The 212,970-nt window shown below is 44.2% G+C and overlaps 3 protein-coding genes across 4 annotated transcripts; 1 reads left to right on the top strand and 2 right to left on the bottom strand.

The window, feature by feature from the left end:
- Positions 1-80,480: 80,480 nt before the first annotated feature.
- Positions 80,481-128,231, bottom strand: LSM4 (LSM4 homolog, U6 small nuclear RNA and mRNA degradation associated). Of its 2 annotated transcripts, none has more exons than XM_075611040.1 (5): positions 127,148-128,231; positions 94,100-94,141; positions 91,576-91,674; positions 86,212-86,395; positions 80,481-81,985 (listed from the first exon to the last, which is right to left on the bottom strand). In XM_075611040.1, exons 1-5 carry the CDS (start codon positions 127,148-127,150, stop codon positions 81,897-81,899), a joined length of 417 nt encoding a protein of 138 aa, XP_075467155.1. In that variant the 5' UTR covers positions 127,151-128,231; the 3' UTR covers positions 80,481-81,896. The 2 variants fall into 2 exon arrangements, with proteins under 2 accessions (XP_075467155.1, XP_075467154.1); XM_075611039.1 differs by lacking the exon at positions 127,148-128,231 and adding an exon at positions 96,852-96,987.
- LOC142501001 (uncharacterized) lies at positions 96,939-115,664 on the top strand. The gene is made up of 3 exons (XM_075610242.1): positions 96,939-97,477; positions 106,613-106,741; positions 109,933-115,664. Exon 3 carries the CDS (start codon positions 114,969-114,971, stop codon positions 115,662-115,664), a length of 696 nt encoding a protein of 231 aa, XP_075466357.1. The 5' UTR covers positions 96,939-97,477; positions 106,613-106,741; positions 109,933-114,968.
- A 2,603-nt stretch (positions 128,232-130,834) lies between the features above and the next one.
- LOC142501298 (beta-1,4-galactosyltransferase 1-like) lies at positions 130,835-208,524 on the bottom strand. Its single transcript, XM_075611037.1, has 8 exons — positions 208,395-208,524; positions 208,100-208,313; positions 146,521-146,631; positions 144,608-144,840; positions 138,554-138,741; positions 136,216-136,338; positions 134,417-134,521; positions 130,835-132,614 (listed from the first exon to the last, which is right to left on the bottom strand). Exons 2-8 carry the CDS (start codon positions 208,236-208,238, stop codon positions 132,476-132,478), a joined length of 1,038 nt encoding a protein of 345 aa, XP_075467152.1. The 5' UTR covers positions 208,239-208,313; positions 208,395-208,524; the 3' UTR covers positions 130,835-132,475.
- Positions 208,525-212,970: the final 4,446 nt, after the last annotated feature.

Below are 212,970 nucleotides of genomic sequence, written 5' to 3'. Positions count from 1 at the left end.
ATGACTGCCTGTTGCAGCATAAGGCCGCCACGTCAGGGGCCCCCAGGTGACGTCATGGTAGAGATTCTTATTTTTCTAGGCTAGGGGTGGGCAACTCCAGTTCTCAAGGGCCACCAACAGGTCAGGTTTTCATGAAATCCCTGCTTCAGCCAGGTGGCTCAATCAGTAGCTCAGTTAAAGACTGAGCCACTTGTGCTGCAGCAGGGATATCCTAAAAACCTGACCTGTTGGTAGCTCTTGAGGACTGGGGTTGCCCACCCGTTCTAGGAGATGATCCAACGGAAAGGTCAGGACGATCTAAATGGGCGGTGTCAGGGGGGCGGGGGGGGGGAGGTTTGGTCATGTGACCACTGCTAAAGCGATCACATGACAGCAAATGCTGGAAATTCAGTAATATTGATTACAATTTCTCTTAAGGGTGCAGTCCCACTTAGTACCAAAGTAAACTTATTGGTGGGTTTAGTGGTTGAAATCTTACCGTGGTAGAAGAAGTCTGAACGCTTTAAAAGGTTACGTTATGTTATCAACACATTGATTATAGGGCTGGAGGAGCAGTTTCAGGCGCCAAAATGAGAGACGCATTGCCCCTCTAGCAGCAAAAGGGGTTCATAAAAATGGTCCGTGAAAAGCACATTTATGATAAATTAAAGGGGAAAGAGTTGAAGAGGCAGTTTTCTATTTTTTTTAATTTGTATTGTATTTTCATCCCCATATTGTGCTTTATTTATCCTTATTTGCATACCATCCTGTTTATGTACCCCTGCTGTGGAATATATTGGCACTTTACAAATAAACAACAATAATAATAGTAGTAATAATCTTATGCCTAAAAATTAGCATACAACTTACATTATTGTCGCTGCCCTGCCCCTCTCACTTAGTGACATTAATATAGCTCCTCAAAGAGCCTTATCTGTGATTAGGCTAAGCCATTTTCTCTGATAAGATGCTTTGGGCCTCATGCAGAGAGCAGCGCTATTTACAATCTCGCCATTTTCCGGCGAAAATCGCGCAAAAAACAGTTGAAAATGGCGAGGTAGGAAAAAAGCGCCATTTTTTTTTTCTATTTGAAAATCTCGCCGCGCGGCTGGCGAGAAACTACATCTCGCCAGTCTGAAAAATATCCAAATTCAGAAAGGCGCGCTCGCCATCTAGCGGCTGTTTTTGGCGCGATTTTCTTCAGTTTTCCCCGCCAACTAAAGTTGGCAAGAAGCAGGAGCTCGCCGGCTATAGGAAAAAAAAAAAAATGCGCGATTTTTTTTTCTCCCTTTCAGCTGCGCGCATCTCCTCATTTACAATTCTCCACATGCAGTAATGCTAAAAATAGCGGATTTCGCCCATTTCTGCATATGGAGAATAAAACTCTCCATTAAAGCTACTTTTTCTTAAACTCTCCAATTTATTCTAGCGCTGCTCTCTGCATAGGCCCCTTTGTACTCTGCATGAAAAACAGCTCTGTGCTGCCTGGGGGATTGGAGAAAGTTGCCATGAACACACTTTACTGCAGGGATTTGGGCCTTTTAAAATAAAATACGGCTAGAAAAAAAAACGAAGAAAGAAGGCTGCTTAATCTGCTTTAATGAGCCTCACGTGGAACTCACTTTCAAAATTGGAATTGCACCTTTAAGGCAGGTTTGAACGTCACTACTAGGACAGCAGGGCAGGACTGCAGGCGGCTGAGGGGGAGGACAGCATCTGCAGCTCTGCTGACGTCAAGCTGGAGGCCCCACACAGCCTGCTAGATGTGGCTGGAAACACCAGCTTGACAATAGTGCTTTTAGAATCCCCCATGAAAAACGTAACCCTTTCACTGCCAGAAAATCCCAGTTGTCTCCCGGAGGCTTGAAGCTGCGCTGTGTTATCGTAGTGGTGCTAGGGAAAAGACGGTAGTGAATGGGGAATAAGGGACAGGCAGTGTGACAAGGAGCAGAAGGGACAGTGTCAGGGGGAAAGGACAGGCAGTGTGACAAGGAGCACAGAGGAAAGGGACAGGCAGTGTGACAAGGTTGGAGCAGAGAGCGCAGTGACAGGGGGAAGGGACAGGCAGTGTGACAAGGAGCAGGGGGGACAGTGACAGCGGAAAGGGACATGCAGTGTGACCAGGAGCAGAGGAGACAGTCTCAGTGGGAAGGGACAGGCCGTGTGACAAGGAGCAGAGGGGAAAGGGACAGGCAATGTGACCAGGAGCAGGGGGGACAGTGACAGAGGAAAGGGACAGGCAATGTGACCAGGAGCAGGGGGGACAGTGACAGAGGAAAGGGACAGGCAGTGTGACCAGGAGCAGGGGGGACAGTGACAGAGGAAAGGGACAGGCAGTGTGACCAGGAGCAGAGGAGACAGTGTCAGGGGGAAGGGACAGGCAGTGTGACAAGGAGCAGAGGGCATAGTGACAGGGGAAAGGAACAGGCAGTGACAGGGGAAAGGGACATGCAGTGTGACAAGCAGCAGGGGGACAGTGACCGAGGAAAGGGACAGTCAGTGTGACAAGGAGCAGAAGGGACAGCAAGGCCCTGGGCAAAGGGCAACATGACTGCTTGTTGAGGGAGGGTGAGAAGCCTATGGCCAGGTCCATAGTGCCTTCGCCCGTGCGGAGGCTTGCGCGGCGTGACGTCACCTGAATGAAGCTGTTGCGTTTTTTGGCCATGCTACGCGCACCGTCCGTGGACGTGTCTAGGGGCGTGCCAGTGACGTCACGGAGCTGGTTTGCCCTCATTGGGCGTCACGCTCACGTGACCGGCCTGTCGCGCCAAGAAATCAGTTTGAACTGATTTCTTGCACAACGCGCGCCGCTTCCACGCACACGTGCCCGCACGCTGTATGGACGCGAACACTGCCTTAAGGCGGTCTGTTTGCTCCTGCACGGTCTGTGGTACCATGGCCCCAGCCTAATGTTGCAAGTTGGCAAAAAAATGGGGGGGGAGGCGTATGGAGAGGTGTAGGTTATATTAGTGCTGGGGAGAGAATTTGCATCTCTCTTCAAATCCGGACCTGTAAGAAGCCCCACCCTTCCTCCCTGTTTGAATATGTTATTTTTGGGATTGCTGCATTTTAACTGTTTGTTTTATCTCTTGTTGCAAACAAAAATTGGCAACCAAATGAGCAAAAATGGATAATGAAAAAAAGATTGCAATAGAAAGTAAGATCAACCTTAAAAAGTTGTTTAAGTACCTTAATAACCAAAAAATTAGGGGGGAAAATATAGGACCCTTTCTGTGTGAGATGGGCAGGCAGATTATTGGAGATAAGGAAAAAAGCTGAGGTATTAAACAAATTCTTTGCCTCTGTGTTTACCAGGGAAGAATCAAGTTCAATAGTAGTGCCGCAGGAGGAAGCCACAACCTCCATATTAACGAACAATTGGTTAACTGAGGAAGAAGTTCATAGGCGGCTTGAAAAAAATTAAAGTAAATAAAGCACCTGGCCCCGATGGCATACATCCAAGAGTTCTTAAGGAGCTTAGTTCAGTAATAGCCAAATCATTACATTTAATATTTCAAGAACTCCATTTCCACAGGCCCAATACCACATGATTGGCGTAAAGCAGATGTGGTGATTATATTTAAAAAGGGAGCTAGATCACAACCGGGAATTACAGATCTGTAAGCCAATCAATAGTGGGGAAGCTACTTGAAGGTTTAGTACAGGATAATATTCAGGAATACCTAATGGAAAACAAAATTATTAGTAATAGTCAGCATGGATTTAAGAAGGATAGATCATGCCAGACTAACCTTATTAGTTTCTTTGAGAAAGTAAGTAGGAATTTAGACCAGGGTAATACAGTTGATGTGGTCTACTTAGATTTTGCAAACGCTTTTGATACGGTTCACAAGAGGTTATTGTACAAAATAAAGCATATTGGACTCTAAAAATATTTGCACCTTGATTGAAAACTGGTTGAAGGATAGACAACAGAGAGTTCTAATAAATTGAACTTTTTTAGGTTGGACTAAAGTCGTGAGTGGAGTACCTCAAGAATCGATACTGGGACCCCTGCTTTTTAACTTATTATTGACCTTAAGATCACCTTGAGAACTTAAATCTAATTAACAACTACCAGGTATGAGCTGAATAGGCAGACCCCTCCCTTAATTGTTAGTCAAGTGACTGTTTTAGAGTATTTAAGGCAGTCTATCTTGGATGTGAGCCATATGGCTGTGTGTAACATCAAAGTGTCACATTTTAAGTGTCTGTAGAGTTAATTTTGGAGGTCAAATTTGAGGTGAAGATTAGAGGAATATCTGGACTCTGAACAACAACAACAATTTTGCAACTGTGAGAACTTTACTTTCTAAAAGCTGTGATTATTTGTACTCTTCTTATCCTCCAATAACTGGGAAGTCTCTACTCCTGCATCTCACTATGCCCTCCCTATTGCTTTTTCTGTTTACGGTTTCCTCACTCCTTTGTGAACATCTCTGTTCTCTCCAACTTCCCCACTCCCCACTGCACCATTATTTATACACCTCTCTCCCAACAATTTCTTTACCCCTCAATAAAAAACCACCCACACAAATCCTCGATTCACACCCTCTATCTACTCATTCCTGCAGCTGGCGATCTTCCCTAAGCCTGAACCCAGACGTACACGCCTGATATCACCCATGCCTCCCTGCCATCTCTTTCCCTGTAAATTGTGTTAACCTTCTGATTTAATACTGACTAACCTTAAAACTCGCCCCACAAATCAAGAATCCCAATAGCCTACCCTCATGGCTATTGTCCCACACCCTCAGTCACTCCTACCACCCATTGTGGCCAAGCGCTGCTATCTACAGCATTTATACCCTCACCTGCTGTCTCTGTAAGTCTCCCATCATACCACTTAGAGCAGCCTGCACAACATATATGGCCCCCTCCCCACTTCACCCCCCCTTCCCTGGTAGAGAAGGAAGTGTGTGACAGTGCGCTCCCCCCCCCCTCTCCCGCTCTAGCAGTGTAGAGCGACCCGGAACTTCTGGGGTCTGCTGCTAGAGCGCGCATCCCTCGTGCGTCTCCCTGCCGCCATCTCTGTTGCCTCCGCCGCTGCTGCTGCTGCCGCCATCAGGTAACATGGAGGGGGGGGTAGTTCATCCATGAGGGGTTGGGGGGGCTGCTGAAATGGGTGGAGGGCTGCTGAAATGGGCGGGGGGGCTGCTGAAATGGACTGGGGGGCTGCTGAAATGGGTTGAGGGGCTGCTGAAATGGGCGGGGGCGCTGCTGAAATGGACTGGGGGGCTGCTGAAATGTGTTGGGGGGCTGCTAAAATGGGTTGGGGGAGAGAGATGTGAGGTGCAGGGGGGGAAGAGAGATGTGAGGTGCAGGGGGGAGAGAGATGTGAGGTGCAGGGGGGGAGAGAGATGTGAGGTGCAGGGGGGAGAGAGATGTGAGGTGCAGGGGGGAGAGAGATGTGAGGTGCAGGGGGGAGAGAGATGTGAGGTGCAGGGGGGGAGAGAGATGTGAGGTGCAGGGGGGAGAGAGATGTGAGGTGCAGGGGATGGAGAGAGATGTGAGGTGCAGGGGTGGAGAGAGATGTGAGGTGCAGGGGCGGAGAGAGATGTGAGGTGCAGGGGGGAGAGAGATGTGAGGTGCAGGGGGTGGGATGTGTGTGGTGTGCAGGGGGGTATTATGTGTATGGGTGAGGGGGAGAGATGGGGGTATGAGAGATTGATGGGGAGTCTCGCAAAGGTTGATGATGAGGGTTTTTGGGGGAGATATGAGGATGATGATGAAGGGTTCTGGGGTAGATATGATGATGATGATGATGATGATGATGGGTGATGGGGTAGATATGAGGAGGATGATGATGATGGGTGCTGGGGTAGATATGAGGAGGATGATGATGATGATTTTACCCGTGCGGCCCAAAACTTTTTTCCTTGGAGCAGTTCGCCCCTTCTCACTGTACAAGTTGTGCAGGCCTGACTTAGAGTGTAAGCTCTTCATGGCAGGGATTTCCTTTCCTATTGTCTGATTTTGCTGCGCTTATTGTATTATTATAATTCCCCGTACTGTATTCTTTGTTAAGCGCTCAGTACACTTTTGGCGCTATATAAATAAAGACATACAATACAATACCTTGAGGTTGGCATAGAGAGCAAAGTCTCAATTTTTGCTGATGACACAAAATTGTGTACGGTAGTAGAATCAGAGCAACATGTCATTTCTCTCAAAGAAGGACTTGGATAGACTGGAAACTTGGGCAGGTAAATGCCCGATGAGGTTTAATACAGATAAATGTAAGGTTATGCATTTGGAAAACTAGAATAAACAGGCAACTTACACATTAAATGGAGATAAATTAGGAGAATCCTAATTTATTAGGATTTAGAAGTGCTTGTAGACAGCAGGCTTAGCAATAGTGCCCAAAGTCATGCAGTAGCTGCAAAGGCAAACAAGATCTTATCTTGCATTAAACAGGTAATGTATGGAAGGGAAGTAAACATAATGATGCCCCTTTACAAAGCATTAGTAAGACCACACCATGAATATGGAGTACAATTTTGGGCACCACTCCATAGAAAATACATTATGGAACTAGAAAAAGTGGAATGCATATTCTGACTTGAGGAGAGGCTAGCTAAATTAGATTTGTCTACTTTAGAAAAGAGGCGTCTAAGAGGGGGTATGATAACTCTATACAAATATATTGGGGAACAATACAAAAAGCTTTCAAAATAACTTTTCATTCCAAGGGCAGAACAAATGACACGGGGGCATCCTCTAAAGTTGGAGGAAAGGAGATTTCACCAGCAACAAAGGAAAGGCTTCTTTATAGCAGGGGCGTGCAAACTTTTTTTGCGGTGCACCCCCTGCCTTATCTCCTCTGTTGGCCGCCGCCCTCCTTACCTAGCGCGGCATCAAATGACACAGCGGGGTCGTGTGGCGTCACATCACGTGATCTGTGGTGTCATTTGACGTCACGTTATCAGGGCAACTGTGACGTCACATGAACCCCCAGCGTCATTTGATGCCGCGTTGCCATGGTCACGCGTCCTGAAGCCGGCTGAATCCCGGTAAGTAGAGGTTGCGAATGCCTCGCGCAGTCCCTCGGCATTTAATTTAAATGCCTTGGGGAAGTGCGCAAGACCTCTGCAACCGCCGCGCCCCCCCCAAAAAAATCTTGTGTCCCCCAGTTTGCGCACCGCTGCTTTACAGTAAGGGTAGTTAAAATGTGGAATTCATTACCCATGGAGACAGTGATGGCAGATGCAATAGATATTTAAAAAAACTAAATTGGACATCTTTAGAAAGGAAAGGAAATACAGGATATACCAAATAAGTAAACATGGGAAGGGTATTGATCCAGGGATTAATCCGATTTAGAATATTTGGAGTCAGGAAGGAATTTATTTTTCCCACTTATGAGATATCATTGGATAATGTTTCACTGAGTTTTTAGTTTGCCTTCCTCTGGATCAATATACTGTGAATACAAATATAGGATAAAATGTCTGTAGTTTAAATTTATCATAGGTTTAACTTAATGGATGTATCTCTTTTTTCAACCTCATCTACTATGCAACTATATAACTCTGACACTGATGTAAACTCCGTAGGAGCCCTGTATCGAGGGTAACATCTGTATATAGTATATGTAATAAAGCTGCAACCTCTTTCCCCCAGCCACGTCATGCAGCGTCATTTGGCGCCGAAGACAAGGTATGGAGGAGACACGAGGGTGGAACAGGCAGGGGGGCGCAGCGTGGAAAGGCGCAGGGGGGACTGTGACAGGGGAAAGGGACAGGCAATGTGGCAAGCAGCAGGCGGGACAGTGACAGGGGAAAGAGACAGGCTGTGTGATAAGGAGCAGAGGGGACAGTGACAGGGGAAAGAGACAGGCTGTGTGATAAGGAGCAGAGGGGACAGTGACAAGCAGTGGAACAAGAAGCAGAGGTGACACAGACAGGGATAAAATGGCATTTATTGTTAGAAGAAGCTTAAGGGATTGGTGTCTGATTTTCATAAAAGGGTCAATCACCCAGAGTAGCACAGGGACAAGTAAACAAGAATCAGTGACACTGTGACAAGGAGACAGAAATACAACTCAAGAGATAGAGATAAAAGAGACGGTCACTTTGACAGGGAGCATTGGGGACAGAGAAAAAGAACAGTCCCTGTGATGGAGAGTGAAAAGGAAAAAAGTCAAGAAAAATGTCACTGAGAACACGAGAGGGGACGGAAGTAAAAATACAGACACAGGGCAGTGGCAGAGAAAGGGGACAGACAGTATGAGAGGGTTTGGGGAGAGAAGAACAGAATCAAGGTTCAAGGACAGAGAGAAATGTGATAAGGGAAAGAGAATTACCTATTCAATTCAGTAGAAGCCTAGTAATGCACAGTTAGCAATGCACCCACCTCCATCCAAGTGAAGGCAATACATGCATCATCCCATCAACTACATGTAAGGGCCAGATATACAAACATGGAGGATATGGTGAGAAGGGGGCACGTGACAGACACACTGTATTGCTGGGCTCTTTGACAATCAAAGGGTTAAAGCGGCAAATACACTGTCACTTTACTGAGTGTATTTAACTCCAATTTCAGGACTTCTCTCTATGTGTGATTGTACTCAGGTTGAAGGGGGCTGTGCAGGATATCTTGGTTCCTGCCCAGCTAGGTTGATAAGAGGGAGTCTGCTATATACTAAATACACAATGCTAATCAGAACATGCACTGAAGGTTAACCAGGGTCAGTCATTTATAGGGAAGTGAAATGGAGGTTTGTTTCTATATATCAGTTCAGCAAATTCCAGGAGGGGGTAGGGATTGTTTTTTTTAAAGAGTCAATCCCTCCTAGAACCAAAGTACAGCCTACAAGTATTTTTAAATCATTCTTAAAGTTACTTTGTAAACATGATGAGCTGAGACTTGGGAGGGGTTTGATTTCCCTTCTGTCTGATGTCACCATGTGTTCAACAAGAGTGTGCAGAGGCTGTATGGGATTGCATCTTTAAGAACTTCAAGGGGAAGTAGAGAGGTTTATTAGTAGGGGGACTGAAGGGGTTTTCCTCACTGTTGTGGGAGGCTCTGGGGGGAAAAAAATTTAGAAATATTTTTGTTAAACATTTATTTTATTTTTATTTATAAAATATTTTACCAGGAAGTAATACATTGAGAGTTACCTCTCGTTTTCAAGTATGTCCTGGGCACAGAGTTAAGACAAATAATACATGGTTACAAATAGTTACACAAATAATACATGGTTACAAATAGTTAAACAAAAGGCTTTATTCTCCAAATGTGACTGTGACGGTAGGGGGTAACCAGGCTCTTTAATAAAGGCCAAGTCCGTTTTGGTTATCCCTGATCTGTGTATAAGGGTCCAAGATAGTTAGCTCTTGGGCTCAGTAACAATGTACCATTCTGTTATACTGTATGTAATAAAAGTATTTTTTGTGTTTTTCCCTTTCCGGGCATGACAGTAAGCAGGGATTGCTAGGGTTTGAGTTTCAAGGGAGGTTTTGTGGAGGAACCGTTAACAGAATGTGCCTAGGAGGTTGGGGTCTGGAGTTGTCGGTTCCCCTATAAATGTACCCGGGAATCATGCCTGATTGTCGGATACATGTAGGACATTGTCCCGGCAATACCTTCCCTTGAAAACGCAAGCGCGACTCACCACTAGGGTACCCTGCTTCTGCATAGTCCAGAAAGGAGAATGGGGCACAGGGATAAATATGTATTCCTGTAGTTGAGGGAATCCCTAGGTTAAGGGGGTACCCCAGCTAGTGCCAAGGTGACCCACAACCAATATAGTGTTTGTGGGTGCCCCAACCATATACAAGGTTGAGGGGGGACTCTGAGAGTCCAGACTGAGTCCAAGGGAAAGTGTGTGGGGAATAAGGCAGATAGAATTAAAACTACAATATTTTTCGTCTTCTGTCCCCTGTACCCAGAGACTCAGAAGTATATTAAAATATACCTTAATGTATTAAAATATGCTTTAATGTAATGTAAGGTGCTTTTACATTCGGAACTGATGTCCAAACAGGCTACCCGAGCTAACCCAGAGGCGCCGGTAAGACTGCTGAACATTGGAGTTCAAAGGAACCATAGGAATACCAGGTCCCGAGTTCAATGGCAGTCCTTCGAGATGCCACTTGCTCTGCCAGACCTGGTGGAGCTTGCCCAGAGGGTGGCATTGAGAGCCAGGGAGAGAGGTAGCAGGCTTGCGCATGTCTCTTGGCTATTTCGGATTTCCCGCTGACCCGGCTTCTCTAGCCGGCTTGGCTCTGATTGGCTGCTTGGGAAAGTTCCCACGCATTGATTGGCTGCTGAGTTTTGTGAATGAAACTCAGAATACTAAAAGTATCTGTGAGCCAATCAGATTTTCTCTCTCTCCGGTAGTAAGAGCGTGGGCAGGCTTTTCAAAATAGCTTCTGTACCCGCCAGAGTCTAAATCCCGACTTTTGCGCCCAAGTTCTCAGAAATAATCATAGCGTACACTGCTGGGATTTTATGCCGATTTGAGTTCCAGGAGATTTGGACTAACTCGCAGTCAGGAGGGACCAAGTTCTCAGAAGAGAACGTAGTGGTGGCGTATGTAACTTTATGCCGATTTGGGTTCCAGGACATTCCGGGCTAAGTCCCAGTCAAGGTAAAACTCTCCCATAGAGTTCCCTGCACCTAGGAAAGTCTAGTTTTTGACCCCAGTCCAAAAGTAAATATGTCTTTTTGGGTGTATTTTGCGTATCGTGTGTAAGCGAATTTATGCCAAATAAACTTCAATTTATTTCATTACCTTGTTTTGCTCAATGAATGATCCCGGTAAAAAGGTGTAAATAACCTGGTCTCCCGTGACAGGCTATTATTTACTAGTGGCAGGAGTGGGATCATTGAGCTTTATGTTATAAAGTCCGGCTGGGATTTATAGCATAAAGTCGAAATCATAGGTTACGAGCTCTCAAAACAAGTAGTGACTTACACACGTTACACAAAGCAGGAAAAGCACAGGTTCTCTCTTGTCACTTTAAGTTTAGTGCCACCAGGCAAAGATGGACAGATGGTCAGGTCATTACCGGACCTGGAACCGTCCCAAATCGTAACCTGGTGTGAGGTATATGGACTACTGACCGCCGGTGGGGCAAAAACTCTGCTGGAGGAGGATCTCGAGCGACACGTAGCGGGCATAGCTTCACCTGCTGATGCAACCATTCCGGCCAGGATCATCTTCCAGCCCTGGAGGAAGTGAGGCAGAGGAGGACGGTAGTAAGAAGAGGACCCAGAGGGTGAGCATGAACCATGGAGCCATAGCCCCAATTGCTACCGGTCTCCCTGCCACACGACTTACCTCTCTCCTCGCCATTTGGGGATAGGGGGTCACCTTCGAACAGAGGTTGCAGTTGATTGCAGCTTCTCAAGGTGTGCAGCCCCCAAAACCCCAGCGGGACCCTGCCAACGGTGTCACACTACAGCTTTATCAAGTTTGTAGATGGCACGGATGACATTGATGGATTTCTCAAGGTGGTTGAGGATCAGTGTGTTCAGTTCAGTGTGCCAGAACAGGACTGGGTATTGTGGTTGTCACCACTATTGACGGGGTTAGCTCTGAAGACCTTCCAGGGGATCCTGTCAATGGACAGCAACGACTATCAACATGTGAAGGCTTTGTTGCTGTGCCAGTATGCCCTCACTCCAGAGGCGTACCGGGGCATGTTCAGGTCTGGGGACAAGACCGGCCGGGAAACTCACATGTTATTGCCTCCCGACTCACCCAGCAGGACACTCAGTGGGTGGAAAGCCACCAAGAACCACAGCTTACTGGATTTAATGTTCAAGGAGCAGTTTTTACAGCGGTGCCAACCTGAGGTGAGGGATTGGGTGTTTGATCGCAAGCCCATCACTTGCCAGGATGCAGCCAGCCTGGTTGATGAGTATGTCACCAAACGTGCGCTGTCGGGCAGGAAGGTGTCTGCCCAGAATGGAGCCAATCTGGCTCAGGCACTCAAAGGCACTAAATCCAACAATGGCACGCCACACTGGAAGCCGAAAACAGCTGCAGAGGGGAGTACACCCAAGACTGCAGAATTCAGGAGAGGCGGTGACAGAATGTGCCTAGGAGGGTGAGGTCCAGAGTTGTTGGTTCCTCTATAAATGTACCCAGGAATGTAAATGTAACCTGGTCTCCCATGACAGTGACCCCCTTAAACATGTCACTGCCTCTGGTATGTTCTGGTCCTAGGACGGACTGACCCTTTAAATGTGTAGTCCCAGACAAGACGATTGTCCTGTTTACCAAGCATTGATGATTATTTATAGAAAGTCTAAATATAGCTGCTACATATACATTATATTATTTAATCAAATGTGATATATTTTGCTTTGATTTATTTGAAGACCTGCCAGGTGCCTCTGTGACGTAATCTCCCCTTCGCTCTCTTCTCATCACCTTTTTTGCTTTCTGTACTCCCACCACCTTATTTTTAAAAAAAAATAAAGTTTAATAAAGAGAAAGTTAAAAAATAATAATAATAATTGTAGTCCCCACGTCGCAGCCCAAAAAAACATTAAAAAAAAAAAAATGTTTTATCAATGTAATCTTTCTCTCCAGAAAGAATCAACCACCCTTAAAGTAAATATTTTGCTTATTTGTTTCCTGTAAAAATTTAACGCAATGATTTTGTTTCTGGGTCCTCTGTATTTGTAATCTTACCTGGTATTTATTGTCCCCATTTATCTACTGTATTTGGTTAATGATGGCAGAATTAGTATATACACAAGTCAACAATCAAACAGAGCACAGAATAACTTTGTACATAAAAGTTTACAAACAGTTTGATCACAAAAGAGATCAGGTGAAGATTATAAAAACCTCCAAATCATCCATGTGCTATGGCAACATTAAAGGTATAAAAATATATTAAATACTTATTCTTGACAGGCTTGTCAAAAATGGTGTCCGTCGGCTAAATTTAACCTATTAAACACGTCACTGTTGTTAGTTTATTTGGGTCCAGCTACGAGAGATTGTCCTATTATCCCCGATCCTACAGTGTGTGTATATAAATATATACAAAGTAATACATATTTGACAAAGGTTATATATGTTAAAATGCCTACACAGGAGGTTTTCATTTGCTTAGAAGCTCCTCTCTCCTGCATCGATGGAAGAACTAAATTGTACCTATTTTGAAGTGCCAGATGTGGGATGGTCTTAACCCCAACAATGCCTTGCTGGACCCCTCTGGCAGTTAAGCTTTGCAACAATAACAGTTCTGGACAATGTAAGATATGACAGCCCCTCCTCCCCCCCCTTTCTCTATGTCCACATGGGGTCTGTGCAGTATCCTAGCTGGACATTGTAATAACAAATCAGTTATTACTTTCATGTGCCAAATCTCTGTCTTTTCATCTTGGAAGGAGAGGGATATAAACCCCCCACCCCATCTTAAGGGGCGGTCACACATAGGCAGCCAAACCAAAAAAATTAAACAACTCAGTGTAATCCGCTTCTATAGAAAGAGTCAATTCAACATTATGTATTTGTTTTACTTATTTGTGTAGCCGAGTCCCCTACCCTGCCTCTGGTGCGGGGATCTGCTGTGCTGTCCGGCAGGACCCCGCGCGATCAGTGGGAACAGCACGGCGGCCATTTTGGAGCTTGGCACATGCGCAGTGGCAATCGGCGCAGTGGCAATCGGCGCGGTGGCCATTTTGGATAGGCTCCGCAAGGACTACAGCGGGACTACAAGTCCTAGAATCCTCGGGGGGAGGGATATCACATGGGCTGAGGCAGCCAATGGACTGTCTGCAGCCTGGAGTAACAGGATATCCTCCGTGACTAAGAGCCCGCAAACCAGAGGAGACGGAGGTGGCGACCTGGAAGGTAGCATCCAGGGAGCAGTGCTTCCATGGATTAGGCCTAGATCGTGCCCCCAAGACCCCAGCTAGGCTCTGAGCCACTTCAGAGGAGTATTGTAGGAAAGGCCTCAGATAGGCAACCTTCCCCTTTAGTACTACTGCGGCCTGGGACCAGGCCACAGTATTCTGGGACATTGTGTGAGACCCTCCGGCTGGAGCTTATACCACGAGGAGAATCTGGACCCTGAGGCGAGAGGGGAATTACTGTCGGAGGCCCCGCTGCGGGGGACCTTCTTCAGTCCAGGTCTGCAAGCTGCACCTGGGTACCAAACGTGCACCAACATTTACAGGGGTTAGGGCTACCTCACATTTGGGTGGGATTGCTGGGACAGACACCAGGGGGTTATTGGTGCCACGGCCCCCTCAGTACTTTGGGGGAACCACTCAGTGTTGGGGTCACTGCACTATACTGTTGTTACCTAGTATTGTGTGTTATATGTGTTTCGTATTGTGTACAGTAAAGATCAGTTAAATACATTGTGTGGTGTTATTGCTTACTACTGTTGTATTGGTTCCTGTGAGGGGTTATCTCGCCAATGCTGGGATCCCTCATAGGTGGAGGCGCTGCACGCAAGGGGATAGAGCTCACCCCAGGCTCCTAGAGGCGGAGGCTTAGGCCTCCTGTGAGCAGACAGGTACAGCAGCACGCGTAGTCGCCCGCGTAGTTCCCATAGGCATAGGGAAAGGGGGCTACATTTGCATATTGTGAAAAATGACAACGTGTGTTATGAGTATATGATCCCTGTCTATATCAAATAAAATTGTACATACAGATAGCGGTTTGATTGATAAGGGTAAAAATACAAAGACTATTGATCAGGGAGCAGTCTGATTGATCAGGATAAAAAACAAGCAGAGTATTGATCAGGGAGCCATTTGATTGATCGGGATAAGACATAGACAGAGCATTCATTAGGGAGCAATCTGATTGATTAAGATAAAAACATAAACACAGTATTCATCCAGGAAGCGATCTGATCGGTTACTATTCATCCAGGGAGCGATTTGATTGATCAGAATTAAACATAAACAGAGACTTGAGAAAGAGCATGAGTTTAGCAGGTATTTATTTGGACTCGTACAACTCGTTCAACAACATGCACATACAGTAAATATCACGATCACCTGTATGAATTAGGAGCAATAGCACCATCGGATTACATCCTTAGGGTGAGATTGACCCATATGAGAGATTTACCAACATTACCCAGTATATATACACAACATAAAACAAACAAAGATGCCAAAAGCTACTTCCAATGTGACAAAAATACACAGTGCAATACCTTTTCTTGAAAAAGGGTAATTTAGTGGCCAAAGTGTCTTAAGCCTGCTGCCACTTCAAGGCATGACCGTTAGCAGGTCCTAACACTACCTGAGTTAAAATTCTTATTTACCTGCATAATTACAGGAAGAATGATCTGCATTGGATCTGTCGTAACCCAGCAAAATTAAACTTAACTGCCAACTTGGAAAGTGGGGAGGGGTGAGCTTAAACCTTAGGGGGAGGGACCACTAACCTCCCAAAAACAGGCGAGACCAGCTGCACAAAGTTAATAAACACACAAATACCCAACAAGCTCTGAGAAACTCCAAACATTACCACATAATATATAGGTGTATATAAGTGTCAAAAGGAGTGCTAGTGGGCATGGCTAAATGTATACAACAAATAACAAACAAAGATGTATATGTATGTATCAGTGCTGGAGGACATACATGTGTTTGGCTATCTATTTTTAAAGGACTTGGGGGGGGGGGGGGCTTTTTCTCTTGGCAACCGTCATTTTATTGTATGACATATATATTTTTAACATTTCTATATGTGGAAATGTAATCTGTATGCTGTCCTAATATTATCATTAAAACTACTGACAGCATTGATCCACCAAGATCTGGCTGCCATTTACGTAGTCAAGAATTAATATTTTAGATTTATTTTAGTATAGCTCCACTAGGGTAGTAGTACATTTATTTGTTTGGATTTTAAGGTGATATATACACAGGGTGTAGCGCGCCTTTAAGAAACATCTGTTATCCCAGCTTGATTATCCCTTAGATCTGCAGATTCATAGCACTACCGGAGGAAGCAGCAAGGAAGGAAAAATATGTAAGCATATGGGAATATCCTTCCAGGATAGTGATCTAGAAGCGCACACACCATGTAACATGCATTGCAGTGACTGGATTGTGGTAGTACCACTGCTTTTTAATTCACAGAAGCAGTCTAACTTCCTGATGAACAAATGAGTCCTTTAGTGAAAAAGACTCTCGTCCTATATGCTTGTGCAACATAGCACCTGCATAACTCTGTCCGTTGTTTAAACGGCAGAACCACAGTGACCCAACAACAGCAATACTGGGACTTTAAATGACAAAATATAGCAATTTATGACATTTAATAAATTGTTATATTTTTTCACTTAGACCCCACAAGTACCAGCACTTTTATTTATTTTTGTTTATATACGGATTCCTCCTGTACTTGGTTGGTTATGCACCCGTGGCAGTGTAAACAACAGTACAGTGAGCGCTCCTATCCAGGGGGCATTATGGCAATATATTTAACCCATTCGCTGCTAATACATTGCACTCCCCTGAGCAGCAAATGGGTTAAAAAGTAAAATCTTGCTGCCTGGTGCTGTTTTGACTTTTGAAGTATGTAGCCCTGTTTCCCTTAGAAATACAGTAACTACTAATGCTGTTGTCACCTGTCGGCTCACAGGAGCCTGAGCCTCTGCCACAGAGAGCCCTGGGGTGTCACACTTACGAATATGGTGCAGCGCCTCCACCTGCGAGGGATCCCAATGGAGTGGTAGGAGGCCCTCACAGGAAACAATCACGATAAGCACACTTGTGTAAAACAGGACTGGCTTTACTAAACATGTGCACATAACTTATACTCTATACATATCATATTCAATACTAGCACTGGGGTAAAGTATAACATAACCCCGCTCCCACCACGTGTACCCCCACACCGTGTCCACAGTATAACCCCCCTTGTCCCGTGGTCAGAGCTGCCACTATGTGCGAGTACTCGTGTGGTGCACGTGCGTAACAATACCTGCCCAGTGCGACGGCACATGGGCGTTCAAAGATCTTCACAAAGGATCCGACGACGACCTTCTGGCGACGTCCGGTTCCAATACGACGGTGTTCCGTCAGGGCAGTCCACCCAGAGTTCAGTCCTGCTCCCTCAGGGGTGTAGGCCTGATCGCAAGCCTCTGCACGTGAAGCGCAGCGTCCGCTGTGTCCCTCACTATCACTGTGCAACACTAAAGGGGCAGAGTCCCTAACCTGGGGCCTGACCCTGAAGCACAACAACCTATATGGTGGCTCAGGGCCTAACTCGGGCCTAGGGGCTGCTGGCCTAATGCAGTGGGTCACGGGCCCCTGTACTCACCTCCTACCCTAGCTCTTCCTGGTCCTAACTCCCAACATGTTGCCAGTGACTCACATCCCTATCCTGTTAGCAGGTAACACTCCAGCCCTATTGGCTATCTACTGTCATGTGACTCAGCTAAGGCTCATGGGAATTGTAGTTCCCTCCTAGAGCCTCTGCCTGATAGGCTGGCGTTCGCGCGCTTGCTTCTGCGTATGCGCGACTTCTCTGAGGGCCTCCGCATCGTCTGACACACCGCATGCGTGCGCAATTCCAAGATGGCGGTCCCCGCTATTAGAGTGCGCCTCTAGCAGCCGCCACCGGCTTGCCTGCTCCTGACCACCGCAAGGTGAGCGCGGAAGGGCAAAGACCAACCGGGGACCTGGCTACAAGTACAACAGTTATTTATTCGTGTCTCCCTGGATAAGGACCACTCTTCCACATATTAATAACGTTGTACTGTTTTTTATAACATACATACATGTACACAGTTCTTCCATCAGTGCCCAATCTTAACACTCCAATGAAGGTACTTTGACTTAGTTGCGCTGAGTAAAATGTGGGACCCGCCCCCCCTTGTTACTTCGGAACCATGAACGGTATTAATCCTATTACTCGGGGGCCCCACGGGAATCCTGACGGGTCTTTTCTTACTTGACCGAATACCTTTTGCCTGTTTGGGAACTGCCACTTCCATACAGACGGATGAAGAATATTAGCGCCGATCCACGGTTAGAGCTGATCTGCCGGCACCCAGGAGTCCTCTTTTCTGAGACCCTCTATGGCGTGCCGTATTCCTTTTTATTTCATATTCAGGACTCCATCACTTCTTTTGGGGATCCTAACTTAACATGTACTTTCCCTATCATACAACATAATAAACAGGGGGGCCTGATCTATACTATTATTTTAGAAAAACATTACCTATTTACTGTCCCTCAGGCTCCTCTCCTCATCTCCTCCTGGAACCTAACCTTCTAGAATAGTTCTTCGTCTTTAAATACCCCTGAATGATGTCTGAATCCCCATAGCAACGCTGGCTGTGGCCCAGCATACAATAGCCAGGTTAGTAACCCTTTAGGAGGGAGTTTACACATTTATATCTCCATAACGAAGCATTGGATTGTCAAAATAACTGCGTTGGAAATGGCAGGACACAATCTTAGGTACAACACAAGATGCCAAACAAAAAGGCAGATCAGCTGCTTTAAAGTATTTTCTTCATAACATACTGCCAAAAAAGCTCAGATTTGAATTAAAACTTTATATCAAATTCCCACTTTTTTTTCAAACACGCCCTCATTCTGTCCCAGGCAGAGCCATCAATGACATCACAGGAGGTGACAGCAGAGAGGCGCAGAACCCTGAACACGGCGGCACACAGAAGGAAACCCTGAAGCCCTTTGCTTGGGATGATTTAGCTTAGTTATTTTATCGATGTTTAGTCTTCTCTTGACATTTTAAACACACGTAATTAACACCGTACACAAAAAGATTGAGATTAGAGTTGTTCTTAATTGTGCAGAGACTGCCTTTCTAAGAAGAAAGTAATTAATATCCCATATCTGGAGATATCTAGAACAGGCTTCCTTTTTGTCTGGGTAGAAAACATTGACGCTTTCACTGGGACAGATGCTCTCAGCCACAGTATGTCTAAAAGCGGACGGATATGGGACAGATAAAAACCTGGGGTGATAACTCGTCTCAACCACTTCCACCCTACAGGCTTATCTCCTCGTAGCAGAGACGGAATGGCCCATCGTATCTTCCCTTCCCACTGCCATAATAAAAAGGATGGTGCTAAGAGGTTGAATGAATATATACATTGAAAGGTTCAGTGCCACTTACAGCCAAAAAAATATTCATGTTGAATTCCAACTTACCAGACAAAATAATTAATGGAATCAGCTTCTTTACAGTTGAATTCCTACTATAGACAGACACAAAGATCGATAGTGTGTATGTTATTTATGCTTCTGTCTGTGTGTGTGTGTCTGCCTCTGTGTCTATAACTGTGTGTGTGTGTGTGTGTGTCTGTAATGGGTTGCACTTAGGGTTGTCAGGTGGCTTCTCCAAAAATACTGGACACAATGGTGAAAGGTGCAATGCCCTCGAGACACACACGCTCACCTCTCTCAACTCCATGCTGTTTCCTCCTCTACTTGGCCCCACCTCCAGACTCCTGATACTGCCTCCTGATTGGCTGCATTAGGCCGCGTGATCCGGTGACGTCATCCTCGCGATGCCGCCGAGCGGCATGTGAACTGCAGGCAGGAGACCAGCAGAGGAGACAGGGAGGCGTGGCGGAAGCATGGCCATGAGCGGTTCGCCCTCATTGGCTGAACCGCTCACGTGACGCGACCGTCGCCTGCCGAGAACAAATTCTCAAGTCTGCTCTCCAGTCTGCCTCCCTGCAGTTCCAGGCAGCGCGCACATCGCACGAGGTATGTTTGCTTTGGAGGTATTTTTGCTGCAGTTTGTTTTTGAGCCGTGCGGCGTTGCGCCATGCAACACCGCCGTCCGATTTTGGTATATTCACGGCCTTACCTAGCAGCAATCAGGATGGAGGAAGCTGCCCAGCACCCTAGGAACAGCCCTGCTCTCTCCCTGCTCCGGGAAATCCTGTGTCCTCCCCAAGTCGGTCAGGTCACTATGTCCAGAGAGGTAATACACATACATGTCCAGTATTACCTCTAATTTTGTACTGGAGAGAGTGTCCAAATACAGGACAGCCCAGTTCAATACTGGACGCCTGGCAACCCTAGCCACTGCACTTGCAAACGCATTTGGCTGCAAAAGGGTTAAAAAAAAAAAAATCCGTCCCTGGAAGAGTTGAGGTGAAAATCTTTAAAGTCTAAAATCAGTGAAATGCACAGAAAATCAGTGACATGTCTGCAGAGAACTGACCAATAGAAGGGTGGGCACTTTGCCTGTGGAAGGGGAGGGCATGGTCATCATACAAATGGAAGCATCTTGAAACTATTATTTATACTTATAGGTGTGTGATCTTGTGTTTTTTTTTTTTGTGTGCAAAAGGTGTTAAATCACTTAGATTACAAAATATCATCAGCCTTTCATTTATTTTGGTCTTAGGAGGGACCACAGCTCTAAAATAAAACTCCTTACTTACATTTAAATGAACCCCTTATCTAGCAGGAAAGTCTACACACCTTCATTCCACTAACACAGTTTGCCTTTCTTGTGTTTGTAACCTACACATACACAATATAAGTGTAACGGGTTTCCCCCCCCCCAATCGCAGATATGGTGTGGGTGCGGAGAACATACGTGTTACCAGGTGTGTGTGGTGCGTTACCTGTTGGCTCACAGGAGGGCTGAGCTTCCGCCACAGGGAACCTGGGGCAATTACAATACTATGGACAACCACTTACAATAGGTGCAGCGCCTCCACCTGCGATGGCTCCCCGCAGAGGGGGAGTGGTTCCTCGCAGGACAACACAATAATCACATACACGGGGAGATATATTAACGAGTGACTTTACTAACAAGCAATATAACATATCACGTTCATAACATAACCTGTGTCCCTCTCAGGAGGAGACACTAACCGTGACGTCTCGCAGGACGCTTCCCCAACACCAGGTGATCCCACCCAGTGTCCAAAGAACCACACCCAATGTCCCGCACTCTTGCAGAGAGTCAATGGGTGACTGCGCAGTCACTATTAAGCTAAGGGCCCGGTGGTGCACTTATGTATCAGATACCTGCCGAGCACTCCGGTGCTCGGATCAGCAACGCTTCACAAAGGGTCAGACGCGTGATGAATCCGTCTGATCCTCCAACCGAACTCCTGGCGATATTCTCTGTGACCCCAACGTGGGTCCGAACTCCGTCACTGGAACCGCAGCATCCGCTGAGTCCCTAACTGACGGTATAGCAACGTGACACACACTGCACTATAGGCCGTCCCTATAACACAGCATCCTTAAGTGGCTTAAGGGTCAATCTCCTAGGGCATTCGGGGTTGCCTATCCTATATAGGTAGGTCTTGTACCCACCCTACTCATAATACGGGCCCTGGGCCATGGCTCCCCGGATTGGTTACCGCTATGAACCCCCCCAGTTGCCTCGTACTACGCGCAACGCCGCCCTGGGCAATGGCTCCCCGGATTGGTTACCGCTATGAACCCCCCCAGCGCCTCGCCACTCGCAACACGGACCCTGGGCTATGGCTGCCCGGACTGGTTACCGCTATGAACCCCCCAGCTGTCTCGTGCCACTAATTCACCTAAACGCCTGCCGCAACGCTCTGCAGACTAACCTCAGCCCCCTTCATCCCTGGCTATTCCCCAGCTCTGACTACCATGAGTGACAGGGTCCCTCTCAGAGACTATCCCTGGCAACACTCACTAACCTGAGGGATAAGGGCTAACTTGGACCTTAGGCCCGCTGGCCTAGTGCAGGGAGTCCCCGGCTCCTGCACCCTACCTCCTTCCTTGGGCTCCTGACTCTGACTGCACGTAGCTCCAGCCCGCCAAATGTATCCATTCCTGTCCAGGGCAGTCCTACAGCCCTATTGGCTGCTATCAGGCACCTGGTGCCTGTCTCCCTATGCCTCCTGGGAGTTGTAGTTCCCAGGAGGCTGCTACAGCATTGGGGCCGCGTGCGCACTTGCCCTGCGCATGCGCGAACTCTCAATCGCCGCCGCAACCTCTCTCTTCCCTGTCCTGCCCTTGCGCGATTCCTCCTTGACCCTAAAGCTCCCGCCGTGCATGCGCGAGCTGCTCGGGGGCCTCTGGCTCTTAATGTCCCTTGCGTATGCGCAACGCGCAGAGCAATGGCGCCGCCAGGATTACCGAGCCGCCGGGACCTTAGCGACGCGACCGCGGCCATAGCAACGGCCTGATCGCGTCCCCGGCAACCGGCAACCTGTAGGGGAAGACGCGCTGCTCCCTCCTCGGCCCCCACCCTCCGGAATGGCCGTCGGGTCTGCCGTTTGCCTCCGGCAGCACCCCACATCGCTCTGGGCCACGGAGGTTCCCTGGGGGGTCGCAGGGGGAAAAAGGTGACCTGGCTACACTCTCCCCCTGGTGAAACACCCAACGCCCTCGCTTGGGGAACGACATCACATGGCACAATTTTATACAATGAAAATGCAGTGCATATGTACAACTTATCAATTGTGACTTTAAACCTCAGGTTACAATGCACTCCACATACGATACCCAAAGCGAGCTGAGACCATTTGTGGGGTGCCCCTAACTCATCATATGGGGGTACCTCACTTTTGCGTCCGTGAGCCTCCCCCAGAAAAATCTCCTGTTGAGCACGCTCTGGGGGAACAGTCACTGGCTCTTCGCTACTTCCTCCCCCTGGTGGAAGGAGTAGCACAACGTCTTTTAAGCAGGCCTTTACCCGGTCATCCGCGGCTTGGATGCGGTAGACCAGGAGGCCAGGACCCTTCCCGCGGTCCACTACCTGAGGAATGGGGCGCTCCTTTTTGGGCTTAAAGGAGGCCAGTCTCCCTGGATCTCTCTCCACACAGTCTTTGTCCCCATATTTTTGTGAGGCTTCCTCTGAGAAGCGAGCACGGGACAATGTCTCGGTTTCACCTGGCAGGGGGAAAAGAGTAGACACCTTACCCCTGCGGTGATTCACGGTGGCCAACAGGTCCTCGGTAACGCTGTCAGTTCCCACCTTGGCGGTATCAGGACCTGTCCCCAATTCTTCTGGGACAGTCCACTCACTGACTCGAACTTCGGGAGCGTTGGATCCCAGTCCTGGGACCACTTGCATCGGAGCACACGGGCTCACACTCCGCTCAGGAACCGTAGCTTTGGCCTTCTTCACGGCCACCTCCATCGGAGTCGGTGGGGAACAAGGGGGTTCCTTACCACTCTGCTGGCTGACGATGGGCTTCCCTTCTTCCGGAAGGATCGACGGTAGACACTGGTCCACTCTCTTCTCTGGACAGCTACCTTCCAATGAGGACACCTCCACCAGGACGCGATGCAGAGGGGAGCCCTTTGCCCGGGTGACCAGACTTAAGGAGCCATCGTGCTCCGCGGTCACCTGGAGGCTCACCCCCAACACCCCTGGGGCAGTCGACTCACCCTTGTCGTCTGTAGGTACTAGTCCCAAGCCTAGGACCGATGGTACCTCTGTAGTAGGCCGGACTGACCATTGTAGGGCACACGGGCCCACAGCAGGGTCCGCAACATCGGGACACACTTTCTCTAGGGCACACGGGCCCACAGCAGGCTCTGCATTCGCCGAGATAGTGTGTTCATTGGTGTCACTAAAGTGGTCCGCCGGCAGGCGCATCACCACAAGTGACGGGTCGCTGGATTCACTAGAAGAAGGTGGGGGTATAGACACCTTACCCTGTGATTCCTCTGTCTCCTCTGTATCATCGTTGGGGTGGTTCGCCGGTAGGCGCATCGCCACCGATGGAACTTCAACCTCTTCACTGGAAACTTCTGCATGCTGGGGCACAATAGACCTCAGTAACCGCACACCGCAACATTCACAGTAGGACCACCATGTCAATGTCTCTCTAGAACAGCCGCACGTGGGGCTAAAACACTGTATGCCTATTTCTCCTTCCACCTCGATGGTCCTGAAGTCGAGGGGTCCCTGAGCCACGTTGGCTCCCTGAGCGTGGGCTTCTTGCAGGCAGGAGCATATGAAGAGAAGAGAATCTACTCCGGGCGCACGCCAGGCCACATACACACTAGGGTGTATCCCTTGACAGTCTATCTCGGTTTCCTGCTCAGAAAGAAAATATTCCATGTCTACGACAATGCCTTCCTCCTCCTCCTGGTGAACAGACGGGTCTAATGGCTGTTCACTGTGCTCACTCCCCCTGGTGGAATTTAAAGGAGGGGTGTGTTCTATCACTGAGTGGCTCTGGCTCTGCACTGAGTCACTCACATTACGGGGGCGGGGCTCTGGTTTTCCCGCCAATCCCAGATGGTTTTCTGCAAAATCATTCTGCGCCTTGGGAGCGGTATCACGTGCACGCATTTCACTTGGAGGAAGTTGCCATGGCGCGGGGTCAGCGTATACTAAAGGGTAACCCTCAGGGGGACACCCGGGCATAAATAACGTGGACGGTGACTCGGACGGGCATATATCCCTTGATGATGACACGACAAAAAACCGCGATCTCCACGAGAATGTGGAAGCTAGCTCTAGGTCTATAAGAAGAGCGTGCTGCCATCCGGGGATTTTACGCATATGCTCATAGATCTCATCTTCAGATATATTGGCGGGAACGTCTTCTAAAGCCACCACACGGCGGGGACTAAGATTATTTATCCTCAAGGCCCAGGCGAGGACCTCGTGTCCGGACTTGACAACCATGGTGGACAAAAAAAAATAGGACTTGGACAATTTGAAAAAAATGAAACAGGGCAACCCAGGTCTATCTCAGCAGCGCCTCCAAATGTAACGGGTTTTCCCCCCCCCAATCGCAGATATGGTGTGGGTGCGGAGAACATACGTGTTACCAGGTGTGTGTGGTGCATTACCTGTTGGCTCACAGGAGGGCTGAGCTTCCGCCACGGGGAACCTGGGGCAATTACAATACTATGGACAACCACTTACAATAGGTGCAGCGCCTCCACCTGCGATGGATCCCCGCAGAGGGGGAGTGGTTCCTCGCAGGACAACACAATAATCACATACACGGGGAGATATATTAACGAGTGACTTTACTAACAAGCAATATAACATATCACATTCATAACATAACCTGTGTCCCTCTCAGGAGGAGACACTAACCGTGACGTCTCGCAGGACGCTTCCCCAACACCAGGTGATCCCACCCAGTGTCCAAAGAACCCCACCCAATGTCCCGCACTCTTGCAGAGAGTCAATGGGTGACTGCGCAGTCACTATTAAGCTAAGGGCCCGGTGGTGCACTTATGTATCAGATACCTGCCGAGCACTCCGGTGCTCGGATCAGCAACGCTTCACAAAGGGTCAGACGCGTGATGAATCCGTCTGATCCTCCAACCGAACTCCTGGCGATATTCTCTGTGACCCCAACGTGGGTCCGAACTCCGTCACTGGAACCGCAGCATCCGCTGAGTCCCTAACTGACGGTATAGCAACGTGACACACACTGCACTATAGGCCGTCCCTATAACACAGCATCCTTAAGTGGCTTAAGGGTCAATCTCCTAGGGCATTCTGGGTTGCCTATCCTATATAGGTAGGTCTTGTACCCACCCTACTCATAATACGGGCCCTGGGCCATGGCTCCCCGGATTGGTTACCGCTATGAACCCCCCCAGTTGCCTCGTACTACGCGCAACGCCGCCCTGGGCAATGGCTCCCCGGATTGGTTACCACTATGAACCCCCCCAGCGCCTCGCCACTCGCAACACGGACCCTGGGCTATGGCTGCCCGGACTGGTTACCGCTATGAACCCCCCAGCTGTCTCGTGCCACTAATTCACCTAAACGCCTGCCGCAACGCTCTGCAGACTAACCTCAGCCCCCTTCATCCCTGGCTATTCCCCAGCTCTGACTACCATGAGTGACAGGGTCCCTCTCAGAGACTATCCCTGGCAACACTCACTAACCTGAGGGATAAGGGCTAACTTGGACCTTAGGCCCGCTGGCCTAGTGCAGGGAGTCCCCGGCTCCTGCACCCTACCTCCTTCCTTGGGCTCCTGACTCTGACTGCACGTAGCTCCAGCCCGCCAAATGTATCCATTCCTGTCCAGGGCAGTCCTACAGCCCTATTGGCTGCTATCAGGCACCTGGTGCCTGTCTCCCTATGCCTCCTGGGAGTTGTAGTTCCCAGGAGGCTGCTACAGCATTGGGGCCGCGTGCGCACTTGCCCTGCGCATGCGCGAACTCTCAATGGCCGCCGCAACCTCTCTCTTCCCTGTCCTGCCCTCGCGCGATTCCTCCTTGCCCCTAAAGCTCCCGCCGCGCATGAGCGAGCTGCTCGGGGGCCTCTGGCTCTTAATGTCCCTTGCGCATGCGCAACGCGCAGAGCAATGGCGCCGCCAGGATTACCGAGCCGCTGGGACCTTAGCGACGCGACCGCGGCCATAGCAACGGCCCGATCGCGTCCCCGGCAACCGGCAACCTGTAGGGGAAGACGCGCTGCTCCCTCCTCGGCCCCCACCCTCCGGAATGGCCGTCGGGTCTGCCGCTTGCCTCCGGCAGCACCCCACATCGCTCTGGGCCACGGAGGTTCCCTGGGGGGTCGCAGGGGGAAAAAGGTGACCTGGCTACATAAGTATAGTGTGTACTTATAGGTAATGGTATAAATACTTCATGTTTATATAGCGCTGGCAGTGTACTGTACGTACGGTAGAATAAGTCACTTTTATGCAATGGGGTTTCCCCCACCCAATCGCATATAGTGTGCATGTGAAGGGGAACCTATATGTTACCAGGTGTTGTGCTATACCTGCAGGTTCACAAGAGGCCTGAGCCTCCGCTTGCTGGGAACCTGGGGTGCTCTCTGGAACGTTTCTTCAATCAGCGCCTCCACCTATGTGAGATTCTAGGAGTGTAGAATGGCCCTCACATAGGAACATCCATAAAGTAACCAGCCCACACCAAAGGTTATGGCTAAAAGGGTTTACTATAGGGATCAGTAACATAACACACACAGTATCATAATATAGAGAATCAACAGCTCTATGCATAACAAAACATACATTGGGTGCAAGGGCACCAATATCCCCTTGGTTAAGGCCCTTGGCCTCTCCGCCCAATAATAACCCAGCCATACAGTGCCCACAATAATCGGGTGCATGGCACCAGTGTCCCAGTGTCCTGGACCCCCACCCAGATGTGTGGCAACGCTGCTCACGTGTGTATAGTTGGTGCACGTATAGATACCTGCCCGGGCACACGTCCGTGCCCGGGTATAAATCTCTTCAAAAAGGGTCTGACGCAGGAACGGGAATCCGCCTCCGCATGAGGTGTCTCCCTCGTGGAGTGTCTCACCCACAGAATGTCTCTTGTAGTAGAGCCTGGCCAGACGCAGGCCACGATCACCATGTGCAACTGGCACCGGTGATATCACATAACACTGTACTGTAGAAAGCAACCCCCCCCTTGCACTGAAGAGGCCTTTCCTGAAACTGCTAAACTAACTGCTGTGGCTGCACTGCCAAGCCACACTGTCTCTTCTTGTCAGAGCACACAGCACGGCAGCTGTGTCACTGACTGGACTTACACTCACCTAAGGGCAGGGTCCCTACCTAAGGGGCCTTCCCTATGAACTTACCCACTAACCTAGTGGGGAGTGGGGCCTACCTGGGGCCTGGGATTTCTCTGGCCTAGTACAGCAGAGCCCTGCTCTCTGTACACTAACTTCCCCAATCTCTTCCTGGATCCAACTGACTAGCGTGGTCTCTGTGCAACATTGTATCCTTCTCCAACAGGAGAAGCTGCAAACTCTATTTGCTGTCTGGCTGCACGTGATGTGGGTGAAAGGGCAGTCCCCAGAGGCTGCTGGGAGTTGTAGTCCGTTATGGCCCTCTTTAACATTAGGGCCGCGTGCGCTATGTCTGCGTGCCTGTGCAACCCTGTAATGGCCGCCACTGCTCTCTTCTGCGCCTGCGCCACCTTGGGGAGTCCCTGCACTACGGAGCCCCATCGCGCTCACTATATTGGCTGCCGCGTCACGTCTGCGCATGCGCGAGCCTTCTCGCCCACGCGGACATAACAAAGATGGCGGTGCCGTGCCTCTGACGCCACCGAGAGACGTGCTCACCCCCGCAACTGCCTTCTCACTAGTGAAGGTAAGGGGAAGAGGAACGGTGAACCGGGGAGCCAAAGGGGACCTGGCTACAGTTATGAAAAGCCCCACAATCTAATGTTGGAGGCTGAAGCACAGGGAGTGACATTAACACTAAGCTATTCCTTCATGTAGACCAGTGTTTTTCAACCAGGGTTCTTAGGAACCTTCATTAAAGGTTCCCTGCAATGTCCAGGTCACTTGAAAATTGTACCAAATACAAAAGAAATTACAATGCATCCGATCTCAGACATGCTACTAGAGAAGGTTGGGGTTCCTTACAATGCATCTGATCTCAGACGTGCTACTAGAGAGGGTTGGGGTTCCTTACAATGCATCTGATGTCAGACTCGCTATTAGAGATGGTTGGGGTTCCTTACAATGCACCTGATCTCAGACGCGCTATTAGAGAAGGTTGAGGTTACTTACAAGGCATCTGATCTCAGACACGGTATTAGAGAGGGTTGGGGTTCTTTACAATATATGTGATCTTAGACTGACTTTTAGAGTGGGATAGGGTTCCTTACAATGCATCTGGTTCCAGACGCGCTATTGGAGAGGGTTGGGGTTCATTACAATGCATCTGATCTCAGACATGCTATTAGAGACGGTTGGGGTTCCTTACAATGCATCTGATCTCAGACGCGCTATTAGATATGGTTGGGGTTCCTTACAATGCATCTGATGTCAGACGCGCTATTAGAAAGAGTTGGGGTTCCTTACAATGCATCTGATCTCAGACACGCTATTAGTAAGGTTTGGGGGTTCCTTACAATACCGGAATATGTGATCTTAGACTCGCTTTTAGAGTGGGACGAGGCTCCTTACAATGCATCTGATCTCAGACGCTATTAGAGACGGTTGGGGTTCCTTACAATGCATCTGATCTCAGACGCGCTATTAGAGAGGGTTGTGGTTCCTTACAATGCATCTGATCTCAGACGTGCTATTAGAGAGCGTTGGGGTTCCTTACAATGCATCTGATCTCAGACGCGCTATTACAGAGGGTTGGGGTTCCTTACAATGCATCTGATCTCAGACGCGCTATTACAGAGGTTTGGGGTTCCTTACAATGCATCTGATCTCAGACATGCTATTAGAGAGGGTTGTGCTTTCTTACAATGCATCTGATCTCAGACGCGCTATTAGAGAGGGTTGGGATTCCTTAGAATGTCACAATATAATTGTAGGGTTTCTTAACCAAAAAAAGGTTAAAAACTACTGATGTACACATTAATTCCTCTGTGCGGGAAGCATTTTGTCATGTAACTTTTACACTTTCATTTATTTATGTATATATTTAATTACACACAATCGATACTATCATACAGATATTATCAAACAGAGCGATAATAAACACTCTGTGACCTTCCCTTATCTATGTTCAATTTCCAGCAAAGGTTTGGAAATTTTTCTAACCAACTTATCAGTGTAATTGGGTTCCTTGAATAGACCAAAAAATTGCAAGTATTTATAACACTGGTACCATATATATTTCTGTTATCTTAGCTTACAAGTGAATTGTAGTGTGAAAAATTGCACTTAGCTGCCTGTGCAATGAAAATTAAATCAGCGTAAGCAGACATTCTGAGTGTAACGGATCGGGGGACTCGCGCTTCTCAGCGTGTCCCTGTCACCGTAGTTCCTCCAGCTAGCCCTTCCCTTCCTCTACCTCCTCTATCCCTGCCTCACTCCCTTGCGGCGCGTTCCCGTTTGTGGTCCGCGCACTCGCGCAGTTCTGGCATTAGGTGCGTGCGTTCCCGCTCTCGGGTCTCCCGTCAGGGGACTCGCGCCCCTCGGCGTGCCTCCGTTCCCTCACCTGTTTCCTCCGCTCCTTCCCCCGCTCCTGCCCTTCAGCCGAGTACCTTCTCCGCGATGCTTCCCCCACGCTCTGGCACTCGCGTGTTACACGCACGTGATCGCGTTACAGAGGGCGCGCACGCTCGCTCTATTTACCAGTCCTACCCTGATACTGGTTCCGCCCCGTGCTTACAGGCCATTACCATAGATCACCTCCCTGTCTCCTCCCCCACTCTCACACACTTATCAATGAAAGCTCCCAGACAAACCCCTGTTCCTCCCCTTCCTGCTATTTGTCCTCCCTCCTTTATAACCCCAGTCTGCCCCTTGCTTCCTCGCTCTGCATAGCTTTCCTGTAGCTCCTGTGTGTGCAGTGTCTATGCCCAGCTCCCTTGTCTATTTCAGCTCTAGTTCCTGTCCCTGCCTTTCTTTGGATTCCCTTGGTTTGAACTTGAACTCTGCTTTGGACTTTGACAACGCTGCATTCTCCTGCCCTTGCACCTTGCTTACAGAACTTACGACGCTGCTCTCTCCTGCCCTTGGACTCTGGCTTTCGGACAACTACCTTCCTACCTCTGGCGCCCAGGACTTTGCAAGTATACATGTTAACCCTTTATTACCAGGCCCGGCAACGCAATTGCCACACTCCGGGCACGCCCTCACTGCTGTGGGTGCGTGTTAAACCCTTACCCACCTCAGTACTGGAGACTGGCCAGGTCTGCGGGCATACAGGCGTTACACTGAGGCTGCCAGTTTACAATATTCAGAAACAAAACGTTCCAAATGCCCCGAAATCTGAACTTATAGCAGCTGCTAACATTAAATTAATGTTATACTTTACATTAATTATACATGGTGAGAAAATGTTTGCGAACCCTAATGATAATTACGTAACTTCTATAGTTTTCCCACGATAACCTTCTTGAATCAAAATGAGTATTTTATTAAATATCCAATAGGATTTATATTAAACAATTCCATGTCTTTTGAAACAAAATGATGTATGAATTAGACAAACAATGATTAATTAAGAGTCAGGGTATGTGAAGTAGTAAGTAAAACCCTGGTTTTATCAGCTAAATTAAAGGGGATAATTAGAATCGAGTGTTTACATAATTAGGTAGATCTTCAGGTGTGTGTTTGGGAGGCCCCACTCTATATATATATATATATAAAGATCAGAAACTTTGTGAGTTTGGTATTCACCATACAGGTGTGTGGAAACACGTCATGCCACAATCAAAAGAAATCCCTGAGGACTGCAGAAAAGCAGTTATTGATGGTCATCAGTCTAGAAAGGATTACAAAAATCAGACAAATGCAGAAAGTTCAAGACCACATTCACTCTACCCATGAGCGGTCATTCTAGTAAAATCTCTCAAAGAACGAACCAGCAAATCATCCAGGCAGTCACAAAGAACCATCTAGAAAGGGTTACAAAACTATTTCTAATCTACTGCCAAACTACAAATGGAGCCAGACTACAAGGCCATAGTTACTCTACTATGAAGCGGTCATCCTACCAACATCTCTCCAAAAACAAACCGACAAATCATCCAGGAAGTCACAAAGAACCCCAGAGTAACATCCAAGGATCTGCAGGCCACTCTTGCCTTGGCTAATGTGAGTGGTCATGACTCAACTATCAAAAAAAGAACGAACAAGAATGGTGTTACATAGTTCATGAAAGGATAGCCAGGAGGAAACCACAGCTCTCTAAAAAGAACTTTGCTGCCCGTCTTAAGTTCGTCAAAGAGCACATAGATGATCCACAAGACTTCTCGAACAATGTTCTTGGACAGACAAGTCAAAGGTTAAATTTTTTGGGAGTGTGATGGTTTGGGGTTGCTTTGCTGCCTGAGGACCTGGAAGGCTTGCCATCATTGACACAACCATAAATTCTGCATTGTATCAGAAGATTCTAGAGGAGAAATGTCAGTCCATCCGCCCTTGAGCTTAAGCTGAACCGAAAGTGGGTCATGAAGCAAGACAATGATCCTAAACATAGGAGCATATCTATAAAAGAATGGCTGCAGAAGAAGAAATATCGCATTTTAGAATGGCCTAGTTAAAGTCCGGACCTAAACCATTGCAACGCTGTGGCAGGACCTGAAGCAAGTTGTCCATGCAAGAAAGCCCTAAAATGTCACTGAGTTGAAGCAGTTCTGTAATGAGCAATGGGCCAAAATTCCTAAAAACTGATGTGAGAGACTGACCAGCAGTTACAGGAAATGCTTAGTTTCTTAGCTGTTCAAGGGGGCGCCACCAGGTACTGAATCTAAAGGTTCACATACTTTTTAACACATGGATATTGAATGTTGAATAATTTGTGGATAAATAAATGTTGAAAAAGTATCATGTTTTTGTGTAATTTGTTTGATCAGGTTATTTTGACACCCTATAACTATTTAAAAAGACTTTATATTTTAAATCATTTTTATGGTTACTTTGTAAATATGCTATACTGAGATTTGGTAGGGGTTTGATTTCCTCTGGCTGCTCCCTTTTGCCTGATGTCACAATATGTTCACCCCCACCCCCACCCCCTTTAGGATTGGTTGTATCATAAAAAGGACCGGCTGGAATAAAGGTTAACACTTGATTGAAAAATACTTCACCATTCAGAGCCCCCTAAGAAATATAACATGTAATTAATTTTTCAGAGAAACCAAATCTTTTCTTTTAGTATGCTTTTATTTCTTTGTGGAAGAAAATTAAGATGTAACATTGTTTGCAAGAGATTATTTGGGATTGAAAGGGTTGTTCATAGTTGTATAACTTTGCCAAGCAATGAGTTGCAGGCCGGATGGCAGCAGAAGGGTTAAGGCTCACTGGCAAACGTGGCATTTTCATAGTGCCCACATCTCTCTTCCCTTTTCTACTGATTGATTCTGTTACAGGAAGGTAGAGAGAGAGTGAGGAGGGAGGGAGAGAGTGAGAGAGTGGAGAGTGAGACGAGGATAGAGAGAGTGTGGAGCACAAGGAGAGAGATGTAACAGAGAGAGAGAGGTTGGGAGGTGAGAGAAAAACAAAAGAGAGAGGGGGGAGATAGGTAAGTGTGGGAGAGGGTGAGGGTGAGGGAGAAGAAAGAGAGATGGGAGTAAGAATGAGAGTGGAAGGGGTGGGGGTGAGAGAGGTGGGACATAGAGAGGAGACAGAAAGGAAATAGAGTGAGAGAAGGGGGAAAGGTGAGGGAGAAAAATAGAGTGGAGAAGAGAGAATAAGGAGCAGAAGGAGAGAGCATGAGTGAGAGGGCAGGGAGAGAGAGAAAAGGAAAGAGTGAGGGAGAGATAGAAAGAGAGACAGACTGAGGGGGTTATTCATTAAACCAGGGGTGCGCAAACTGGGGGGCGTGGCGGTTATGGAGGCCTCGTGCTCCTCCCCAAAGCATTTAAATGAAATGCTGGGGAGCGCGTGAGGCCTCTGTAACTTACTTACCTTGGCTTCAGGCGACGCGGCGTCAAAGGATGCAGCGGGGTCACGTGGCATGACGTCACATGACCGTGCGGCATCATTTGATGCTGGTTCCTAGGTAAGGGGGGTCGCGAGCACTGGGGTTGAGCAGGTAGGGGGGCGCAGAAAGTTTGCGCACCCCTGCATTAAACTGTGATAGTGCCGATCGGGGCACCATCACACAAAACTCCCTTTGAAGTCAATACTATCAATATCATAGTTTAATGCAAGAGTGCTCAACTCCAGTCCTCAAACCCCCCCAACAGGTCAGGTTTTCAGGATATCTCTGCCTCAGCACAGGTGGCTCAATCAGTCCCTGCTTCAGCACAGGTGGTTCAAATGAGAGGCTCAGTCTTTGACACATGTTGCCGTCGCTATGGCGAAAGTTGCACTCTAGTATGCAATGTCGCTGGCAGCAAGGGGCTATGTGATTGGCTGCTGCCAGTCACGTGCTGCGGTTGTCTCTGGAAATCTCAAAATCTTTTGACTACAGCGATTTTGGTCGCTATGACATCACACGTCACCGTTGCGCCCACTATGGGCGGTCGCTTCGGACTACATTGAGTTGCGGCTGCACGCCGTCGCCAGGGCTATAAGCGCAGCCTTAGAAGGGGCATGTGAGACACAGAGGTTAGTGACATAGAAAAGGGGCAGTCATTATGAGAAGGAGCAGAGGAAACAGAAACAAGATATGGGGACAGAAGCAGGGACTGGGTCACAGAGACGGAGAAGTCATTATGAGAAGGGGCATATGGGGACAGAAGCGGGGGCTAGGGACAGAGAGATGAGACAATCATAATGAGAAGCGTTCTTGAATGGGACAAGGGAATAAACACAGCCCTGTGATGGGAGAGCAGAGACTACAGTACATTGTTTTTAGTGCAGTTCCAGAGTGACGAGTAAAAATCTGACAAATTGCCTGGAAAGAGTTTTGTATTGATCAGTGGGAGCAAAAAGGTTGTAGGAGTTAAAGCCTAACAGACAGACACTTGAAAATAATTATGCGTGTATTTATCTATGTATGTATGTGTATGTATGTATAAACAGAAACAAAAAGTAGCGCTAGCAGTGTGGGAATAAAGTGCGTTCTATAAAAGTGAATGTGACAATTGTGATGTGAATTTGAAAGGTGAATGCAAAAATCAAAAATAAAAATAATGATATATATGTAACCACAATAAAAACAAAAAAGGAAAAAAGAAAAATATTGTTTAACCTTTAAAGTTCAGTGTCCAATAAAAAAATATATAGAACAAGCTGTAAGTCCAAGATAGAAAAAAATGAAATCAAGTCCAGGTGTAAATGTTCCAGTCACAGTATGGCGTAGGCAGCTTCTAGAATGATCTAGCCAGATCATGGAAATCTAAGAAAAAAGAGAAGAAGAAGCGCCAGCTCCATAGCATAATACTGTATAAAAATCAAATTTATTAAAAAAACAACAAGAGAGGCCGCCAGGACATGCACTCACTTCAATGTGTAAAAAACAATCATGGGAGACAATCTGTTTGGCCTTCAGGAATCAGGGAGAGAAACTGCAGCCAGAATATATTGCAATGGTGTGCAATGGAGTGGGTGTAGGAGCCGATACTTATCCACCTGAGAGGAAGGGGGGGGGGGGTGCTCTCCACAGCAGTGTAGGTGGAAGCAGCCTGAAGACGACCAGCACTCACACGAAGCTGTGGTATCCAGTCCAGGTATGACTAGGAACTGCGCCTTCTCTCTGTGCCTCCTGTATAGCAGCACAAGCCGTCAGTGCTGCACATTTGCCCTCTCTCCTCTCAGTACAATCGGCAGCATTCAACTCCAAACCCTCACACAGCTGCTACAGGTTCCTCCACACGATTTCCTGATCAGCCGATGATGTCAGTGCGTCATGCGTCACGACGTCCGACGCGTTTCGTCACGTGAGTGACTTCTACAAGTATGTGTATGTATGTATATATTTATATCAGGGGGCGCAACTTTTTTCCTTGCGCCCCCCTGCCGGCAGTTTCCCTTTCTCCGCGCCCCCACCCCCTCTTACTTCGGCGACATAACGTAACGTTGCCATAGCAACGTGACGTCACATGACCATGCCATGGCAACGCGTCTAAGAAGCTGCCGGAGCCAAGGTAAGTCAGGTTACCAGAGGCCATGCAGCTCCCCCGGCACTTAATTTAAATGCCTTCGGGAAGCGCGCAAAGCCTCTGTAAACCCCGCTCCCCCCCCCCCCCCGCAGTCAGTCTAGCACCCCCAAGTAGCTGCTTGTTGGCGCATGGGTTTACCCATACAATGCTTAATATGCATTGACAAATTGTGAGTGTGCATTTGTCTTGTGATTTTTTATTAAAATTTTGTTACCAGATTTTACACATGGATCGGGCGCTTTTTCTCTTGTTTCTCCAATAGAATTTGCTGGGAGGTTGCTGACCCCAAAGAAGAAGCAGCCCGGACGTTGTAATCTCCATACAAAATCATCAACTTTTTTTGTGGAAAACACATATATATTTTTTTAGTTAATTTTTTACATGGTTTTTTTAAATTGTTTTTTTTAATTTTTTATTTTACATTTTTTAACAATTTCATTTTTTGGTTAATACATTTCACCTAATCATATTATATTTTGATAATCATATTTTTTAGTGTTTTTTGCAATAATAGTTCATCATTCATCATTTTTTATTCAATATTTTTTAACACACAACAATTATACATATACAATTTTTACATTTTTTATATTTTACACACACTCACCATCAATACTTATGACCACCATCTGAGTTCCTATATATATTTTATAATAATACATTTTTACAATTGTTTTATACGGGTCATCTGTGCTAACATTTGTTGTGGTTTGTTTGTTGTCAGGAGTCTACTGTGGGGCTAGTATACACCCAGGCGCTGTTGAATCTTTCAATTAATATATATATATATATATATATATATATATATATATATATATATATATATATATACACAAACAAATAGTGTCACTAACTTCGTATGTTTATATAGTGATTAGGGATGAAGATAAGATATGTGTAGCTAATAGAAAGTTCAAACAGATTTAGAAATGTGGAAAGACACGAAGACGGACAAATACACTGACGCACACCTTGGAGGCGTGGACGCAGTGCCGAGAGGTTGCTCTGTTTGTACACTGACCACAGTGCGTCTGGGACGCCGGTCGGAGAGGATTGTCATCGGCAGTATGGGGGAGAAGTGTAGGAGCCAGGGAGAACTGGGAGCATTACCGAGGACTCTCCTACCCCAGAGGAGTATCCCCTAAAGTCTTAGCAACTCGGCATCTGTCATCTGTGCACTATCATCAGATTCGTCCTCCAGTTGTTCGTGTCAGCACACAGATTGTCTCAAGTGATTGGTTTTTAACCCACTATGTGAGTGCAAGTCCTGGTGACTTCTCTATGTTATTATAATACATTTTTGATATGCAGTATTATGCTATGGAGCTGGCATTATACACACACACACACACACACACACACACACACACACACACAGTGAAATAAGTAAGATTACACACACAGTGAAATAAGTAAGATTACCTTTTTTTGGTAAAATGGACAATAAAAAAAACAGGAAAACAGATTTACGTGATAGGGGGGATGCACAAACCTTGGTTACGGGTTAGCGCACTGGGATCCCGCGTTACCGGTCATTGACATGGTGCTTTATCCCAAACCGGAGTTTAGTGAATCTCCCTCAAGGTTTGAAGTGTGATAATTGTTGGGGTATATTGTACCACTACTTTTAATAAACAAACTCACAGTTGTACTTTCTATATGTAACCCATATTCCCCCCCCCCCCCCCAGACACAGATGCTATATCTAGGGTGTGTGAGGGCTGGTTACACGTGCTTGAGTGGTGCGTACCTGCAGGTAACAGGAGGGCCTGAGCTTCCCGCGATGATGTTGGGGACACAGGACCAGGCTTCTGGGGTAGCTGCCTCATTCTTTAGTGGTGGTGCAGCGCCTCCATCCTCTATACCTTCCTAGGGATATGGGGTAGGACCCATATAGAAGAAATGACCCGGGTCCCAGGGTGGATGCTCCAGAATCACACACAGTCTCGAGTATAATCAGCAATGTCTCTTTATTGTCTCTAGCTCGCACACAGCAGCCTTGGCAGCACACAGCAGCAACAATAGCAGCAACAACAACAGTACACCAGGAGATCCCAAGGTGTACAGCTGTTCTCCTCTCCTTTCCTCCAAGAGGTACTCCGACAGGATGGTCTGTGAGGGGCCTCAATACCCCAATGCCCACCTCAGAGGGTATCCTCTGGGTGGGGGTAGATTCTCCCCATCACCCCCTCATCGAGGTGTGGGGCATTGGTCCACCGGAGCTCTGCTCACTCTCCAAATGTATTAGGCCAGAGTTCTCTCTCTCTCTTGCTTGCTCCCAAGACGGAGCTTGATCTACTCCTCTCCTCCAACTCCCAGGACAGACAGACTAGACTCACTGTCACTCACAGGAACTGGCTGCTAAATAGAGTCAGCCCCACCCCTCATGATGTCAGCAGAACCTCCCCTCTGTCTCTTGCCGGCAGCAGAGTCAGGGGCCTGCATCTATCACTCAGGGCAGGGCGTGAAGGGGGAAAACCCATGATTACTACTGGCACCTGCCCTTAACAGGACTTACCACAGTAGGAGAAAGATATGTATAGCCCGTGCTGTTTACAGGGGGCTACATTTATTTCAAAATAGATTCCCCCGTAGGGGTGGGAAACGGGATCTCCGGAGCGCACCCGGGTTAATTTCAGCATGAGGCGGAGGACCCCCACACGCTGATCCCAGAGATACTTACATCTGAAGGTGGTGCCGGGAACTGAAATCTGTTTAAAGGTCCCAGGCCAATAGGAAGTCGGGAGGGATGACATCGCCACTTCCTATTGGTGTCGGGACATTTAAAGAGACATTTTCCGTGCCGATCCGGGGCTGTTACCGGCAGCGCCTGCAGAGGCAAATGTCTTGGCATTGGAAGCTAAAATTATGGTGGTTCAGCTCCAAACACCCCCCAAAAGGTAATCCCACTTAAGAACTGTATCCCAAGGCTTTTTCCCTCTCGAGTATAAATACAGTGCTAACGTTTCTAAGATGATGTTCAACAAGGTTTTCCCTACTATCGTAAGTCACTTCCTTCTAGTATAAACATGAACTATGGACTGTGACATATTTAACACCTTTAAAAAAAAATATTAAGTAGGACAAATAAATATATTTTAAAATAATTTGTTACACTTATAACATTTCCATAGTAAACTAAATTTTGACATGTTTTTTATTTTTTTATTTTACAATCTTTATCTAATATCTTTTGGTGATAAGACGGTTTGTCAGCTCTCAATGTCCCAGCTAAAATGTGTTGTGCTCTGTCTAGGTTTGCAAAGTAATTGTGATGCCATTAATAGTCAAACAGATAAACATAAGTAGCTGATATGCAGAATTCAGTGGTCCCGGAGAAAAGCAAAACATATTAATGTTTTCACAAAATACACACAAGTAAAATGGAGTTCTATTAATGGGGATGAAATCTTTCTATTGAGCCGATTACACTGAGAAGTTGTTTTGAACAAAATGTTCGACCCTCGTCGTTAGATTGGCCGTGAGTATGTCTCAAATACAGGAACAGTAATAGTAGTTCATTTGAACATGTTGGCCCCTCTTCAATATGCTGTGAAGCTGCTTATTCCCCGCACTGGAGAAGATTTCAGCCCCATTGCCTATGACCAGAGAAGATTACTTCCCCAGCACTCTAAAGGGTCTCTGCAGTTTATTGAATATAGAGACACTGGCAGAATCCTGTGCTAAAAGTATAATTATTTTTTTTAATACCTTGCGGCCTGGAAGGAGAAGTGTAGAATACTTTGCGTGTTCCACTTCCTACCGGCCGAGCTATCTCTTTCTTTTGAAATCAGGAAGTTGTAGGGTGCGGATCCCACTACGAATGTGAGAACGAGATTAGAAAATCCTTCTCGCAGCAAAGTTTTTTTTTTTTTTACGGTTTGAGAGCAGCGGCCGTTACCACCACTGTGACTCACTTATCCCCCGCGCCCACCTTGTTTTTGCAACTATTTGAAACCCGACGCTCTCACGGTGTTAAACGTGCTCATGACCAAATGGTAGTTATACAGTAATTTAAAGCAGGGATCTTCAACTAGTTTGTATATATAAATATCTTTATTTATATGGCGAGAGCCATGTACATAGCGCGTCTCAGCAGTAATACACGTGACATAAATACATAACACACAGTGGGAATAATCGCTTCAGACATATAATAACAATAAGAAAAGGAGTCTCTGCCCCGAAGAGCTTACAATCTAAGAAGTTCTTCTCCAAAGGGGCTGGATCAATATAAGTAGAAGGCTACAAGCTTATTGTAGGTTAAGTTTTGATGCATTGAAAGATTGGAAAATGTCAACATTTTACAAGCATTTCTAACATCTGCCTTGTATACATTTTCATTACCAAGTCGGGAGTGTGCAAACTGGGGGGCACAACATTTTTTATTTGGGGGGTGGGGGGCGCAGCATTTACTGAGGCCCTGCGCTCTTCCCCACAAAATTTAAATGAAATGGCGGGGGAGCGCGCCATGTCTCCGGCGGCCTCTGGCTATGCGTCGCCATGGCAACGCGACATCAAATGACGTCACGTTGTCACATCAACATTGCAACATGATGTCAGAAAATGCTGGAGAAAAGGTATGGGGGCGGGGGGGGGGGAGGGGACGCGAGCAGGGGGGAAAGCAGGCAGCGGGGCGCAGACAAAAAAAGTTTGCGCATCCCTGCCTTAAGTGATAGAAAACAATTGTTCCCAGCACACAAAAAAGGAAGAGAGGGGAGCAGTGAACCTAAAGGTTTAATGAACAAAACACAAAGTGAATGAAAAACACAATGCAACAACAAGGGAGGAGGGAGGGAAGGGATGGGGTGGGGTATGAACAAACGTAAAAAGACCTAATACAGTACAGGGGAAGGGGGGCGGCAACGTTTCGGGGTGTTAAAGTGAGTTTCATTGTGAAAAATTGCACTTCGCTGCTTAAGCAACTAGTATGTAATTAGCAGCATCAGGCAGTACAAGGGCCCCATCAAGGCCTTCCGACCCGCAGGCCGCCAGTTGAAGAGCCCTGGTTTTAACCCTTCGAGTGCCCCTACATTATGGGGTCTGGCGCCCCAGAGGTCCCATGACGTAGTGGGAACGTCATGCTCGCAGAGTTCTCCCCCCACCCCCCACCACCACCACAAGCCTAGATTTTAGGAATATTCCGTTGCCGGGGTGGCCGCGGTCCTGTGACCACACTGAGCCGGAGGGGTCGGGGCACTCTAGTGCTCGTAGCCCCGCCGGCGCTCAAAGGGTTAAAGGGTCAGCCCGGTGTAGCGGCTCAAAACATTTCTCAGTGTAACCTGTTTAGTTAGAATGATTCAATCCCGGTGAAGGTAACGGTTTTACTTATATATGTAGCTTTTCTCCGGGAACACTGAATGCCAGCAGATGACTTACTTATGGTTATCTGTTTGACTAATGGCCGCTTCATAATGACTTTCTAAACAAAGCAAAAAGTGCAATCTATCAGTGGCTTTGAGACCTGGAAGTCTTATCGGTCAAAGACGTTTGATAAAGATTCTAAAAAAAACTCCACAAAACCCCAAAGCTTTTGCTTAGTGTAGAAATGTTAAAAGTTTAAAAATGTATTTTAAAAATGCAACCAGCTCTATTTAAACTATTAACCAAGTCACTGTCCTTAGTGCATATAAATGCACTTCAGATGTTATTGATGCATTTAGCCCTTGAGCGCAAGAAGGGCCAGCAAACATGCGTTGCTGTCCTCTGGTAGTCAAAGGGTTAAACAACACCTGATCTACAAGTCAGTTCCCTTAGTGCTCAGAATTAACTCACATTGGATCTCGTTTTCAGCGCGGCAACAGTTGAGTTGCCGGTAACCTAGTGAAACTATGCAGATGAATGAAGGGGAATTGAAACCACAGGGAAATAACATAGAGCTTCTCAGTAAGTCTGCTCAGTCAGTTTCAGGGAGGAGTGTGCGTGTGTTTGTGTGAGTACAAGAGACGCTGCCTATTATTAGTAGCCTTCCAGGATAGGCTAATTATAAATGGTACGGGAGGGCCAGTCATTTGGTTTCTAGATTGAGAAAACAGGGACGTCTCTGATTTTTGGGCTAGGTCCACAGATGTCTCTTAACTCAGGGCTCACAATGTCATGTTATCAAAATCAGTAACGCAGTTATTTTCCCTGAGGTTAATGCACATCCACAAAACGAATTATTTGCGAAAACAACGGTTGTTGGGTATCTGATTAGCATAGTCTTAACGCCATGGTAAATTAGCACAACATTGCGTTAGTTTCAAATAGCATAGTATATTGCCTAAAGGGTAGTGTTTCTCCATCCACACCCTGCAATATAGGTCTTTCTGGGGAGTGAGAGAGTACTAAGTGACTTCTAAACCCCTACAAACACTCCTTTATGCAACACGTGAACATGCCTCAGAAACATGCTAATTTAAATATACTAATTTAAATAATTTGAATAGATTTTGCATATCCCAATTAGCATATTTCCCAGGTATCTCAGATGTGTTCATGACTTAACCCAATGTTACCGAGTTTTGAAGACACACGTTAGGGCATAAATGGACGTTAACTTTGGTTAGCGTCTTGTTATGTCACTTAACGGACCTCTGGGAACCTGGGGCTATAAGAGATCTTTCGACTTCGGCGTGTGGTTAGAAGCTGGTAGGATGAGACCAGTTCTACTATTTTTCCGTACCGAGCTACGGTACAGAATGTATGAAGAAGAGACTAAGGGCCATATCTACTAAGCAGTCTTCTGCCATAAAGGCACCTTCCAGGGCTGGAAGACACCTTACAGTCCATTCAAGTCATGAGGCATGGTGGTGAAGATTTCTTAGTAAATATGATCCTCATTATATCTATCAATATGCCACATATTAATCTATTAACCCCTTCTTTGCCAGAGGAACATCCAACACTTGTATCCCAAGCAGCAGGGATTCTACATTGTAACCACAAACCGCAAAAACTGGGCACAGGAATATTTTCCAACCTGCTGTGAAGCCTCAAATCTTGTTTGATCTCTTGCTGTTTTCAGTATTTAGGACCCCTTGTGTCTACCCAAGCAGTTTTGCATTCCATCACTGTATTAGATTATGCCGGCTGGCTGTTGCATGCATCCATTACCCCTTTTGTTAAAGAAGCACCCGATCACGTTTCCCCTTGAACCTCCCTCCTGATTCAGAGCATGACCTCTTGTTCTATTAAATATGCCTCCCTCCTACACCTTTGAAAATGTATATCATAACCCACCTCATTCTCCTCTCTTCTAGGCTGTACAACAGGACTCGTCAACCAGTTCTCCAATGGGGCCAAATCAGAAGTAGAAGGGCCACTTGTTGTAATGTAATTGTAGATACATTGAAAGGCTTACAAATGACTATATTTCAACATTTTGCAAGTACTGGATGTATAACACCTGTACAATATATATTTACATTATCGTAACTTACAGGTGAGTTTCAGTATGAAAAGCTGCACTTGGCAACTAGTGAGCAAAGAAGGGTGGGGAGCCGTGTTGCTCCTTTCTTCCATGTAGTAGCAACGGTGGGAGAGGGAGTAGGGGGTATAGTACCTTTTATTGTACCATACAAGCAGTTGATATGCTACAAGCTTTCAAACCTCTCTTAGTTCTTCATTGGGTAAACCTGAGAGGTTGGAAAGCTTGTAACATATCAACTACTTGTTGGTCCAATAAAAGGTATCATACTGTACCCCCTACTCCCTCTCCCTCCTTTATTACTACTGTCTTAGCAACCAGTGTGAAACTAGCAGGAGCAAAGAGTTCAAGGGCCACATCAAGGCCAAATACGGCCCCGTGGGGCCACCAGATGGAGAGCCCGCTGCCCATTTTAAGGAACTTTAGTGTTTCCTGATGTCTTTCACGATGCAGACCATGCAGGTTATTCAAATGGTTATTCCTGACCAGCCTTTATTTGGTACGATCTGTGGTATTTTTATTTAAAAAAATGGTGGCGGATACCTGAGCAGAGAGAAATACATTTATATCTCAACTACAATAAATAATTCAACAACTTGTTTCGTTTAAAAAACCAACTGTGCTAGAAGAAAACGCGTTTGTCTTTTTCTTCTAATTCGTATTCCAGCCCCATTTATTAATCACTATTGGAAATATCTTGTTGATCCTTAAAAGAGGGGGACTCATTGCCTCTGAATTTCCCCACAAACAAAGCCCCGGTTCTGGCCTACTGAAAGTTACAGTCTGCATGCAGGGATCCAGAGGTCTCACCCTTTATTAATCACCTGTAAATCATTTGTAATTCAAATGTAAACACAGATAAAGCTCCCGTCAAAACAGCTCATTGTGCTTCTCTGGAAGTTCCGTGGGATATTGCACTCTCAGTATTTTGGGGGTTCTTTACTGGTCTCCGGGCTGCAAACCTGGGGGAAAACAAGAGCCCCAAAACAGCACCAGATCTACCAAGGAATCATCTGGGGAACCATGGGATCCCCGAAGCTGAAAATAGCACGGTTCATCTCTGGGGTACCCCTTGATTCCCATCCTGGTAAAAATGGGAAGGTGGTTAAATAAACACACAATTTTCTTTTAAGTCAGGCACAGTATCACTACTTTCTTTCTAAATAACTTGGACCACTGCTTTTGGCAGGGGCAGGAAACTCCAGTCCTCAAGGGCCACCAACAGGTCAGGTTTATCCCTGCTTCAGCAGCGGTGGCTCAATCAGGGGCTTAGTTGACACCTGAGCCACTAATTGAGCCACCTGTGCTGCAGCAGGGATATCCTAAAAACCTGACCTGTTGCTGGCCCTTGATTGGAGTTGCCCGCCACTGGCTTATGGCCTTACAATGTGTTTCGGCTTGACACCCCAGTCCGACACTGGAATGGGTTAAAGACGGCAGATAAATAACGTGACAGCGCTGGAAAAAGATTTGCAGAAGAGGATTTTTTTTTTTTAGCAAGTTGTTAATGGTTAGTAATGGGTTTTTTTTTTTAGCAAGAAACGTGGCTTCCTACGGTTGGCCTGAGAAAAAGCACCACAAGAAAATCACATTTTAGGCTGCTCGGTTTTCTGTTTGACTATTACAGTAAATGTCGTATGAAATAAAAATAGCTTGAATCTGATTCAAAAATAGAAATTCAGCCAGACTGCAAAAGTCCTACGATCTCACACAAAACACGGTTATTTCCACCATCTAATATTTTTTCAAAACATAAAAAGGTGCAAGTTTATTATTTTGATAGATATTTCCACAATACATCAGGGTTGTGCAAAAAAGGGGGGGGCGCTGCGAGATTTTCCAGTGGGGGGCGCTGCGAGATTTTCCAGTGGGGGGCGCGGCGGTTAAAGAGGTCCCACACTCTCCCCCAAGGCATTTCAATTAAATGTCGAGGGACCCCGCGAGGCCTCTGTATCTTCTCCTACCCGGTGTTCGGCGACGTGTTGCCATGGTAACCCGGTGTCAAAAGACGACGCCGGGTCACCTGACGTCACTTTGCCATGGCAACGACATTTGACGCCGGAGCCGAGAAGGGGGGGGGGGCGGGCAGGGGAGGAGAGCCGGCAGGGGGGTGCAGGGAGAAAACATTGCGCACCCCCGCTCTACTTCCCGGGTTCTGCTTTCACTTCTCTAGTTTTTTCGCTACTCATTAATTTTTATTCTTACTGTAACCCTTCCCTTTTACCTTAGACTGACACCCGCTGCTGAGGTGGGGCCCTGAGTCCTGCTCCCTAATACGTCACCCAACACACCGCTGTAGGTCAGAGAAAGCGGAACGTAACACAGTGATGTTTCTAACATAAGAATATTTATAAGGTAATTATTGTTAGACATATAGGGTGGCCAGGTGGCTTCTCCAAAAATACTGGACACAATGGTGAAAAGTGCGACGCGCTCGACACACACACCTCTCTCCATTCCATGCTGTTTCCTCCTTTACTTGGCTCCACCCCAGGATTCCTGACACCTCTACCTGATCAGCTGCTGCTGGGTAATGCCGTCAATCAGGATGGAGGAAGCTGCCCAGCCCCCTAGCAGCAGCCCTGCTCTCGTCCTGTGGCCCCCCAAGCCGGTCAGGACACTATGTCCAGAGAGGTAATACCGTACACATAAATGTCCAGTATTACCTCTCATTTTTACTGGACAGAGGGTCCACATACAGGACAGTTCGGTTTAATACAGGACACCTGGCAACCCTATCGACATCAAGATAAACAATATGATTCCCCAAACGGGAGGATCATGCAACACATATACATAAAGTGGAAAAAAAGGTGATAGTGCGCAGCTAATAACTAGTGAACAACAAATATCAAGTGAACAGTGCACCGTGATTAAACAAACAATATTGTGGACCTTAGATGTGGGTCTTGCACTAATCGTGGGTCTGCAGCCTTTCTTGGGGGTGGCTCGACACCCCAGACACTAGACAAAAAACAAAAGAACAAGGCGCACATCGCACATAGTGTATTAAAGTATAAAATGTGACTTTATGGTTAAAAAATAAATAGTTCTGCGAACGAGGAGTGGCGGCAAATGCTGCAGTGTTCCATGGATGCTGAATCCTACGGCGTCTTTACTTGCCTGTGAGCTGTATGCTGTGGGGCTCTCTCTGCAAGGGACTCGTCTACCTACCATCCCCTAACAGAGGACGCTGGAAGGGACTGATGAGGCGGCTGCTGACCCGGTGCATGCTGGGATCCATCTGAGGGTGTCGCACAGTGTCATCTCCTGGTGTGGTAAACCTATATACCAACTGCTTGTTTATTCCCTACTTGATGTACGCAGAACTATTTATTTTTTAACCATAAAGTCACATTTTATACTTTAATACACTATGTGCGTTGTGCGCCTTGTTCTTTTGTTTTTTGACATATACGTAAACACTTCTCATAAGATGCTAACGAGGGCCTCCCCGTGACCCCCCAACCATGGGTATAAGAGCCTGTGTAAAGGACCAGCTGCTAATTTGAAGACTTGCTCAAGCAGTTAAATGCATTTTTTTTGAAAGCTATAAGAATAAAAAATATTTGATGCAAATGTTAAAAATGTTTGCAATGTTAAACTTTTAACGAAGTATCATCTTTTTTTTTTTTAAGTCTCGTTGTATATATCTATGACTACATTGCACCGCCCTTCCGACCCTCCCATTCAGATCCAGCCCTTTTGGGAAAAGTAGTTGAAGAGCCCTAACGCCCATAGGGCACACGAGGGGTTAAATTAAACGTACGTGCTGACTGTAGGAAGCCTGCTTCCCTTTGTATGTGCATGCAGAACGCGAATGGTACATATTTGATTTCTTAGGAGATTAAATTAAGGAACAATGTCTTTCCTAGAAAGGAATGCTTGTTTAATCAAACCCAGCCTATTGGGCACAAGTAAGAGTTTACATGGGTGTAACTGCATTGTATATTTGTGATGCACTTCTGCGCACTCCGTTAAAAGCACCCACATCTCTAAATGATGCACCAACCCCTTCGCTGCCCGAGAGGCCTTCAGCACCCCTTCTATGGCAGCCGCAGGTTAAGCATCCAGGACATTTATGCACTAAGCGCAGCGGTGCGCAAACGGGTGGGCGCGCAAGATTTTTCAGGGGGGGAGTGGCGGTTGCAGAGGCCCCGCGCTCTTCCCCAAGGCATTTAAATTAAATGCCAGGGGATCGCGTGAGGCCTCAGCAACTTACCTTACCTTCGGCAACGTCAAATGACGCTGCGGTGTTACGTGATGTCACGCTGCCATGGCAATGTGACCCCGCAGCGGTCATTTGATGCTGAGCACAAGGTAAGGAAGGGCGGTGCAAGCAGGGAAGGAGAGCAGGCAGGGGCGCGCAGGCTGAAAAGTTTGCGCACCCCTGCACTAAGGGACAGTGTTCGGACCCTTATAGAAAAACCCATGTAGGCTAAAAAAAAAATCCTGCTCAGTTCGCAGAAATGTATACACATCTGTGATTTAAAAAATAAATCAGTTCTGTAGTATTAGATAATACTTTTTTTTAAATTCAACTCTTCATGCCATTTTTAATATACTGATAATCCTTTGCTTTCTATATATTTTAAACACTTTCCCAACAGGGCAAGATCTTTGTAACACTTTCCTGTTTGTGATAATTTGTTACCAATATTCTCAGCAATTTGAGCTGCAAACTGTAATAGAAAACGTTACCTTAGTAATATAAGGATAGTAAGTGAAAAAACTAACAATAGCGCTCTAAACACACCCTAAATGTGACAATATACAATTCAACCACATATGTGTAAATAATAAAGCAGTGTGATAATAACAATCAAGTGATCTAAAGAAAAAATTAAGAAACTTAGAAACAAACTGCAACCCTTGATAAGGACTGTTCCACTCGTCTTGCACCAGGTGATCCTCCAACAAATCAGGGGAGCTTGTCTCGTAGTTATGAAATAAAGAAACACTACATAGTGTAATACTGTTGTGAATAAATTTGTGCAAACAAAGCTCAAAAATGACTACTCACAATAAAGCAGTCAAATTCAGGCAGTCATCCAACTTAAGGGGTGGATGTTCCCTGTGTATACAGCAGCCACCAGCCCCCAACCTCCAAGGAGAAAAAAAGAAGAAAAGAGACCATATAGTGCAGATGGTATTTAGTATTAAAAGGGATTAAAAAAATGCAGGCTTACACTTCATATGATCGAGGTAGGCAGTATGATATTATAGGTAATGGGTGCTCATCTGGTCGCGATCCTTTTGAGTTCCTCACTATCCTCTGCTCCACCGCAATACTCTCTCTCAGTTATTCTTCCTCTTCGGTATGGGTGGAACACTCTACATGTTTCGCCGTTTTTACGGCTTCATCAGGAGTTGGATGACTGCCTGAATTTGACTGCTTTATTGTGAGTAGTCATTTTTGAGCTTTGTTTGCACAAATTTATTCACAACAGTATTACACTATGTAGTGTTTCTTTATTTCATAACTACGAGATGAGCTCCCCTGATTTGTTGGAGGATAATATAAGGATACATTGTAGCCACTGAGTTACACTGACTGAAGGATTGCTTTGAAACTGAATGGCAGTCATTTAGAGAACTTTGGGAAGCAGGATTTTGCTGATCGGTTACGGTACAACGAAACAATCAGCAGCTTAAGCAATTCGCTTTCGATAAAAGTAATCAACGGCTGCACATATTAAAACAAAAATGTTATATATATGTAATTTTTTTTTTTTAGCTGCTTGGATTGCCTCTGTAAGAGTGCCCTGTCCCTGTTGATTATATTTTCAGTTAAGGAACGTGCCCTATATGGTTAGAGCCTATAATAATGGCCCAAGATTGTTCTCGTGCAGGGAGACGAGTAAGCATGTGTTCTCAGTGTAGTATCTCTGGAGCATAATCGGATTGGCTCCACCGGAAGATAGTTGGTAAACTCCCAATCCAATATGCATGGACGAGGTATGCAGTACACAGAGTGACGCAATATTGATCCCAGAGAGCAGAGTGTATTCCCAACGGAGGTACAGTTGAGATGGGGCATTATGGACGCTAAGCAGGAGATTGCCCATCTAAAAAATAATAAGGGAAACAAGCATAAGTACCTCCCCAGCGGAGGAGTGAAAACTACCAGGGGAAGAAACACAGAGTAACTTTATTATTTGCCATCAGTTCACATGTCTAGTGTATGTCCTATTATGGTGAGCCTTATAAATGGCTGTGAATAAAGCTCCTTTTTGTACTATAAAAGTTCCTGGCGCCCGTCCTTATGCTATTGGCTTATCCACACCCAGCCTGCACTGACCCAGCAAACTGAACAGTTATAAGAGACTGAGCACTGCCATTTATATAGTCTATTTGATGTAAACTCCTTTAGAAAGGAGCAAGGAGGGTTTCAAGGTGCAAGCCCACATAGCTAACCAGAAAACAACATTTTGTAAATAATTTAACTGACGAATTGACTTCCAGAAATAAATCCAATTGTGCAAGATATTGGCGGCTTTCCGTTTTGTGGAAACGAATTAATAGTCTAATTTTTTTCTGGGTCTCTGAATGGGGGAGGGTTTGTCAATCTGTTAATCAAGTGTTTTCTTTATCCTTATCCCACCCTATCCTTATCAGAGAACCAATAAAGATAAGGAGAGGGGGTGGTAGGCGAGGTGGGGCTTTGCTTGTACAAACTCTTGTTGAACGTGCTGTCAAAGGGAGCAGCCAGAGGAAATCAACCCCCTCTCAAGTCTCTGCTCACTGTGTTCACACACTAACTTTTAAAATGACTTAAATATAATTATAGGTGTCAGATCTAGTTAACAAATGCATGTCACCCAGATGTGACCCCTAAAACATGTCACTGTCATTAGTATGTTTGGAACTTAGGAGGGACTGTACCTTTAATCACAGCGGCTAACAGTGTTCGGGAGGTTTGTGGTGATAAATAATTTTGCCTGCGGATAATGAGGGAAGGTTCTGCTGCTACATTTTATGTCACATTAATCTGTGTAAATGGTTGTCTTTTTTTTTTTTTATGGGCGGATCCGAGCTGTCTGGCAAAAAAGCCTCCGGCAAGAGCAAAAAAGGTAATTCACCCTTACAGAAGACAGTGCCTGAAACCATCGGCATGCTGTGATTCCCACCAAGTGGAAAGGGGTATTATGTTTCAAACTGGTTTAACCCAGGAGAGGCGGCAGAAACCAATATCTGCCGATGTTCATTAACCCCCAGATAAAAGTCACATGCCTTTAAAGTGGGGGAAGCCAGTATCAATGCCAGTGAGCACTCTCCTTGATTGTTACTTTATCTCCCTGTGCCTCAGGCACCAACATTAGATTGAGTCCCTGTCTCGCAGAGCGTACGTTGTACCTGCAAAGTTCCAGGTACAGCACAGTGTGTCAGTAATAATGTTTCAAGGGGGATTGGCAAGGTTTTAAAAATGCAATGTGTTGCAGTCTCCTCTGGCAAATAAAGGGGTTACATTTTGCTTTTTCACTGGCAACACTGTAATTCTCTATCTTATCAGTCACATCTATATTTAATTCACAATTGATTGGTTCTCAAAGAGAAGCCACATTCGGGGGTGGGGGGGGGGAGCTGCAGGGGGCTTTGCAAGTGGAAGAGGGGATTATACAAACAGCCTTATAGCCTCAGAGATTAGATAAGTATTGTACATAACTCGGGGCCGCCGAAGGTGAGTTTGGCCCCGGTGAAGAAAAAATGCCGGGCCCCCAGCAGCTCTCTTCTCTCCCACACTTAGCTCTGGCGGCCGCCACTTTGCTCCCGCTCTCTTTTTCCTTCTGAACCGCGGCATCATTGTCATCAACGTGATGTCGCATTGCCATGGTAACGCGATGTCATTACGTCATTTGACGCTGCGGTGTTGCCATGGCAACGAGAGGCCATGTGACATCACATTGGTGACGTCCGCGGCACCATTTGACGCTGCAGTTCAGAAGTAGAAGGGGGGCGGCAGCAAGGAGTGACATATAATGATACTACCAAGAAAGATAAAAACATATGCAACATAGTCGGGCCTTGGGCCCCCTTCCGGACTGCCGGCCCCGGCTCCTCCCCCCTCTCGTCAGCCCTGACATAACCACTAAAATTGCAGCGGCTACCGACTCCAGTCCTCAAGTACTACTAGCAGTCCAGATACTAAGGATAGTCCTGCTTAAGCACAGGTGTTTCAGTCAAATGATTTAAACACTTATTGAGCCAGCGGATCTTAAATGTACACAACCAAAAACAAACAAAGATGCCCAAAGCTACTTCCAATGTTTTAAAAATACACAGTGCAATACCTATATATTCTCTTGAAAAATGGTCATGTATGTGTATTTTTGTCACATTGGAAGTAGCTTTGGGCATCTTTGTTTGTTTTTTTGTTGTGTACATTTAGCCACGCCCACTAGCACTCCTTTGACACATATACATATATATATATTATGTGGTAATGTTTGGGGTTTCTCAGAGCTTGTTGGGTATCTGTGTGTTTATCAGCTGATCTTTAAACCTGAACTATTAGTAGTAGTTGAGGCCTGGAGTCGGGAATTCTTGACAGATCCGGGCACCAACAGGCCATAAAACATTACTGCGGACTATTCTAACTAAGAATGACTTCCGGTTCAAAGATGTGCTCTTTTTATGTTACAAAGACAGGATACTCTGATGGGGTTCAATGTGGCCCCAGAGAACAACAATATTTTTATGTAATTTCTGTTGTTTGCAGTGATTATGACTTGAAGCTGCACTGTTTATTGTGTAGGAGATACACAGATGATGTGTTCCTCATCTGGTAGGGCAGCATGGCATCCCCTGTCAGTTTTGTCAACAGACTCAACACCCAACATCTAACTATTAGATTCACTTTGTCAGTTGACAGTTCTATAAATTTCCTGGACGTGTTAGTTTTGAAACATGATGGTGAACTTATCATGGACATGCACACCAAACCCCCAGATAAAAATAATCTGCTCTTGGCAAGCAGTTTGCATCCACACACACTAGTTGACATTTTAACCTTGAGTCAACTGCTCAGGATTAAATTAAGTCAGTGATAGTGATCCCATTCTCACTCGAGATTGTACCAAACGAAAAATAACCTTGCCAAGTTTCTGTTGACAAGACCAATAGGATTCCATTCGTATGCAGATTTACTGCTGCATCTACATAAATAAAAAAACAGGGACACTGAAAAATATTTCAAAGTGATCTAAAACTCAGTCAGATCTTTCGGTCTCCACCTCTCGTTTCTTATAGATGTAGCCAGGTACCCCCTGGGCTACTAATCTGCCCTGCCTAACACATAAGCCACCAGTGCAAGCAGTGTTAGAGGTAAATCCATGCTCCTTGCTGCTGCAGTATACAACTCCCTTGAGTGACAGGGGGGTGGGCCTAAGGCCTGGGTACTGCCCTATCAGAGGGCTCAGACCTAGGACTCTCCCCTGGGTACAAAAGGGGCTGCAGCCTAAATGTAGTCGGGTCTGTGCTGAGTTGGACGTGTGGAGCCCGGGATCTGGTTCACCTTAATTTCCCTCCCTCATGGGAGTGGGAACACCTATCCCATACTCCACCAGGGAGTATGGGAGTCAAGGATAGACCTTTGGGGCCTCAAGCCCTGGGAGTTGTGTCCAGGGATAATTCCTGTGAGCTAGGCTCTGATCCAGACAGATACATGAAGCTGCAAGGGATAGGAGCAAGTACTGCCTATGATAGTCATCTCATCTCCCATGCAAGAGCGGTACAATCTGCTGCAATAAAGAACCAGTTATACCATCGCTACTGTGTGTTCTATGAAGGAAGAATTGTCTGTGGGGATTTACCCATTTCTAATAGGGTCCCTGCAGGATGGAGGCGCTGCACGGAGAAGACAAGGTACTAAGCACAAAAGCCTGTCCTGATAATCCCCACTACCACCGGCAGATGCTTAGAGCCTCCTGTGAGTCAGACAGGTAGCACCAACACAAGGTAACTGCAGGAAATCTCCCTTAGGGTGGGGAAGATGGGTTACATAGACTAGATTCATAATGCAAAGCCAGTAAAACAGCCTCACACTGATGAGACACACAAGGTCGAAATAGCTGTCTGTGAGTAGGTTTTACTGGCTCTGCACTTCTTTAACCCAGGCTGTGCTGAAAAAGCTGTGTAAGGGCTGGGACCCGCTGCGGGCGGCTGCACGGGCTTTCCCCACCAGCAGGGGAATCCTCCCGAGCCGGTCCCGGTCCCCCCTGGCTGCACAGCTCACTACACGCTGCGACGCATCAGCCGCTACGGGATACAAGAGAATTGTGATCCCTAGCGTTGACGCGTCACCTGGTGTGGCTGTGAGACAATGAGGAGGGGAGGCTTCGGGAGGAGGAGAGGCTTTGGGGAGCGGGGAGGAGTGTGGAGGGACAGCAGCGTGAGTGCCTGTCTGTGTGTGTGTGTGTATGTGTGTGTCTGAGTGCCTGTCTGTGTTTGTGTCTGTGTGTGTGTATGTGTGTGTCTGAGTGCCTATCTGTGTTTGTGTATGTGTGTGCCTGAGTGCGTGAGTGCCTGCCTCTGTCTGTGTGTGTGTGTGTTGCTTGTGATTACTTACATCAGCAGCTCCAGCCCGAGCCCACGGAGGGAGGGGGGGGAGAGTAGCGGGTCCCTCCGCTCAAGCCACGCCCCCCCTCTCACTCAAGCCTCCCACTCCCGCCCACCTCCCGCTCCGGCTCCGGCTCCCTACAGACAGCATATCGCGGTCTGTGTCTGTCAGCGCCCCGCCTGTCTGCAGTGTGGGCGCGCTGACTGAGGGAGCGGGGCCTTAGCCTTAGGCTGGGGCCAGCGTGCGGAGGCTGGGAAGTGACCAGTGTAAAGCGGGACCTTTCCCTGGCCATGGTGGAAGGGCCGTGGGGGGTGTGCCTAGGGGCGTCACGGAGCTGGTTCGCCCTCATAGGGCGAACTGCTCACGTGACCAGCCTGTCGCGCCAACAAATCAGTTTCAACTGATTTCTTGCGCAACGCGCGCCCCCTTCCGCCCATACGGACGCGATCACTGCCTTAAGGCAGTCTGATTACTCAGCCCGCATGGTCTGCGTCACCATGGCCCCAGCCTAATGTGGCAAGCATAAGCAGGGCAGACGAGATGGGGATGGGGTCTGTCGGTCCGGAAGGGAGCCCGGGGCCCGACTATGTTGCATATGTTTTTGTCTCTCGGTAGTATCATTATTTGTCACTCCTCCTTCTGAACCGCAGCGTCAAATGACGTCACAACATTGCATTACCATGGCAACGCGATGCCGTGTGACGTTACGTTTGTGATGTCGCTGCGGTTCAAAAGAGAATGAGGGACGCAGCAAGGAGGCGGCCGCCACAGCTAACTGCGGGAGAGAAAACAGCTGCTGGGGGGCCCAAACCCGCTCTTAGTGGTCCTGGGCATAAGCTTATAGGGGTCCATGCTAAGATGGAAAAGAAAGCAAAAGGTGACACTGTGTGCTCATTTGCATTTCATTACCCAGAATCCCTCGTTGCAGTAGAACATCGTGTGCCAAGAGATAATGGGGAAAGGCAGGGTTGCAGACCTGACCGAGACGTGAATGTGCTCACAAGGGATATTTTTATTTACATATAGATGGGGAAAGAATATAAAAGAATAGCTGGTCAAAACAAATGAATCTTGAGTCGCAGACTCAAATGATTTGGTACGTACCTTTGTCTTTGATGCACGCACTGTAATACAGTGATGAAGTCTAACACAAGATTTAGAATGAAGGCATTTCACTCTTGTAACTCTGATCACATGATTCTTTGGTGCCCCTGTGCTATGATTTATGGTAATATGACCAGGCACACACATAGTATTCGTGAGACCTCACGGCAACTGGACACCATTCCTTCTGACTTTCCTGTCCACAAACATTCTGGCACGCTAAGGGAAAAAGTTAGCCAATTCAAATACCAGGTCACTCATGGGGTCACCAGATTGAGGAGAGGGGTGTGTGGGTGGGGAGACCTTACTGCTTGGGAAGGAATGTTATTGGATCCACAAATTAGATTGCCTGTCACCATTCACCTAAGTATCTTCTTTTAACATATGATGTCTAAGTAATAATGTATCTCCCTAGGCTACAAGGGGGTCATGATGGAACTTCAATTGATTTTTGGAGATTATTTCCTTATACAGTAAATCACTTATCTAAGTTGTCCTTTCTGATTCTTAGGGTGCTTAGAAACTCACTGCTATTTGGAAATCAGGAATTGTTATATTTTGCTGTAATTTTTATTATGTTCCTGATTTTATTGATAACGGTGACATTCAATTTTGACTATAATTGTTAGTGAGATGTTCAGTATTATTATAGTCTTTATGTCTTGGGCAACCGGCGGGTTGCATTTTCTGTTGGTGTTCCAGATGAGACTTGTCTCTGACTGTAAGAGACGTGTTCAGAGGTATGCAATGGAGACTGTTTTAAGGTGAAATTAAAATAAGGCTTTATTGCGCCTGTTGCTTTAAGCACAGCAAACATGTAAATCAGCAAACAAAATCCGCTTCACTCTGGAGTATATATACACTTGTGATCCAGTTCTCTTTAACTGCGTGGTTAGCCCAGCGATTCACCAGCCCAAATCATAGAGACATTCATATATATAGATAGACATAGTCTTATAAGAAAAGTTTTATCTGTTAGCTGGGTTGCTGTAGGGGAAGCTTCTCTGCTCACTTGCATCCGCACCCTTGTGTGCTAAGGCAATGTCAGGCTCCAAGTTTAGAATCTTGTCCCCTTTGTCTTGTTGTCAGCTTGCCGCTCAAGACATCTGTCCTTCCTTGGTTCAGCCCAGTTGTGGACTAAGGAAGCTCCCATCCTGTCTCAGAGGCAGGCTTTTTCTAACACCTGTAATCAGCCAGGTGGTGTTAGTTAATTGCCTACCAGCAATTAACCACCACACTGCTGGATTAGAGGCACATTTGTGAACAGGGATAAGTCCCCCGTTACACTGACCAATTCGATTGTAAGCTCTTTGGGGCCAGGATTCCTTTTCCTAAATGTTACTTTTATGTCTGAAGCGCTTCTTCCCATTATGTGTTATTTATATTATTATATCATGTGTATTATTGCTGTGAAATGCTATGTACATCAATGGCGCTATATAAATAAAGCTAAACATGCATCCACTCATTATGTTAGCGGCGTATGCCATGACCAGAGTCTGACTAAGCAACGCCTTTGAGAACGTACAGAGGTTCGTTCGTCCGGAGATCCAAAACAATTACCTAACTTGTCGTTTTGGCGCCGTTTGTTTCATTTAAATAGTGTTGTTTTCCTTTTGTTTCCTGAAGTTCCTCACTTACCTGCACGAACAGAAACATTGTAAGTAGCATACGCCGGCAAATAAAGGTAATACGTGATTAAACATATCTTCTTGCGGATGTAGCACTTGGTGCTTCCTGTTCGATTTATTTATTTATAAAAATGTTTTTCCAGGAAGTATTACATTGAGAGTTACCTCTCGTTTTCAAGTATGTCCTGGGCATAGAGTTATAACAATACATGGTTACATTAAAAGAACCGGGTTATACAGTCAATTCACAGACATTTCATGGACAGAGAGTTGAAAAATTGGGTACAGGGGATACAGGGCTGATGAGTTTCAGATTGAAATAGAGCAGCTTTAACATCACCAAACGGCTCACACCATTGGCTGCCCTTCGGCTGCGCCAAAGGCTGTCCACCTTTTGGGCAAAGCCTTGGTGTGCTACCCCAAATGTATGACTTTTTATGATTGCTATCAGTGTCCTGCTTGGGACTCAGCACTTATTGGAACGTACTTGTTGCCATGAAATATTTACAACATTTATAATAAAATACATACAGTATAACAAATAAAAAGCGCCATAGACAGATCACGGCCATTACCCTGCTTTAGTAATAGGTGGACTCCCTCTTTAATGCTTTCTCAGCAAGCAATGGATAACCCGTATTGCACTGAAGGAACATGTAACAGGCGGTCTTGCTCCATCCCCATAGTTAAAGAGTTAACTGGCAAGATGTAACATGTTGCTTAGCAACACCACACGGACGTATGATAAGGAAATTCCTTATAAGTACAATCTGCTTCTAAAACATTTATTGCACAGATTATATTTAGCCTGGAATCGGAGCAGGCCAGGAGCCAGAGTGGGCTTTGTGTTATATGCAGACCATTCTAGTAATTGAAGGGTTAAAAGCAAAAGAAGCATGGACTCAGTGTCGATGTTCCACTGTAGGTGTAATAAATTATATATATATATATATATATATATATATATATATATATATACATACATACAGTGTGTGTATATATATACACAACTTATATAAACTTGTTGTTTAGTGTACTGTACTGCTTGTACCACCCACCAATAAAGCAATGCAAAAATTATTTATAACTTGGGAGGTGTTGTGTGTCTATAATTATACACTATTAACTGTATTACTTGGAAATAACTAGCAGGTCACATTCTACTGAATATAGCTACACCCTTCTAAAATATACTGTGCATTATGGTAATATACCCAAAGATGTAAACATCACAGGCCTGGAATTGGTGATACTATATATGAAGGTTTTGGATCGACATGGGGCATTTTAATGTAAAGTTGTTTTTTTTTGTTCCATCATTGAAACTCTATTGAAGTCTGTGAGGCACTGATACTAAAAATCAGTGGGACCGACTCCACGCCAGTGACTGAAAATCAATGAGAGTTGACATCTGAACAACTTTTTAAAAAAACACCCCCTTCCCTTTAGAAATTGCATTTGCTTTTCCTCTTTTATCCTGATACACACTTCGCGGTCAGTTCCCCCCAGTAACAAATATTGATGTAATATAATTTTTCCTGTCTTCATAAAAGCTATAGTGTTAGTAAATGATCCCACAGACACAAGAGCAGTGTAGCCGGTATTCTTCTACAATGCATTCAGGCTCTCCAACATCGTGCCCATAAAAGAATAGGTCCCGCTCTAGTTCCTCTATTAGTGCTGGATGGAGGTACTGTACTTCCAAGCAATTCTTATGGAGATTCCCTAATCTATGGATCTTACCGTTCAAAAAAACCCTAAAACGCTGTCATTGGTACAGCCGGTATTGCAGGACCCAAAAACATGTAGCCAGACCCGCCGACAGCTTTTTGGGGGGGCCCACAACGGATATCTTGGGCTGAGTGAGGTAGGGATGACAGGATGTTATTGAGCGTGGGGAGTGTTTGCGGGTTGATGAGTGCGGGGGAGGGTGCTGTTAGCCTGTCCAGAGAGAGGACGGCGGCCTTAGGCCGAGTCTATAGAAGGACAGGCCGTGCGGACGCCCCGCGCTGAGCCCCTGCATCCTCAATGAGGATGCCTTGAGAGGGGGCTCACGCGAGCGTCCGCAGGCGTGCTGAGGCGCTGGATTTTTCAGCCGACAGCCAAGCTGTTTTTCAGAGCGCTGTCGGCTGAAAACATCCAATCAGCACGGAGCAGCGTCAACATCACGGCGCCGTGACGTCGGCGCCGTGACGTTGGTGCGTCGTGGGCGATTGGCCCAGCGACGTCACTGCCCCGCCTCCCCCAGTCTCCCCCCACCTCCGATCGCGCCTGCATGGGCATGAAATCGCGCAGATTTCAGCAGGCGAGCCTCAGCGTCAGCACGGTCCAGCACTGACAACCCCTCTATGGCCCCAGCCTTAGTGTTGAGCGGAGAGGAGGGTTCTGTGTTTACCTGGCAGAGATTCTGTCGTGCTTAGTATGTACAGTTGGAGGGCATGTGCATTCTGTCCAGTCTTATACACAGTCTGCTGTATAATTATCACAGGCCGTCTGTGAACGTACAGCAGCTTCCACACTGAAAGCACCCATCATAAAAAGCACTTACAGAAATGCCATCGGGGGTAATGTTTATTATTGCTGCACTCCGCTGCTGCATTATTCATGTGTACCAGAATATAAAGGCTATTCATCACAAAGTAGAATTGTGTTGACAAGCCGTGGACACAACAACAGAACTTTTATGGCTTCCTGTCATTAAAGCAGCATTATTATAAGCCCAATCTACCTTCTCCTTTCAACATGTTTGCTCTTAACAGATGCTGAAGTGCCATTGAAAAGTAGCGATGCCAATTATGACTTAATGAGGCTGTTGGGACACAAACTACAAGTATAATATTGATGTTATAAATTTTAGGAGCTTTAGTGCTTGAATGCAGAAGAGCCCCTTTAAAAAGACAGTCAGTCAAAGTGAACTAATGGCCATCATATGTTTAAAGCAGCATTCCCCCCAAGAAGCCTATAAATCATGTATGTATCTTACCCCCTGAGCATGTCCTGCCCTTTAAAAGCAGCAGCGCTTGTGCTTTTTTTTTTTTAAATAGGTACGAAGCATGGATTCTCTATAGCTGGACCACATTAAAGGAGCAATCCATGCAATATTCTACGTGTGTTTAAAAATAATAAACCAGTTCTGTAGTATTAGATAATACTTACTACCCTTTTATTTTTTTCAAATCAATGCCATTTTTAATGAGCTTTAATATACTGAGCATCCATTGCTTTCTTTAGCAGATTTTATCACACCTCTCCAAGCAGTGTTAGGCTGCGACCCCGCTCTCTACGATGCACATGCGCCTGCCTGGCTGGCGGCGTGTGCAGCCGAATTCCCCGGTCTGCAGAGAGCTGCAGGGGGAAACACAGGGGGGCGTGACAGGGGAGTGACAGTGGCGCGGCCGTGACGTCACCTGGCAGGTTCTACCTCATTGGCTGTACCGCCGGGGGGCGTGGCCTAGCACTCCGCCGTGACTCCTGATCTCAATTTTCTTGAGAGCAGGAGTTTGTCTGCGCAGCGCGGCGCCCCCCCCCCCCTCGCAGCGGGCCCGGCCCCATTGTGGGGCGGCTCTTGTCCCTGCAGCGTCCGCCACAGCGGGCGCTGCAGTAGCCAGCGGGGCCGCAGCCTTAGTTTACGGCCCCAGTCCTCCCTGCTCGATTGGCGGTCTGTAGGGGAGATCTAGGAAGAGCGCGGGGCAGGGCCATGACGGGGCATATCTGCTCTGCCATTGGCCTAGGCTCCGGGGACTCTCTCCTTCAAACCTAAAACTCTTTTAAAAAAATAAATAAATAAAGGAACGCAGGATTGATGCTTTAAAAAGCTAAAATGATTGTTTGTGTTTTCTTAATCTCTACTGTCAGAGGTTACCATGGTCAGCTCAGACTGCAGAACGTTCCAGGGAGAGCTCCATTTTGATCTCCCGTATACTTAATATTTCAAACGCTTATGTCTCCTGAATTGAGCAGAGAATTGAAAAATAAAAAAAATGGAGGGGGCGACTTATTTGGGTGTCAAATGCCCAATATATACTTTTGGTAAAAGTTATTTAAGTTACTTTGTAGACATGGTGACCCGAGATGTGGGAGGGGTTTGATTTGCTCTGATGTCAAATCTGTTCAACAAGAGTTTGCACAGGCAAAGCCTGCTCTCTTCATTACCTTTATTTTCTCTCTATAAAGGAGAGAGTGGAATAAAGGTAAAGAAAACACTTGATTGACAAATACTCGCTATTCACACACCCAAGAAAAGGAATCTGGACGGAATTTGCAAAGCAATAAAAAGCAGTCAAAAGTCTTTTGCTTTAACCCATTGAATGCCCTATTGATGTGCAATGTACATCACGAGGTTTGGCACCCTGGAGGCCCTTGTATGGTACAGCGTATGTCATGCCTTTTCATTATCTAGGGCAGCGGTGCGCAAACTGTGGGGCACGACCCCCAGGGGGGGCGCGACACTGCCGACGGGGGGCGCGGGGTTTACAGAGGCCCCGCGCGCTTCCCGAAGGCACTTAAATTAAGTGCCGGGGGAGCTGCAGGGCCTCTGTAAACCATACTTACCGTGGCTCCGGCGGCTTCCTCCCTGCGGCGCCATGGCAACGCGGCGTCAAAATGACGCTGCGAGGTCATGTGATGTCACGTTGCTATGGCAACGTGACGTCATTACGCCGGAGCGCGGGTAAGTTGGGGTTGGGGGGGGCGCGGGAGTGAGGGGACAGCCGTCAGGGGGGCGCAGGGAAAAAAGTTTGCGCCCCCCTGATCTAGGGCATGGGAACGCAAACTTTTGGAGCTGCGCCCCCCTGCGTGCTCGCGCCCCCCTTACTTTTTTTTACCGGTGTCAAATGACACCGCGGTTGATGTCACATGATCCCCGTTGCCATGGCAACGGGCGTCAAATGATGCCGCGATGTCACGTTACATGGCCCAGCTGCGTCATTTGATGCCGCGTTGCCATGGTGACGTGGCACAACAAGGCTTCTGAATCCTGATAAGTAGGTTACAGAGGCCTCACGCGATCCCCCGGCATTTCATTTAAATTACTTGGGGAAGAGCGCGGGGCCTTCTGCAACCGCCGCGCCTCCCAGTTTGCGCACCCGTGATCTAGGGGAGACTGTATTCAGCGCTGTTCAGGGGTAATCATGATTGCAACTTTCCCAGCGGGTTTATCGTAACCTCAATGGCGCGCACATCGCGAACAACAAACCTCAATCCTATGATGCCAATCATTGTGCGCGCGACTGGGCGCACCCGCGTTTTGGAAAGACAAAAAATGTATTTTCAAGCGGCGACCACGTCCCCACCGCCTGAACCACTGTTTAGCAATCGCTCTAGCCTGTCGCGCCAAGGGCTCCGTTGCGCGTGCGGCTACTATAAACAAGGCTAAGGCTCCACAGACAACCCAGCACTCGAGGGGTTAAGCATGGTTACATTTTTTGCCAGCTACCAGGGATTGCACCTTCAATGCCCAATACTACTTAACTACCAGATTTGCAGTTAAGTAAAAGCATGTAGGGATGTAAGACAAAGCCATTTTTATGCCCTAACTCTAATTTAAGATAATGCCTTTTCAATTTTAGACTCTATTTTCAATTTTATGGGGTATTACAGGTTACCAACTCGGCTTTTTCTGCAAGAATATTAAAGCCTCAGATGTGGCAGTAACGCACAGCACCTTTCTTGCTTCATACTTTGAAAGGACACAGAACTAAGGTGTATTGTGTGTCCACAGCTCACGATAACGCAGGCAATTAGCTTAAACAATTGCTAATGCGTCTCTTGAGACGGCAGCGGAAAAAAAAAAAAAGAAGTTAACTTGTACAAAATTTCAATCCGAGTGCAAGGAATTTTACAGACACATTGTGAACCCAGAAGCAGCAACCTGCAATTTGATGTATTTTAAGGCTCAGGTCTAAATTTAGAGGCAAGTAGGAGGATTCAGACAGAAATAGCCGTATCCCTTGAGAGATAAATGCGTGTGTATGGCAGCGCCTGCATCAGCAGCAGAGAATAGACAAAGATTTTCTGGTTGCTATGGGAGACCGTGACATCACCCGAACGCAGGACCAGGTACCAACAATGCACTCGGAAGCTCCATCTCGCTGCAAGCCCTTGTATAGGAACCTTGATGTTTACTTGTGCAATGTAAGAAGCAGCTGGAGAGTTACATGCGTGCGCGCAGTTAATATGTCAGCGTCTCGGGACTGGGTGGGTTTGAGATTTTATCGGTCATTTACAAGGTTGCTCCCTCCCTATGAGGCTCATCAGTGCTCTGCAAAATCCTGAACAGATTAGAAAAACATCCTACGCCCCCTTTTTCTACTAGAGGGGCCCGCTTTGCAATGAGCAAAAGGTTTTTTTTACATACCTGAGCTTGCTGAGAAAGAGCCCCTGTCCCTTTGGCGGAAATTATATTAGTCTTAGGGGCCTATGCAGAGAGCAGCGCTTTTAAAAATTGGCGAGGGTAATAAAAAGTAGCTTTAATGGAGAGTTTTATTCTCCATATGCAGAAATGTGCGAAATCTGCAATTTATAGCATGAATGCGTGTGGCGAGTTTAAAATGGAGAGATGCGCGCTGCTGAAATGTGTAAAAAAAATCGCGCATTGTTTTTTTTTTTCCTATGGCCGGCGAGCTCCAGCTTCTTGCCAACTTTTGTTGGCGGAGCTAATTGTAGAAAATCGCGCCATTTTATTGGCACGAACAGCCGCTAGATGGCGTTCGCGCCTTTCTGAATTCGGATATTTTTAAAACTGGCGAGATGTAGGTTCTCGCCAGCCGCGCGGCGAGATTTACAAATAGAAAAAAAAAATGGCGCGTTTTTCGTAACTCGCCATTTTCTGCTGTTTTCTAAGCAAATTTCGCCAAAAAATGGCGATATTTACTATAGCGCTGCTCTCTGCATAGGCCCCTTATTCTTTTGTGAAGAGTCTGATCAGCTTGGGGAGATCCTAGAATATGCTGTTTAGCAATGCAGAGCAAAATTATTTCTGCCTATGAGAGATACCAGATGTGATCTACTGTAGCCTATGCTTGCAAACATCTTGGAGTCTTGGGGTTTATTTAATACAGGCTCCCAACCGCAAAACTGCATTGCAAAGGCAGCCCCGCATAGCTGACCCAAATAGTTTTTGATAAAGAATGTAACAATCTTGTTGGTGTCCTTAAACAAATGTATCCATCTTTACTGCAAAGATGTTGTTGCTTTTGTTGTTCTTGACATTTAGCACAAATCCACGTTCTTTGGGAGCCTCTGAATGGGGGAGTGTTTATCAATCAATTGCTTCTTTTACCGTTATGCCACCCTGTCCTAATCAGAGAGCCAATAGCAGTAAGGAGAGGCAGGGCTTTGCCTGTGCAAACTCTTATTGATCACACAGAAGGAGCAGCAAGCGGAGATGAAACTCCCCTCCCAAGTCCCAGCTCATCATGTATACAAACTAAAATTTGCAAGATACTTATACGTAGGTGTTGGATTTTGGTAAAGAAGGCATCAATCACCCAGATGTGACACCTTAGGCCATGATTATATCAACCGCGACAGCGTACACGCGTCGCGAACCAGAAAGCTCAATCCTATGATGCCGCCTATAGTGCGCGCGACTGGGTTTTGTAAAGACAAAAAAAATGTTTAAGCGACGGCCGCATCACGTGAGCAGTTCAGCCAATGAGGGTGAACCGTTCACGTGATGTCACGGCGACACCTCCCCGTCGCTCGCATCCCACGGATCACCTCTACAGCAGGCGCGCGTGACGCCATGAGCTACGTCACGCGCAAATGCACTATAATATCAGCCTTAAACATGTCACTGGCATAAGTACACTTTTATCCTAAGAGGGGCTGACCCATTAACTCTTTGGGTGTCCCACGACATTATTAGCTCTGGCATGCCAGGGGTCCCACCATGTAGCTACCTTGCTACGTCATGGGCTTTTCGCTTGTTTGCTGGGGGACGACGCGTTCTGCTCTCCACTGAACACAATCTGACCTGCCGAGGAACCGAAGAGAAGATTCCTTTCCTTCCGTTTGCATCATCACGAGCCCATCAGGAGCAATCCCATGATCGCAATGTGCCGGAGGGGCTGTAGCACCCTGACACTAAAAGGGTTAAACTGCCTCCCTACTAAATATTAGAAAGTGGGTGTGGATAAGAGGGGCGTTGTAGGCTTGTGTGCGCTGCTGAGCAAAGAGCAGAAGGCCTATAGTGGGGGGAGAGAAAACGGTCCTTTCAAAATTCTAAATGTTCTCCTCTGGCAATGCTGTGTAAAAATAGAATATATGGCCTTCACAGGCCCTCCAATACCTCAAAATAGACCCACTTTTAGTTCTCCTGTCAATGCGGGATACAGGAGCTTACAAGCAAGTGAGCACCTGTTCTGAATGCCCCATAACCCATGCAGTGTTTTATAGGCAAAGAATTTACACTTGTATTTCTGGATTTATTTGTATGCACTAATATTTACATAAGAGAGGTGGTGATAAATCCCCTATAACACACTGACCATTTACCAAATCAGTCATTGATCTTCAAGCTGCAGTAACAACTTTAGAAACTTCAACTAATGGGGCAGACACAGGAGCACTCCGAAAGACAGTAGGTACAATATGTACACCTCATTTTAATAGGTACAGCATATAAAACATTGGTACAGTACCTGCTATATATGTACAATTAAAGGGTATGCCTTCTGACACCTCCCAGCAATGAAGATGTTAAAAGTGTACAATCCTAATCAGAATATATTTTTGTTAAATAAATCATGATACGGTGTAATGTCATGTGTTGTTGTTCATATGAGGTTGTATGTACCTAATTTTTAGACGTGCTAGGGAATGATTGTTATTATGTCCTCATATGTAAAACCATGGAATTCAAAGAGGGTGTACTTTCTTTTTCACACAACTGTACACACACACAAAAAAAAAAAAATCTTGGAAGAACCGGTTCAAAGGAGTATATAGTTGGAGAAATAATAACACAGTAACATGGAGAAGCATTTACGTGGATTAAGAGCAATTATTCCCTGTTATTATGTACGCACTGCTGTCTGGAAAGGAGACCGGAGCTGTAATCCTGGTTCAAACAGTAGCTCTTAGCATGATCTGTGGGCTTAACCCATTGACTGCCAGAAGGGCCAGTAACGCATTGCTCTGGGTAATAGCAACAGTCTGTGATACCCCTCCCCATCTCAACTGCACCAGCAAGAGGGGGGTCCTTCAGAGCTAATGTAGACCCCCTGAGCGACGGGAGCGTTACATTTGTGAGCCTGACCCCGTGGCCATTTTGTGATGAAAATAAAAAAAATGCCCCGCCACTCAGAAAACTGGGGGTTCACGGCTGTGGGGGGGCTCCACGGATCAGCGAAGTAAATAAAATATAATCATAAAAAATAAACAGTGCAGCTGACTGATTTAATTATATCTGTGCTGCATTGTATAGTGGTGTTGAGTATCCTCCACACACTCCTTCCACCCACAGTGTTGCTTCTGCTTTGTACAGGCAGGCCATGTTACCGAGGGAGGCCACAGAGAGAGAACTCTGCTTGTATACGCACTGACGCAGGTCAAGATGTTCCCTGGTGTCTGTTTGTTCTGGCATCAAGTGGATGAAACGTGTTATTTCAGTTTCTTCCATCTGATACCCGGGTCCCTTGTGGATTAATAGTGCAATCCCTGTTTGCAGAAAAAAAAAAGAAACCCCAAATACAAAAATAGTCACTTCAGTGCAATCGCCTTAAACAAATGTATTCATACTTTAAGCCAACTCGGAATGTAAGAACAATTTTCTTTTTACCTGGGCATCTGAAATGGTCAGGGGGTGCTTGTGCTTGTCAATCAAGTGTTGAATCAAACTTTAGCCCACCCTGTATCAGTTAAAGGGAAGGGACGGGGGGGGGGGGGGGGGGGGAGATGTGACTTTGCCTGTGCAATTATTTTTCATTTCAAATGAATCGCGAGCAGCCAAATATTCCCCGCGGGTAGGATTTCATTTGTTTAAGAAAGACAGTTGTACTGTTTTTCTTCTTTTTTTTGTAGGCCAGCAGGCATTGCATCTTTAACCATTAATATGCCGGGTGTGCAGCAGCACCAGAGTGCCACTGGGTCATGGGCGATCACGTGGCTGTGGCCAGGCCCCTGGATGCCAGACATGGAGGAGGAGGAGGGGGGAGGGGGGGCTTATATAAAAGGAGTGGCCAACTCCAGTCCTCAAGGGCCACCAACAGGTCAGGTTTTCAGGATATCCCTGCTGCAGCACAAATGGCATTCTCACTGAGCCACAGATTGAGACACCTGTGCTGAAGCAGGGACATCCCTAATATCTGGCCTGTTGGTAGTCCTTGAGCCACCTTTGGCATGTGTCATAAAGGCCCCTGGCGTCCCAGGTACGTCAGACACTGTAGCTCAAATGGCATCACATCTTACAAGAAGTCTACCCCACTCCTGCAGAAGGATTATTACGTATATCAGAGCTTTCAATTCAAACAAATAAGTAACAAACGCATCTATGTCGTTCAATCTGGCTCTGCCAGACTGCTCCTTTTAAGGTGGGGAGTGGAACTGCTGTTTTTTTCCTTAAATCTGTTTTATGTGCAGGGCTCATCAAGGTTTTCTGGAAAAGTACTCAATATGCCAAAAATATTTCTCTAGTGACATTAATTAGGGAGTGTTGTGATGGATGGACAGCGTAAAAACATGAAGGGGGAAAAAAAAATAAAAAAACGTTAAGCCCTAGAAGTCAGTGGGTTTGGATCAGTTATGATGGGAATCATTATGCATTAATCTCTCTTAAGGTGTGCCTTAAAAATGTAATCCTACACGCTTTAAAAAGCCCTACTATTAATCTAGTGCTCTGAAAGAAGGGAACATTACCTTTTGCTGCCATAGATTTAACAGGGCGTGTACATGTGCGCGGAATAATATATCACTGGTGAGCATACCTAATGATAGCATCTACTCTGCATAATTAAAACAGCAAATCCCCCTCGCCCACCCGTTCAAGAGATTCATTTTAATTTTTGTAGATGAATAAAGGGATCTTCCTGAACAGCACAGCAATCCCTGCAAGGTCCAACACAAATGAACTTTCTATATTGCTTATATATTTCTCTCACTATATGAAATAATGAGGCTGTATACACAGTGTGTATATGGAATAAAGGAAGAGTTATTTGTCACAATAAAATAAACGGATGTATCAAAGTTTGCTGCTATTATTGCCTTTAGTATTCCCTGTCTTTGCCAGTAATAAATATACCCAGTCTTAGGGGGCAACTTTTTTTTTATTTTTTAATCTGTTTATTAGGGGGAAAAAAATCAAATCACATTTACAGTAAAATTTGTCCTCTGCTCTTCGCACTAAGCATGGAGCCATTAGCAGCTCAAATAAGGAGCAGCCCAGATATCTCTGGATTTCAAGTTCATTCGCAGGCCCATAAAGTAGCTTTATACGCGGACAATGTAATGTTGACATTGTCAAAACCTCTCACCTCCCTGCCCAACCTATTCAATCTCCTAGGGAAATGCAATAGAATTTCTGGATTCAAAATTAACCAATCAAAATCTGAAGCCCCAAATCTAAATTTATCCAAAGAAGCAGAGAAATTGTTAGGATTAAACTTTATTTTTAATTGGAAACCAACAGCAATTAGGTACCTGGGAGTTACATCACAAAAAATGATAAATCTCTATATAAAGCCAACTATCCCAAACTCCTTCAAGCCCTCAGAGGCGACGTAGGTCTGTGGTCCACATACAATAAATCTTCCCAATCCAAGAAATATTGTATTAAAATGAACCTTCTGCCTCGTAAATTATATTTGTTTCAGGCACTTCCATTACCGGTGGTTCGGAAGGACTTTCTATCCATGCAGTCATTGATTTCAAAGTTTATATGGAGACATAAGTGTCCTAGAATTAAGGCGACTGTACTAAAAAGACAAACAGCGGATGGGGGGTTAGCGGTACCTTACTTGATGTCATATGTCAAGGGAATTATGAAAATGTAGAGACCTTGTGGATAGAAATAAGCAGTGGCTGCTACTGGGGGGGGGGGGGGGGCGGTGGCTGCTACTGGGAGGGGGGGGGGGCGTGGCTGCTACTGGGAGGGGGGGTGTGGCTGCTACTGGGGGTGCAGTGACTGCTATTGTGGGGGCCGGTGGCTGCGAAGGGGGTGCCGTTGCTACGGGGAGAGGGGGGGTGGCCGGTGGCTGCAGGATAGCGGCTAGGGTTGCTAGGTGGCGTGTCCAAAAATACTGGACACAATGCATATAAAAAATACCCCCACGTCCTCCCAAAACATATAAAAATACCCCCCCAATACATACAAATAAATATACCCCAACCAACCCAATACATATAAAAAATACCCCAACCCCCAATACATATATAAAATACCCCAACCCCCCCCAATACAAAAGATTGTAGTGGTGCATGGGGGGGGGGGGGGGGCTGGCGGTGGTGCGGGGTTGTTGGCAGTACTGCGGGGGGCCCGGCGGTGCTGCAGGGGGGACTGGCCGCGCAGGGTGGCAGTGTTGCGGGCGGGGGTCGGTAGCTGGCAGTACTGCAGGGGGCCCGGCAGCAGGTCACAGCAGTTGCTGCCGGCCCTTCCCCGCTGCAAGCACCTGTCTGGCTCCCGCGCACGTTCCGGGCCTCCCTTTCATGCTGGCGCGCCGAAAGCTTAGCCTAGCTGACTTCCAGTGCTGCCGTCAGAGAGACTTGGCACCGGGTGCAGCCACACTGCGTGTTTTTTATTTTAACGGCCACGCAGGGGGCCCGGGACGCCAACACCGGCAGTCCCCCCCTGTTGGGGGCCCCGAGTCCTGGAACATTTGGGTAACAATGATCATAACATGGTCTCATTTGAAATAAATGATCAAAAAACAGATTACTTGGGTTCAACAAAGACCTTAAACTTTAGAAAGGCAGATTTTAATAAACTGAGGTCTAATCTACAAGTAATACACTGGGATGATGTTTTTGCAGGGAAACATTTAGAAGATAAATGGGCAGTCTTTAAAACATTGTTAGAAAAGCACACTTATCAGTGTATACCATTGGGAAAGAAGTATAAAAGAAATAAGTCCAAACAAATGTGGCTAAATAAACAGGTAGGGGAGGAAATGGACAAGAAGAGGAAGGCGTTTAGATTCTTTAAGTGAGAAGGGACGGAGACATTGTATCAGAATTATAAGCAATGTAACAAAAATTGCAAAAGGGCAATCAAATGAGCAAAAATGGATAATGAAAAAAGGATTGCAATAGAAAGTAAGGTCAACCCTAAAAAGTTCTTTAAGTACCTTAATGACAAAAAATGAGAAAAGAAAACATAGGACCCTTTCAGTGTGAGATAGGTAGGCAGATTATTGGAGATAAGGAAGGATCTGGAGGGTAGAAATACCATTAAGACATTCGAACAAATTAAGTCGGATAAGGACATCCCTAACACTGAATTTTTTAGATACCTCCAGATTCGGGCATTTTATATCAACACACTTCCTGTCCATCATTGACAAATTTTGAAACGCTCTGTGTATTGAGGAATGACACATGGGGATGAACCTCTCGGATGTACAGAGAAGTGATCTGTTCTGGGGCAAACTACCCTAGGAAACCATGCTACATGTCTCAGTGGGAATGGGACCTAGGGTCCAGTTTGGACGAGGAAGAATGGGAGAAGATAGTCCTAGCAGCAGCCAAAAGCTCTTATTTGTACGACGTTAAAGGAGAACGCATATATGGTAATGATGAGGTGGTACCTCACCCCGTTAAAACTCTGAAAATGTATCCCGGGTTACTCCACGTTGTGCCTCAAACAATGTGGAGAACCGGCAGATCTGACTGTTACACATGCTGTGGTCTTGCCCTCAGATAGCCCCAATTTGGGAGCAAATTCGAGATTGGCTAGAGAGGATATTGGGCCTCGAAAATTCCCTGGGACCCCTGGCAACGAGGTGCGAGATCGCAGCATTGTGTAAACAAAATGAAATTCCATCTATTGATAAAATTAGAAACCGAATTTGGTTTGTTTGCCAGATGGAGAAATTAATGAGTTTAGTTAATGACACTGGCACGAAATTTCAAAACGTCTGTCTGGCTTGGTTGGCCCAGACAGATATCCCAGGGGTGAGCAAAGCCACCGCTTGGCTATGATTAGGGTTGCCAGATGGCTGCTCCAAAAATACTGGACTCAATGGTGAAAAGTGCGTCAGGTCACTATGTCCAGGGAGGAAAATACCGGACACATACATGTCCAGTATTACAGTGACCAAGGAGGCGCGAGCTTCCCCCCCCTCTCTTATTACCCCTCTACATAAAACATACAAATAACGAGAGGACACATTTATGGAGGTAAAAGGCCGCGGCTTATTTATTAAACACAAATGGGGATAGCGTACCACCTGTCCGCGCCAGAATGCTCAGAGCTGGGCAACGCAAAGGGGGCACCCGGAAGTACGTCCCGGTGACCTACCCCCTCTCTTCAAACCCCCCCCGGTTACCAGCCCCGAACCACTTCTGGCGGGACAAGTCCTACCCCCCCCCCCCAACTGCCGCCGCGACAAAGCAATTGGTCCACTGACCCCTCCATCATAATCTTTTCTTCCTTGTTTCAAATATTCTCTTACTTATCTGCAAAATAAAGAAATGTTAACACTGAAAACAATTTTTTTATTTTTATTTTTTAAATTAACTTAACTCAAAGGGATGGGTGGGTGGGAAACTGCTCCAACGCCAAGGAACAAGTGACAGTTGCTTGTTCCTTGGCTCTAATTTGAAACCCAACCGCCCCAACTGACTCCCCGATCGCACTCGCGACCACCAGACCAGATGGGGGGGGGAGGGGCGCACCCCCCGGTCAATTGCTGTTGCCATCCATACGGGCTACTCCAGCTCTATACCTCTCATTTTTTACTGGACAGAGTATCCAAATACAGGACAGTCCAGTTCAATACCGGACACCTGGCAACCCTAGCTATGATAGTGTTAGATGCGTTCTCCTCTGACGGGAGGAGAGGTCCTTAGAGGAAGGGATCTAGGCCAAGAAACTGGACAGTAGTAGATGAGGGTCGAGCCACACTCCAGACGAGACTTCACGTAAAGAACCGAAGGAATATCTAAACTCTGTGGCACAGAATTAAAACACAGACAAGACCGCTGCTAATCCCCACCCCCCCTCCTATCTTACCAACCCTGTGTGTGTTCTATGTTTTATGTTATCATTGAAGATGGGTTTTATGCCGTTTAGTCAGGCATTTATGTTAAACTCCACTGTGCCGGAGTTAAGACGATGCAAAGACCTTTGTTGTTTGCCTGACTTTATAAAAACTCAATAAAAATGTAAATTTGAAACATTTGTACCCTGGTTTTATGTGAAAAATTAATACATCTTTATTTTCACGGTGTCCTGTGTAATTCTAACCTTACCAATGTGCCGCTGGTTAGCCAATGACGACAGCATAATTAATTTAAACTAAACACCGAAAGAATGTGGACTAAGAATTTACCCGTGCACCAAAAGTCTGACCCACCCAAAAATTAGGTAAAGAACATTAAAAAACAAAAACAAAAAAACCTTCAATGTATTCGGTAACTCAAGACATTTTAAAATGCCAACTTTACTTTTTGTTTGATTATGTTATTTTTTTACAGGTGTCACTCACCTATCCTTAACCCAACAACCACGTCCCAGTCATTAGCTTGCTTTGGTACTAGGAGAGACGGTATCTGTAATGTCTCCGCGAAAGAGAGCTGAATTAACCATGGTCACTGCCAAAGGGGCCACAACATGTACAGTAGCTTTTAAAAGATTAAGCATCTGAAACGCAATTAGCAACTTTCTTACAGTGCAAACGTCAATAGTGTGTTTCGCAACTCTCCACTTGCACTGCATTGACGAGAGAAATGATGATGCATGGATATAAATATCGCATAATGGGGATGATTAATGCATGTATTTCTTTTTATACGTTGTTTGGAGCATGGTAAAACTCAAATGCATATACATTTTTCTGGAGCCAAGAAGTGCTGGAGCCATTTCAGAAAACAATTAAATGGTTGGAAAGTGGGAGAAAAATCTCTGTAGCATATTTTTAGAAATACGCCCCAGTGGGATCATTGAGGTTTGATGTGTAAATATTCCTGTGTTCTTCCAGCTCAGAGTGCACAGAAGGTCTGAGTCATTGTGGTTAAAAGGCAACAGAAATGTGTGTGCCCTTTGCTAATAAGTGGTCCCCTCACAGAAGGGCTTGTGTGTTTTCAGAATGTAAACACCTGACCGAATAAATACACAGAACTATATGTCCTGAAATCCTCCTCTCCGCGCACTTATCGTTTTTACTACGGGGCAAGGAAGGGGGAAAAAAAATAATCTTCAAAGGCGGCGAAGGGCGGTGGAAAATTTTATAGGAAGACTGCTGGAGGGAAAAAAAAGGGATGTTCTGGAACCGTCTGGGCAAAGGGAAAAATAAAAGGAAGAGCAAATTGCAAACAGGGAAAGTGTGAAAACCTTACTGATGAACATCGTGCGTTAACGGAGCTGAACTTTAATGACCAGCGGGTAAGGTTATCCAAAGCCAACATGCCAAAGGGCTTGTGCAGCAGTTCTAAAATCATACGAGGGGGGGAGGGAATTTATAGGATCAGCATTATTAAGGGTCCCACGCCTAGGACTACAGCAGAGGATAAATGTAAGCCCTGCACCCTAATGAGTTTATAATGCCGTCACGTTTTAAACAATGAGTGGAAAATAATAGGTACATTATAAAGCTTTCGTTTGTTTAAAGATGACAAATAAGCTGCTTCTTTCTAAGGAAGCTCATTTTAAAACTTGGTTTAAAAAGTGGAATTTTTTTATTTTTTTATTCTGTCAGTTGGGTCTTTTTTAAAGGGTGTCTCAAGTAGTCTGTAAAACAAACTAAAAATATATATATATTAATTTCTACATCTAAATATTCTTCTTTACAAAGACTCAGTCACCCTTAAAGGAACTTTTACTTATTTGTATCGTGAAGAATGGATGTTTTTATGTTCTCTGGAAACACTGAATTCAAGCAGATCAGCTACTTCTGTGTTTCTGTTGGACTAATGAGGACTTCATAATTACTTTGCAAACAAAGAGCAAAACCAACAATTTACCAATGGGTTTGAGGACTGACAGTCACCATAATTGTAAATAAACCCTCCAAAAGTCCAGTAAAAACTCTGCAAAGCTTTTGTTTACCATGAAAAAACTTTAAAACATCCCAAAATACGTTGTTTTTTTAAATTGTCAATCAACTCTATTTAACCTATTAAAGATGTCACTGTCCTTAGTTGACTTTCGCCCTAGGAGGGACTGGCATGATCTTAATGCTTCGACACGCTCTTATTTCACTAGTGCAGTTACTTTAAGTACATTTTTCAAAGTACTTAGACTTTGTTGATTTACATAGAAAGATAGAACCAAACTACACTTTTTGCTAATACTGTCCATTTCCCCACAAAATCACTTTTATTTGGTACCTAACCCCACAGGATTTCCCTGTTTATGCACAGCAATCTTGTTTTGTTGACTGCATTCACCCTTCCCACATCTGCTGCTCAGCTGTTCCATACCTCAATTACTCCCTCTGCTGGAAGGCAGTTTCATGTATTCATAACTCCCTTACCATACACACACCACTTAAAGAGGCAGGCAATCCATGCAGTTGATTTTCAGGTTTTTTTAAAATACAGGATTGATGCAGGGGGTCTCCGCAGCTGAGCCCTGTTAATTTCTGCTCTGGGGACCCCCTGCTTCCAGAGATCCTTGCCTCTGAAGGAGGTGCTGGTATCTCTGCAGTTTAAAGCTCCCGCGTCACATGGGGCACTAGGAAGCCGCACTGGGTGACATCATGGCTTTGTATTGGCCCGCAGGGCGAGGGACCTGGGAAAATATTCTAGAATGTGAACCCTGGTGTGACTACAAGCTACTACTACAAGTTATGTATTTCTGGAAGCAGAGGGTCCCCGGAGTTTAAATTAATGAGGTTCAGCTCCAGAGCCCCCTGCTTCAATCCAGCATTAAAAAAATGAAAGAAAAAAAATTGGCAGGGTCTCTTTAAAGCAACATTTCCATGTTTTTTTTAACCTAGGGAGTAATGCAGGGGAGGCCAACTCCAGCCCTCAAGGGCCACCAACAGGTCAGGTTTTTAGGCTATCCTTTGCTTCAGCACAGGTGGTGCAGTTTTCGATTGAGCCACCTGTGCTGATGCAGAGATATCCTGAAAACCTGACCTGTTGGTGGCCCTTGAGGACTCGTGTTCACCACTCCTGGAGTAATGGGTCTTTGCAGTTGAACCACATTAATTACAGCACTTGGCACCCTCTGCTGGGCATCCATTATGGCTGTTTATACCTTTCAGTGCCAGGGTCCCTCTAATCATGTGACTGCTTGATCTCTCTGTCACTGATGATGGAACGGAAGTCATTGGCCTTCCATCCACCATCAGTTCAGATCGCGTCCTGAGCTCCTATCTCCCATAAGAAAACAAGCACTATTATCATTTCTTTCATGGTGCTAGATCCCATGACGTAGTAGCTACATCCTAGGACACTCACACCGTTCAAGGTCACGCATTACACAGGCCAAGCTGTAATGTGTCCCTTGTGGCTTCCTATTCGCCCACGTGACAATTAAACTTGCATTAGATACAGGCAGGTCCCCGGCCGCTGCAGAGACCCACTGCTCCCCACCTAGTGAGGGAAAAACACTTAATTTTTTTTTAGACTGGCAATGCTTCTGTAAATGTATAAAAACCTGTTCCATTCATAATTACCATGGCAGTTCAATGAACTTTTTTTAAAAGCCAGTTTCTTCTAGGTGCAAACCCAAACCTAGATTTTACCATTACAATCACAGTCATAATATATTTTCATTTTTAAATAGTTATTTTTATAACTGAAAAGTTCAATAGCTCTGCCAATGTGAGTCTGAAAGTCTAAAACAAAATACAGTCACATGCTGCTTTTATTAAGAAAGAATGCAGCAATTTCAAAATTTCAGATCACAATAGATTTTATTATTATTATTATTATTATTTTTAAAAAGGTGGCCATTTTAATGTATACATTACAAACAAGTTTTCAGAAGTGTGTTTTTTTTACATAGTCCATAAAGTTTTGCAACCAGGGTGTTACCCAACAATGCCAGACTAATCTTGAGGTGTCTCCGTGGGAAAACAAACACTCACTTCAGTAAACTGTTAAATTATTTTTATATTAATAGAAAAAAACAATCTTCCATTTACAGAACCCGTCATTTAGAAATACTAAGTGGAAATCTTACTTGGTATTAACGAGGTATTTTAGTTTATAAACAATTTTGTAGGAATGTTAATAATTAACATAACTGCTAATAAACTGACGTGGAGACTCACAAATAATCAGCAGAACAAGGGGTTCACCTTTTGAAAAAGACGGGGGGGGGGGCGGGAGGGGGAGAAACCCCCCAAAACAAGATGATTGTTCTCAGTCACATGTAAAACACTCTGTTAACACCCTTTCAAAGTGTTTCCAATGATTATACCTCTAAAACAAGCCCAATGAGGCTGTCTACATTGTGTTCTATGTAAGGGAGGCTGTGCAATGTTTACCCACTGTGCCCCATCATTGTGTTTGATTTAGGGGGAGGGAGAAAAAAATACCACTTCGCTGCACTTGAGCCAAGTACCAAACGGGAAAGGCGAAGAATCAATTTCTTACAAAAGGTCTGCTAAGGAAAAGGTTGCACAATCGTTTACATGCACACACAATGCACTTCTCAAACAGGAACGGAAATATTTACTGTAGAGATGAAAGGGAACTCATTTTTTTTAACCCATGAAAAGGGCACACTGCCTGTAATAACTGGGCTTTGACCTGTCACTTATAAAGATGCACTGGAAGACACATGAAGGTCAATCTCTTCTTTGAGAGCCCCATTCAAGGTCTCCTGCCTTGTTTGGAATACAGAACGTCGTAACAGTATCGAAAATGGAAATGGTATGGATAAGTTGGTTTAGGCCCCGGACATGTTCCCTGCGTGCTTGCGGAAGCGTGCTGACGCGCGCTCCCGCTCAGCACTGAGCCCCTACAGCCGCAATTAGAGCGGCTTTAGTAGGGGCTCACCTGCGCTTCCGCGCGCTTGCGGAAGCGCAGGTCTTAGGGGAATTTAAAATTCCCCCGCTTGCCGGCGAGACAGGCCGGTCACGTGAGCGGTTCGCCCAATGAGGGCGAACCAGCTCCGTGACGTCACTGGCCCGCCCCCGGCCAGTGACGCGCCCGCTCCCGGCCCGCCCCCTGACGGTCTGTCCCCCTTCTGCCCGATCCCTGCCCCCCTTCTGCCCGATTCCTGCCCCCCTTCTGCCCGATCCCTGTCCCCCTTCTGCCCGATCCCTGCCCCCCTTCTGCCCGATCCATGTCCCCCTTCTGCCCGATCCCTGCCCCCCTTCTGCCCGATCCCTGTCCCCCTTCTGTCCCGATCCATGTCTCCTGTGTGTGTGTGTGTGTGTGTGTCTGTGTATGTGTGTGTTTGTGCATTGTGCATTGTGCATTGTGCGTGTGTGTGTGTGTGTGCGTGCGTGTGTGTGCATGTGTGTGTATGCATGTGTGTGCTTATGCATGTGTGTGTGTGTGTGTGTGTGTATGCATGTGTGTATGCGTGTGTGTGTGTGTGTGTGTATGCATGTATGCATGTGTGTGTATGTGTATGCATGTGTGTGTGTATGCATGTGTGTGTGTGTGTATGCATGTGTGTGTGTGCATGTGTATGCATGTGTGTGTATGCATGCATGTGTGAGTGTATGCATGTGTGTGTGTGTGTGTGTGTGCCTTTGTGTGTGTGTGCGCGTGTGTGTGTGCGCGTGTGTGTGAATATATTTATCAAAGTTGCACAATGTTAATAAATAATTTATTCTCACAACATGTCTTTTTTTTTAATTTTTAAAATATTATATAATATACACACACACACACACACACACACACACACACACACACACACACACACACACACACACACACACACACACACACACACACACATGTTCCCCAGTGACACACACACACTGACAGCTACCAAGTGACACACACACACACAGTGATACCCGCCTCCCAAGCGCTTGCTGTCTCCTCTGTAAGGACAGCAAAAAGCTCCTGGTAGAGCGAGCGGCAGCAAGCGAGAGCGAGCAAGCGCCAAACATGGCCAAGGCCTTATGCTGGGCCCAGGAAGCAACGCAGCATGTTCTCAATGGGATAGTGGAGAAAATAAACAGCAGTTCAGGTGTAGACTAAATGTAAGCTCAAGCACCTTCACTCGCACGTATCTGGCAATGTGAGAATCTGTGAGAACTCCCTGTGGGCCACATGGTGTAGGAGAGGCAAGACCTGCTCGTATACATAAGTCTCAGCTGCCAGACCCAACGCTTTCTTCTCCATTACTGCAATGATCAGGGTACCATTAACGTGAAGAGTAGCGCTGTCGTGTGCACTGGAATGCACGGATTCCAGTAAGGGAAGGTAAGTATGGATCGAGGGGAGGAACGGTAGGAGGTCCGTCAGGGAAAATATAGAGTCCTGAGGTTGCAGTGTTGCGAATGATCTCTGAATCCGGACACAAGTAAAGTCCCATCAATATATGAATTCTATTTAGCTCATTCGGGGGACTGAGTGAGGGGTTATGGAGGCAAAGGAAACCGTCTTACCTCCTAGTGTAGACCCTCTCATATGGTTCAGAGTACCGCCGTCTGTAGAGATTCAAACCGCACATCCGCGGCAACGAAGAAGCCTCCTCCCGCCCGACCCCTCCCCGGGTGCCGCCAAAAACAAGGAAGTTACAGCAAAATTGTGACCGTGTTCCAGGGTACTCACGTGATATCCAAAGTCAACGATAGAAAAGAAAACAAAAAACAGGGAACCCAGGTAGTGAAAAACTAGAAAAAGCTTTATTAGAACATCAATAAGTGGTATTCAGAACAGAAAGTCCTCCAAGGACATTGTCCTCCTGGGTTCCCTGGTTTTTCTATCGTGGACTTTTTAAGATATCACGTGAGTTCCCTGGAACACAGTCACAGTTTTGCTACCATTAACGTGGGTTAGAAGACAGAGGCCAGATTCACTAAAGGGTGCTTGAGTACACCGTAACTCTCAATGGGTGAGGTTTTAAGGATAACCCTGCTTCAGCCCAGGTGGCTCAATCAGAATGACTGAGCCACCTGTGCTGAAGCAGGGATATACTGAGAACCTGACCTGGTGGTGGCCCAAGGACTGAAGTTGCCCACCCCTGCCGTAGAGGGTCATTCATTAAACAGTGTGTGCACCTTTGGCACTAATCACATGGAAAATCACCATCGGCACTATCACACTCCCATCAGAGTCAATAGGAGTTCTTGTGCAATAGTGCATGTATTATATGTATGTAGCACCATTAATGTACATAGCGCTTCACAGTAGTAATACACGTGACAATCATATAAATAACAGGTCATGGGAATAAGTGCTTCAGACATAAAAGTAACATTTCGGAAGAGGAGTCCCTGCTCCGTAAAGCTTACAATCTAATTGGCAAGTAGGAAGAACGTACAGAGACAGTAGGAGGGCATTCGGCTAAGTGGGTCTGCAGGGGGCCAAGCTTTATGTATCATGGTTATAGTATTAGCCACGGTGCAACTCAGATGCTTCTTTAAGCAAGTGTGTCTTAGGCTGAGGCCCCGCTGCCTGTCAGCACGCCCGCACTGCATGCAGGCGGCGCGTGGAGAGGCAATTGACCGCTACCTGCGGTCCGTAGGGAGTAGTTTGAGCAGAGGGGTCCCAGGCTGCAAGAGGGTGCACCGAGCCCCCACACATGCCCTATGCTGCTCGCCCTCCGTGCTGCTCCGCCCCCCCCCCCAGTTGGTTCGACACACACACACACACACACACACACACACACACACACACACACACACACACACACACACACACACACACACACACACGGTCTTAAAGGTGGATAGAGGGTGCTAGTCTGGTATTGAGGGGAAGGGCATTCCAGAAGTGTGGGGCAGTAGGTGAGAAAGGTTTATGGTGGGAGAGGGCTTTAGAATCAAAGTGGGTAGAGAGAAGACATCCTTAAGCAGAACGCAACAGTCGGGATGGTGCATAGCAAGAAATTAGGGCTGAGATGTAAGGAGGGGCAGAAGAGTGTAAAGCTTTAAAAGTGAGGAGAAGAATGGAGTGTGAGATGCGGGATTTGATAGGAAGCCAGGAGAGGGATTTCAGCAGGGGAGACGCTGAGACAGATTTAGGAAAGAGTAGAGTGATTCTGGCAGCAGTGTTTAGGATAGATTGTAGGGGAGACAGGTGAGAGGCAGGAAGGCCGGACAGCAGGAGGTTGCAGTAATCGAGACAGGAGAGAATGAGGGCCCGAGTCAGAGTTTTAGCAGTCGTGCAACAGAGGAAAGGGCGTATCTTTGTAATATTGAGGAGAATGTAAGAGAGGCAGCGTGCTTGGGCTACTGGGTGAATGATAGTACTTCCAACAGTAATGTGGAAGGAGGTAGTAGGGCCAGGTTTGGGAGGACATATGACGAGCTCTGTTTTTGCCAGGTTAAGTTTAAGTCGGCGGAGGGCCATCCAGGATGATATCGCAGAGAGACAGTCTGAAGTCAGCACCATCGCACTTGAATGAAGCTTTCCATGCTTCACCTTTTCAGCAGTATTAGCACATTGTCACATCTTGCCCAGCTCCCAAACAAAAAAAAGAAGTTGAGTGTGAGTAACCCCCCTCTTCTTTTGTACCCATAGATTTAAAGTTAGGGCTCGCAGAGCTGAATTGCGTTAATTTCAGCTCCAGGGGCTGCCTTGTTCCCATTAAACATACCAGGAAAGGTAGTGCCTGCGTATTTAAATCCCCTGCGCCGCTCAGGCCAATAGGAGCCTTCTATTGGCCCATGTAATGTGGGAGATTTAAACCTCCATTTTGTTTCCCCAGTACAGGCATTTATCTCAGTGGGTCCCACAGCTGGAAATAATGTGGTTATGTCCCTGCTATCCATCTATGTAAGGGATGGGTGGCTCCTTTTAGTGGGATGGTCATGTAATTTCCCAGAAGCCCTGGCTGCAGTGGAAGCATTGCATGCCAAGATACCGTGGGGAAAAGCAGGATTGCAGACCTGTGGACATGTGAAGGTGCGCACAAGTAATATTTTTATTTGTTGACATAGATGGGATGATGACGAGAAAAGCAGTGATCAAAAAGTACCAATACTTTGTCACCATAACAGAGATGACAGATGCATACATATATAGAAGTATATGTGGGATGCAATACATTCTTGCACTTACAGTAGTCTAATATCATGAGGCTTCTAACGATTACATGTTTATACCCATGTTTCCCCATGACAGACAGATGGCCCGTTCACTGCCGTGACACATATCTTGAAGGACTAAAACCAAACCAATAAATTCCGACTCAAATTTGTCAGCATTTTCCATGACATTTATTAATCTTTCACTTTTCAACCCGACTCCCAAACGTAAGCCTCATTCTGCACCCAGACAATCTTACAAATGCAGAAACTCCTTCCAGAAAAAGTGGTTGGTTTTTTTTTGCCAGTTCTTCGGCGTAATCAAAATTTGCAACCAAAACAATGTTAAACAGAGAGATCAACCTAATGCAAACAGCAAGGAAAAGTACCGCAAGAAAAACTGAACTTTTCTATCAGTGCATAAAATACTAGTGACATTTTCTGTCATTAAAAAAAAAGTACCTCCTGAAAAATACTCTGAAAACAGGAAGCCGATTTTTACCTGCAAGAATGCAGATTATTTCATTGCTGCCCATTTTGATTAACAGGTCCTGGCGGCAAACCAGAATAAAAAAAATAATATTTTTTTTTGCTCCATTTAGCAGCCAAGAACTACTAAAATGTTTCAAATGCACTAAATCATTCAAAGAATCAAGATGATAGTTTCTTTAAAAAAAAAAAAATATATGATTAGCTCCAACTGTTACCATGGTGACAAAATATTTAAACATCCAATGCAATAGAGAAACTGTAACCTTGTTGTTTCGTTTAGAACATTCCATAACCAGATGCAAGCGAAGAAATTTGTTTTTTGTTCTCTGTGGGGGCATCCATTTAGTAAACCTGAGCCCCCCCCCTGGGAGATGAGATTATGAAGTTAGAGAATAACCAGAAAGCTAAATGCTTTTGTGTTGGTATAAAGCTCTGGTGCCAATCAATGACATTAGAATATTTCGCTCTAGTGGATATTGCATTACGTTAACTATTAACTATTCTGCTAGGATTGCAAGACCCTCGAGTAGAAAACATTGCACAAAAATGCTGAACATCTCAGCAATATATTTTCAATGCTATTTGCAGGCAACAACTGTGCATCTCTACTAGCAGGACACACAAACACATTTCACTTAAAGTATTTGCATGTCATGCACCAGTTTAATGGGAGGCTTTTAAACCTGTTGGCTGCACTGTTTTTACGGGTCTTAAATACTTTTCTCACCTTGGTCATTACTGGTCTGTGCTGAGCATCCCATGTCACAGACTCAGTTCAGTTACAGGTTAGCAGTTTAAGGGCTCCTGAAACACCAGAGACATTCAGAGAAGGCATTAATCATGTGTTCTGACATCTGGTTCTGGATTGTCTCAGCTCTCTCAGGAAATGTGCCTCTTTCAGGCTGGTTTCATATCATGGAGGGGATCATACATAATAGGAAAAAAAAACAAAAACTCAGTTCTTTTGAACATTGCTGGTGTGCCGAGAATTTGGAGACATAACACTTTAAATACTTGGCAGACTCGAGAAGGGCCGAAACAGGCATCATCGCGCCAATGTCTCTGGAGGGGTAAACATGGCGCATGCCAGATCTCACTGCTTTCCGGCCTGCCGGCCTGGTTTCTTTTCCTGTTGCCCTCTGCCAGCACCTGGGACTGATCTGCCTCGGCCTCCGAAGACACCTGCAAGAGGGTCAAGAAAAGTGGAGACATTCACTTCTTTCCTTTCCATTGGCAAAGCCGACAATCGCAGAGATGATTCTTAGTAAACGAGAGTCTGCCCACATAGTGTCATTAAAAAGGAATTGGCAAATCTCCAAATTCCCTGCGCATTTTTTTTTCCTTCTAATTTCTGAAATGTTTTCTTTTAGAATTTGCGGATATTTCCAAGGAACGTTCAGGGTCAAATATGAGAGAAATTGTCCTATTTTGCTGTACAAGCTATATTTGCTGTTTTTTTCCGCAGTTAAAATGCAGACACTTTTTTTTACATTTATTTTCTTGTTTTCAATTCCGTAATCGCCAACTTCAACAATTTGTAGTTTAACTGTTATTTTTTGCTGCAAATTTGACTATTTGCAAATTCACTTTTTTTTCCTTCTTCATTTGGGAACATCTCTAAAAAGGGATCATTACCTCTTTATCCAACTTCGCAAAGTTACATAAACTGTTTCATCCAAATAACAGTTACAATTTCATTTTCCTTGGCATGCTTAGTTTATTTATATTATTAGTTAGTTCTCTCAAACTATAACCAATTTCACCTTGTATTTGCAAATTCTCTATTACGTACTTTTATCCATTACTATTAATCTTTTCTTGTTATGTCATTTGATCATTTTATATATATAAATATTTTTTTTCTTGTTAAAATAAACTGTATAATATGTTTATCTATCAGTAACTTAGTCATCCAGTTTATATATATGTTGTTTGTTCGAATTTTGTTATTAGAATGAATTTGATTATAAACAAGCATCATTATCTCAGATGTTTATATTAGATTAGCAATCCAATATCTGTTTTTTAGTCATAATCTTCCAATATATAATGGCATATAAAAAAAAAGGGGTAAAAAACAAAAGAAGAACTGAATAATAATTTTCCAAGTTCATTCTCAGGACAGTAAACATTAAATACTGTAATGATCATTATTAATTCAGTAAGTCAGGAGGCTTAAACCACCAAACAGTCTGTTTTAGTTAAACCTTTAGAGACAAAATATGAGTGAGTATTTAAAATGGGATCAGGTCCCCTCACTATACAAGGAGACCTTGTTAACACTCATAGGGTTTCTACATGCCCTGGTTTCGCAAGCTTGCTTTAATCTCTAAAACATCAAATATTGTTTAAAAATTCTAATATGCGTGTCCAAGTCCAAAAACAGAGCATCTGCATTTTAAACTCAGATGCGACCTTCGACAAACTCCATTATCTCGTTGATTGCAAGCACTACATGGCAGCGACTCGTGGCAGAAAATTCTATGTATTGATACTATATACCAAATATTAAGCAGAATTGCCCCGAACCACTTATTTTTTTATTTTTATTTTTTAAACCAGTCCCCTAAAATCATTTACCTTTAATAGAAAAAAATAAATAAACTATTTTGGGAACTGCAAAAAATCCCTAACATTTTCTGAGCGGGAGACAGTGGTTTTGTTGCGCACCTAGCACATTGTGATTTCAAACTCTCACCCTCAACAAGTCCCTGGGTTCCATTATGGAAAAACCGTTGTCATATCTACCATGTAAGTATATAATCCATAAGTAGGTGTGAGTCACTAAGAACTAGATTAACAGTTAGGCTGGGGCCATGGTACTGCAGACCGTGCGGAGGCGTCCGTACGCTGAGCGAACAGACTGCCTTAAGGCAGTGTTCACGTCCATGTGGCGTGCGAAAGCGCGTTGCGCAAGAAATCATTTCAAACTGATTTCTAGGCGCGACAGGCCGGTCACGTGAGCGGCCGCCTACTGAGGGCGAACCAGCTTGTGACGCCCCTAGGGAAACCCCGTCCACCATGGCCAGGGAAAGCACCCTGTGACGATGGGGAGGATTAGGCCCGGGATTAAAGGGGTTACACCCCAATTGGCCACCATCTATCCTCACCAGGGAGACAAGGGGTTAACTGGGCTGAGGTCTAGAAATGTGATTTAACCCTTGTCATAACCTGAAAATGTATATTCCACTGTTCCCGTTTTATTGTTATATCAGTGTCTGCATCACACACACACTAGGATCCATCCGGGAGCACAAGGGTTAATAGTTGTATAGTGATTATAGCCCTTTGTGTAACTTTCCCGCCTTTTCAGGCACCATTTTGCAGGCTCCCATAGGCCGCCATTGGAACTCCATGTCTTTCAATGGCGAATCTTGCTATTGAGTCCTGTTCCTGAGAAGACCAGCAGATGGCGTCCGAGAGGGAGAGTGGCGGTTTCCCATTGAAAGTCAATGGGCTCATTGACTTCAATGGAGAAATCCTCGAGAGAGCTTTCCAGGAACGAGTTGGCTGCCGTCCAAACCGCTTAACCACAAAGCGGATACATTTTCAATAGGAGAGCTTTGATCACTTACAAGTCAAGTTCAACGACAAGTGGCGTGGGAATAAACAGTTCTAGGGCCCCAAGGAATAAAATTTTCTGTTCCTAGACCGCCCCCCACTCGACCACAACCGGGTCCCCGTATCCTGGACCCCCGATAAGGGTCGAAGCGAGAAGAGCGGGCCGCGCCATAGGTTTCAATGGCGGCGGCAGAAACAGCTCAGGAAAACGGCTAAGTGTCAAATGCTGAAATTTGGTAATCCATAGCTCCGGTTCCGGAGGGCCCAGCGGATCAGGGTTTGGGGTATCGGTAGCCACTGCTCCGGCATCGCTGCTGAACCATCCTTGACCCGCTTGGACCAACCCGACGGAGTATGGACCCCCTTGAAAGTTCGGGATTTCTCCCATAGACTCCAATGGCGGCCAAACCCCATTGACCGGCTACGGCGGAAAAACCCCATTGACTTCAACGGCGGCATCGCCCCGTTGAAAGTCTATGGCGGGGATTCCCATAGCCGCCAATGGCGGTGGTTTGCCATTGAAAGTCTATGGCGGCGGAACCCGTTGTTTTCAATGGGGATTTAGTGAAAAACCGTGATTTAATTTACAGCCTAGTTTTGTGTATTAAAATGTGAAACGGTTTTAAGCGTATTGGTGTATCTCCGGTTCCCAAGGTCACAGCAAGTCGCAAATTGGACCATAGGGTGTCCCAGTTCCGGCATTGAGAACTGGGGAGTTTGGACCTGCTGGACCCAAAGGAACCGGATATTTTAATATGTTCATGTTTTATCCAACATACTGTATTTCAAGGTATGGGTAAAACCCAGAGGAAATTCCTTTGCATACCAGGGTAGCATATGGCCAGAAAGGCGACCCAATGTCTAGGACTTGAGTGTGTTTCAAAGGATTTTGTCACCTCCACTGTTTGCATGAGGGCGGAGATTACTCAAACCAGAGCAGTCTTCAAGTGTTCCATTTCACACCTCACAACAAAGGGTTTCCTGCCAGATATTCCGTGGGGTAGACTGGCTGGCATTCCTGATGCAAATGGGGGATTACAGAAATGAGACCCGAGTGCTACTGCGCATGTATCAACTAGCAGGGATCAAAATGTGTTCCCATGTTAGTGAGTGGCTGGAGGTAATTGAAACCCAATCACCTGTACTTAAGGTTAAGGATAGGACCACAAAATGTATATAACCGGTGGTCAACCCTTTATCCTTTGTCTGTTCTATACCATCTTGATTGCTGAGAGAAACGCTATGCACTGTCTTCCTGCCAGAGGTCTTTCATGTCTTTGGTGTCTTGATGACTATGAAGAGTGCTGTATGAAATGCCAGTCCAGATATGACTGCTTCATCATTTCCATTTTAAGTAAGTGTCTATATTTTGCCTGTTATTTGTACATTTTGTGTGTTCACCTTTATCAAGGAATAAATTATATTTTATCATATCTAAGTCTCGTCCCAGTTCAGACCCAGTTATAAATATATATTATCTTTTATATATTTATGTGTGTAACATACAGCCTGCCACAAAGTCACCGTGACACACCCGCTCACCTCACAGCCTCCGCACGGGCAAAGGCAACATGGCCCCAGCCTTATACTGCCGGAAGAGTGGGCATATTCCAGGATGACGACAACGTGACCTCTTGGGGTAGCGATCACATGGTTACACCCAGGCCCCGAGTGACGCAAAAAGGAAGTGTAGTGTCCTTCACGTCTGTTCCGATTATGTTCTCATGAACTCTCCCTACAAATTATGTTCACATGGTCCAGCACTCTTCAGAGAACGTCATTTGATTTTGGGTGTAAGCGCATCCTAAAGAAAACTAAGATTATGTTTTTCGAATAAAATATATTACCTCGCCCAGCACCACCAGCTCCTCTACCCTTCATCTGTTTTTGCTGCTGCATTCCTCCACGACCTCTGCCTTTTGACATCACTTCCTCCTTCACCATATCAATAATTTCATCGGGGATGCGCAAGTATTTAATTGTGCTGCCACGTATGTAGCACTCTGGCATCCTCCAGAACTTGTCACCGTCCTGTTGATGGGGAATAAAAAATAAATACATTTAAAAAAAAAAAAATGGGGTCACTAAGTATACATCAATTTTGACAATACGGTGAGGATGGTTAGTGCCAATTGGTACAATGCCGATATTCGATTTCATACCAAACTGCTGTATGTGTATCACTGATTATACCAAAACCAATAATCGCCTTACAAGTATGGGTCAGCATGTATGGGAAGGAATATTTTTTTGTTTCAAACAGTTTTTATTTCTTTTTTTTTGTAAATAACAAAACAAAACAACAAAAAAAAAGTGTGGAGAAGGGGTACAACCCCGCCCTAGTCATAGTAAAAAACAACAGTTAACATATCTTCAGTATCACCAACAGTCTTAATATTTATAATCCGGTACATGTAAAAAAGAAAAACTAATATAACAGCTGGCTACGGCGGGAGTGAGGGAGAGGAGTCTGGGTGGTGGGGAAGACCAGAGGTTCCTTCGTTAATAATTCTTTTATATATATTTCCCTCATGAAATCCCTCTCCTGGCTTCCGATCAAATCCCGCATCTCACACTCCATTCTTCTCCTCACTTTTAAAGCTTTACACTCTTCTGCCCCTCCTTACATCTCAGCCCTAATTTCTCCAGACTCTTGCGTTCTTCTCAAGGATGTCTTCTTTCTACCCCCTTTGTATCTAAAGCCCTCTCCCGCCTTAAACCTTTTTCACTGACTGCCCCACACCTCTGGAATGCCCTTCCCCTCAGTACCCGACTAGCACCCTCTCTATCCACCTTTAAGACCCAAGTTAAGACACACTTGCTTAAAGAAGCATATGAATAGCACTGTGGATATTCTGAACACGATACATAAAGCTTGGCCCCCTACAGACGCACTTACCAGAACTCCCTCCTGCTGTCTCTGTACGTTCTCCCTACCTACCAATTAGACTGTAAGCTCCTCGGGGCAGGGACTCCTCTTCCTTAATGTTACTTTTATGTCTAAAGCGCTTATTCCCATGATCTGTTATTTATATTATCTGTTATTTATTTGATTACCACGTGTATTACTGCTGTGAAGCGCTATGTACATTAATGGCGCTATATAAATAAAGACATACAATACAATACAATATATTCTTCCGGGGTCACTTATATTTAGTATATTATAGTTTAGAACTCTTGGCTAACTTATCTTTTACCCGCTTGAATTTCAGCTATCTTTAAATATAGTTCCAATTGATTTAAGGGAAAGAATGTTTTTAATGAAGAATCCAACTTCCAAACAGATCGCATTTAGTGCTCTCGGAGAGCAGTCAACACCATCTCCTCAAGGGAACAAGCAAAAAGGTGATGTCCACTGCATGTCACGAGGGTCACTAGCATGCCGGTCTAGTGGACACTAATTGTTAAGTTGCAATTCGAGTATATCCTATTTAAGCCGGAGGTTCCCAACCTTTTTTTACATTGTGCACCCCCTGCTAGAAATTATTTGTTCTGCGAACACCTAATTAACAAGTCTTATTGCCTACTCAAACTATTGCGAACAAAAACTGTTTGATCAATCCCACGCATTATAGTGCCCTGAGCTCATAGGAGAAAATACACCTAATATGGGTGTGTGCAGACAGCATGGGTTTTGTAGCTGGTATATACTACGCAAGCTTCTAAAAAGGTCACACCAAAATGATTTGCCGCTGCGGATGCAAAGCATTGTGGGAAGCGACTTTTTAAGCTCCTGTTGTAATTGACAGCTATACCTCCCATGCTACGGTGCAGTTTGGAGCCTTAGGCCATGCGTATAGTGCCGTCAATGGCGACGGGTGACATCACCTGGCGGCGTCGCCACAGGCGAAAGTTATATTTCGCCGGGCGGTTGCGGCGCGGGTTTCCGGCCTTTTGATTGGTTCAAGGGCCGTCACATGAGGAGACAGCCCTTGAAAAATCAAATTTTGCCGGCTACCAGTTTATAAGCGCGGCCTTACTAAGTGCACAGTTCCCATACAGGCTCAGGAACCCACTATACTGCCAGGAATCTGTCTTTAGACATTTATGGGCAAACCCCTTGGAGACACCTCTCAAAAACCGTTGGGAATTACCGATCTAAACCAACCTAATTTATTTTATATTATACACCTTTTGGAACTATAAGCTTTCGCTGCCACCTAGTGGCCATATTGTCTTTTAAAAGCATCAAATACAAATAAATACCCCTTGTGAGCACATTCACATGTATCAGTCAGGTCTGCGACCCTGCTTTCCCCCCATTATCTCTTCCCATACAGTGCTCCCACTGCAGCCAGGGATTCTGGGTAATGACATGCAAATGAGCAGTGTCACCCTTTACTTCAAATCCATTTTAACATGAACACCTATAAGCTTAGGCCGGCTGTATTACAGGTTAAAGAAGTGCATAGCCAGTAAACCTACTAAGAAAGCTGTCACATGGTGCGCCAGTGAGCCAATCAGGAACATGTTTATTTTCATGTTACCAGAGATCCGCCTCGGAATAGAAACTGCTGGTTCTTTCTCCTTCACAACAGCTGGAAGCAATGGATTTCTCCACCATATGCAGTTTCTCCCCCCTTATTATTGTCCTTTCATTAGATTGTGGCTCTATAAAGAAACATTGGAGAGTTGGAGGGATGCTGCTCATTTTAATTGAACAGGGGGGGGGTAAGGATGGAATTAAAACTGTAATTTGCTGAATCTCGTCATGGCCGCGCCCACCCAACCTATTTTGGCCACGCCCCCGCGCATAAAAAAGCTGCCAACAGACCGCAGTGAAGCGCTGTGTTCACGCCACGGGACCTTAGGTGGGTTATATTGGCTTTGCAATGTGAAGCATTGATTGTGTTTTTAAACAAGTCAGCATCACAAAAGCAGTACCATTCTGTCAACTACAGGCGCCCCCTGGTGGCATCGCAGCTATGGTTACCTGGAAGTGTCTGTCTTCAATTCCAGATGAAACCAAGGCATTGATTCAACGGGAAGACCATCACCTATACAGATTTTTACTTATCTGTTCATATTATTCCCATTAAAGAGGTTTAAAAAAATAAAAATCCCTTTCCACTGCCCTATTTAAAAGCATCCCAAAAGTGATTATTTGGTTAAAGAAAAAAATATATATTTTTTTACTTTTAGCAATTGATCTTTGTTAACAGTGAGTGTGACTTGGTACAGATTAATCGGACAACTCAATGAGTTAAAAAGATGTTTAATTAAGCCAAGTAAAAGTGTCAATAGCATGTGCACAGGGGAATGAGTCACATAGCACGCACATTCTAATTTGAACTGAAATTTTTTTATGGCTCAGAAAATTGAAAACCAAGTTCAATACAACACGCAAAATATTGGTTAGAATTAATGCAACCAAACATTTATAGGTAGTTTTTCGCTTAAAAAAAAAAAAACTCTCTGCAATTGGCTTCCGTAAAAAGATTCAACCACTTTTAAAGTAACCGTTTTGCTTAACTAGATTATAAATTGAATTTGACAGATCAGATAAGAACTAATTGGGCCACCTAACCTGCCAATTTCCCTATATAGTATGTGGCAAAGCCCCAGACCCCATTTCATTTGTGGCTCTCTCTCATATTTAGGAAAACCTTGTGTTTGCCCCAAGCCTTTTGGAATCTCCTTACGGTATTAAGAGTCCATCATCTCTTATGGAAGGTTATTCCACGAACCCACCAAAAAGTACAGTATTTCCTAAACTTTCCGAGACTCCCATCCTCCAGCACCCCTCTCTGAAATTTGCTTTCTTCTTGTAACTTGTTGAAACTCTTGATATGGTTGAAAGATACCATCATATCCTTTCCTCCTCAACGCCACATTTTTAGATCCTTTAGGATTTGCCATCAGTTTTATAATGTAGACCAAGCATTTTTAGCAGCGCTTGTGAAAAACATTTTGTTTCTCTTGGAACACTGAATTCATGCATATCAGCTTCCTAAGTTTGGCTACTGGTGGCTTCATAATTACTCTGCAAACGAAGAACAAAACCAGGTCACCACCAAAAAGACATTACAAGATTGAAAAAAAAAAAAAAGCCAAAAAACCCCCCATCCAAAACATGTTTACTATGTTAACACAAGTTGAGGGGGAAAAAAAAAATCAGATAAGTATTATTAATACATTTAAAGTGTCAATCAGTTAAAATGTACTCATGTTACGGTCAGCCAAGAGAGACTGCCCTTTAAACGTGTATTACATTTGTGTTATGTATTGCATAGCAATACAAAAGTTCTCTTCTATACAGGCCTATCATATTACCAGGTTTTCAAAGAAACATACAATTCTTTACATATGGTGCAATGTTACCATTGATGCATATTTCTATAGCCCTCTGTCAAGGTCAGGAAGATATGGGGTGGGTGTGATATGTCCCAGAACACTCTGAAGCTGCAGCAATTTGCTTGTGATTGCATTTAATGTGAGCCAAGGAAAGCTTTTTATCTTCGGACTATACGAAGAGTCAGTATTTTGTCAGCTGTCTTTGTGCTGCTCCTTTCACATTCCAGAATTGAAACTAACAATACAGTTCTATTTAGGGTTTTGAATTAACTACACCATACCAACTCCCTACACTGCAGACAGAAATAACTTTCTCTGGCAGGTTTTGTGTCAGATAAAAAACAAAAAAATAAAAAGCAAAAATTGTTTAAAGGGCTATCATGTCAACGACCAAACAAGCCGTGATGTCTTTAATGGGTTCATGCAAGTGACCTTCATAAAAACAGTTTGTGGAATATTAATGCCAACATAAGCAAGACAGATCACAATAAGTGTTTTATATTTTGTTAGATGACCAAAAAATAAATAGTCCTAAGCCCGCCGAGTGCTGGACAGGCAGCGGGTCAGTCACTGTCCCATCCAGCACTCTGATCACGTGGTCACTCTGTCGTGGATAACGGAACAGAAAGAGTCACCCCCTTCCGCCCGTGAGCAGTGCAGATAGCTCCATAGATGTGTAGGACATGACCGCCCCCAAGAAAATAAAAAAAAATTTGGGGGGGGGGGAGACTTGGCTACTACATCATGGGGCACTCAAATGGTTAAAGGGTTAAAGGAGACAGGTAAAATGTTCCCTTTAAAGCAGCAGTCCCTCACAGGGCAAATGGGTAATAACAACAACGGGTATATGTTTTATTGCTTAATTTTCAGGAAGAAGATGTGATGTTGTGGATCACAACACTGTAGTAACATACCCTTGAGGTACAGATAACTTCTCGAAGATTAATATTCATCCAATTGTCACAGCTGACCAGGTGACCGTTGTATGTTTCACCATTTTTTAATTCCACCAACTGAAAAACAAAAAAAAACAAACATCAATTGTAAAACTCTGCATTACAAGTTGATAATATTTAATGGCAAGACTAGATTTGTCAGCCCTGGATATCGTGATAGCAGCTCCCCTCCCAGACATACATAACATAGACATACGTGGCTGCAAAACTGATCACTCACAAAATGTAGCATCTTTCTTAAAACACAATGTCGTGTCTGCAATACAAATTTCTCTTTTACTAAAAAGGTGTATTTTTTTTGTACTATCTGGGAAGCAGAGGGTTGCCAGATTTGGACAGCATTCATTTCAGCTCACTGTGATCCCTGCTTCCTGAAATCCTTACCTCTGGCTGGGCGAGCAATATGGAGCTTTAAAAAGTCCGCTCAAGAGACCTCCTACATCCCACCTAGGGGGGGACTTTTTTTTTTTTTTTTTTTTTAAACAAAATGCTCCTTTAATTTGCCAAATATGCAGTGTACTGAATGAGCTTACCGTCGCACTACAGGCAGTATAGCTTTGTGAATGCCACAAATAACCAAAAACAATGGAATAATTTTGGACAGTGACAATATAATTATGTTCTCAATACATAGCATAGCTTTGACATAAAAACTAAAATGAAGCAGGTAAGAAATATTTGGCACACGTAGTCTCCCCAACTTTCCAAGGCTGGAGAAAGGCCGTGGTTCAAGACAAGTGGAAAACTGGAGGAGACGTGGAGCTGAAGGACCGCAGCTGCTGCATAACATCTTCGGAAGCAGAGCTGTCAATAACCCCTCTGCTTGCGGATGTTACGCCCTGTAATGTGTTGCATAGCGGTAAGCAAAGCCCTGTGGGGCGCAGTTTCTGGAAGCAGCGATGTTATTGACAGCTCTGCTTCGGAAGATGCTCTGCAGCAGATGCAGTCTTTTCTGTGCTGGCCTTTGAGGTTGATGAGCGGCCTTCAACTGTGGATCGGTGCAGGTAAATTAATTTTTTTTCAGCCCTTCACATTTCCTATCTGTGGTGAAACCTCACATCCTATTGGACCCTAGTTTCTCTTTCATAGTTTGGATAGACTTGTGTCTACCCCACTGCTTTGAAATCCTTTACCATCTCTTTCAGGCATCTACCCCCTTTCCATGAAGCAGTACTTTCACATTTCACCTGAACCACCCACCCTCCAGATTCAAAGCATGATCAAAGCATAGGGAGAAGGAGTGGCTCCGTGAGTAAAGACACTGACTGACACCGAGATTGCTGCAGGGGAGCCTGGTTCAATTCCCAGTGTCGGCTCCTTGTGACCTTGGGCAAGTCACTTTATCTCCCTGTGCCTCAGGCACCAAAACCAGATTGTAAGCTCTACGGGGCAGGGACCTGTGCCTGCAAAATGTCTCTGTAAAGCGCAGCGTACAATTAGCAGCACTATACAAGAACATGCTATTATTATCTCTTCTATCACTTCTGACTCCCACATATCCTTCTCTCCATGTATTTGAAAGTTTCGATCATATCTCCCCCCCCCCCCCCCCGTCAAGCTGTACAGATTGAGAGTCCATTAGGTGTCCATAATAGGTTTTAGGATTAGACATGCACCAGTTCAGAAGCCATTCTTTACAAAACCTATGGTTTATATACACCCTTAAGATATGAGTTCCATAACTAACAGAATAGGTGAGGTCTTACCAAGGATCTATAAAGCAGCATTACCACTTGCTTTTGCTGCCAATACCTTTCCATATACAAGGCATGATACTCCTGGCTTTCCCCATTACACTGCTTACGTGTGATGAAATAATCTGAAATAATGACTCCCAGGTACCTTTACTCTTCAGTGGTTAACATTATAAAGCTATTAAGACTGTATTCTGCCTCAGGGTTTTTGTAGCACGAGTGTATAATTCTGCACTTTTTAACAATAAATTGTAGTTGGCACACTCCTGGAGTGTTAACACGGCAACGATCTTTGATTCATCTGCAAAACGGCATACTTTACCTTTTATGTCATCTGCAATGTCAATAATAAAGATCTTAAGCAGAGGTTAACTAGCCTATAGGTGAATAGGTCTCAATGATGTTGCAAGCACCACTCCAAGTTCTTTTAATATTCTTTGATGTGTCCCACCTGGCCCCATTGACTTGTCCACTTGCAGTTTAAAAAGTTCCATCAGGACTTTCTTCTCTGTAAGTGAACCGTTATCCACTTCCCTTCCATTTAATGACCACAAATTGAAAAGATTTAACACATTATGTGATAAAACACGATGCAACATGCTCGAACACCAAGTTACTACATTGACCGCAAATTAAATATACATAATAAATGCTCGTTTCCTTCTATAATTTTTGCTTATCCGCAAATAAAGAAGAAATAAGTTTGCGAATTATGACATATTGAAGGTAACTAGGTACATTTTATTTAAGAAACATTTTTCAATTACAAGTCAATTTAATTCACTTACCATAGGGTGATTTTGAGCAGTTTTCAGTAAGGATAGAGGAAGCTGCAGACATAAAAAAAAATCAATTATAAATAAAGTGCTACACTATAAGATGTATAATACGTACGTAAAGGTTAACAAAATCATGAACACATACTCTATATGAAAATTAACCAGGAATGCCCAGTATTTAAAAAAAAAAAAAAATCACACACACACACAGTAAGTGAATTTATTTAGTACATAAAGGAAAATTCACTTACCTGGTGTGCAGTGTCTCCTTCGCCACCCACCCTTCACATTCTGGTAAAGTATTGTTTCTGTTACTATGACACATGCATGTCGTCAACATAGGCTATTTTGTTGCAAGGTGTGCTTTCTCTGAGATATATATATATCTATAATCAGTGTTCGACAAACCTATACATTTGCTCGCCCCGGGCGAGTGGATTTAACCCCCGGGCGAGTAAATATTGGCCCAAGCAGCACACGTTTGGTACTAGGTGGCGAGTAGATTTTTTTTTGTGGCGAGTAGATTTTTTGGTGATTTGTCAACCACTGTCTATAATCATCATATATCTATCTAATGTAGATATAATATATATAGATATAATATATATAGATATATATATGAGAGAGAGAGAATATATAGATATAATATATATATAAATATAGGGGAGAGAGAGAGAGAGAGAGAGAATATATAGATATAATATATATATAAATATAGGGGAGAGAGAGAATATATAGATATAATATAAATATAAATATAGGGGGGAGAGAGAGAGAATATATAGATATAATATATATATATAAATATAGGGGGGAGAGAGAGAGAGAATATATAGATATAATATATATATATATATAAATATAGGGGGGAGAGAGAGAGAATATATAGATATAATATATATATATATATATATAAATATAGGGGAGAGAGAGAATATATAGATATATATATATATATATATATATATATATATAGGGGAGAGAGAGAATATATAGATATAATATATATATATAAATATAGGGGAGTGAGAGAGAGAGAATATATAGATATAATATATATAAATATAGGAAAGAGAGAGAGAATATATAGATATAATATATATAAATATAGGAGAGAGAGAGAGAGAGAGAGAGAGAATATATAGATATAATATATATATAAATATAGGGGGGAGAGAGAGAGAGAGAGAATATATAGATATAATATATATATATATATATATATATATAAATATAGGGGAGAGAGAGAGAATATATAGATATAATATATATATATATATATATATATAAATATAGGAGAGAGAGAGAGAGAGAGAGAGAGAGAGAGAGAGAGAGAGATATCTCATAAGATATACCCAATGTTAAGCAAGAAAACAAAAAAAATGTGCAATTTACAAACAATTGTAAACATAGGTTGTACATATAAAAAAAATTATAGTACGGTGACAACCATAAGGTTGAAAATGTTAAAGTGAGCAAAAAAATTTAAGCCAATAACTTGGTGCCGTTTATCGTGTGATGACCGGATGTATTGATTACCACACGAGATATTGCTCTACATGTGCTATTCCTCATTATAGTTGTGAGTGTGCTTATCTAGAAGTATTTTATTTTTGTAGTAATACATTTTAAACACAGATTTGTGCTATGTGGCTCGTGCCCTTGAGAGAGATACACACACACACACGTATTAGGTGATACATTTTTTATCCAAATAAAAGAGGTATCATAGGACAAGCTCTCAAGAGTTCTCCCTCACGTCAGCAATACTGATTTACAAAGGAATCTATGGCTAAAACAAAGGTTATAAAAGCAGGCTGGGGAAAACCCAGATGTAGATAAGGTAGGGTGAGAAAGGGAGAACATCCCTTTCACACCCTACCTTATCTACGGCAGCTATTTGCACTCAACTCTGAATATCCACTTTAACTCTGAATATCCACTGCCCTTATCTACATCTGGGTTTTTTTCTGCTTTCCTATCCCCCGTTTTAGCCATAGATTCCTTTGTAAATCAGTATTGCTTACCTGAGGAACAGAAACACTCGAAAGCTTATCCTATGACAAATTGTTCGTCCAAATAAAAAAGCCATCACCTAATCCTGACATACTCATTTATTCTGCACTATCTTAACTGGACTAACACGGCTATTTCCAATATATATTAGTGGATCAGCGTACCGGGACTGGAATACAAGAACGTCTAAGGCAACAGCACAAAACGTAAAAAAAAGCAAGACATAAATTGACTACAAAATGCTTGAAATCTTTTCGTTAACCTTGCCACCAATAAGAATAGTTGCTTTAGTGCCGTATATATGATGTTCCCGGAGGAAGGGGGAGACTTCACTTTGGGGGGGGGGGGGGGGGGGGTCACTATTCACACTAGAGCCAACTACAGAATATCTAGCCTGACTGAGAGTCCACATGGTACAATCAGTGAGAAGATACTGTGTGTGTGTGTGTGTGTGTGTGTGTGTGTGTGTGTGTGTGTGTGTGTGTGTGTGTGTGTGTGTGTGTGTGTGTGTGTGTGTGTGTGTGTGTGTGTGTGTGTGTGTGTGTGTGTGTGTGTGTGTGTGTGTGTGTGTGTGTTACACATACACACGTATACTAATCTATACACAGATTTAATATCTATGTATGTACGCATATAACCAAGGCCTGCCAGGGGCACTCCTGTATTCTCCCCAGGCTCGGCACCTGGTTACATACACGCGCGCAGGTTAGGCCTCTCCCGGTACTCGATATCCCCGGTAACTTGCCATGTTTCGGTCTGTTCCTCACTCCCTCGCAGCCACTTCCGCCTCTTTTTTTTTTTTTGTCCGCTCCGGCCTCCGTTGCTCCGACAACAAGCTTCCTTAAAGTCTCGCGAGCAGCAGCCTGACTGACTGACAACTCATTGTCCCCAATGGAAAGACAGAGACCAGACTCAAGCTGTCCAATCAGCGACAGCAGAAAGACGTGTGGGTGTGAGCGCCGATAAGTAGGGCGCGTGTGAAGTGGAAGCAGTTAGTGGCCATCTTTGATTTGGTCAGATCAATATAGCCTCATGGAGATAATGGCGGGACTTTTTTGTTGTTGAAGGCAAACTGCTCTGTTTTGTATTGCTCAGTATTATGAATGCGCTGAAAGATGTCAAGTAAATCTTTCTCCTTGCAGTCATATATTAATATTACAGCTAAATATAAACTCTTTGTGAGAATAGAATATATATATATTTATTGCAAACATACGTATATCACATTAAAGAAGGATAAATACATTAAAGCATTAACTGGACAGAGTACTTGGAGAATAAAGATTTGAAGTAGGATACACGTACTTTTTGTTACAGAAATACCTGCTGTAGATGTGGTGTAGGAATGGCTGCACTTTTCTCTCACAAAAGGTAATGTAACCCCCTCTCCTCTCCCCCCCACTCCCCCCTCTCCTCTTCACCCCCCCCCCCCCCTCCTCTCCTCTCATTTTGCTTCTCTATCACATGGTGCTGGGGTGATTCAGCAGCAGTTAAGGGGGGAAGGTTCTGGAAGATTAGACCATAGGAGGAGCTGAGGAAGAGGGATCTCATTCTAAATAGCTATGTAAGCCTCCAAGTATAGTATAGGTTCCCCACCCCTTTTATTAGTTTCAGTTAGAGAAACTACCCTGTGTAGTTAAAGTTAGGGTGACCATTCGTCCCGGCTTTGCCGGGACAGTCCCGTTTTTTCGTGTGCTGTACCGGTTCCCGGACCGTCCCGGGAATGTCCCAATTTTTTGTGTCGGCGGCGGTGCGCGGGGGGGCCGGTGCGCGTGAGTGAGTGCGGGAGTGCGACGGTGTGTGCGAGAGTGCGACGGTGTGTGCGCGACTGTGATGGTGTGTGCGACTGTGAGAGGGAGGGAGGAGAAAAGGAGGGTGAGGGAGAGGAGAGAAGGGGGGTGAGAGAGAGGAGAAGAGGAGAAAGAAGGAGGGAGAGGAGAGAGAAGTGGGGGAGGGAGAGATCGATCGTTCCGTGGGGGGGTGATGTGAGATGCAGGGGGAGGTGTGATGAGATGTAGGGGGGGTGATGTGAGATGCGGGGGGGGGGTGATGTGAGATGTAGGGGGAGGATGTTTAAATCAAAATCATTACAAAATATATACACATTGTTTATTCAAAAGTATGAGTTAATTATGATACATTACCCCCACTGCTTTACACGTCTATTTTGTGATTTACGCCTGTCGAACATGTCATCCAGATAGGGGTTCCTCGAAATTATACAAAATACTTAAAGGGTTCCTCCAAACAAAAAAGGTTGGGAATCACTGCTCTATACACACAAACACACACTGCAGCCCCCACCTCTTTACACACAAACACACACTGCAGCCCCCACCTCTATACACACAAAAACACACTGCAGGGCCTACCTCTGTATACAGAAACACACACTTTAGGGCCCACCTCTGTATACAGAAACACACACAGAAACACACACTGCAGCCAGGGTTGCCACCTTCTATTGAAGGCTAACCCGGAGATAACATTTTTTAGATCTTTTTATTATATATTTATTTATCTTGCCTTTGGCTGTATACTCCCCTCCAAATTCCGTCAACATGGCTGCGCGACGTCACGTAATGCACATTGCCATAACAACGAGCCGCTCCGTGACATCACGAGGCATCAAGTTGACATGACAATGGGATGCATTATGGTGACGAGGCATCACGTGATGCCACATTATCATGGCAACATGTCACCACCTGACGTTAGTGTCTTGTTGTCATGGCAACGGGGTGGGGGGGGGGCGGGGGGGGGGCGTGATGTACATTGTTTTATAAATAATGTTTTAAAGTGTCCCGGTTTTTCATTTTGAAAATCTGGTCACCCTAGTTAGAGTACCACCAAGATGGTCTGGCCTAAGTCCCAAGGAATAATGTGAGACAGGCTATACCCAGATGGCAGTGGCGGATTTCCCATTAGCCCCGATACGCTGGACCTAGGTTGGCAACATTTTGAGGCGACACATTTTTTTGTTCTCTTTTTCCCCATATACTAAGTCCCGCTCACTTCCCCACTGATTGCCAGGGGAGAGGGTGTCGCCCTAGTAAAGGTCTCTTATTTCCTCCTTCTGTAGCATTGTTGCGTCAAATTACGCTGCGATGTCACATAGTGACACGTTGCCATGAGAACGTGACGCCACATGTCATGAAAACGCGTAATCAAGTGACGTTTCGGTGTCATTTGACGCTGCAAAAGGAGGAGAGCGGCAGTGCAGGAGGAGGCTGCCCGGGCGGCAAAACGTTAAATGCCCATGGGCGAAATCCGCCACTGCAGAGGGAGCTTAACAAGCCGCAGTCCCTAGGTATAGTGTGGCCCACCCTACAGACGGGTCCCTTACTGACTCTCCCTAAAGGAATACATCCTGGCGCATGAATATGAAAGTGATGATAGCTTGAAGTTCTAATGGTGTACCAAGTTTCCCACAGAATCAGCAGTAATATAGAAAAAAATTACATTTATTAAAATGTAGGAGTTCAATTAAAAAAGTCTCACTCAGGAGTCTTATACATAGAAATTCCTATGACTTGATTAAGCTCAATCAAACCCGTATAGCATATACACAATTAATGTAATAAAATATATAGCAAATGAATACAATACATGAATGTAACCAGATAAATTGTGAAATTACTAGTTATGAACTGTTGAACTAGTGGTCTACTAATATAATGTCCCAATCTCCAAAGGATGTATATAGGTAGATATTCAATGCTGTGACGTAAATAAAAGCTTTGTAGCGTCTGATCCCCTCTTGTAAGGCCTCGGCCATGTTCCCTGCTGGCGTGCTGAGGCGCGCTGAGGCGCAGGGAAAGCGGGTGCTTTCCCTGGCCTTGCGGTTGCTTACCGCACGCACTGTCAGCAGCCGTCAGGGGGCGGGCCGGAGGCGGGCGCGTCACTGGCCGGGGGCGGGCCAGTGACGTCACGGAGCTGGTTCGCCCTCATTGGGCGAACCGCTCACGTGACTGGCCTGTCTCGCCGGCAAGCGGGGGAATTTTAAATTCCCCTAAGACCTGCGCTTCCGCAAGCGCGCGGAAGCGCAGGTGAGCCCCTACTAAAGCCGCTCTAATTGCGGCTGTAGGGGCTCAGTGCTGAGCGGGAGGGCGCCTCAGCGCGCTTCCGCCAGCAAGCACTTAACATGGCCGAGGCCTTAGAGAGAGTCTAATTTGAAAAAACTATGTGAAGTCTAGTTGCACACTAGTCACTAGATCATGTGTATTTTCCAGCCTGTGATTATCGTATATGATCTTCTTTACAGATGTAATAGGTTTAACTTGCAAATGCTGCAGCCTCTCTTCTCAGGTGTGTATAGATACAGTTACTGTGTTGTAAAGTTAACTGTCCACAACAACACATAGATGTTTAATTTCTGTTTGGAGATTTTGAGACAAAAGTTTTGCTGTGTGCTCATTTGCGTGTCATTTCGCAGAATCCCTTGCTGCAGTAGAAGCACTGTATGCTAGGTGATAATGGCGAAAAGCAGGGTTGCAGACATGTCTTAGACATGTGAATGTGATCACAAGTAATGTTTTTATATTATATATATATATATATATATATATATATATATATATACAGGCATACCCCACAATGTAAAGCGAAAATGTACTTAAAATGAAGCATGACCTTTTTCCCACTTATCGATGCATGTACTGTACTGCAATCGTCATATACGTGCATAACTGATGTAAATAAGGCATTTGTAACAGGCTCTATAGTCTCCCTGCTTGCGCACACCTTCGGTACAGGTAGGGAGCCGGTATTGCTGTTCAGGACGTGCTTACTGGCGCATGCGTGAGCTGCCGTTTGCCTATTGAGTGAGATGTACTTACTCGCGAGTGTACTTAAAGTGAGTGTCCTTAAACCGGGGCATGCCTGTATATATGCGGTAAGAAGAGATAAAGGATTTATGCTTTATTTCCTGCATCAATTGATCAAGACTTTTAAATATAGTATTAAGACACTTTGTATTTCGTTAAAGTAGCCTTTCTAATGCTTCAGAGGCATTAAGAATGTAAAGTTGACTGTAAGACGCAGTAGCACAAACATTAGCATGTAGAGGAGAAACTGCATGATAAACTTGTACATTAAATCGATAACAATAAGGACAGCAGCCAGGAGGAAAATCTACTTTCACTCCCATTGAAATAAATGCAAGCGAACTGTTATACTGTCATATATGTTCTCTAAAAACTCCATTAATTTGAGCAACGAGTATCATTTTTTAGTTGTACTGTATTTCATTCTGTTAGAAAATGCTTTGCTATTAACGGCCACAATGGGGCAGCAGTGTACAGGTTAGAGCTTAAAATGGAGCTAGAGCAGGGGTGGGCAAAATATGGCTTGCCAAATGTATGGCCCACCTCTTTCCACACTCTCTCCCAGGGCCCTACCTGTTGTGCAGGGCTTTACCCAGCGGGGGGCGGAGGGAGCCCACCCAGATTGTCCTAACACGGAAGTTAGGCCCCACCGGAAGTCGGGCCCAACTTCCACAATTGCTGCCTGGCTGGGCTCCAGTCGTTGGCGCTGCCGTGTAAAGATCCGCACCACAGATAGGGTCCCAGGGGGGGAGGGGGATGTGGGGAGGAGAAAGAGAAGGGGGGGGGAGAAGGAAAAAATAGTGGTGGAAAGGAGTGAGAGAGATTGGGGAAAGGAGTGAGAAAGATTGGGGGGAGAATGAGAGAAGGGGGGGGAGTGATAGAAAGTAGGGGGTAAGAATTAGAAGAGAGGGGCGTGGCTAAGACTCCTAACAGGCAGGACGTGCAGCCGTGGAGCTCTGTCCCAACAAGGGATAACGGGGAATTCAATGCCCAAGTAACCCCTAAAAAGCCCATATAGACCGTGGGAAGCCCGTCATTAGGCGGTGGGCTCTGAAATCAGCCCAAAAATAAGTAGCCGGGTCCCCCGAGTTGTCCCCAAGTGGGCGCGAACAAGGAAAGCCGCCGCGGTGATTTAAAGATGGCCGGCGCTGGCGCCAAGTGAGTCTGACCTGGCCAGAGCCAGCAACGGATTGCCTGGACTGCTAATTCGTGGATGAGGTGAGGGGCTGGTAGCCGGGGAGCTGCCTGTTTGAAAAGACATTGGGGCGAGAGCTGCTCCCTCTTGCTTACTAAAATGTAAAAATCGATAATTCGGGGCCCCGGCTGGATAGAGGTGACCCCATGGTGACCCCACAAGCACACGATCACGGGTTTGCACAGCAGGACAAAGTTCAAACCCACACGGGACAGTCCCACACCCCAAGATGGCCACCGTTGTCCCTGAGGTGCAACCCCCCTACTGCCTGCAACAGAGGAGGCCTCAAGATCTCCAGGAATGCCCCCTATGCTCTGGATGGCTGCCAAACGCTTCTAAAAAGAAGCAGAGAAGCAAAGAAAGTGTCAGCCACCATTATTAAAGGTGAACACACAGGCAGTCTCATCCGCACACACACAGACTCAATTAAAGTCCTTGCGCAAAAGCCTCCAGATTGACGTATACATTTAAAGAAGACATATAAAGAAGACATGTTTAGATCATATACATGGAAAGCCATACAATATTTTGACTCCCAAGTCTTTAGACTAGTTGTCAGATCTGTGTGAGCTGGCTTCATATTTTCTCACATTTTCCCTTTACAGAAGATTATAAAATAAACCCAACCCAAACCGCGATCACATCTGATGGAATTAAACATACTAACACTTAAACAAATATTTATACAAAACAACAATAGCTTCTAAGTGGTTCTGTGGATTAGGGTAGGACACAGGTATGTATGTTAACCCAATCAGACCAACATGAATAAAATACTAATACCAGCATTAACCCAACTCTTGGGGCATCCGGAATTTGAATTTGTATTAATGTTGTAAATGAAGACGCTATACAGCCTCCCTCTAGATACTTTTTAGCACTCTTAACCCAGAACCTTGCGTTTGTCCATCACTTCCTATAAATTCAATCCATTTTTGGATTAATTCTTGTCTGCTAGGCACATTTTCATAGTATACCTCCCATCTAAACATAGCGATTGATCTATTTGTTTGAGTTGTCATTTGGAATGGAGGGGGAGCTGGATCTAATCCAGCAATCAATAATACACTTTTTTTTTGCCAAAAGGAGAATGAGATCTATCAAGGCTTGGTCTGGGTTTGGATGAGTAAACCAAGGAGTCATGACCCCAAGCAAAAGAGAACTATAAATTGTATTTATTTTCCTGTTTAACAGCCTGCTCAGGATTTGGGTGATTTTATTCCAGTAATATCTGATTTTACCACATTCCCATATACAATGCAAAAAATTGGCATCAGCGCACCCACATCTAGGACAGTTGCTGGAGATATCTGGTCTAAATTTTTGTAATTGTGCTGAGCTAATATACTGTAGGCTCTGCTGAGAATCCCTTTCATAAGACTGCAAGATCAGATTCCAGTCTGGGAAATCTCTCCTCCAATTGGATATGAGGCCTTCCCAGATTCTCAGATCCCCTGAATTTGCCAGAGGTTTATATACAGGGCAAATTTTAAATTTAAATAAGGGTCTGGTTTTAGGCAAAGGCATTACTGTTCTCTGGTGATAGAAATAAATAGTGTTTAAGTTGCATATATGCCAAGAAATTGCTTGCAGTGATATTTAACTCTATCTGCGCTTCCGGAAAGGAAACACCGAGCCCCTCTCTATACTATAACATTGATGTCATTTGCATAATCCCTGTCACGTTCGACACCCAGCTAGCACGCGACCTGCATATGGGACAAGGGTTAATACTGATGCTTGCAAGCGCACCCACTCTTCACCTCCGCAAAGGTCCGTCAAATGGACAAAATCTCCTCTACAGGATCAAGGATCAATACACAACCCGCAAGCTGCCTCACTCTTCACCTCCGCAAAGGTCCCTCAAATGAGTTGTATCTCCCCTCAATCTGTCCCAATATACCACCGCCACGAACAGCACACAAGTGAGCACGTGACTTAGATATGCATGTCTTTCAAGTTCTTTAACTTGCCATTAGCCACTAAAGAGAACATATGAAGTGGATAATTTGTAGATTTCTTATCATTGCTGCCAAAAGCAAAAGATATGTAGTGTCCCGGTCGGCTGCCATGAGTTTGTACAATGATGAGGTACACAGTAGTAACAATCTCTACTTTATTTACTTCAGTACATAGCCATACAATGTAATGTAGCTCTGTTCCTGCACATGTATCATTTCCTTTGTCATTCTTACTCTTCTAGTCCCCTCCTTCTCTGGAGGAGGGTTCAAGGGTGATGCCCCTTGTTTGTGGTGTAAGGTTGTGCAGGGGATACTCTTTGCCTGCAGGACACTACATCTCCCTGGGACAGAGGTTCTGTCTTATTAATTCCACATGCTCTTGTGGTCTGCTGAGATCATCGCAGCTGTGGGTCACTGTGTAGTATGAAAGGGCTTTTCTGCATGGACGGATCGTACGCCTCTTCATCATCAGACCATTCAGACCGTTGTATTTCTTCCAGATATTTCTGCTGAGGTGTTATTGATGCTGACCATGCCAAGGTTAATGAGTCCTATATGGTGTGAACTTACATCCTTTAGTATATATGATGCCACATACTGTGCCAAATGATGGTATAGATAGGTGTGCCCAGACCTCAAAGAGAATTCACCCATCCCTAGTTACATAGAGTTGCATGGGATGCCCTGGCAGAACATATTTGTTGGCCTAAATACAGTGCCAGATGATGTAGGTCAGTGTTCCAAGGTCTGGGCATAGGTTAGGGTCCTGCATGTTACAAAGTACCCAGGTGTATCTATCTGGGTATGTGCAGACTATACCGCAGATGGTGGTATGGTGTTTAATAGGTCCTATATAAATGGTGTGAACACAAACTGTTCAATTGAGCCCTTTGGGGACCAGGGAGCCCAGATTGTATATCCACCGTGACTCATTACATAATAGCTCCTGATCCCAATCTCCTTGTCTGGACCCCAGTGTAAGCTGGTCAATGCCCATGAACTTTAGGACATCAGTATTTCCATCGTGACAGTTGTTTACGTGCCTGGCCACTGGGGTATCCATTCTGTTCCGTATGGCGCCAAGATGTTCCAAGACCCGCCTCCTTAGTTGGCACCTCGTCTTTCCAAAGTACTTTTTATGGCAGTTGCATACAATGAGGTAGATCACCCCAGTGGACTGGCAGTTAATGAATTTGTGAATACTAAAAGTTTGTGTGTCACCCCAGTTCTGAAAGGTCTTGGTGGGTAGCATGTGATTTCAGGTTTCATATTGTGAACACTTGAACAAACGTTTTGTTTTTTTCAGGTAGCCATGTGGGTCTCAGGTTAGGTTCATAAGGACTACGTACCAATATGTCCTTCAGGTTCCTTAATCTGCGGCTTGTAACGTGTTTACAGTGCGTTTTTTCTTGATCACACTTTGTGTGTGTTCATTCTACATTTAGTTGTATGTTTTTTCACCTTCTGATTTTGATATCTCTTTGTTTAATCTTTTTTTAACATTATGAATATTGGGAACCCCATGTATATATACTATTGCAACTTATTAGTGACATTTCTACATTTTGAACCCAAGCCCAATAACAAAGGAGCCATTTAGTTGCATAATTTGATCAAAACATGATTCAAGCCGGCTAACCCTGTCATGGTAAACTCCAAATATAGCAGGTACTGTACCTATGTGGAATAAATAATTTCTTATTGTTCTATGGACTAAACTTAGTGAAATATGTGTCTGACTCGATCTGTTTCTTGTCTTGTCTCCCTTTGTTCGATGGATTCATGTTCTCTATGTTGTCGATGTCTATTTCTATCAGCGTCGTCTCATATTTATTTGCTCCATTGTGTCTTGCTACCTATTTTGCTAATGTCTATTTCTATCAGTTTTGAGTCTTCTATTCCTTCTATCTGCAGTTTCCCTTGCTTGTCTTTTTTTTTTTTTTCATTTAAACTATTATCCATTGGAGCACTACTTTGACTTTTTTGCATTTTAGAAGAGTAGGGTTATTTATTTAATGACTTTCTCAACTAAAAATACAAAAATCCAAATAAAAAGACATTATAGAAAAGAATATCTAAAGGGCCCAATTTACTGATTTCGCAATATCAAGCTGACGCCACACTGTACTGTTGAAAAAGCTTGCCACTACTGTGTAGTTGTAAGGAATCGGGGGCCACGTCCCTTGCGGCGTGACCCCTCCTTACCCACTACCAGTACTGCAGCGGCTGCCCCTGCCCCCCGTCGCTACCCATGCCGCCGCCCAGTGCATACCTTGAACTCTGCTGCTGCCATCTTAGATTCTGGCACTGGTGTTACAGACTCTCAGCTGTGCTCTACTACTTCTTGGTCTCTCAGCCACTCACGAGCAGCTCCTTGACACGCCTCCGCCATGCCCCTCGTCCCGATTGGTCACTGTCGCTTTAAATATCCTGCTTTGCCTTCACTTCCTTGCTCTGCATAGCTCCTTGCTTCCTTTGTAGCCTGGAAACTGTGTCGTGCTCCTGTTTGTCTTTACCCCTACAGATTTGAACCGGCTTATCTGACTTACCTCTCTGGCTTCCGACTTTGGCTTACCCATCACGATTCTTACCTCTCAGACCCTTGGGCATGGAAACGGATTTGACTACGGAACTCTCTATACTCCCGAACACGGCAAGTACAACGACTATTCTAAATCTTAATTCAGGCCTGGCCACGCTACAACCACATCCCGGACCTGCTCCCTCTGCTGTCGGTGTGTATATTCAACATCCCACCTCAGTACAGGGGACTGGCCTGGTCTGCGGGCTGCACAGGGTGACAGTAGTACATTCAAACCCTCTCTCACCATAAAATAGCAATGTTGTGACTTCATTTCGGACTGCTTAATGATGTTACCGATGACCTCACAATGCTGTGGCCAGCTGCCTGCATTGCCAGATAGACCGAAAACTGTGTTTTTTTTAATTTTATTATTATTATTGACTAGCATAAAAGCCTGTCAAATGACGGGTGGAGTTATTTTTTAGTTGAAACTTCAGTATCATGCTTTACTGGAATTGATCATTTGTCACGTACGACCCCCTGCTAGCACGCGACCTGTATACGGGACAAGGGTTAATACCGACGCTCGCAAGCGCACCCACTCTTCACCTCCGCAAAGGTCCGTCAAATGGACAGTATCCCCTCTTACAGGATCAAGGATCAATACACAACCCGCAAGCTGCCCCACTCTTCATCCACTCAGGGGTCCCTCAAATGAGTTGTATCTCTCCTCAAGCCGTCCCAATATACCACCGCCACCACCTGAGGTTATGCAGATATGATAAAAGATCTTAGACTAAAATATCCGCCAGGGCCTCAGGTCCCTGTTTATTATAGGAAAAACTATGCACTTTAACACAAAATCAGCTGCAGTAACATGTGCCTGAGTTTAGCAAGTTATTCTCTCCAGGGTGCACAAAGTTCATTCAGAGCCCAAAGCATTACTTATTAAATGGTTTAATATATATAACAATACAGTGCTTGAATTACAGAAAAGATATTAAAAAATAAACATACAGTTACAATATAAGGCAGAACAGCTTCTTAAAATAAAAGGGGTAAAACAGAAAATCCTATACAGTACATTACCACATGCTATGGATTTTCCCCAGAGAGGCACTGGTTCAGAAGATGAGTTCTGCTATGCTATCCAAGCATGCCCCTAGCCAGATCTGCCCAGTAACAAACTCCTCCAGACTTAGATACAATATTTTCTTAAGGCACCGTCATAAGCCCACCCCTTTCTACAGAATACTTTGAAAGTCAGAGCAGACAGAAACAGTCCTGCCCAGTTTCAAACCCAGCATTTGGTATTTTGTACACAAGTGTAGCTCATTAACCCCTCAAGCACCAAAGGGATTAAAAATACCCAATATCTCATGACATTATCATGACAATTGACTAGCATAAAAGCCTGTCAAATGACGGGTGGAGTTATTTTTTAGTTGAAACTTCAGTATCATGCTTTACTGGAATTGATCATTTGTTAGCCGCAGATGGACCCTTTGCTGCAGCCGCTCCACCGCTGGACACTCAACCACTGGCCCTTTAGGCAATAATTTTTTTAAAAAAATTAGCGGTTAAGGATAGGGGTTTTAGGGTTAGGGGTTAGGTTTTTAGGATAGGGAATTCGTGTACGGGTTTAAGGGTTTTCCGGTTGGGGATTAGTGTAAACCAGGGGTTTAGGATTAGGGGTTTTGGGGTAAGGGGTCAAGGTTTTTAGGTAGGGGGTAGCGTTTGTATTATGGCTTAAGATTAGGGTTTTTTAGGGAAACGGTTAGGGCATTGCCGTGGCGGCGAGAATTCCCTGCGGCGAGGTGAGAGGCGGCGATAACAAAACGGCCGCAACCAGATGTCCTAGACCGTGCATTACCTCCGTGACTTTTTTTATTTTCCCACCTCTCTCTCTTCCCCTCCTTATCCTTTGTCTCTCTCTCCGCTCTCCACCGCATCCCTTTCATGTAATATCTTATGATATCCCCAATTCTTACTATTATAATTATAATTATCATTTATAAAGAGCCACCATATTCCGCAGCATGGTACAATGGCTGAATTGGGTGATATAAATGACAAACAGACAGGACAAACAAGCACAAACAGGTACAAATGATAATGACTCGTGAGCGCGTGAGAACTCTCAATTACATTAATTGACCTACCTTAAATAATTGCACAATTATGTAAAATTACCACACCTGGTATAATACGTACACACTGTAAGATTTCCAATTAATTTACATTATTATATTGTAATTAGGTTTGAATTCGGTGTGTAAAAACGAGATGCCACACATACAGTATGATATTATTCTGATTTGCAACGATTCTTCACTAATACAGATGATATCGCATACTTGAATTATTCTAATAGTGGTGAATTGGTAATTTCTGTAGGTTCAGTTACATTAGGAGAAGGATTAGAAGTTATAATGAGATTGCAGTTGTGTTGGGTTGTCTGAGCCAGGGGGGCCTGCGGTGACATTTGAGTTACCATCGATAGACAGTTGCTATTAATATCTGATGATATGCTGAGGTAATCAAAACAGATAATAGAAATGTATTCCCTTGTATGGAGGATGGGCAGTTCCTATTCAGATATGACATCAGTTTTAAGCTGTAGGACACATGTAGATACCTTATTTGGTAATATAATTAGTAGAAGGAAAGGCTGACTAGGGTATTTTGTCTGGATAAATATCCGGCAGTGTTTATTTTATTGAGAGAGAAGGATTTCACCGAGGAGAGAAGGGTTAACATTAATAGAGAGAAGGAGCCAGATTTAACATCACAATACCAAGATTAAACAGAAGGATTTCACCCAAGAACAGAATAAGAATACAACTATCTTTGAAGATATTATAACTTTTTTGACGTCACAACCATTTTGTACTATTTTTTTATGAGTATTTATCCTCATAATAAACGTTTCTTTTTATGTGCTAAGGCCAGAATGCTGAGGTCTGTTATGGTGGAGTGATTATAAAAAATACTTAAAGACATTTTACACACACTTATAATCCGATCTACATGAAGTCTCTCAATGTCTATGCATTTTAAACATGCTGAACTAAGAAGTGATTCTTTAAAGTGCACAGCCACTGCATTATCACTTCTATGTTCACTTAATCTATCTTTCAGACTCCGAATAGTGCATCCAACATAATATTTCCATGTGCCGAGTGTGTATAACACATGTAGTTGCACAATTGATAACTCTCTCATATATCTCCCCCCCTGTAATTACATGTAAAACATATTTCTGTTGTCTAATCTATGAATATTGAACACACTCACGATGAAATACAAATTTTATACAGGAAAATATGATGTCTTGATGCACACAGAAGGACTGTATGCTGACAGCAAGACAAGGGGACAAGACCTCTATACCTGGACACGGAGATTGCCACAGCAGACAAGGATGCTGACCCAGAAGAACAGAGAGGCCTTACCCTACAGCTACAACAGAAACAGATATGAGACTTTCTTGTTGGACTGTTGTGTGTGTGTGTGCGCGTGTGTGTATATATATATATATAATATATATATATATATATATATATATATATATAAATTTGTTTGGGGTAATAAACAGCCTAGCTACCCAACCAGTTAGATAGGGCATATACAGTACTGTCTGGTTATTCTCCAAAGTGGAGCAGGTTTTTCTTTTATGTTTTGTGTTTACATTGTTAAAGGAACAGGAAATAAAGTCTTATATTAATTTCATCCTAAAACGGTCTTCATTTGCATACCTCTGCACACATCTCTTACATATGGTGTCTGAAGTTGGGATGAGAGGTGGCCTTTGAATTTAAAAGGGGCCCGGAGACTGCCTGTGATTTTTTTGTGCTTTTGCCTGCATACAATTCCTGCAAACAGCCTAAGCAACAAAACAAAGAACCACGTGCAAAAGTGACCAGATTTAAAGGGCTACACATCCAGGAAGGAAAGCCACAACGCCACAGTTTGACTGGGAGGACTGCGACAGACGGTGACCCACACAGGAGACTGATGCTGTGACCAGAGTTTACCCCACCACTGGTGGAAAAAAAATACATGGGATTTTAAAATGTCCGTCCAGCTGAAGTCAAATACAGACTTCAAGAATGGGGAAGAAAATCTGTTGCTGGTGCAAATAGCCCAGCCACATAGAGCAGTGTCCCTTCAGGTCTTATTCGGATGTTGAGGATGATCCCTATGTGGGCCCAGAAAAAGGGCAGCAACCAGAGGAATATTTTTTTCAACAAGCCAAGGAACTGCAGCAGCAAGCAATGCGCTGTGGTCACAAGGAAGGTACTAAAGTTTTTGTTAGCAAGTGCACATCCATCATCACTGATGAGAGAGACTGTGTGCAGAGAACTGCTGATGTTTCAAAACATACCAAAGTAAAGAAGAAAAAAAAAAGTCTACAGAGGTGCCTGTGAGGGCTACGAACTCTGCAAGCAAAGTCTGCCCATCTGCAGGACTACCAGCTGGGGTTCTACTGAATGTAGTGAAAATAGCTGCAATAGCGCCTCCCGAGGTCAGGAAGAAAAATACACCTGATAGCCCCAAAATGGAGGATAAGCTGTGGGTTTCCTGTAAGGAACCCTTCCAGTCCTATGAGGATACAGATAAGGAAGAAGATATCTCTTATGGGGAACCCGAACCGAGTCACACCCACAAAACACCCCAAGAATGGTGGAGGTGCTTAAACGAACAAACAGGTCTCTATGACCCTGAATATTCCTCCCAGCTAACGTAACTGCAAGAAAAGTCTGGCGGATACAGAGAAACTGCTGAAGTTTCAAATGAAGACGGAGACCCCAATGTCCCTGATGGGACGCAGACGTCCAAAACAAAAAGGCGTAAAAAGAAAAGCGGTGCTTCACTTAACATGGAAGGAATAGACACGTCCACAGATCTTACGGAGAAAGTGTGTCCGAGCATAGAACAAATGGAAATTTAGTCTCGTGGATGACTGTAAGGTCCGCCGCGAAGCTCCACCCCTCGGGCACATCCTGCAGCAAGAGAACAGGGCCACGTGCGGGCAGACCTGCGTGCAAACGTAGGAGCGGTGTCGCTGAGGCACGACACCAGCAGGGAGGCAACACTCCCGCGCCGTGACGTCACCGGCCCGCGCCATGCACCACGCACCACCCACGCGCGTGTCACTGAACCACCAATCAGCTGATCGCCAGAGAGTCCTCACCTGAGGCGGTGTTGTGGGAGAGGGGGTTTGGCCCGGTATTAAAGGGGTTACATCTCCATTTGGCCACCCCCTGCCCTCACCTGGGAGGCGATGGGTTAACTGGACTGAGGTCCAGTACTGTGTTTATACCCCTTCAGCACCAAATGTGTATCTCCCTGTGAATATGTATTTTCCCCATTCCAGTGTCTGCACCAACACTTACACTGGGATCCAGTCGGGAGGGAAGGGGTTAATGTTAATTTGGTGATTATAGCCCGTTGTTCCTTTTTCCCGCCTTTGCAGGCTCCATTTTGCAGTCTCTCCATAGGTCGCCATTACAGCCCCATGTAACCCTATGGAGATTCCGGTGATTTGGGCCTGATATCATAGAAGACCTGCAGGTGGAGCCCAAGAGGAGGAGCGGCGGTTCCCCATTGAAAGTGAACGGAGTAATGCATTTTAATTTGGATTCCTGGAAGCCGACCTCTGGAGACGAGCTGGCAGCCAGCCAGACCGCAAAACCACAATAGCGGAAACAATGTCTAAAAAGAGCTTTGATCAGGTCTAGGTCAAGTTCACGTCCAATTGGCGTGGGAACTTTGGCTCTAGGGAACCCAGGAATAAAATTTGTTTTGCCCCTGGCCCCTAGGAACCCCCTCACTTGACACCAACCGGGTCCGACAATTAATAGCGGCGTGAAAGGGACGCGCCGGCCATGAGGGTCCTACCATTGACCGTAATGGTGGAGAAAGCCGCGTGGCTTTCAAACACTAAGTGGAAAACAGTGTAAACTGAAAACCCATAACTCAGGTTCCGTGGGGACCAGAGGACTGGGATTTGGCAAGGATGTAGTCACTGCTTCGGCATGACTGCATGGCAATTTCCAGCCCTCTCCCCTCAACCAAACGGAGTAGGGTTAACTGTTAAAAAGTGTGTGTTTCCCATTGACTTCAATGGTAGCGGAGGTCCCATTGAATCCTATGGCAGCGCCGGCCATATTGATTCTAATGGAGGAAAGCCGCGTGGCTTTGAAACGGCTAAGTCTGAAAGTGTGTAAAGTTAAAACCCATATCTCCGGTTTTGTGAGAATCCGAGGGCTTGAATTTTGGTAGCATGTAGTCACTGCTCCGGCATGACTGCATGGCAATTTCCAGCTCTCTCCGATCAACCAGACGGAGTATGGGTAAATGTGAAAAATGAGGTTTTCCCATTGACTTCAATGGCGGAGTTGCTCCATTGAAAGCCTATAGCGGCGGAGCCCATTGATTTCAATGGAAAAGTGAAATGCGGTGATTTCTTTTAGCATAGCGGAGAATCCTGCATTAAAGGTAATAGGGGATTTTAACTTGTTTTTTGTATCTCCGGTTCTGGGGGTCGTGGAAGGCTGATATTTGGCCACTATGGCAAGGATCCTCTGGCATGAGGACCTGGCAAATTTCAGCCCGCTCAGACCCACAGAACGAATTATTTTAATATATGTTTAATATTAAAAATGTACTCTGCATCCCTGATATTTCTAAGCCTGTGAAAGCCACTGGCCCAGAAGGAATGTTAATTGCCACATGGCGTCAGGGTGTCTGAGGGAAACCCATGTATGAAAGGCTCACCACCCTGGATTGAGTATGCTAGAACAAAGGAAAGCAGGACATGGGTACTTGGGTAAAGTGTTGTGTTTCACAACTTGAGGCAAGGGTTTTCCTAGCCTTTTGGGAGGGGGCTAGGGAAATGAGCCCCCGATTAGAATAATGCCCACCCTGTGGGCAGGTACTACCTTGCTTCTCATGTGAGGTGGCAAGGGAGAATTGGGTGGAGGTAATTTATAGCCAATGCCTTGCACCCAATGTTAGGGTATGGGGCTGAAACTCCATATAAACGAGTGTAAGCTCTATGCCCAGTGTCTTCGTGGAGTCTTCGTTGTGACTTCGTTTTGTATCCTGTATTGTGAATGAATTGCCAATCCAGATCCTGATTGCTTCATTACCCCAAACCCTGAGTAAGTGTTATATTCTTGTATGTTATTTGTGCAATCTTGTGTGTTCACTTTCTTTAAGGAATAAACTTAATTTATCATATCTTAGTCGTGTTCAATTCAACCCAGAGGTATTTGGTGTATTATTGTAACCCTGTACTAGCTACCGTGACAGGCTTATTGTAAAACTGGTGAGGCGGATCGCTATCTCTTCTTCTATCCTGCCACTGGAGGGTTTTCTCACACCCCTCCTTGCCCTTTTTATACTGGGCTCTCCCACTCCTTCATTGCTGAGCATAAACTTTGGTTTATGTGTTGTGCTCGCTGCTGTCGGTTCGTTTTGTTCCTGCTGTTTGGGCCTTGACCCTTGCTTGTATATGACCAGTCCTTTCTCCAGTCCTGAATCTTGGCTTCACTTCGGATTCCTACACTCTCCTACCCTTTGACCCGGCTACGTACCGCGACCATTCTACCCTCTCTACCCCTGGACCACGGCTTACTGACATCCTACCACCCTCAAACCTACCATCCTACCATCCTACCATCCTACCTATCATCCTACCACTCTCAAACACTGAACCACGGCAAGTACCTTGACTACCCTGACCTCTCTAACCCTGACTCAGCTACACGACTTGGATTACGCACGCCGGACCGCGCGGTTGTAGGTCGGTGCCTATACATCCCCAGCCCCGCGGTCTTAGTTCTGTTTGTGGTGAGTGCAGCGTGACAATGACAGAATATCCAGAGGGTCCAAGGCAATAGTCGTGTACCCCAAAGAAGCGTCTGTCTAGTGCTGACAGTGAGAAACCCTTAAACTATATCAGGGAAGCGGAGCCGGAACCAATGAGTGATGATCCCTTGACCAGCCCTGAAGATGCCCTGCAAAATGCCAGGCATGACTGTGATCTGCTCAGTGAACAATTGAAACTGGAGAGGAAAGATAACGCTGACCTACAGAAGACTGTTCTCGCAATGTACTCTGAATCCGGGACCGAATTGGAGAATTTACGGACAAATCTTGATACTGCAAATGCTACTATTACTGCCATTGATGAAAAGCAGAGCTAATCTGATAGAATGATTGCTAATATGAAACAGAAGTATGAGGAGGCACTGAAAGACATTAGTCTCTCAGCAAGAGGTTCACAATTGTCGTAGAGAGGTGGAAGTCTCTCAGAATGAGGCTCACACTCTCCACATAGAACTGAATGCCTCACACCAGGAGGTCAATAGTGTCTGGACAGAGGTGGACTTATAGCGGAATGAGGTTCATACTCCGCGCAGCACTAGATGCCTCACACCAAGAGATAAGCAGTTTCCGCATAGAACTGGAAGTCTCTAAAAAGGAACTTCACAGTCTCGCTGAAGAGCTGGACATCTCTCAAAAAGTTGTCTACAGTCTTAGTATGGATCTTAAAGTCTCTCAGAAGGAGCTTCACACCCTCAACCTAGAGATAGACATCTCACACCAGGAGACCGGGAGTCTCAAATCAGAAGTGCCTAAATGGAAGGAGGACTACAAGGAGGCCCTGAATATTACAGAGACTGTAAAAGGAAAAAATACAAGGCTGAAATCAGAAAATTCATTGACTGACCACGTCAATGAAAAGAATGAAAAGCTGCATGAGCTAGAAAAAATAAAGAAATTATTGGATGAAAAGTTAGATGCATTGGAGCAACACACACAAGCAGAGCACCTACTGCAGAACCAACTGCAAGGTCTGCGTACGCACCTAAAGAATGCAAAGGAGAAGCAGCGATTTCTGCAGCAAGAAAATCTGCAGGCTGCTAACGAAGTACAAGTGCTGCAGGAACATCTGATTACCCAGTGTTTCCCCACAGAGCAGCATGAGGAACTGAAGGGTACCCTGAACATCACCAGAGCATCGCTGGAGGCCAGGTGACTCGGTACAAGAGGGAGCACAAGAAGGTCCAGAAACTGAGGCAAGCAACTGCGGCCCGAGCGAAGAAATCCACAGAGCTCCAAAATATAATGAAGAATACGTTGATGCACACTCGGAACACGCTCCAGAAACAGGATTATCTCGCTGATGAGCTAAACTTCTTAAAAAGGGAGAAAAGCAGCAGAGTAATTCAGAAGAAGTACAAAGCTCTTGTCCAAACGAGGTTGGAAAGAGTTTTCTGCGCAAATGCTCTGCAGCGCTCACCATACAGGCTGCCTACAGAGGAATGAAAACTCGTTGACTAAAAACACCAAAATTAAGCAGCCTGCCTTCTCCAATCCATTTGAGAATGCAACGTCAAAGAAAGAATTATGAACATTTGAAGCAGTGTGTAATTTTGCTCCAGTCAAATGTTAGGAAGTATCTGCAGCAAAGAAAGTACAAAAAAATGAAAGCAGCTGCTTGTGTGATTCAATCTAGCTATAGGTTCTACATCACAACCAAGCAAGCTGTGCGTTGCTATAAGCTCACCCGCAATGCCATCTCTGTACTACGATTGGCTTTCCACACAAGTCAGGTAAGAAGAACCGAATTACGACTGAAATGCGCAATACCAATACAGTTATGCTATGGTCCAAGCCATATTCCTCACAATGAAAATAGCCGCTAGAAAGTTCACACCTCTATAGGTACAACACTAGGTAACTACCAAACTGAGATGCCACGGGAGTCAATCGGTCTGGACAAAAACTGCTCAACTTAAACCACCCATGAATATGGCTACAGAACCCGATGCAGGCGGTCAACCTAAACTGAGAGAAGAAAGGATCACGCAATGCAGGGAGAAACTCCTGACCAACCGGTCCGAAGAAATACTGTACGTGGAAAAAGTCCTCCTCGAGCGACTGAAGAGTGTTGAGCTCAAGCATTTTCTTGAAGACATTATTGGCCTGGAGAAAGAGTTCCAATCGCAGCAGGACTGATGGTTCTCTTCCTCCATCCACTCTCATTAGAGCCACAGAGATATCTTGAATGAGAGTGGAAGGATGGGCGTTGGCCGTGGTAAGCCAGAGCTTCCCACAAACAGGGGAGGTAGGTAACAGGGACTTATCCCTGTTGAAGAAACTGCATCTTAATCCAGCAGGGAGTTGTTTAAGTGCAGCCAGGCAATTGACCAGACTCCACCTGCCTAATGAGAGTTCTGTGAATGAGTGTCATGTGAGACACAGGAAAGAGATACCTTAGTTCACAATTGGGCTGACACAGGAAAGCAGAGATGCCTGCACACAGACACTGTCTTGAGCATAAAGGTGTGCTGAGATCAAGACATCCAGACACCCAGAGACCTATATTTCCTGGACACAGAGGACCCAGGAACCTGCCAGAGACTGACATGGAGGGCCACCTGCATAAAGTACCTCCTGAGACTTTGGGGTGACAGGCTGGTAATGGGAATATCCCTCCAATCCTGCAGATAGGGCCTGGGTAAGTAAGTTACAAAGGGATAGGGGTTTGTTATTTTGTTGTTTTTGTATGTTCTGCCTGGATAAAGGAACATGCTCAATAAAGCCAATATATAATTTCACTCTATTCGGTCTCCATTATACTGTATGAACCTCTGCACTCATCTCTTACAAGGCCTTACACTGAATATATGTAATTATTGTTGCTTGCACTGGTGAAAAATGTGAGATACTGTACTGTAGCCCTGAAGGTGTCAAAATAATCATTAAAGTGTTAAAAGCTGCCCAAAGTAAGGACAGTATCATGGTGACCTTACTGTTGAGGATCTGTAATGTGGTGTTGGTATTCAGTCCTATTGCTGTGAGAAATAAAACACATGTTAAATTCTATCCTACTGTATTTTGGTTAACTTTTCATTTATTTGGTGTATTTTGGGGGCTAATACTGGTTTTGCGATGGGGGCTGAGGGCTGGCAGTTAATAGTGCAAATGGGCGCGAAGTGTGATCCAATCCTTACAGTATACTCTGTTCACAGAAATGCAGTACAGTATATATATATATATATATATATATATATATATATATATATACATACATACATACACACACACACACAGTGTTAGTCAAGTTGCGATAGTGCAGAATAAATGAGTTTTATTTTTGACCTGAGGAAGAGGGGAGAACTCTGCTGGCAGAGGATGTGACATTAAAAGAAATATTTCCCAAACCTCCCATTCTTGCGTTCTGGCAACTACCAAACCTCAAACAGAAATTAGTCAACAGAAAACTTCACAATGAACTTAAAGACAATGATAATGGCACAAAACCATGCAACAACACACGTCACAAACGCTGCAAACATATATAGTATGCCAAGATCTGACAGCCAGTCACAACCATGGAACATTCAATGTTAAAGGATCATACTGCTGCACATACAGGAATGTAGTGTATATGATTCAATGTATCAAATGTGACCAACGATGCTACATTGGGGAAGCCAGCCCAAAACTTCAAGGCAGAATGAATATGCATAGACACTCTATACAACACCACGAAGAAGGAAGATACTGCTCACCAGTGGGACATCATTTCTCACAACCAGATCATTCCATAAATTATATAAAAATCTAAATCCTCAATGGAATGTTTAAACGCACCCAAGAACGGAAAGCTTGTCCTATGACATAAATTGTTAGTCCAAATAAAAAAGGTATCACCTAATAGGGAAGAACATATATACACATACATATTTAAAACGTGATGAGATATATATATATACTAGCTGATATACCCGGCGTTGCCCGGGCGTGGAAGGGCGGGGGGGATGGGTGTCGAAGGGCGGGGGGGGGGGGGCCAAGGGGCGTAGAAGGGTGGAGAGGGCAAAGGGCAGGGAGAGGCGGGGGGGGCAAAGGGCAGGGAGGGGCGGGGGCATAGGGTGGGGGGGAGGGAGGGGCAGGGCAAATGTCAGGGAGGGGCAGGTCAAAGGGCAGGGAGAGGCAAAGGTCATGGAGGGGCGGGGCAAATGGCAGGGAAGGGCTGGGGGGGCAGGTGGAGGGTGGCAGGGGACAAAGGGCAGGGGGAGGGAGGGCAGGGGGAGGGAGGGAGGGCAGGGGGAAGGAGGGCAAAGGGCTGGGGGGGTAGGGGGAAAAGGGCTGGGGGGGCAGGTGGAGGGTGGCAGGGGACAAAGGGCAGGGGGAGGGGGGGCAAAGGCCAGGGGGAGGGAGGGCAGGGGGCAAAGGCCAGGGGGAGGGAGGGCAGGGGGCAAAGGGCAGGGGGGGCAGGGGGAGTCAGGGACGCGTTAAATAACCCATTCCCCTGCGTTTCCTCACCTTGCACACGGCCGCGCTTCTGTTCCTCCGGGTTCCGGCCGCCCTCCTCCACCTCGGGCTCCTCAGCGGAGAGGCTGAGACGCTCCGGTGAGGAGGTGCTGCGCCTTTCGCGGGGAGAGGCGGAGACAGCCGGAGGAGCGGCCTCTGGGACGGGGAGCGGCCGCAGAGAGCGTGCTCTGTGTGTGTGTGGGTGGGGGGGGGGATAAGCGGCGGGGGTGGTGAGCGGGGGGGAGAGGGGGGTGAGCGGGCGGGGGGGGGGGAGAGCGGGGGGTGAGCGGGTCGGGGGTGTGGGAGAGCGCCGGGTGAGGGAGTGGCCTATGGGTGGTGAGAGCCGTGGGGAGCGCTCTCGGGGATGGTCAGCTGGGGGAGCGGCCTATGTGAGGGGAGAGCCGCAGAGAGCGTGGGGGAGGGGTGTGTGTGTGTGTGTGTGTGTCTCTCCGTCTCTCCTTTGGCCCGTCACTCCGCCTCAGGCCAATGAGAGGTGTGCGGGGGCGGGCAGGCCAAGGGAGCAATCTCATTGGCCTGGCCCAAGGTCCAATGGGATTGCCGCTAGGGACACAGGGAGGGACACAGGGAGACACATACAGACATAGAAACATATGACGCTTTCACAAATATATAGTAAGATATATATACAGTGTACGACAATTATATACATTTACACGCCCGGGGCGTGTGGATTTAACCTCCGGGCAAGTAAATATTGGCCCAAGCAGCACACGAGTGTTTTTTAAATTTCCCCCGCTCGCGCTGCTGTTTTTCCCGTGCTCGTGCTGGAGAGAAAAAAAAAAAGCCGGAGGAGGGTTCATGTTGTTGGGGGAGATTACCTCGCCTCCGGCTCTCTGAGCAGTGCCTTCGCTCCTCCCCCGCCTCTCAGCAACTTTCCCTCCCCTCCTCAGCGCTTCCACTCCTCCCCCTTCTGGCAGCCAGCCCCTTCCACGCCTGTCTGCCTCAGACCCCTGCAGGGCCATCTGTCGCCCCCCCTCCCATCGGGCCATCCGCTCCCCCCTCCCATCGGGCCATCCGCCCTCCCCTCGCATCGGGCCATCCGCCCCCCCCCCCCTCACATCGATTCCCAGCAGCTTGCAGCTAGTGTAGCCTATCTTGTGTAAACATGTATTTTTAACAATTTTTTGATTAAAGTTTTGGTATTCAATGTTTTCTTTTTCAGTAGCCAATCACGGCGTTTTGTGTACTCTTTCCATTATGAGCGCGAGTATGGAGTGAACCGCGCGTCATAGTAGCGACGAGGTTAACAGTCGCATGGAAATGACGTCACAGATGCCGCGATTTTGGCGCGAATTGTCTGTGGATAAAATGATGCACCTCTGAACTTCTCACTACACCTTGAGAAAGTCCTTTACGGACGAAACGCGTAGGTGCGTTCCTACCATTGTTTTTCTTTTCAACTGACCAATAAATTACTATTTTTATAACTTATCCCTATCTGGAGTTACCCTCATTTTTTGGCGCTACACTAGCTGGAAGCTGCTGGGAATCGCTGCTGTGCTCCTCTTCATCCTTTGCTGCTTGTGACTACCTTCAGAGGACGGCACGCTGGAATTGATCCACCAACCAAGGACGCCATAAAGGAAGGTAAAGGGCTATAGCCCATTTTATTTTTACCATCCATTGCTGGACTTACTTGAGTTATCCCTCGGGGTTGAGTATACTGTTATGAGGAGACCTATTTTGGGGTACCCGCGTGGGGACCACCAGGCCTCTAGTTTCTCACCCTGAGATGTCATGCCAATATACTCTATGTCCTGAAGTCTGGATCTACTATTGGAATTAATTGATAATTAATGAGCTATTCATGGTGATGCACCAATACACTGTTCTATTCATGTACCCCCCCTCACATCGGGCCATCCGCCCCACCCTCGCATCGGGCCATCCGCCCCCTCCTCGCATCGGGCCATCCGCCCCCCCCCCCTCGTATCGGGCCATCCGCCACCCCCTCCCATCGGGCCATCCACCCACCCCCCCTCCACACCAATTTCTCCCGGCCTCCGTGACCCCCCCCTCACCCCAATCTCTCCCGGCCTCCGTGCCCCCCCCTCACTCCAAACTCTCCCGGCCTCCGTGACCCCCTCTCACCCCAATCTCTCCCGGCCTCCGTGACACCCCCTCACCACAATCTCTCCCGGCCTCCGTGACCCCCCCTCACCACAATTTCTCCCGGCCTCCGTGACCCCCCCTCACCACAATCTCCTCCCGACACCCCAAATCTCCCCACTCACTCCCGATCACGCGTGGCAGCTCCGCCAGGTCCCGGAAGGTCTCCACCGACAGCCACTGAGCTGAGGCTGCTGCCGCCGCCCCCATGTCCCGGCGTGTCTGACACCCGGTGACCCGCAGCGACAGCCGCTGAGGGCGACACCCAGCCTGCCCCCCGCCTCTTCTCCCTCGATCCGTAGGATATGGTGCTCTCCAGGGGAGACCACAGCGATCCCAAGGTGTGTAGATGGGGGGGGGGGGGGAGGGTAATGTGTGTGTGTAGGGGGGAGAGAGAGAGTGCATGGGAGAGTGTGTGTGTGTGTGTGTGTGTGTGTGTGTGTGTGTGTGTGTGTGTGTGTGTGTGTGTGTGTGTGTGTGTGTGTGTGTGTGTGTGTGTGTGTGTGTGTGTGTGTGTGTGTGTGTGTAGGGGGGAGAGAGAATGCATGGGAGAGTGTGTGTGTGTATGTAGGGGGGAAGAGAGAGAGAGAGTGTGTGTGTGTGTGTGTCTCACCCCCTCTTTATCTCACCCCCTCTCTCTCTCTCACCCTCTCACCCTCTCTCTGTGTGTGTCTCACACTCTCGCTTGTGTGTGTGTGTGTGTGTGTGTGTGTGTAGGGGGGAAGAGAGAGAGTGTGTGTGTGTGTAGGATACCAGAAGTGTCACATCACCCCACCCAATCACCCCCTCCAATTACTCCAATCACCCCCCCACCCCATCACCCCCCCACCCCATCACCCCCCACCCCGTCACCCCACCCAATCAAGCCCTCTATCTCTCTCGTCCCCCCCTCTCTCGCCCCGTCTCTCTCGCCCCCTCTCTCTCGCCCCCTCTCTCTCTCGCCCCCTCTCTCACCCCCTCTCTCTCTCTCACCCTCTCTCTCACCCCCTCTATCACCCCCTCTCTTACCCTCTCCCCCCTCTCTCTCTCTCTCACCCTCCCTCTCTCTCTCTCTCTTACCCCCCTCTCTCTCACCCCCCCTCTCTCTCACCCCCTCTCTCTCTCACCCCCTCTCTCTCTCACCCCCCCTCTCTCTCTCTCACACCACCCTCTCTCTCACCCCCTCTCTCTCACCCCCTCTCTCACCCCCTCTCTCACCCCCTCTCTCTGTCTCACCCCCTCTCTGTCTCACCCCCTCTCTCTGTCTCACCCCCTCTCTCTCACCCCCTCTTTCTCTCACCCCCTCTCTCTCTCACCCCCCCTCTCTCTCTCACCCCCTCTCTCTCTCTCACCCCCTCTTTCTCTCTCACCCCCTCTTTCTCTCTCACCCCCTCTTTCTCTCTCACCCCCTCTCTCTCTCTCTCTCTCTCTCTCTCTCTCTCTCTCTGTGTCTGTCTCACACTCTCGAACTGGATATCCTACTTACCCTATATATCTTAATTGCCCTATACTACACCGAAATAACCTATACTGCTTTCTTCCAGATCTGACTCAAGCTTCACACGGAAGACATCGGAACCCCCCCTAACCCAGAAGACAGGTAGGGAACACCTCCCATCCAATGTATAACATTGCGGGAATGAGGGTACCTGGACATTGAGGGACTGCGGATCAGGTAAGATCCGGCATTTACACACACACACACACACACACACACACACACACACACACACACACACACACACAACTAATTGTAGTATAATGTAATACAATAAATACATTTATGTCAAAAATGAATGTTGTTCTGACTAGGAATTTATTAAATGTGTTTTATTTTAAAGCGGGGTTGGGGGCGGGGTTAGGGGCAAGTAGATTTTTTGGTTGGGCTAGTAGATTTTTGGGTGATTTGTCGAACACTGTATATATATATATATATATATATATATATATATATATCTCATCACGTTTTAAATTATGGTGGGTGAAAAGGGCAACAAGAAACCTCCACCGTATATTTCCCAGAATCCCTTGCTGCAGAGGAAGCACTGTATGCTGGGGATAATGGTGAAAGGCAGGGTTGCAGACCTGCCTAAGACATGTGTGCTCACAAGTGATCTTTTTATTTGCTATATATACGGGCGCAAAGTCAGTTAAATTAACTATATCAAGTTAATATATGAATATCAATGAAAGTTCAATTGGTTGAAATGATGATTTGAATCCTGTGAAACAAACAGAAAAGCAGATATGGTGAAGTACGTTTGTATTAGTCTACAATGCAAAACGAAGACAGCTACTTACAAAGTAGCAGATTTTAAAGGCATGTAGAAATCAAGTCCTCTCCAAGCTGCAGTGTTGATTCTCTGCTTCCTCTGGAATCCACGTGAAATGCCCAGATGCTGAGTTGCTTCCAAACACCTATGCTGCTGCCTCTGCTCTCTTGCTCCCCACCTCTCCATATATATCGCGATACACAGGAGAGTGATGTCAGACACCGGTCTGAGTTCCGTGGCTTAATGGAGGGCGGCGATAGTAAATGTTATTGCACCAAAAGGTGCTAAGTTTTAACTATCTGGGCAAGGAATTAGGAGGGATAAAGACTAAATAAGTGTAGTCGTAGTGTTCTTAACCCTACGCGTTTCGTCCTATAGAGGGAATTTCAGGGGGTATTATATATATATGTACAAATGTGTGGTATTCTATTATTCAGTGTAGATTGGTCGAGGTAGCCGGGTCGGGGTAGGAGAGGTCTGGTTGGTCAGTAATACTTGCCGAGGTCGGTATTGGAGAGTAGCGGATCGTAGGAGGTACTTAGCCGTGGTCTGAGACGGATCGTCGTGGTACTTTGCCGAGGTCTGTATTGAAGAGGTGCGGATCGTCGAGGAGCTAGCCGGGGTCAGGATGGAGAGGTGCGGATGGTCGTACGTAGCCGAGGTAAGAAGAATAGAGAGCGGAGTCCGGAGGAAAAGCAAGGTCAGGAGCAAAGATCTGAAAGCAGGACAAGACTGTGGAGGCAAGACAGCAGTGAACACTTCACACGTAGGAAGGTTTGTGTTTAGCCGATGAACCAGTGAAACTGCTGAGCATATAAGGCAAACAGGGACCAATGAGAACAAGGCAAGAGGAGGTGTATCAGGAACGCTTGCTGCGATTGGTGCAGGAGAAAGGTGTGGGAGGGCTTACAGACGGAGGCTGGTGACGTGGTACCTGCACACGTAGAGCGCATGTCCCGCGCATACAAGTGCTGATGATGCCCCCACATGGGCTCAACCCGGAGGTGGGACCGGAGGGCTTGGTATAAACTTCTGCGTGTGATGCGTGGGCGCCGTAGTTTGACTGCTGATAGATGGCCCAGGTGATGCGCCGCAGGAGGCGGGGGAAGCGGAACATCCGATCGTGGGCCGAGGTAAGGAGGGGGTGCGCTGAGGGTAGCGGGACTCACGGATCCTTACAGAGCTGTCGACTAAATGAGATGTATATTGATTACATCTCCAAAACAAAACGATTGATGTCCGGACTTTAATTAAGGAAAACTAAACATACAGACAGGCTATATCTGTATGTTGTGCTGCACAAATTGTACCAGCCTGGGTTTCCTTCATCAAAGGTTGGAACCATAGTGTGAAGCTAATGATGCTGTTGGCTGACCAAATACAATTACCAGAGTATTATATAGTCCCATTCACTTGCAATAATAAAATAAAATACACCAAATAAAATATGACACTTCAACAATACAATACAACTTGAGGTGACTGTGCCAGTGTTATGACCGTGTTTGTGCATTACGGTTGATGTAATCTGCTTATGTGGAAGGTCTATTGTTTAGAGAAACAATTTAACGTTGCATTAGTGAAATAACATAGGAAAAACAAACCATGTAAGGTAACCCTACAGAGGGGTGCTGTAAACTAATCTCTGGAGATGTACATTAACGCTCCAAATCTGAGTTTTCTACCCCTTCTATATACTTAACCCAAAGAGTACCACTAGAATTAGGGCTCATAGCAGCACCCTTATAGTTCTTTCAAATAAAATATATTCAAAAAGAAAAAACTGTAGAAAAACATAGCAGAGTTTATTAATGCATACAGTATCTAACTCTCCAAAAAGAGCAATCCATGCCCCATCATGCAATAAATAAACGACACAATCCTTTAATCCTGGGGTTCTCAACTCCACTCCTCGAGTCCCTCCAACAGGTTAGGTGTTAAGGATATCCCAGCTGCAGAACAGGTGGCTCAATCAGTGGCTCAGTCTTCGACTGGGCTGAAGCTGGGATATCATTAAAACTTGACCTGTTGTAAATGTATTTCTGTATCCCTAATTTCCTTACCCCTCTGTAAAAAGAAAACAAGAAAAAAACACCTGACCTGTTGGTGGGTCTTGCGAACTTTAGCTGAGCACCCAGTTTAATCAGTAATTATTAAAATGACACTGTATCACACTAAAACACTTCACTACTTACAACCCGTCGCCCCCAACCCCCCCCTAAAATATATACGGTACATAACAATTACAACAATGGTTCTCAAGGCTTGTAATGGGCACCTCCCTATGGTACTAATCACATTCACAAATATGTGTTCACAAGCTGATTTGTTAGTGCAAATTGGCAGTGCATGCATCACTACCTGGGCGTTACTCACTAAAGTAAGACTTTACCTGTTATAGCACTGTGTCTCATTCAGCCTGAAACAAGATATATGTTACAGTGGGCAGGTAAAATAGAGTTTTGCCAGTGCCACCTTGTTGTTTTGGGTAACATACAGTTTGCTCGTTTGTATCTGTACATGTCCATATGAAAAGCCTGTGTCCGAAAGCATTCATAGTTTTCTCATTTAAAATCTGCAAAACAAGCCCCATATTTAATGTGATAATGTGTGCATTTTTCCAGTCTTTACTTTGCATATCTATTTTCTGTGTGTGTGTGTGTGTTTGTCTGTGTCTCTATCTGTGTGCGTCATGTGGATATCTTTCGGCCTGCATTATACATGTTTAATTCGAATGTTTGCATGTCTATGTCTGTCTGTGTGTGTTGCATGTCAGTACCGTTCTATGCGGGTATATGTCTATCGGAAGCAGACTTTATCCCTGAAGAAGGCACGGCGTGCCGAAACGCGTAGGATTTTAAGGAATAAGCTTTTTATTTAGCCCTAAACCAAGACCAACAGAGGATCAGCGTTTCAGAGGGACAAAGTACAGCAGCACAACATCGGCTCCAGAGTCAGATCCACCTCCAGGCACCCAGAGGAGGATGTCAGAAGGATCCGAGTGTGGGACAACCCCTCCTAATTGGGCTTCACAGCTACACAACACTCAGGCAAAGTCTTTGTTTTTAATATTTCAGCTACTTGTGATTATATGCTTCACTATATAAATACCTATTTATTTGCTATACATACACCCCTTTCTGGTTTTATTTTGAGTCTTTATCAAAGGCTACTTCTCAAAGTCTCCATACTGTGGGAAAGATAGCACTAGATTTATTAAAGATTATTCATTTATAAACATTCCTATTAAAAAAATGGGATTATTTATTTGATAAATATGATGCAGTCATTCTGCACCCTTTTGCCCACGCTTTTCAGCCAGAGGACTGATACCCCAACTCCTGTCATTTGCCAGGTTAAGCACTACCGCTGCTTATCCTGCACATTATATTCAAGTGTAAAATTACACAAAGAAAAAAAGACTTTGCAGCTCAGAGAAAGAACACAAGAATTTAATGTACTGTACAACAATCAACTGTGGTTAAACAACATGTAAAAAAATACAGATTTTGTATGTACAGTATTATAAATAAGTACTGGCAGGTAACAGTTGTTCTTGCAATTAAAGAGTCAAAAGTAATGGAAAAGTAACATTGAACCCTGTTGCCAATAATAATTGCATACATTATATTTTATTCTGCCAGCAGGTGACATAAAACATTTGCATATGAAAGCACCAATATTACATTCCACAACCCACCCCCTTCCCCTTTTTTTCTGCTTTTTTCCCACCTTATTTGTATACGGAAAGCATGTGTCAATGTCTAATTCTACATTCTTATCTAAGTGTGATATGACGGTCTGTAAACATAAGTACCATTCTCGTTTTGTAGTGCAGTAGGAAAAATCATAGTTATCTGGTAACTGTAGAATAAAATGAAGCTGAAGAAAATAGAAACATTCATTTTTACACAGGAAGCAAATAAGACAATTATTTTACTTTAAAGCAGCAATCCCGCCCATTCTTTGTGCTGATTTTTTTAAAACAGAATTCAAACCTGTGGGTCCTCTGGAGCTAAACGTCATTATTTTTACCCAGGTTCTTCCTAGACATATAAATATGGTAGCTGAGGTTGTCCAATAGGCAGCCATTGGACCACAGGGCCCACCTAATTTGGTGCCCACTTTGATCTCTCGGAAGCTTAAAATAGTGTGGTTCAGCTCTGGTTCAAATTCTGTAATGATAGAAGAGTAAATAAAAAAACGAATAGGGGGATTGCTGCTTTCTTGGGTAGTAGACTTTTGTAGGAAGCTGATATAGTGATAAGTTGTTTAAATACACATTTTTATTGTCCCCTATGTGCGACTGCCCTTTTATTCTCCTAATCTTAGATGAAGTTCCTTGAGTTATATCAATGTCACTAAGGGAGAATGGCTAAGCAGCCATATTCATTTGTGTTTTGTGTTTATTTTTGGGGGGAATAAAATATAGTTGTAGTGCTGTTTCCCCCACCCTTTGGGAAATTTGGTGGCTACGGAGTGTGTGTGGTGCTTTAACTGTGGCTCACAGGAGGCCTGAACCTCCACTGCCCAGGGTGTACCTGATCTGTCTGGTGACAGCGCCTCCACCTGTGAGGGATCCTGACAGCGCCTCCACCTGTGAGGGATCCTGACAGTGCCGAATAACCCCTTCATAGGACCCAATGCAATAAGATCACACACTTGTATTTAATAACAGTTTACTGAACACAGGTACAACAAGATATATCATTAACCCACATACAATATAGGCCTTGCACGGCCGTAGCCCCATGGTGCCCTCCAACCATAGTGTCCACTCCTGATGGGATTTCCCCAAATTACTGAGGGACCACATGGCACCCAACCTCCCTGGTGTCCACAAGAGCCAACCCACCCAATGTGTGAGACAGTGCTACCCATAGTAACTGAAAGTGTTATAGTTAGTGCACGTTGTGAGGTACCTGCCCAGGTGCTCCAGCACCCCGGGTATGGCCAAAAAGCAAAAGGGATCCACTGATCCAGCGACGTCGATATCAGCGAAGCCTCCGCCTCTGCGTGGGGTGAACTCCAGTAGGAGGGTCTCACCTTTGATAGTCTATGATAGTGCGGTGGTGGTTCTGCCCCAGACCACAGTCCGCAAATCGCTGTGCGGCGTCTTGAAATGGTACTACTGTATATACTAACTGTATACAGCTACAGGGGAAATGTCCCTAGCTAGGGGTTTCCCTGTAGCAACCACAATCTGATTAGGTGAGTGTGGCCTATCTTGGACCTAAAGGTGTAATCTGGCCTTGTTTGGATGCCACTGACACCCAGACCCTACCTCCCCTTTCTCTGTCCTGGCTCCAACTGTCAGTCCCCCTAACTGTCAGAACCCCAACTGTCAGAATTCTAACTACCATGCATCTCTCAGCCCTATTGGTTGCCTGGCAACATCTGGTCTGCAGCCCCTGAGGCTGCTGGGACTTGTAGTTCTCCTGCTGTGCTATACTCCTAATGGCCAGCTTGATGGTGTTTTCCTCCATCTTAAAGTCTTTTTTTTAGTGCAGTATACTAGCGCAGCATGTGCTAACTTCTAACTTCTAAAAAAAATATTACAAATATGTTGTGTTTCAGAAGGAAAAAAAATGCTATTTTTTTTGGACAACTGTGTCAGTGCAAACGTTTCTCTTGATACATAGATCTCCCATTGTTAACATACTGTATATTTCCATTGGAAATCCACTTACAAAGTATGAAGTTACTGTACTTGGAAAGCTTTTAAAGTCTTTATCTAATTTGCAATAAAACTGGTGGAAAACACACATATTTTGTGTGTTTGTGTAAAGTAAATGTGCTGCTATCTTTAGTCAAAGGGATAAATTGTGAAACAGTCTTGTGTATATAAAGGTAGTGATGTACATGCATTGCATACTCCTTGATAAAGTGTATGTGTACACGAAACGCGTAGGAGGGTATTAAACCTCCACTTTTAGATAGATCAATAAAGAAGACTTTTTATTATTTTGGCTTGGGATCCACTTTGGCAGTGCGCTGGTTTTTTCCCTGTTTAAAGGGATAAAGTGGAAAAACAATATGTACGATTACGATTAAATGGGCCTGAAGAAAATAGAAACGTAATCATTTAAAAAAAAAATTACTTTATGGGTGTGAATTTTGCTAACCAATTACATTAATAAGTTGTCTGAGAAAAACGTGCCCACTACATGGTCTTTTAAACTTTTTGTAATAAATATACTTTTAATGGAGAACATTTATTAGGTCTCTTAGCCAGATTCTCAATTCTACTATTACAATTCGCATGAAATGAGATGATCATGTAAGTGGAAGCAGATTCCAGCGTTGATCCAATGGTGATATGTAGTGCCTGATTTCTCTCTTAATGCAGATAGTGACATACTCAAGGTTACAAGAAGAGCTGGCACCGGGTTCAGCTATTTCATAAGCGCCCTTACCATTAAGCTACTCAGTGATTCCAATATTGTAATAATATCTGTTCACTTTAATGTTTAATACTCCTTTGCCTTGAGAAAGCGCGCTATGCGCCCGTACGTCGGCCCGAAGCATCAGTGCGGATTACATAATCTTAGTGGACGTTAATGAGGAAGTGGTCCATGACACCACGGACAGGGACTAACCTAGATGCGTCCGATTATGTGTATTTTTCCATTTTGTTCTGTCCGTTGCTACATGGGGTCTCTAACCTGATAGACACAGTGCACTAGCATTTATAACCAAGTACCTACGAGCTTATATTCTGAGCAGCGATCTGTTTAAAACCTCTAGGCTGCTCGTCTAGTAGGCAATGGAAAAGAGCGCTATATATATGGATATGAAACTATTTATACTACCGTAAGTCTGCAGTGAGCATCATTCCACACAAGACCAACACTTATTGCTGTGGATGACACTGAAACTGCCAGAGCTTTTGATAACTCTTAAATTCCAGCTTGTATCTACATTAGCTACTACAAACATTCAGTGGCATAGTATTAAGATACATTAGGATCCTTCTTTAAACAACGATGCATTGAAGGAGAGGCACTAGCTGACTTAGTATCCATATCCTAAGACAACAGTGTCTCAGCCTGTAAGTAATTACATGGGAGCCTATTACAGCACACAAACTGAGAAAATACATTTGGTTCTGACTGGGAGAACCCAATAAATAAATACACTGAGTGAGCTACAGTGGATGAACACATTGATGCTTACCAAATATATACCTTAATAATAAGAGGGCTAGGAAACACTCCCTCTCATGCTCAGACCAAGGCTATTCTGACAATACAGACTGTATTACATGCCGAGCAGCTCTGCGTTCACACGGCATACAAGATTAATACTTAGCAATCATAACCAACACAAATATTCATTGGTATATAATTAAGGTACAATAGTATCCTCCTTTGTATAATGATACACTGAAGGATAGGCACAAGCTGACTTAGTGTAGAGGCAGGGGGTCAGGAGCGCACTCACATCCGGGAGTATATAAAAAGAAACAACATACACATATAGTGCAAAAAGGGATTGCTAAACGTGATAGGAATAAAAATACGGTTTCTGGACTTTATTTTCCCGTACATTTATCTTTGGTTCTCTTTGCTTTTTGGCATTGTGTAGCACGTTTTTGTGTGTTTTAAAGCTGCAGTTCAGTTTTTTTTTTTTTTTATTTATTTATTTACTTCAATAGTTTTATGTGTGCAATCTCTAATTACCTAAAGAACTGTATAGCTGCCGGTCAATTCGTTCTCCATGTATTGATAGGTCGAAATTTGGTGACATAATTAGTGAAGGGATCTGTTTATATTCTGCTTGTCTGTCAGTGGAAGCTCATGAATATTCATGAGCATTCCTGCACTGACATGTGCTAGAGGGAGGGGAGGGCTGACAAAGAGGTGTGTCAGAGCTTGTGACAGGACATGAAGGGGCAGTGCCTTAGCAAATGGCTGTTAAAATAGAATACAAGAAAATTGGTCTTTAAAAGTTGTTTTTTTTTTAAACAGAAAATGCTAAAAGTATTTTTTCTTACTACAGAACTGATTTATTAAAAAAACACACATGCAGGATATTGACTGAACTGCAGCTTTAATGTGTTGTTCAGCGAGAATTTGTGTGTGTTCCCTGTCCCCCAGTGCCCTGTTACCCCAGTGTCCGTGGGTACTCTCTCACGTGGGCGGTTTGTCTGGGTGATTGTTTGCCTGCAGTACTCTGTATTGTACATACAGTATATCTTGATATGCTTTCACTTTATTAAATCAGAGCATTTAAAAAAATAATCATTTTGTGTTATAGCCATTTATATGAGTGCTGTGGGTACGCTTTCTATTTTGCGGCTGTAAATATGTTCACGTTAAATATATATTTATGACAATGATATTCGTGCAGTGGCTTCTCCAGCAGCAGGAGAGTTAGTTTTAAATTAACCTAATTGTGCTGATAATTTGCAGTTTAAAATAAAAAAAAAATGCCCGACTGCTCCTAAAACATATTAGAGGTATATTGTTGTAACATTAGTATAGTTGTACATAGTTCATCAAAATCCTCATTTTATTTTCCAAAATAAGGGAAGTAGGATGAGTTTTCATGTTGGTTCCTCAACGATCTTCCAAACACATTTTAGATTGTCGTCGCTGTATTATCCAATTTGCTAAACAAATGTAAAATTGAGCATGTAGTTATCTGGGACAGGAACTATATTAACCCACTGTGTTACCAGAGGAGCAGAGGTGTGGTTAAAAGCAATAGATTAGAACAGGTTGGGTTTTCCTATAAATGTCTTTTCAAGTATTTGTTTCCATTGGAGATCCTGTTAGGGAGACTGATAGAAATATAATAGATTCTCACATTGTGTTGAATTGGGCTATGACATCTGCTGTATTTTTACAGGACCATCCAGTAACAATATCTGTTGATATTTCTCTTCCAATTTGACATGAGCGCTGATCCAGATTTACATCTGCTAACTTGATCCGAATTATGTGAACCCATAGTCTCTGAACTAACCTGAATTATCTGCATCACAGCCAGTCAATACAACACTGAGCTTCAGTTACAACCGTGTGGACATATATATATATATATATATTATGATAAATTAGGACATTTTCCACTTTGTAAACAGTTCAAGTATGAATAAATTAGGTGACTTCAGCTTTCTGTCGTACACAGTACTTCAAATTCAATTGTTTTCGGGGTTTCCAATGTCAACTGTGACTTTAGTGTAAAGTCTGTGCTTTGCGATGCCGATGATGGTGTAATCTAGGGAACTCAGACCGTCCTTGTGCATCCGATGAGCAGCTTCATTTATCAGGTGAAAACTAGTACATATTAAAAAAAAAAAGACGTGGAGGGGGAAGGAGAAAGGGAAGAGTCCGATTTAGTAGTGCACCCATTGATTTATATACCTCCACATAGTAATTTATATTCCACATGTAGAGTAACCTGTGAGCACACTTCAGATACCTGGGAAATAAACCTGCATATTCAAACTAGCGTAATTTGCATATTTTAATCTTATTTCCCAGGTATCTCGCCATGTGGTATTCAAGTGACTCCAGAAACAGGGCCGCCAACGGGATGAAAGTGGGGACAAGTGGCGGAGGGGGGGAGGACACTTGTCCCCAGATGTTGGACCCAGCTGACCAGAATTCGGGTGCAAGTTCTGCAATTATTGGCCAGCCAGGTCCCTTCCTCTGCTGGGGCCACGCGGAACCCTTAGCTGCCTTCCCCATTTAACAATACGGCCGCCAACACTTCCGATCTGCTTAACAACCTGTTAGTACCTGCTCAACAACCCACCAACACGCAGCCCCCCCAACCGGCAACCTGGTGCCCAGGTAAAGACTCCAGCCTGGACCCCGGGAAAACTGTTGGCGGGCCTGCCTCAAACCCATATTTTAGGCTGCTGAGACCTTTACTTGAAAAATTGCAAACATTTAAAAAAGTTTGCAAAGCTAAGACAAATACACATGGAGCACAGATGTATAATGCTAAAGCTCTGTACATTATAATTTCTGCTATGAGGAACTCTTATGTTGGTCCAATAAAAGGTTTCACAACCAGGACTATTTTGTGTTGGGGAGTCCTTGTGGCACCGTAAAGGGCATCTTCCATACTGTCTAGTTTCTGCAGCGCAACTCCCATATTACTGCTATAAGCTTTTATTTATGTAGTAACAAAGGAGGGGGAGAGAGTAGGTGGTACAGTATATCTTTTTTCTTGGACCAACAGCTAGTTGATATGTTACAAGCTTTCCAACCTATCTGGGTTCTTCATCTGGACACCTGATGAAGGACCCTTAGCGGTTCCCTGAGCGGTTCGAAAGTTTGTAACATATCAACTAGGTGTTCCAATAAAAGGTATAAATACTGTACCACCTACTCCCTCTCCCTCCTTTGTTGCTACATGGAAGAAAGGACCAACACAACCTTCTTTGCAAAGCTTTTATTTATGTGAATGCAATATGCTAAAAACGGTCTTGAATATACTAAACTATATATTGTATTCTTTTGCCTCACTTTTTATTCATGTTCCAAATATTGACAAAAGGTATCAAATTGACATCAAGAAGATTCACAGATGCTAAATCACAGGGATGATTTAAAGCGGCAATCCATGCTGGTAATTTTTTCTCTCTCCCCTTTCTTTCTTTCTTTTTTTTTTACAAAGGGGGTCCCCGGAGCTGAAACCCATTAATTTCAGCTCCGGGGACCCCCTGCTTTCGAAGATACTTACCTCCATATGGGGTGCCAGTAGCTGTTCCAGCTCGCTTGCTGGGGTTCCCGTAATGGCTACTTTTCAAAGCTCCCCCATCCTGCAGGTCAATAGGAAGCTGTGATGTCATCTGCTGTGGCTTCCTATTGTTCCACGTGACACGGGAGCTTTAAACTTGCAGGAGATACCTGCAACCCCCTTCGGAGGTAAGTAGAAATGTGAGCGCATAAAAATACATTTTGTGTTTTTCAAGTTTTTGGAACTACTCTACTACACTACCTATTTTTTCTTTTTTTAAATTCTACATGGTTGCACTCCCATTTTGAAAAATATTGCCCATACACTTTGCCTGGGCTGAATGTCCATGCCCAAAAGCGGACTATACCCCAGAGTTTTTGGCACATACCTCTTCCCTGTTCTTTCATTACCAGTGTCTCTGTTATGAGTGATCATTTTCGATCTGGCAATTACTTGCTCTGGTCGTTCAATCCTCATCCCTGCAGCAACCACCCTGGTAGAGGGAAAAAGAAAAAAAAAACGTCCTATTAATTCAAAGGACTGCTCACTTTTTGTATCTACTTAACCTTTTCACTGCCAGAGGGGCAAACAACAACACGTTGAAAAGTAATATACACACTGGCAAACAAAGGTCATGCAAGCACATGCAGTTAGGCCCATACATTGGCACCAGTAACTACACTAGCAAATACATTGACATGTGTACTGGTTTCACTGCATCTAGAGCTGTGGTCCCTCATGCTGTAGGTCCAAAGTGTTCTACTGGCAGTGACATATTTTAAGGGTGACATCTAGGAGTTGATCTTTTTTTTTACATTTAATCAAAATCTGACACATATAAGTAGGCTATTTAAAAAAAAATGTAAGTCAGTTTGTAAACACAATGAGTTGAGACTTGGGAGGTGAGTTTGATTTCCTCTGGCTGCTCCTATTTGGCTGATGTCACGTTGTTTTCAATAAGAATTTGCATAGACAAAGCCTCCCTTACTGTACCTCTTCTGCCCCCACTTATCTTTACTGGCTCGCTGATCAAGACAAGGCGGGATAAGGGAAGAGGAAACACTTAGCTGACAAACACTCCACCATTCCGAGCTCCATAAGTCTGAGTCCATGGTAACTGCAGCCGTGCAGAGGCGCGCTGAGGCTGAGGGAAAGCGGGTGCTTTGCCTTGCCTTAGTTCCCGCGCTGTCCGGGGGCGTGTCGGGGGGCGGGCCAGTGACGTCACGGAGCTGGTTCGCCGTCATTGGGCGAACCACTCACGTGACCAGCCCTGCACTCCCGTGAGCGCTCAAACTAAAAATGTTTTAACAGCTACCCCTCCGCACAACTGCGGACGCGTGCGCGAGCCCCTGCTAAAGCCGCTCTCATTGCGGCTGCAGGGGCTCAGTGACAAGCGCCAGCGGGCCTCAGCACGGGTCAGCCTGGACTCAGCCTAAGAAATGCAGTTTGTAATTAATTTCCAAAGAAACAAGAACAGCCAGCTTTTTGATTTTAGCAGGGTTAGATTTGGGGTCTCCATGCCAATCCATGTACGTCAATAGGGCAGCAAAAAGGTTAAGGTTAGGTCAATTACACTTTTACAAAAATGTACACTTATTTTAAGCCAGTTTTAAAAGTGCAGCCCTTCCCAGGGCCAAAAGTGACCGAATTGCGGTGGTATTTTTTTAATAGGTTAAATGTAGGTGATGCTTTTTTGAAAATAGACCAATACCGGCTGTGTATTATTTAGTCCTCAAATCCACAGGCAAATTGTATTATTATTTGGTCTCTAAAATAATGATACAATTAGTCGCCAACAGATAGAGTACATCTAAGGCCTAGATCCACAGAAGTCTGTTACTGACTTTACACGGCGCTAACCCGATTTAAAACCTTGTTATGTGTGAACATGTACCTTCACAGCTTAAGAATGCATTGCTAAGTCCTGGGATGGAAAGTTCCTTGTACAGTATTGACCTTGAATATATTTGTAAATAGTACTCATATCCCCTCTTAGAGGCCTTTTTTCTAATGTAAACAATTTTAATTTGGCTAGTCTTTCCTTGTAAGTCAGTCAGACCATCCATCCCCTTTACTAAGTTGGTGGCGCAGTTCCATAATGTCTGTTTTCATGGCGAGATGCCGAAAACTGCACTCCATATTCAGTTACCTTGGAATGATCACTTGGAGTAATTTAAAGACACCAACCTGTTGTATAGTTCATCATCTTCTCCTCCCCAGCCCCAGAACACATTGGAGAAGCCATTCACTTTGAGAAACTGCTCCTTTGTGAAAGCCACTATTCCTCCAAAAATAGCTGCGTAGGGTAGTCTATGGGAAAATATTACAGATACATGAGGTCATTCACTAGCACAGTTACCTTTCCTCACAGATATAGGGGGTCTATATGCTAAAACATCTCCTGCCTGCCAAAGTTGGAAGGATATCTGTGCAAAAAAAAAATAAGCCATATTTAAAATCAATAAGACTTTTTCCTTTGATAAATTTGGTGCACAGATTTTGCCCCAGGTTTGCAGCTGGGAGACTTTAGTAAATAACACCCATAGTGTAGACACAGTACTATAGGCTCTAGATTTCATGCATTTCTTACTTGTCATAGTATGGTTATGTCAAAGCCCTGTTCGGCTCAATTCTGTGACATTCCACCATGCAGTTTCAAAATAGGCAATATTACCCTGAGCTATTTATTTTCCTCTCTTTAGAAATCTAACCCTTCTGGGATCCACTAGTACTCATAATTTCTTAAATTAACTTTCTATCAAGAGATATTAATACATTCATTGTCCTTTATTCCCATGTCAAAGCGAACCAATGCTTTACCTCTCCTGTTCTCTATTAGAATAAGCAGAAGGCGAAATGCATAAAACATTTGCACCATGAGAAGGTCAGTCCAGACTTTTGCATCACGACTAGACTACATGGTGTCTCCTGGCCTTAAAAGGGAGGGACAGCATTGTTGAGCCCTTGCGAAGGTTATGCAAGGGCCAAGAAATGGTGTCCCAATTGAAATTCAATGTACTTTCCCATAGTCACATGTAGAAACACCAAAGTAGTAGATGTCAAAGTCCTTCATCCCCCCTTGGTACAACCCAAATAATCCCCAGAGACAATAAACAGGACGGTTTTTATGCAAGGATTTGGGATGAACAAGAAACTGCATAGTGTGGCATTATTATGAATGGAGCTAAAGTACTAACTGGGAGGGATACATATTTCTTCCACCACATTCCACAGGTGAAATATTTATTGCAGGTTAGAAGTAAAAAAAAAATTTTTACTTAGGGTCGTAGCACATTTTACCCTACAAAACACCACTGTAAATACACTCTTGGCACTCAATTAAGCAAATGGATGTTGGGTAATAAAGCTCAACTAGGTTTGGTAAATCCAAGCCTTTAAAATTCATTAGATAAGAGAGAGAAATGGCAGAGCACAACCGGAATCATCCAAACAAAAACTTAGGTGGAAAGTGCGTTATCCATAAAAAAATTAATAGTCATGGAAGGAAAAAGGGCAAGGTAGGGTAATGCCTTTTTCCTTCCATGACTATTAAGTGTTTTATGGATAACGCACTTTCCTCCTAACTTTTTGTTTGGATGATTCCAGTTGTGCTCTGCCATTTCTCTCTCTTATCTGCATCCATCTCCAAGGACGGAGGCACACCCAGAGGTCTGGTGGGATCAACGTGGACGCTGCAGCAGACTCGTGAGTTTTCTTGCTTGCTACATGGTCATATCATTATTCCACAAAGGGATTAGGGTACTATTCATTGGGGTGATCATTAGCCTTTGGGTTCCTGGACAATATGAGTGCCATCTATGGTGGTTTACCAATTAGGACACCACACCCAGTACCCCCCTACAATCAACAATATATACCACACCTCATATAGGATTCATTATCTTCATAATATTATCATTATAGCTGTATACAGTTCTTAGCACCACGCATTATACTTCTTTAAAATTCATTAGAAAGCCCAAAGCCTTCTAGTGCAAAGGGTGCAGCAAGAGGTCAGGAAATAACAGTAGAAGAGTAGAAATGCTGGGGTTCGAGTGGAAGGCTAAGATTAAGGTCGATACACAGAGATATAGAATTTTGGCAGCAGACTATCTAGCTAGTCTGCCCATTTTCTACCTGTTGTAAAACTGAGACCCTATTTGATCCTTGATTTATTTATTTTATATTTAGGACAGCATAAGGACTTTTTCTACAATTTTTGAATCATCTTACTTTATTAGCGTGTACTACCTGTGCTGGTATGCTATGCCACGAATCCCCCACCCTTTCTAGGAAGTACTTCCTCATGTTTTCCCTTAGCCTTGCACACTTCAGCTTCAGAGCATAACCTCTTGTTTTAGCACATCTTCTTCTCTGACATATGCTTCTTTCCTGCACCTTGTTGAAACCCTTCATATGAAAGGCTTAATCATATCCCCCCGCTTCCTTCTCTCATTCATGTTGAGGTCCTTTAGTATTTCCTGAACGTAAACCATGAAATACATAATAATGCTCAAATGCTTACTGGAAATTAAATTTGTCCAGAGAATTGGCCATATGCCTTGGATTTACAGAGCACCTGTACAGATTCCTCTGGTCCATTGGGATAATATCGACATCACTGAAGATAAAGCAGGTATAATCATAATCCTTCAACGCCTCTGTGTAACCAACATTCATCAGTTTGGCTCTGTTGAATATTGTATCTTCAGTCTGTAGAACAAGATATTTAGAGATATTAAGGGGGTTCTCTTTAGGATTTATGGACTGTTGAATGGTGGATTTCCAGTCTTGTCATGTACTTTAAGTCCAGGCTGGCAATGTGATAATGAAGCAGGCCACTCTTACTTCAGATCATGGTATTATGCCAAAGCTGCTAACGGACCATAAAACCAGGACTGGATTATTATCACACATAAATATATACATACACCTACACAGACATTACCACACATACAGTATACAAACATATATACATATAAATGTATCATCATCAGCATCATCATCATCATCATCTTCCCTTGTTGATCCACTGTTGGATGAAGGCCTCCCCTATGACCTTCCACATCCTGTGCTTGGAAGCCTCTCTTCTACAGATTGCTCCAATACATTTCCTTAGTTCATCCTCCCATCTTACCTTTGGTTATCATATTGGTCTTATAATTTCGCTTGGAATCCAGTTAAGTAGTATTTGTCCAATGATGGTTATTTCTTCTGGCGATATGTCCAGCCCTCTGTCATTTTAATTTCGACACACATGTGGTGATGTTACAGAATTTTGTTTGCTCTCAAACCCATTCATTTTTTTCCTTGTCTCTTTCTGGAATGCCCAGCACACATCTCTCCATATTTCTTTGATTGTCAGAAGCTTCTGATACCGAAAAACAATGGTGCTCATTCTCCAGAGGCTGGATTATCCCTGGGCTTTACAGTACTCAGGAAGAAGGTATGAAGGCAGAGGGTGCAAAGAATCCATGGAGGTTAATCACGAGGTGTCATTTGAACCATCACCGTCTGGCTACCTACAGCTGCCGAACTCTTTCCAGTGAAGCAGCACTGAAAGATGAGCTTGAAAATATTACATGGGATATTGTTGGTGTTAATGAAGTAAGAAGATGAAGCATTAATTGAGCTCAAAAGCAGGCATCTTTTTTTATTCCAGTGGAAAGACAAAGTATGAGTTGGTAAGTAACGTTATAGCAGGACTGAACATGGAGACAGATTGGTCGAAGTTTCAGAATGTGAAATCTTCTACATCATGAATTCATTATTCAACACAAATCCAAATAGTAAATGGACATGGAGTGGATCCAATGAAATTAAAAAAAAATTAAAACTATATTGAATGGAGGAATTGCTAACAAAAAACAGGATAAGAAAATATCAGAGTGGACAAAGCAGTTAGTGATTAAACAAGAACTTAATCCATCCCAATATAAGAGCACGAAAATTGAATATACAAAGTTGTGCAAGATTATACGCAAGCGCATAATTCAAGATGTAAGAACATGTAACTATGATATGGTGAAGACGACAATTGAACATAAAGGTTTAAAGAAGACAAAAGCAGTGACTTGGGAAGAAGCAAATCATCACGCACAAAAAATGAAGAATGGGAAGGCTCCAAGCGAAGATTTACTACAAACAACTATTTTCTACAACTGAAATCTTGAAAGAATCTAGGGAAGAAATACATAAAATCTTTGTATAATGCCCCATATATGCATGTGCAATATGTATAGATGTGTAGAAGTATTTGAGTGCTCTACATACAGCACAGTGCCAGCGAGAAGAGGACAAATAGTGGGTTTTAGGACCCAGAGGTGTTGGGGGCTGAACTCTGAACTATTATTTATTTATAAAATATTTTACCAGGAAGTTATACATTGAGAGTTACCACTCGTTTTCAAGTATGTCCTGGGGGAACTATGATAGTACACAAGAGGAAGGGGGGACTTTGGAGGAGACACTTGCAGGCTTGAGAGAATTAGGAGAGAGAGAGAGAGAGAGGAGAGCGCCATTTGGAGGATTCCAAAGAACTGCATAGATACTTATTTCCTCTGCCGGAGGATTACCAAGCTAGCAATTTCCCCCTTGAAGGCAACTGAGAGCGACAATTGAAAGGGAGCGAGCCATGCTGAGAGTACGGTAGGGCTGTATAACAGAACCTCTCCTGCATATTCTTGGTTTTTCTTTGGATGATTAGAAAGTACAAATCTACTTTAACGTATCAGGCCTGCAATGATATACAAGTTTTGCTCCCAACAAGCGCCAACATTTGTACTTGTCCATCTCTAGACGGTTACCTTCATTTGCAGGACTGTTGGACTATCTTATATACACTCCAACACTGACACTTTATAGTACTAAGGTCGTTATATGGTTGTATATGAATGAGAACTGCCAAACATAAGTACGTCAATATTGCATAACCACCTCTCCTTATAAACTGACTTTACAGTTAAGAGAAATAGCTTTGTGGTGTTTACACTGCAAGTACTGTATATCTGTATCTGGTATATTCTTACAAAGGGGGAACACTGGGGTACCATCTGTGTACCCTCAGCCCTTACTTGGTGGAGGCACCCTACAGCACCATAACTTTAAATCAAGGAAATCCTCTCTCTTGATAAGACTACACGTGTTACCACACAAGCCGCGAGGTGAACTCTTCCCCCGTGCGCTATTACATAAACATTCCTGGCACCTGGGACGAGGGATTACACTTGCAACAAACTCTTTACATGCTCCTTAAAGAACAGGAAAATTCCAGAACAAAGGATCAATGCCATAGTTATTCTCATTCATAAGAAAAAAGACGAAGAATATCTCAAGAACTACAGATCAATCAGTCTACTTCCAATCACTTACAACATTTTTACAAATGTAACCCTCCTTGTCTTGCTCTAAAGGAGTTTAAATCGAGTTCAACTATATACATGACAATGCTCAGTCTCTCATCCCTGTTCAGGGAAGTGGGTCATTGAAGGCTGGGTGTGGATATGCAGATAGAATAAGGATGGGCGCCAGGAACTTTCATTGTCGAAAAAGAGCTTTATTCACATCCATTTATAAGGCTTGCCGTACAAGGACATACTTCATGTTAGACATGTTAACCGGTGGCAAATCAGAAAATGACTCTGTGTTTCTTCCCCTGGTAGCTCTCACTCCTACTTTGGTGAGGTACTTAATCTCCTTCATAGCGTTAATAGTACCCCATCCCCAATGGCCCCCTGCTGGTAATATGTAGAAGTCCAGAAAGGAATCTGGGGCTCAACAGAGTGCTATAACAAGAGAATATGAAAGCATTTCTTTTAAATTATTTTTAAGGAGATTTTCCCTAAGAAATATCCATATACAGCATACAGGCGTGGGACTAGTTATAAATGAAGATAACGCCTACCTGGTTCTTTCTCTATGAGAATATGCAGCAACCAGGAAAAAATGGCGTATAACATTTCTGCTAGCCCCACTCACTTAGTAAATGCTTGAGTAATCAACGGAGCTCACGTACTGCAGCGTGGAAGATCCTTGACTTAATGAATCAGCTTCATACATTTGTGGGAATCCTCCGGTGTGGAATCCGCCAGGGCACTGGAACAGGGGGCAAAAACAAAGAAGATGCAATGCTCCACCATACAAATAAATGGAAAGAGGGTGACTTCAGTAACAAAATATTTATTTGATCATGCTAATACAGAGATATGTAAAATAAACTACATGTGTGCTAAGCGCTTTATCAAGGTCAGATTTTACATGATCAAATACATATTTTGTTACGGAAGTCACCCTCTCTACATTTATTTCTATGGTGGTGCGTCATCTTCTTAATTTTTGCCCTGCTCGGAATACACTCTGCTTTCTGGGATCAGTATTCCTTTACTGTGTACTGCATACTTCATCCATGCACATTGGATTGGCAGTTTACAAAGGACCTGTCGATGGGGCCGATACAATTATGCTCCGGAGTTACTACTCTGAGAACTCCTAAGTACATGCTCACTCCTCTTCGTGCATGAGAACAATTTTGAGCCATTACTATAGGTGCTAACTATATAGGGCATGTTCCTTAATGGAAAACAATAAACAGGGACAGTAGACTCTTAAAATACATATCTATACACAAACATATTTACAGGACTCACTGTGAGGGCTTTTTCCTAGAACTCAGAGGAAACTGCTTCTAGAACATTGGGTGGAGCTATGTACTGTATATAGCCTTCTATTTCCTTATGATGAAATTACTGGTCATAAGATATTCTACATCACATGACGGGGAGGGACAATACCAGAGTGATCCCACCTGGTTAACCCATTAATGCCGTTAACCCCTTACACTAATTAGTAGTCCCCAGAGGGGGGCTACACTAACATACTCACTAATCGGCTGCAACAGATCCTGGACTTTGCCCAGTCTAGAGAACAAGCGGGATTTCACAGGGAATACAATACAACACAATGGGCTACATGTAAGTTGCACAAGATTCGAATTTTCCACAGTAATGAATATGATCTACCATTCATTTTAGGATTATGAAAAAGCATGTCAATGTGTCTACACCTCAGCTGTTTTGAATGCATTAAGAAGATAATGTTAAAGAAGCATATTGATAACAAACATTACAAGGATGAGCCACATCAACCATTGGGTTACATGAAGACACAAGTAAGGGACTGTAGCAGGGAAACATGTTACTAAAGGTTTTTACAGTAACAGTTGAAGAATTGTTCAAGACATTGCATTGGGAAGAAAAGTGAATTCAAATTAATGGTAAATACTTGAGTTACTTATAATTTGTAGACAACATTGTTATTTTTGCCACAAGTCCAGTAGACCACAAGCAACAAATCAAAGTAGACACTGAAGCAAGTAAGGTGGTGGGCCTCGATATGAATCTCAGCAAGACTACAGTTATGGCCAACAATCAAAATAGGTGGGAAAGAACCAGATGAAGTCGAAAACGATGTCTAATTGCAATAAAGGAAAAAAGTGCGTTTATGTACCCGCACTCATGTGCGTGTACTGGTGCGCTCGGCGTGTAAAACTATGTCTACCTTGGCCAGCAATTATCAATAGATGGGAACCTTTCAAATGAAATCAATATGAGAATGAAGATGGGATAGTGTGCATTTGGAAGAAACTACACAATCATTCAAGTGAACCTTCCACAAGTGCCTCAAGAGGAAAGTGTACAACCAATATATACTGGTGGTGTTAACATATGGATGTGAAGCTTGAGCCCTAAAACTGAAGATAACTCAGAACCTTCAGACAACTCAAAGAGGTATAGAGAGATGTACGTATTATAGGTATTACCTGAAGAGATAAAAATAAAGACATACAATACAAGAGACAAGAAAACGAATTAATGGGTGCGGAAGGAAACAAAATCTGTGACATCATCACGAGGGCGAAGAAATTGAAATGGCATTGGACCTGACATATCGCAAGAAGAAATGATCATCGTTTCACAAAAATGGAACTTGACTGGATTCCAATGGATAGCTAAAGACCAAGACAGTGCCAAAAAAAGAGATGGGAGGATGAAATCAGAAACTTTGTTGGAGCAACATAGAAAAGACAGGCTTACAACCACAGTACCTGAAGGCCTTCATGCAGCAGTGGATCGACAAGGGCTGTATATGATTATGATGATGGTAATACACACACAAATATATGCATATATATACACAGACACACACACAATGGACATACACTATATAGAACACATAAATACACAGTCACATTACCCCTGAGTAGCTCATTAGTAATGTTACAGCCTTTGAAGTGTATAGACCCAGTTAGATTCCCGGTGTCAGCTCTCCTTGTGATCTTAGACAAATCACTTTATCTCACTGTGCCTTAGGCACAAAATTAGGTTGTAAGTTTTTCAGGGCAGTGACTCATGGTGCTTGCAAAATTATGTGTACTGCGCTACGAACGCAGTCAGCGCTACATACATATTCTTTTGTATATATTAACCTATGTAATGTCACGTGTAATATGCCTGTAAGGCAACAGCATTATTGGTCATTTTTTGCTTTGTAATTCAGTAAGGTAAATGTGATCTGCTCTGACCTGTTCAACGACATATATACCATAGTCGCCCTCCTGTCTCGTTAGGAACGGATGCATATAGTGCAGCCAGATTTTAAGATGGGGTTCACGGTTACGGAAGGGAATAATGATGGCAATTTTCTGACGCGCTTGGCATAGCTGGGGTTTACCGTGCCCCCCAAACTGCACATTTGTATTTTCAGAAATGATCTTCTTCATGGACACGCCTGGATTTGTGTTGATGTTTAAAGGACCTGTTGAGGAGAATAAAAACATGTCATTGGCATTGTGAGGTTTAGAGCACACATTCAGAAACCCTGGATGCTTGGAAGTTTTTCTTTCTTATGAAAGACGATGGGATTTATTCAGTGTGAGGACTACATTTTCTTCTCACTCCTAGGGTACCACTACTTTTAAAATATTTACACCCAGAGGACCACTTTTTTATTTTTTTCCACACATTTACAATTTCACAATCTGCTTCATATTAGAACGCCTTCCTATTTTTACGGCATAATTATTGGTGGCATCTTTCAAACACACTGCACATAATTTATTCCTTGTTTTATTAGATTAACGTTTTTCTTTTGTAAATCAGACACAGCACCACTATTTAAAATCTGCTATGACCACTGCATACAGTACGAGCCTGCAGTGGCAAAGGGGAGATGATAGAAACATTCCTATACAGTAGGGGAGGCCAACTCCAATCCTCAAGGGCCACCAACAGGTTAGGTTTCCAGGACATCCCTGCTTCAGCACAGGTGGCTCACTCAGTGGCTCAGTTGTTGAACCCCAATGATTATTACAGAAATTACAACTTTTTTCCATCATAACCTTCTTAAATCAAACCAGTATTTTCTTAAATATCCAATAGAGTTTATATTAACCAATTCCATGTCTTTTGAAACAAAATGATGTATGAATGAGACAAACGAGTAATTAAGACTAAGGGTATGTGCAAAGTAAGTGAAACCCCCGGTTTTAGCAGCTAAATTAAAGGGGATAATTACAATCGGGTGTTTAAATAATTAGGTAGATCTTCAGGTGTGAGTTTGGGAGGCTGCACCCTATATAAAGTTCAGAAACGTTGTGCGCTTGGTCTTCACCATCTAGGCGTGTGGAAACACGTCATGCCACAATCAAAAGAAATAAGAAAAGCAGTTATTGAAGCTCATGAGTCTAGAAAAGGTTACAAAATCAGACAAATTTAGAAAGTTCAAGACCACAGTCCCTCTACCCAGGAGCGGTCGTCCTAGCAAAATCTCTCCAAGAACAAACTGGCAAATCATCCAGGAAGTCACAAAGAACCCCAGAGTAACATCAAAGGCTCTGCAGGCCACTCTCACCTTGCAGGGCCACTTTATACATTAGGCCAACTACGCACAGTGCCTAGGGCCTACGAACCTTTTTGGGGCCTACAATATTTCACTTGAAAAAATACCTAAACAAAAAAAATCACAAAATAAGAGAAAACAGCAAATTTTAATTTAAAATGCCTTCGAAGTATCGATACCTTTAAATATTGAAACAAAAGTATCGATGCCAAATATCGCTAGTATCGAAAGAAACCAGCAAACGATGAAATTAGCATAAAAATTTGTAAAAATATCGGACACACAGGCCTCTAGAAATAAAAGTGCCTAGGGCCTACGAAGGTCTTAAAACGGCTCTGTGGCCTTGGCTAATGTGAGTGTTCATAACTCAACTGTCAGAAAAAATCTGAACAAGAATGAGGGGGACGGAGTTAACGATCCCAGGCTGCCCGCCATAGCTCTACATTTCCTGGCTTTTGCTTGTTTGATTTCTCATTTATAACGTTCCTTTATATACATTCTTGTAGTAAATATTACTTCTGCCCCCCTCTCCATGCAAAAGTAACCTCGATAAGAAATACTAATTGATAAAAAAGTGAATATAGCGTACCCACTTACCTAAATTGGGTGGAATTTCAGGACATAGAGGTAATTCTTCTGTTTGATTTCTGGATTGGAAACCAATATATTTAAACCACAAGCTACTTCGGTTTCCAATTCCACTAGAATCTAAAAAAGAAAACATTAGTATACATTATGACAATGTTTGCCAACGCGTTGCATACTTCTTTGACAAAGCAGGGGTCAAAAAATGTCACTGATTATCAGTCTGTTGCTTCACATTCTTAGTATAATATACCCATGAGTGTGTTTGCATGTCTTCCACAGGTCACCAAAACGGCTTAATTCCCCCATTGTTACATGTTATAGTGGTTAAGCTGTAGACAAGGACTCTGGGTAGTGACATACAAATGAGTACAGAGTGGCCATGTCACTTTTAGCTTCCGATCCACATTATTACATGCGTTCTGTAGAGCTTTTTACTGCTGCATTAAATCGCCATATATCACTAAGCCTAGGACACGGAAGTGCAGAATCAGTGGATCCACTCAAACACAGCTCTTTCCTCCTTTTGGAGTTATCAGTTTGGGATATTCTTTGTAGTACACAGCTAAAGCAGCAGTTCTCTCTACATGGTTTTATAACCCCCCCTCTTCCTTCTTTCCTTTTTGTCTGCTATGTTTACAAACCAGGAAACTATCAACCAGTTACATCAGGGGTGGGCAACTCCAGTCCACCTGCCACTAACATGTCAGGTTTGCAGGGTATTCCCGCTTCAACACAGGTGGCTCAATCAGTGGCGTAGTTTGAGCCACCTGTGCAGAAGCATGGATATCCTAAAAACCTGACCTGTTGGTGGCTCTTGAGGACTGGAGTTGCCCACCCCTGGGTTAGATCCACTCAATCCAGTATTATTAGGTTGCACAAAATAAGAATTGACTAAATGACCCCACACTTTAAGTTCTACGGTAAATTATACTCCGGCAGTCAGAAATCACATTTTATAAACCAGCAGTCTGCTTCCAAAGGTACCCACCGGTTAAAGTAGCATGGCTCAGCCCTTTCCAGGGGAAACAAAATGGTGGGTAAAATCTCACCCATCACTGAGGCCAATGGAAAGCCACAATGTTATCCATTGCTGCTTCCTCTTGGCACGTGTGATGCTGAAAATGTAAGAACATGGAAGTAGCAACAGTACCTTTACTGGTATCTATCCAGAGTACCAGGGGTTCCCCGGAGCTGGGAATAACACACAAGCTCCAGGGACTGGTTGGGGGGCCGCTGCTTTTTTTCTGACTGAGTATTACTTACAGGGGTGGAGAGTTTAAGATTTAAAGCATCATTTAGTAAATTCTTATTTTGAATGACCTGGATTGAGTTGGATTAAACAAGTGATGGTTTCTATGGTTATAAACATTGCAATATCTACAAATTTGGTGAAAATAAATGCCTGTTTTTCTCGTGAGTCCACCGGGAATACTAAGATTAAGCATTTATCTATTATGGTGCCTTTGCAACAAATTGTATGTGGGCAGAACCATCAGAAACTTAAATCAGCCTTGCAGATAAGCACTAAAAATGGACCTGGCCACGAAAATGTTTGCCAGCCCCCACCCTCTGAGGGGGTGATACATGAAGGAGGGAGAGGGATTAACACATGGGGGAGGTAGTGGTGACATGGGGGGTTGTGGGTGACAGTCTGTATCTCATTGCAAGTCGGTTTTACTTGCTTACGCACTCATGCACTGCAGCTGCCTCTCCCCAGCTGTCCGATGCGACGTCTGGCAGGAGGGGGTAGCAGGGAGGGAGGAGGAGGAGGAGAGGGGGAACAGGGGACTTGCTCGTTCGGCATAAATTGCCACTTGCCCTGGGCGAGTAGCAATCTGCATGTCTGACATAAGTTTATATCAGAAATATTAACATTTAATACAATGGCAGTTAAAGCTGAGGCTTTGTGCAAATCAAAAGCTATGGCATGATAGGGATCTGTCAAAGAAATTATTACAAATTGAAACCAAATAAATTGTTAGACATGAAATTAAGAATACAAATTAACGCAAAAAAAAGTTGATTATATTTCTTCTTTATGAAATGGTTATATATATATATATATATATATATATATATATATATATATATATATATATATATATATATATAATGGAAATATTACTGTATGCGCATTTGCATGTCTTAGCAGGTCTGCAACCCTGCCTTTCACCATTATCGCCCAGCACACAGCACTTCCACTGCAGCTGGGTGAAATGGAGAAAGGCGGGGTTGCAGACCTGCTAAGACATGCAAATGAGCATACAGTAATATTTCCATTTGCTATTTGCTTTGCTGTGGAGGGTTTTTGTCACTTTTTTTACCCACCATAACTTAACTAAGTATATATATGTGTGTGTGTGTGTGTGTGTGTGTGTGTGTATATGTATGTAGCCAGGTCCCCCTGCCCCCCCTTATCTCCGATGCGGGGGAGGCTGAGTGCTGGTAGTGGGGCGACCGGGTCGCCGGGAGCTCCGGGCGGATGCAGGCTAGCGGGCACCGCCATTGCTGGGTGCCGCATATTCACAGAGACACTTGTGCATGCGCAGAAGAGTACGAGGTCGCGGCGGCCATCTTAAGGAGGTGCGCATGCGCATTAGCTTGAGAATAGCGGCGGACATGTTAGGAAGGGTCCGCAGGGGAACTACATCTCCCAGAATCCTCTAGGGCGGCCAGATCATGTGGCAAAGCTCAGCCAATAGGGCTGTAGGATCTCCTATGGGGAATTGATACTTTTGGCACGCTAGGGAGGAGTCAGTCGGGAGTAGTACGCAGTGGAGAGAAGTAGAGTCCCAGGTGCCAGTAGCTCTGGGACTAGGACAGCTTTCCCCTGTAGGTCCTAGTTAGTCCCTGACTCACAGTAGGCACCTCCAGCTGTATAGGGAAGGGCCATAGGTAGGGACGCTTCCACTGTATTGCACAAACAGATACAAAGAGGTCATGAGGGCCCTGCTCGGGAGAGCATACAATCTCGAGGGAATGAGGGACAATGTTGAAACAAGACGGTAAGGTGGCTGCTTTATTGTAGGATAAGGTGTGTTAGAGTATTGCCCAGTCTGACAAACCATTAAGGTTTTGGGGAGGGATGTTACATAGAGGGGAGATTGGTCCAGCCACAGAGGCATGACGAGTAGGCTTCCTTGAAAAAGTGAGTTTTCAGGGAGTTTTAAACATCTGAAGGCTGGGGGAGAGTCTGATGGTATGAGGTTATTTTAAAATAAAAATGTCAATGGTCGATGCTGCAGAAAATTAAACAGGGGTCCCTGGGTGATGACTGCTATGCCTCTCCAGCCTCTTTCATAGCAAGTCATCATTAAACCTGAGCGTCTGCAGCCCTCTCATGGATCTCAATGGCAATACGCCCCCCCCGCCCCACCCCTCCCTTCCCATGGCACTGAAAACCATTGCTCATAGTATTTGCACTTGCGAGTTATGTTATTGCCCTAGCTTGGGAGGAAAAGCCAACAAACAATGCGATGACACCACCAGAGGATTCTGGGAGAGGAAATTACAGTTTTTTATAAAGTAGTAGGATTATAAATTTGAGGCTAGTATTTGTATTGATCACATAACTCTTCACTTGCAATCAACCCCACCAATTTCGCAGACATATTTCCCGGCGCCCAGGACTAGAGTTACGACCGGGCCCCGCCCCCCCCTCCCCCATGTAGGCGATCTTGCGAGCCCCCGCCATTTCACACCTCACGAGCCCCCTCTATTCCCCCCCCTCTTCCCATGTATTTCTCTCCCCTCCGTCTCACTCCCTCTCTTCCTCACTCACTTACTCTCTCCCCCCTCCATCAATTACCCCACCTCCTCACACTCATTTCCTCCCCCCTCCCCTGACACACACAAAGTCCCCCTACAAAATACATACCAAAAAATCCCGCCCCCAAATAAAAACATTTTTTTACCTTATTTTGTATATGGATTAATAAATGTTATGTTTTAAATCACTATAAATATTTAATTACAACCACTATCCATCATTGCTATATTTGTATAGTGCTGTCCTTTTACGTGTTATACTTTGTGTGCACACAGTAAATAGGTATCATGGGATCTTTACGCTGTGCTGCAATTTCTAAGATGACCTGTAGATTGGTCATGTGAACTTCCTACAGAGTGTAGAAGAAAAACAAACCTATAGCGCACATGAGAGATAGAAACGATAAATAGGGTGGAGAAGGAGATAGTGTGCCATGGAGGATCTCCAATACTATATAGACAGTCCTGTCCATATCTCGCGAGATGAGACTTGCATCACATGATGCAAAAGTGCATGGAGTTGCCGGTGGTGAGAGCACAGGACGTTCCCATAACCGGCGGAGGACAGAGACGGGACTTATAGCTATTTTGTATTGTTCCCTCTCCGGATATATCTTTTTATGTCTGGTAATAATACATTTTTTGTGCAAAAGTATCTTTCGCTTTTTTCCTCATCTTCATATATGTGGTTGGAAGTTAACTAATGGTAGATGAGCCCAGCAGTTTGGATTCACTCTCCCCTGAAGATCAAAGAGGACAAGGATCCCCTTCTGCTCGATCAGGATGTCCATTTTTGCCTGCAATTATCATCAACTCTGTAAATGCAGATTAACAGCCGTAACATTCCGTGCACCCCAAAACTGGAACAACCTACCCGAGACTCTCATATCCACCACCAGCTTAAGTTCTTTCAAATCTAAGGCTGTCTCACACTTTAATCTGGTCTCTAACTGTTTCATACGCTCATAATATATATTTTCTTTAACTGTGCACGCAATGTCTCTGTATATAATGTATACCTTGTTCATTTATGTAACTGTACTTGTAACCATGTATTATTTGTTTTACTCTGTGCCCAGGACATACTTGAAAACGAGAGGTAACTCTCAATATATTACTTCCTGGTAAAATATTTTATAAATAAAATAAATAAATAACACAGCAGGATCCCCTCCCCCCTTTTCTCACAGAGTACACTGTTCTGTTTCTATCTCTCCTGTGTGCTATAGGTTCGGTTTTCTTCTACATGCAATTTCTCTCTGAGTGAGAGGTTCCACCAGCTGCAGGCAAAGTATAATTTTAATTTATATCATTATTATTTGTGTTTGTTTAATGTCTAATATTTGCATAGCATTGTATATCTTTTCCTACAAAGTGTGTTGGCCACATTTTGCTGAATTCGCAAGCATGGGTGAACTGTTCACCCATCTTTACTTAGGCGTATGTGAAGCTTTCACAAATATGTGGCTAGGAACACTAAGAGCCCCCAAAAATATATAATGCGCGAAGCGTGCAGTATTTTGGTATTGTAAAGATTAAGTATCAGGAATAAAAGACAAATGAACTGTCAAAATGAACTGTCAACATGACCTTATTGTGTACGGATTACACACAAAGGGTAATTAAATAAAATTACAAATATTTTCCATCAGCTATACCTCCATAAAGATTAACGCTCACTAGTGTGTTCATGAAAACAATTGCATAATATCTATGACTCTGACTAGCCCGTGCCTTTCTATTCCTTGAAAGAAAATTGATGTATAAAAAACAAAAAGAATAGAGATATTCACCTTTTCCCTTTGTGTCCTGGAGGGGCCATGTCACAATGGTGCCACAGCCCATCTGGCACATTGCGACCACGTACGCTGTCTGCTTCTCAGAGTGATATCCACGTCCCTGAGGATGGGAACGGATGAGGAGAGGCATGTCCTCTTCCGTTCCTGCTCTTCCCTGATCATGTGCAGTGCTCCGCAGAACGTGATCTCCCCATGATCTTAAAATGCATGATGTAGGCCCCGGAGGGCCAGACCATGTAATGATGGTGCCCCTGGAGGGCCAGACCATATGACATGGTGGCTACATCATGAGGCACTCAAAGCGTTAAAGGTACATTTTGGGGAGAGGTGAAAGCAGAGGAGGACGATGATGGGCAGTCGTTGCGTAGCAGGGTGGCGGATGAGGAGAAGGAGGACAGTAGAAGGATGGCCGGGGAGCAGCATGTCCCACCGGTCCGACCCAGAAGTGTCTGCCGCTGCTCCAGCGCAGGCCCTCCCCTGCTCGACCTCAAGACCGCAACCAACCAGCATGGAAGCCAGGAAGACTTTTTTTTTATATAACAAATATTTTTATTGGTTTTCAAGGAGGGTTACAAGAAGCATACCGAATCATTTTCAGCAAATCCTTAAGAACCTATACAGGGAAAACTGCATCGAACATACCAGAACAGTAACTCCACTTAATTTGATTGAGAAGATAGAAAAGAAAGAGGGAGAGGAGAAGAGAGGGAGGGAGAGGAAGGGCGAGGGGGCGGGGAGGGGCCAGGAAGACTTTTTTAATTGACTGAATGAGGATGAGGGGGGTGAGAGGACGAAGAGGGGGTGTGAAAGTATTCTGTAGGCACAGGGTATATGCTCTAAAAGTCTCAGATCTTTAAGGCGAGCTCCTCCACCACCTCCGGTAACTTTAGGAGGGCCTCGTTAATCCTCCATGTGTAGAAAGGAGGCGCGCCTATAAGTCACCCACATTAACCTCAATAAGAGGCATGGTCTGACCCAGAGATCCCGTTTATATTTGCCGATGATGCTCGTGACCCCAGGGAGGAGTTGACCAAATAATCTAGTCTTGTATAGACCTCAAGTAGCACTGAGAAAACTGTGTAATCTCTCTCCGCAAGGTGCAATTCCCTCCATGCGTCTACCAGACCTAAGGATCCCATCTGCTCAAAAAATCACTTGGTGTCCTTGCATCCATGGAAGTATGAGCCCTCCATGTATGCATTTGATCTAGCTACCAAGTTGTTTGGGGTAAAATGTAGATCTCCTCCTAGAATGTGGTTGCCTATATGTATTTGACTTAATATTTTGAAGAATGTATTGTAGAATGAGGGTTTATTTTCATTTGGGGCATATACATTAGCCAGAATTAATTCTTGCCTATATAATGTCCCTGTGATAAGGAATCTGCCTCCCCTGTCCACTTTTATCCTAATTGATATAAAGGGGATGTTTCTATGAATTAACCTTGCCACTCCTCTTTTCTTTACATGAGCAGATGCTAAGTATACTTGGGGGTAGATCCTGTCATATACTCTTTGTGTATCATAGTGCTTGATATTAGTCTCCTGGAGGAATACCATATCCTCTGAGTTTCTGGTAAACTGCTAAGGCCATGCAACGTTTTTGAGAGCTATTTAGACCTTTTGTATTGTGACAAATTACCTTGATCGATATTTTAAGTGTTTGAAATAGATTTGTAATTACAGCATTCTTCATGTATTCCTGAAGGCAACATGACTACCTTTAGAACCCCAGATTTCTGGGTATGGGAATAGGGGAAAGGATGGGAGAAGCCTGCGGACTACCTGTATCGGCCTGACAAGAGAAATAGGGGATTGATTTCTGGGCAGGACACAAGCCCAGAAGTTTTTGCCCCCTCAGCCTGGGGATGGGGAAATATTGAGAGCTTGGTGTTTAGGGGCAACATAGTGAAGCTGTCTCTTGAGACACCTCCTCGGAAAACAGATTTTAACCTGAGTAAAAAGCAGGGGGGGGGGGGATAAGGGAGAGAATCATCTCCCTAATGGGCGAACGGAACTTGCATATAACCAATAACAAAACATTCCATTGCGAATGCTTTAACATTTAACATTTCTCTAGAACACCAATCGAGTAACTACTCCTTAAAAGTTAGAGCAAAGGAGAACAAATTCAAACAGTCTTGTGATTTTAAGAAAGGAAAGGTGATGCAAAAAAGCGCTAATGGGAATGTATACAGTGAACCCTGCTATGCGGGGGAGCCCTATTGGTAGGAAGGCAGCCTGGTGGAAAACTGATGGTACAATCAGATAAGACAGCACAAACAAAAAGAGATACCGGCGCCTACTGAGTCCAAAATAGATGGAAGTCCAGTTGAAATAGTCCCAATCCCAAGATGATCTACAGTCACTAAATCCTTAGGTGCTCCGTTAGGACTTCATGCAGGGGAAGTGGAACATGGAATGAAAGAAGAGAGAAATTTAGTGCAACACAGCTATACAGATTACACAGACATATAAATGCAAACTGGCTGCCACATGGGGACAAGACAAACAGACACAACTAGACAAACAACATAAAAGCAAAGCTATTGATAAAAGTTAATTTATTAATAACTAAAATTTATAAGATAGGACAAGATGCTGATGTGCCGCTCCGGTGGGTTAAAATCTAGATAACACTCAAAGGACAGCAGATGTAAAATCGCATTAGACCAATGTGAGCTGGTAACCACGTGTAGGGGGTTCGCAGGGTATTCAGGATGCCGTGCACTCCTTCCATTTCTCCTTGCTGGCAATGACCGGAAGTGACGTCTCCGTCGTGCCGAAACCGGAAATGGTGTCGCCGGATATGACGTCACTGACTGGCAATCTCCAGTGAAGGCTCAGGAAAACGGCAATCCGCACCTCCTTGCTCCTCTCTCACTCAACCAGGAGATCCCCTGAGGAAGTGTGTTTAGACACATGAAACGCGTAGGGCTATTTTATTTCTATTTTGGACATATTTGCTGAATAGTACTACAAGCAGTACAATCGCTGAGTGCCTTGGTTGAGCGAGAGAGGGGCAAGGAGGTGCAGATTGCCGTTTTCCTGAGGCTTCACTGGAGATTGCCAGTCCGTGATGTCATATCCAGCGACACCATTTCCGGTTTCGGCACGACGGAGACGTCACTTCCGGTCATTGCCAGCAAGGAGAAACGGAAGGAGTGCACGGCATCCTGAATACCCTGCGAACCCCCTACACGTGGTTACCAGCTCACATTGGTCTAATGCGATTTTACATCTGCCGCCCTGTGAGTGTTATCTAGATTTTAACCCACCGGAGCGGCACATCAGCATCTTGTCCTATCTTATAATTTTTAGTTATTAATAAATTAACTTTTATCAATAGCTTTGCTTTTATGTTGTTTGTCTAGTTATGTCTGTTTGTCTTGTCCCCATGTGGCAGCCAGTTTTCATTTATATGTCTGTGTAATCTGTATAGCTGTGTTGCACTAAATTTCTCTCTTCTTTCATTCCATGTTCCACTTCCCCTGCATGAAGTCCTAACGGAGCACCTAAGGATTTAGTGACTGTAGATCATCTTGGGATTGGGACTATTTCAACTGGACTTCCATTATTTTGGACTCAGTAGGCGCCGGTATCTCTTTTTGTTTGTGCAGTCTTGTGATTTTAGTCACGTTTGCACAGCTATATGGCTTTCGTGGTTAAATAAAAGGCTCCACGAACCTTCCTACCAAGATAGAATAATATATAGTTCTAGAATTTCTCTCGCGCGTGTAAGTCTCTGCCTCATCCGTCCAGAGGTATTCTCCCTCCCATCAGACCGTGCCACTACCTGACCTAGGTCTCCCAGAGGCAACACACAACCTTCACTACTAAATTCAATGTATGAGCCTCCCACCACATTGTTTCAATATTATCCTGTCGTTATGAAGCTATCCAAACTTACTCATAAGTTCAGAGATATTACTTTTATTAAACTATATACAAATGTCTGCATTTTCTCATCCTTGATTTGTGTGGGTGCAAAAGTACTTGTTTGTAAGGCTGTTGTATGGCTTTGAGTTTAGCAACCTCGTAATAGGCCATGCACTGGTCTTCGCTTCTATCCCATGACTCAGCCTAGGAAGGGCTCATCATGAGTGGTATACACCTGCCACCCGGAAATCCAATTATGGGGCTGTCCTGCCGGCAGCTTCTCAGTCCTGTACCTCTGCTGGATGTCCTCTACTCGAAACCCAGTTCTACTCTTGTCCGGGATTACGCTGGGGCTTTGGGTCCTCTATGTGTTGTGGCGGCGCAACTTCAGGCCCTCCAGGAATCCCTCTCCTTCCTCGTTAGACCTGACGGAAGCCAACACTTAATTATCGGATACCTGAAACTTGAAAGGGAGTCCCCAGCGATACCTTATTCTCTTCTCCTTTAGGATCTCCGTTATTGGATGCAGAATCGGTCGTATGGCTGGTGCTAAATCCTGAAAGACCTGCAACCGCACCCCTCCATGCGTGAGGTGGGCCTGGCTCTAAACACTTTCATCAGGGCTTCTGTTGTCTTGAAATAGTGTTAGAGCAGGATCACGCCCCTGGGTCTGTCTTCTGACACCGACCGCGGCACTGTGGCAGCAGTCCATCAAGAATCCTTTTATTGGCATATCTGCGAACCAGTGAACGGAACCTGTCCAGTAAGTATTCCTCTAGTTTCTCTACCGACTCTGTTATGTTCCTTATATGCACATTATTTCTTCTGGCCCGACTTTCAGCCTCTTCTTGGCCGTTAGGGAGATCTTGATGGGACTTTTGCTGCTGAGCCACTTTTTGGTCTGTATGATTCAATGCGGCAACTGTAACGTCCATTCTTTATTCCAGGTGGTCTGTGCGTCATCCAAGAGTCAATATGTCCTGGCTGACCACTGCTAGGGCCAGGTGTATGTCTGTACGGAACATGGTTTTGATTTGGCAAATAGATTTTCTATATCTTGCATTGAGGGCACTTGTGTCCTGAATTAAGCTCAGATTCAGCGTCTGAATTAACACGTGACGATGGCACCATATATGCAACCAAACGCCTCGTGCCTCTTGTTATTAAAGAAGTCCTGTACTTCCAATCCTATATTTTTTTTTGTTTTGAGACATCTTCATAGCTTTCTCTTTGTTTTGAGCTACTCAGGTATGTATTTATCTCTTAATTATGTTGTGCACTCTTTATACTCAGCTCTGGATCTACAGGTTTAATGTCTCTATTGCCAGAACCGATAAGAATCAGATTGATTCATGCCCCGATGAGCAGAAACAAAATGTAATTGAATTGAGCAGTTTATTGACCTTATAAACCGTGGAACTGAGGGCTGAGAATATCAACACAAAAAACTGAGCTTTACTTATGTGCCTGTTCATTTATGCTTAATGCCTCGGACATGGTGTCATTAACAGCGCTGAGCAGCGCTGACGCTCATGCTCTCCTGCTCAAGCAGGAGCATTTTTGTGTCCCTGCATGAGCGTCAGCGTGCGTGCTTGTGAGCCGGGAGGGAGCCTGGCGGGAGGCGGGGCAAGAGGCGGGGCTAGCACGCCACGTCACGGCGCCGACGTCACGGACTGCCATTGGCTTTTGACGGTCACTTGACCGGCCCTGTGCTTCCCTCAGCGGGAAAAAATAAATTGTGCTGTTGGCTGCAATTCCACACGCCTCCGCACGCCTGCGGAAGCGCCATCTAAAGCCGTGCTCAATGGGGATGATGTTTCCCCTCAGCGTGGGTCAGCACGGTCCTTTTGACCCTGGCCTAAGGCTGCACATGAGACTAGTAACAGTAATGTGTAAAGATGCAAGCCACCCAAATAATGACCTATCTTGAACATGTGATGCCCTTAAGGGTCGGTCCCTTCTAGGACCAAAGTGAACTAATAGCCTTAACATGTAAGGGGTCACATCTGGGCAACTGATATATTTTTTACCCAAATCTAAAACCTATAAGTATTTCAAAATATATAGATTTTTTTCTACTCATATTTTATTGATTTTTGTACAAGAGGGGGGGGCATACAGGAAATAAAAATAGGGGGGAGGGATAAATATGCAGCTCCAATGCCTCACATGCATCTCTTATTGTTACTTATACATTTGTCTTGCAACCTTTTACATTTTGTGTCCCCGTACGTTGCCATTCCATCTTGGTTTTTTGGCAACCTGTTCCCTTCATGTGAATTGGATCACCCTCTCATGCACATCATTTTGTCTGTAAAAACTCCAGTGGGATCTCTCTTTCTTACACATCGGTTGAGCCAATAAAATGCATTCGGACCACTCTCTCAGACAATTAAAGGAGAAGTCCCACTTTAACTTCCCTTCTTATATAGGCAGGAAGCAGGGGATCCCCGGAGCTGAGCCACGTTTATTTCAGCTCCAGGTTGGTTTGTTAGATACTTACATGAGAAGATGCAGCAGGACAATGGGAAGATGTGATAGATGACGTTGCGACTTCCTGTTATCCCACGAGAAACAGGAGATTTATACCTCCATCTTGTTTCCACTGGAGGGCACTGTACCAGTGGCACCCCGGTATGTATCTCTGGAACCAGGGGGTCCCAGAGATGAAATTAACGTGGTTCAGCACCGTATATATTCTGCTGCTTTCTATGTAAAAAAAAAATTGGGTAACAAATCAGTCTAGGTGAAAGTTTTCCTTTAAGTTCCAAAAACTGTAATGGGTCTGTCCATTTACAATTCAGAAATGTCACACATAAATTACTAATTAAAGGACATACTGAAGCTAAATTTCCAATGACCCAGAAACAAAGGTCAGTGACTGAAAGCGACAACAATTACACAATTCCCATGTGACCACCTCATTGTTCTTTTTATTGATTTTCCAACATTGTGAGCAAACATGACAGATTTCAACACATTTTTTACAATTTTTCATGTTTAAATTATACTTAAAAGAAAGTAAAAATGTATAAAGCAGATGCTCAAGCTTAACTAAGAAATACACAATTTTGACATTAAATAATTAACTCACAGAATGAACAAAACATAACTTTAAATCAGACACATATTACAGACGTTGGGTTTGGATATTCTGTTCTCCTGTCTTTACACCACTTTAACCTGTTTCTTTCCTCCCTCTGTTTACCTAATCTATGACCTTGTGCAATTTGCAGCAAAAGACTACAGTTTTTGAGCAAAAGCCTGATATTTGTTCTTTTTCACTCTGTGTTAGGATAAAGGGTTCCCATTTTGTAAAAAAATTCTTTTGTTTTTTTGTTCCTTTCCGTTTCCGTTTCCAGTTTATCTAAGGTCATTAGTTGAGTGAGTCATGTTTTAACCGTTTCCAAGTTACAAGGTTCATATTTCACCCATTGCACCATTATAGATTTTCTAGCTGCCAGGAGTATCATTTCAGCAATACTTGGGATTCCTGAGTTTCCATTAACTTCTTTCCACCCCTCCATGTTCCCAAATAAAAAACAGGAGAGGTTCCTTCACAGTTCCCACGTTTGTCACGTTATGTATAATATATATTAGAACCTGGTCCCAAAAATCAGATATACATGGGCATTCCCATAGGCAGTGTTTTACATCCACTTTAATACAAATAAATGCCTGAAATGTCTTCTTGTCTTTTTCTGTTTATATTGGATTTCAAGAGCATAATATGCTCTATGTCAGCAGTGTGCAAACTCACTGCGCCCCCCATACCTGCTACCTCCTAGGTCGCGCCCCCCCTCGCCTCTAATGATGTGTCAAATGACGCTGCAGGGTCATGTGATGTCACGTGACCCGCGGCGTCATTTGACGTCACGTCTCCATGGTAACGGGCATAATTTGACGCCGTGTTGCCATGGAGACGCGTGGACAAGAAGCCGGTAAGTAAATTTACAGAGGCCTCACGCTCTTAGCGTGGGGCCTCTGCAACCGCCACGCGGCCCGTGCTCAAACAATTAAGTCTTGCGTCCCCGAGTTTGCGCACCGCTGCTCTATTTAGCAATTTAAATTATAATTCCCTCCATGTCTCATATTATTTTTTTCCTGGTTCTACCCAATCCTACATTTATATGATTGTCACGTGTATTACTACTGTGAAGCGCTATGTACATTAATGGCGCTATATAAATAAAGACATACATACAAAATGGCCTGCAGTTTCCCATAGGCATAGGGAAAGGGGGTTACATACGTTATAATGTTCTCTTGGCAATATAACCCACCCATTGCTTTTGAACTTTATCAACTTAATATTGCTAAATGCAACAATCCTTGTATAAACACTTTTTCCTTCCCACATTCACATAATTTTATGCATGTACCATCTCTCTGTAACCAGATCACATTAATCTCCTTTATGAGTGCAATACTTATTTCCTTTCAGCCTGGCCTATCTCAGCATTGCAGGGATCTTGCAGGGAAATCTTTTTTCTTGGTTTCCCTATTTTCCACAGTGCTGTATCTCCCATCTCCCATCTCCTTTCTGAGGTTCTGTCCTCAACTTCTGCAGCATGCTGGTGGATAAAGCGCTCTGCTGCTCCTGTTGCAAATATTTTGGCCCCCCCATTTATAAAGACAATTAAGGTGGTGGATATCCCAGGGAACATGTTTTATTTTGCTTATACAGCATACTGCAAACTTTACTGAACTCCCGTCTTTTATTTTATACTGCAGCGGAATAGTCTTGAAAGATCAGGATCTTCTTTCCCTCAAAAGTAAGGCCACGCAAATCTTTATAGGCTCTTAATATTGTTCATTTTTCCTTAAAGTCCAGAAATGTTGCAATTACTGCTCGGCCTACTTTCCTGTTTCTGCCTAACCGGACCAAGTCTATGAGCCCTTTCCACTTTGATGTAAGTGTGATCATGTGGTAGTCCCAAAGATTCAGGCAGCCATTTTGTGCAGTAATCCTGCAATTGAGAGGGTTTCACCTCTTCAGGGACATTATTTCTGCGTAACATGTGTAGCCCTCTTTCTGACACTCTAAAGAGACTACGGGTTACTGCACACACCTGTGGCTCCAGGAGATCTGAGCCTCCGCTAGCTGGGAGCCTGGGGTAACACATATGGCGCAGCGCTTCCACTTACCCAGGATCCCCGTTATGTGAGATTCCCCTGGGCAAGAACATAACAACACATATGCTTGAAACCAGTTTTACTGTAATGCAATAATAATCTTATCACTTTATCATTGGCATCAACACATAACCTATAACGCCTATCACTTATACACTAACACAGCTAACTGGTAATGTCTGTATAACGTTAGTGGCTCCGCCACGCTCCTAAGGAGTATTGTCCTTATAACAGTAGTGGCTCGGCCACGCTCTTCATGAGTATGTCTCTGTCCCGTCACCGCGTGCCCCAGACACCGTGTCCTTGTACTAATTAGAAAAGATTGCTCAGTATACTTGGGCCTTTGGCCACTTCACTAGTGTCCCCAAAGAATTACACCTAAGGCGGGATCAGCGCCTGTTGACCGGTGTTGGTGCACTTGCTGTAAATACCTTCCGGTCACGGCGGTGACCGGTAACCACTTCGAAAAGGATCAGACGAATCAACGGCCTGCCTCCGGTGTCGCAATGTTTAGCTGTCTGGTCCCAAACGGCTCGCAACCACCTTGCTCTGCCCACTAGTCCCTAACTGTCATACAGTAAGGGGGCTACTCTCTACCACTATAGGGCGTCCCTGCAGCACAGCAACCTACTGTGATTCAGGGGATACTCTTAAGGGCCTGCGGGGATAGCTGTCCTATGCAGGCGGGTCACGAACCCCCTGCACTCACACACCCTCCTCCTGCACCTTCCGTATCCTTTCTGCCTAGCGTGGTCTCTCCTCCACGCTTCCCTTTCCTCCTCCCGTAATCCTAGCCTTCTGATTGGCTCCTGAGATCAGATGACTGTCCCAGAGCTCATGGGAGTTGTAGTCCACCGACGGAGCCTTTCCCTTATTGGTCCGTCGTTCGCGCGCTTACACTGCGTATGCGCGACCTCTCCTCTCTGTCGGTGCCCTCTGTAAGTTTGCGCAATAACATGGTGGCGCCCTATACTGTCGGGCCACCGCGGAACCTGCACTACTCCCTCCGGGCACACACTGCATCCACATGAGGTATTTAACACACCCCTACAGATGTTTTCCAGGTCCTCCACCTTGTGTTCTAAAGTTTGTTTCCCCCCCAGAGTTTGAATGTTCTGCTGTGTTTGAGGATACATCCTCTAGGACCCCCACTCTAGATTCAACTTCCCCCAGCCTGTGTTCTGCAGGGCTAGTTCTCATTTAAGATCCTGTAGGGATTTTTGCAATTTTTCATCATGTTCATTTAAAGCAGGCATCAATTCTTTTGCCACAGTCCTACCTAACTCATGATAATTCCTGTGAGTTTCTGTGGCAGACATCTGATTCCTCTATTTCTGCATGCTGCTCCCCCATGTGCTCTGAAGCCACCTTAGTGTGCTCTAACTTTCTCCCATCTCTCACCTGCTTTCACGGATATTTGGAGGGCATCTGTGTAATTTATTTTTCTGCAGAAATTTCCATAGTATCAGTTGGAATACATGGTACAACTGACTTTTGATAACTATTTAAGGTAAGACATAGTCCAAACATAAAAACACTCTCCCCTCCACAATTAAGAAGGGTCTCCTCCTTCAAGTGGCTGGTGCTGTTATTGAATTTATCTCTAGATCAGCCTTTTTAGGGATTATCCCTTCAGAATCCATCTACCCACACCCATTGACTATACCAGCGGTACGCAAAGTGGGGGGCGTCACCCCCAGGGGGTGCGCGAGATTACCGGCGGTGGGCGCGGGGTTAACAGAGGCCCTGCGCACTTCCCGAAGGCACTTAAATTAAGTGCTGGGGGAGCTGCAGGGCCTCTATAAACCTACTTACCTTGATTTAGCCGGCATCTGGAGACGCGTCACTATGGCAACGAAATACGCCACAGGGTCATGTGACGTCACGCTGCTATGGCAACGTGACGTCCAGACGCCGGGAATCAAGGTAAGGAGGAAGGGGGGCGCGCGGAGAGGAGGACATCCAGCAGGGGGGCGCAGGGAAAAAAGTTTGCGCCCCCCTGGACTATACCCAACAGTGGATATCACTATAGTTTCTGTTGGGTCTTTTGTGATTAGTCTAATTTGATTAATTTTTGTATTGTCTATAAGTCATTGCTTGTCTGATATTTCTTAAATCCTAGTTGTTTATAATAAATGTTAAGTTTTAATTAAGTTATTTCATTGGCTCCAGATGCAGCACCTGCCCCACACAATGACTAACCCTCGGACTCAATGTATGCTTGATATGAGCCATTGTCCCAGGCTCAGGCATACAATGAGTCACACAAAATAAACTCAAACAGTTAAAAAACAAAAAACAGATTCATTTGTAACATAACTAGGATTGGGGCACTCTGCAAGTCTAGAATCTAATGTTAACTCTTAACTCAGGGTTGCCTTATTGATTGGCATGCAGGCTTGACCATTATTCTGGGTGCCATGGTGCCCCTGTCATCACACAATGTGCATTCTTTTAATCAAATCAATGTTAGATAGTCAATGACAAGGTAGCCCATCCTTGAGTAGGAGTCATGCGGATGTGAATAAAAAGTGTAACCTTTAGAGTTAGGATTATAAAGAGTCTAGCAAGTAGGACTGCTTTAATAACGTGTTTATTTTCTTTGTTTCCTAGTGTAGATTTGTCACGGGAGACCAGGCCATTTACACCTTCTTATCCGCATCATACATTGAGCAAAACAAGATAATGAAATAAATTGAAGTTTATTCACTAAAAATAGGCAAACACACAATTATACACAAAATACAGGCAAATAAAACCCCACACTTACAGTACCTGGGAATTTGGGTTGAAAAACTATACTTTCCTAGGTGTAGGGGCTTATCAATCCAAAGCTTTCCCTAAAAAGTCTTGAAACTGAAATCAACCTTAGAGTACTGAAAATCTGAGTTGCGCTGCGGTTTATAATACCTCTGGTGTTTCATTCCCAAATTACTATGGCCCAATAAAAAAGCCTGATAAATTGAGACATTTCCCAGCAGCTAATCAGAGGAGGGCTCACCTGGCTGTTGCTGTCAGGGAAAGGGGCATGGCTATCTGCCGGGAAGGCTCCGCAGAGTCTGAAAGAACTGTTGGGGCCCCTTCCTCTGCCCCTCCTTGTCAAATGGTCTTCACACCTCATACATCTTCTGGGATTTCATCTATCCCCGCTCCCCGTATGAGTAGACACAGTGGAACCCAAGTTGGTCTGAAAGTCCAACCTCATCTCTGTGCACAAGCATATGTTTTAAAACACAGTTGAATAAAATATACACTTTAAAAATGTTCTGGACTTCCGGTATGGCGCCAAGGCAGGGAGACACACTTCTCAGTAGCTCTGCTGGCTCCTGAGGAGAATTCCAAAATATCGGCAAAAAATAAACAGTTTTACCTCTCTGAAAATAATACAGAACGGTGGGTAAGAGATTGCACCCCAGTTTATGGAGAAATATCTCTCAAAAACGGAAAAATGGGGCTAAAACAGAAGAAGATTGACAAGGGAGAAAAGAAAAAAGAAACCCACAAAATACAAAATGGCTGACAGCCATGAGGGAAGGGGATCCAACCCAAGAGAGGAGAGATCAGAGGAATCCAACCCCCCATTCACCTCACAGAATATAGATTATGACACAATAGCCAAGGCAGATGCCAAAGAACTGCTGCCTAAACTTGAGGCAAACTCCGCAAAAATAGAGCAAGCAATAAATGATCTCAGGGGTGAACTTACTTCTCATGCCTCCAGAGTGGGAGAAGCTGAAAACAGGGTGAGCATGGTGGAATATGACCTAAGCTCCTTGAACGAAAAAGTCAATGACTTGCAAAAGAAAAACAATCCTGGACGAGAAGATGGATGACCTAGAAAATCGCTCCAGAAGAAATAGTATCCCAATCATAGAAGTACCAGAAACTCTAATACAAAGTGAGCTCCTAAATTTCTACCAAAAATGGCTGCCAAACAAATTGGGTCTGACAAGCAAAGAGGAACACATTCAAGTTGAAAGGGTCCACTGAATGGGACAGCTTAAAGAGGAACAAGACGCTAAGCCTAGGCCCATCATCGCACGATTCCTAAACTTCAATGATAAAGCAAATATCATTCGAGTGTTTAAAGAGATCCAACAACTGGAATTTGATGTAAAAAGACTGATGATATTCCAGGATTTTTCAGTCCTGGTGTCTCAAAAACGAAGGGAATTCGGACGGGTCTGCACAGCTTTATACAATCAAAAAAGGAAATTTGCCCTGATGTACCCGGCCACCCTAAAAAGTTGTACAGAAAAAGGAACGAAGTTCTTCACCTCGCACCAGAAGGCAGAGGAGTTTGTGGGGATCGCGGGAGGGATGGAGGGGAGACGAGGAAACCTCCAGTACAGAGACGAGAGATGAGGCATGCCCCCCACTTCTGAGTGGCTGCTGTGGAGAGAAGGAGGTCTGGTCTCGCTTGGGAATTAACATCTAGAAAAACTATGATCACCGGCCCTGGTCCCTTGCGCCCCGTTCACCATATACCTGCTGCGGTTGCAGATCCCTTGGTCTTCACTGCGGGAACCAGTCCTGGCCCCTGCCATCCCCTCTCCGCACACACCCCATGCTGACTCCCTGGGGCTCACGGAGGAAGATGGTTCCGACCCCTTGCAACCCCGCTCTGCATGCACTGGCTGCCGGCCCCTCGACATACACTGCAGATGCCGGACCTGACCCCTGGCGGTCCCACTCCGCTTGTACCTGCTGCCGACCCCTCGTGGGGTTGTTGGTCTTGGCTTCCTGCTGCCCGCTGCGCGAGTGCCTCCGGCGGGTCCCTTGCTGTCCCGCCGCCGGTCCTTTGATGTCATCCCGCTTCGGTTGTGCCTGATGCGGACCCCTATGGTGATTATTGGTCCTGGCTCTCTGCTGCCCCGATCCACGAGTGCCTGCGGAGAGTGCCTTGGTGTCCCGTCACCGCTTTCCCCCCCCTTCCTGAGTCCCCTCCTGGCTGGCTGGGGGGACTTGAGTGATGGGTCATCCCTCCTTGCTGGCTGCCCCTGTTGACAGGGGTGAGTGAAGGGGCCACCGTCGCGGGGTTGATCCCCGGTGCTTCCTTGGCCCGCCCCCTCCGGGGGATGCCCCCTGGGAGATTCGTGGCCCGCTCTTGGATCGCCCCCCCTCTGGAGCGTTCAGTTTGGGAGCTGGTTTCAACATTGATGGGACCGCCCCCTCACGCGATTTCCCTTTCGGAACCTTAAAGTGCTAGGGACTGATGGGGGGAGCGAGCCCCAATGAAAGGACTCAGGGAGGTTACAGGTGCTCCCTGGAGGCATAATCTCAATGAGACAGGGCTCCAATCTAATCTTAACTTGTAAACCTCTCCCCTCCTCTCTCCTCCCTCCTCCTCCCCCTCCTCCCTCTCACCCCCCCTCCTCCTCCACCTCCCCATCTCCCCCCCTCCTCCACCTCCCCATCTCCACCCCTCCTTCCCCCCACCGCTGCATGGGAAAAGAATACTTGATGGGAAATATATACGGCCCTAATGGTCATAATCCCCAATATTTCAAAGATCTAACCCAAAAAAATACTAAAATATAAATGTAATAATTTGATATTGGGGGGGAGAAGGGGGGGGGGGGTGGAGTGCCATACAGGACACATTTATGGACAGATCAAGTATCAGGAAAGATACCCCAAAAACAAACACACAGACAAAATATATGTCACACATACTAGATGTCCTAGGAGTTGTTGATGCACGGAGGACCTTCAATCCCACAGAGAAGGAATATTCATTTTACTCCAAAGTACATCTCTCTTTTTCCAGAATAGACGGGCTCTTGATTAGCGAAGGGATGTTAAACAAAGTCTCAAACACTGAAATTAGTGACATCATAATCTCAGATCACACCCCGGTATTTCTGATGGTAGAGCTGGGAATATCTATAAAGGGTCCAAATACATGGAGATTCCCAAATTATCTGGCCCAAAACGAAAACTTGAAAAAATATTTACACGAGTATTGGAATGAATTTGAAGCCAACAACGAACAGCACAAATCTAACTCGTCCCTATATTGGGAAGCCTCTAAGGCAGTAATGAGAGGCCAAATCATATCATATGTCAATAGATACAAGAGGGAAGAGAACAAAGGTTTCCATATAGCAAGCATAGAATTTGTAACGATGCACGGAACACGCCCCCTGCGGCGTGTTCCTTCCGTACCTGTTTACTTCTGATCACCGCACTCTAGCTGCGGGTCAAGATCCTGTGTCTTTAAGGATTCTGAAGCAAGCAACGCCATCTTGCTTCCTGGCTAATCCTGCCCTCTTCCTCCTGACAGGAAGTAAGCCTCTCTTTGACTTTCTCTTTGCATTTAGTCTTTTGAACCCTACTAAGCAGGTACCTACACTACCCGACGGTAAACTAACCCCAAAAGACTAAATGCAAAGAGAAAGTCCTGGACCTAGTCGTGTGGCGCATGCGCTAGAGGAGCGATGTATATTGGTTAACGTGGATTTGTGACGTCATTGTTTTAGCGCCAAAAACGGCAGTCAGCTGTATTTAAATGTTCGGTATACCGTGTATGGCACTTCTTGATAAAGTGCACTAGCACGAAACGCGTAGAAGGGTTGCAGCCCTCTATTTTATGGCTTCTCAATAAAGGACATTGTTTGCCAGACCTGCTACCCTCACTTATTGCTGTGCGCTGCACACTCTTCGCATTTGGACTCTCTGGTATATGTCTTTGAGACATAGGGTTTCAAACCGGGTCATTGTGGGGAATTTGGAGGTTGGAGACAGTGAGTGTAGGAAGTGCCTAAGTTGTAGATATTTAAATAGATGAAGGTGGTGGGTCTGGAATTTGTTCTTTAATGCCTGAAAAGTTTGGATCCCTCCCTTCTGCAGTAGATCGGCAACCATCCTAATATTGTGACCCTGGAATTGGTCAAATTGTCTTGTGGAACACCCTGGCGGGAAGTTGGGGTTCCCAAAGAGTGGGGTGAGTTGGGAGGGAGAAGCTAGCAGACCATACTTCCATTTGCTTTTGAGCCATGCATCCCACGTGCATCTCATTGCTCCGAGACCGAACCTCTGTGGCCCACACCCTCTCCCTCCTGTGGTCCCGGAGTGCCACTTGGATGGAGTGAGGCTGTGCGTAATGTGACTCTATTGCGAGCCAACAGGCCGAGGCTTGGTCGCCATTCCAAACTACAGCCTGCTTCGATTGTGCTGCGAGGTAATATCTGACTAAGTCGGGGACCCCCATGCCTCCTCTTGCTCTTGATGAGAGCATCACTGACCTTGGGACCCTAGGTCTCTTATCGTTCCAAATGAATTGGAGTATTAGTGACTGGATGTTCTTTAGAGCCGGGCGTGGCACTACGATGGGGAGGGTTTGAAAGTAATATAGTAACCGTGGGAGGACGTTCATTTTTACGGACACTATTCTTCCGAACCAAGAAATTTGGTGTTTTTTCCATGTTTCCAAGTCTTTTTTAATCTGGTCAAATAGTGGGGGGGGGGGTAATTGGGGAACACTTCTTTAAAAAAAATAAAGTTACCAACAATCACCGATGAACAACTAGAAAGCATTAACTCCCCAATTACCCTGAAGAAATTGACAGGCACATACGAAACCTAAAAAGTTTTAAAGCCCCAGGCCCAGATGGGATGACAGGGGAATATTTCAAGATACTACAGGATAAGGTCAATACCCCCTTACAAAAAAACTTTCCAAAATATACTAGAGGGAGAGGGAGACCTGCCCTCTAGCGACCTGGCTCATATTAAAATGATTCACAAGCCAGGGAAAGATCCTCTTATGCCTGAATCATATAGACCCATTTACCTGATAAAACAAAATATTTCCTAAAATACTGGCAGACTAGCCAAAATATTGCCCTCAATTATCCACCCAGACCAATCAGGCTTTAAAAAAGGTAGGTCAGCTGTAAAGAATATTAGAATAAGTTATCTCTGTAATTCAATGGGTTAAAACACACAAGATAAAAAACACAGCACCAGTTGCCATAGACGCGGAGAAAGCGTTCGATAATATCCACTGGGATCATGTCCTCTATACCAGGGGGGTGCAAACTTTTTTCCCTGCGCCCCCCTGCCGGCGGTCCCCTCACTCCCGCGCCCCCCCTAACCCCCACTTGCCTGCGCTCTGGCGTCATGACGTCACGTTGCCATAGCAACGCGACGTCACATGACCTTGCGGCGTCATTTTGACGCCGCGTTGCCATGGCGACGCAGGCAGGAAGCCGCCGGAGCGTAGGTAAGTAGAGGTTTACAGAGGCCCTGCAGCTCCCCCGGCACTTAATTTAAGTGCCTTCGGGAAGCGCGCGGGGCCTCTGTAAACCCCGCGCCCACCCGCCGGCAGTCTCGCGCCCCCACTGGGGGTCGCGCCCCCCAGTTTGCGCACTGCTGCTCTATACCATGGAGAAGTTCGGATTTAAAGGAAACTTCAACATGGTGTTGAGAACACTGTATAACAAACCAAAGGCTAGAACTATTGCAGCTGGGAAACATACCAGTTGTACAGCGGGACAAGACAGGGTTGCCCCCTTTCCCCCCCCCTGCTATTCAATTTAGCCATAGAACCGCTAGCCCACTTCCTGAGGCAAATAAATGACTTTGAAGGAATTAATATGGGTAAAACTGAGCTTGAATTTAGCTTTGTTCGTGGACGACATTCTCATGTTTGTGTCTAACCCAGAAACATCAATAGACAAAATACTTAAGATTATAGCAAATTTTGGTTCATTTGCAGGCTTCAAAGTTAACGTCACTAAGGCTGAACTACTATACATATTAAAGCCGGACGAATCAATCAAGGAAATCAAAATCCCAGTGAGGGTCACCAAAGCCCCAATTAGATACCTCGGAATCAATTTAGAAGCAGACTTAACAAGGGTGTATGATAATAATATCAAGTCCATTAATAAAAAAAATTCTGGCAGAATTGAAAGCTTGGATGACGTTCCCTCTGTCACTATTTGGAAGAGCTTGCGTCATCAAAATTATATCCTTTGCCAGGTTGCTATACCCAGTACAAACACTACCCCTACAGCCTCGTCCATGGTTGTTGCTTGCTGGCGGAGGCGCACTTCCAGGAGGCGCAATTAGAGCGGCTTTAGTAGGGGCTCGCCTACGCTTCCGCAAGCGCGCGGAAGCGTAGGTCTTAGGGAAATTTAACATTTCCCCACTTGCCGGTGCGCAGGGCCGGTCACGTGAGCAATGAAGGCAAACCAGCTCCGTGACGTCACTGGCCCACCCCCGGCCGGCCTGCCTCCGGCCCGCCCCCTGACGGCACGCAGGGAAAGCACCCGCAAGGCCAGGGAAAGCACCCTCTAATCCTGAGCCTCAGCGCACCTCAGCACGCCAGCGGGAAGCTTGGCCGAGGCCTACTGATTAAACATAAAGACTTAAGGGAGCTAAACAAAGGGATAGATAAGTTTCTATGGAAAGGGAAACAAACCAGAATATCATTGGCCAAATTACAAATGACTAAAGATATGGGAGGAATCAACATCCCCAACATAAGAAACGATAACCTTGCGTGCCTCCTATGACACATGGGTGATTGGATTTTGGGAAAGGATTTTTACACCACCCCGGAGATAGAGAGACAATTCTCAGTCCAATTCTCTTTAGCAGAATGACTACACCTACAGTGGAGCAAGATCCCCCCGGAGCTCAAAACCAACATGCTAATAAGAGATACTATAGCCACATGGAGAACAACAAGGAAAACAGTTAACTTGTCATACTCCATCTCCAGATTTCTTCTGATCCAAGGTAATCAGAAGTTCTCCCCAGGCAACGACCAACAGTCTTTCAGAAATTGGGGTAAAAAGGGGATCAGATATCTAGATCATATCATAGACAGCGAAAAACAAGAATTCATGTCGTTTCAAAAACTGGCTCAGATGTATGACCTTCCAGAAAATAAAACGTTTCCATATATCCGACTCATAAACTATAGCAAGAAACTGCAAGACTACGAAAAACACATACTGTATTAAGCAACAATGCATTTTATATATTTTTTTTTAAACAAGCATGACAAGTACACACTAGCTCAGTTATATAAACTGACTAGAGACCGATACCCGGAAAAAATAAACAGGAAAAACCTGAGATCTTGGCAGTAAGACTTCCCGGAGATTCAATCAATGGAAGAACTAGTATCCGGGTATGTTGTAACATAATTACGGCAGAGAACTGGAGGGAAATGCAGTATAGACTAATGCACAGAGCCTATGTTCCATTTGTCCGACAAATACAAAATATTGAGACGGACACAACAAAATGCCCGAAATGTGGTCTGTTGGAGGCAAATCTCAAACATTACCTTTGGTTGTGTGAGTCCATCTCAGAATTCTGGGTACAAGTATTACAATACATAAAAAAGGGTTACAAATGTCAACTGGGAGAAACACCCACTCCTTATGATATTTGCTAATACAGTGTTACGACGGGGCTGAGGTGGGGTTATATAATCACCGACCTTAGTCCGCGCAGACTGATCCGGAGTGCGCAGTTCGTAGTCGTACGTAGCAGGGTCAGGATTGGAGAAGGCAGCATCGTCGTTATTCACGCAGGAGTTCAGCAACAGGTAGTCAGGAGTTCCCCGCTTTAACTTAGGAGCGTGAGCGCGGGAGTGGCCTCTGCGCGAGGAGCGGCCTTGGCCCATGACGCCGGTCTCAGCAGGGGGAGACAGCAGGCTAGCTGAAGTACACCGCAGGGCAGCGTCAGGAGACCAACGCTTCAGCACAGAAGTCAGGAACGGGCCCCCGCATGGAACTAGCAGCAGGCCTCAGGAAACAACACTTCAGCACAGAAGTCAGGAACGGGCCCCCGCATGGAACTAGCAGCAGGCCTCAGGAAACAACGCTTCAGCAGAGAAGTCAGAAACGGGCCTCCGCATGGAACTAGCAGCAGGCCTCAGGAACTAGGGACAAGAACCAGAAAAGTTAGTACACCAGGATGCAAGCCAGGGTGGCTTGTGGCAGAGACAGTGACGTCCAGGTAGGAATTTATGCTCGGCACTGGTTCAGTGCCAACGCCCAGGATATAAAGGGCAGAGATCCAATCACAGAAGGAGGGTGTGTGAGTATTCCTCCAATGATGGAGCACAGGGCAGAAGCTGCAATGAGAGGCAGCACATGTGCCATTGATTGCCAGAGGAAGCTTTTGCAACTGCAGAAGTCTGCAAAAGCTATAATCAAAGCCAGGAGCGGATTCCTTACATACAGAGCCATGGTCAATAAAAATAAACCTTAACAGAGAAGCTATGTTAATTCTCCTGACAGCCAGAAAGGCAATCATGACAAAGTGGCTAGACACAAAGGCACAAACATAGCACTAATCAAATCCCTACTCGTCAAACTAATAACTATAGATAAAATAACATATGAACAAAAAGTAAATTGTCAACATAACACGTTTTATTCCAAGTGGAGGATGATAATAGCATACTTCCCACAACAAGAACAGGAAAAATCCAAATGCCAAGTAGGACAAGACGAGAGGTTATAACAAAGAAGTCACCTCAAGATAAAGTATAGAGGGAGTGCTAGGCATAGGAGGAAATCTAATCCCCCTTTGCTAGATGATCGCAAGGAGGTTGGAGTCCCTAGTCAGCCAAGGAAGAGGCCAGCCAAATAAGGTAATGTAATTACAAATCTACTTAGCCATACTGGGGTAAGAGTGTTCCGTTTGGGTTAAAGAAGTTTATGTTCGAATTTAAGAAAAAAAAGGGGACAAAGACGGAGATACATACAGTATGATACTAAAGGTACAGTTAGAAGTTAATGGACAAAAAACCCAATACGCAAGATCAATGCGATAAATACAAATATTGTATAACCTGAGGGGGTCGAACCAATATGAATATTATCTGGACAACATGTATCTACCTGAGAAATGTTTAAGTGTATATGTCAAAAATGTATTGTAACAAAATGTATATGTATACAATCATCCCAATAAAAAATATATTTAAAAAAAAATAATAATAAAAAAAAAACTTATTCCTCACACTATACAATACTTAGGACTGGACTTTTAAAAGTCCCCTCACAATCTTATAGCTGATTGGAGTACCCCATAGAACCCCTATACTGGTTCTGGGTGACCTGGGCATTTACTGGGTATCCCCATTAACCTAGACCCCTTGACTGTTTCAGGGACACCTCACATCCCTATGCCTTGTTTACCTTCCTGGGTTGTGCTGAAACAGGGAACTTAGTGGCTAATATAGGCTCTTCCCTGGTGGACTGTACCTGGGTGCTGGAGCAGTAGGACCTTGGGCTCCTTAAGCTTTCTTGGCCATGGCCAGAGGGTGAGGATTATGGCTCTTCCTCCTTGATGTTAGAATATGCCATTAATCTCAACCCCTAAATGGGCCATTAGGATACCACGCCTGGCTTGCAGGGCCCAGGACCACCTGTTAGAGTGCATGTGAGGACCATCACGTTCCTCCATCACAGCAAACAGAAAAATATATAAACTGTGACAACCAGCACTTTACATATGCTCAAATCGCAAGACATTTGCACATCGGTATCCAAATCTGCTCCATTCACCCCCCTGTCACATATCATGCAGTGCTTCTGTAATGCACTCAGAAGAAGAAAAAAAACGTGCCGGCGCGATGTGACGGTGACAAGAGCCATGCGGTATATAGGGGCTGAAGCTGCAGTCTGCGCTGGATAATATTCATTTGAGTTGTACAGTACTTTGACAGCAATGTAAAATTACCTATAATACTGCAATTGTAAACAGTAGTAATTGTACGTCTTGCTTCCCGTTTAAGGTATTTATTAGTTACTGTGTCTCAAATATTATTTGCTCTTGAGCGCACATTTGGAATTTGTAACCCTCAAATTGCCTAGGTGAGCAGTTTGAACATCTTTAGGGACAGAACCAACTAGAATGGTGACTCCTGCCTGATGAACAGACAAAATATTTACCAAACTCTGAATAATAGGTTATAACTGGATTAAGCAGTTTATTGACTTTGAAATGCTCAACCTTTAATTGCACAGCTGATAAACACACAACAGAACTGATACTCCTCTTTGTGATTATTTATTTATGGTTACGGCTGCCAAGGATTAGCCACAGTAATTTCCTAAATGGGGATGCGCCCCTAATAATAACATTTCTGAAATTGTGACGCCTTTTAAAATCAGATTACTAACCTTAATTTTTTTTTCTTCTCCTCACTGTTTACTTCTTGTATTATAGAAGGGCCCACATGGAAACTCCTGCCATTTATTCTTACACGCTCCACCCCACAAGTCATCATCCCAGAAAGCATCAAAGAAGCGTATGAGAGACACTTAACCTGAGCTTCTCTGTAAAGGCTTTTTGAAGTCCAGTGATGTCACAAAGTGGGAGGGATTAGCATCCATATTAAATTTACACTTGGAGCTTATTTGTCAAGACTAAAACAGTTAAAATTTCATATGGATGTAGCCAGGTCCCCCTTTGGTCCCCGTGTACCTCCTCACCTCCGCTACGGGCCGGGAAGCTGCGAATAGCGCGGGTGTCTCTGGCAGCGTGAGCCGACCCGGCATGGAGAAGGGGGATGAGGTAGCCGGGAGCTCCGCTGCTCCGGAGGCTCTGTGGTGTACGCGGTAGTGGAGGCCGCCATGTTGGGGTTGACGCAAGGGCGATGACATCTTGCGCATGTGCAGATCATCCCTGAGGTGCGGTGGCATTAGAGGGAGAGGTGCGCATGCACAGTACGGGGACATAGCGGCGACCATGTTAAGTAGAAGTTCCGTAGGGGAACTACAATTCCCAGCAGCCCCAGGGGCTGCTAGACCCATGGGCCAATAGGGCTCCTAGGATCACGGGAGCAGAAGGATACATTTGGCGCGTTCAGAGGGACCACATCAGTTGGAATAGGGATCTCAACGGAGCAGGTAGTGTCCAGGGAGCAGTGCTCCCCTGGACTAGGCCAGATCTCCCCCTTAGGCCCCTGATAGGCCCAGACTCACGCCAGATTGTGGTTGCTACAGGGAAAGCCCATAGCTAGGGACATTTCCTCAGTAGCTGCCTATAGTTAGTGTACAGCACCGTTGAGACACCACGTGGTGATCACAGGCTGTGGTCTGGGACCTGACCACCTCCGAATAGACTCTTAAAGGTGGGACCCTCCAACGCAGAGGCGGACGACGACGGATCCTATTGGTAAATCTGCAGTACCCGGGTGCTGGAGCCCCGGGCAGGTACCTCAACAAGTTCACCAACATTCCACGGGATAGCGCTATCTCCTACACTTTTGGGTGGGCCCTGACATTGGGGGAAACGGACATCAGTATATTGGTGCCAAGCACCCTATGTACTTTGGGGACACTTCACTGGTGTATGGGGGGTTGTGTGAGTGGGACAATATACTGTGGGGTACAGGTTGATTGCATGGTGTTCAGTAAAACCAGTTATTATATATCTTGTGTGTGGTTGTTATTGGTACTGTTTCTGTGAGGGGCTTATCCCACCACGTTGGGATCCCTCGCAGGTGGAGGCGCTGCACCGAGACGAACGAGATATCACCCCAGGCTCCCAGGGCAGAGACTCAGGCCTCCTGGTTGCCAACAGGTAATAGCAGTACTAGTACTTCTGTCCCAGGCACAGGAGGAAAGGGGGCTACATGACCAAAGTAAATGAATGACAATTAAATATAGTGAGTAAAGGTATTTAAAAACTATTTTACGGTAGCTAAAAGGTGAAACACTCTCTGGTGTGCACCCCTCACAAGTCGTATAATCAACAGGATTACTGTTTTACACAGATCAGTACAACCCATAAATATCAGTGGGATCACACTCTTACATACATCACTCACCCCTATTTATGTCAATAGAATTACCCACATAATTTGCCTTTAAAGTCTTTAGTGGGATCTCCCTCTTGCATATATCAGTTTAACAGAGACAGCAGACAATGACATTTCCTACTTTAGGAGTGAGCCTGGTATTATGTGGCAATTTTTCTATCTGACCAATTAAGGTCATAATTAGCACGAATTAGCATTGGTTACGTATAATTAGCCTTAGTAAAGATTGATTATTTGTATTGTTTAGACTGGTATTTCTACATCCTAGCTGCAATAGCTAGATACAAAATCGGCAACCCCACAGCAATCAGTTTTTTTGTGTTACAATTAGGCACAATAAGCAAAGATTATGTTTAAGGCAGCCATTCTATAATGAGACAGTTGTATAGTCATTAATGTAATTGATATATTACATATTTGCTAGCCGCACACAGACTCTTGAGACTCTCATTTGCATTTTTAAGTTATTTTAAAGTTTGAGTGTAGAATTTTCACTATATTTTGTATTAAAAAGTTTTTTAAATGTACATACAGATACCCTATATGTTCAAAAGATCTGTTCTTACATATGAACCCACCTGGTACTCCAGCTTGTCTCTGTGCAAGAGATTTGGAAAGAAGAACTAGGGCGCTAACTCTGATAGTGATAATTGAGATAAAAACAATTGTAAATAATACCTTACATAGTACCCCTATAATGGAGACACTTGTGGGGGAGTTTCTGCAGCTCAACCCAAATAGGATCAATCCTGGATCATTGGAAATATGTGAACAAAAAAAGAGACCTCCCAAGTTAAAAAGGTGAGGAGGCACCACACACCAGAGCTCACACCTGCTCACCTTTTTAACTTGGGAGGTCATTTCACTTTGCTGCAAGAACAGGACCTATTATGGTTCTTTCCTCTCATACAGAGGTAAAAGGAAGGGTTCACAGTGTAGTGTAGGACCTGCATTATTGGTTATACCTTGACGTTTGGTGTGCAGGCTTATAACGCTTTGGCCAAAGGGTTTAAATAACCAAGTAATTATTATTATTAATGAAGTATTTGAACTTTGTACTTATTACCATATATGTTTTGTCAATTTGATGTAGCATTGGGCACCCCTGTCTTTTGTTGTATACATTTGCCACGCCCAGTAGCACTCTTTTTGACATAAATATATATTCATGATGTGGTGGGTGTGGGAGTTTGAGCTATCTGGGAATGTGTGTTAATCAATTTCTGACTGGTAACAGTTGTAATGGAGGTAGGTGGCACCTCCCCCCAGAGTTCACACCTGCTCACCTTTTTAACTTGGGAGGTCTTTTCACTTTTCTGCAAGAACAAGACCTATTATGGTTTTTTCCCCTCATACAGAGGTAAAGGGAAGGGTTCACAGTGTAGTGTAGGACCTGCATTATTGGTTATACCTTGACGTTTGGTATGCAGGCTTATAACGCTTTGGCCAAAGTGTTTAACTAAATAACCAAGTAATTATTATTATTAAAGAAGTATTTGAACGCTGTACTTATTACCATATATGTTTTGTCAATTTGATGTAGCATTGGGCACCCAAATTAGAAATTAATAATGATTTCCATTAAATCCATGCACACGATGTTATGGACATTAAAAACAGTAATAATGCGTGTATGATGTGAACACACCCTGGTAAGATTTACTAATCCATAGTAAATCTCAGATGAAAGCCCCAATGTCAATATCTATATTTAGTCCATTGGGGACTAGTGTCTTTAACTTGTAAATCCAGTAGGTTTCCCTCTGGCAGAGTTTTTGAAGTCTATCCGTGCCTCTCCAATTCACAGGGACGACCTCAATACCTCTAATTTACAGAGGTATTTACAGGATTTGATCAGCAACTTGCGAGGAGTTACTTAAACACCCAAAGCAGCAAGCACAGCGAACGATTGAGCCTTAGGAAGCTTGCGTTACTCCGTTCTGTGTGGAGGATTGGAAATTTGACCCTTGACGGCCACCGTACTTCTCCGACAGAGCTGTGTTTCAGCTGCGCTCCAGCGGGAGATACCGGACGCGGTAGGAAGGCAGTTCAACTGTGAACCGGAGGAGCACTGTCGCTGCCTAAACAAAGTATTATATGTAAATTCTTTTACTAATGTCTTTTGCAATAAATATTTGCTTAAAAACTATTTGTCTTATCGTGGTGTCTGGCTTGCTGTGGGAGTCCTCGCGAGTGAAGACCGACGTCAGACAACACTAGAGGCATCAACTGAGATCTGTAAAGAGACCCTGAGACGGGAAAAGTGCAAAGATACCAGTTTCTACGTGTGTACTCACACATGGCCGTGTGAGTATTCCTATGTTTATCTAGTACTGCTATTATATCATCAACTGTCCTTATTCAAGTTTGCAATATTTGAAGCACACAGTGTTTCACTGTTTACTGCTGCATGTATTGATTCTGTGCTCCCCTACTGTCTTTTTTCTTTTCTGTGCAAGAGATACAAGGTTAAACATATACTCACAATGTGATGTGATCAATTGATAAACATACACACCACCGACCCTGTGTTGGAGATACGTGTGCACCCAATAAAAGGATATTTTTCCCTCCCTTCTCCCTTTTGTGATATACTGTATCAGTTTAACTAATAAAATTAATTCATACCACTCACAGACTTAAAATCCAAAGACTGTAATGGATTTGTCTGTTTACAATTCATAAATGTCATACATAAACAGGTCACCAGGTAAATGAGAAAGTATGGATTAAAAATTTGCAATGACCCAGGAACAAATAGGTCAGTGACTCAAAATAATGATAATAATAACATCATTTTCAGTGTGGCCATCTTTAATAAGCCCCACAAAGACTCTGTATATTTTATCTGTCGCATGCTGGAGAAAAAAGTTTTATATTTGAGAGTTCTTCATAAATGGAATTATATTGTTCTTCTGCTGGAGAAATAATTGTATAAAACATTTTCTCTAGGGCCTATGAAAGATGGATGCCATTGTGCTTTTATATGAAGTGCTTAATAACTTAGCAAAAATTCACCAACGGGACAGCGCTGTCACGGTAGACATGGTCTCTTAACACATTTATATTTAAGGGATCAGTCAATAGACAAAACATTGCATTGAAATAAAATGAGGTTTATTTGGATAAGACCTCGGAAACACAAAATACAGAAATATACACACTTACTGGGGTCTGGGTAAGAGATCTAGCCTTTCCTAGGTGCAGGGTACCCGCTTGCAAGGGCTTACCTTGATCGGAACCTTGTTCCGGACTGTAAGGAATCCACACCTCAGTTTACTGTTTGCCTTGCCTTACAGACCTGTGCAGCCCTGGGACACTGCTCCTGATATTCACTGCAGCTTCACCCTGGGTTCACTCATTAAAGCAATGCTGTCACACGCCCCTTCTGCTATTGGTTCACTGACCTTTAAAGACAGCCTTCCCACAATGCTCCCTGACGAGCATAGTCCTTCCTGGATGTCACAAGTGTTCTGCCATAAGCCCTTGGCTTGTCTGTGTATGTATTAACCTCTCTAGTTGTTATTCCCTAGTTCCTGAGGCCTGCTGCTAGTCTTCATGCAGGGGCCTGTACTTCCTGATTATCCTGTGTATCCTGAGGCCAGCTGCTAGTCTCATGCAGTGGCTTGTTCCTGTGCTGAAGCGGAGTACTCTTCATGTTAACTTCAGATCCCTGTTTCCTGAGGCCGGCTGCTAGTCGCACGCAGCGGCCTGTTCCTGTCTCCTGTGCTGAAGCGGAGGTCTCTCCAGTGTTGACTTCAGCTCCCTGTTTCCTGAGGCCTGCTATCTTTCTACTGCAGAGCCTATCTACTGGTTCCTGGGGCCTGCTGCTCATTCTCCATTGCAGAGGCTGTGTCCGGGTTTCCTGTGCTGAAGCGGAGGATTCTCCAGTGCGTACTTCAGCTTTCAGTTTCCTGAGGCCGACTGTCCTTCCCTAGTAGAGGCCGGTCTACGAGTCCTGAGGTCTGTAGCTCTCTCTCTCCTTGCACAGGCCCACTCTGGACTCTTGCGCTGAAGCACTGATTTACCAGTGCTGCCTGGCGGTGTGCCCACTCTGGTCTGCCTATCCCTTCCTGAGAGCAGTACCATGGGCCATGGTCACCGCACGCGCAGAACCCACGCCCGCGCTCACGCTCCTAAGCTGAAGCGGGGAACTTCTGATTACCTGTTGCCGAACGCCTGCTTGAATAACGGTTACCCTGATCTCTCCTGTCCTGACCATGGCTTGTCCACTGATGATGCTACCTTCTCCAGTCCCGACCCTGCTACGTACGACTACGAACTGCGCAATCCGGATCAGCCTGCGCGGTCTAAGGTTGGTGCTTATACAACCCCACCTCAGCCACGCGGTCCGACCCAGGTTTGTGGCGAGCACAACCGTGACACGGACGTCCTGGACCGAGAACCAGCAGAAACTCCTGACTGGGACCTAGTCCCGATACTCCTGTAACTATTTTCGTCAGGAAATCCTGACTGCGACCTCTAGTTCGATTTGTCGAACTTGGCCGCAAAAGACGGGACTTAGTCTCTGTGAGACAGGCTTTTCTAGCTTCAAAAACGATGCCGGTTGCTCTGCTATTTTGACAGAGCAACGTTGAAAAGCCCCCCCCAGCTTCATCGATTCAAGTCATAGGATGGTCTGGGACTCTGGCTTCTCCTTACATACCCTCATTTCCTAATGACATTGATGGGAAAGATCCTGATTTCCTGGGAGAGGAAAAGATTGATTTCCTCCCCCCCCCCCCCAACCACCACTCCTTTTTCTTAAGGAGCCCAAAGGTGTATGATGCGCCCCAAGGTCAGGCCCAGTCACAAGCACTGTGAACTTGCTCATGTGCATCTTCTGGACTCTTCAGCTAGAAGGCTGGCAAAAGTACACTACAAAAAGGTTCATACTCCGTGCCGCATGCGTGTTTCTTGCTCTCGAGGGACGTCTTGAGACATATGGCCCTCGGACAATCTCAGTCTGTAATATATCTTCTCACGAGGGGAGTCTCCTGAGGAGCTCAAAAAGGGGCGTTGTTTTTTTTTCGGCTTGCAGCGTTGCTCAGATTTTCTTTTTCATTGCGATTACGCCATTGAGAAATGGGATCAGCATAATATACATTATATTTAATCAGCACACAAGGAAACCCCCTCACAAGAACAGCCACATATTAAGCAATACCAATTAAATAATTTGGGCTTGGGAACCTAATCAGTTTGGCAGCTAAACACAATTAAAACATTTTTTAGTTATATATATATATATATATATATATATATATATATATATATATATATATATATATATATATACAGTGTTCGACAAACCTATACATTTGCACGCCCCGGGCGAGTGGATTTAACATCGTGGCGAGTTCCTATTGGCCCAAGCAGCACACGTGTGGTACTAGGTGGCGAGTAGATTTTTTTGTTCGGCGAGTAGATTTTTGGTGATTTGTCGACCACTGTGTATGTATATATATATATATATATATATATATATATATATATATATGTAGAGGTATCAGTACCGTGTTAGCCGAGCTTCAATAATCAAAAAATAAATAGATGATACCGTTCTGTGGCTAACGAAATGCTTTTATTTGTGCGAGCTTTCGAGATACACTGATCTCTTCTTCCGGCGATGTTACAATGAATGAAGCAAGGATTACTTAAAAACAGTGTCTCTTGGAATGTTATCTGTGCTGGTCCTTCCCCCGGTGTGGATGAGATTTATGGCTGGAGGTGTCAAGGGGTAACTGAAAGCAAGTGAAGAAAGAGTGTGTATGTGTATCAGTGTGAATAAAAATATATATACACACACTCACTCCGCATACACACCTGATAATAACTAGGTTATACCTAAAGCAAGATGGTAAAATCAGATTTGTGGGTACATTTAGTCAAGAGTGGCCACAACTGCAAAGTATCCTCCGAAAACACTGGGGGATACTTTTGACAGATCCAGAACTAAAATCCGCTCTGGGTGACCAGGTGACTATGACAACTAGGAGATCACCGAATCTCTGTGATAAACTTGTCAGGAGTCACTACACCCCACATATCAATCCACATTTTATGACATCTTTTGCTAAAAAGGGATTTTTAAGTGCAATAATTGTTCAGCCTGCCAGTACATGAACCAAACCGATACATTTTTGGACAATTCAGGGACCCGCAGCTACTGTATAACATCTATTCATTCATGAGCTGCAAAAATAAGGGAGTGATATATTATCTCACTTGTCCCTGTAACTTAATTTATGTAGGAATGACTACAAGGGAGGTAAGATTCAGAGTGTTAGAACATGGCAGGAACATACGTAATGCACAGAAAGATAATGAAGCATTTAAAAAGATCACCTCTGTGGTTTGTCATTTTTTACTCAAACATGACTCTAACCCTAATCCTTTGTCAGCCTTTGCAATAGATAAGATATCATTGGGTATTAGAGGAGGGGATCTGGAAAAGGCCTTATTGCAGCGAGAGACTAGGTGGATCGTTCAGCTCGGAACCATGATACCTAAGGGGCTGAACGACTACCTGGGTTTCGCTATGTTCTTGTGATATCCTTATTGGTTTTTTTTAGTTCAGTTAATGCTTGGGGTTGATCCTATCAAACTGTTATGGATTACAGGTATTTTCTGGCATATAACGCATAATGAATACAGGTCACAGGTACTTATATACGTAGTACCATAGTAAGGCCTATTATAGCTTAGAGTATATTGTTAAAATCCTGGTTTTTCTTGTCTTAGAAATAATAGCTTGTTTTGCTCAGAAGTGGCAGGATATTAGGACAGATTACAAAGACATAAAAAGGGGAACTTATAACGGTAAACACGCCGTGGTTTGAACAGTAACTTATGAAATCCAAGGTTACTAAATACAAGTCCTAAGATCGTAAACATCATACGTCACAAACCACAGAGTATGGACACATGACACGTGACACACGTACGCAGTAACTAATACACTCTATATTAGGTTGGCCCGACTCCATGTTAGATCAGAGAGAGAGAGAAAGAGAACCGAACTTAAGTGTGACATCACACAGATGAGACTGGGACTGGCTGGCTGACCTGACATAATATCTTTTGGTTTGTGAGTATTGACAATGCATATCTAGTTATAATCTCTGCATAGTTAGGAATGGATTGGTAACATACTGTAACTGTTAGCCATTGGCTTATAAGAAGCTTGTTCTGATATTTCTGATATTTCTGAATATTGTTGTAATACAATAAAGGATAAACCTTTTCTTATACAAACTCTGAGTACCCTTTCTTTATAAATAATAATCTCACGATACCCTCCATATATCATAATATGTGAGGGTGTGGCCCGAGGCTTTTTCGAGTGCAACATTTTGGTTTGTGTTCTCTGCTTAGAGCAGGATATAACTCACCATAAGGCGACACTTGATAAAGAGAGGTAGGTTGATTGAACCCAGATTAAAACCAAGGGTATGTGAATGGACATGCATGCATGTATTTGTGGGTACATGTACTTATATGCATGTATGCGATTTTGAGTTTTTATACTCATGCAATCATGTGGTTCCTAGGTATTAATTAAATTATAGCCTGTTATGAATAAGGGAAATAGCTATATTATCATTTGTTTCTTGTGTTTTTCATGTGTTTGAAAGGTCTTTTTTTTATCTTCTTTATATTTGATATATATTTATTTTATTTTCTTCTATTTATCTGAGGAAATGATTTATGTACACGTTGTCCACTATGTCATCATTGAGGGATCCTGCCTAAGATCCGATTATACTGCACTTCCAGAATGACATCACTGGGATTCGGTCTACAATGCTGACCATCGCGGCATGGGTTAATGCTTACTACCGCAGGTCGAGATCGAGTGGCTATAGCAGATGACCTGTGGCGCTGAACAGCCTCCCCATATTGCTACGAATTGAAGAGAAACTCTCCTGATTGGATAAGCTGTTATGACGCTATGCGGAAGTGTACGTGCATCACGCAGACACAGAGATGCGTCTATGGATACCGTTGGGGCTGCTGATCTGTTCTAATAGCAGACAGCTGGGCAGAGATACACGCCTTCCTCTTTTTCTGATTCTCCAGCCAATAGCTATGGATATTATGCTGGGGACAGCTGTCTCTAATCCTGAACTTTCTTTTAAATAGTGAGTCTACTCCAGCAGTCTCCACACTCCGTGAATAAGCCGCAAGGTGAAACACGTGTAGAGTGGGAGCTGCTGCAGTGACCCTGAGACTTTATTTTGTGACACATATTCTACTGCTGACTTTGGGACTCACACCAACACGGATCCTGATATCTGGCAAATATTTCTGTCTGGCGATCTGAGTTATACTACTGCACTCTTCATCTCAAGGGGGGATGAGTATATTGTTTCTTCATCCCCAATGCTACATCTGATGGACTTTATATGCTATTCGTTTACCTAAGATTTCATGTTATCCTGGATACATTTGGACATTTGTTCATTTCCATGTTAGGATTTATTGGTGACACCTAGATCTCTTTGTGTTATCTACTTAACGGATCATATCCATCCTTTCACATTTTCCTAGATTTCTGCACACTTCCCACCACGGTGGGTTAGCTCTACCTTTACGTTTTTCATCTTGCAGTGTGTGTGGTTTATATGTGTATGATATCAGTGTATCGATTAGTGTGTCCCTTAGGTCTTTTTGTTCACATTGTGACGGGCCGGTCTTGCTGATCTAGGGAACTAGTTTCCCTGGGATCTCACCTGACACTCTACTTGCATTAGCTTGATATTTGTGTTTAGGTTTAGACTTTGTGTATGGGCCATTTGCTATATGTAGTCACTTTGTCTATTTCAGGGTCCTGCTTTGTGTTTTTACTATGTTTTAGTTTGTTACAATTGAGGAAATTAAAGTATCATATTTTGGTTTTTTTTTGAGTGCTCATTTTTGAGACTTCTTGTGTCTTTTTTGTGATATATATATATATATATATATTTTTTTTTTAATTAAATGTCACATAAAGATATAAATCAAAAAACAGTGCAGAAAAATGCTAAAACATAGCACAGACCCCCTGCACATTACTACGAAAACAACAATGGTGCTAAAGTCCAATTAAATCACAATGAGACAATAAGTGACTGTAAATAGATACATGGACTAGATATACTGGTATATCTGCATGTAACAGTAACAAATTTGTCATGGTGTCTGCTACATGCAGAAATATCTCTAGTCCGTGTATCTATATACAGTCACATACTGTCTCATTGTGATTCAATTGGAATTTAGCACCATTGGCACAGGGAGATAAAGTGACTTGCCCAAGGTCATAAGGAGTCGACACCGGGAATTGAACCAGGCAAAATGCCAGTCAGTGTCTTTACTCACTGAGCCGCTATATAATCAGTTTTTTTTGTGTGTAAGTGTCGTGCTGACTGTCTTTTTATTAACCCTATAGCTACTGGTACTTATACACTTTCTGCATGTCATGCACAGTGCAAACAATTTTTTAAAAAATTTTACTTGAGGAATTTTAAATCGGTTACTAGACCTCATTCAAAGGGAGTGGATAAACTTTGCTATGCTATTTCCTAATATTTAGGTGTCCAGTATATTTCCTAACTCTGTAACATTATTTATGAGAACTAGATCTTGTAAAAAAAAATCAAAAACATCCTGGCTTGTTATAGAGTTCTGAGCTGTAAAAAAAAAACATATACATCATAAGGCCAATAAAGCAAATTGGCTTCAGACTTTAAAGCAGCAATCTCTCCCCCCACCCCAAATAAAAAAAAATACAATAAAAATAAGCTCATCTGAAGCGGCGCTGACCAGTTTTTGCCCAATGTCCAAGAACGCCCCAGTTTCTGAAATATGTCATTTTTTGTTTCACTGTTTGACATAAAAATAATACAATTCTGGAAATATTCCCCCCCTCCTACCCCGAACAAAAGGAGTATTATCTCAAGAACCCACTGTTGTTGAGATGATTAAACCCCTCTATCCCCCCTCCCCAAATAAAAGCCAACGCAGAATGTTGCATTAATTAAAGTTATAATAAGAACAAAAATGGTACAGATTTGTAGCACACAGAAGTTCACATAATTTTAGGATTTGCATTGACACTGTAATTCGAGAAAATACATGTAAAATGCTTTGTAGGTGGACAATCCTCTAGATTATAAACTCTCACGAGCCGGGCCCTTATTACCTTTTTGTACCTGTTTGAACTCGTTTGTCGTTCTGTTTATGTAATTCTGTTTTCAGAACGCTGTACTCCCATTGTACTGTGCTGCGGAATATGTTGGCGCTTTGCAACTAAACGATATGTAACTCCTGCGTAATACCCCATATCGGCTCCTAGTGAATCTGTGTAACACTTTTAAACATGATGGGAGCTACTTACAATGATCCCCTTATGGAACCAAATTTCTCCCGGCTTGAGAGGTAAATGATCTCGATATCCCATGGGATACCTGGATTGTTGCTTTGCTCCATATACCCATCTCTGACACGTTTCCTTTAGAGCAGTGTTTCCCAACTCCAGTCCTCATGCAACCCCAACACGTCAGGTTTTAAGGATAGCCCTGCTTCAGCACAGGGGCTCAATCAAAATGACTGAGCCACCTGTGCTGAAGAAAGCAGGGCTATCCTTAAAACCGGACCTGTTGGGGGGTTCTTAAGGACTAGAGTTGTGAACCACTGCTTTACATGACAAATTGGTTTCTCAGGTTTTGCTGCTGTGAAGTAGTTATGGTTTCTAAACAACTCCCACACTCAATCTTCCAACGTTACTTTTGTAATTCACCTGTAATATTCATGGAGAAGGTGACTGCCCCAATTAAAAAAAAAAAAATAATTAATAGAATGGCTAGTCTCTCCTAACATGATCTCAGGCCAGTGACAAGTTTAAAGCTGCAGTTCAGTCTTTTTTTAATTTTTTTTTTACTTCAATAGTTTTATGTGGGCAATCTCTAATTACCTAAAGAACTGTATAGCTGCCAGTCAATTCGTTCTCCATGTATTGATCAGCAAAATTTGGCAAGATCTTTAGATATGGCATATGTTTTTCTTCTGCTTCTGTCACTTAGTGGAAGCTCATGAATATTCATGAGCACTCCTGCACTGACATGTGCTAGAGGGAGGGCAGGGCTGACAAAGGGGTGTGCCAGGGCTTGTGACAGGACATGAAGGGGCAGTGCCTTAGCAAATGGTTGTTAAAATAGAATACAAGAAAATTGGTCTTTCAAAGTTATTTTTTTTAAAACAGAAAATGCTAAAAGTATTTTTTCTTACTACAGAAATGATTTATTAAAAAAAACACACATGCAGGATATTGACTGAACTGCAGCTTTAATGGCTTAATTGGACAAAAAAAGTGGACAAAGTATTTTAAAATGGGGGAGGGGGGGGGGAGTAACCCAGCACTCAGAGACAAATAGAGATACAAACGGTCAAAATAGAGGATATGCCAAAATTAATTTACTGAATGTATTAATTTTTTCAATGAAGCAAATAGTGCAAACTAGGAGTCCTGAAACATACACAAACAGAACATGAGACAGGCACCAAGCAAATCACAGTAGATGGGGAAAAGGAGAGAACACAGGGATATGGAGGGAGGACCATGAAATTAATTTTGGCATATCCTCTATTTTGACCGTTTGTATCTCTATTCGTCAGTGAGTGCTGGGAACCACACCCCCCCTCCCATTTATATTTTGAAGGAAAAATGGTCCTCCCTGTTCCCTTGTGTACCCTGCACATTATCATATCCATCCTTTCACATTTTCCTAGATTTCTGCACACTTCCCACCACGGTGGGTTAGCTCTACCTTTACGTTTTTCATCTTGCAGTGTGTGTGGTTTATATGTGTATGATATCAGTGTATCGATTAGTGTGTCCCTTAGGTCTTTTTGTTCACATTGTGACCGGCCGGTCTTGCTGATCTAGGGAACTAGTTTCCCTGGGATCTCACCTGACACTCACTCTACTTGCATTAGCTTGATATTTGTGTTTAGGTTTAGACTTTGTGTATGGGCCATTTGCTATATGTAGTCACTTTGTCTATTTCAGGGTCCTGCTTTGTGTTTTTACTATGTTTTAGTTTGTTACAATTGAGGACATTAAAGTATCATATTTTGGTTTTTTTTGAGTGCTCATTTTTGAGACTTCTTGTGTCTTTTTTGTGATATATATATATATATATATATATATATTTTTTTTTTTAATTAAATGTCACATAAAGATATAAATCAAAAAACAGTGCAGAAAAATGCTAAAACATAGCACAGACCCCCTGCACATTACTACGAAAACAACAATGGTGCTAAAGTCCAATTAAATCACAATGAGACAATAAGTGACTGTAAATAGATACATGGACTAGATATACTGGTATATCTGCATGTAACAGTAACAAATTTGTCATGGTGTCTGCTACATGCAGAAATATCTCTAGTCCGTGTATCTATATACAGTCACATACTGTCTCATTGTGATTCAATTGGAATTTAGCACCATTGGCACAGGGAGATAAAGTGACTTGCCCAAGGTCATAAGGAGTCGACACCGGGAATTGAACCAGGCTCAATGCCAGTCAGTGTCTTTACTCACTGAGCCGCTATATAATCAGTTTTTTTTGTGTGTAAGTGTCGTGCTGACTGTCTTTTTATTAACCCTATAGCTACTGGTACTTATACACTTTCTGCATGTCATGCACAGTGCAAACAATTTTTTAAAAAATTTTACTTGAGGAATTTTAAATCGGTTACTAGACCTCATTCAAAGGGAGTGGATAAACTTTGCTATGCTATTTCCTAATATTTAGGTGTCCAGTATATTTCCTAACTCTGTAACATTATTTATGAGAACTAGATCTTGTAAAAAAAAAATCAAAAACATCCTGGCTTGTTATAGAGTTCTGAGCTGTAAAAAAAAAACATATACATCATAAGGCCAATAAAGCAAATTGGCTTCAGACTTTAAAGCAGCAATCTCTCCCCCCACCCCAAATAAAAAAAAATACAATAAAAATAAGCTCATCTGAAGCGGCGCTGACCAGTTTTTGCCCAATGTCCAAGAACGCCCCAGTTTCTGAAATATGTCATTTTTTGTTTCACTGTTTGACATAAAAATAATACAATTCTGGCCACCAGGTCAGCATTAGAAAGCTGCAATGTTATCAGCATTTTGTTCTCTGTCCTGGATCGAGAATTACAAGATATTTTGTGTCCAGAGGAAATATTCCCCCCCCTCCTACCCCGAACAAAAGGAGTATTATCTCAAGAACCCACTGTTGTTGAGATGATTAAACCCCTCTATCCCCCCTCCCCAAATAAAAGCCAACGCAGAATGTTGCATTAATTAAAGTTATAATAAGAACAAAAATGGTACAGATTTGTAGCACACAGAAGTTCACATAATTTTAGGATTTGCATTGACACTGTAATTCGAGAAAATACATGTAAAATGCTTTGTAGGTGGACAATCCTCTAGATTATAAACTCTCACGAGCCGGGCCCTTATTACCTTTTTGTACCTGTTTGAACTCGTTTGTCGTTCTGTTTATGTAATTCTGTTTTCAGAACGCTGTACTCCCATTGTACTGTGCTGCGGAATATGTTGGCGCTTTGCAACTAAACGATATGTAACTCCTGCGTAATACCCCATATCGGCTCCTAGTGAATCTGTGTAACACTTTTAAACATGATGGGAGCTACTTACAATGATCCCCTTATGGAACCAAATTTCTCCCGGCTTGAGAGGTAAATGATCTCGATATCCCATGGGATACCTGGATTGTTGCTTTGCTCCATATACCCATCTCTGACACGTTTCCTTTAGAGCAGTGTTTCCCAACTCCAGTCCTCATGCAACCCCAACACGTCAGGTTTTAAGGATAGCCCTGCTTCAGCACAGGGGCTCAATCAAAATGACTGAGCCACCTGTGCTGAAGAAAGCAGGGCTATCCTTAAAACCGGACCTGTTGGGGGGTTCTTAAGGACTAGAGTTGTGAACCACTGCTTTACAGGACAAATTGGTTTCTCAGGTTTTGCTGCTGTGAAGTAGTTATGGTTTCTAAACAACTCCCACACTCAATCTTCCAACGTTACTTTTGTAATTCACCTGTAATATTCATGGAGAAGGTGACTGCCCCAATTAAAAAAAATAAAATAATTAATAGAATGGCTAGTCTCTCCTAACATGATCTCAGGCCAGTGACAAGTTTAAAGCTGCAGTTCAGTCTTTTTTTAATTTTTTTTTTACTTCAATAGTTTTATGTGGGCAATCTCTAATTACCTAAAGAACTGTATAGCTGCCAGTCAATTCGTTCTCCATGTATTGATCAGCAAAATTTGGCAAGATCTTTAGATATGGCATATGTTTTTCTTCTGCTTCTGTCACTTAGTGGAAGCTCATGAATATTCATGAGCACTCCTGCACTGACATGTGCTAGAGGGAGGGCAGGGCTGACAAAGGGGTGTGCCAGGGCTTGTGACAGGACATGAAGGGGCAGTGCCTTAGCAAATGGTTGTTAAAATAGAATACAAGAAAATTGGTCTTTCAAAGTTATTTTTTTTAAAACAGAAAATGCTAAAAGTATTTTTTCTTACTACAGAAATGATTTATTAAAAAAACCACACATGCAGGATATTGACTGAACTGCAGCTTTAATGGCTTAATTGGACAAAAAAAGTAGACAAAGTATTTTAAAATGGGGGAGGGGGGAGTAACCCAGCACTCAGAGACAAATAGAGATACAAACGGTCAAAATAGAGGATATGCCAAAATTAATTTACTGAATGTATTAATTTTTTCAATGAAGCAAATAGTGCAAACTAGGAGTCCTGAAACATACACAAACAGAACATGAGACAGGCACCAAGCAAATCACAGTAGATGGGGAAAAGGAGAGAACACAGGGATACGGAGGGAGGACCACGAAATTAATTTTGGCATATCCTCTATTTTGACCGTTTGTATCTCTATTCGTCAGTGAGTGCTGGGAACCAAACCCCCCCTCCCATTTATATTTTGAAGGAAAAATGGTCCTCCCTGTTCCCTTGTGTACCCTGCACATTATCTTTTTACCCCATATTTGAGTGCTGTCTATCTCTGTTGTTTTTATTTTAAGTATTTTAACATAATTTAAGCTTTTAACAATTCCATGGTAGACCAGGGCTCTCCAAAATGTATAACGGTCTTTTGTTGATAAGACGATCGGTCCTCAAAAGTTTTGCATGTCAATCACGTTTAAGGTCATCTCCCCCAAGTAATTATGAAAAATAAGCCTCATGATGTTATCATAAAGGGCAGCGAAAAAAGGTTCAAAGACATAGGAATCTGCAGATTGTGGAAAAAATCTTGCAAAATGTTACCAATTTTTGTAGGCAAAGTTACTGAAAAAGTTCAGAAACCTTCCAGCCCACCTTTATTATTCCTACTAAGGCCAGATACCCGGTGGTAATGGCGGCAGGCGCACCGCACACCGGTGACTAACCTCTAGTGGCAGGCCTCGGTGTCTCCTTCTGTTTAGGCTCACGAGGCGCTGTGGCGCGTCAGCTAGCAGGGGATACAACAAGATTGTGTCACCGTGCGGCGATGCAATCACATGGTGCGCTGTGAGCCACTCAAGAGGGGAGACAGCCTGAGCCAATGGGAGTGCAGCAACTGTAGGCCAATGGCAGATGAGCAATTTCAAACCAATGAGAGGGAAATAATGTATATGTAGTAATAGTTTTTTGTGCTCCAACCCTGCATCTTGTGGTTTGCTTGCTCCTTGCTGCTTCCATTATAAGTGCTTTGAACTGCTGGGCTGTGCTGTGTGTTGTGTCATGGCTCCACCCCCCATCATGGCCATGCCCACCCACCCCGTTTAGGCCACGCCCCCCACATCCAGACGCTCCTAACAGACCACAGATTGCATTTTTCAGCTGGACCGTAGCCTAACATTCATGAAGCAAAACTAGACGGGTCTCTAATGGAGCTGAAATCTTCTGGAGCTATGGGGGAGATTGCTTTGTAGCATATTACATAGGAACCAAAAAGAGGGCTAATTAATGAACACACACACACACACACACACACACACACACACAATATTGTAACATTCAGGCTTCTGCCTGCTTTATTTGTGAAAGACTACTGCCTACTGCAACACTTTGATGGAAAAACAACAAAAATAAAACCTGCTCGATCGGAGCGCTTACATAGACAGGATTTCCCTCTCTAGGGTTGGGTGGCTTATCCACTTTTCAACTACACGAAATACAGAACATGTACAATTGGTTACAGAATTCATAAGAAGGATTTTTGTTACCTTGAAGGGGGCGTCCACCCCGAACTGGATGCAGGGAGCAGCAGTGCCCTCCACGCTCTAGGAGAGAGAGTGAAGCAGCAAACCTAACTGCCATAAATATCTGTTCCTCAATTAGGAGAGCAGATGAGGGGTACTAGAACAACTATGAACTCTGGTCTGGATTTCCCATCCACCAGCCTCAGTACTGTGAAGCTGTGGGATGGATCACATTTACACAATAGCTGCACTTTCTGATCTAAATCGGACAGAAAGCTGCTTGATATCCACGTATGTGGTGATTTTATATAAATATATATATATATATAAATATATGTTCGACAAACCTATACATCTGCACGCCCCGGGCGAGTGGATTTAACATCGTGGCAAGCTCCTATTGGCCCAAGCAGCACACATGTGGTAATAGTTGGCGAGTAGATTTTTTTGTTCAGCGAGTAGATTTTTTGGTGATTTGTCGAACACTGTATATATATATAAAATATATGGTGGCAGGACGGCCTCGCAGTGGGGTCTGTTAAGAGTCTTAGACAGTGGGTTAGGCTTTAACTCCAGTGGTTTATTCTCCAAAATAATAACAGAATAGGTACACTGACCTTTAAGGAAAAACAAAACCATAAAAGCAAAACCTACTCCCCTTGAGAGATTAACTCACAATAATGGCTGACTAACCAGCTGCCTGGATAAGTCCAGGTTCTAGCTTTAAATAATACCCTCATGTTTAGAGACATATAATATCAAGTCCTTATCTTTTAGATGGAGAGCGCTGTCCCAAGCGAGTCCAGGCCATCCCTTTGGACACGTCACAGCTCCGCTACCTCCGCAGGTCTGAAACGCTGGTTCCTTGGAGCAGGGCCATGTCCTGCAGTTTGTTCATGCCCGTGACAATTCTGTTTCCTGGGTGTGATTCCCAGATGGTCCCAAGACCCTGCTCCCTACATACCTGGGAACCAGACCAACCAGTGTCCTCCTGGTTCTGGAAAAGTCTCTCTCTGTGGCAGCATCCTGCCTGCCTTTTAAACCCCCTATTCATTCAAGAGTTCTGTCTTAACTTTCAGAATTGTTTGTAATCATCCTGCCTGTCTCTCTTCTTATCCACACCTTCTCCACCCCTCCCACAGCATCCCACCCCCTCCCCTCCATGCTGTTCCTTGTCACCCATCCATGTCTTCAAACACTTTATCACCCCACCTTATCTACACTACATCTCTGTTGATTTTTTTGCTCTCGCTTACACTGTTTTAGCTATATTCCTTTGTCAATCAGTATTGTGACCTGAGGAAGAGAGGAGAATTCTCAAAAGCTTGTCCCATGACATAAATTATTAGTCCACATAAAAAAGCTATCACCTAATACGGAAGAACTCATTTATTCTGCAATATATATATATATATATATATATATATATATATATATATATATATATATATAAAAAATCAGCCCCACCCAATGCAGTGTTTTATGGCCCTGAACAGAGGAATTTCAAAGCCCAGCTGAAATTATTCAGAACCCATTCAGCCTACTTCAGCAGCACTCCAAAAGCAGAAGTCTGAAAGGGTTCCTCAAGAGCTGCTCCTCTTTGCACAGAACCAGCGTGCTAAGGACATTGGTGATTGCTTGCTGCTATGCTTTGTCGGCCCCACACTCTGCAGTGTTTATGACTTTGGACAAATGCATCTCAAAGCAAAGCTGAATTCATTCAGAACCGCAAAGGAAATAGCCGATGGTCAGCCAAAGTGTGTCAGCCATTTACTGCTCTTACAGCTGCTCGGTTACTTGGTAGGGTAAGGTATTTCGGATTTATTTTAAAGAATTTAAATCTTTACCCATCACCCTTCTCCTTCACAGCTCTACCTTTGCACAATCCTACTTACTGCTTCCCCAATGCCAATTCCTTCAATTAATGAGCAGCTATCAGAAACACACCAACCTTCTCACCCCCTCCCCATACCTTATGTTTCCACTTACCCTTCCTTATAGATTGTAAGCTCCTTGGGGTAGGGACCTCCTTACCCACTGTAACAATGTACGTTTATGTTTGTTATCTTATTGCTTTTGTCCTCCAACCCTATTGTACAGCGCTACAGAATATGTTGGGGCGTTATTATTATTATCATTTATATCTACGTGTATACACAAATACACACACACGCACAGAAGTAAAATTGGGCCTCCATATGGATCTCAGCAATTGATGTTAACTCTACAAAGATCAAAATAAACGTCAAAGGCTATGTTTACCATGGCTAACAAGTACCAATAGATGGAAACCTTTTGAATAAATTCAATAGAAGAATAAAGGTGGGATGGAGCTCATTTGGAAGAAAAAAAGACAATCTTGCAAGGAACCCGTGCCTCAAAAGGAAAGTTTTCAATCTGTTTATCGTGACCAGTGTGAAGACAATTCAGAAGCTTCAAACAACTCTAAGAAGTATGGAGAGATGTATGCTGGATATTACCCAAAGAGATAGGAAAAAGAATGAATGGGTTCTAAACTAAATCAAAGAGTTTGATATACAAGGGGTGCGCAAACTGGGGGGCGCTAGATTTTCTGGGTGGGGCGCGGCAGTTATAGAGGTTCCGCGCTCTCCCCCAAGACATTTAAATGAAATGCCGGGGGACCACGTGAGGCCTCTATAACACACTTACCTTCCAGCGATGCGTTGTCATGGTAACCCATCATCAAATGATGCTGCGGGGTCATGTGACATCACGTTACCATGGGGCCGAGCAGGGGGGGGCGTGAGCAGCAGAGGAGAGCAGGCAGGGGTGCACATGGAGAAAAGTTTGCCCAGCCCTGTGATATACCAAGGGTGAAGAAATTAAAATGGCAGTGGACAGGACATATCACAAGCAGAAATGATCATCGTTGGGCAAAGATGATACTCAACTGGATTCCAAGAGAGATTAAAATACCAGGAGGATGTCAAAAGTGAGATGGGTGGATGAAATAAGAAAATCTGTTGGAGCAACGTGAAGGAGAGGCTTGAAACCGCAGTACCCAGACAATCATTGGGGAGGCCTTCATCCAGCAGTGGATCGACAAGGGTGGATGGGAAAGAAAGAGACCACAGAGGCCATGTAAGAAAGGCAAAAAAGGAAAGCCTGGAAAATCCAACGCAATCCTGAATTGCCCTGTGCATTTGCCAACCGAATTTTTGAACATGTTTTTTGGATGTGTTCCCTTCCACATTTGCATGTGTTGTGCAGCATTATAAGGGGTCTTTTACACCTTTTTTCATTCAAATCCGACGCATTTTTACACCAAGTGTAGCCATGTATCCTCTTGGCTACTAATCTGCCATGCCTAACACATAAGCCCTGGTACCAGTGCAGGCAGTGTTAGGGTTAATCTGGGTTCCACTGCCGTAAGCACCTGCCTTGAGTGACAGGGGGGTGGGACTAGGGCCTGTGTACTGCCCTATCAGGGGCTCAGACCTAAGACCATCCCCCTGGGTACAAAAGGGGTGGCAGATCCAAATTCTAGGGACTTCTGAGTGCTGAGAGAGACCCTCTCCCCCAGGGGAGTGGGATACTACCCCTTATTTCACCAGGGAATAAAAGAGCTAAGGACAGACCTATGGGGCCTCAAGCTCCCTGGGTTGAGTCCAGGGACTCATGGAAGAAGTGTACCTGTTGTATGCTGTTGAAGAATAAAGATCTGTTCCTGTTTTATACTCCTGCCTGAGAGTGCAGTTAATCAGGGGGAGTACCGGAGGGTTTTCCTGCAGGGAATGCACACAGTTCTGCTCTGGCCTGTGGGGAATGGAGGCGCTGCACCAAGTAAAGAACTGAGGAGAAACCTAAAGCCTATCCTGTTTATGCAAGGAAAAAGTTTGTAGGTGGTCACTGCAAGCGGAACTCAGCCAAAAAATGAATGAAATAAAATCAGCTTTATTAAACTTGAATGCTGCACATCACAGAGAGCACCTCTGATGCGTTTCGTTCCGTTGTGGAACTTTATCAAAGAGTAAAAAGCCTCTCAACACTGGTTTCTTTTGTAGGCAGATCTCTTCCAATGATTGGTTGGAAAAAATTACAATCAGTGGTGGGCAATCAACTAATCGTGTTGATAAGCCATGGAAGGACTCATGATATTCTAACAAAAGAAAAACCAGTATCTGGATCAAACAAACAACACAATAAAAACATATCGAAATATCAAGACAAAACATATGCAAATTAAAAAACAAGAACAAGTGATAAGCAGCATCAATGACATAAATTCATATCATATAGAAAAAAGCACATATGGAATTATAACCCAGTGGAGAAATGCAAGAACTGCATATAGCATATAATGTGGTAGGTTAAACGATTCAATGATATCAATAAAGAAAATGACAACATATCAATGCTTGTAATCAGATATAAATGATTGTACATAAAAATAAAACAACACTTGGAAGAACCTACAAATGACCTATACAAGAAAAGCTGAGAATGCAGATTGATACATAATAAAATATATGATTTGATATAGTGTATATGATGTATCAAGAGACACACTCCCAAGACTCCCCACACCATCAACCCTGAAGGAAATGTTTTAACTCCCAATCAAGGTTAATGCCATGTGGGTGGAGAGTGTTGAGAGTGTATATCCAATACATCTCTTGTTTGTTAAGAACATTTTCCCTGTTGCCACCTCTAGGGTGGCACGATATGTGTTCTATTGCTATAAAAGAAAAAATATTAATACTGCCTTTGGAACATTGAGTGAAGTGTCTAGACACAGGGTGATTTAAATCTCTCTTTTTTATCAACCGTACATGCTCGGCAATTCTGACTTTGAGGGGCCTTGTGGTACGGCCCACATATCTATGTCCACAGCCACACTGCAGGACATAAATAACAAAACTAATGTTACAATTGAGAAAGTTCTTTATATAATATTTACAGAGGTCTACATTATGTGCGATGTATCTAGTCTGGACTGCATACTGACACATAGAACATTTGCCACACTTAAAAAAACCTTTTGGTATACTTTTAACATTAGGGAAATTGGACCTGGAGTCATACATACTTGGCGATAAATGAAAGGCCAAAGTTTTGGCTTTGCGATAGGAAAATCTACATTCTCCACAACACCACGAATATCCTTGTCCAACAACAATGTATGCCAATGTTTTGATATAATGTTGCAAATTTGTTGGGAGTCAGTATTGAATGTGCTAATAAACAATGGACTCTTCGTATTGCTGGAGAATGATAACAGATCTCTCTCTTTTAGGTAGAAAGTTTTTCTTTTTCTTACAGATAAGAGTTCCTCTATCCATAGCATCTGCCCTGTTAAATGCTGTAGCGATGTCTTTTGCAGAATAGCCCCTTCCCAGAAATCTATCAGACATCTCTTTTGCCCGAGACAGGAATACATCATTGTCTGAACAAAGTCTTTTTAATCTGACAAATTGTGCTCCTGGAATATTCTTGATCAGAGAGCGTGGGTGACAACTTTGTGCGCTAAGAAGCGTATTTCTGGAATTTTGTTTCCTGTAGATGTCTGTCTGTATATTCATATCATTGTCAACATACAGGAACGCACAATTATTTTTTATTTGATTCTCAGTTTTATCTACAGATATTAGGCACGGCTATGGGCACGAGTTTTGCACCATCGTACGCAAATTTATTTATGGGTTTTTGGGAATCACATTTTATTTATCACAGTCACAATTCATTTCGTCAAAATATCGTTTACTTTGGGAGATATATTGACGATCTGATCTTTATCTGGAATGGTGACGAAAATTCACTATTTTCTTTTATTGAATATCTTAACACAAATGATTATAATCTTAAGTTTACTTTTGAACACAACATTAATCACATTCATTATTTAGATTTGTTCCTGTATGTTGACAATGATATGAATATACAGACAGACATCTACAGGAAACGAAATTCCAGAAATACGCTTCTTAGCACACAAAGTTCTTACCCACGCTCTCTGATCAAGAATATTCCAGGAGCACAATTTGTCAGATTAAAAAGACTTTGTTCAGACAATGATGTATTCCTGTCTCGGGCAAAAGAGATGTCTGATAGATTTCTGGCAAGGGGCTATACTGCAAAAGACATCGCTACAGCATTTAACAGGGCAGATGCTATGGATAGAGGAACTCTTATCTGTAAGAAAAAGAAAAACTTTCTACCTAAAAGAGAGAGAGATCTGTTATCATTCTCCAGCAATACGAAGAGTCCATTGTTTATTAGCACATTCAATACCGAGTCCCAACAAATTTGCAACATTATATCAAAACATTGGCATACATTGTTGTTGGACAAGGATATTCATGGTGTTGTGGAGAATGGTCCTAGATTTTCCTAACGCAAAGCCAAAACTTTGGCCTTTCATTTATCGCCAAGTATGTATGACTCCAGTCAATTTCCCTAATGTTAAAAGTATACCAAAAGGTTTTTTTAAGTGTGGCAAATGTTCTATGTGTCAGTATGCAGTCCAGACTAGATACATCGCATATAATGTAGACCTCTGTAAATATTATATAAAGAACTTTCTCAATTGTAACATTAGTTTTGTTATTTATGTCCTGCAGTGTGGCTGTGGACATAGATATGTGGGCCGTACCACAAGGCCCCTCAAAGTCAGAATTGCCGAGCATGTACGGTTGATAAAAAAGAGAGATTTAAATCACTCTGTGTCTAGACACTTCACTCAATGTTCCAAAGGCAGTATTAATAATTTTTCTTTTATAGCAATAGAACACATATCGTGCCACCCTAGAGGTGGCAACAGGGAAAATGTTCTTAACAAACAAGAGATGTATTGGATATACACTCTCAACACTCTCCACCCACATGGCATTAACCTTGATTGGGAGTTAAAACATTTCCTTCAGGGTTGATGGTGTGGGGAGTCTTGGGAGTGTGTCTCTTGATACATCATATACACTATATCAAATCATATATTTTATTATGTATCAATCTGCATTCTCGGCTTTTCTTGTATAGGTCATTTGTAGGTTCTTCCAAGTGTTGTTTTATTTTTATGTACAATCATTTATATCTGATTACAAGCATTGATATGTTGTCATTTTCTTTATTGATATCATTGAATTGTTTAACCTACCACATTATATGCTATATGCAGTTCTTGCATTTCTCCTTTGGGTTATAATTCCATATGTGCTTTTTTCTATATGATATGTATTTATGTCATTGATGCTGCTTATCACTTGTTCTTGTTTTTTAATTTGCATATGTTTTGTCTTGATATTTCGATATGTTTTTATTGTGTTGTTTGTTTGGTCCAGATACTGGTTTTTCTTTTGTTAGAATATCATGAGTCCTTCCATGGCTTATCAACACGATTAGTTGATTGCCCACCACTGATTGTAATTTTTTCCAACCAATCATTGGAAGAGATCTGCCTACAAAAGAAACCAGTGTTGAGAGGCTTTTTACTCTCTGATAAAGTTCCACAACGGAACGAAACGCATCAGAGGTGCTCTCTGTGATGTGCAGCATTCAAGTTTAATAAAGCTGATTTTATTTCATTCATTTTTGGCTGAGTTCCGCTTGCAGTGACCACCTACAAACTTTTTCCTTACTTTACCAATTTGCATGGAGCACGCAGGCAACTATTCTTGACTGGGGAGCCGTGTCCCCCCCTCCCCCTCAGCGTGAGCGCTTGGTGCCGCCCCCCCTGGGACTTCAAGGAGCGCTGGACCGCATGGCACGCTGTAACCAGTCCCAGCATAACTACCCACTCCCTGTGATGACGTCTTCCACAAGCGCGGCGCTTGTTCTGCACGGGCAGTGAAGACACCGGGTCGGGTAAGGGCAGCAGGCGATAGTATCCGTGAGTACACGAGAGGGGCATCCTACGGCTGCTTCCCATCCTGTCTCTATCTATCTCCTGCTCACTAGCCCCCCACCTAGGTTTTTAGTCTGTTTTCCCGTTGTCTTATGACTTTCATCCTTCATTGTTTCAGTGTCAGTTTAGTTGCATATTTACTACTGTGTTGGTCAGAGACTGCTCACTTATATATACACCCAGTCATATGTGTGTTTGTGGAGCACCGGACATTGTGGGGTTCACTCTCCTATATACTACACCTGTCCTGTTTATCCCCACTACCACCGGCGGACACTCAGTATTCTGTGAGCCAGCAGGTGAGCAGCACAACAACACCAGGTAACAGTGAAATCTCCCAGAGGGCGGGGGAACACATGTTACACAAGTTAATATATAAAAATGGAGCTGAGACTTGGGAGCGGCTTGATTTCCTCTGGCTGTTTCTATTTGTCAGATATCAAGGTGTTACACAGGCAAAGTCCACCTGTCTCACCGTATCTTTATTGACTCCGATAAGGACAAAGCACTATAAGGGTGAAGAAATCACTTAATTGACAAACACTCCCCCCATTCAAAGGCTCCTAAGAAATGCAATTTGTGATTTTCAAAAAATGAAAGCAGGCAAATATTTGGTATTAGCATTATATTTGTTTAAGGAAGCCAACTGGACTATTAACCCCAAAAATATAAAATCAGAAATAAAGAAATGTGCCTTGCAATATTTTATTTTCTTCAAGTCCTCTATGTCAGTCATAATAATGGGTTAACTCTAACCAGCTGAGGTAGCACAAGAAATTCTTAAAACCGCCCTTTATAAGGGAGCATCTCAGGTCAGTTATTGTATTGTATGTGTTTATTTATATAGCGCCATTAATGTACATAGCGCTTCACAGTTATCTTCTGTCAAAGTCTTCTTCAAGGGAAGCACAAAATAAATGAAATCATAAGGACGGGAAATACCCTGCCATAGAGGAGTTAAAGAAAATGAAAAATCGATAGGGACATTTCTTTATTTCTTCTACATCCTCTATGGCAGTCATAATAACGGGATGTCTCAGAGCATTTTTTAGGACTGGTGGGAGGGAATTAACACACACATTCCCAGTGAGCTGAGATCCCAACACCCACACATTATACAGTATAACGGAAATAGCCGTGTTAGTCCAGTTGCGAATAAATGAGTTCTTCAGTATTAGGTGATACCTTTTTTATTTGGACTAACAATTTATGTCATAGGACAAGCTTTCGAGAGTTCTCCTCAGGTCGGCAATACTGATTGACAAAGGAATCTATGGCTTAAACAGTGTAAGTGAGAGCAAAAAAAAAAACCAACAGATGTACTGGAGATAAGGTGGGGTGAAAAAGTGTTTGAAGCCATGGGAGGGTGACAAGGGTGACTCTTCTATTCTACTGTCCGTAGGATCCCTAAAAGATGATCCATCCTACAAGGGAATCGTATTTTTTTTATAAACTTGGCAATGGCTGCATCTACCTTTGGCAGGATTACCCAATCATTGGTATCATCTTCTCTAAATGGCTATATTTAGAAAAAAAACAATGTTAGTAATTGCTGATCTTCTATTTAGCGATGCCCATTCTGTCTTTAGAATGTCCTGGATAGAACAAATCAAGTTCTACTTGCTTTCCTTGAGCTTTGAAATGCCTGGTCCAGGACACCTAGTTCTTCCCTGAATATTTAATGTTGTCCTCATATTCTTAATGAATGTATCTATAGCCTCAATCCTTAAAGATCCCACGTCTGCTTGGGCCTCTTCTTCAGATGAAGAATATTCCCCAAATTCGAAAACGGATGCTTGTTCTGAGCAATCAAGGAAACTTTCAGGCTGTAGGTCTTGTGAAGTCTGTGACCTTGGCCTCCTTAACGACCTTTGAGATTGCAAAGAAAAGCATACGTTTTCACCCAGCCATTTCTTTTATGCAATCAGTGCAACATGCCCTGGGGTAGGTAGCTGCTATCTTAACCTTGCAGTCTGTACAGAATGTAGGCATGGAGGCAGCTTTTCTAGGTTTAACAATCTGAGAATCTTTGAAAGGCTGGACAGCCTTGGAGGTCCCATGTAACTGGGGAAGGAGCCGGCATGCTGCTACTTAAAGCTACCCCCCTTAAAGTGCCCCTTTAAATACCCAACATCCAGATTCAGTTTCCTCCCTGGTATAGGACCTTGGCAGTCGCCGTCGGTGTCAGCGTGCAGTGTCGTGACATCGACCTCCAAACTCCCCGGGAGAACACCATCCAGCATGCAGAGAGAGGAGATCCACAGCGTATGCAGCTTACCATGGTGGCTAGAAATGCTTCGGGTGAGGTAAGGCTGAGATTATACTCATAGCGCACGATGGAGCGTGTGCACGTGGCGCACGTCTGTCTCTCGCGCGAATGTGAACTCTGCTTTTGGATGTTCAGGCGATGGGGAGGAGGGGCTGTGACTACGTGAGCGGTTCGTCCTCATTGGCTGAACCGCTTCACGTGAAGCAGAGGTCACACGGCCGTCGGTTGGAAAGACAAGCTTCACAGCATAGAATTTATATATATATTCTATAGATGTAGATGATCCCTTCACAACAAGGTATTCAGCCCCTGTTTAAAACACCTAAACTGGAAGGATATTTATTGCTTAAAATCTGCTTGCTGCAATACTGGGGCACCAGATACAATAGAAGAAAATCCTGTTGAATTCTATTAGATTTTTCTTCTTTTAGTAAATCTGATTAAAAATGACTGACTGCTTTACAAAGTTGGTAATACGTGGACTGTATGGTGGATCAGTAGTGATTTGGGGGGTGCTCTACTAAATCTCCCCGCTGCAAAACTGGAGAAAAAGTGCAGCAATATATAGCAAGTGAAGGGGGAGGAAACAGGATGAGATCAAATAAGGACAGTGTCCAGATATGGTTTGTGAAAAAATCACCGTGCTGCTGTTGAAAAAACTCCCAATCTATAGCATGGAGAAAAACATGTAGCAGGCTCCTGGCTTAGGCTAGGCCCCCAGTGCAGCCAGCGGCGCGCGCCACTATGTGAGCGCCTCTCACCAGCCCCTTACCTCCTCCTTGGATGTCCCTAGTGCCTCCTCGCGTCCAGGCTCACTGCACAATGTGACGCGTCAGCCAGCAGGGGCTACAATAGGATTGTGATCCCGAGCGGCGACGTGTCACGTGGTGTGGCAGGGAGGGGAGGTCGTCGGCAGCCTGGCATAAACGGGAGGGGGGGGGGGTGGATACACACACACATACAATCAGATCCTGGGATGGGATCTCCGCTCCACACACAAACTTGCAGCCTTGACACTAAACAGATGTGATATAGCTCCAGAACTTCTATAGCTTGGCATTACAATCTGTTGCTGCAGGGGGGAGGGGGGTGTACACTGTGTGTACAGGCATACCCCGCATTAATGTACGCAATGGGACCGGAGCATGTATGTAAAGCGAAAATGTACTTAAAGTGAAGCACTACCTTTTCCCCACTTGTCGATGCATGTACTGTACTGCAATCATCATATACTGTACGTGCATAACTGATGTAAATAACACATGTGTAACAGGCTCTATAGTCTCCCCGCTTGCGCACAGCTTCAGTACAGGTAGGGAGCCGGTATTGCTGTTCAGGACGTGCTGATAGGCGCATGCGCGAGCTGCAGTTTGCCTATTGGGCGATGTGTCCTTTCTCAAGAGTGTACTTAAAGTGTGTCCTTAAACCGGGGTATGCCTGTATACTGCCCAATGTCTGATGGACTTGTGGTTTTACGGAGAGCAATCTCATGCTGTCTAGTATACTGTGCTATTGTCTGGACCTTTGGGACATTATTATATTATCTATCTGGACTTACTGATAAGAGATGATTACGTCTTAATGCTTTGATGAGTTAGTGCATTTTTTAGACCGGTATGTATACGTGTTAGTCCAGTTGCGATTCCTTGTTAACATGTAGCAATACATGTTGAAAAACTTGAAAAACATGTAGCAGACTCCTGGCTTACAATAAACCAGAAAATGCGTCCCTGCCATGACAAGCAGGGAAAAAAACCCCCTCACAATGTAGGCTCTTCACAACAAAATGTCCAGAAATGGTAAATATATATATAAATATATATCTCACAAGAAACAGCAGGCACTCCACTGGCAAGTCCATAAAGGTAGGTGCTTTTCCCATAAAGTAATTATAAGACATACAATACCGTTGTTGAGACTAAACCAGAGGGCAGCACTCAGGTAAATAGGCAAAAATAAATAATTGTACGGTATCGTATGTCTTATGTATATATATATATATATGTGTGTGTATATATATATATGTGTATATACAGTGGTTGACAAATCACCAAAAAATCTACTCGCCACACATAAAAATCTACTCGCCACCTAGTACCAAACGTGTGCTGCTTGGGCCAATATTTACTCGCCCGAGGGTTAAATCCACTCGCCCGGGGCGAGCAAATGTATAGGTTTGTCGAACACTGTGTATATATATATATATATATATATATATATATATATATATATATATATATATACACAGTGGTTGACAAATCACCAAAAAATCTACTCGCCACACAAAATAATCTACTCGCCACCTAGTACCAAACGTGTGCTGCTTAGGCCAATATTTACTCGCCCGGGGGTTAAATCCACTCGCCCGGGGCGAGCAAATGTATAGGTTTGTCGAACACTGTATATATATATATAAATAAAACAAAAAGAAGCACAGGCTCCATAGCATGTAACTATATAAAATGAGGGTACATTTAATAAAAGAAGCAGTCCCAAGAAATTACACTTACAAGATTCTAAAAAAACACACACATGGGAGAGAAATCTCTATAGGTGGTCATCAACAGGGGTGGAGGAGTCCAGGATACATAGGGTGCATCTGATCGGATGATAACCGCATACAGCTCCTGCCACGAGCTGGCGTCACCCCGCAGCGTCTCACTGTGCCTCTTGTGCTTTCCTCCGTTTCAAAATCGGATACCAGCAGTAAGAAAATCAGCTGGCTGAATTGCTGCAGAACCAGGAACTCCTCGTACTCACGCCCGCGCACGATGATGTGTATATATATATATATGTGTGTGTGTATGTATATATATATAAATAATATATGTATATATACAGTGTTCGACAAACCTATACATTTGCACGCCCCGGGCAAGTGGATTTAACATCGTGGCGAGCTCCTATTAGCCCAAGCAGCACACGTTTGGTACTAGGTGGCGAGTAGATTTTTTTGTTCGGCGAGTAGATTTTTTGGTGATTTGTCGACTACTGTATATACATATATATCTCGCTGCTTACACTGCTAACAGAAATGGTGTGACCTTTGCGTGACATCAACACGTTTCGCACATTGGTGCTTCGTCAGGGAAACCCACGTGCGAAACACGTTGAGGTCACGTCATTTCCGATAGCAGCATAAGCAGTGTGAGGAGAGTTTGCAGGGAACTCGTCATCCATCTTTCCGACGGTTATCTCCGGAGCATTGTTCTCGTTGCTCCGCTCCCACGAGCCCTACTATACCACTGAGCTGCTTCCTTACTAAATCAGTAAGTTTGTTATTTGTAACATCTTGTTGTGCCACGTCAGTGTGGTACTCGTTGGCCGTGCCGTTTTGAAAGTTTAGGAGCCTTTTTTCCAGTGTGTTTTTCCTCGTGTGTTTCCTTTTTGTATAAAATGTTTTTTTATATCCATGTGTATTGCACTTTGTTGCACCACACACACTAACACATTTCCAGTGTGCTGATTTGTTTTATTTTTCTATTTTGCTGAAAGACCTCCTTTGGGAGATCTCTCATTTGAGCTTTGAGTGCTCCTAAAAAACAACAGCAAAGGGTATCTTTGCACCTTGGAGCTTTACCATGGGACAGCCTTCTGTAGGCACAATTGTTCCTTACTATACACATTATATGTATATATATATATATATATATATATATATATATATATATATATATATATAAATATACATACACACATACATTCATACATATGTAGTCATTTTTGAGCCCATTGGTTTTGTTTACGCTGTGCACTGCTTTTCCCCCCCTCTTTAAATATTAAATTAAAATGTAGTAAAACAGTGCGCTTCTCAGTGACTTTTACAAAAGAGACTTGTTGAGGTTTGCAAAGCAATATGCTTTATAAGGGTAACACAGCCTCCACGTCGCAAAAACATATACAGATACTAGAACTTTTCAATACAAAAGCAAATGTGTGGAAATACCAGAATATATCTAATTAATAAAAACTCTCGGCTGCAATACTAGTGCAACTCCCTCCCCCCCACCCCAAATAAAGCACCTAATTTATCAATTAAAATGAATCCAATTGAAAGTGCAGTCTTTTTTTTGCCAAATCTTTTTCTCCAGTTTTGCAGCGGGGGGATTTTTTTTAGTAAGGAACCTCCCAAATCCCAACTGATCCACCATGCAGTCCACGTATGACCAACTTTGTATAGCAGTCAGTCATTTTTAATCAGATTTACCAAAAGAAGAAAAATCTAATTGAATTCAACAGGATTTTTTTCTAATGTATCTGGTGCCCCAGTATTGCAGCAAGCAGATTTTAAGCAATAAATATCCTTCCAGTTTAGGTATTTTAAATAGGGACTGAATACCTCGTTGTGAAAGGATCATCCACATCTATAGAATATATATATATATATATATATATATATATATATATATATATATATATAGTATATATCCCCGTGCCATGAAGCTACTTTCCAGTGTTAGACAATAGATTAGCGCAATTCTTATACATACAGTACTGTACTGTAGGACTGAACCCTTCCCCAGCACAGGGAAGAGACCTCACAACTTACAGTAATTGGGGGCCTTAGAATTCAGGAGAATTACGGTCTTAAATATCGACCCAAACACTCACCAGCTGCCTCTATGGATTTCAAGATCTCACCATCAATTTTTGTTGCCCCCTAAAGTTTGTTTGAAGCACTCTGTTTACACACAATGTATCAGTTTATAATGGAATAGTGTTACTGTATATATCAAATTAATACATTAATATACCGATGTAGGGTTATTGTTACCGCTGGCAGGTTATGGTGGCATATCCAAGATATGCCGTGTTATCACTGCCATTGAATCGTATGGTGATATGTTGCTTATAATGCGATATTCTGCGTTACCAGTTAGAAAAATAAAGCTGACTACCGTTCATCTGTAAATCTCAAGCACTTACTGCACATGCAAATCACATGAAGCAGATACATCTGAGCTACAAGAAGAATACGAGTTTAAGGGGTCATTTATCAAAGTCTTCTAACTGCAAAACTGGGGCAAAGAAATGGGATTCCTTTCCCTTGATAAATCTGGTACTGTTGTTACACCGGTTTCGCAGCCAGGCTTTATTAAATAACTCGTATTTTAGCAGCAGTGTTGAAGGTATGATGGTATTAGGGCAGCGGTTCCCAAATCCAGTCCTCAATAACCCCCGACAGGTCAGGTTAAGGATATCCCTGCTTTGGCACAAGTGGTGCAGTCAAAATGACTGAGCAACCTATGGTGAAGCAGGGAAAGCCTTAAAAGCGAACCTGTCGGGGGTTCTGAAGAACCGCTGTATTGGGGGACTGGGAATACCACTACATTTTAGTTACACATTTGGGGCAGAACTACTTTTTTCATGTACAGATTTTTTTTAAGTGCCCTTTCCTTTATATATATATTTTTATGAGTCCCTGCTTCTATACTTCAAAGGGATAATTGCTCAAAGTCTTCGCAGCAAAGACAGTGGAAGACTGAAGCAAAACACAGCGCCAGGTTTACCAAACAAGAAAATCGCTTTGGTTTCACTCCTACTCTTTTTGTTCTGAGTGGTGCATTTGTCCTGGCCCAATTGTGTGGCTGGGAGTCTAATAAGAACCTTTAGGAAAAGAGCTTTGAACAGGTTTAGCACGTATGAAATTATACACAATACCACTACGTTAAGCAATTACAACCCCAGAATGGCACCTTGACCCCTACGCTGTCCTCGGGAAAGGAGGGAGGGAGTGTAAAAACATAATAGGATGTACAGTAACAATTGCTAGAAGCAAAACGAGAATTTACCAACTTACTTTGATGTTGAAAATTTCCCTTGATTTTTATCTTGTCGAAATAATCCAGCAAGAAAAATGATTTCTGGTAATAAACAACAAAACTAAACAGAAATAGCAGAGCCAGGAAACACGCCAAACTCTTCGTGGGCACATGCATCTTTTGGGATATTTTCAGCCCTTCTCCTTTTCATGCCTTGTAGTAATTATCTACTTTGTGTCTGACACTGCGCTCCTAGCACAACCAAAAAAAAAAACCTTTACGACCAATTACAAAAGAAGCCACTCCCTACTATGCCAACAGATCGTAGTGTACCTGTATAAATTGCGAAAGGTTTCCGAGACATGCAGGTAACTTGTTCAAGGTTAACTCATTCAGCAGAAGGCAGGACATTTAAAGGATTGTTCCAGTCCAGAATTGGCCCTGCTAAAAATGATCACAGCACAATATTAAAGAATCAAGGTTAAAATGTATATCCAGCCAGTTATCCAAGTCCCTTTACGGTAGTTTAATGTTGTACGTGATATCCCAAAGCAGTGTAGTCATACTGGTGGGGTACTAGTCAGTACCAGTACTTTTTTTATTATTATTATTATTTGCAACCCGGAGTACTACTGAGATTAACAGCATTCCACTATTTAATTAATGAAAACGTAACTTTAAACCGTTCCTCTCAATTTTAAAATAGAAATATTTGTAGAATTCTTGCCAACATGACTTGGAAATTCTTTTGACACATTATTGAACGGGATTTAATTTCTTAAAATTGGGTAACATACCACTTCAGTGGTTATGTATCAAAGTCTCCCAGCGGCAAAACTAGGGTAACAAAATCGCACCAGGTTTATCAAACTCCATAGCTTCCAATTGTATTTTTTTTGCCTTTTTGCACTAGTTTCACATAACCCCGATCAGGGACACCGAGAGGTGGTGAGAGCCGGGACAACTGTCCCGGGCCCGTTCAGCCTGCGCTGGAAGCTGGACCCGGTCAGAGGTTGGGCCCATCAACCACGTCCAGCTGCAGGGCCCCAGCTCTCCCCTGCTGCGGCCTGGCCTTATTTGAAGCCACACCCTGCACGTGGACACCGGAAGTTGGATTTGAGAGAAAGTGGGATTAAGTGAGAAGGAGGGGGGCTAGTGAGTGAGCAAAAGGGCATGTAAGAGGGAGGGGGGAAGTGATTGAGTGGGAAGGGGAGAGGTGTAAAAGAGGGATGGGGGAGAGAAATACATGGGAGGGAGAAGATGAGGGGAAGAGAAAGATGGGGGGTCTCGCAAGCAGGGCCGCCAACCAGGGGGAGAGCCGAGGACAGGTGTCCCAGGCCCAGATGACCGGCGCTGCAAGTTGGACCCCACGTCCTGCCAGGCCCAGCTGCCGGTCCTCTCGCCACTGGGCCCCGGCTCTCCCCCAGCTGTGGGACTCTCTCACTCTGTCCCACACCAAGCTGCTGGCGCGCACCAGGCCTCTCTGACATTGACGCGCGCCGGAAGCAAGTTGGGCTCATGAGAGGGAAGCCTGGTACGCGCCAGCAGCTCAGCATGGGACAAAGTAAGGGAGGCCCGCAACTGGGGAGAACCAGGGCCCAGCAGTGAGAGGACCAGCAGCTGGGCCGGCCAGAGGTTGGACCCAACTTGCAGTGCCATCCGGGCCCCCCGCAGCCACAGGTCCTGGCCTGACTATCCCCAAGGTAGATAAATGTATTTAGGGGGTGTTTTTTTAATATGTATTTTGGGGGGTTCTTTTATATGTATTCTGGGGGGTTCTTTATATGTATTTTGGGGATGGGGTGGGGGTATTCTTTTATATGTATTTGTGGGGTCATATGTATTTGGGGCTGGGTGGGTGTTTATATGTATTTTGGGGTGGATTTATATGTATTTGGGGCTGGGTGGGTGTTTATATGTATTTGGGTGTGGAGGTTTATATGTATTTGCGTGTGGGGGAATATATGTATTTGGGGGTGGGGGGAGTATGTGTATTTGGGTGTCGGGTGTTTATATGTATTTGGGGGTGTTTTTTTAAAATATGTATTTGGGGTGGTTTCTTTTTGGTATGTATTTTGTGAGGGGTTGTCTGTGTTGGAGGAAGGGGGAGGTAATGAGTGTGACAAGGGGGTTTTGAGTGAGAGTGGGGTAATTGATAGAGGAGGGGAGAATGAGAGGAGTAAGTGAGGAAAAGAGGGAGTTATGGTGAGACGGAGGGGAGAGAAAAACATGCGGGTGCAAAAGGATTAAGTGAGAGTTGGGTAATTGATGGAGGCGGGGAGAGTAAGAGGAGGGAGTGAGGAAAAAAGGGAGTTAGAGTGAGATGGAGGGGAGAGAAATACACGCGGGGTGAAAGGATTAAGTAAGAGCGGGGCAATTGATGGAGGGGGACAAAGTGAGAGGAGGGAGGGGGTGAGTGAGGAAGAGAGGGAGTAAGACAGAGGGGAGAGAAATACATGGGAAGAGTGGGGGAAATAGAGGGCACTCGTGAGGTATGAAATGGGGAGGGGGCTCACAAGACCGCTGACATGGGGAGGAGGGGGGCGGTCGTAACTCTATTCCTGGGACCCGGAAAATCTGTCTGCGGCCCTGCTCACAAGGCCGCCGACATGGGGGTCTCGGTGGAAACTCCAGTCCATGGCCCGTGAAAGCTGTTGGCGGCCCTGACCTGGTTCCACTGTACTCAAATGACGACACAAGGTTAAATGGCAACGCGTTGCTATGGCTAATGACGCCTCTGATGCCCGAGAAACGGTAGGGTGGGGAGGTGGGCGGGCAGGTTGGAGAGCAGGCAGGGGGCACAAACAAAAAAGTTAATTTAAGGTCATTTATTAAACTCTCCCAGCTGCAAAGCAGCTACAGAATTGGTGTATACAAAAAAGTACAATAGGACAGAGCAGCACCCTACTGAATACACTCGCTGTGTGAAAATATGTAAAGGTGTAATAAATAAAAAACCTTTTAATAATTATTGCAAAATTATTGTAAAGTGGGGCTAGGTATATAGATCCATGACCTGTCCCAGAGAAACCACTTCTAGCTATGCCCCTAACAACGTGAATAGCGCTTCAGCGGATAGTAGCTGATCATATTCCGTATGGAGTCCCTGTCTAGTCACATCAGGGCTACTGTCAATGATGCAAAATAGCATATACTTGTATATAGCTCACTTAATGTATCGTATCCTGCAAATTACTTGAAGCAGGATAAATATTTTTCCTAAAACATTTAGGAACACAGGCCATTTTTTAAAAATTTAGCGCAACCCCGGTTATAACGCGGTTGGATCGGGTGGCCCCCGAGGACCGCGTTATAACGGGGTTCAGTTGTATGTCAGTCACAGCAGAGTGTACATAAGTGGGGAAGTATTTACTTTTATATTTACATCTCTCTCTCTCTATATGTCTACAGGGATCATTGCCCTACTATATGAGGGTGATATTATATAGTAGTATCCATGTGACACATAAGAGGGTTTATTCTCCACCTTCTCTGTGCATCAATATTACACTAATCAGAGTATGGCGCATGGTGGTGTCATGACTGTGTGCTTCATGGATAAAGATGATTTGAGCTACTGTAGGAGCCTTTTTTATCATATTTTGTAGCAATCTATTTTCTGTCATTTTAGCGCCGGCACTTTCAAGTGTTTTTGTGCATTGAGCTGGAGGTATTTATCCTCCATGCTTTATGTTTTAGGAAAAATATTTATCCTGCTTCAAGTAATTTGCAGGATACGATACATTAAGTGAGCTATATACAAGTATATGCTATTTTGCATCATTGACAGTAGCCCTGATGTGACTAGACAGGGACTCCATACGGAATATGATCAGCTACTATCCGCTGAAGCGCTATTCACGTTGTTAGGGGCATAGCTAGAAGTGGTTTCTCTGGGACAGGTCATGGATCTATATACCTAGTCCCTCTTTACAATAATTTTTTAATAATTATTCAAAGGTTTTTATTTATTACACCTTTACATATTTTCACACAGTGAGTGTATTCAGTAGGGTGCTGCTCTGTCCTATTGTACTCTTATATTATCCTTACATTGCACCTCAGTGTACCTTCACCTGCTCTTTATTATAGGCTCATGCGGACAATTTCCCCTTTTCCCCTTACCCCCTAATACGTATACAAAAAGTACAAAGGTTCATAAAAGTTTAAAATCCCATAGGGGTATTTGTATATCTTAGCCTTGCAGCCGGAAGACTCTCTCAGGGGCCTATTCACTAAACTTCGATAAGTTCTTTTGCATGTTCTTTTCGCACTATAATTTTTTTTGGCAAAACGATATGCACTAAGAAAAATCACAATATTTTTATAGTCGTTAAAATAAATGCGACATCGCACTTGTTTATTTATCGCATTTAAACTGTTTGCTTAAACTGCAGCCTGGAAGAGCTGCACTGAGAGAACTGCATATCCATGCACAGCTCTTACATCAAATCGTGCAGTTATAATGTACATTTTAATAACACAGTGTTGTAGCAGGGGGTCTCCTTTTATAGTACGATATGCATATCGGAGTTTAGTGAATAGCAGTTGCTGGCAAAAAGTGCGATTTTGCCCATTTTTTCAGCTTCCGCAATACTTGTTACGGCCAGTGTTATAGCTCGGTAAAAATGTGATGGGTTAATGCGATATTGCTCTGTTATCAGGACTTTGTGAATAGCAACACATGCACGTGAATAGCAACACACGCACTAAAAGGGTATTTAAAGTGCAATAATGCATTTATCGAAGTTTAGTGAATAAGCCCCTAAGAGTTCAGAAGCACTGCATGCTTTTTTTTTTTTTTTGCTTATAGTTCATCGTAATCGCTATCAAGGTTATATATTAAAAGGCAATAGTGAATACGGAAGTTGTTTCATTTGGTTTATTTTCTCCTGTTTACAATCTATTG

Source organism: Ascaphus truei, chromosome 8 (assembly GCF_040206685.1).
Source record: "Ascaphus truei isolate aAscTru1 chromosome 8, aAscTru1.hap1, whole genome shotgun sequence".
Taxonomy (NCBI): Eukaryota; Metazoa; Chordata; class Amphibia; order Anura; family Ascaphidae; genus Ascaphus; species Ascaphus truei.
This window is presented reverse-complemented; position numbering and strand designations above follow the sequence as displayed.

What these genes read in the sequence shown, in the direction of transcription:
- LSM4 (XM_075611040.1), bottom strand. An exon ending in CTGCTCAAAATCACCCTATG is followed by an intron (nt 91,675 to 94,099) that starts GTAAGTGAATTA and finishes TTTGTTTTTCAG; the next exon opens with TTGGTGGAATTAAAAAATGG. An exon ending in AAGTTATCTGTACCTCAAGG is followed by an intron (nt 86,396 to 91,575) that starts GTATGTTACTAC and finishes CCCCATCAACAG; the next exon opens with GACGGTGACAAGTTCTGGAG.
- LOC142501001 (XM_075610242.1), top strand. Translation starts at nt 114,969, where the DNA reads ATGCCTCACACCAGGAGGTCAATAGTGTCTGGACAGAGGTGGACTTAT.
- LOC142501298 (XM_075611037.1), bottom strand. Translation starts at nt 208,238, where the DNA reads ATGCATGTGCCCACGAAGAGTTTGGCGTGTTTCCTGGCTCTGCTATTT. An exon ending in GGGAAATTTTCAACATCAAA is followed by an intron (nt 146,632 to 208,099) that starts GTAAGTTGGTAA and finishes TTTCTTTTTTAG; the next exon opens with ATTCTAGTGGAATTGGAAAC. An exon ending in AATGAAAGAACAGGGAAGAG is followed by an intron (nt 132,615 to 134,416) that starts GTATGTGCCAAA and finishes AATATGTACTAG; the next exon opens with TTTTCACCTGATAAATGAAG.